The sequence below is a fragment of the Phyllostomus hastatus genome, unplaced genomic scaffold (genome assembly GCF_019186645.2).
Source record: "Phyllostomus hastatus isolate PE091 unplaced genomic scaffold, TTU_PhHast_1.1 phas_contig_159, whole genome shotgun sequence".
Taxonomy (NCBI): domain Eukaryota; kingdom Metazoa; phylum Chordata; class Mammalia; order Chiroptera; family Phyllostomidae; genus Phyllostomus; species Phyllostomus hastatus.
In genome coordinates, this window is record NW_025333640.1 from 16,365,611 (window position 1) to 16,600,913 (window position 235,303).

At 41.6% G+C, this 235,303-nt stretch overlaps 3 protein-coding genes across 6 annotated transcripts; 2 read left to right on the forward strand and 1 right to left on the reverse strand.

The window, feature by feature from the left end:
* Positions 1 to 442: 442 nt before the first annotated feature.
* FNIP2 (folliculin interacting protein 2) lies at positions 443 to 121,730 on the forward strand. 4 transcript variants are annotated; one of them, XM_045831002.1, is made up of 18 exons: positions 443 to 831; positions 58,804 to 58,930; positions 63,861 to 64,046; positions 66,335 to 66,435; positions 66,532 to 66,603; positions 68,213 to 68,313; positions 68,485 to 68,574; positions 70,102 to 70,173; positions 79,460 to 79,589; positions 86,445 to 86,646; positions 86,952 to 87,040; positions 89,260 to 89,406; positions 89,525 to 89,694; positions 94,849 to 96,169; positions 97,040 to 97,196; positions 113,196 to 113,396; positions 115,926 to 116,041; positions 117,965 to 121,730. In XM_045831002.1, the coding sequence occupies exons 1-18, from the start codon at positions 725 to 727 to the stop codon at positions 118,041 to 118,043; spliced, it is 3,468 nt and encodes a 1,155-aa protein (XP_045686958.1). In that variant the 5' UTR covers positions 443 to 724; the 3' UTR covers positions 118,044 to 121,730. The 4 variants fall into 4 exon arrangements, with proteins under 4 accessions (XP_045686958.1, XP_045686961.1, XP_045686957.1 ...); XM_045831001.1 differs by lacking the exon at positions 443 to 831 and adding an exon at positions 37,123 to 37,631; XM_045831005.1 differs by lacking the exon at positions 68,485 to 68,574 and having other exon boundaries at positions 444 to 831.
* A 6,144-nt stretch (positions 121,731 to 127,874) lies between these two features.
* On the reverse strand, positions 127,875 to 192,625 carry CUNH4orf45 (chromosome unknown C4orf45 homolog). The gene is made up of 4 exons (XM_045831394.1): positions 192,562 to 192,625; positions 161,456 to 161,688; positions 149,927 to 149,985; positions 127,875 to 128,067 (listed from the first exon to the last, which is right to left on the reverse strand). Exons 1-4 carry the CDS (start codon positions 192,623 to 192,625, stop codon positions 127,875 to 127,877), a joined length of 549 nt encoding a protein of 182 aa, XP_045687350.1.
* A 37,088-nt stretch (positions 192,626 to 229,713) lies between these two features.
* On the forward strand, positions 229,714 to 230,009 carry LOC123814093 (NADH dehydrogenase [ubiquinone] 1 beta subcomplex subunit 1). Its single transcript, XM_045831669.1, has one exon. It carries the CDS (start codon positions 229,761 to 229,763, stop codon positions 229,932 to 229,934), a length of 174 nt encoding a protein of 57 aa, XP_045687625.1. The 5' UTR covers positions 229,714 to 229,760; the 3' UTR covers positions 229,935 to 230,009.
* Positions 230,010 to 235,303: the final 5,294 nt, after the last annotated feature.

A 235,303-nucleotide genomic window follows, 5' to 3' on the forward strand; every position in this document is an offset into this window, starting at 1 on the left:
ATCAGTCTAGTTAACGGCAACGTCGTGCATTAAGATACCACCCTCCGCCCCATCCCCACGACCCCACAGACGCTTTCTATAAACGAGTCCTTGCACCTGCACAAAGCGAGGACTCAAGTTCACGGGCTTTGTCTTAAAAGAACAAAGATCCGCCCAGCGGCTCTCTGGCTGTTCCGGAATAAGGAATGCGCTTCGGGAACCCCCGCAGCCCGCGGCGCTGCGCCCCCAAGCGGCCCACCCCGGCTGCAAGGCGCCCGCCCCAGTCCTTCGGGCCCCTTTAAGCGCCGCGTGCGCCTCCGCCCCCACCTCCCGCGTGCCACGAGCGCGGGGCCGCCCGATCCGGGCCGCGCCTCCCGCCGGGGTTACGTGAGCCCGGGGCGGGCAACCGCCAGGCCAATGGCCGCTGCCGGGGTGGCCGCGCTCCTCCCGCGCCGCTGCCGCCGCGGAGGGGCTGCGGGCTCCTCCCGCAGGAGATAACTGTCAGCGTGCGAGGCGGCGGCGGCGCGCCAGCTCCTTCCTGGGACCGGCTGCCGGCGGCCCCGGCCCCGAGCAGAGTTCCTAAGCTGCAGCGGCCCCGCGCTCCCGCAAGGCTGGGCGGCCGCGCCGCCGCCACCGCCGCGATGGCCTCGCCGCCGCGGCCGCCGCCCCCGGCCGCGCGTTGAGCCGCCGGCCCCCTGAGTGCCAGCCGCCGGCCCGCCGGAGCCGCAGCGGCGGTGGCAGCATCATGGCCCCGACCCTGCTCCAGAAGCTCTTCAGCAAAAAGGGCAGCGGCGGCAGCTCCGCGTCGGCGTCCTCCCAGGGCAGGGCTCCCAAGGAAGGACCCGCCTTTAGGTGAGGGGGCTCCGGGGGCGAGGCTGGCGCGGGACTGGAGTTGGCGGCGGTGCCCGCCGGGGGCGGGAGGAGAAGGGGAGTGGGCCGCCGGGGACGTCGCTGCCCGTCGCCGGCGCGGGGTTTCGGGCTCGTCCTCTGAGGGTGGTCTGGAGACCTCTGTGCCCGGGAGGGTTCCTCCCTCACTCTCGCTCGCTCTCCCTTTCCCCACTCTCCGGGGTCCCTTCCTACTTCCAGAGTTGTTCCTTGGGGTTCCCGGGCGCGCTCTGGCTTGGCCGTGGAGGTGGGGGACTGGCTGGGAATTGGGGTGAACCCCTTCCCAGCAGAGCCGTCTGGGAGCCTCTGCGGACGCTGCAAAGCTGTGAGCTGTCATTTTGAGGGCAGCGCCAACCCATTGTGTGCGTGACAGTGTTTCGAAGTTGCGAAGGAGCAACAGTCACGAGAAAGGCACCTTCCTTCTCTCTCACCGCACATGGCAAGCTCGCAGACAGATGAATGAAAGTATGTAATTTCAACATCATTGGGAAGGTTGATGCCGCATGATGTGGGGACAGGGGGAGTAAAATGCTTTTATGAAATGGCCGAGATTTCAGTTTAACAAACCTGTTTCATCTAGTTGGTATATACGACCTTTGAGCACACACCTTTGCATAGTGATAGCGAGCTTCCATGGAGCCTTGAACCTCTGAAATGAGTTATGTTGATTTCTTGTTTATTTCTCTGACAGCGCTGTGAGGTCGGTACTATTACAATTCCCTTTGCAGATGAGGAAACTTAAAGTCACAGAGAATTTACAACAGTTTGCCCAAGATGCACAGCTGTATGTGGGAGAGCCTGCATTTTGACCCAAGCAGTGTGACCACAGAATCCAGTCTTTAAAATGTCTTTGCTCTTATGCTTTCAAGGGCTAACTTTTAAAAGATGCACTTAAGTTGGGAAGTTTATTTACTTACCTTCAACAGTCCTCCCCCTGCCCCAGCAATTTTTTTATTGCGCATCTACTTCCACCTTGCAACACTCTGCTAGGTGCTTTTTGGCCAAAATGTCTTGCAGAAGCAGTTCATTAAATAAGTGTAGTCCCAGTGTAATAAACCTTTTAAAAGTTTCAGGTGTTTGAGTAAATTTTGTATGGTTTTATACTCTAGATTTTGCTTTTCTTGAATTCCATTCATTTAAAACACACTGCCCCTTGCTGCATTTATATGAACATTTTGCATTTGTGGGGTGGGTGTGGGTATGTGGTGTTGCTTGGAAGGTAAATTGTAAGGACTGGAAACTGCCTTAGTGAAATTCTCAAATTTCTTTTAGGCTAACTGAATCCTTATAATTTGAGTAGGGAATTCTATTTCTTCCACTGCTTTGAGTAGTAGTGATGCTGTGTTCCTTCTCAGAATGGTAGAATTACTTGAGACCCAGGGTGTGTAATTTCTTCTCTTCCCTTTTAGCAACCCAGACTCCATCAAGGGAACAAAGCCTGCAGAGAAAAGGGCATGTGTGTTACAGGTGTCTTTACTTTGGCAGCCATTTGTCAGGGGCATTTGAAGCCATTTCAGTGCTAGTGGAGAGAATTGAGTGACATTGTCATTGTTTCCTGTGCTCTCTGCCCAGTTGCCCACCATCATTTCCTCCATCCACAAGTGTGAGTGTATTTTGAACAAAAAAAAAAAATGTGGCTTTATTTAGGGCCTGGCCATATTAGGGAAATTGATTCCCACTTGGTGGGAACATTATCAGTGTAGTGTTTCTGACTTTCCATTGGTGTCTGATGAAGAACACAAAATTGTGTCAAGGACTTTTTTTTTTTAAATTGACCTGATTAGGCTTTTCTACAAGTTTTTGAGGTAAACGTCTTTGGGAGAGTTGGAGATCTCAGTTGAACATCTCACTTGATGACAGTCCTGCAGCACTGTCCCTGCTAGGGGTCATGTGAAGCAGCAGACGTCAGTCAAGACCCAGCGAGATGAGGACAGATCACACAGAGCACCCAAGCGAGTCTTCCTCCTGCCCTCTTTACCTGACTTAACTCTTAGATGCTGTGCAGTGCTCTGGGGAAAAGCCTCCAGGAAAATTTCCCTTTTTTGCCCTACAAAATAATGACATTGTGCTTCGTTTTATCCAGGTTTAACCAGGTAGGAGCTGGCATGTGCTTTTTGGAGAAGGGGATGCCTCATAGAGCACATTAGCTGCTCTTGGGAGCCCACTTTCTAGTCAAATAGATTTTGAGAAATTAAGATAAGATCCTTAGGTTAAAAATCCACTATTCTTAATGTGAATTTGAATGTGTATTTTTCAGTGCATTTAAATACGGTATGTAACTTGCAGATCATGAGAATGAAAGTTCCTCTGAAGATTCAGGCAGATGTCCTGGGCAGTTTCGTGGCATATATTGGTATATATTTTTATGAAAAACCTAAGTAAAAATAGGATATATATATATTTGTTTTAGAGTTTGTGAGAGCCTTTTATATATTTTTGTTTCTGTAATGGACTGGGAGTAGCTATTTTAAACTTTTCTCCCCAACTCTGAAGTTCTGTCCTTCATCAGGTTTTGCCCTGGATGTCACTCTGCTCACTCTCATGCACTTCCAGTCACTTCCCTGGGTTTCTTACTGTTCTCTAATTCCTCCATTTCTCACATACTGTGGATGATTAGAGAGGAAATTTGTTGTCCAATATAAGCAGCTTATAATCACACATCATTTTCATATCTTCATGTTTTCTAGCATTCCATTTAAAAAGAGAATCATCAAAGTCAAGATTTCCTCCTTAAGTGTATTTCTTTCAGGATCTTGACAAGAAGCTCTTTTCACAGCTTTGAGGAAAGATACTACTAGGCAAACAAAAGAAATAAAAAGGGATTGAATTTACATGTTTGGGAGTAGTTAGGAACACTATATGATGATGGAGCTTGTGAATTGTAAGCTCTATTTAAAGTTATAAAATTGCACTGTGGTCTTGATATTTGAGAGAATTTTCTATTTGCTGGTCTTCAGCATGCTTTCACTTTTAATTAAGTGACACATAAATATATATTTGAATAACCCTTTGTTCCAGAAGGATAAATGAGAACAAAAAGAGATTATTTGCCTAGTGGCTCAAGTCAGAAGTAGAATTGGGTTATTGGTCACTTTCGATTTAAGTAGGAATTTTTAAAAGCCAAGATATGCTCGGTGACCTGTATGCCTGGTTCAAATTTGAAGTTTTATCTTAAATTTTTAAAAAATGTCCCTGGTGAATTGGTGGACTAGTTTCCACCTAAAATGCATATGCCACGGGGGGAGGGGTGGAAAAGATTATGGGTTATCATATATTTTATTCTGGACAAGTTAGATGGAGTGAGTGAGCATATATGTCACCTGGGTATGAGGAGTAAATAAAAAGCATTTCAGCTGCTTGGTAGCTGGCTGTGTAAATGCTAGAAAGTGTAGACTCCACTTCTCCCCTCCCATCCTGAATGGCCTAGTTAGTGCTAATCCACATTCTGTTAGAAGGACTTTAAGTAATCTGTTACCAGGTTAGTATAAATATAATTTAATCCACTTATCACCATTATCAGATAGCATCTGATGCTCACATGCTTGTGGTTTTTTGTGCACTACCTGTACAATTCAAGGTAAGACACCCTCGGTCCTGCCTGTTGGAGTTTGCAGTCTAAAAGATGACACGGTATACACCAAGATGAGTAAACAGCAAATAACACATTGGAAACTATAACCAGAAGATAATTCAAACACTGATAAAGAGTGAATCTTCACATTATGTGCAGCGTTAAGAACTCACTGCACTCATACTTGGTATGACCGAGGGCGGAGCTGTGACTTACTCTTCCCTCCCACAGAGGGATGTTGCACAGAAGCTCTTCCTCTCCTGCCCTTCCATTGCCAGTTCATTTCCACTGTACTCCTATTTCTAATGCCTATGACAAAACACATAAATTGTTTTGATTTCTTCTTACTACTTTCTGAATGTCTTCCTGGGTGTTTCCTTGGCTGCAGTTCCTGATTTATTGGCACACTCATTACATTGTATCTCCTTGTCCTAAAACATGCCATACACGATGGGGGGTTATTAGAGATTTTTGGCAGAAGGAAAGAAGGCACTAACTGTTCCATCTAATGCAGGGGGTGCTGTTTAAAAGCACCTGGGAGACAAATTGAGACCATTGATTTAATCCTACTTCACGCACCATGTGAGACCCAAGTCTCTTCATTTCTCTGGTCCTCATTTGTAAAGTGACAGCAGCAGTGGTATGTCATAGAGTTGTGGTGAGGAGGTAATAGAATGAGTTTGGAAATCTTTCGAAAAGAGTAAAAGGCAGTACAAAATGACGTAAGTATTACCAAGAGCCTTTTTTAAAGTCATGGAGTTCAGTATTATCCATATTGATCCTTTACTAAAATCATTTTTCAGAATGATTCAATCTAAAGGACAACAGATTATATACAGTTGCATTATATATATGTATCTCTTTTCTTCTATAAATGGGAGACTTGAGATAGAACCTAGGTGGCGTGTTTTGTATGTATGTATGTATGTATTTATTTTGCCTTGATGTTGCCAGTGATAAAACAGAGGCCGGAAGTTTTCAGTGGAGTGTTAAAGACACTCATAGGCAGTAACTTAAGACCTCGATGGAGGTGACTGGGTTTTCAGAAATATTTTTAGACTCCCGTGTATTCATTTTTCAGAATTATTTGCAAGTTTTTTATCAAGAATAACATTTTATTTAGCCAAATGAGGAAGTTTGTTAAACAAAATGATAGAGCCACACAATGGATGATACTCTGCAGCAGCCAAATCATTATTTATATATATTCACATGTACACACACATATGTGCACATATACATGTATATGTGTGTATATATGCACACATGGAAATGTGTTCTCGATAGAAACAGTAAAAACAAAATGTAAACTTATATGGATAGTATTTAAAAATAGTAGTGTAATTTGATTTTGCACATGTGGACGAGGGTTAGAAACACTTTACACCCCGATATTAACAGTAGTTGTCAAGGGGCAGGTGAAAATTTTATTTTACTCTTTTGTGTGTTTTTTTCCTAGTATTTTGGATTTTTCTCTAATAAATTTATGTTACTTTTGTGACTTAAATTGTTTTGAATGTTAAGTAGGTCTTTGGGGTATTTTACACTATGAAAAAGGGAGTGATGAAAACGTGTGAGAAAACATTTGAATAAAAACTCGTAGTAGAGGTTTTCCTCTTTGTTAAAATAACTGGTAGTTCCTGTTATTAAAACTAATATGCTGTGAATTTTAATCTGCTTAAAACCTAAGTTTTAAGCAGAGGTTTCTACTTCGCAACCTCAGGAGGCCAGTTTAATTGGTAATGCTGTTAATTGTAGGCAGTGCCCACGTGCAAAATCTTTACCAGTCAGGCAGGGTCCCTGCCGCCCCTGAGCCTTGGAGCCCAGTTCCCCTACACCCGTCTCAGGTTGGTGGTCAAGAGAGACCTAATTAATATTTATTTGAAACATGTTTATAAAAAAGTGGCACAACTTTTTACATTTTGGGAATATTCAGGTAAGTTAAGGGGCCTGGCTTGGCTCAGATGTATTTAAAGCTAAAACATGCATTGTAACTTTAAGTTTTAAATTGATCACGTTACACATTGTTATTTGCCTTAGTAGGTGGTCTTGAGAGATGCTCTGATCAGGTGGTCTTTTAATGCAAGTGTAGATCTAAAGAGAGTATTGGTTTTGGTTGTGGCCTTACGTTGTGTTTCTCGTGGTTTGTTTGTGAGGCCAGTTTAAGGAAACCACTTTGCTATTGTGTTTCCCTGGCAAAGGAAGTTGTAAAAGATTGTCCTTGCTACTCATGAAGTGCTTTGGCTGCCAGCATGAGCTCCTGGTGGGCGCATCGGATCTGGGAGCTGGTCCTGTGCTTGCTTCTCCAGCCACTGTTTTTCTTGGTGTGGGCGAAAAGGAACAAATGTTTTATCCTGATTGTACAAGTCCCTTGCCTAGTGTGAATTGTTAAGCCTGCATTGTGAGATCATGTCCTTGACTGTACAAGTCAGTCTTTCCCTTTGCGTAGAGGAGTGCTGAAATGGTGAGTTTCTACTTCGCAAGCGGTCTTTATCTCAGGTTTGTGAAAAATGATTATTATGTAAAAGAGGAAAACAGGATGGACTTTTCCAGTTAAGTGGGCATGAAATAGTGATTTCCCTCAGCTCCACCCGGTCTGTAAATGGAACATCCATGACTCACTCCTCAGGGCCACACAGGCACTTTTGTGAGCAGCGCCTGAATGGGAGGGTGGGATGGGGATGGAAGGAGGGGGCTGGCATCCCACTTGTGTTCAGCCAGAGTCTGTCCAGCTGCCTTTATAATGGACTTCTGAAACGGACAATGTGCCTTCTCACACATCATCTACATATTTTTTTTAATTGCTCTTTCTGTTTGTGCCAAAATAATACAACATATTAAGTGCAGTAAATGCAGCCATTAATACCATAATGCTGTGGATAAGTGTTGTATAGCACAGTGCTCTTTCTCTTACATGAGATTTTACTGTTGGCATGAGTCTGGATCCCTGTCAGAGTCCACTGTCTTTAACAGCATGCCTTTGATTTCTATATATATTTAGAATATTTTTCTAGTTACTTGTCTCTGAATCTTGCTTAATTTGTAGATTGTGCTCTAGGATATGTGGCCAGCATAGTGTTATAAAGAGATAACAGGTACTGCTTTATGAAGATGATTTTATGACCACACCTAAGACTTTTTAATCATAAATAAGCACATTTCTATATTTGATAGTCCACATCTTTCAGTAAATGATCATTGGTGTTTGATTACCCATGGATGTCTACTCGAAAGTGACTACCGAATCATGGAGAATGTCTAAGTGAGAGTGGCCGTTGGGGCAGCAGAAATTCATTCCCCAAAAGCCGAGGGAGATGGAATGAGAACCTACATATCTGATGGGGCCCTCGGTCTAGTTCCCAGCAAAGACAGTTGCATGTTGGAAGTTAATAATTTAATTAAGCACATATGTCAACAGCCTTAACTCTGTGTGTTTATGATAGAAATATTTCTCTACGAAATTCATAGTACACTTATTTGAATGTACCATACCTTATATTGTGTGTATAGATATTAGCAGAAATTAAACATGTACATGAATTTACTTGGCAATTTAACACTACCTAAAAAATAAACTTACTTTTGAAGTGTCTGCTTTTCCTTGATTTAGGTATATTGAAGACCCTGTAATCCTCAGTGCAGCATCACCAAGATTTAATGGTCAAACAGTTATTGTTTACTTTTATTTATTTGGGGCCTGCTCTGACCGAAAGATGTGTGTGCCTCTGTTTTCATATTTTATTCACAATATATTTCCACAGAACACATTGACATTTACTTTGACAGTTTTACAAACAGAAAACTAGAATTTGCTTACAAGTGCACATATATCAATTAAACAGAGTTGAGTGGATTTTTGCATTTCATTGCATACATTCTATTAACTAAACTATTCATTTAGTTGCCATGGCAACTCTGTTTCCTCACAACTTGAGCACAAGTTGGATGTTAACTGGCACATTCCTCAAGAGATGAAACAGGTGTTGATTTAAGATGTGTTAGGAAGAAGCAACAGAATCAATAGTCTGATCACTTCTGCCTTTAACACCTTATAAATACTTCAGACCGCCAACTCTCTCTCCCAGGTGTACTGAGGCACTTGGATATTTTCTTTTTTTCTACCTGACAGTTGAAAACTTAGAGGTGATGGGAAAAATTCAGTCTTTTTGCTGTCATTTAGCTCTTAATTAACCATCCTCATTTACTTAAGATCTTTTGTAAAATATGATTGAGACATAGTAACAATATTTTAAAAATATTGCCTCTTTAAAGCATACATTTGAAAGATATTGAAAGAAACAAGAAAATCACATGTTATGGTTAGAGTACCTCATGGGAGTTCTTCTAAATCCCAGCCCTGCCTTTGTGTCTGTAGTGCTTAATGCAGTGCCTGGCAGGAAGTTGTATTTAATAAAATACCTGCCGAATGAATGAATATGAGTTTTGCAAGCTGATGACCCTTAGAGATTCTCTGGTATTTCAGAGTCTGATCTCTTGAAAAATTAATGTTTTTTAGTTAGGGAACTGCCTTTCTTGATGTTTCTGGCATGCTTTGTGACAGTTTTTACAGGAATCTATCAAAAGTCTTTCCATTAATACCAATGAATTGTTTTTCTGGTATCAAATTCAGAGGATAAGGGACCTGCCCGCCACCTCAAAAACAAAAACAATGAAAGTGATCCAGTTTAAAAGTCCCACAGCTACTGAAAAAAGTAAATAAATAATCTGCAAACCTCTAAATTATTAGCTGTGTGATTAATATAAAACTCTGTTTTATACTTTTCAGATTTATTTGAATTTTTGTGTGGCTTGGTAAAATGGAAATACATTTCAGAATGCAATTAGCCAGTTGGTTCTTTCAAATTTGAAATACAGCACACCTAATTACAAAAACAGTGTTGCTATTGTGAACTGCAGAGACTGTCTGCATGTTACATGAAGGGGTGCTTTAGACAAGGACAGAATCATCTCTGCTTTCTATGTGTAATTTTTTCATTTGCAGAAACAATTTAAAGTGGGTTTGTAAATCCGACATGTTCTTTGAGAAGAGTACAGCCCAGACTGTAACGTGCCATTCATGATGTTCTACCCTGTGTGAGGGAGGAACTTTGAGTAAACATTTTCCCTGAGCATATCAGGCAATGACTATTTGCTTTAGAATGGTACATTGAATAAGTTAGTTGCTAGGGCAGAAGGAGGCAGCAGGAACTACTGTCTCTGTCCAAAAGGAGAAGAAGGACCCTTGGTCCTTGCAGAAGACGCTTGGTTGTTTCCGAGTGTGCAGAGCACCATGTGACCCTAGGAACCTGTGGGATACTACTGTATGTGGCTGAGTGCCATGTGTTCCTGAAAAATTGTTTACAAATTAAATGATTATTTTATTTTGTTCAACATTATTTTTACATGTACCTGATAAGAAATCAAACAATATAAAATGATATACATTGAAATATGTCTCATTTCATACTCCTAATCTCTCTCCCAAAGGCTACCATTATTATATTCGTTTCTTTTATATCCTTCCAGAAATATTCTGTGCAAATACAAGGAAAAATTCTCTTTCATTCACACAAAATGTTGGTTGCTGTACACACTTTAGCATTTCTCTAATAGTTGCCCAGTATTCCGATGAATAAATGCATGTATAATTCTTCAGCCTCATGGTTCTCAAGTCTCTCTGGACATTAAAGTCACCTGGAGAGATTTTAAATGCCCACACTACTCTCTCAGAGGTCCTGGTTTAATTGGTCTGGGTTGGGGCTTACATGTCTGTCTTTAAGAACCCCTCCCCATGGGTTTATGAAGCCCTCCTATGCACAGCCAAGTGCACTAATTTTAACCAGGCCCCGTTGGTGGATATTTAGATTGTTTTTAGGCTTTTTTGTTAGAGATGGTGAACTTCCTGATCAGAAGATACTTATGGATAAGCTCAAGTGTATTTCCAGGATAAGGGCCCAGGATGGAGTTTCTGCCCAGGTGCTCTCTGGAGACGGGCCTGTTTTTCCTTCTGCCAGCAGCGGAGCGGCTGTTTAGTGGAGGTGACCTAAAGGACCCTAAGGAAACAATGCTGGTGGGGGGGTGGTGAAACTCAGACCCAGTGTGCTCTTGGTAGTTCTTGCAAAAACTCTTTTGCAATTCAGTGTGGCTGTTCTACGTAGACACAAAAATGTTGGTACTTTATTTTACCCCAGTGATTTAAAAGAAAAATTCCTCTGCATGAACAAGTTAAAAAAAGCAAAAAAACCTTTTGTGCATAGAGATGTTCTTTAGACATTATCAATGTAATGATAAAAATCTAAAAAGAATCATGATAGTTGTCTAACCAAAGGAAAGTGGCCAATTGTGATGTTAGCTTTACTGGATATTGTATGATTATTAAATGATTATGAGTATTGAATTAATATAATCAAATTACATATTTAACACAATATTAACTATATAATTAAATTTTAATATACTTAAGTATTACATTAAGTATATGTAGTTATCAATATAGTATAATTAACACATCAGTATTTAATATAATGTTAATATAATCAAATGCTTGATATGTTAAGTGAAAGAAACCAAAAGCAATTAGCATGTACAAGATGAATATATTAGCAAAATAATGTAAACACGTAACCAAGGACTATAAAGGAAAACAAAAATACAATAGTTAATGTGATACAGTAATGAACTGTGGGTAAATGTCCTTTAAAAATTCTTTTATTATAAAATTGTGTGGGAAAAAATAAAATTAGGAGAAAAATTGTTTTATAATGAAGATAGCCATTTATGGTTTTAAAGATGTCTTTTCATGAAATATTGTAAACCTTGTTAATTAACAGACATGTTACAGAATATCTGTGTAAATGGCTTCTCTTGATTAAGATGCCTATAAATAGCTACTTCTCAAGAATGTCAAAGGAGATGCCTATAATATCTGTAGAAGATAAAACCATCTGTTCTGTGCTGGGTGCCATGCTGAGCTGCTTTTATTTACTCCTCTCACTCATGTCTCACACGTGTCCTTTGAGGGTCGTTATTAGCTAACTTATGGACTACAAATTTATAATAATTCACAGATGAAAAGTTGAGACTTGCTGGAGATTATTGAGCGGTTAACTAGTGATGCTGGGAAGGAATTAAACCCAAGTCGATGAGCTCTTTCCTAATATGTGACCTGTAGGTTAATATATTTGAAGTTCCTAAGACATAAGATTCTATGGAGTTTTTAAGGAAATATGAAACCCAAGTATTATTTATAAGGAGCTTCCCACTGTGTACACACAATAGGTGTTAAGTTTAAGAATGGAATTGATAATACAGAACAGTAGTTCAGAACCAGATTTCTAAAGTCAGATTAAGGTGAAGAGAAGGAGTGAGGGCTTTTTAGTCTGGCTGGTTAGGGAAGGCTTCACTGAGGAGACCAGGGCTGATGGGGTGGAGTTCAGAGAGATGAGGGTCATGAAGACTTTTTACCTTGGAGGTGTTCCTGGGTTAGTGAATGGACCAGTTCTTTGAAATAAGAATGACCCTGTGAGGCAAGATCCACTGGGACCAGACTGTACAGGGCCTTCCGAGCATTATTAATTTTTAACTGTTGAATTGAGGTGACCCCAAAGAGTAGATGGGTTGTCCTCAATCTGCACTTTGAGGGTAATAGAGTAGGGACTTTGTTATGGATTTGCGTACCTGATATCACACCCGGCTCCTGCCCTTTAAATGTAGGACCCATTATCCTTGCTGGTTTTTTTTAAGCTGTAAAAGAGATATAAAATTGCTTTTCTCATAGATTGCTCTGAAGACTAGAGATAATACATGCTAATCAAACCTATTGCACGGCCTTTGGCACCTATTATGCATTCTATAAATGGTGGCTCTTTTTACTTTCAGAGCCCTAAGTATTATTTGTCTCTCCCTCCAGCTCCTTCAGATACTTTCCTGTGATAATTGTATCTCAGAGTGTAGGGAAATGGCACGTGGCTTGTCTTTATCAAAAGGTGAAGTTCCCTCTCTGAAGGCCTTGGGGAGCCACTGTACTTTCCAGTAGTGGACTGGTGAAGCAGCTTGCTCAGCACAGGTACCTTAACTTAAATTTTGGTGCTGGGATCCAAGTAAGTGCAGTGTTACTACTTAGGGTATCAGTAAGCAGAACCTGTGTTCCTTAGTTTTCCTTCTGTTTCCAATCCCAGACATCTCTTATCTCCAGAGGGGGAAAAATAAAAATTTATACAATAGAAACATCCTGCCTCTATCTTTAGGGTTTCCTTCCTAGCCTGTGGCAAAATTCATGCTTGGTAAACCTATCAGATCTCTCTCTCAAAGTAAACACTTTGTTTAGAGAAGGTTTAGATTTACAGTGAAACTGAGAGGCAAGTGCAGAGATGTCTCATATACCCCTACCCCCAAACATGCATAGCCTCCCCCATTCATTATCAAGATAACTCACCAGAATGGCATACTGTTGACCAAAGATGAACCTGTACTGACACAATCACACAAAGTCCATAGTTTAGCTTAGGGTTCATTCTTGGTGTGATATGTTCCATGAGTTTGAACAAATGTATAATAATGTATATGTATCATTATAATACCATACAGAGTATTTTTACTGTCCTAAAAATCCTCTGTGCTCTGCCTATTCATTCTCACCTTCCACCCCCAGAATCTCTTTTTCTATTTCAGGAGCTACTTTTTTTCTAAGTAGTTTCCTGACAGGTCTGCTTCTCGTATTGGTATTGATTAATTTCTCAAGCATTTGTGAAGAGTCAGTTGTGGCTGTATCCTAAAATTCCAGACTTATGCCAAGGTGAGAAGTTTGTGTTTGAAGACTGATTAATTCAGTTTAGTCATGATAGATTTTTTTCAACAGAAAAGGTGGGGGCGGGGGTGTGTGTGGCGTGGCTGGAAAGAGAAAGGCATTTGTCTCAGAAGCTAGGAAAAGGGAAAGCTTCCCATTGTCCAGTAATCTTATCTTGCTGAAGTGCTAAGTGCTGCCCCTAATTGCGTGGGGGTGCTAGTTTAGATAATGTACCAAGGGAAGTATGCAACCTCTGCTTGCTCCAAATAAAGCTGTTTTTTTAAAAAGGCAGTGCAGTGTAGTTCCATGAGGTGCAAACCTCCACTTTAATTTGTTCATCACTTTGTCTTCCTTCTTTCAATCTTCCCTTAAAATCTAGGTTGCACTGGACTTTGCTCTTACAGCTGACTACTGTGCCGCACCGCTTTTTATTTCAGCCAGTATTGAGTTTTATAGCTTGGACCGTTAAAGTCAATATTGTGTTTAACACAGCGGTAGCAGCGTGAGTTGTTTTGAGATTGCCTTGACCCTGCTAGCATGTTAAGTAGCTGTTTAAGAGGAAGGTTCTTTTCAGAATTATGTTAAAATTAGCACCTGATTGTCAGAATTGTTGTGGTCCAATAAGCAGATCATAGTAGGTAACTTCCCTGGGGTTAATGTATTGCTAATAATGTGTTAGACCTGTGCTCTCTCCGTTTATGTTAGAAACCTTTATGTGCAAAAAAAGCCCTGGGCCTTAGTACTCCAGAGATATTTTTAGTGGAGGAGTTATCCTCAAGGAAAAACTAACAGAGTCTCTCTTCTCCTTCAAAACAAATCTCAAAGTATTTCTAATTTGAGCCGTAATTGCTCAAAGTAATCAGTTACCTCTTCTCTGTTGAGAGGACTTCTCTTTTATTCCCACCCTACAAATATTCGGTCTGGGGGACATTGAGGGACTCTGCCCCAGGCCCTGGGGCAAGCAGGCTTCGTATTTTTCCCCTCCCTCCCTCCCTTCTCAGTAAAGGTCCATCAGCTTAGTTCCTGTGTGGCTTTACGGGGGCAGAGAAGGAGGTCATTTGACCTATCCTGGTTTAGGTTCTGGGTGGCCTAAAACCCTCACAGCTGGAATTCTCCATCTGTTCCCATCCAGTTCAGAGCCTGGCCCAGTCTAACTTACGAGGATTGGAGGCTGAGATTTGGCATCAAAGCTGAGCAAGTAGTCAAGGGTTTATATATCTTCCATTGCTTGCTCTGAATGCCGTTTCCTTGGGGACCGAACTGGTATGCGTGGAGGAATGTACATGAGGCAAATTTCAAAAGAAAAACTAGACAGGATGTGAAAGTGAACAAGAGGGAATTATTAACAAAAAGGATAAATAATTCTGAAAAAGTAGTAATGTATAAAATAACTTAAAGATTTTGAACCTGAGTGACCTAGGAGAATTGTAGCATAATTAGTAGAAATAACACAGTTATGAGGAGAATGTCTTTTTAAAAGGGAATATATACATTTGGTTTTACTGAATTTGACTGAACTTGGATATTCTAAGCCATGATGTTCATGAGGCATTGGTTGTCAGGGGAGCTATCAAGTCATCATTTGCCAGAGGGCCCAGGAAATCCATATTTTGCTCTTAAGATGTTTTTTCTTATTCCCTTCCCCAAAATTACTTTTGTCAAAATTCTTTTTGTTTTTTTCCAAAGTCAGTTCAGATACCACCCCTTATTGTCTTTGCTGATTGCCCCCAAAGGGGCATGCCTTCTGAATTCTTTTTTTTTTAATATAATTTTCAGTGAGCTCTTTTTTTTTTTTAAGATTGTATTTATTTATTTATAGAGAAGGAAAGGGAAGGAGAAACAGAGGGAGAGAAACACCAATGTGTGGTTGCCTCTCTCATGTCCCCAACTGGGGACCTTACCCGCAACCCAGGCATGTGCCCTGACTGGGAACTGAACCGGCAACTCTTTGGTTCACAGGCCCCCGTTAAATCCACTGAGCTACACCAGCCAGGATGCCCTCTGAATTCTTGAACTTAAGAGTGCTTTTTTTTTTTTTTATGGCACAGTATTCTACTAGTTATTTTTTTTAATTATCCAGACACTACCAAATTATATCTCGAGTGCAGGGAACAATATATGCACGCCCCTGCAGGGCACAGTGCATCACTGAGTGCGTTAATAGGGGCTCAGAAGATGTTCAAGTGCATTTATGTGAACCTGTTTTTGTTTTTTTTTTAATTTTTTTTAATCTTTTAAAAATATTTTATTTATTTTTAGAGAGGGAGAAAGAGAGAGAGAAACATCAATGCACGGTTGCTGGGGGTCATGGCCTGCAACCCAGGCATGTACCCTGACTGGGAATAGAACCTGCCACACTTTGGTTCGCAGCCCGCACTCAGTCCACTGAGCTATGCCAGCCAGGGCTGAACCTGTTTGTTTTCAGTTGGTACCACTACTTAGAGAAAGATTCAATTTATTATTAAACTTATTAATAATTTTATTATATAAAGTGGCTTTATCAATTTTACATAAATTTGTCTCTGACACTCTAAGAACATCTCCCAATGCTTGTATTTCAGAATTTAATGCTTATTTAATTAATTATGTTGTTTATGCCTCTTACTGTGTTTATCCCCTTTGTTTTTTCTTTTCAGCTACAGGGTTATGTATTTTTTTTAAACTTCAGAGACTCTTCTTTTTTTAATCATTTAATTTTTTTCTATATTAGTTCCAGTTTAGATTTCTGAGGTTCATGGCCTCAGAAAGAAATACATGACTTATTCTATTGAGAATATGCTGTGTTTTAGAGTTTTGGTCTGTTATAAGAATAGCATGGCCCTGGCTGGCATAGCTCAGTGGATTGAGCGCGGGCTGTGAACCAAAGTGTCGCAGGTTCGATTCCCAGCCAGGGTACATGCCTGGGTTGCAGGCCATAACCCCCAGCAACCGCACATAGATGATTCTCTCTCTCTTAATCTCCCTCCCTTCCCTCTCTAAAAAAAAAAAAAAAAATTAATTAATTAAAATCTTAAAAAATAAATAAATAAAAATAAAATCTTTAAAAAAGTAAATAAATAAAATATTTTAAAAAATAAAGTAGCATGAATGCCATCTTTACCTAAACGTAGCAGACCTGAAGCTCATTTGCCACTTATCTGTGCAAAGAACCCTGAAAGATCTTACCGTGTGTTCCCTCACATTGGGCATTTTCCTGGTAAAAAATGTTTAGTGCTGTTTAGAAATACGGCCCTACCCCTAGCCAGGCTGTCACTCAGATTAGTTATGAAGATGTTAAATTCAGTCTTCAGACTCATCACTGAAAGATCACTCTGTTTATACTTCTCCTTCTAGAGAAATGGTTGTTTATTCCTACTTTGTTTTTTGGTCCTAATCCAGTTCTCTGTCCAAGATAAACATTCTACTGGCTTCATGCTGTTTTATCCTCATAAAAACAAGTGACCAGATACCTGTGTACTGATGCAGTTCACGTGGTAAAGACCTGAATGGCAGATGAAATTCAGATGAATTCAGGGACACTTGTTTTGGTTTCTCATGGTCATCGTTTGAGAAAACAACCTAAGTTTGCTAGTACGTAAATTACATACTGTTACAGCTTCAAGGGACTGTCAGAACTACCCCTCCCCACATTTGAATTTTGTGGTTATCAGTTTTGAATTAAGTGGACCAACTAGAGCTTGAAAATACTTTATCACCCATAAATTGTGGCTGTCCTCAAATGACAATGAGAGTTGGTGGTGGATTTTATTTTCCAAAGAACACAGCTTAGTTTGGGAAGAGCTGCGACAGTCACCCCCGCAACCTTTATTCTGTGATATTCTTGCTCCCTGTTTGTTTCCTAAAGTGGTGACAAATTAACCAGACTCCAAGGTGTGATTTTGATCTTCTGGGGTTTCCCTCTGATGACTCTGTGATTTCCTCTTTTTCTTTTCGTTCTTCTTTTTTAAAAGATTTTATTTATTTATTTTTAGAGAGAGGGGAAGAGAGGGAAAAAGAGAGGGAGAGAAACATTGATGTGAGAAACATCAGTTGTTTGCCTCTTGCACACGCCTCAGTTGGGGACCAAATCTGCTACCCAGGCTTGTGCCTTGACCGGGAATCAAACTGGTGGCCTTTTGCTTTGCAGAAGACTATCCAACCAACTGAGCCACATTGGTCAGGGCTCTGTGATTTCCTCTTCATGGTGCTCTCTCTATTTTTAATTTGCCACTTTAATTGACTCAGATGAGATAATTTCTTAGTGGGGTGGGGAGAGGAAATACCAGGGGGAGAGATTATTTTCTGAGTCTTGTTTTTTTAAGACCCTAAGGTTTCTTTTAGTCCCCAAGTCTGTGATTTGAATTTTACATTTGAGACAGAAGCACCTGTGACTCCAGGTGGCTGCTGCCATCTCCCAGTAGTCCAGGAAGGGGACTTGGAGGATCTGACACTTAAGATGTTAAGAAAGTTAGGAATATTCCCCATACCCCATGGGGCCAGAAACCCTCTTAATTGAATCACTTCTTTTTCTTAGCAAAGACAAAGATTTGTTTACCCTATGAAATATATATAGTTGGTGACATCAAAGTAGAAACAAGCCATGCTGGAGGTTTAGGATGCTGAAATTCGGAGTTACGTGTAATACAAACCAGTTTTCTCAAGGTTTTCTTTTCTATAAATTGTGGTAAGAGAGAGGTGCATATTGGTTAAATGAGCTCTTGTGTGTTAAAGAGCAGTGTTTCAGAGAAAGTATAATTGATGAGATAGACTTAGCTATAATAACTTGCACTTAGATGGGTTATATTTTCCAAAACAGTTATGTTTGTTTTACAGACTAGCAAACAGGCTCACTGGCCAAGGTCACAGAAATAGTTATCCGTATGGGTAGGGGCAGTTCTAAAACAGACACCTCTTGCCTCCTGCATCGGGCCTCGGCCAGCCTTTAGTCCTGTGAGTGTGTGGCAAGTTACCTTGTGTTGCCCTTGTTAAAAGCTGTTAGGGACTTATAGCTACAGTGCATTTTTTAAATTTTTAATGTTCATAAATCTGCATTCTTTTGTGTAATGTCGAAACTTCGTTGTTTTCATTAGATCTTTCCCTTTTCTGACACTGCGGTGCTCAGAACTCGACATGTACTTCGTCACAGTCGCCTCCCAGCTCCTTCATGTGGCTGACCCCGTCTCATTTCCCTTTGCTCTCCCCCTCCCACTCCAGTCAAAGTGAACTCTTCTTAGTTCCTCAAACAATTTTGAGCTTTCCCTTTGTAAAGACTTCTTTGCCTGGAACTCGCCTCCTCCCTTCCGCCTTTGACCTGCTGACTCCTACCTAGGGTGGAGGTTTGGAGTGGGCGTGGGCTCTGGAGCCAGACCTCAGGTTTCCAATCCTGACACCACTGCTTAGTAGCTGCATGATCTGTGAGATCTGTGAGCTGCTGTGTGCTGTGCAGCTGTCTTCTTGGTACATTGGAAATAATAGTAACCACCTCCTGGTGTGGGTTATGAGATTTAAATGGGTTTGTCCTTGCAAAGTTTGAACAGTGCCTAGTACAGGCTAAGGGCTCAGAGAGCTGGAAGCCTTTGCTGATAGTGGAGCACCCCCCTCCCCCTGCCATCCCACCACTGGATAACCCTGCTCTTTCTTATACTCATCATTGCACTGAGCACCCTGTCCTGCTGCATTGTAATTGCCTCTGCATGATTCTACCCCTGCACTGAAAGGACAGGGAGGGCAGTGCCATGTCTGCATTTGTCACTTGAGATACAGCACTTGGCACCTGTGGGGACTTGGGAAGTGTTTGAATAAATGAATAAGCAAAGGACCTGTTAGCTCACGTTGTGAGCTTAATGTCTTTGACCTCAGATTTCCTTTCCTTTTGTGAAGATCATCTTAGCTTTTTTTGGCAGCGGGGGTGGGGGGGGGTGGGGGGGGTGGGGGTGGTGGTGGTGTTGGGGGGATAAGAGTAATTTTAGGAGAAAGATCATTTCCTAGTTCAGCCTAGGTTTCTTTATGGAAGCTTTTGGCATTATAACACACAATTAGTGTAAAAGAGGTTGTACACATGGACAGGTCTCTTGAAACATTGCTGCGTTCTTTGAGAAAAAGCTAAAGTGGGTTCCACAAACAGGCTAGACTCCCGAGGAACACCCGGTCGATGCTGACCACAGTCTGGGTTTGACTGTGCAGCCGTCCCAGCCTCCCTGCCTTGGCTCTCGAAACACACACTCACAGGATTTCCCGGCATTCAGCTTTTGTTGGCAGTCAGGTGTGCTCTGGCCATATGTAGCGGTCAAAGCCACTTGACTTTTCCCCCTTGTGTGCTCTATCCTTAGTCAAGAATAAAACAAAGTAAAAGGAAAGGTTTGTGCAACAATAGAACAGTTTCTGGTTGAAAGTAATGAGAGTTTTTTTTTCTACTCTAGGGGTGGTGGTGATTTGGCATAGTCCTAGCAGTTACTGGAGTGGTGGGGATAATCTAGATGAAAAGAATGCCTTTCTTAAGGGGAAGGAGGAAGGAGGAAGGGGTTTGCTCTGCTGCTGTGATTTCTTTGTTTAAAGCCAGGAAAGCTTTGGAGCACTGGAAGACTGAGGCTGGCACCTGATTGCTGGAGAACCTATCAGATTGTCGGGGGGCAGGAGTGAAAAGCAAAGATTAACCAACTCAGACGGGACTTTCACGGCAGTATCATTGTAAAAACAAGCTTCATTTCTTGAGGTCGCTCCTGACTTCCTGCATCTGGTCAGCCCCAATAGGAAATTGATAATAATGGAATGTAGTGAGCACTGACCATATACGGGCACTCTTCTGGGCCCTTTCTACCTAGAGTCAATGCATACGTGTGTTCAGTATTTATGGTTCATTTACATTTTAAAATTTAATTTAAATTAATTTTTCTTTTTAAAGAAAGCAAGTCAGGATGTGTAGTAATTAAGAGTATGTGTGTTAGATTTGAATCCCACCTCTTTTTTACTAGCTGTGCAATCTTGGGCAAATTACTTTCCAACTCAGATTTCACTGAAACAGAGTCCCTATTAGATGAGACGGTGGGAGTCAAGTGCTGTGCTAAGCTCATAGTGCTTAAGCTGCTCAATTGTTAGCTGAGTAAGCCGTGAACCATTTGTTATGCTGTCTTGTGCGGGGTGTGATCTTTGATTGTGACTGGTGTCCAGGGAAATTTGTGAAAAGTTTCAGAGTATTTCTTCTCTGGCTCCAACTGGGAAGTGAGGTGCATTGAGCTTCTGACGGGGGTTGCCATTGTTTGCCAATGAAGGGCGGGAACGGTCTAGCTCTGCCCAGGCTTACCAGGCCTTTCCTGATCTGCAGTCACACCTCGTCGCTGGTCCTTTGCTTCTTTGCAGAATCAGACAGAACTGGAGCAGTGTGTTTCTCCAGGAGGTGGCGGCAGCTCATTGAACCACTCTGTTTTCCAGAGCAAGGGGGGACCATGTTGCATTCATGGGGTCTCAGCTACTTCAGATTACTCTTCTTTAAGCTATACTTTTCTTCCACTTGGTCCTTGAGCAGTCTGTGCTCTTCTCCCTTACCCTCAGAGCCTCTGAAGCAGTAGAGTGGGATGTGTGTGTGTGTGTGTGTGTGTGTGTGTGTATGTGCGCGCGCACGCGCGTGTGTGTGTGCACATAAAATACCAGGCTCTGATCACTTGGAAAGCATTTCTTATAGTTAAGATGTTTAAAATGTTACTGTGTTCCAAAGAACAGTTAGGTCATTTATTTATTAGAACAATGGCCATAGTATAGGTTAACCTGGATGGCCAGGTACTGTGACCTTCCTTTATGTTTCTGAAAAGTGCTCTCAACTCTAAAAGTAAACTTACAAATGAACCTATAGGACCTCACATAATAAATCTTCACTCAAGAGCTTTCACTTCACATTTTCCATAGTCCAGTTGCAACGGACTGGTAGAATACAAGAACGGATAACATATATCCCCGCCCTTGAGCAGTTCGCTTGGTGAGGGTTTAGTCCATACTGCTCTGTTGTAACTTGTAGTGGGGCTAACAGTGTATCGAGACGTAGAGGCAAGGAAGACGTACAGGAGCGCTCCATAAGCATTTGTTGAGTGACGGGAGTCTCTGAACTTGATGGATTCCTTTATTTTTTCAGTTTTTTAACCTTATACCTGTTTAGATTTTTATCTTTCCATTTGGAGAGTTAGATGCTAACTATGTGCATGTTAAGTTATTTTGATATTTGAGCTCATAATTTAAAAATTCTTGTTGTCTTTCCATTTTATTTGCAGATGATTTTCCAAAAATAAAGACTAGGTTGTCGTGATAAGAATTTATTTACTAGTTTTCTGAAAACCTAACTCAGCAGAATGGACAGGGTTGAGGGTGGGAGGTGGGTGGAGGAGGGGCAGCAATCGATGAAAAGGTGGAGTTTTCTGATAGGAGTTTGTGGTTTCTCCGTAAACACTCTCGGGCAGCATTGCTTCCAGTCCCTTCTTACACAGTTCCCACAGATACTCTAGGCTTTAGATGTTTCTTCTGCATTGAGAGCCCTTAGGAGTTTTCATGTTGATCTGTTTGTGATACTAGGAATTCTACAAGTTACAACGGGCCACTGTTAAAATGCAGGAAATTCTCCTGTGGAGGGTCACGGTTTTCCATAGGCTTACGGAGCGCGATGCCGCCTCCTCTGTGGACTGTCAGTAACGACCCGATGCGTTTCCTTTCCCACATGTTCTCTGCATTGTAGAGAGCACAAAACAAGGGTAAGAGAGATCAGGAATTGTGAGCTCGTTATGTGCCATACGTGGAAGGGTTGAAAGTAGGTGAAAAGGTAGAGACGGTGAAGCAGCTTCCATAGAGCAGTGTCCTGAGCAGGTGAGGGACAGTCAGTGAGACCCAGAGGTCCGGGTCTGTCTAGTCTTTTTCTTAGATCAGAAGCAGCAGAGCTCTTTCCTGTGGAAGGAGGCAAAGTGAACGTGGGTAAGGTTCCGGTTAACAAACACTTATCGAGCGCCTTATGTATACCAAACACTGTGCTAGTTTCTGGGAACAAATGGAGGACTAAGATAGCTGCTTTCAGGGGCCTTATAGTTTACTAGAGGAAATGGTCACCAAAAACCATGTCAGGTTCTAAGTACAGCCCATCCTCCTCATTTGTGGATTCCATGTTTGCGAATTCATCTACTCACTAAAATTTGTTTATAACCCCAAAGTCAACGCTTGCGATGCTTTCATGGTCATTCAGGCAGAGGGACAGATGGGCAGAAGGTTGAAGTCACGCAATTGGCACGTTCCCAGCTGAGGTCAGACAAGGTAGCACTCTGTCTTCTTATGTCAGCTCTCATGCTGTACACAGAGTCCTTTTCACAGTCTGGTTAGTAAATAATTTTTTTTTGCATTGTTGTTCTTTTTCTCGGTGTTTTTACTATTTAAAGTGGCCCCAAGCATAGTGCTGAAGTGCTGTCTGGTGTTCCTAAGGCAAGAAGGCTGTGGTGTCCCTTAGAGAGAAAATATGTGTTAGATAAGCTTCGTTTGGGCATGAGCTACAGTGTTGTTGGCTGTGATTTCAGTCTTTTGAAGCAGCAATCAATGTGTATTAAATAAAATGTCTGTAAACAGAAACACACATAAAACATGGGTAAATATAAATCAGTTGATGAAGATGTTGTGGTCAGAGGCTTGCAGGAACCCAATTCTGCATTTCCCCTAATAGGGCTGGTGCTTTATTCACCAGTTCAGTTTGCTGAGACTTTACAGAACGTGAGCACTGTGAGTAACAAGAATCACTGGTGCAGCCCTCAGCCGCCTTAGAATGGAGAAGGTAGAGTCAGCTGATCCTGGAATGAGTTCCGAGGGCTTTCCCAACTGAACGATGGGTGTGGTGGGAAATCAAAGGCATGATTTTGTAGGGCTTGAAGGATGCCGCAGTAAAGCCAGAACGGGTTTGCCACAGGAAGACTCGGACAGGTTGTGTGAAGTCAGAGGTCAGGCTTGGAGGGAACAGGTAGGTGTAAGGATAGGAGGCTGTAGTCCAAGTCAGACTGGAAAACAGGGCGGCAGGTGGGGGGGCAGGGGAGAATCAAGGCCGTGCAGGAAGAGCGAACAGCACATTATTGGTTGTTGGACTGACCATTCACAGAACACTGGGCTCAGAGGGACAATTCAGTGATAGAGCAAAGGGCCCAGAGAGCTAACAGAGGCAAGTTCAGTGCCCACTGAGTCTAGCTGTGTGCATGTTTCCAGAGATTCTAAGAGCCTTGAGACGTGATCCAGGAATCTTAAAAGTCGAGGTGTAAAAGTGGGTGTAAAGAGGCCTGAGCAAAGTATCAGGTTACAAGTGGCAAGGCTCTTACTGCATAGGACACAATGTACATTTTTGGTGTACACTCTCCTGGTACCATGGGAAGGACATGGAGGAAGAGTCAACAAGATTGTTTATTGATAAAATTCAGGGACAGGAGGGGAGGAGAGGAGTAAATGGTCAACAGTTGCTCCCAAGTGTTGACTAATTGTCATGAGATCCTTTTTCTTCTACAGAGAGCTAGATTGATGTTACACTTCCAGAATTTCTGGTATGTCTCGGTGCCCGTAATTCTTCAGTTTTCAGTTCCCTTGTCATGTGATTTTCATTATTATGTCATTTGAGATTGGTTAATGTGCATACTTATGGTTTGATAAATAGAGGTAATGATTCCTCTCAGTTCTGTTTGAATGGGGGTTGGGGAGATAGTCAGCTTCCCCTTGGCTCACTTAAAGGTTTCAGTCAAACCTCTGAACACTCGTGATTCTAGTGTTTCGAACTTTTCCACTGGCCACCGGATTAGGTTTTGTGTCTTTTCTCATTAATTGTCACAGTGGGGTTTGGAAATGAAGGAGAGGCAAATCGTACGTGTGCACTACCACTGTGATTTTTCTTAAGAGTGTTCTAGAACTGTGCTGGCCAGCTCGGTGGCCACTAGCTCCATGCGGCTGGTGGGCACTTGGAACGTGACTGGTCTGAACTGAGATGTTCTCTCAGTGTCAAGTTCACACTGGGTTTTAAAGACAGTATGAAATAACTTTTATATTAGTTGCATGTTGATAAAAGATCTTATATATGTTCTGTTAAATAAATCGTTAGAACTCTTTTTACCTGTTTCTTTTTGCTTTTTTAAAACATGAGTACTAGAAAATTTTAAATTGTGTATGTATGCTTATGGCTCACAATATATTTCTGTTGGGCAGTTTTGTTGTTCCCTTTGAGTTTCCAGAGAATACTCTGAACATGACTGTTAGCTGGCACTACTTCTAAAACCCAGATGGCTGGGCCCGCCGGTGTTCGTCATGCTGTTGAAGGTGCTAGTGTACGTGAAGGTAGCTCTTCTAAACAAACGGAACACTGTCCTGAATAGTAAAACTTGTTTCTGCTAAGAGAACTTTTCCCTAAGAAGTTTCTTCTTGTTCGTTGGCAATCCTTCCAAAGTAATAAAGGTGATAAATGAAATAAGGTCAACAGTCACCACAGTTCTACTGGATGGAATATAACCGAATCTCTCTAAGAATTGATATCAGGGTTGGAATTAGCTTGTGTTTTGGACTAATCAAACACAGATATTTAAATGTGTAGTTATTTTTCAAAGGAGCGTTTGAATCTGTGTCACTAAGGCATAATGAGATATTGTTGTCCCTGCAAGAGAGACCATTTCCAGAACTTAGGTGAAGAGCTATTTATGAGATATAGCCTTAGTAAATATGAGAGAAAAGAGGTTACTTCTAACTTAAGAGTCATTTGCTAAGTGCCTTCACTAGTGTAGTCACACAAGCAAAACACGAAAGTAGTTTAAAAAATTAAAGTGATGTCCATGACCTCAAGAAGTTCATGATCTAGTATAGAAGTTTGTTGGGGACATTCTAATATTCTGATCTGTGTCATGAAGTTAGAGGAGATAGCGATACCTTATAATAGTAGCTAAGTCTGAAAATTATTACGATGTGCAGGTTCAAGGTTACTGTGAATCAGCATGGTTCCCACATGTGTTCTTTTTTTTTTTTTTTAAGATTTTAATTTATTTATAGAGAGGGAAGGGAGGGAGATAGAGAGAGAGAGAAACATCAATGTGCGGTTGCTGGGGGTCATGGCCTGCAACCCATGCATGTACCCTGACTGGGAATCGAACCTGCGATGCTTTGGTTTGCAGCCCGAGCTCAATCCACTGAGCTACGCCAGCCAGGGCTCCACATGTGTTCTTGTATGGGAATTGTGTGTGACCTGCAGCGCTTCCTCCCTGCACTATCACTGTCACAGTGCGAAGGGCATGGGGACTGGCGTTTAAGGTGGAGCCAAGGGGGAAAGTTGAATCATGGCTGTTGGGGAGATTCTGAGCTATAATAAACAAATAGCAAATCCTTCAGAGGCATTGCATATAGAGAGTCCATTCTGGATGTTGAAGTATCTTAGGAAAAGGGTCATGATGGGGAGTTTTAATGGGTTCAGTGGTCCTTGGTTTGGATCCTGAAATAAGAGGATTTGACTTGGAGAGTTAAATGAAGGGTATTTTAAGAGGGGGAACTGTTGTGATTGAAGCTAAACAGGAGGTGGAAAAGGAATTTATTAGTGCAAGAACGAATGCCTTCTGTTAATGTGAAAGTTAATTATTTCGTAGACATAATTTTCTAGCTGCTGCACTAATTTGTTCTCCAGTTTATTGTTGGCAGGGTACTTTGCAATCCGTTTATTTTAGAGGGCTTAATTGCCTGGAGCTTCGAGAGAATTGGGATTGTTTCAGGGTGGGAGCTAGGGAGGTGACTGACTTTCCTAGATAAAATTGTTATCTGCCAGATGTCATTGTGGCCAAAGTTATTTATCTTGGCTTCATGTTGTGTAAACACAATGCAGTCAACTATGAGCTGAGCAACTCAGATAGGACAGTGAGTACTTCTGGAGGTGTGCATTAAAAAAAAATACACATCAGCCTGGATGGTGTGGCTCACCGGCTGCGAATCACGGATTGATCACAGGCTGCGAACCAAAGGGCTGTTGGTTTGATTCCCAGTTAGTGCACAAGCCTGGGTTGCGGGCCGGGTCCCTAGTGGAAGCTATGTGAGAGGCAACCACACATTGATGTTTCTCTCCCTCTCTTTCTCCCTCCCTTCCCCTCTCTCTAAAGAAATAAATAAATAAACGCATCACATTTGTCTAAAGCTGTACAGTTTTTCAGAGGGACTGTCATATGCTCACATTGAACATTTTAACATCCTTCTAAGAGGTGGAGTAAGTGTCATCATTCATTTAGTTGCAACTGAGGAAATAGAGTCAGTGTCTTTCCCCACACACATGTGGCTGGTGAATGACTGGGCCAGAATAGAGTTCTTCTTGCCTTGGAATCCAGTATTCTTTTCCCTTGAATGACACCCTGTCTCAGCAACGACACTGCTGATGGGTGACTGCTTGTCTGATTGCTCCTGAGTTCCTAGTACTCAGCCTTGTCATGAGGAACTGACTCAGAGACTTGAGAGTCTGCTGATTCAGAGCTGAATATCCCTTTCCCAGACTCTCATTTCCCAGCTTTCTCTTTTCATAAATTGATTTCTATCTACTCCCTAAGCACTTCATTTTTATTTTTTACCCTTACTGGAGGACATTTTTTTCACTGCTTTTAGCGAGAGAGGAAGGGAGAGAAGAAGGGAGAGAGAGAAAGAAACATCAATTCAAGAGAGATACATCAATTGGTTGCCTCCCGTACGTGCCTGGACCAGGGATCATATGTGCCCAGACAGGGGAGCAAACCCACAACCTAGGTATGTGCCCTGACTGGGAATCGAACCTGAAACCTTTTGGTTACAGGACGCTGCTCCAGCCAACTGAGCCACACCGGCCAGGGCTTCTGCAAACACTTTAAGGGTCTTTCTCAATTTGCCAATGATAGACATTATTATATGAGGAGCTTTTAATTTTAGCTATATTGTGTCTGTCGAACCCAAACTAAAGAACAGGAGAGGAACATTTTCTGTCATCACTAACCTATCTCTTAATCTAACCTGCACAGAGATTTCCTTGAATAACTCTCATAACTGTATTCCGCTGTCTACATTGCCTTTTCCTTTGACTGGATTTGGAGCAGGCCACAAATGAGTGTGATTGCAAGTCCTGGCAAAATCCAGGGCTTGGACCGGGGTGGGCAGCAGTGGAAGCTGTGATGTAGCCTGCCGTATCTCCACGGGTAGGGGGTCAGGAGGGAGCCAGGAGCGCCATGTGCTCCAGATGAAACTTCCTCCCAGCTTCCATATCACTGGTGGTGAGCAAAGGAGAGGACTTTAGTACTTTGGGTGCCTCTGGTAAGAGCCTCCCCCTCCTCTCCCACCTTCCCAACACTGACACTCTGTCACGTCATCAACACATCTGCCTTGACACTGTCAGCACACTAATTTCATTTTTCTGTATCATCAGCATTTTGAGCAGGGCCTGGTGCATCAAATATTTGAAAGGGTGAATGACATCCTAAGTCTTCAAATAGCATGTTTTAAAGACAGGTTTGTAAATTATTCTGAAAAACCATTGAGGTGTCTTTATAAATTGTAGACGACCATCAAATGCTTTTTATTTTGTTGGCTTAGTTAATTACTGCACAGATTAATAAATAACTCCCAGTAGTTCCCAAATTATCCCAATGGCTATAATAGTTACAATAATAGTCATTGTTTGTGTAAATAGCCATTTACAGTAATTTGGTTAAATTATTTATTACTCTGTGAGATAATTGTATTCCTGTGTTATAAATGTTAGAAAATTATAAATGCTTAAACATTATGTTTTTAAAACTCTCATACATGTAAGAGAGAGTGAGAGAGAAAGTCTTTTGACAGCAAAAGTCTTCTTCAGGAAGACTCAGAGACCAGTGTAGTGTGGGACACAGGTGTGTAGTGTACCTGACTGGAAAAAGGTAAGTGAGAAGGTGCAGAGCAATGAGTAGGCTTATTGCAGCTGGTCTCAGTGCTCAGCTAAGGGAGCTTCAGCTTCAGCTGTGGCTTGGAATTGTGAGCTGCGGTGTCTGGATACCGACAGCACTTTGGCATGTGACTTTGCCTGTGTAGCTCTGCACCGCACTTTGAATGATCCAGGCTGCATCTGTTTCAAAGCATCAACAGAAATGTTTAATTATGTTATAGCTCTACATCCAAATGGAAGGGAGCTGGAGATAGCTGAGAGTTCCCCAGTAGATATTTTTTGAAACATGCTTCTCCTGAATTAAACAGTTTTGCTAAGAATAATGATAGTTGTGGTGGGGAGAGTCGGAGTACTGAAAACTGGCAATGCTGTATCCATTTTCGGTCCAATGGGTAGAGTAAGCAAGTGTGTTCAACAGAATTTCTGTAGTGGCTCTTCAAGGCAACCTCCACTTTACTTTGTAACGGTGTGCTCCGATCACTTGCTTTGTAGGGAACGAGAGACCTGTGAATGATTCCAGAGATGATGGCCCCAGCCCAGTAGCTCAGCTTCCAGCTTCTTAAGCAGATCTGGACTACTGATACTTTCGCTAAGGTCCAAATGCTAGTGACAGCCTGAGTTGAAATCAGAGTTAAACTTTAAAAGTTGTGTAATATTTTGTTGCTAATACGTTTCTGAGTTTAGGAAGTCTTGAAAATAATGGTGTGGTTGTTATGGATTTCAGTGAGACATGGGCTGTAAAACTTGTGCACAGAGAAAAAGTACTATAGACTGAGGTCTGATATTGGACCTTAAAAAAAAACGAGGAAAGTTTTTTTTTTTTAATCTAAATTGCTGGCTATCTAGCTGATTCCAGAAAGGGTGGCTCATTCTACTGAGACAAAAAGATAAGCAGTGACCCTTCTTGTGGGTGGAGAGTTACACTGCAGAGCCTCATAGACCTTGACTTAGCAGGCCTGGCCTGGCTGCTGCTTTTCCTTGTTAAAGGTTAGGTATGCAGTAGTTGAAGCTACTCTTTTATTGTAACTCTCCTCCTTAGGGCTCCTGTTCCATTTATTAAGTTGGAGATTTCATGGAGTCTTCTCCTTTTTCTTATCTCTGTTGTCAGCATGTTAGTACTTGGTTAGATAGTCTTTGAAGAGCACTTTTTCTTTCTTTCTTTTTTTTTTAAGATTTTATTTATTTTTAGAGAGAGGGAAACATGAATGTGCCACAGAAACATCAATGGGTTGCCTCTTCCCCACCCCCAGCTGGCGACCTGACCTGCAACCCAGGCATATGCCCTGACTGGGAATCGAACTGGTAACCTTTTGGTTTGCAGTCTGGTACTCAATCCACTGAGCCACACCAGCCAACGCTGAGTAGCAGCACTTTTTCAGTAAAAGTGTAAACTGTGTAGCTTAAAAATCCTCTCACTGGTATGTGGTTTGTATTGCTGCTAGGTACTAAACTACGTCTCCAAATAAAGGAAAATTGGGGAATTTTATTTTAGTCAGATGTTTTAAAAATGTATATAGTTGTAGGTATATACTTTTGCTGGCTTACATAAACATTAATGATAGCAATTACACTGAAGGAAAAACAGTGTGACTAGAATTACACTCTTACAGTAGGAGAGCTTTTCTTTTCTTTTCAGCTGTTTGAAATTGTTTTGACTCTGACAATTCCCTTACAATAAAGCCTACAGAATTATTACAGAATAAAGAAATCCGGTGAGCACTACTGGTATGGCAGCAAGAACTTAAAAGAAAGTAGTTTCACCTTTTGTTTGTAAATAATACATACCTACTGTTGAAAAAATGGAAAATAGAAAAGAATAAAAGGATAAGCATTCCTTTTCCCATGTTGGACTTTTAAAATGTACACTTATTACCAAAGTGCATATAAAATTCTGTATCCTGTTCTTTTTTTTCCACTTTATAACAGAAGAATTTTTCTATGTTTCTCAGATTTCATGAAGACATGGCACCCATTCATTCATTCCTTCAGGTACTGAGTACCCCTTCTGTGCTTGGTGCTAACTGCTGTTTTCTTCAAAGGAAAAGCCTATGGTAGTGGAAAATAATCTGGATTATAATTAGGAACTGCTAGGTTATCCTGAATTTTTATGTAACTTTCACCTGAATGTGAAAGCCAGGTTACTCCCACGTAGTTCTTCATTTGAAGTCAAAGCAGTAGTACTGGTTGATTTTATTATATGTTTAAGCTAGACTGGTATGAATTGAAAAGTCACTGTGTGGGAGTTTGTCCCTTAGCTGTAGTGCTGGGCCGGGCTGGGCAGGGTCAAGGGAAGAGGGCAAAGTGGGCATCCTGTCCGGTGGCTGCCGTGCCTGGCTCCTGCACAGGGGCTGTTGACCAGAGAGCAGGACCGTGGTAAGGTGTCCAGCAAGAGACTTTGTCATCCACAGTACTTGTGACTGGGGCCCTGTCCTCACAGAGGATTGAATGTCTGGGAATCTAAACATTGTAAGCGGCCCAGGGTTTGAGGTATAAGAGAAAGAATTTGACTTAGTTTATCAGTCAGTGATATTCACCGCCTCCTCTTTAACCTCTCCCCAAATCAGTCCTCAGATGGGCAGATACTGATGAACCCCTCCCGGCAGAGCAGAGTGAGGGTAGGTGGCGGGCTCAGGCACGAGCAGGATGCCTGGACCCATGTCCTGGCTCAGCCGTTGGCGAACGACATTGTTTGGACTAGTTCCCTCCTAACCTTTCCGCGCTCCATCCTCCTCATCTGCTAAAAGAAGGTATTCGTGCTGCCAACTTCCAGTGAGTAAGTGAAACACTGTTCGAACAATGCCTGGCATGAAAAATGAACACTTGATGAATCTAGGTAGTTGTTATCTACTTTGTATGCCCGAGTTTGCACCTATTGCCAAATTTCCCAAGTGCCGAGCTTGTGGGAGAGGTTCAGACGGCATGAGGGCGGGCGTGTTGTTTTCTCATTGCACAGTGAGATGGTGCTGCGCGGCCGGGACACTGTTCAGGTATTTGGAGCTCTTCAGGATTCCGAAACAGCCAGGTATCGGCAGACTTGATCGTAATCCCGGATCTGCCTCTCCAGCCTGCTCCCCTAGATCACCCTGCTTCCGGAAGACTTTCTCATCCTCTTGCCTTCGTCCCTCCGCTGGAGCCCAGCACGAGCACGTTTTAAAACACCTTTGTGTTGAACTGTAACACGTGGACAGAGCAGTATGCATGTTCTGCTCGCTGGGAGTTCATGGCGCCAGCACCCAGATCAAGAAGCAGTAGTTTACCAGCATCCTTTTTGTGTCTCCCGCTGAGGATTACATTTTGAAAACCACTGCTAGAGAGACATACGGGCAGTCAGTCATGTGTCTATGGCAAGGCTTTACGGAAGAAAGGAAATTACAACAGTCCCCCCTTATTTGTGGTTTTGTCTTCTGTGGTTTCAGTTACCTTGGTGAGTGGCATTCTGAATATATGAAAAGGAAAATTCCAGAAACAATCAATAACTAAGTTTTAAATTGCTCTCTCTTCTGAGTAGTGAAACGAAATCTTGCACTGTTCCGCTCCATGCCACATGGGCTGTGAGTCACCCCTTCGTCTGGCGTCTCCACGCCGTTGATGCTCCCTGTTAGTCACTCAGTAGCCATCCCAGTTATCAGATCGACCTTTGTGTATGGCAGTGCCAGTGTTCAAGGAGCTCTTATTTTACTTAAAATGACCCGCAGTGCAAGAGGTGGTGAGTGGTGCTAGCAGTCCGTTCGGGTATGCCAAAGAGAAGCTGCAAAGTACTTCCTCGAAGTGAAAAGGTAAAAGTTCTCAATAAGGAAAGAGAAAACTCATGCTGAGGTTGGTAAAATCTATGGTAAAATCTATGACTCTTTTGGGAACTTGTGAAGAAGGAAAACTAAATTTGTGCTAGTTTTGCTGTTGTACCTCGCATTACAAAAGTTACAGCCACAGTGGATGATAAACGCTTAGTTAAGATGCAAAAGGCACAAAATTTGTAGGTGGAAGACATGATATCGCTATGGCTCGATGATCCTCCTTCTGATGTGTCATCAGAAGGGCAATACATCCACCTCACTTCATCTTATCATGAAGGCATTGTGTCTTCTCACAGCATCAAAAGCAGAAAGGTGAGTGCAGCACAATAAGATAATTTTGATGCTCTGACCAGCGTGGCTGAGTTGGCTGGACATCGTCCCACACAGTGAAAGGTTGCTGGTTTGATTCCAGGTCAGGGCATATGCCTGGGTTGTGAACCAGATCCTTGGCTGAGATACATGCGAAAGGCAACTGATTGATGTTTCTCTCCCTGTCTTTCTCCCTGCCTTCCCCTTTCTTCAATAAACAAACAAAGAAACAAACAAAATAATCTTTAAAAGATATTGAGACACCACATTCACATAACTTTTATTACAATATGCATTTATAATTATTATACTTCATTATTAGTTATTGTTAATCTCTACTGTGCCTAATTTATAAATTCAGTTTTATCATAGGTATGTAGGTACAGACAAAACCAGTATATGTAGGGTTTGGTATTGTCCATGGTTTCAGGCATCCAGTGGGGGTTTTGAAACTTACGCCCTGTGGATAAGAGGTGACTACTGTACCCCATTAAGAGAAACTGCCAGGGCCTCTCCTTCATTTATTTTTCCTTTTTTTTTTTTCATTAAGGTAATGTGAATAGGCAGAGAAATATTCTTTATGGAAAGATTCATTAGATAAGAATAATTACATTGGGCTTTTTGGAGAACAATATTAGGCTTTTGTCTTTTTCTTGCTTCAAACCCATCTCTTTCAGTTGTGGCTTTGAGTTAACTTTTCATTACACCCAGCGATCACTGTTTGTTGTTGTTTAAATCACCGAAGAGTGTGAAGTCAGGTGAATGCAAAATTACATGAATACCTACCTTGAAACTTCCCTGATTTGAATTCTCTAGACTGTGAATTAGTCATTGGAATGGATTTTTCTCCGATGCCAGGTGTTTTGGATTGGAGTTCAGTCCCTGGAGCACTGCATTGGAAGGATTTGGGAGGAGCCTGGCCACAACAGGAAACCATGCTCTTGGAGATTAGAGATTGGTCATGGGCAAAAGAAAGTGGACTGGTGTGTCGAGTCCCAGATATTTATCTTGCATGGTCTAAAATGATACTTAATACTATTTCTTGACTGTGAATTTAGCATTCTTCTCTAGGACCACAGAGTATCTGGGCTGTGAGATTGGAAGCGGTACAAATACAGCTTGAAAAGTGAAACCAGTAGTCTCCCCTTCCTGCACACTCCTCTGATTCTCACTTCCAATATCGGACAAAGGTCATCTGGGTTGTGAAAGTGTCGGTGGCGACAGCAGCAATTTCAGCCGGCACCCTGAACTGCAGGTGGAGGTGGGGAGTCCAGTCAGTGAGGCAAACAGACTTCCCTAAATGTGTGAGCACGGCTGTGCCGTGGGAAGGAAACGGAGAACTTTATCATGAGTAGCGTTATGTATGGGGCTGATGATCAGTTTAATATGTATATAATGTTTAAGAGAAGGGTATCCAGCATGTTATTGAGTAATAGTGTAAGTACCTATCTAAGAATATGAGTCCGTTTTGGGAAAGGGAATCTCCATTTTCCTCCATTTGAGGAAAATGGAGATTGGACTGAGGCGGAGAGGAGAATTTGGGTGCAGAGGCCTAAACATACCTTTCTCTTAACTGCTCTGTAAGCTGTCCTAATATCGCAGAAAAAATCGTTGCAATGATATGATTATTACTTGTTTTTTTATTTATCGAAGAAAATTTAAAACTCCCATTTAAATATAAGTTAAATTTGGAGCCATACAGTGTACAATGGTTGTGGCTTTGATATATATCACTACTTTATTACATTTTATCATGTTTGGGTTCTTAAGGGGAGGAACAGAGGAAATGGCATTTTTACTTTTTAAAAGTTTTAAAATATTTTCTGTTAAGATAACATGAGTCACATCTATTGGAGTGAACATAGGTTGCTAAAACTTCTAAAGCAATTTTTGCTATAGTTGTAGGGGAGAGAAAAGTTTCCCCTCCTTTCTGCGTATAGTTCGTTTGGTTGGTCCAATAAGTAAATTGACATGAGACAGATTAACAGGAGAAAAGAACCAAAATTTATTATGTATGTACATATTTGGGTTCTGAAAGAATATGGGGCTGAGGACAAATTAGGCAGTTGGGACTTATATGCCATTGTGAGCTAAGAAGAGAGTGGTTTGGACTTCAAAGAGAAGGTGGTTAATTCACAGGTAGATGAGAAGCAGCGAAACATTGGGTAACAAACTCTTCTCAGCCACCCAGAAACAATGGGACACCCAAGGGACTCGAATAGACTTTGCTAGGTTTCTCCCTGTCTGCCACACTTAGTTTATAACAGGTTAAGGTGAAGCTCCTTTCCTTTCAGCAGGGTATTCTATCTGAATCCTTTCTTGAAAATAACCAGCTGAAAAGAATCAATATCTTAAAAAGGCATGTATTGGTATGGCAAACTCTTTTCCCCCTTGTAGTAAATGAGAGAAAGTGTGTGTGTGTGTGTGTGTGTGTGTGTGTGTGAGCACAAGCATCTTCTTGGTCAGAGTACATGCACAAAGAAGCACACTTTTTATTGCAGTAGATTCGGGTCATAATTTTAATGTGAACATCCAGTGGCATTAAATGGGTCAAAAAGTAAGACCTGTCCGAGGTACAAAGATGAATGTCAAGACTTAAGACTGTTTTGGTGCTCAAAGAATTTACGATCTAGTTAGGATCATAAGACATGGACAATAATTTTTTACAAAGCAATTAATGCATTGTGTTGAAAGTGTGATTTAAAAAGTTATAAAGGAATTCAAGAGAGAAAAAGATCTTTCAGCCTAGGAAGGCCTCTTGGGGAAGATGGAATTATTATGACTGAGGAAGTGGTTCTTGAGTGGCTGGTTCCCAGGCCAGCAGCAAGGGCGCCCTGGGAACTCAGAAGTGTAAATTCTTAGTCTCCACCCCAGATGTTCTGAATCATAAGCCCTGGGGCAGGCCTAGCAATTCCTGTTTGTAAGCAAGTCAGAGTTTGAGCCTTGCTCTACCAAGGAGATGGTGGCTACAGGGTGTGTTGACTGAGCTGAGGGAGAAGCAGTGACTGGCACAGAGTCAGTGTCGAGTTGAAGACTGCCGGCTGAGTGGAGGAGGCACACAGGAGGGTTTAGGGTTTCCTGTGCATTGGGTTTCTGTTTGAGGAAACTTGTTCCCCAGTGCAGTCTGATCCTGATGTCATCCAGATGTCCATTGTACCCATGTTGTCATTTTCACCTCTTACTATCCTGATCATTTAGAATGTTTGCATCATCTGGATAGGGAATAGAAATTGTATTTTTATAACAGTATTTGAAGTCTTTGGAAAATATAAAATACCAGAATTCTTGAACAGCTTCATCGATAACTACTAGGTAAATGTATATACAGTCTACATGTTGTAAAAGAGGGTTTCATATCCTTTCATCAAGTCCTAAATAAATATCTTTTAGAGACTGAAGTTTTAAAACAAAAATTTAGTCGTATACCTAAAAAGTAGGATGTGTTCCTCCTAGAGTATTCTCTATGTATTTGATAAAATTAAGTTATTTTGGCATTTTTAAAGAGCCCACCCCATCAACATTGAACTGTACTGTTTCTGCTGTGCGTGTAGACGAGGTAAGCCCTAGCCGAATTGGAGATGTTGATCTGGGGCTTCATGGGCCAGGTGTTGTTAGGTGGGTCTGGTGGTGGTGAAAGCCTTTGCTTTTGGCCTTTGCGCAGGGAGCCGCCGTACACCGAACACGAAAAGGTCCCAGGGCTTGCAGGAGTGATCTCTGATTCTCTGTGAAAGACGGAAGTTCAGGGGGGGAAAGAAGGACCCGTGGCTATACTGTGGCCATGCAGTTAGGCTTTAAGTTTAAAATGTGTTTTCTCTTTTCTGGGGAAATGAACTCATTTTTCCCTAATCTGGTTTTATGGTGGCACTACGCATGTAGCATGTTCCACGGAGAAGTCTGGTCTCTGTTGTAGGTGTGTTGTAATCTCTCTTTCTTAGGAGAGGATATATTTAAGATCTTTTGGGGCTTTGTTAAAGAAGAACTTTAGGGTAACATACATAATAAAGTCTTAAGGTAACAATGAAGACTTCTGCCGTGGTAGCATGAGATTTTTCCCACACTTGTGAAGGGACATACACGGCTGCTATGTATGAAGATGCACTTAAAATCTTCTGAAACTAAATACCCAGCCACGGCTCATCGGATGTTAGGGGTCTGTTAATGTTTTCTTCAGCCGCGTTCGAGGATAAGGAAGAGGGAAGGAATTGGGACAATCCTTTAGTTACTGTGTCAAGACTTGACCTGTATTTTTAGGGCCCTATGCTTTATTTCTTCTAAAAGAAGAACTATTTTTTCCTTGAACTCACAGTGCTGTGGAAAAATCATACTGACTCTGTAACATTATTCCTATTTTACAGATGAAGAGTGTCAATGTCAAAAGTAAAAACCGAGCTGGTCCTTGGGTTCTGCGAGGGCAGGGCTCACAGGGCTGGCACATGCCCGGGAATCAGGAATTCAGTGCAAGAGTGTGGAGGATTTATGGCTTCTCACTTATTATTCTTTTTCTTATATGTGTATGTATTTGTATAGCAGTTTAAAATATGCATTTGATGTTAAGGCCCTACCCTCCCTGCCTCACACCATTTCCTATACGTTTAGCCCTATGTTTGTTGTGCGCAACCATCTTTCTCCCTTGCCATAGGCAGAATTTTGCAGGGTTGCAGAGTAGGACCTGTCAGCTGACACTTGCTCACATGAGAGCCATTAAGAGGGTGGTGTGGCCAATGTCAGAACAACCTTGCAGCTGAAGGCAAGCCACTGCGTTTGCTCAGAGTGGTGTGAATAGGTCTTGTGACCCATTACTTGACTACCACATAATTTCTAACAGAGGAGCTCAGACGGAGTGAGGCAGTCCAAGCTGCTCAACCTGTTGAGTGCTTTTCTATTGCCAACGGGAGCACCAGCTCAGGAACAAAAGTAGGAAGTGGGATTTGGACTTTTCTTGTTTATAATGGGTTTGCTGAGAGCATGTTTTATAACATGATGGATGTATCTGACTTCCTAAATCATCGGGCGGGCTTAATTTACATAACAAATGAATGTTCCTTTTTTTTTTTCTTAAGAAAAAAACTTTTGAAAGAGGAAATTTGTGGGCTGCTGCCAAGTAGCTTCTCTCAACCTACTGTGTAGGGGATTGCAGTGATCGTTTAGGACGGCTGGTCACTGCGGAATATCCCTCAAACAACAAAGACTCTTCAACACTTGTATCTGAGTCCATGTTGATAATCAGGCTAAACCGGAAGAAGGTCAGCCTGCTTAGGAGATGTGTGGCGGCACAGCAAAGACCCCAAACGGGCCTGGGGCCCCGCAGAATTCAGCTGGTTGTGTGAGTGATGCTGTTTCTGGTGCTGGGAGGACTTACAAGACACTTTTATGCGCAAAGATTCGAAAATGTGCCAGGGTAGGAAGGGGCACCGATCACATGGAACTGGACAACAGGTTTGAAATTTTAGTTCTTTTTCAAAATCACAGTGAAATTTTTATTTAATTTGCTGTATACCAAGCAGATGAAGTTGTATTGATCTGAAAGCTGTTTTGCTCCAAGAGTGTTTCTCAGTAGGAGACCTGGGGTGGTTGGGGGGTGTACAGAAACAAGTTCTTTTCTTTGTAGACAAGGGGTAGGCATGGGTATTTTTCTTGACTATTTCTATTACCCATCTGCTTTTTTCTTAACTTTCCATTACGTTTGCCTGGAGCCAGCTTACATCCTTGTCCTGTGTTGCAGCTTGAACTATACTGTTCACGGTGATTATCAAGAAAGAATTGCAGGCCTGAAGTCCCACCACAGTTGGTACATGGGCACAAGAGTGGGGGTGCTCCCTTCTTGTTTGAATGGCGGGTGGGTGGTTGTGCTTTTCCGGTAGGAGACACGGTGAACCCATCCCTCCTCTTACAGGGAATCCTTTTTATGGGAAGGATGGTATTTTGATGAGCTGTTTTAATTATAGCACTTAACCTAAAAAGAATAACATATTTGCTATATTATTTTAGGTTGACTATTTCATTCATTCATTTCATTGGTAGTAGCTCTTAATTTAAACATTGTTTGTAAAGAATTTTATTACCTATCAATGACAAGGGAAAAACATCCTTTGAGAATTACATTTCATTTCAAATTATTGTATAGATAGATAGTAAAGAAAGCCATAAATCTATTTCTTGGTTGGTTGAAAATGTAGTTCAGGATATAGTTTCTGTCCTATGAAAATCTTTGTTTCTTTGGTACAAATTTAACAAAGCAGTGTACCTTTCACTCCAGTGTAAGGACCCAGTAGTTTGGAGAGTTTGGGAGAGGTGTGGAAATCATTTTATGGGTGTTGGGTCCCATGCTATCCATTCAATTAAAGAGATACATTTGTAGAGGATGAGGTAATGAATGATGTGGTACATTAAAAAAATATACTTGAGTGTCTAGATAAGAGCTTCACTTTTATCCTCTCCATTTTTCTGTTTCTCATCAAGATAGGACAGCTGAGGGAAAGGAAAGCAAAGGATTGACACTCAGTGTGTCTGGGTCTTGGTCTGTGCTCTGCTCTCCCTCCCCCAGCTCTGCTGCCCATGAGCCTTGTCACCTTGGGTCGGTTTCCTGGCTTGTGTGCGTCTTACTCTCAACTGGTTGTTTAGATTATTTAAAACATTCTTTCTTCCTCTGAGAGTCTAAGATGCAGCACCAGGACCTCCTGTATTCCCTGTTTTTGTTATTTGTACAATTCTAGATTCTACAAATAGGTATTTGAGGGGGAGGAGGTGGCATCCACATAAGAATATGCAGGGCCATCCTAATTATTTAAAAGAACTTACAGAGCTTTTGGTATGTACTTCTGCTGCTCACTTGCAGTGAACTTGCTATTCTTCGGTGGATTTTAATCATTCCCATTTAAACTACACTTTAAACTTAACAAAGCACATTCATATCTACTATCTCCGAACCGTATTTGAACTTTTTTAGATTTACTTCTCTGATGCTTACATTTTTTTTTAGAATTCTGCTCCGTGATGACATACACTTGTCATTTAATTGGAATTCGTTCCCAGTCAGACCAGTTGTCTTGGCAGACCTCATCCACTTTCTCTTCCCCTTCCTGCAGTCTTGAAATCGCATTCTGTATTTGCAGTGTTGCGTGCAGTTTCCTGCCCTTCTTGACGACTTGGGCCATCTTGAGGGCAGAGGGAATTATGGACAGGAGCTGCTCTGTGAGGCTCTGGTCCAGAGTGCTCACGAGTTACTTGTTTGTCCAAGTCAGGTGGCTGGCAGCTAGGTGTGACTTCCATTCCTTTGATCGTAGGTATCTTAAATCAGTAGTCTTAGGTGGTTATCTTAGCTCAGTGCACTAAGTATATTTTCAGTCCACACTGAAGCTGTACTTGAAAGTAGTTTCGACTGCAGTGGGGGTGGGCCTCCCTAGCTCTCTGCCTTGTTCAGAGGTTAACTGTAGTTTTTCTTCCCCTTTCCTAATGCTTTTTTCAGTTATTCAAAGGTGAAGATAAAGATTCCACAAATACAATGGATCAAATTGGTTGGATACCTAATAGTTGGCCACAGTGTAAAACTGACACAGTTCAGTGCAGAAAGAGACATTTTTATCTTCCCAGCTATGGTTCATGTAGAATGAAACATTTCAGGAAAGAAGTTTGTCCTCTGTATCTTCACTTCCCTTCTCCTTAATCTCTAGAATGACAGGTATGGGGGTTAAGTTCATTTCTCAAAGTAACAATCAACAAAAACCTAAAGAACTTGATGAGGCATTTTAAATGGTTTGTCAATAAAATATTCCTTGCTAAAACTCAACTGAGAGCTCATAACTCTGAAATCTGATGCTGGGTATATTGTATAGTCTTCAAATAATTGGTTCCAGTTTTCTTTCTTAAAGTGTCAACGATAGCAAAGCTACTAACACCTGGGTTTTTCAAACTTTCCCAACAAATGAGATAAATACACAGGGCTGTGTAGATGAGGAATATGGGAGTACCTGCCAAGCTTATCTGTGACCATTGTTCCTCTAACGGCAACACACTATTTGACAGGCTTGCCTTAAAGAAGTGTACCCTACGCACAGCAAAGAGGAACTGAAACAACACTTCAGAGTTAATTGTGCTTTAAGTTTCATATCTTGAAATTTGGATTCAGAAGAAATTCTTTGTACTGCTTTGGACCACCAGAATGGAAGGAGCAGAAGAAATAGTGAATAAATTAATCCGATTTATCTACAGTTTGGATGAACTAATTCTACTAAAAAAAAATGCTGTAGATTGTGGTAGCTGCTTCACGAGAAAATAAGTGTGGAAACCAGGATCTGTTTTCCCCAAGTGGCTGCTTCCCAGAGATAAACTGAACTTGATTTTTCTCCTGGTCTTTATTTGTAGCAGCTAGGGTTTCTGACTAGGAAATACAGAAATAGCCACAGATTTAGAGAGAGATGTGCTAAGGAACAGACTAAAAAATTCTGAAGATTTTAGTAAAGGGCAGTTCAAAGAAAATCTAATGCAGGTTGTGGAGGTGGGGAGAGTGTTTATCATTGTGTTCTCCACGTAGAAATACTGTGTGAAAACCACTCTGCTTTGATACTGCTTAGGAGATGTAGCTGTTGGACAGGTTGAACCAAGTGCGTAAGGAGGAAAAACAAACCCTGGTCAGCTGATGCTCTTGTGCTTCCTAACAGGCTTCACAGGGAGTTTGTACATCGCTGGGTGTGACTCTCTCAGATGCACTGGGTATCACCCGTCACAAGTTCTTCTGCCCTTTCTGCATTCCTTCCCTTTTCACTGATTTTAGGGGCCATGAGGAATTTTCTTCGGCCAGTTAAAAAAGGCTCTTTCTACCAGCTGATGGTTGGGATATAGAGATGTCATTTGAGAATGACTGACTAAATGAATGAAGGGATGCAGTGGTAACTTAGTATTGTTGCAAAGTCATAAGGGATTTAGGTGAAAAGAACATTTATCTCTTCCCTCTGAGGCCACATCTCTAACTGGGAATGAATCAGAGCAGTCTCACTCCAGGGATTTTGAAGGGGGGTGTGAACTCACTTTATAGGAACTGACAACTGACATCAACTCTTGTCTGGGTCTTATTTTAAGTATTGATGATGTAACAGGGTAAAGTCCTTGTCCTTAGTCACCGTAACTAATTGTTTCCAGAATGACAGTGTTCCAGATGGAAGACAAGGTTACTCCAGCCCCGGGGTCCACAGGCCAGTCATTGGGCCGCTTCTGGAGCCTTTTCCCCTCATGACACTGCTTGGCCGTGTGCTGGACTGGAGGACCCACTCAACGAGCCTCCAGGTCCTGGTGCTCCTGTTGTGGCTCCTGTTGTGAGTCAGCCTATGGCTTAGCCTTATCCTTTTATTGTTACAGTAACAAAAGATGAATAACTGCTGAACAGTGATGTAGCAAGCTCTGGTGGGAACTGGTGAGAGCAGTAATAACCTGTGTCGCATCTAAGATTATAGTTAAACTCCCAGTCAAAACTCAACAAACGGAATCCATCCAGCCTGTGGGCTCCAGAAACACCAAGGTTCCTGGCATCTGTCTTCCCCCTTTATGGACTACAAGTTTATATGAAATGTTGAATATCAGGTGCCCTATTCATCCATTAATGCTTATACATCAAAAGGGTTTCATCCTTCTCTTATCAATTTAGAAAGTTTTTAAAAACCCTATTTTTAGGTCTTTACAGAACAGATGTGAATTAAAGTCCTGTCTTCTCACTATGCCATTTCCTTTTACTTTTGTGCCTTACCCTGTCCAAAGGCCTGGAAAGAAAGAGAAGGGGCGGGTGGCGGGGGGGAGGGAGGGAAGGGAGGGAGGGAGGAAGAGAGGAAGAGAGAATTTAGTTGAGCTAGGATAGTTATTCCACTTACTAATTTATTTTGTAAAGTTCAACTCTCACAAATGGGACCCTGTGCCAGATATGGTAGAATCATCTTTGACCTAGGGATATATGCTGTCTTCATGAGCTCATGATCTGAGGGGCCATCTCTGCCTTAAGCTCACTGTGTCTTTGGAAACATTCCCTCAGGTCTCTGTGTTTGTTTTCTCTTCTTAAACACACACACACACACACACACACACACACACACACACACGTGGTTGATTGGGTCACTGAATCTCAAATCTGTGAGGTGTTTTTAAAAATGTAGGTTCCTGAACGTGAAGTAAATTCAGATCCATTGGATCAAATTCTGGGGGGCTAGATCCCAGAAGCTTTGTTGATTGAAAAAAAAACAAGCAAACAAAGAGTTTCTAGAGTAATTTCAATGGAGAGGTAAGTCTGAGGACCTCCAGGTAGGTGGTGTCTGAGGTCCTTTATAGCTCTAATATGATAGTCTGTTACTGACCGATGAGACCCAAAGACATAAGAAAAATATGAAGACCTTGGGTAGTCAAGGGGATCAAAACTCTCTCAGTGGTGTTGAATTTGAGTAAATTTGAATATCTAATTGGCTTTATTAAGCGATTTCTGAATTGGGCAGTATCCCATCTAGCAAGTATCCCAAAAGCTGTACAGTGGGGAAGGCTTTTATAGGCAGAAACTGGGCAGGGCAAGAAAGTTATTAGCAAAAGAAAAGAAAGGATTGTTTCAGGTAGGTTACCTGTCTTGTCAGACAGATTGCCTTAGCGTCCTTTGCGGGGAGGGTGGAGAGGACCCATGTGACAAGGCATTGGAACCGACCAGGAAATTCCAGACTGACCAATTAAGATTACATTCCCGGAGAAGGTTGAACTGCATTTAGGTCAGGTTTAAATCTAGGCTTGGTGTCATGGGCTTTAGCACAGATGACCCCGTGTTGGGCCCGTGGTTTTCTCTTTAACAGTGATAATCTTTTTCCATGTGAGGAAGCAAGCCATGCGGTCATTTGAGGAAGTGTGTTCTCCATGGAGGGAATGGCAAGTACAGAGATCCTAAAGCGGGGGCCTGCTTGGTATGTTCCTGTAGGGGGAAAAGTCATTTTCCTTCTACCCTTCTAAATTCTGGTGGGTCAGATAATTCAAATGACATGCAGGAGATTAACAGGAGAAAATGAAGTATTAACACACACACAAATGGGGAATTCTTGTAAGCATGAAAATTCCAGACATTTAGAGAAACTGAAGAGTGTATGTCATTCAGAATTAAGGCAGGGAAGTAAGGCAGTTTACAAAGAGATGAAAAGAGTTCATGTTCAGTGAGCAGATGCATTGGTCATCTTGAAATAGCGAGACACAGCCCTGGCTGGTGTGGCTCAGTGAATTGAGTGCCGACCTGTGAACCAAAGGGTTGCCGGTTCCATTCCCAGTCAGGGCACAAGCCTGGGTTGCGGGTCAGGTCCCCAGTGGGGGGCATGCGAGAGACAACTACACATTGGGGTTTGTATCCCTCTTCCTCCTTCCCCTCCCCTCCCTAAAAATAAATAAATAGAACCTTTAAAAAAAAAGAAAAACTGTAGGATACAGAGAGAACTTTGACCAGGTGGGTTTTGCTAGGTTTCTCCCTGCTATCACACCTAGCTCATGCTAAGATATGGTTGTCTGTGATGATAGCCCCCTTTCTGAAGAAAGTCCTTCCTTTGTCTAAATTCTTTTAGGCAGTTAGCGGGGAAAGTCGTTTTCTGGAGTTTTTCATTTCTTAAAAATAACCAGCATAAAATAACCAGTATTCCACAGAGGCATATTTTGAGGTGGCAAACTCCGCTCCCCATCACGCTGAGAAGGAAAACGTTGCCTACGGACAGAGGTGGTTTGGATTCAGAGCGTACACGGTCGGTCCTCTGGGGGAACGTCGTGAGGCTGGGGTGTGCTGGTGGACCGGGCTGTCGCGCTGGGAGATGACAGGGAGGTGGAGGTGGCCTGCTCCCTGATCTTTCTCCCATTGGCCCTTGCTTGATAACTACGATTCCTGCCATTAGAACCTCATTTCTTTGTATTCAGGCCTCGTTCTCTCTAGGCAGTAACTGATACCTCCGTGGGAACTAAAAGAGGACTTGTTCCTCTGTCAGGGAGAACAAGATCACATGAGAGGGCTGGGTGTGTTCTGTAGAGCAGCGTTGAGGACAGGCCTTATCCCTTCCAGCTGGGTGGACAGGACTGAGGGGAGGCCGCCTGTCACTTTGCTGAGCAGGGACACAGAATTTTGATAGCTATATTCAGAGCTCAGATAATGTGTCCTTGGTTTTCATCTTCACAGGGAATTCCCTAACAGACAATGACAGACCAAAGTCATCTTCAGAGAATGATCCTATCGCAGACTTGACATCTAGTGCTTATTACTCAAAGTATTTTAATTGGCAATTAAAATATTTTTTTCCTTTTAAAAGGCTTTTTAGAGCAGCTTTAGGTTCACAGCAAAATTGAGCAGAAAATAGAGCTCCTGTCTGCTCCCCGTCCTGCCCTCATAGCCATAGCCTCCCGCGCTGTCAGCATCCCCCCCACCCACACCAGACTGGTGCCTTTGCCACAACAGACGAGCTCACACTGATGCGTCACAATCACCCCAAACCATGGTTTACATTGGGGTTCACTCTTGGTGGTGTATATTTTCTGGGTTTTGACTAATGTATAAAATGTATCCATCATATAGTGTTAATACAGAGTAGTTTCACTGCCATAGAAATCCTCTGTGCTCTGCCTATTCAACTCTCCCTAGCCCTAGGTAACCACCGATCTTTTTACTGTCTTCATAGTTTTGCCTTTTATAGATGTTTTTGGCTGGAATCATGTAGTATGTAGCCTTTTCTGATTGGCTTCTTTCACTCAGTAATATGCATGAAAGGTTCCTACATGTTTTTTCATGGTTTGATAACTAATTTCTCTTCGGCACCAAATAATATTCCATTGTCTGGATGTAGCACAGTTTATTTACTTACCTACTGAAAGACATCTTGGTTGCTTCCAAGTTTTGGCAGTTATGAATAAAGCTGTTGTATTCCTGTGTGGACATAAGTTTTGCTCATTTGGATAAATATCAAGGAGTGTGATTGCTGGATCATAAGGTAAGAGTTGGTTTAAACTTGTAAGAAACTGCCAAACTTCTCACCAGCAACGAGTGACAGTTTTTGTTAGTCCACATCCTTGTCATTATTTGGTTTCGTCGATGTTCTGGATTTTGGCCATCCTAATAGGTCTGTAGTGGTATCTTATTGTTGTTTTAATTTGTATTTCTCTAATGATGTACGATGTGGAGTATCTTTTTATATACTCATTTGCCATCTATGTATCCTTTTTTCTGAGGTGTCTGTTCATATTTTCTTCCCATTTTAAAATTGGGTTGTTCTTCCTCTTATTGTTGAGTTTTATGAGTTGTTTGTGTATTTTGGATACCAGTCCTTTATGCGGATATGTGTTTTGCAAATATTTTCACTTGGCCTGTGCCTGTCTTCTCATTCTCTCGGTACTGTCTTTCACAGAGCAGGAGTTTTTAATGAAGTCCAGCTTATTATTAGTTCTTTTTTCATTTCATGGCTGTGCCTTTGATGTTGTCATCACCATGCTCAAGATCATCTGGAGTTTTCCCCTCTGATATCTTCTAGAAGTTTTATGGTATTTTGTTTCATATTAAGGCCTATGACCCATTTTGAGTGAAGTTTTTGTGAAGGGTGCAAGGTCTGTGTCTGGATTCAGTTTTTTGCATGTGGATGTCCAACTGCTGCATCACCTTTGTTGAAAGATGATCAGTTGATTACATGTACGTGAATCTGTTTCTGGTCTCTCCTTTCCTGTTGATCTGTCCCTTCTTTCACCAGTACCACGTTGTCTTCATTCTGTAACTTTATAGTAAGGCTTGGAAGTTGGGTAGTTTCAGTCTTCTGACCGCTCTTCTCCTTCATTATTGCGTTGGCTATTCTGGGTCTGGTGCTTCTGCAAATACACTTCAGAGTCGGTTTGCTGATACTCACAAAATAACTTGATAGGATTTTGATTGGTATTGCACTGAATCCATAGATCAAATTGGGAAGAACTGACGTCTTGAGTCTTCCTACCCATGTACATGAAGTATCTATTTATTTAAGAACTAATAAACTTTAGTTCTTTAATTTATCAGAGTTTTAAAGTTTTCCTCATATAGATCTTGTACACATTTTGTTAGATTTATATGTGTTTTTTGGGGGGGGTTCTATTAGAAATGGTATTGTGTTTTTGTTTTTTTTTTTATTTTAAACTCCACTTGCAAAAGTGTCGCAGGTTCGATTCCCAGCCAGGGCACATGCCTGGGTTGCAGGCCATGACCCCCAGCAACCGCACATCGATGTTTCTCTCTCTCTCTGTCTCCCTCCCTTCCCTCTCTAAAAATAAATAAATAAAATAATCTTTTAAAAAACCTATTAAAAAGTGATTTAAAAAAATAAAAAAAATAAATTCCACTTGCAAATTGCTAGCATATATTGAAAAATATTTTACATGGATATGTCAGAGCATATAAAGCAAGCAAAAAATATTTTGTGTGGATGTTTTAGAGCATGGCTGCACTCATATCAGGCTGTAGCTACTATCCCGTTTTCTTTTTAAATGTCTCCATCTTTTTCTTAAATATGTTTGCTGACTATCAAAATGATACAATTTTATTAAGACATTTGGCAAATGCAAGCAAATATAAAAAGGCGAAAGATTTATTCATTCTGAAGAGAAACCAGAGTATATAAATGCAAGCAAATATAAAATGTGAAAACCCAAATCACCTATAATGCTGTCACACAAATCTTACTAGTATAAACATGTTTGTTTACTTCCTTGTAGTTCTTCCTTGATGTGGACGTAAACTACATTGTGTTAACAGAATCATATTGTATATTAAGCTATATAATCTGCTTTTTTACTCAATATGATACCACAGCATTTTCCCCATGTTATTAAAATGTTTTTGAGAAGAAATTTTAATGACTTTGTAATATCTTATTAAATGGCTTCAAAAACTTAGAGTATGTTCTGCAAATGGATATTCAGATTTCCAGTTAAGTAATGCAGAGTGACCCTGTTTTTGTTCAAATTTCTAGCAGTTTTCTTGATAGGGAATTTCCCTTGTAGGAAATTTGAAGGAAATTTTTCTTCCTCAATGGAATTTGAAAATTGAGAGAGAAATTGTCAGGTAAATGGGCAGTAAAAGACCTACGGCTGGGAAGTTGCTAGCCTGGGTAACAACAATGGTCTGCCTAATAACCTCAGAATGAGACTGGTCTGTCCACCTGTCTTGAGCAACCTGACACCCGTAGGCCTGTCCACAGAGGGCCTCGCCACTGTAAAACTGGGCGCTGAGGCGCGGGTGATCCTATCAGCCAGTGTGTGCTCTACGGGCAGATAGATGCCCACAGATAGAGGGGAGTTTAACATTCGGTGTTTACTCTTCTTCCCCTGGGAAGGAGCACATGGAGGTGAGAGCTCTGGGGAGTACTACGCTCCTCAGAATTGCGCCTCCACCTGTAGGGAACCTGAAGCAAAGGTAAGGAGGCCCCCAACTCTTTTATAGGTTAAATCACCTTCCAAAGGATATGAGTATGAGCAGATTTTTTTCTTTAATTTCATAAAGCATGTTCTCTGTATATCTTCAGAGATAGTGCATTCACTTGGTTCAACAGTAACAAATTCTCCAAAATATATATACACATATTTGAAATGAATTGCTCCCACCTCTTTATTCTTTCCCATCCCCTTTAAGTGATGAATTTTATTAGTTTCTTAAAATTCTTTTTACATTAATTTTGTACAGAAATGAACAAATAGAAATATGTATCCTTCTTCTTTTTTACACACTAAGTAGCATGTTCTACACAAGAGTCTACTCTTTGCTGTTTGGGCTCTCCAGCAGACTTTGGTTGTATTTTTGTATTTCTGGAGAAATTGGGGGTCTCACTCATTCTAACACACTCTCTCCAACAGCTACTGGGTGGTTGGTTGTGTGAATGTAGCATAAGTAATTGAACTTGCACCTGTTACTATCCTCTCCAGTTGCTCCAGTCTTCTGCTGTTATCAAACATGCTGCAATCACATGTTTTTAAAAAATCTGCCCAGTTCCAGAAGTGGAATTGGTGGGTCCACTGTAGAAAATACCTTACTTATAATTTACTTATAATTCTAATACCTATGACAACTTACCCTCCATATACATGGTCACACTGTGTGGTGCCTCTGTCTGTATTTCTGTCAACGTGGGATGTCTAACTTCTGAATTTTTGCCAACCTAATAGGTATACGGTTTTAAGTTGCTCTTCTCCTTCTAAGAGTGAGATTTGGCATTTTTTTCATGTGTTTAAAGACCATTTTACCCCTTCCCCTGTGAAATATCTGGATCCATTGCCCACTTTTCCATTGGTTTGCCAGTCTTTTTCTTTATTGATTCCTGGTTGTTCTTTATATATTAGGGAGAGTCTTTGTCTGTAATATGAGCTACTAATTTTTTGTGAACTTTTAAAAAGGGCTTTGATAATTTTTTTTTACACATTGTAGTCATACTGTATACATAGTTTGGTGTTCTGCTTTTCAGTCTTAACATTATATCGCCAGAATTTTTATTTTTCAAGTGTGGCTGTTTTTGCCCCTCAGAAGGAAGCGCGGAGGGGTGGTCCTGGAATGCAGGTGCTGCCCTGTGACTTGTTTGTCGCTGGTGTTAAGGGGATAGTGCAGCGGAGCTGGAAGGGCACAGAATTTGGAATCGGCAGACATTGGTTTGAGTCGACTTTGCTGCTTAATGGTTACAACCCTGTTAAAGTTTCCTAACTTCTGTGTGAAACAGATTATGTAATACGGGCTCTCCCAGGACATTCGTGAAGGTCAGCTCAGGTGAATTTTGTAAAAGTATTTGGCAAACTCTAAAATGTTAGGCAATTATTTATGTGTGTGCTATGCAGCTCGGCTCACTGTCTTTCCCTTCCCACAGCCAAACGTCAGACCTTCTGGAACTACTGTCTCTAGGTTCTGTGGGATTATGCTGTAAAGAAGGCAGTTCCCTAACATGATGGAAATCAATTTGATACAATAATAGCACAGCAACAACAAACTCAAAGCCATAAATAGGTTTACTAAATTAGAAGAGGAATTAGCTTTTCAGAGATTTTGTCCTGTCTCCGGAGGAGGCAAGGAATGAAGAAGGACAGGAAAATGTGGTATATGCATGCTGAGAAGAAAGCTCAATAAATGTCATTGTCTGAGGCCACACCACATATTTGAAACTGACTCTGAATTCTTTGAATTCATTAAGGTGGTTCCTCTGTAGGAGTTCACCCACTGCCACATGCTTCAGCTACCAAGAAGCCTCTTAAAGCAAACAGTAATTAAGGTTGTTTGTCTTAAGGCAATAATAGAATCCTGGGGAAAAAAATAGGGTGTTCCTGTTTCATTATTTATTTTTAATTTAAATTTTATTATATGTTTTAATTTTTAAGAGGTGGGGCAGTCATATGGTTAGATATTCGAAGGATGCAGAGTCTAAGCAAGTGCTTGCAGCACACCGACTCATGCGTGCCTGGCTCTTCGGTAGCCACTTTGGGGTTAATCCTCAAGAGGGCACCTAGGAGGCAGGTATTGTTACCCGTGTTTTGCAGACGAGGATAGGAAAGAACAAAGTTTAGGTAACTTGCCAAAGTCACGTAGCTAGGAAGAGGCAGAGCAAGGACTTGAACCCAGGCTGCCTGGCTCCATAGTTTATACTCTTCCTCACTGTGCTGTTCTGACAGATAACGTAGTAAACAGCAAGGGGAAAGCCTTTCCCTGTGCTTTGTAAAGAACGTACAATGAAGTCTGCTCGATTCTCTTCCTCAGCAACCCAGCTTTCTATTCCAGACACAGCCAGTGTTACCGATTCATTGTACTGTATGTCTTTCCAGAGACACTCTGTGCATATGTAATAAAACCCAGAGCTTTCCCCCATTTTTCCTTTTTAAAATATATGTGGTAGCATTCTAATACAGTGTTTCGTGTTTCTTTTTTTAGTTAAAATTATGTCTTAGAACTTATATAATTACATCAGGAACTTCCTTATTTGTTGTTGTACCAGTATAGTACCATGCTGTGTGGCTGTGCCATAATTTAACTGTCCTGTGGTGGTTTCCAGTCCTTTGCTATTCCAGACAGTGCCGTAGTTAATACCTTCTGGTATGTGACTATTTTGGACCTGTCTGTCTATCTGTCTGTCTGTCTCTTCTTTTGGCCTCACCTGTGCCCCACCACTTCCCCATGTGCCCACTTTCCCATCTCTTTTAGGGATAGTTACAGCCAAAGATAAATACAGTTTCTATTATTTGGGCTTTTTCATTTTGCAAACAAAAGCCTTTACAGAGAGTCATGCTTTTGACCTCTGAAAACCTCTGGGAAAATAGGATTATTACTTTATTTGCATACAATTTAGATGGGTGTAGAATGAATATATATACGAGGCAATGTCGTAAATATTTAGTTTGAAATTCATTCGCCTATCTCTTATTAGTACACACTACCCTGGTGGAGAGGATGGGAGAGCCTTACATTCAAGAAAAGGTGAATCCTGTTGATGCAAGTTAGTTTGCAGCAGGACCATCATACAACTCAGTGATCCTGGAATATAGTCATGAATGCTGACCGTTTGGTCTGTGCAGACAACAGCGTGAAGGAATCAGCTCAGTGACTGTTGAATAATGCACATGTGGAGATGAACAGTAAAGCTTTCTTTTTGGGGGGGGTTGCACAGGCAGTTTCTAGTTTACAGCCTGCAGAAAAGAACGAGTAGTGCTCTTTTAAGAATTAAAGGAATCACTTTGGAAAATATGGGTCCTTCTCAAAGATTCTGTGCATGTTTAAAGGGGAGAAAGGAAAGAAACCAAGAATAATAAAATAAGAACAATAGAACTTAGGAAAGCTAGCCAGGGGTTGAATCTTGGTTGGTACAATGACCACCCCACCCAGTGTCCCTCTTGTCTCAAAAGAATGTGTACTTTTCAAATTTTGTTAGCGTCTTCTGAAAGTTTTATCAATTGGAGATGTGTGTATATGAAAAAGCATGCTTGTCAAAGTATAAAGTACATCCGGAAGGGTTAAAGATATGCCGTGCAGTAATGTTGGTTAAATGTTGATTAATACATTAAGATTGCTTTCCTCCCAATACCTGGATCATTTATTGTAAATTACACTGTGTACACTTAATAGATAATTTGGATTTGGAACTATAGTGCATTAGAGTTGGAAGGATGAGATCTTGAGGAATCATTTTAGTCACATCGCATCGTTTTATAGAAGAAACATTGTCCTCAGATGTGAAGGAGTGTTTGTAGAATTAGACTACCAGCCCTGCCCAGAACCCAGGCATTTTGACATTGAGGACAGGGCTGTGCTGTTTTGTGGATGCCGAGGTGGCCCTAGGGTGGTGGGGTGTGGGTCCTGGGGCATGAGTGCAGTACACAAACTTGACCAGTTTCGGAGTTGTACCCGACACAGTCCTGAACTCAGGAAGGAAGGAAGGAATTCTGTCTTCTTCTCTTCTGTACTTCAGAGTTCCCTATTCATAGCAGCCTCACCTCAGGCTGTATTGAGACTCATGTTATAATATTTTATCATTGCTGTGTGAAAACATTATGTAAAGACATGTGGTTTTAGCATGTGACCCTCACAATCATATACATAGCATTGTTTCACTGGGTGAGAAATAGGCTCTGAGTTACAACCTACTCAAGTGTGAACTTTGACAATCATCTTTGTTAGGGATTGGTTTACATTAAGAAAACATATGGGACCTGAATGTTACTTTTTTCCATCTTGACCTCCCCCCAGGCATGGTAAGCGTTACATTGGTCAACAGCCTCTTATGCTGCAATTCCAAAATCCTGAAATCTTTCCAAATGTTTTTGGAAGGGACATGAACTGAAGTGAGGCTGTTTATAGTCTCTATATAATCCACTTAGCATAAATATATATAACTTAGGCTGGTAAATATTAATTTGTTTGATTTGGGGTTTGTCTATACTTTAGTCCCTGTAGGAAGCATTACATAATATGTGATATAAGCTACTTTCTATAATCTGTAGAGTTCCAGAACATGTGGCCCCAAGGATCTCAGTTAAAGGACTGTATATCTGGACTTCTCTCTGAGTTATGCTTTACGGTTTTACAAGTACTTTCATACTTGTTTTCATACTTGTTGTCTTCTTTCCCCGACAACCTTACGAGATAGACAAGGCAGGTACATTTTAGGAATGCCGAGCCCTGGAGTACATGGAAAGTGGCAGAGCTAGAGTTAGCAGCTGCATTTACCCTGGTGAATACTAATCCATATCCCAAACGTAACGTCCTCTCTGACTTGCACTCCTCCCCCACTGTGTGGACTTGACCTTTTTATCCTTTAAATTTCGCATAAGTCATATAGACATTTATCTCTGTGCCTGTAACAGTATAGTTTGCTTATTTATTTATGGGTTGGCCTTCCTGTATCAGATTGTAAGCATTTTGAGGTAGGAACTGGATCTAGTTAATTCCGAGTCCTGGTATCTGTCATGGACTCTGAGTCAAGCCGGGTGCTAAGAGTGTGTGGAAGGAATGAATGCAGTAGTGTGCTTCTGGACTCATATTACAGTGAGTGTTCTTTCCGTGACATGCTGCCAATCACAGGGGTTTATTCTTTCATTCTACACGTTTCTTTTACAAAAGGAATAAAGGATTTACGTATCCACTACTTTCCTGAAAGCAGAAAAAGTTGCAGCCAACATTCAGTATAAATTTCTTTCATAAAATAGGAGTGATACAACTGGAGTCATTTTAGCTTTAATTTTATTATACTTCACAATCATTTAGAAATTATATGTTTAGATTAGCATTATGTATTAAAGCTTCTAATGAGAATTGGAATCTTTAAGCGTCTTTTAGCTATACTCTTGACCACAGGACAGCAGATCAGTGGTGGCTCTTTTTGTAGCTCCTCTGGAACTACGCCAGGTGATTTGTGTGGCTAAGGCTGTGTCAGTACAAAGTAGGGAGAGGGAAGTCAGCTAATTTGCAGATTCCTTTCCCTGTTAGCCATCCTCTGAAAATACTAACTTAGCGCCTGTCTCCCCCACTCCTGCCAAAAAAGGAAAAAATTTCCAAATTTGTGACTGCCATCTATTTACATAATTTTTTAGTTAAAATAAATAGCTTGTTAATTGATGGGAAATAATGTACAATTTGCACTGACTGGGTGAACCCCGATCGCCATCGCAAGACAGTCTTCCCTTTTACCCTACCCTTAGTCTTCCTCTGTTTATCGGTGGCAGTCATTAGGGGCTCCTCGCTGTTCTTGAGCAAACCTTTGAGAGGGTTTCCATTGTATTTAGGTCTTGTCTCATCTTGTCTTGTCTTGCCTTTTCTTCTCTCCTTTTCTTTTTTCTTTCCTTTCCTTTCCTTTCCTTTCCTTTCCTTTCCTTTCCTTTCCTTTCCTTTCCTTTCCTTTCCTTTCCTTTCCTTTCCTTTCCTTTCCTTTCCTTTCCTTTCCTTTCCTTTCCTTTCCTTTTCTTTTCTTTTCTTTCTTTTGGAGCAGTGGGAGTTGGCAGAAACGAGAACATAGAAAAAGTTACAAGTGGCTGCAAATGCAGAAAGTTTCATAGGACCAGCGGTTATGGCTGTTCACTGCTTTCCCCTGTGCCTAGAGGAGTGTTTGGCACATGGTAGGCATGTAGGAGCTACCTGTTAAATGGATGGCATCTGCCAGTTTTTGTTGTGATCATTGTTGGGTTTGTTTTGTTTTATTTACCCTTTCTTGGATTATTTATATTTCCCTGTCATACCTGACTTTTTAAACATTCTCAGCCTTGGATCACAAAACTGCTCTTTAGACTCTTCGTGTGAACTTATTTTTGACTATATGAGGTTGTTCCTTTGTAAGAGCAAGAAGGTAAATATTTTTGAAGTAGTCTTCTTTCATAGATCATGCTTCAACATGATCGTACTTGAGTCCGCTTCTAGCCTGATTCCTGTAAAAGCTCGGAGGAGGAATCAAACACCAGCACTAGAACTGGTCTTGGAGGGTGTAGCAAATCACCTTGCAGCAAATCACACAACTACCGTTCGCATCCTTATTAGCCATGGTTCCTTGAAACCCCGGGCGCACGGGTCAGCCCCACCTCGCCACATGCCATGAAAACAGTTTTCTCAAACAGCTTTAGTTCTCTCCTGAAAAATAGTTGAAATTATGTCATTCCCTTTCTCAGAAAGGTGGAACACACACACACACATTCCTGGGCAGAGTATGCAACACACATTCCTGAGCATAGTATACAAGGCCCTCTCCTCTGCAAGTAGTCCTAAACTGTCCAGCCTCATTTCCTGTGTATTTCTTTTGCAGTTAGATGTGTTCCAAATACCCAAGACTTTGACGTTGTACCATTTCACTTTCTGTGTTTGTGCCATCTGCAGTGACTCTCCCCTGTTCGTCATTACATGTCTAATCCTGCCCATCCTTCATAACTTCACTAGTTCAAATATTGCCTCTTCCAGGAGTTTTTTTCTGTTCTGTATTCCGCGTTACCCTTTTATTCTTGTGTAGTCATCTACATGATTGTGTTGTGTAGATTTTAGGTTCTTTGAGAATAGGGACTTAAACATTTCTTACTTATTGTATCCCCTCAAGCACCAAAATTCTTTGGCTTTTCTTGGCTTGTAGAAGTATAACTCTAATCTTTGTCTCTGCCTCTCTGTCAACTCCATCTTACCTCTGTTTCTGTGTCCAGATTTCTCTTTTTATGAGGACACCAGTCATTGGGTTAGAGCCGATCCTATCTAGTAGGACTTCACCTTAACTTGATTATATCTGTAAATAACTTGTTCCCAAACAAGGTCATATTCACAAGTACTGGGAATTAGGAATTGAACAGATCTTTTGAGGGGACATAATTCAACTCCAATACATGGCTGTATATATTTTATAGATCATTCTGTTTCCTGTACTTGAAATGATTTGAACTGTTGCTTACCTTTCAGGTAAGTAATTTAGACTGTGGTCACTTACTTCCTGACCTTGATGAAATAAGACTAGAAATAAGACCTGGCTTCACTTCCAACTAGGCAAATCTTAGCATCATAGAATGTTAAAAATGAGGTAATTCTGATTAGAATAAATGTCTTTAAAAATAATCATATACTTTAAGGCAAAAGCTCAAGGTGTATTTTTCATACCTGTTTGAATCAGACCAAGTTGCCCTCTGTAAAGCACAAGGAACCATGGTTGGTGCTCACAGAAGGTCCACAGTAATGGTTGGTTGGATGTTGAAGTGCATGTGAGCACAAAGAGTGTAAATGTGGTGTGCGAGTATGACCAATGCAAGCCCTGTATATGGAGGATGGTAGGGAGAAGAGCTGGCAGTGTGCTGGGAGATTTCCCTAGATATTTTTTTTAATCTTCACAGCAGGCCCTGGAGTGCTTCTGGGGGAGGGGGGGGCTGTGTCGGGGGAGGTACTTTCCCAAGGCCAGAAACCCTCCACAGAGGGAGGCAAAACAGATTTGATCCTGGGGTTGTCTCATTTGGAAAATCCCATTTAATCTCCTTTGTCCTACCTGCATTTCCTCCACCAGATTACTCAACTGTAATTTCCCCTACTAATACTAATGATAGTAAGTGTCAAAATTATAATTAGGTGTTAAACCAAAGATAGTATTGATATAGAAGAAGGTGAATAGAGTTTTCTGCATATTTTATAAAATATTTTGTAAGGTATTTGGGTAAAAAAATTGAACAATCTTGACATACATACTTTTTCCCCCTTTTCCACATCTTTTATTTCCATCTTTTAAAAATTGAAACATAATATAAAAATTTTAATGAGGTGTTGTAATCATTATTAAATTTTAGCTCTAACAGAAGTTGTCCTCCGTTTGATAGTTGAGTTGGTGTTACCTCTCAAAAATAAGGATTGGACAGCTTGCTTTGTAAATTATAATGCTGTTTTAGCAAAATGTAATTACTGGGGCAAAACAGATTGAATAAGAAAATACAAGGTAATTAAATTTTTGTTGAGTTTTCACTTTTAAGAACTTTAACCTGTGTACTGTTTTAATAATTTCAGAGGGTGTTTTTAGTCATCTCGTGCAATTTTAAGATTTAGTGGTTTGGGATACAGTCATCAGGACTTTCCAGTTTTAAATGACAGAAAACTAACTCCAGGAATAGTATTCCCTCAGGAACGAGTAGCTGGCTTTGACTGCCAACAGGAATCCGTCTGATTCCATTGCTCACTCCTGCCTTCCTCCACGGTGACTATTTTCAGGAAGATTCTTACCTCCTACTGGCAAAAAATAGGCACCAGCAACTCCAGGGTTACCATTAATCAGCAGAGCAACCAGGTGTGGGGATCGGCTGGCACAGCCCAGCTGGAGGGCATATGGTTGTGTCTGATCACCGTTCTGGGCCGTGGACTACCTCTAGACTGGGAGGAGCAGAAAAACGATTTGTGTTGCCATGTTGTTATGAAAATTAGGAGGAGGGAGTGCTGGACATGACAGCTCAGAACATGGTAGCTTAGGGAGTTAAAAGAAGGTACAGCCAGAACTTTTTGTGGTGCTGGGACCGAGGAAAACAAGTCTGCCACCCTGAAAGAACGTGTTCAGTGTTAACTACCATTGCCTGAAAAAGGACAGGACCAGTAATGCCCAGTTTCTGACTGGGTCCTAGACACTATCAATTTAAAAAAATAGTAACATTACCAATTCTCTTAAGTAATTATTATCATTTTGGAGCACTTTCTGTGCATCAGTCTGTGTGTGAAGCGCTTTGCACATTTCATTTGCTTCCTACGGCAGCTGCATGGGGTGGGCAGAAGTACTCCCACTGCACTGATGAGGGAATGGTTGCTCCGAGAGTTAGGATTTGAATCCAGACTTGTCTGACTTCACTTCAGTCACACTGTCTGCGAGCTTCACAGCTTGCTTTGCTGCTGTCTCCCTAACTGCCTGTCCTCTATCCCTTCAGGGCAACTCCCGCTCTTCCAGCAGTCTCCAGGCAGTCTGCGCCTCTGGTGCTTCAGGCTCCATCCAGTCCACCACCTGATCTTATCAGTCCTGCCCCTTAACTTCCCTCCAGGGTTCACCCCCTTTTCCCCTCCTCCATTGCTGTCACTCTAGCCTTCCTTATGAAGGGCCTGAACTCCTAATAAACTCTATTTGGCTTCCTGCTTCCAGTTTTATTCTGCCCCACCCCTGTTTCCCTTAGAACAGTCAGATTGAACTTTAAAAAATATAGACCTGAATTTATCAACCTTTGTTTACCTTGGCTTCTCACTGCCCCTGGGGCAGGCATCTGCCTCCAGCCTGCCTTCCCAGTCTACCTTTCAGGCCCTGTTTCTCCTTCTCACTACTTTTCTCTCCTTTCTCAAATGCATCACTCTTACATTTTACCCTGTATCTCCTCCCTTTTCCTATTGTGTTCTTCATTCTCATACTATATCTCTTTAACTCTTCTTCAAGTTCCCATTTAAATGTCACTTCCTTAAGCCCCTGGCTGGGTAGCTCAGTTGGTTAGAGTCTCCATCCTCCAGTGTGAGTTTGATCCCATGTCCGTTCCATCCCGAGTCAGGGCACTTGCAAGAATCATCCAGGGAATGCAGAAGTGAGCAGGACAACAAATCGACGTTTCTCCCCACCCCGCCTCTCTCCCCCCCTCCCTCCCTCTCTCTCCCTTCTTAAATCTATCAATCAATCAATAAATGTTACTTCCTTAAATCATTTAGGGACTTCTCTACACCTTTTCCCAGCCCCTTAAATCTGAAAATATGAGACTCTTGTCACAACCTTTACTTTTCCTTTTTGCACTTGTGACAATCTGCAGTTACACATTTATATATGATTATTAGCCTCGTGTGCCCCACGAAACCATGCACTTACTCCATGTCGGCAGGGACCAAGTGTGTTTAGTCATTAACTGCTGAATCTCGAACACTGACTACAGTGCCTGGAACAGAGTAGGCACTCAAATATATGTTGAATGGCTTAACAGACGAATAACCGAATATGCCCAAAGCAGTGCAAGTACCCTTTCTATAATTCTCACATCCGATTTCATTTTTTATTCAAGAACAAACCTATGTTTAGAGCAGCTTTATCCCAATAGCTTTTGGTTTGCTTAGGAATAAGCCATGCTTACTTTACGTTTGATTGTTTTAGTAATTCAGATGCTGTACAGTGATATACTTGGCTTTCAAAACTTGCGTATCAGAGCCAGCCATGACAGAGAAAAGTACTACATTTTGGGATGTGTGATTCTCCCCAGTTTGACACGAACATGGGTGGGTGGGTGGGAGCAGAAGAGAGACGGCTCTGCTGACCTGCTGCACGTGGTTCCCAGCCCAGCGACATGAAAGCTTGGACACCCCCAGACCAGAGGTGTGCCATCCCCAGAACCCAGACGTCCAAATTTAGCTTTCCCCACATGTCCTTAGGATTTCTGGCTACAGCCTTTGCCCCAAGTGGCTTTGGAAAGAGAATCACTAGTAATTCATTATTTAAAGTGGTCTTCCCAACCTTTGTCATGGACAGTGGCCGTATTTGTACGGCCCCTTGGGGTCCACAGTCAGGCTGTCTGCCGGGGTCTGAAGGGCTGACTGTCTCTGCATACTTGTGGCGTCCTGACGTGCACACAGGCACATTGGTTGGGAGACTTTTTGATTATTCCAAACGTTGCAGAAACCATAACCTCTCTCTCCCTTTTTAATCCCTAGTTGGTCGTGTTCGGAGTTTGACCTGAATGAGATTCGCCTGATAGTTTACCAGGACTGTGAAAGGCGAGGCAGACAAGTCTTGTTTGATTCTAAAGCTGTTCACAAGATCGAAGAGGTGTCGACTCAGGTATGCAATGCAGATTTGCTTTCCTCTTTTCTGTTTGTGCTTTTAACCACCTGTCTGATCAGTCATTTATTAATCATCATTGTCTCTTTGGGCTGTATTGTACACTGCCATTGATGATTCAGAAGAAGCATAAGAAAAGCTTCCTGAACCAACCCCGCCAGCTGCATTTGTATTTTTATTAATACACAGGTGAAACTGTTAGCAAGTAATCGTGACAGAAGCTGAGTAGTATGCTGTAAATATTACTAGGGGTGAATTTGCTGGTGAGTTGCAGTCTAGCAGTATTTTGATACCGAATATGTGCAGTGTAATGGGAAATCTGAGAACCCTAAAATTCATAAAGTATTAGCCTGAAGGGAAATTAATAGGTCATTCTGTCTAGTATTTCCCACAGATAGTGTTACAGCACAGTGGGTCAACAAAATTAGGTAGCTCTCCTCAGCGTAGGGCTTCAGTGTGCTAACACGCATTGTCATCTTCATTCAAAAGGGAGTGCTTCTCAAACCTCTGTCAGAGGACATTTCTGTTCCTTTTCTTGGTGGAAACCAGGGAGGTGGTGGTGGTGGTGGTGTTGAGGGGCGGGGCGTGGGGGAATCTGGGGATGGGTACAGTGAGGACAGGGCAGCCCCTATCCCTCAGAGCCAGAATGGGGAAGGTAGGGTGGTGCGTCCAGGTGATGCGCAGAGTCTGGTCCTCCCTGAGTCTTCTGGATGTCTGTCCAGGGTACTTGCAAGTTGTCACCTTTAGATCTTTCGTTCTCTTTTCAATAGTTATTCAGCCATCTGCAAATTAAATAAATCCATTTGTATTCATTCTTTTTATGTTTAATAACTTGCTACCTATATAACCCTAATTCTGGCAGTTTATAGATTTTGTAGTTAAGTAAATGAGTAGTTTATATTACATTTTTTATCTCATCAGGGCCAAGGGGCTGACTTCCTGCTTTTGATATGAATCCTTTCTGCAGGAAGGAAGTATTTGGTTAAAGGTAGTTTGGCTGGGTGGGTTCTGTAGTGCACTAAAGTGGAAGTCTGCCAGGTGGCTAATCATTACAGGAGTTGTTGGGCTTGTCAGGTAGGTTGGGGGGGAGGGGGGGCTTGAAACCTCTCAGGTGATTCACCTGTAAGCTTTAGTGCTAGATTTGTATCAAAGCTGAGGTGAGCCAGCACTAGGCCCTTGGTCTGGTGGGTGGGATGTGGCTTCCCCTTGATTTCCCACATCACTTCCTGTTTTCCCTGCAGACTCAGTGCAGATGGTTTAGTTGAGGGCTCCTAATGGTCATAACAGGTGAGGGAAAAAATTCACGCTGTTTTTCAAAAAGCAGCTGGAATCTTCAGTACATCAGAGCAGTGGTGACTCTGGAGTCTGGAACATAAGCTTTCTTGGAAGCACTCATTTAATCAAAAACACAGTTAGGTCCAGGGAGGTTTGTAACGTGCCCATGGCTACGGAAGGATTCAGTGGATGCTCTACCCGCTGTACCAGGTGCTGTCGCCAATTATAGACTGCTCAGAAGGTTGTGCCCCAGCAGGGGGTCTAGCAGTCCGAGGCAGGTGTGGGCCTCGTGTCACTCTAAGTCCTCTGAGGGGCTCTGTTTGTGGCTTAAGTGGTATTAAGTAACAGCTAGATCTGAAGAGGGTGTTGAGGGAGTGCCAGATGCTCTGGAATAACCAAGTACAACTTGGAGTGCTGTCACTGCTGGAGCGACTGGTATGGACCAGCACAGTGCATGTTTTCCTTACCTTCTCTTCCTGTTTGCAACCCTCCACCCCCTTGGCAAGCACAGAACGTCATGAGTTGGTATCAAGCACATGACTGCAGGCATTTGCATTAGACCACCAGTGTGACTGTCACATTGGAGATTAGATAAGCTACAGTTGCATTCATGGTTTTGCAAGCAAAAGCACACGGGGGAAAAAAGCAAATACGGCTTGGAATAGCCACAACTTATAGAGGGCACAGGATACCTCTGTAGGAAGTAATGTGTTTAGGAGTGGGAAGAAGGGAAAATTTAGTAAAAATGTATCTTTATACCTTTATGTCATGAAATTAGCAGTGAACTCTCTTTAGGGAATGTATAGCAGATAACCTTCCATTACCCCTAACCTTTAAAGGCCAGATCTCCATCACATGCTGTGTAGTTTGCAGTGGCTCCTGTTTCAGAGTTTTGGCTTCATCTTTCACAGACTCAACCTCATGATGTTTTTTCTGATTACTTCTCAAGGAGTTCTGAAAGAGGTGTGTCACTAAAAACACAAACCCAGTCTTTTTAAATTAATATTTTTGGTTTTCTTAGTTGCATTTGGTAAAAATTTGAATTTGAAGCAATGCATTTCTCAGCAGTTTTATAAATTATGACTCTTAGTACTCAAAATCCTCTAATAACAAAAATAGGAGCTTATTAATGATTTTAAAATATAAATTTGAAAGTAAATAACAGTTGCATTATTTATTCATTTATTTATTTCAAGTATATTTTATTATGTTATGACAGTTGTACCAGTTTTTCCCCCTTTGCCCCCCTCTGCCCAGTACCCCCTTTCCTTCTACAATCCCCTCTTAGTTCATGGCCATGGGTTGTGCATATAAGTTCTTTGGCTTCTCCATTTCCTATACTATTCTTAACCTCCCCCTGTCTGTTTTGTACCTACCATTTATGAGTCTTAATCCCTGCACTTTTTCCCCCATTCTCTCCTTTCCTTCTCGCAGCTGATAACCCTCCAAATGATCTCCGTATCTATGACTCTGTCCCTTTTTTGGTTGTTTGCTTTGTTTGTTTGTTTTTTTAGATGCAGTTATTGATAGTTGTAATTTTTTGCCTTTTTAATGTTCACAGTTTTGAGCTTCTTTTTCTTAAATAAGTCCCTTTAACATTTCATGTAATAACACTTGGAGGTGATGGACTCCTTTAGCTTTGCCTTGTCTGGGAAGCACTTTATCTGCCCTTCCATTCTAAATGATAGTTTTACTGGATAGAGTAATCTAGGTTGTAGGTCATTGCTTTTCATCACTTGAATATTTCTTGGCAGTCCCTTCTTGTCTGCAAAGGTTCTTTTGAGAAGTCAGCTAATAGTCTTATGGATATTCCTTCATAGGTGACTCCCTGCTTTCCTCATGCTGCTTTTAAGATTCTCTCTTTATCTTTAATCTTTGGCATTTTAATTACGATGTGTCCTGGTGTGGCCCTCTTTGGATCCAACTTGTAGGGGACTCTCTCTGCTTCCTGAACTTGTATGTCTATTTCCTTTGCCAAATTAGGGAAGTTTTCTTTCATTATTTTTTCAAATAAGTTTCCAGTTTCTTGCTCTTCCTCTTCTTCTTCTGGCATTCCTATGATTTGGATGTTGGCCCTTTTGGAGACATCCAGAGTCTTCTTAAACTCTCCTCATTTTTTAAAAAATTCTTGTTTCTTCTTTTTGTTCTGGTTGAAAGTTTATTTCTTCCTTTTGTTTCAAATTATTGATTTTTCTTCTTCTTTTTTTTTTTAAAGAAGGAGAGAAACATCAATGTGTGGTTGCCTCTCATGCACCCTGTACTAGGGATCTGGCCTGTAACCCAGGCATGTGCCCTGACTGGGAATCAAACTGGTGACCCTTTGATTCTCAGGCCTGCGCTCAGTCCACCAAGCTACACCAGCCAGGGCTCAAATAGTTGATTTGAATCCCAGCTTCCTTCCCTTCACTGTTGGTTCCTTGTAGATTTTTCTTTATTTCACTTAGTATAACCTTCATTTCTTCTTTTACTTTGGTGCCGTACTCAGTGCGTTCTTTGAGCATCCTGATCACCAGTGTTTTGAACTCTACATCTGATAGGTTGGCTAGCATCATTTCATTTGGTTCTTTCTGGGGTTTTGTTCTGTTCTTTCATGTGGGCCATATTTCTTTGTGTCCTCAATTTGACAGCCTCCTTGTGTTTGTTTCTATGTATTAGGTAGAGCTGCTTTGACTTCCTGTCTTAGTAGCATGGCCTGTTGTTGAAAAGGCACCTGTAAATTGTGTGGGCAGATCCTTAGGTAATCACCAGGGCAGGGCAACCCACTTCACTGCTTTGTGGCTGTGGGGGAAAGGACGGTGCTGCTGCCTGGCTTCTGGAGATTTGCCCAGCGCTTGCCTCATTTCCAGTTGCTTCACCCACTCCTCAAATGTGACTGGCACCCTTCTAGCTGTTGCCCTGGTTTGAAATCCCAGAGTGAGTGGATTTGGTACCTTTTAAGACCATGAGTGCCCTTTAAGTGGAGTTTACTGAAAATCTGGCAATTTTCTCCTGCTGTCCCAACCCTCACTGGTTTTTATAGCCAGAGTTCTAGGGATTTATCTTCCCGGCACTGGAACCCTAGGCTGTGTGGTCTGGCTTGGGGCTGGGATCACTGGCTCCCCAGGTATCCCTCCTGATTTTTGTCCACCACACATGAATGTGGGACCACCCGTGCCCATTTCACTGTTGCTGCTGCCTCTCTGCGCCTCCTTGCCTCTCCACTCATGTGAGTGACTCTGCCCCTCTTACCCTTCTGGGTGATGTGGGAATGTGGCTTCTTTAAGTCATTCATTGTCAGACTTCCATACAGTTCTCTTTTCTGATGGTCTGGGTGTTATTTGTTTTGAGGGTTAGTTGTAAATCTTTTTGTGGTTGAGTGAGGAAGCGAAGCACATCTTCCTATGTGTCCGTCTTGACCAGAAGTAGTAGTTGCATTATTTAAGGAGAATAAAGTCTTAACATATAACCCACCACCTCTGTCCAGACTCCTTCTCCAGCATTTCCCCTCCCAAATGTCATAGACTCACGGGAACCACATTTCTGTCCTCAGTAGAAGAAAAAAATCTCAGGTACAACATAAGAGAATGTTTTAACAAAGGAATTCCCAGCGAGGACTGTGTTGAGGAAGCCTGCTATATTTAGCAGTGCTTTACCTTGCCTCTATCTCCTAACCCAGAAAACAGAGGATGTGCCTATTAAAATGTCCGCCAAGTGCTGTCAAGGAAGCAGCAGCGGCAGCAGCGGCGGCGGCGGTGGCGGCGGCAGCAGCAGCAGCAGCAGCAGTGGCGGCAGCAGCATCTCCTTCCACAGTTCTTCTGGGGGATCGTCCCAGCATGGGAAGGAACAGCTTCCCAAGTACCAGGTAACCACATCTCTTCCGTGTGGAGTACACCAGGGGGCTGAAGTCACTTACTGTCATTTTTCCACGGGGAATAATGCCTGGGGAGGATTCCATTCCAGGAATGGGAGGATCAGGGTTACATAACATGCTCCCTTAAATGTTTCACATCAGTGCTGTTTTCACACAGTGGCTTTTATCTCTTGATAAAAACTGTAGTGGAGCAGAAGTGACCCAGCACAATACATACCGAATGAGGAGAAATACTGCAAATGAGGTAAACTTTGGTTTTGCCTCCTTTGTTGCCAGAAGCAGATTAGTAAACATGTATTTTCCAGCTTTTTTACCAGAACGCTGAGTATTCTGGGAATGTTCTTGGGCCTTCGAAGAAAATAGCACTTGCCAGTGAAGGAAGAAAGCCTCGTGTAGGAGAAGAAAGAAAGGGCAAGACCTAATTGGAGTGTGAAGGACAGGGGGCTGGGAGCACTTTTTACACTCTGTGTATATGGCAGTAGAGGCTAAGGATCAGTGTTACTGAGAAATATACCAGCTAACTAGATTTAAGGAAAAAACATTTATAAATACCGAAATAGCAGAAGGCTGTTAATCGATGGAAGATACATCAATGTTTCTCCTTTTGGATCCATGTAGAATTTTGTCTGTCATGTTGTTGGAGAGGCAAAGCCAGGGAAATTACCAGCAGACACAGGTCTACAGAACTTTATTTACAGGCCCTGTGCCGTGCACTTGCCCTTTATTTCACAGTGCTCCTGACTCTCAAAGCAGCCTGGTTAAAAAAGCATAGAGAGGACCATCTATGTAGTTGTGAATCACAGTTAGCATGTGGACCTTGTAGCCCAAGAAAAAGCAGATTATAAAATGGAAGTCGTGGGTGGAAGTTATTAATAAAGCATGTGAAACCAGGTGGTTTCTGTCTGCATGTAGTAAGGTGAGGTTAGTATGAGCTGTAACCAGGGAGGAGCCGAGTTAAACAAGGCCAATAGATTTATGTGTCCCTTTCTTCCTCTGCAGACATGGACAGGTAGGTATGTTTATGTGTTTGTGTGAACCTGTGTGTATGTATATATGTTTGCATGTGTGTACTTGGAGTTTGGAAAAAAAAAAACAGATTGAGAAGAGAGTGTTAAGGGTGATTCCCATGTGTTTGCTTGGGTGGAAAGCACAGTAGCAGGGAAGCTGCCTGGTGGGCTGGGTCACAGAGAGATAGTGGTTTTGTTTTGGTCAAGCTTTGCTGGGTTACATCTGTTCTGTTCATCAGTGTGTCACCAGCATTTAGAATAGGTGCTTAGAATCCCATATCCAGTGCATTTATTCACATATCATAGGATGTTCATAATATTCAAATGTGGCATGTGAGCGAATGCATTGGATATAGGATTCTATAATTCAAGAAGTTTGGGTCTAGAGCCAAAGAGGGGGGCATTCCTATGTAAAGAATAATCAAAATATAAGAGGGGTTGAGAATGCAGACATTGAGTAGGAGGGCCCTCTGAGGAACAGTCCCATTCAAGGGATGGTCTGGGAAAGGAGATCTAGCAGCGGAGTTAGTAAGAGCATCATCTACTGTGAGAGACACTTAAGAAAGCAAACCGGAAAGTGTCCACTGCAATTGACAGAGAGGCGGGGGTCATTGCTGGAGCGGTTTGCCTGGAGGAGGCTGCAGAGGCTAAGGAGCAGATGAGGTGGGCAGAGGGGGACTGGTGCAGTCTGCCCTTTTGGATGATGGAAGGGCTGAGAAAAACTGGGAAGAAGCTAGAGGGGCCAAGGCTGTTTTATACAAAAAGCTGTTTTGTATAACTCCAGAGGTACCAAAGTCTCTGGTGTTTTTTAGATCCTCACAAATCCTGCCTGCACCGATTAGCATTTTTGTCCAACACGGTTTATTATTTGACGGAATGAGGCTGAGCCATTTCTTTTCAGGGTGTGTTCTTAGTACCAGGGGGAGAGTGACCCTGCTTCCTTCAGAACTTAATCTTTCTATTTAGACTTTATTGATGGAGATAATAAAAACGTTTGTTTCTCATAACAAAACTGAAAATAAACAGATAAAAAACCCTGGGATCCTTATGACGATATTGTGTATAAAGAAGAAATTATGAACATTAGTAACAATTTGAGGAAAAAGATGTAACCTCACCATTAAGATTGTAAAATGACCAGTTGCATCTCTGAGAAATAATTATGTGCTAAACTGAAGAGGGACCCAGAGATTAATGGACATCATTTTCTGTTACATTGCACATCACGTGCCACGTGCTGGCTTTGATTTTGGTTTCCTTTGTGTGGGACAGTACACGAGACCGGCTTCGGATGTCAACATGCTGGGGGAGATGATGTTCGGCTCCGTCGCAATGAGTTACCAGGGCTCCACCTTGAAGATACACTATATACGGTGAGTCGGGGCTGCCTTTTCTATTGGTCGTGAGAAGTGGAATGGCAATACTGACTCCTTAGTTCAAAAATGCCTTTCTTCTTTCTCTCCCCCCAGCTCTCCTCCACAGCTGATGATTAGCAAAGTTTTCTCTGCTAGAATGGGCAGCTTCTGCGGGAGTACAAATAAGTAAGTGTGGGATTTTGCACACCACCTTCCCCCACCCTATTTTTTTAACTGGCTACTTTCTGGATAGAGTGATTCTCCAAGGGCCGTAAATGAGAAGCTGGATGAGTCCATGTTAACACAGGGATCTTAAAAGTGGCTATTTTCCTATACATAGCGCGTATAAAAAAGGCCTTTGACTCAGTCAGGTGGCCTTAGTGACAAGTGACCGTTTCTGCATATTGGGTCCCTCTGTTACCGCGTGTTTACTGCCATCTCCCAGCTTCCATTCCCAGAAAATGAACAGGGAAGGGGGAAAGGAGGGGCCACGTTCAGGAGTTTATGGTATTTCCCAATGTTATTTTATCCTTTAAAAAACTCGAAGACTTGTTTGTTAGTGTGTTTGTTTATTTGTTTAAGGAACGAAGCACCCAGTTTTTCCAGGTTGCTGGGGACCTGTTTGGCAGGACCGGCTGTCCGTGCTGGCCACCCAGGCAGCTGCTGGTGTGGCCTCTGTGATTGGCTGGTTCTCAGGCCATGCACTATTTTGATTTTCACTCCTGAGTTTTTTCTTCCTCTACTTTTACTTCTGTGTAAGCTAAAAGTACTGAAATATCTGCCTTAACTCTCATTCTGGTACACTTACTCATGTATTTTGAACTTTGCAAGCAGAAATATTTTCTATACTTTAAAAAAATAAAATAAAGCATTTGTTATTCTTTGGTAAGTTTGAAAGAAAGGTTAGTTATAAATTAAAGGGGTATTCTTATGAGTCAAATGAAGGCTGCTATCCTGAGAAATTAGAAATGTATTTCTTTGCAGATTTGGGTACCATTTGAGTAAGTGTGCCCACTTTTCAACAATGTGACAAACTGAACTTATTTGAGCACTTAACAATGGGCTGGCATGACTGAAGCCAGTACAGGAGGTGATGTTTGTTTCTTGTGAGAGATTCTTTTTCCTAAACATGTGTTACACTAACTCCCTGTAATAGAATATCGAGCTCAGATTTCACTAAAAATCATTTTGACCTCATCGTTCTGTATTATTTTCAAAATCTTGATTTTTATTTTACTTCCTATAAATGATCAAAATCTGCTTCCCTCACGTGTGTGTGTGAGTAACGCTGAATTTTCAGGTGTTGGGAACTCAGACTCCTGTAGGAACCACATCAATTTCTGTTGTTTCCTCCTTTAAAAAGTCATTGCATTGCTCACTGATATTAACTGAGTTCAAATTAATTTCATTTTGAAGGTTTATGTAAAATTGCCTTTGAAACGAATAGTAACAGGTTGGGTGTCAGTCACTAAAGCAAAATTTAGAAATGAATAGCAATATCCTAGGTGTTAGTCACTGATCAAATTCTATTTGTCCCAGTATGTAAATATGAAATGTTAGGAATGCGTTGTTTGGTTTTATAGGTTGGACTACCTCCAAAAAGCTTGTCTTTTCTTTTCTTCTAACAGACTCCCCTAAAGGGTAATTCCCTTTGGTAGATGTGAGACTTTATTCATTTATTTAAAAAGTCTGAGCAACTGATTAAATTGTCTGTATTTGAGAGTCTGTTAGAAAACAGGTTTATTCATCTCTTGACGTTTTTCTCCTCTCTCGCCCTCCACCTTCCTGGATTTAGCTTGCAAGACAGCTTTGAATACATCAACCAAGATCCCAATTTGGGAAAACTGAACACAAATCAGAATAACTTGGGTCCTTGCCGTACTGGAAGTAATTTAGGTAAATCAACCCCATGAATGGGTTCATTCTTTCTGAATACCACTGTTGTGGGTGTGTGTTTTGCTTTATTTGAGTTGTTGTGTTGTTTTGTTTTGTTTGCATTATCTTTAATCTGTATTTATTTTTTTGTGCGTACTTTGTTTGCCCTCCTCTGTGTGTCTCTGTCCCCAGGTCTGCTGCAGGCGTGCAGCAGCAAGCTGCTGCAGGGGGTGGCGGAAGGAGGACCTCTCCGGCTCACCCGCAGTGCTTCTTTCTTTGCAGGTTTGTGTGGAATGCTGAGTACAGTGTGACCCACACACATAGTAATCCATCCTGTGCAGGTTCTTAGCAAAAAATCCTGTTTGCTGCCTCTCTAGAAATCCAAGGGGCTCTTGAGATATTAGTTTCAAATGGAGCCAAGTTCATGGTGTTTTGAAAATTTCACCAATGAACCTCTATTGTAAATACCTTTGATAAACCCCAGAGTAAGCTGATTTTGGTCTGAAATGAGCCCTTAGTGTTTCTAAGAGGATTATATTTTCTGATTTTTGTAGGCTTCTTCTGCTACTATGAATCTTTTCCCTTTGCCATGGTATGTTTTATCCATTTATTCACCTGCATCCGTACCTGTGCACAGTTTCTTCGGAAGTCACTCTAATAAGAGCATGGAAGACATCTCTCCCTCTCTGTCTCTCTCCCTCACTCTCTCTCTCCCTCTTGCATTTAAGTAGTTTAAATGCAATCTCTAGGTTCTTCACAGGTGTAATCATCTTGGTCTCTGTGGGTAGGTAAAGCCTGAGATTTAACTGACCTTGCTAACTAAAGGCTGCTGAATGGCTGTTGTAGTCTGGCATGATTAACAAGTGTGGGGACCTTCATTACTAGCATTAAAGGTTATATTTACTGCAGAAGGTATTCTTTTCTTTTTTGTAGCCTGAAATATGCCTAAGCACCACAGTTAACTGACACCCCAATAAAACTGACACCCTCCTCCCTCCTTAGAGTGAGGAGAGCATGCTTATTTGTGCTCTTAAAGTTGTGGAAGTCAGTATGCTTTAGGAACTAGCTGGCGAGAATGTTCCTCCGGCAGGGCCCTGAGCTGAAAGTTCACTGTAGCAATGTGTCATCTGTGCTCTAGCTCAATGAGTGCACAGTTTCAGTCCGTCTGAAGCATTCCTCCAAGTCTGTGATTCTGTAGTGTTTTCTAAAATTCATGCCAGGACATGAGTTTTCCTAAGTAACTTTGCGATAATACTGTGTATGAGTGTATGTGGAAAAGAAGCGGAGGAAGAAGTATTTGAAAATGAATATAAATGTTTTCTATCTTCTAGGAGAGTGGGTTATAAACAGAGAAACATTTTTTAAAATTATGAAATGGTTTTGAAGTATTTCTCTTCCCTGAGTTGCCTATAGTTACTACTGAAACTGTAAAGACTTTCAAAACTACAGTGCTATTTAAATTGTTACTAAATATGAGGAAAAGGGCTAAAAATATCAGCCTGAGAATGTTTGTTCGTTGTATCAACTACACCAATAGTCAGTTACTCGGCTTGTAGAGACCAGCATCCCTCCAGTAAGTTTACATGGTGCAGCAGCAGAGTGAAGGCGAGCAGTCACTTGGTTTCATTTTCTTCTTATTCTCACCGTCATCTTTTTGTGTGTTTAATTTTGATTTCTAATTAATCTCTATATAAATTTATGCCTATCATCAATAGCAGTAATCTACTTTGCAATGTAAAAATTATTGTACTGAGAGTGAAACCACTTTGAAGAGCCTGGTAACATGGTTTCCTTTTGCCTCTCTCTCAGCACACAGCACTCCAGTGGACATGCCCAGCAGAGGACAGAACGAAGACAGGGACAGCGGCATTGCTCGATCAGGTATTCATACTGCCGTTGATGGGTTTTGCTAACAGAGTGGGCTGTCCACAATGGTCAGTAGCTGGGAAAATAGAAGATAGGCTTCATCTTCTTTTTTTTCCCTCCGTATTCTAAAGCCTTGCATGTTTGAAGATCTAGAACTTTGATGCTCAGCATCTAGTAGTAATTGTACAACATGGGCCAGTTTTTTCTAACATCCAAACTAATATGAGACTGATGTATTCTGAGACATTTCTTTTTAGAGGGAGGCTTCCTTGAGCCAGGTGTGCTGAGAATTTGCTTGCTGACTGTTGATTAGGAAATCAGAGGAAGGAAAGTGTGTGTGGAAGCACATGTACTCAGGACTAAGGGGGACTTACCAGCTGACTTGGTCACCCTGTCCCCTGTCCTCGCGTCGTGCGTTCGTGATTTTATCCCAGGGACACCTGTTCTCCTTACCTTAAGCCTTGACCTTTTCTAATGCTGCTTTTAAGATCTCTTGATTTCTGCTTTGGGACACAATTCTGCTCTTGATTTTGATTGTGGTTCTGATCTGAGGTAGAGTTTGTTCTATGAAAGAAAGGTAGGGAACTGATGGTCTGGAATTTGAGGACTTGGAGCTGTGTGGGGCTTTGCCTGATGAACGTACATTGGACCTGCAGCCTCTGCCTCCACAGAAGACTAGGAAGGGACACCCTGCTGGTGTCACCAGTGACGACACGCCCCCTCCACCCGCCAGGCCAGCCAGTCGGTGCTCGTATGTGCTACGACTGGGTCCAGACCTCGGATGCCTTTCCTCCTGACCATTCAGTCCTGTCTGCTTCCAGCTCTTGCCCTCGAAAGAGCTCGAAGAGGTCCTTGTGTGCCTTCTGGGTAGCACCAGCATCCTGTACCTTACTCGGTACAACTTTATTCCCAAGTTATTGAATGTAAATTGTTGCTGAGTCTCTCTGGTTTGTGTGTGTCACGTAATGTAAAGTACATAGCATTTCATTTATGGTTAAATAAACATAGTTGAGCCATTTTGCTCTACTTAAACTATTTGGAATTTTTCTGCATGGAAGATTTATCTATTCCCTTATCCATTCATTAATTAATTCAGTCAATCATTTATGTCAATATGGACTCATAGCTATATTATTTTGCACTTTGGGTTTTAACCCAATTCCACTTTATTTAGTCGCTCAAATTGTTTCATATTTGGCCACGGAAGCCATGAAGCTCCTGTGTTACTTTAACACACCCCATCAACATGTGTCTGTGTGTGGGGCCCCCATCAGTGTGTGCGTGACCTCCTGAGTGTGTGACCCTGTCATTGTGTGTGAGTGTGTATTCTGAGCACTTCCTTCCCTTCTGGCACTGCCAGGTGCTCCAGACTTGGCTTGTGGGTTTTCTGCTCCAGTGCTGGAATCAGCCATTTCTCACTGGAGCCCTGTGCTTTCATTGGAGAATGGTTTTGGGGTCTGAGATTTGGACACCAGATGTACTTAATGCTTTCTGGAGTGTCATTTCTTATAGGCCCTCTCAGCTGACAAGCAAAAAATAGGAGTTTATGCTAACTGTGTATAGACATGTGTATAAAATTGCTATCTGTAACATCTAGATCTATGTTAACTTAAAATGAGTTGGTACTGATATCTCCATTGTCAGTGACCCATTAACTTCCTTCCCTTGCTTATTTGTGAACTCCCACTCCAACCTCGGGAAACCTGGCTCCCACCATTTGCCGTCCGTTTGATTGGTTCACTTCAGTATGCACACGTAGCCATGTCAGAGTTGCTAACTCGTACCCCTGAAGGAAACGACTTTAGTGACTAGAGTACAGGCTCACGGGCAATTCCTTTTACCTTTAGTCTCACACGTCCACTCATCTCCAAAGTTACGTAGGTCAGCACCTTTCCAGATCGGGGAATTTTTGCAGCGACTTGTCCCAGCCCAGAGGAATCTCTGAGATCACAGCTGACACCTGCTTATCTTGCACCTGGCTTCCTGCATGCTACCAGAAACTCTGACTGCACAAGGCAGTTTTGAAGAATAATTTGCAGATTAAAACTTTTTTTCTCTCGATAGTCTAGTAAAGAAATAACTTTAGAAAAGATTTTTTTGTTGTTTGCTTTTTAAATCATTGCTTATAGGGAGACACAGTCCAGGATAAAAATAGGAATTTTAAAGGAGATTTTGCAGTTCTCCGTCAGAAAGAAACCAGAAGTTTTTTGTCCTGGCCTATCAGTTCCTTATCCCCTTCTGCAGGCAACCTCCAAAGGAGAGAATAGATGGAAGAACTTACTGCACGTTTATCTTCACCTTTAGTTATTATGCAACTTGTTCCGTGCAAAATATCCTCTGGGAATACAAAGAAACCACGTGGTGTTAAATTCTTAAACGAATTTACTCTGTTATTAGAGAACTAAATTATTTTTGTGGTTTCCCCTGTAAGACCAGTTTGATACAGTGAAATTAAGGGAGGAAGTAGGAAGGGTAGCACCAATTTCTGACTAGCCAGCCATCAAGCCACATTTGTTTGTTGAATAACAATTTTCCAGCCCCCCGTGTTGTTAAGCTGTACCAGTATTGGGGAGGCTTTTGAAGAAAATTAAAAGTACAGCATCTGCCCTCAGGAAGAGTTACATGTAAACCAGGACTTAAAATACAGTGGTTTTTCCAAATAAACTTATTTTCTTGAAAATAAAGTACAATGCAGTGTGGTAAGTACTACCTCGTAAACCACTGTGGGAACAAAGAGGAAGAGTAAGTGCCTTTGTCTGGGAAGTCAGACGATGGCCTCATGGGAAACATGGCATTTGAGCGACAGCTTGTAGGCGGAAAAGGACTTCACGGGAACTTAGGAAGAGAGCATTTCTGAAAACAGTTTGTGCAAGGGTGTGGGTTCTTGAGCACACCCCGTTAGTGTGCTGGCACACAGGGTTGGGGGTGTCGGGACGATGGAAGGTCAGGCCGGCTGTGGAAGGCCATTTGGAAGGTGCCGGTGCCAGGCTAAGGCATTTGGATTTAATCCTGTTAGCGGAGCAGCTGAGGGGTGTAGCCTGATTGCCCATATTTTAGATCCACGTGGTGCTTCACAAACTCTGCTCCAAGGAAAACTGGACCAATATGGTTATTGCTAAAATAGATTGTTGGCAATACTTTTTCATTTAGCAGTGGTGAAGTGGCTGAGGGGGATGGATAGTAGATTTTTTCCACATTAACTTTATTTCAGCATAATGTTTCCAGACTTATGGGGCTTCTTGCCACTGTGTGTGTGTATCACTAGTATAAAATGATTATCTGATTTAGCATACACTTCTGAAAAGTAGTCCATTTTTTTTTCCTCTTCAGCCCATTTTGGAATAGTATCTTAGAAAAATATACAACTTTCCCCCCACCCTGGGTTATCCAGTAGATTTTTGTAGTAACAGAGAGGAAAGAAAATCTTAATTCTGATCTACTCTTAATGCATTTTACTCCTTATAATAAATACCCCAGTGCCTATTCGCATAGTGAGTGACACGCACGGGATGGGGAACCGGAGCAGCGAAAAGATTGTCCAACTCACTCCCGTAACAAGTTATAAAGACTGTTTTTTAAAGATATGTCTCTCATAAAGGAATACACCAAAAATAAGCTCACAATAATTTTTACATTGTAATATTAGTGGTTCCTCAAAAGTCTTTGCCTTACTCCCTGAATTTTAAGAATGTAATATTCATAGACTTTTACTCATTATAAGTTTGAGAATCATTTTTCTAGGGTCATTGAGGAAGATGAGAAGTAGAACTGGGGGACGAGAAGAAGTATTGTTGCTTATCAGAAGATTGCAGGCAACCTAAATGTTCATCAGTGAGGACCGGCTGGAAGACATACTTCCCAGCAAAGGAATACCATGTGGCAATTAGAAGGATTAAGCCAGTTTAGCATGTGCCTTGAAATAGGAACGTTCTCTTAGGGTGTATTATTTATGTTTCCTAAAAAGACATATACAGGATCTCTCTTACTGCATGTAGAGATAAATAAGTACAATCACAATATATCTCTGGAAGGAAGGGATACGAGCCGGAGCAGGTATGGAGGGGAAATACATTCTCATTGAATCCTCTTTTGGATATTTTGAATGTGTCCTCTGTACATATATGAATCAGAAATATAAATTATTTTTAAGAGGTTCTTTTAGTGGTTGCCATTAGAAAATTTTCAAGTAAAGTCTTGGGAGAGAAGAAAGATGAGTTCCAGCCCTACCGGGGGTGAGGCTGGCAGGGCTCGTGCCAGATGGGGTGCGGGCGATGGTGGGGGGTGGGGACACAGGAGCTGGGCGACTCTCCAGCTTCTAACTCGGGGAAGGAAGCAGAGGGTGGCGCCGCTGGCTGGTTAGGGGAAAGCTGGAGGGCGTCTGAGGAGACGGATATTAAGATACTTTTTTATTAGAAGTGTCTGTATGTTCTCCAGCTGTGAGCAGTCAGGTGTCATTTAGAAATGGGAAGCTGGCTCCGAAAGAGGTGGGTTGGAGTGGAAGTGAACTTTGGAAATCTCGGGTGCACGAGTCGAGTGCGGTTCAGAGGACTAGGGTTGAGACCAGAGTCCCTGAGCCTTGTTAATACGTCACCTTAATTCACATTTAGATCCTCTTTCTCATCAGAATGTCCATGTCATCGACAAGAAAAATAATTTCCCCATTCTCTGTGCAACTTCATTTCCTCTGTTCTTAAAGGTAGTAAAATAAGCTGAAGATTAGTGTGAGTAAAACTTGTAACATGTACTTTCAAACGTTTGTATCGAAGGGTTTTACAGCGAACCTCCCTGGTAAGAAGGCAGGCCATCGCAGTGGTTAAATAGGCTGCGTTTGGGCCACCGTGCAGGGACAGGATGCCCCACACCCAGAATGTGGTTTGGGTATAAGGCCGGTGACAGCACATGCACACCCGGAGGATACGAGGGGATTCGTTACCCACAGAATGAGGCTTTCTGGTGCGAGCGAGTGGGCTTCCCAAGCTGGTCAGAAAATGACTTGGAAGATGGAAAGGAGACTGTTTTGGAGTTTTATGGTGGTTAGGGGGAGGACCAGGGTGAGGGGCCCTGCGTGTGGTATGAACTTCCCGCTGGCTCCGAAGGAAGGAGCACCCAGACTTTCTCATCTGCTTGCCCAGATATGGGGCAGCAGGAAGAAGGAAGAAGGTGGTGGTGAAGCTTAAAAGCTCTCAGCAGTGAAATATCAAGAAATGGAGGGCTCGTTGAGCAATACAAAGCAACATCCCATTTGTACCCGAACCCTTACTGACTTACCTGATACAGTGCTTTGCAGAGTTGCAGGAGTCGAGGAGTGCACTGCTCCCGATGGCCGTCAGTGCAGGGAGAAGTCCACGGCGCCCCGCTGACCTTGCACATGTCCGTGTGGGCAAAGGCTTGACCTTCCCCTTGTCTGAGTCTTGTCAGTACAACCTGTGCTCCTCAGGGGACACGAGAGAATGGGGAGCCTCTAAAGAGCTGCTAGGCGGTCCTCTGCCACTCACTTCTCCATCTCTCCTGGGCAGTTGACAGGAGACGGTTTCTCATCCTCTATGGGCTCCTGATGGATGCGATTCGGAGCTTTCTGCCCAGCCCCATCATACTAGATGTAAAGCTGCCTGGCTGGGTCCAGGATGGCTCCTCCCAGCAACAGGGGCTCCCACAAATTGTGTTGCCGGCATCCGACCCCTTTTGTGTCAGTGGTGGTCTTTTTGGTACGGGGGATGAGGATCAGTGGGCACTGGCACCTTTTCGCTGCTGCTGCTTCTCACCGTCTGATGAGCTGAGAAGTGATAAGCGCTCCACATCTAAACATGTCTTGTATCTTCACTGTCAACTCTTTACCTTGGCTTTTGCCTTGCTTTAAAAATATGCGAACTTGGCAACCTGTACTGTAGCTTGAGCAGAACTCAGTTTCTTCATTTCTTTGATTGCTTTTATTTCCAGGAAGACCTTTGGTCCTCTTCTGGAACGGATACTTATTTTCTTCTATCTCACAAATTTGTGGACTCTTTCACTTGAGCCTTTCCTTTCTAGACTTGCCACCATGATTTCAAAACACCTTAATTTTTAAAAAGAGACATTACATTTTAGAGTAGTTTTAGGTTCACAGCAAAACTGAGTGGAAAGTACAGAGATTTCCCATAAAGACCTCCTTCTGCCTCATGCATAGCCTCCCGCATTGTTAATGTCGCCACCCTCCATTGTTCAGGAATAAATGGGTGCTAGTTGCAGAGTCCTCCTTGAGCAGGAGGGTAGAGAGGAACATAAACAGTTTTAAAGTGGAAGTTAACCAGGTGCAAAATGTTAGCAGTAATCTGGTGGTGGGATTTTGGCTAATTTTCTGATTAGTGCACAAAACTGCAAAAGTCTCTGCAATCTGTACATGCATCAACATTTTTTTAATCATAAAAAGTTCTAAAAAGTGATACTAAAAATATTAAGGAGTGTTAGACATAGCACTTTTAAAGCTGAAATTGAGCCTATGAATAATTTAAAAGTCTCACATAATTGGGAGACTTTTTGCTTTACCAGCTCACTGAGCTGATGGGGAACATAGCTGGGCTTAACTCCTGTGCAGAAACCCCCCAGTGCCCCCTGGGGGCCGGGCCCCGGGGCACAGGTAGTGCGCACCAGCTGGGCAGAGCCCGGGCAGCTGTGTGTAGCACGCTCCTCAGGTGGACGGGGTGGGCAGCAGGGCTCCAGTGTTGCAGCACACTGCACTGCCTTTCGGACCGTGAGCCCCGCCAGCATCAAATGCACTCACATCGACCAAGCAGACAGCTGAATCCACCTCTTCTCGTGAAAAATGACAGTAGGTTGTGCACCAGAGTTAGGCCTGGTTTTGTATTTGAGAGTTGTAACTATCATTTTTCATACAAATCTTATTAAGTAATATTAAGATACTTTTGATGAGGAAATGCTGGATAGCTCCAAGCCAGCACTTTAGCTTAATATTTCGTTCATATGCCATAAAAATTCTTATTCAGCATTTTTAATGACGAGAGAAGGCATAAGTCTCTTCTCTTTTATTTCAGCTTTTTGCCTTTTCATGTCTCTATTATACAAGTCCTAGTTTCTCTTCGTAATTAGCTAATTAGCATTAACCATTTAGTACTCCAAAATGTCTTAATTAGTCCAGCTTTTCCAAGAACTGTCAGAGAGAGTGTGAATAGCTTATATTCACTGTGTGGGGCACTGTGCTAAACATTTTATATGGTTACTTTAATCCTCACAGGAATCTGAGGAAATAGGTCAGTGTTTTTTGAACTTTTCTTTTGTCTGCAACACATGCATCTTTATAGATGACAAATAAAAGTTCTACAAGTTAATATTGACACTGTATTATACTGTTTCCTTCCTTTTTCGATGTTTGTTCTGATGTACTAAACAGCTCATAGCTGAGACTCAGCACTTCATAGTCCCCACTGTACAGGTGAGGAAGCCGATAGGTTAAGTGGCCTATATCCAAGTGTCGCAGCTGGTAAGTCGCAGAGATGGGGTTTGAACCAGGAGCCTGAGCTCCTACCCAGTATAGTAAACTGAATTATAGAGCATAACAATTTCTAGAACAAATTGGACCTCAGGGGCGGCATCTCCATCTTGCTTCTGTGATGGGAAAAAGTGTTTATAAGTACTACCCTTCAGTTGTGTGCTTCACCTGCCAAGAGAAGCTGATTTGCTCAGCAGAACACACGCAGAGACAGGGGACCCTGAAGATTTGGGGGTAGGGAGCAAAGATCTTCGGATCTTATAGGGGACTTTGAGACCTTTGGGGGCGGGGCAGAAATGTCTAATAGGGATTTTTTTTATTGAGTAATTTTTTATGGCTTTGAGGAAAAGCTTTCTTCTATCTCCTTTAAAAATCCTCAGTAAAATTACCAACTCACTGATGTTTGAAATGTGGATTTGATTTTGGAGATTTAGGGAAGGCTTAAATCAAGGCTGAAACCAGGTCAGAACAGAGGCCACCTGCTGGGACCAGCCACATGTGGGTAACACTTTAGTGTAGAAGTGCTGTATATTCAGCAAACATTTATTAATCATCTGTTGTATTCAGGGCACTGTCCTGGGTACAGGGGTGCGAAGCATCCCATAGGCCTCGGCTGTGGAAAGAACCTTGAGTCATTATGTTTTGTGGCCTGGGAAGTTCACTGATGTTTTTCTAGACTCGAAGCTTCATGCAGGCCGATGTGTGTGTGTCCCTGATGCCTAGCACAACACCCAGCACATGGTAGACACTCAGCATTAGCTTATTGATTATTGGCTAATAGCCCAGTAACTCTTGCAGTGTTTAAGAACCGAGGTCAGAGAGTCAGGTTATTTCCATCTGCCTGTAAAAGCATAAGTAGAAATGTAACCGTCATTTGGAGAAACTGCTTTATCAACTGATATCTGGGAGCATATTGCCCTGTGGTTACTGAAGTCACTTTCCTTTGTTCAGTGATTTGCTTCTGAAAATGTTGACCAGCTATCTCTAACACCCCATTTCCTTTGCCACTGGACTGACACTTCGGTGTCTGTTTCCTTAGCCCTAGGGAAGTAAAGGGAGAAAGCCTGTCTCCTCCTTCCATTCTTCCAAATCATTAGACATCCGTCAAGCAGCTGTGATTTGAAAGAAACCCTTTGCCTCCCTTGGAGGGACCAGGCCCTCCCTGCCCAGGAGAGGAGTCTCGGCCGCAGGGCAGCTCACTCGGACTGCAAGCCCGGGTGCAGGCAGCTGATGTTCTTCTGTAGCAGGAGGAAGCAGAGAGAGGCTCGGAGGCAAATAGGTAACCCAAGGAGAAAACATGTAAGACTGAGACTAGAGGCTGTGGATGGGGGGACGGGTGGATAAATATTGTGTGTTTGGAGATAGAGAGCAGGGAAAAGGATATTATGTGGAGCAACCACTCATTTGTCTAGATTTCACCTCAAAATAGCGAGTGAAGAAGCAGTCAAGAGGAGGCAGTGTGTGTAAGTAAACATCATGCATGGAGTTGGTTACCAGGGTAGCGATATAAATGATTATGTTATCTGGGCCATTTAATGAGAAATCCTCTCTCTGCCCTCCGGCTGAATGAGTAATAATTACTCTGCATTTGTAATATGGGGCCTGGTAATTGATGCACTTGCTGGGTCTGTAATCCCTGTTTCTTTTAATTTGTTTTCTTTGCTGTACCTAAGTCTCTGTAAGAGAGAAGTTATGTCTCCCCCTGCTGGATATGACTGGTAGAACCTGAAAATTTAGGTTCCTTGGCACGTATTTTTTTATGTACCTACTCAGGACTCATTACCTCAACTTTTGATTTTTACCTTTTCCTCCCCACAGCCTCTCTAAGCAGCCTTTTGATTACACCTTTCCCATCACCAAGCTCGTCTGCGTCCTCTTCCAGCAGTTACCAGCGCCGCTGGCTTCGGAGTCAGACCACAAGTTTGGAAAACGGCATCATTCCCAGGAGGTGAGCTGCATGCAGGTCTCCTCCGGCTGAGAAGGGTACCCATGCAGGCAGCTGGATGGGACCACAGGACACTGTACTCGCCTGGTGTCAAGGGGACAAGGGAGCTGAAACTTTTTGATGAGCTTCAGGTTAGCATGAAAGTTCACAAGTTAGAAGCTTCCTGGAAAGAAGAAATAAAAACAATCACAAAATGCCTCCTGGTTTGGAAGACACTGGGGAATACCTGGGTGGTTGTGTTGTGTATAAGCTACATTTGCTGTTAATTTAGAATGAGTGTGCTCTATGTTTTAATTGGCTCCCTTTCAGGTGTGACTCTTGTACGTTAGGAGGGTAGAGTGAATCTCTTCCTTATGGGGACACCACTGTGACCTTTGAGAATTTATGAACTCAAGGATTGTGACTTACTTTCTTTGTAAAACTCAAATTCTTAAACAGTCATGAATTGGGTTATGAATAGGGGTGGCATTGAGATATCTTCTGCTTTCAGTTGATTTTTATTTTTAAAATTTTTAAATTGCAGTTGACATTCCGTATTATTTTACATTAGTTTTATGTGCACAGCATAGTGGTTAGAAATTTGTATAATTTACAAGGCAATTCCCCTAATAATTCTAGTACCCACTTGGCATGCTTTTAGATCTAAAGTTTAGTTAAAGTGTACACTTTTGGCTTATGCTGCTGTTACGTCAGAAGCCTGCAATCTCTTCTTTCTACAATCCAGAAACTCAGAAGGGAATTAAGATAGGTTGTGCCTATGAAAATCCACATGGAAATTGTTGGATTTAGTAAGTGAGTGGTAATTACCACGTGTAGGGAATCTGGGAAGGTGTAAATGTGATTTAGGTACTTGCCTGCATTTAGATAGTTTGAAGGTACACACCATGGATAGTGGTATAAGGACCTTAAATGATCAGTGCTATGGAGAGGCATTGAGTGCTTTGGGACTTGGAGAAGGGAGAGAGCACTTGCTGGTGGTTGTGGGGGAAACTGGGGGGTCTTTCATGAAAGACATGGTGCTGAAGTGATAAGCTGAGAAACCAGGATTCAAGGTGTACATATGGCACAGGGCAGGCTGCTTGTCTCTCCTCCTGTTGCTCTCAAGACAGTAGGGAGCAAGACCAAAAGTAAAAATCATGGCCGCATTACTCACTCACTGGAGATCTGCCTTTTGGTTGATGGACTTTGTGCAGAACGGTGAAGAGCTTGGCATTTGGTGTGGGGACACGTCCCAGCTCTGCCATGCACTAGATGAACGAGGTAGTCAGCTAGCCGGGGTTCCAAGTGCTGTTTCCTCACCTGCAGCGTAGCCGTCCTAGTGCCCGCCGCACCGCATTGTCAGGAAAGTTAAAAGGGACACAGCAAATCACGTCAGGCTGGCATGAGGTGCAGTGAGTAGAATGTTGGCCAGTCCTATTCCTATTGCCGTCCTTATCATTGCTACTGCTGCAGCTGCCAGGAGAAGGTGTCCCACCGTCCTCACGGTCATTGCGGCGACTTCTGCGGTTGGAAGAAATAGGTGGAGCTTAGAAGCCTTTGCCTTCAGACATCTTCCCTTGACTAAAAATGCTTTTCCATCCTTTCAGGTGTGAATCTGGAGTTGGGTAGCAATCTCCAACCCAGTCCTCCCAAACTCTTCAAAACCTGTCATTTGAATTGAGACCTGGCTTTGGGAATTAATGTATTTTTAGTGAACTCACACCTAAAATAGGTATCTTGGGCTCAAATGTGAAAGTGCTGGGTCCCTTGTTCAAAAAGCAGGAAAAAGTGCTGTTAAAGAGTACTAAAATGTAAAATTTTCCCTTTAAAAATATTTTACTTATATTACTACATGCAATAGGAATAATAGTGACATGTGAATAAAAACATAAATTGACCTGGTTGGTTTAGCTCAGTTGTTTGGGCATTGCCCTGTAGATCGAAGGGTCACAGGTTCAATGCCCGGTCAGGGCATATGCCTAGGCTGCAAGTTTGATCCCCAGTCAGGGTACAGCTGGTCAGTGTTTCTCTCTCACATTAATGTTTCCCTTTCTTTCTTCCTCCCTCCCTTCCCCTTTCTCTGGAAACAATAAAAGAAAAAAATGAATGATAACAAATTTATAAATTACAAAAAGTAATACTTCAATGTCACAATTTTATGTAATATAAGAAATAGTAATAATGCAGTACCTTCATTTATTGTAAGATTTCTCTGGCTCACTTTTCTGCAAGTTCATTTGTTTACATTATCAAAATTTATACATTAATTGATGTAATTTATACATCAGTTGATGTATAAGCAGTGTTAGTGACTCCTGGCAAATTCAAGATGGCAAATATTTTTGATAATTTTTTTTACTTGGAGAAAGATCTTTCTGCTGATGCAACTGTTCCTGGAGCTTTGTAGGTTATGACAGCATTGAGATACATTTCTGATTGACTTTCAAAATGTAAGTTTTTGTACATCTAGATCGGTTGATTCTTGTGGAATAGTTTTTCTAAAAAGATCTAATTCTTCACTCAAATCCATTTTGTGTAAGTCTGAATTTAATTTTAAATGTAAATTTATACAAGGTTATTTTAATCTTTCCTCTGACATTTCCCGTAACTTAGGGAAGTCTTAAACTGAAAGTGTCTTCATGAGTTGTATATAATTTAAAATGTTTTATGCATCCTATCACTGCATCTTCAACTGTATGGAAAAATTAGTTTCATGCTGAGCTTCCTTGTTAATAATTTCTTCATCTGAAGCTTCATATGAAAATAGCAGGGGTTTCTGTCCAGTGCATCAGTCTTTACATTTACATTCTATTTCTGTGCCTCTGGATATGTGATTTACAACGTTGATACAGTTTTCAAAACCAGAGATTATAAACTCTGAAGAATTCCAGTAACTTCCTGATATGCTTTTTTGCAGTGTGCACTCTAGGCTCTTGCTCTGGAGTATTTACTGCCCTGGGGCTCAGGTCTGAGAGCTCAGTGTTGGTGCAGAGTGCATAGGGTCAGCCCTGATGATGGATGGACAAGCCGGCCTCCCACCGTGGGTCACAGCCCTGGCCAAGTCTTTCCCCTTGCTCACAGTCGTGACCGCTTCTGCTGCTGCTGTCACCATCACCAATCTGGGCCCAGGTCTCAGCCTTGCCAAGTTGGGGGCCTTGTGGCACCCTGGATCATTCAGACACGTGGGCGTGTGCCTGACCACCAGGCCAGTTACTCATCGTCTGGGTTGCATGCCCTGGGGCATGACTGCCACCTGCTCCGTAGTCTGGTACCTTTACCGCTCACACACATGCTTCGTTGTCCATCAGACTTCCCTTACAAGTTCAATAATAAAATTATTAAGAATTCAAGGTAGCAACTGCAGAACATTAAACCAAACCTGGGGTCTTCCCAGGGCAGGCAGGGCTCCCTGTTGAGTGGATGCCTGCCTGTGGAGTGGGCGTGGAGTCAGTACTACTTGTCACTGAGAATGTAAGCACCAAGGACATTTAGAGTCGATCCCTGTGCCTGTGAAGATCCTTTCACTGAAAGGCTATGCAAGTGTGTGGGTGGGAAAATTAATGTCTTGTGCTAGACAGAACAGTGGGTACCAGAAATGTGATTGCCTCTGGCTTTGAGAGAAAATTCACAATAGTCAAAAAACGTTTTTGCTAAGAGAGTTAAAGGTAGACAGGGAGGATATTCCCAATCTTAGCTCGTAGTTCCACATTGACACCCGTGCCTCAAGGCCCCCTGCTGTGCCCAGTGGTGAACTTCAGTTCCTGGGTGGGGAGTCAGGCTGAGCAGTTAGCAGTTGGGACTGCCCCGGCGGTGGGGGGCGGAGCTGCAGAGCCTTCATCCCTTAGTGAGGCTGTTGATACCCTGAAGGAGCAAGGTATAATGTCCCAGAAAAGCTTTTGACTTGAATGATTAATGATTTGACTTTGTGTGGAACCGACCATATAAAGTTGCTGATGGGATCTTCTTTGACCCACAGTAATGGAGTTTTCATATGTTCTGAGGTGCCCATAGATTCAGCATAAGTCCAAAGTTGATATCAACAATTAGACCAGGCAGCCCTGATACCTAGTACAGATCACTGAGATGCACTTAAATGATCAGAGTTTTGGCTCTTTTTGTGACCTTGAGGTACTCATAATGTTTGTAAATGCTTATGTCAACAAGATGCTTCATGATTTTTTTACGAGGAGAACAAGTTAAGTGGGTGGCGGTGGTCTTTCCCTGACCCAGAGGCCCATCACCTGAGGCGACTACGCCCAGCTCTCCCTGGTGCCCAGCTCTCCCTGGTGCTCCCGCTGGCAGGGCACCTCCCGCGGCCCAGGCAGCAGCAGACAGATCGGGCGTCGGGCGGGGCCCCTGGTCGTTTCCAGTGTCCGAGGAATGAGCCCGACCTAGAAGACAGACAGACCCTGGGTTCTAATCCAGCGTTGTCCCTAACAGGTTTTCTGTTCCTAAAGCAAGTTGATGAATCCCTGTGCCTCAGCTTCTGCATTTGCAGAAATGATCTGTGACACCTTACCTGGAGGTGGCTAAGGGTAATATAAGGGTAAGGGTAATATAAGGGTAAGATAAGATCAAGTATTTGGGTGCACACCTGAATTAGTTATGTATTTGTGTATATATATATGTATGTATGTATTATTTATCCTTGTTCAAGGATATGTTTACTGATTTTAGAAAGGGGGAGGAAGGGAGGAAGAGGAGGAGAGAAACATCAATGTGGGGGAGAAACGATAATGGGTTGCCCCCTGTGCGAGCCCCAGCCTGGACCAACCCAAAACCTTGGCATGTGCCCTCGCTGTGCATTGAGCCCACCACCTTTCAGTTTATGGGACAGTGGCTCCTACCAATTGAGTCACGCTGGCCTGGGCGATGCCTGAATTTTTAAAAATACTTGGAAACATAACCTTTATTGTGGAATAATTCTTAAAATATAATTATAGTACCACATGTCCTGATTTGTTCTAGTTTAAATGGTTGGTCCAAGACTACAGAATGAAGCTCAGTTGCTTTAGAATTCAGTAGAGAGATAACAGTGAAGCAAGTAAGAGCTACCCACACTGTGACCGCTGTGGGAGTTTTTCAGAAATTCAGTAGGGGGCGCTCTCTGCTACATTAAAGTGGAGGTGGTCATTGTTTACAGGGTAGAGATGAAGATGATACATAAATCTGCATAGGGTTCAGTGTTTATTGCAATTTGATTATTAAAGACCACATTGGCCAAAGACGAATGGGCTGATATGGTCATTTTGCTTTTGACAAAGAAGGGAAATAGGAAGTAGACAAAAAAGGGTTGCAAGGAAGTGCTGGTATCTAATGAGCTCAGAATGTCCGGTACAGAGTAGAAATAAACTGGTGTAGGAAAACAAATTATAGTACAGGTACGGCGTAAAAGAAGAGGGAGCACTGTGTGCAATTAAGTAAAATTCTAAGAGCCTCAAGGATTTTTTCCTGGCGAGCAGAGATCATTAGGATCTGGAAATTTCTAGGAGAAAACAGGGGATGGTTTATTGTGATGCGTCACATGTACGACAGCACCTGAGGATCGTGTCCTTCCAGAGGCACTGCTGCTAGTGAGGGTCTTTACTGACGTGTCAACCACGCCCGCCTCTCCGGCTCCTTGCTTCAAATCAGGAGAAACGAGAACACGTTTCTCTGAGGTTAGAACAAGATGTCTGTCTCCTGTCCTTTAAACATAAAATAGCTTTCCTTACCATAAACCTTTTGATGTAATGTATGTTTTTGAACATGTGGGTATACTTGAAATCACAAGCTTATTGGAAGACCATGAATAGAGCACTAAATAAGAAATTTAAGGCCAAGAGGAGGAGTCTAACTGCCTCACATTCTGCAAAGCACGAGTAATTGCCATGTTGTAATTTGTAGTCAAGGAAGTGGAGGGAGTGGCGTCCTGCTGTACTTGGCAGGGAGACGAGTGTAACTGGTGGAGTCAGTGCGTAAGAGAAAGCTTACTGTGTAACTGTTGATACCGTGTGCCCAGCTAGGTGCTTTCATTTGCAGTGTGATGTCCGTGGCTTTGATTTCTTTTTAGAAAAAAAACAAATTTGTTTATTTTCACTCTTGCTGTTCATAGCTAATGTGACTATTGTGCTGGTTTTTTCAGAACAGTTAAATGAAAGACATGGTCGGCCCATGTTTGTGAGGCTTAGTGATAACGGGGATACATGGTAATGGGAAAAAACAAATTGAATATATATTAAGGATTTATTGGCTTCTTGATTCTCTTGTCACAGAAGCAGAGTCCCTCCAAAGAATCTTAAGTTTGTTGAGAACTTGCCTAGGCCAGGAGAGAGGTGGACCTTTGGGTTTGGGGGGTTGCCCGGAGAGCTAAATCAGCCTCATGGCCTCATCTGAGCACTTACAGGAGTAACTTCATCTAATTTGAATAGCCCTGGGAAAGGGAACCTCAACTGCCTGTAAAGAGTCAAAGTATGATCCTTGGTGAAATGGAATACCACATGGGATCCTTTCTCTTCCCACCCTCTCATCCACTGGTGTCTGTCAACCAGAGAACAAAGGGCCCATGTTCTGAGTGAACAGGTACTTCACACCTTTTCGCGAACACCACCAACCTGATCCAAAATGGTCCAAGGGAAAAGGACCAGGAGTCTAACAAGGGGACAATGGAAATTACTCTCAGTTTCTAAGTTTTCTTTCACGTTAGGATAGTAAGGGGTTGTAAGCTGATATTTTCATTTTTCATGACACAATTATTGGAGAGACCGAGTTAGAGGTAGGTCAGCTCCCAGATGAGACTCTCGAGTGTTCTGGGTCAGCATCTCACCGTCGTCCCCTCACGTCAGAGCTCATCTCCCGTGTGACTCACTGATGCAGCTCTTCAAACTGGTTTCCCTCCAGGTCAACTGATGAGACGTTCAGCTTGGCTGAAGAAACCTGTAGTTCTAATCCTGCCATAGTGCGGAGGAAGAAAATTGCCATCAGCATCATCTTTTCCCTGTGTGAGAAAGAAGAGGCCCAGAGGGATTTCCAGGACTTCTTTTTTTCTCATTTCCCCCTGTTTGAGTCTCACATGAACAGGCTGAAGAGTGCAATTGAAAAGGTAATAAGGGGCTAATCTTACTCAAATAGTGAAGTGATTATGGGTCTTGGAAGATGGTCAAGTCTCTTTGTTGAGGTACCAGATCACTTACTTTCCTAGAGAACGTAGATCATCTGCAGCAGCGATGGGTCCTTTGGCACATTGGTGTCATACATCAGACGCTGCGTGGCTTTAGGAGAGGAGTCGACTGCTTCCCGATGACTTAGGCGTCACTGCCTTGAGTGTTTTGATTATAAAGCCCAGCAGCTAGTTAATACAGCAGTGTCTTCGCCGAGAGTGATTTGGTTTGTTTCTTTTCAACGAAGGCCATGATCTACTGTCGGAAGATAGCAGAATCAAGTCTCCGTGTCCAGTTTTACGTAAGCCGTCTGATGGAAGCCCTGGGAGAATTCAGGTAAATACGCAGTTTGTCAAATCCAACAAATCGGTGAGAGGCAGTAGCAGCGGCAGCCATGGACCTAGGGCAGCAGAGCCCGTGACTTGGAATCGCTGGGGGCTGGCAGTGACTAGTCGCTCCAGCAGCCCTTTCCTTGGAGATGGAAACAGATCAAAGAAGTAAAAAATCTAAGTCGCACAGCACAAAGTACTCCTCACTACTGCCTGACAGACAGTCCTCAATATGATTTTTGTTTTTTTTAACAGAGTAAATGGAGAAAACTAATATTCTAGTGTCTGTTATAAGCCTGTTCACATTTGATACCATCCTCACAAAAGCCCGAACAGCAGGCACTGTGGCCCATTGTATGCACGTGTAACCTTGAGTTCAGGGGTGCTCGTCCAAAACATGGATGGAGAGGGCATGTGTGTCAGGGAGGCACACATTCCCGCTTGCCGGGACAGTCCTGGTTTATGCCCAGTGTCCTCCCAAAGATGTCCTGCTCTGGACATTCAATCACATCACCACTCTAGTGTGTCTTCATTGTTAACTTCTAAGTAATGATTTTTGTACTCAGGATACTAGTTTTCTAGCGTCCTTGCCCTAATGTCTGGGTGGAGAGGCGACCTGCTTTGGGTAGCAGGTGGGAATCTCTTCCGCCACGCTGAGCTGGGACTGTCACACCATTTCTCAGAGCCACCTTCTCGAAGGGGAAGGGATCCCACTCCAAAGCAGTCGGGGGCTAATGAGTCAAACTCTTACTCTGTAGCTGAGGAATAAAAAGTTGTACAGTTCTTATTGTTAGAACATTTTTGTGATGCTTAAAGTATATGCTGGTGAACTCTATAAAACCACTTGGAGGAGCAAAATCCTGGGTTATGTATAAAGTACACAAGTAATATCTTAGTCATTACCTGGTGATAGCTAAGACCTAAGCCATATATGTCAGAAATAGGTAGTGTGAAGTGCTTTTTGCTGACAGTCTGATGATTAGTAAACTTTCTACAGTTTGTGAGGATAGCACTGAACTTGCTGTTGCTCTGTTGTGGTCAGACTGGAAGCTGACTTGTACTTGAGAGTCTGTACTTGAGATTGCTAGTTGATGAGAGTATCCATTTTTCAGATGTCAAGAATCTGGAAGTATAGAACCAGAAGGCCTCACTGCAGTGTACATAGAGTTGTTCTTCACACTTCAACTGCCTGTCCCCACAGGAATGGGGACAGAATAAAGCACTAGCATTTGGAGACCTTAGTTTTGGTAAATGAATCCCAGTTCCATGTGACCATAATTTTTCATTGCTGCCTAAGTTGGCGGATGATGTGTTTTTTGCCAAAGTAGAATTCTGTTGTGTTCAATTGTTTTATGCACACGGCTAGAAAATCAAGTCAGCAAATGTCTCATCTGTTTTGATTTTGGAAGAGTGGAGGAGGTACCAGTGGAGGGGCTGAGCTAAGTCAGTGTGCTCTTAGGAAAACACACAAGTCGTGTAGTTTGGAGTGGAGCTCTCGGGAGAGCTGGGTGACCTGTGTTCTCATTCTGACCTTGTTGTTCAGTATCTGCGTATCTCGTGCCAGTAACATTTCTCTAGTGCTCGTTTCTTCATGTGTGAAGTGACAGAACTAAACTAGGGAGTTTCTGTAATAGCTTATTACAGTTCTACAAATTAGATTCTGTTAGTCCATATGGAAACGTAGTAGATAGGACAGTGAAGGGCCATTTATGTAGTTCTTCCATCTGAAATGAGTAGGGTGCTTTGGTTGAGGGAGTTACTGCACTAACCAGAAATCAGAAGAGTCATGCTGCCCCAGTCACATTTTTAGTATAAAATATACTTTATTTCTTCCTTCACTAATTTCTTCACTATGAAAATAGGCATAACTCCTGACTGAAGGCATTAAGGAAATAAATTGCTTTAAAATGAATATTTTATGTCAAGGGTTGGTGCACCTTTTCTGTAAAGGGTCTCTGTTACAGCTGTTCAACTTCGTCATTGTGCGAAAGCAGCGATGTGTGCGTGAACGAGCATGACTGTGCTCCAGTAAAACCTTACTGACAGAAACGGTGGCGGTCAGATTGGGCCCGTGGGCCGTAGTGTGCAGACTCCTGTTCCGTGCCCTGCATGAGTCCCTTGAGTCCAACATAGATTCACGTTACTGTTGTCTCCTTTATTCCTTTATGTAAAGATTACCCGAAATAATGTTTGTGACAGTGTCGTGTATCCCTCGTCTTTTCACAGAGAGACTATCTGGAACTTGTATTCTGTCCCAAGGATAGCGGAACCCGTGTGGCTTACCATGATGTCCAGCACTTTGGAGAAAACGCAGCTCTGCCAGCGCTTTCTCAAGGAGTTTACGTTTCTGATAGAACAGATCAACAAAAACCAGTAAGCTTCAGCTCTCTGGAGCGTGGCGTGCATGGTCCCTGGCCAGTGTGTGTTCTGTATGTGACATGCCTCTTCTTGCAGTGACTCACCTGGCTGTACTTTCTTCCCTTTCTCGAAGGTTTTTTGCTGCCTTGCTGACCGCGGTGCTGACCTACCACCTGGCCTGGGTGCCGACCGTCATGCCCGTCGATCACCCTCCCGTTAGAGCCTTCTCGGAGAAACGCACTTCCCAGTCAGTGAGCTCGCTGGCCCGAACACACCCGTACAACCCTCTCTGGGCACAGCTGGGTCAGTGCCCGATGGCATCATTCTGCGGCTATATGGGACGGGGCTGGGAAAATGCTAGAATTTGTAGTTGGTGTTCACTGTCTAACCCAGTGACACAAGGAAAAGGCGTTGGCCCACAGATTTCTAGTTGTAAGGCTGCCACTTTCCTCTCTTTTCTCTGCCTGCAGCTTCATTCGACTCTTGTAAAGGTGTGTAGGTAAATTGTGCTCTGCCATACAATGTAGCAAATGATCCTGGAGCAAGGCTTTTAATGTCTGCATTGTCGACACTTGGACCAGATAACTCTTTGTTGGGTGGGGCACCGTCTTGTGTACTGTAGGATGTTTACAGCATCACGGACACTCGTTCCCTAGCTGCCAGTGGAACTCCCCCCACCCCTGAAGTGGTGACAATCAAAAATTTCTCTAGACATTGCCCAGTGTCCCCTGGGCAGGAGGTAAGACACCCCCTGGCTGAGAACCTTACAGGATGGACTGGGTAGGAGAAGAATAAGACAAAAAAGAAAGTAGCATGGTATAATTTCACCACCTTTAAATTTTAGCTTGAGTCTGGAGTCTGACCTCTCTCTGCACTGCTTTCTTGCAGTTAGTTGATGGCGTTTTTCCCTCAAATCTTTATACTGAGACACGGTATAGGAATCTAATGCTTTGGCCTAGTTGGGTACAGAGTTTCGGGTTTCTGAGACCAATTTTGCATGTTTGGGGTCATGTGGATGAGAGGTGTGCTCTAGGTCCTCGTTTGTCGAACGTTTGGAGCGACAAAGTAAAACGGGCACACTCGCTCTGCCCCGGCCCGTGTCAGACGCCCAGAGGCAGACCCGAACAGCACGCACTGCTTAGCCTCCGGAAACTGTCCCGCCCAACAGAGGAGGCCGGCTTGTGTTCAGATGACTTCAGGACCTCCCGAGTGAGTCGTCCTGTGACAGGGACATGCAGAAAGGATGCGGGAGAGAGAGACTGTAAAGTGCAGAGGCTGAGAGCAGGGGCGCCAGCGCCAGAACTGCCTGGATCGGATCCAGTGCCCGTGGGCAAGCGACCTAACCTCCCTGTGCCTCAGTCTCTTCATCTGTAAAACGGGTAGGAAATAGTTCACGGTGACTGTGGGAATTCAGTTAGTTATATATAAAGCACCTTTGTTACTGGCGTGCTGATGAAAATATTAATGTTGGAGGGTCACCGAGAGGTAAAGTGAGAGGAGGGAGGAGGGGGTGCTCAAAGAAGGTATATTTGAGGAAATGTTAAAATGGCATTTTCCAGAAAACAAATCACAGGCCGAGAAAAAGCACTGCTTCCCATTTGAAATTTAACTAATTGAGAGCTGTTAATTTCCTTTGTTCAGCTTAAGAAGGAAAAGTCCCTTCCTGTGGGCTCACAGTCCCTTTTCAACAGAGATCATGTATTATTGAGTCTCCCGTGGTCCACTCCCCCAGCAGTCCTCAGTGTCTGGCTGTTGACAAAGTGGTGTGAGGAGGGGAGGAGGCCCTGGGGCAGAGCCACGCCATAGCTTTATAAAGCCAAGTGTAAGTGACAGTTGAGTTTCCATTATTACAAAAAATTGAGGGGGTTCAATAATTTGACAGGGGAAGATGCTCATGTCCAAGTTATTTTCATTAACTATTTACCAAGTCACAGTACACAGAAAAATATAAATTACTGAGAATGTACACTGATGCAGATATAATTTTAGTCCAGGTTCCTAAGTAATGGAAAAGATTCTACGTATCTTGAATTATTTCACAGGTGTATCTGAGAGCTGGCCAGGACAGGTACCACAGTGCCCACTTCTGCGTGGGCTCTCAGCATTCCCGGGGAAACGGGGAGCGAAGCCGGGAGCAGTGCTCCCTTCGCATCCCCCTGGGCTTGCTGCTCAGGAGCTGCCCTCCCCACCTGTGCCCAATACATGCTCTCTACATCCGGGTTTCCAAAGGGTGGCTAAGCACCCACTAGTGGGTTGTGGAAGCCGCTGAGTAGGTCAAAAGAGCATTTAAAATGTACGATAGAATAGAAAATACCAGAGTGACACATTGGTGTTTTGTAAAATGTCGCAGAGGAAGTATGAGGGTGCAGTCTAAAAAGTGTTTCTTTCTTGGGAAGGGTGTACAAAGTGTGAAAACCACTGTCTTTCGCCACTGATCGAAGGGGTCCCGTGGGTGTCTGTCTGACCCTAATGACCTCAAAGATTTGTGGAAGTGAAAAGTAGCTTTTCTCCTTGGAAAAAAAAAAAGGTTTGTGATTAATGGTATCAATTAATATGAGTAAAAGAGTCTGAAATTTCTTCATTTTTTTCTCCAGAAACTTAAATTGTGTGTTTCAGAATGCAGTGGAATTAGAGTATAAATCAATAAAATATATAAGGAGAAAATTCCTGCTTACTCAGAAATTAAACAGCCATATCTAAATAACCCATAAACCAACCCATAACCCACTTCTCTTGTGAGTACTTCACAAGAGAAGTTACAAAATAGTTTGAAATAAATGATAATAAAGATACAATAAATAACAATGTTTAGCATTAGGGCAACAGTGTTTAAAAAGGACTTCATAGCAGATACACGTGTTAAAAAGTACTCAGTGAGTAAGTGGTCCTTTAAGACACTTAGTTTCTCTCTTTATCTCCTTTTCAATTTTCTGTGTGTCCCTCTGTCCACCTTTGTTTTGGGGTCTCCATGCCACCCACTCTCACCCTCTCAGTTTCCCATCCCCGTGATAATGCTGCTGAATTCACTCAGCCTCTCCCCGCATTTTCTCCCTGGTTCTTGCTCTTGCCCGTCTCTACTTTCTGTTTCTGTCTTTTCAGTTTCCCTCATTATCTTCTTTCTTCCCTCTGCCTTGGTGTTCCCTTTTCCGGCGAGTGCTTTGCCCTCTCTGCTTCCCTCCGCTCTGTTCCAGCCTCTGGGCTTCCCTCTGGTCTTGTGTTTGTTCTCCATGTCCCCACTTGTCCTTTCCCTGATCTCTCTCGTTCCCTGTGCACACCCCTCCCTGCTTCTGCGCACTCTCCGCCTTTGGTTTCTGTTTCACCTGCAGACACTCTTTCTGCCCACGCCTCCCTTTTTTTTCTGTCCTTCTCCCATTGTCTCTCTTTCCCTTAAATTGAAGTTTGTATTTTAAATTATGCTTTAAAAAGAAGCACAGAACATGACATTTATCGTCTTAACCATTTCTAAGTATAACAGTTCAGGAGTGTTAAGTCTGTTCACATGGTTGTGCAGCCTGCCTTCATTTCGCAAAATTCCATCAGGAGAACAGTGGAACCTCCTCTAAAATGAGTGGTGTCCTCAGTCCGGGACTCGAACAATTGCCCTCGAGTTCAAGGTCCAGTAAATCGTTCATGTTGCAGGTCTGTGATTGTAATAACGCATTATTTATATGAAGTTTGGCCCTAAAGCAATGGCAGGATCCACATACATTGCTCTCATTATTTTATGGAGTTTAAATGATTATAGATTATTTTTTACTAGCTGTCTTTGTTTTATTTTTTTCCACTTATGATTTTGTTATTAAAATGTTATATGCGTTAAGAACAGGTATTGTCATTCTGAGTGGCTTTTCCTCTGTGACGACTTTCCTGTACCAGATTTTGGCTGTGTAATGCTCATCTTCTTTATTAACGTGGAGACCGGCATGGCAAGTGTCCCATGAACGCCTGATGGGGCTGTGACGCCTGCAGCAGTGGGCGGTGTGACCCCGGGGAAGGGGCAATGCTACGTGCTTAGTCATGATCGTTCTCTCAAACAGCCGTGCTTGTCCTAGCCTCAGACAACAATTCTGGGTTACTGTTGAACTCTTGGGTGATTTCTCAGTCAGTTGCAAAAGCCTTAGAAATGAAGCTCTATTAGCCTATCATCTAGTCCTTATAGAGAAGGTTAACATCATTTCTGTCCTGTGCTTTGAGTTCTTAGGGGCAGTAGCCTTCCACTAAGTGTTCCGCAGAGGAAGTACTTCCTGATGGTTCCCAGAAATTTTCCCTCTGTCGTAATCTGTCAATTTAACTTGTTTTATCTACTCTGTGCCCTTATTTTAATGCCTTTCCTCCTCTCTCTCGAGGCACTCCTCAGATGGGTTCTGACTTCTTGAGTTCTTACTTGTAGCAATTACCATGTTTCTCCTCTTTTTTTATTTAGTGTCTCTTCAAGCTCTGGTTTATTTCCAACATCTTGATGATTCCTGTACCGGTGTCTGATTCAGGGTTGGGTGTACAGAGATGGGAAGGAGGTACATCCGTGTCAGGCAGCCCTGCACCTGCACGGGCTGCGAACATTGGCTTGTCGCTGTCGCTGTCCTTCTCGTTGAAGTATCAAGTAACTAACTTACCAAATGCAGTAGTTTTAACAGTTGGGTACTTGACCAAGACTTCTGACAAAAAGCTTATACTGCTGGGTTCGTGGACACATTTGCCCTTCTTCTACCTTTGAGCCAAATGTCAGTGGTTCATTAGCGAGCTTTTCATCAGCTTGTCAGGATATAACTCACAGAACACTTTTTTTTTTTACTCCAGTAGAATTTTCATGTGAAGTAATAGAAGTATTCAGATTCATTTATATTCAGAATCTTATTATTCATGACTAAGTACTTTTCTTCTTGTTAATCAAATTGATTCTACTCAGTGCTTATTTGTATATTGAGATAATTCTGAACAGGACATTTCATTAAGTATTTTGCATCGATTCACTGCCCTTTGGTTCAGAGACCCCTGAATCGGGATTTTACCCGAAGGCCTGTTCTGTTGCCCAGGACTTCTAAAACGTCTCATTATCCTAGTTTCCATGATGCGGTACTCGATTTGGTCACATACTCAGGGCTCTGGCTTCAGCCTTCCTTCGGTGGTGGGGTGGGAGGGGCCCGCCGTTGAACTGTGCGGGCAGACTTCAGAGGGGCTGTGTGAACTGCACTGTCCCCCCGTCCCGAGAGCAGTGGGCCGAGGCCATGCCAGGCCTTTCCGGACACACCATCCACCAGAGAGGCAAAAGTAAAACCAGTCATTGCTAGGAATTACCTCTCTGCCTCAGTCATTTGTGTGAAGAAGCAGTTCTAGTGTGGGACTCTTAAGTCACCTGCTTGGGACCATAAGTCATCTGTTTTTCTCTTGTAAAAGCTGACATATCCAAGGCATGCTCACCCCACACGGCTTTGTCTTTGTGTCCATTCTGCTCTGCAGGTGATCTCTACGGGGCCATCGGCTCTCCAGTGAGGCTGACGCGCACCGTGGTGGTGGGGAAGCAGAAGGACTTGGTCCAGCGCATACTTTATGTCCTGACCTACTTTCTCCGTTGCTCTGAGCTGCAAGAGAACCAGCTGACCTGGAGCGGGAATCCCGGAGAAGGGGAGCAGGTGTTAAATGGGAGCAACATCACGACAGCCTTGGAGAGGGGAGAGGTGGAGGAGTCCGAGTACGTGGTCGTCACGGTGAGAAGTGAGCCCGCCCTCCTCCCTCCCATCCTGCCACTCACCAAGGCTGAAGGAAGGAGCCCCGGGCCTGAGGGCTCGGCTCGGACCCCCGAGGACAGTGACGCCGGAGACCTGTGTCCCAAAGCTGACAAGGAAAAAAACAAGTGTTCTGCGGCCTGCAGTCCAGGACACCAGGACCCAGCCCTGGACGACTCTTGGAAACCTCAGGATGCGTTTTGTAGGGAGGAGGAAAGTGAAAATGAGGTCCCACAGGATGGCTGTTCCCGGCTCTCCAGCTGTGACAGTTTGGGGGCCGGACTGAAGATCACTGAGGAGTGGAAAAGGGAGACGCATAAGAAGCTACCAGACCGGTCAGCAGCCCGGCCCTGCCCGGACAGACTTTCCTGGGAGAAGCCGCCCTTAGAAAAGGTCACCTTCCAGATTGGAAGCTCCGCATCTCCAGAGTCTGACTTTGAAAGCCGCACCCGAAGAGTGGAGGAGCGGCTAAAGGCCTTCAGACAGCACCCAGAGTTAGCCAGTGGCCCTTTGGCTGAGCCCAGGGTGGCCGCTGACGTGGCTCAGGACCAGCAGGTTTCTAGGTGCTCCTTCCCGCCTGGCTTCCCACAGAATGCCCGCCGTGCTCAGAGGCAGTCATCGGACGGGGGTGAAGGTGAATTTGACAGGGGTTACGCTGAGGACAGAGGCATCAGAACCAGAGCTGCGGCAGATGCTGCCGGGCAGCCTGACCCCGCAGCTGACTCACGCGTACCTAATGCCAGTGCGGCCGGGACTGGACTGGAAACCCTGGAGACAAGCAGAGGTTTGTGCTCAAAGGATGAGGAGGGACCTCTGGCAGAGCCCGGCAGGTGTGTGCAGCAGGACTCGGGCTTCTCAGTTGCTGCAGATGTCCCCTGTGGGGATGCCGACGGCCCGGGCGACTTCAGGACTGAAGGAGACATTCCCAGAAATGAAAGCTCTGATAGTGCGCTCGGAGACAGCGACGACGAAGCGTGTGCTTCAGCCACACTGAATCTAGGCCACAGCAGTGACTGCACCGAAGGGGCCTTGGAAGTGGAGCTGCCTCTGCCCAGGTAATGCTGGCCGGCAGGGACACAGGGCCCTGGGTTCAGAGGTGGCCGTGGTCATGTTAGCTGCTGTTGGTTGTTTCACATATAACAGGCTTTTTTCCTTGAAGTAGTAGAAGTGTTATGAAACTGATACTGTTTCCAGCCGGCCCCTTCTCCAAGGAGACCACTGGCTGAGTGCACCTGAGCTCTCAGTGAGGAGGCAAGTGGGTGCCTTTGTGACGACCGTGACATTTTTGGGGAGTTTAGGGGGTATGGTGGAGGTGTTGGGGGGAGCGGGGTTTTAATGTTCTGTCATCTGGATGGAGCCACGCCGCTGGTAGCAGATGCCTGACTTCAGAGGAGGTGGATTGCACTCACCGGGCAGCTGCTCCCCCACCGGTCGGAGCAGCGTGAAGCGGCTGGGAAACACCACTCCCCCCTTAACACTCCGTCAGGTTCATGATTTGGCCTGTGATGACTGAAGGCACTAATTAGAGACTTCTTCTGTTCTGCGGCCCTGTTGTGGGCGCCACCCTGTGCAGATGTGTCGAGTTCCTGAAGCCAGACTTGGCACGCTCCCCTCGCTAGACTTTCTCTTTCTTCACTCCCTTGACACAGCCTGCCTGGCGGGCGTTCCATGCGATACAAGAACGCACTCGTAACCAGCCATCACTATACTGTTTTCTTCCTGCTACCTTTGGGGAAAAACCAACAATCTTCTCTTGCTCCTCCAGTCCCCTCCCTCATTCCATGCCGATGATCCCCTTACTGGAGGATTGGTGAGGTGCCCCCCCCCCCCCGAATCTGACCCGTGTCATTGGGGTTTTGTTCCAGCTGTAACACAAGAAGGGAGTCCTTTTAAATGTGTATTCTAACACACTGATACTGTTTTAGGTCTCAGAGCATCAGCAACCCAAACGTAAGAAACTTCGGCCGCTCCCTTCTGGCGGGTTACTGCCCCACATACATGCCCGATCTGGTGCTCCACGGGACCGGCAGCGATGAGAAGCTGAAGCAGTGCCTGGTAGCTGACCTGGTGCACACGGTCCATGTAAGTGATCCCAGCTTGACGCCCTGGCCGCTGACCGTGTGTCAGCCAGGGTCCTGGCCAGCCACAGGTGTGTTGGCTGTCCTAGACTGAAGAGTGTGCAACGAAGGCTTGTTTACAGAGACATGGGCAGGGTTGCAGGGACCAATCAGGGTTGAAGAAGCACCCAGGGATTAGCAGCAGCTGAGCTGGGCCCTAAAGAGTAGGGGCATGAGCAGCGCGAGCAGAGCTGGAACACACAGAGGGGCTGCGTGGCCACAGGAGCACAGGGGAGGGTGGAGGGCTAATGTTTGACATCTCTCTTCTCTGCTCTGAGCTCTTCTGGTGCCTCCTGGTGGCCGGGCCCAGCTGGAAGCCAGGGCACAAGGTTGTAGCTGATGTCCTGTGGTCCACAGAGGTCAGCCTCCCAGGGCCCACAGAGGACAGAGAAGGGAAAAGAGTTGACCTGGGAGCGGGTGGGGGCGGATAGGCCCCGCACACAGAATAAACAGCACAGATGGTGACAATTATATGCCGTCACGGGCAGGACCTAAGAGATGTCACATATGGTTTGCCTTTTACCCGATCCTTACAAGTTCCTCAAAGTAATTTATTTTAACTGATTTGTCATTAAGTTTACTTTGATGGCTGCATGAGGATGACTATATAAAGATTAACAAGTCTTACTGGAAAATTGCCGTGTGGCTGCTGTTAAGTGCTTCTCTGCTATCTGCAGCGTGACAGGCTCTGTCTGAGCAGTGAAGGACCTGTGTTAGTCTGATGGGCCTGTTTGTAATTGAGCTGCTATTGGGCAGATGTGCAGAAATAGATGTTTTGCATTGGAAACATACTGTATCTCGTGCAATAGGGAAAGTCCTCATTACATTAAGAAAATTGGAATTTGGCTCACTGTCTGCCTTCTCGCCCAACAAGTATTTTCTGGGAGGTGAAACAGAGGCCCTGCATGTTATCTTTGGCCTTGAGCACCTCCTCTGTGAAGACTAAACATACATCAGACTCAGGCTAAACTGCCTGCAGGTTTGTATGAAACAGCAAGAAACGCTCAGTAGCGAAGCAGATGTCCTCATGGCTGCCCTGGATGGGGAGGGAAAGGAGAGGAGGAGGGGCGGTCTGCAGCTGGAAGGCCAACCTGGTGGATGCGTTAGTCCCCCAGCATTCCCAGCCCCTCCCTGCTTTGTGGTGGGCACCGCGCCTCACCAGGACATTCCTGGAATGAAGCTGTGAAGTTGCTTTTGTGTCTGTAAGGAATGTCAGATTTTGTTTGCATGCTTTTAATGAACAATGCACACTTGTATATTGTTTTAGAGACCCGTACATCAGGGGCCTTAGAGTAAGAACAGTGCCCTCATTGTATGATGTCAACTCTCTGAGTTGTCTTAAACCATCTATGAAGCCTTGGGGACTCTGGAGACACCCATACGTGGGTAGTCATCTGTAGCATTAAGGCAGGGAATTAGAGGCCCCCCTTTCCTTTTCTGTCAGCACCTTGGGTTTATATCCATATATGCAAAACTTGTGGGGTTGACTTTTTCTGTCCTGCGGGCAGTTTGATTTGTGAGAACGTTGGTGTTGATCATTGTGCCTTTCTTCCATGGTGCCCCACGTTCTGCTTCTGACCGAGGTGTCAGGAGACCACGTGTGAACTGTTGGGGCTGTCTTCAGTGCCTTCGATCTTGCCAGCTGGGAGGTGTTGCCCGAGTGCCCCAGACCTGCTCGTGAACCGCTGTGGTGGACGTGTAGTCTGTTGATGGATAACTTTTCTTGAACTGTCTGCAAAGCACTTGTGACATTTTTTGTGTTTTTTATAGGCTGGCGCGTTCTGACTTTTGTGCACTAGGTTTTCATGGTGACCATCTAGCTCTATAATTCTTACATTTGAAAAAAACAAAATGACGTTTCCTGCATTTGTACTCTTAAAGATTTTTCATATTATATCATTTCCCCTTCCTTTTGGAAGTAGTTTTTTCACACTGTAGCTTTTCTTATTTCTTTAGACTATGCAGTCACCCTGAGTAATCGAAAGTTATTAGTGAGCATAATAACCTATGTCGTGTCAAATTGTGGGCACATCAGAAGTGCAGCCATGCATGGTGTTGATAGGAAATTGCAAAGGGTTCATAAAAATACTTTCCAAAGTTTAATATATTTAGAATGTATCCAGTTGGCATGAGTGGATTTCTGATTTCACTGGGCACATTCATCATAATGAATTTTACTTTCGAAGTACTGTTCCATTTAAACCGCCTCTTAGACTAGAACTCTTGTCTGTGGCAGTGTTTGAATAAAAAAAACCAACCTTTCAAATGCCGTTTACAAATATTTGTTGAAAACCAAATTAAGAGGTTAAAAAAAACATTATATTGAATTTACTGCTCCATAAAGCATTGTAATTATGTAAATTCTTGAGTAGATTGCCAGAGAAAGAAGCAAAGATTCAAGAACAAGTACATGACCAGCGTTAGAGCAGAAATAATAGCTTTTTGAGGAAGAGAAGATTGGGATAAATTGCTTTATCACAACTGGCTTTCAAAAACCTGTTTTTGGATGTTAATAATTTTTAGTGTTCATACTAGACTTCATTGGGTTCTGCTATTCCTAATTGTTTTTAGAGAAGGATTTCTAATAAGTGTTTAAAAGCCATTGATTTAAGTCATTGATCTATTTTCTAGATGTATGCATGATTGGATCGTAAAATCTGTTGAATGTAAATGTGCGTTTTTATAACCACGGCGGAGCAGGTGGTGGCGTTTCTTCCCTCACCGAGGGAGGGAGTGTGTGCTAGAGCTTCCAGCGCTGAACATTTCTCCTTGTACGTCTCTCTGCTCCAGTCTCTTATGAAAGACAGTGTATTCTAAAGTATACTAACTGTATTTCACACATTTCCATTTTTATTACTGGCTTTCCCATGTTAAGATGTGGTCTTTAAATATTTAAACACATGTTCTTGTTTAATCCACATACTGCCTCTGTCACTTGAACTGTTTCCCTGCCTCCTAACATACAGATTATACAGCTGCCTTAGATTAGGCTAACGTCATATTTAGTTTCATTTTTTTCCCCTGCCACATCTACATGTGCATTCTTTCCTCTGTTTTCTTTCTGACTTTAAATGGCAAAGTGGGAGAGAGAGAGGGAGAGAGCCAGCTTTACCCATTACCTGTGACCTCAAGGAGCTTTTTCTTGCTCGTTTTCCTCCCTTTTGCGTTTGTCTGCCTGTGAATCCTGCTGACCGTGGCCATGGCAGGGGCACGAAATGATGGGGCAGTGGGAAGTGTGGAGGAACACTTACTTAACTTTGATGGCTTAGGCTCCAGTCTCTGTATTACCACTCACTCACTGAGAGTCAAGCAAATCAATTGGCATTGCTAAGCCTCAGAAAAATGTATTCAGAGCAACAGATGAAATATAACTCAGTGGTTTGGAGTTTGGCTTCAGAAGACAGACAAACCTAAATTTGAATCATTTGTGTCTTTGTAGCCCTGGGCAAGGTTCTTTGATTTTTCTAAGCATCAATTCTATGTTCCATAAAATGAATAGTATTTATAGGTCTCATTTGAACACTCTGTGAGATAATGCAGATCAAGTGCTTAGCAGAGTGCCTGGCACATTACTAAATGCCCAATAAATGTTAGCTATTAAAATAATATATGTGAAGGTGCTTTGTAATCAAGTTTCCCAGGAAACTCCTGGTGGAGATGGCAGGACAGAACCTATACACAGATCCGTTCGGTGCCACAAGCTTCCACGTTCCCTGTGCCTGTGATGTTGCAAGGAGCAGGCCAGGCACCCTAGCTCAGCAGGGTAGGGTCCTCAACCCCAACATTGACACCACGTTTTAATATTTTTTAAAAAACTGTGTTCCAGGCTTTAGACATTTAACAGAATCATCTATAAAGCAAAATAACAGTCGGATACAGCAGCCTCTTTCATGCAATTTTAAGAGCAGCAGCAGATTGAGTCCAGAAATATCATACAGAAATCAGCACAGATAAGGAGCTTTGCTAAAAGCTTGGCTGTGATATATGCTCATGAATACCTAATTAAGCCACTCAGTGTAATCAACCAGGAAGATTACAAAAGAACAGCAAGTCACATCAAGTGATAAATCATTACTTAAATAACAGAGAACATTAAGTGCCTCAGGTTAGCAACAGCCTTGAAATCAATAGTGTTGCAAAGGAAACGTCCAAGTAGGACAGATCTGGTGTCTCGGAGCACCTCTCGTTGCTTTCCTGGTCCTGTGCGGGATAATGAGCGTGACGATGCCTTGGGCCTGTAGCGCTTACTGTTTAGTGAAGTCTTTGGGGAGTGGGTGTGCGTGAGCGTGTGTGTGTATGTGTATACATTTATGTATATTTCTATACACATATTCATGGACACACATGTTCGTGTGTATGTAAGCATACACACTGGGTTACAATATTAAAATGTATTTCTTGTTGTGGATTGTGATTTTAAAATGTTTGAAAAAAATAATGATCTCTGAGGATGGCCAGCTCTGGCCTGAATTCGTGATTCTCTCCCTTTCTCGTTGTGACTGCCATCTTATTTAAGTTCCCCTTAACCTTCCCAGCTAGTAATCCCTGTGCCAGTTTTCTCCCTTCCGAACATCTTGTGTAGCGCCACAAGAGGGCTCTTTTTAACCCGTGGATAACCATCATTTACTCTTCTGTTCTACTAGTTTCCCCTTTTTTAGAGAGTAAAAAACTGTTTGGTTGGAATGGTCCCTTTTACACCCTCCAAATACACACACACACACACACACACACACACACACCCCTACTACATCTCCCTTTGTGCTCCAGTCTCACTGTCTGCCATCCTGTATGGTCCACCTTTCCACTTGTGCACACTTTCTCCCTTTGCCTAAGGCGCTGTTGAACACATTTCTATTTATTTTTGAAGACCCGGCTCAAATGTTGCCTCTTTGAAGCCATTCTAGGACCCCAGGGTAGACCTCAGCTACTCTCTCACCTTCAGGTACATTGCCCTGCACCTGTGTTCTGTGTCCCCCTGGGGCTGCAGGCGCCTGAAAACAGAGGAGTGGACCTTAGTTTCTTTCACATCCCCAGCACCTCACCTGGTGCCTGGCACACAGAAAGTGATGAGACTGTTTCCCAAAGAATGTGTGCTTATTACTACAGATAAAGCTGTAACAATTAGTGTTTCTTCTGAAGTAAAATAAAGGGATAATATGTTTAGACGTGATGCCTGTAGCTTTTTGTATTCATTTTCTTTACCCAAAGGATAATAAAAGCTTTGTTATAGGCCTTTTTGGCTTCATTTCTCTTGCATTTTGTAAATATTAGACACATTGCTAATCCTGACATTTTCCCAGATTTTTGCACTGTATACAAAATATTTGGACATCTGTGCCATTCCTTTAAAAAAAAAAAGCCACCAGCCTTCGTACATTTTATTTTGAAGTCATGCACACCCCCAGAGTCTCAGGACCTGTTTTCCCTTGAGCGTCTTCCCTGGAATTGAAGCTGTTTCTCTCCTCAGCAAGTGACCACCTGACAGTTAAGCCATCCCCAAAGTGGCCCATTGTGCCTCAAGGCCACAGGCTGAACTTGGGTGTCAGTTCAGTGAGCCTGGTGACCGCAGCCAAGGTCAGATGTTTCCTTTTCACATCCGCCCTCCTCAGGCCACCTCATTGGACTCTTTTCCTCTGCCCTCCGTCCCTGTATCTTCATGACGACTCCGGGCGTCCCAGCGTCCCCAGCCCGGCGTATTTACCAGGATCCCTCAGCGATGTGCCGCAGTCCAGAGTGATTGATTTTCTCTTCTTCTCCACTTTATTGCAACTCTTAAGCCTTTAGTGACTGACACTGAACCTGCTTCCAAGAAATACAGATAGCACATAAAACAAAACAAAGAACTCCCAATAAGATGGGCTCATGTTCAGAAATTACGGACCACATAGGAGGAAACTAGGATAAGGGAGAGTGAGCAAACACAACCAGGAGAATTAACCCTCCCAGAACAATCTGAAAGGACTGTTCAGTAACTATGTTAAAAATGGTTACAGTGATAAAAAGAAGGAATTAGAACATAAAAAAGGGAATTGGAACACATAAAAAGAGAAGGAATTGGTAAATGATCTTTGATTTGTAAAAGAACTAAAAAAGAACTTCTAAAATTGAAAAATGTGGTGATTGAAAGTAAGTCTCAAAGGATGGGTTAAAGAGCAGAGCAGATGAAATACAGCCAGGGCAAATATTAGAGTTTGTGAGATGGAGGCCACACATGAAATCATATCTTTGAATGGAACTAAAACGGGAAAAAATGCACAAAAAATATGGAAAAGCAAGTAATAGAGATGGAGGCTAGAATGAAATGTTCAACCTACCAGTATTACCTTATATACAATGAGTAACAAATTGATACTCAAATGACACCAAAAATCTTAATGGTTTTTTATCTAGAATATTTCAGAGAAAAATAGAAGATAAAGGGAAGTATGTTCAATTAACTGAATCCGAAATCACCTGTGCACTTGGTGTTTGAAGGAGCTGTCCAGGGGCTGGTCCCTAGTAGTAACTCTGCACTGTTGTTATAACTGGTGCATAGACTGTAGAGCTAGTTACGAGTGCAGACGCCGGTCTGCACACCTGTGGTCTATAATACACCTGTGGGCTGGACACCTCTGAGGATTAATAAAGGGTTAGTTTAGACTATGTTATTGAGCAATGCCGGCAGCGGAAAGAGGGGGACATTTCTTGGCAAAGTCATTGTAGATTCAGCTGTGTTTTCCCCTATTGACATGGAGACCATTATTCACACTTCTTGCACTCTGATCTTTTGAGGGATTCCCACCACGACAAGGCTTTAGGATTCAAAGTAGGGGGCTTGGCAGACTCATCTGGCTAAAAGCTGGAAACACTTGAATGAGTTCCTACATTCTATTTCTGATGTGCTGAGATACTTAATAAGCTCATATGTTTGGTCCTCTGCATTCCTGTCTGTAGAGTGGGACGGTGTTCCTGGCTGCCCCATAGGAGGAAAGTGGGGTGAATTAATAAGTGGTTATAGGAAGCATTTGTGTGAGAATGGTGTTTTCTGACCCCTAGGTTAAAAATAGGTGATCACATGAAATGTTAGTCATTTAAATGTGGTACGTGGAAAATAAATACATTAATAATTGTGCAGATAACCTGATAGAACTGGGTTGACTCGAAAAATAAATCTGAGTAGAGAATTGTTCAGTGGAGCTGGCATGTATCAGACATTTAGCACATGCCTGGCGATTTGTTAGGCTGTATTCAGAGGCTAAAGAAGAAAAACAAAATATGATTTCTCTCCTTTAGTTACATATGAAATCACTGAGTAGACAGATGTAAAATCAAGAACAAGTTAAAGCAGTGTGATTAAATACCAAAATGTAGACACTTTCAACAATCAAAGAAAGAGCAGTGAATGTAGGGGGTGGGTGGGGGTGTGGAGAGAGGACCCAGGCTGGGTCCTTGAAGGAGTGGAATTTAAAAGGTAGCCTGGAGGACGTTCTGGGCGCAGCCTGAGGTCGGAGGCAGGAGTCCTCCCTGCCCAGGGAAGGGGTTTTCTTTGAGGCCCTGGGTGGTAAATGCATGTAGGCACAGGTGGGCCCACGTGGGCTCTTATGGTCCGAGAAATGTTTGAACTGAAGTGCTTGGGTGGTATGTGCTGGAGTAGGTTTTTGAGTTGGTGAAGGGAATGGTAATGTGGTATTTTAGGAAGTTTGAGGATTTAGTGGACATGATTAATAAAGAGAACAGGAAGTGTAAGAAAGCTTATGAAATGTACCTGACACGTGTTAGGCACTGTGCTACGTGTTCCACCCACATTGTCTCCTAGAAAGCCTCTGTGAGTTAAACCAAGAACTGTCACACAGATGCAGAAGCTGAGGCCCAGACTGAGTTGCTCAAGTCCCACAGCCAGTAAGTGACAGACAGCGTGCAAGCCCAGTCCTGTCCGACTTAGAGCCTTCGCTATTACCATGGCCTTTTGTTGAAATGTCAGAACCACGGCTCTTCCGATTACCCATGCCTTGTGGGCACTTCTTTCCCTGGAAGTTTAAATCAGCAGAAGTCAGGTGTGCGTCAGTCTAAGCAGCATATCTTGTGTACTCCAAAGTCTGAGCTAGAACCTTGAAGTTGGAATATCCTCAGTATCTAACACTCCCAAGATACAGACCCACAAATCCTTTGTGGCTATGAACTAACCAGACTTATTCTGTTCATTCTACAAGCCAAAGAATATTTGAGAGGCCTTTAAAGATCTACAACACAAAGCATTTTGTTTGTTATTTTATCTTGAGCAATCTTAACAGGAAAGTAGTTTAGAAAAGTTAGATATTAACAAGGTAGAGCTAAATAAGTGATTGTTTCTAACTCTGTTCGAGTAGAGCAAGGCAAAAAACGATAATGGCATGTTGTCTCTACTTCATTTCCCCATGGAGATTGGCCATCCGCCCCACAATCGCCCATAGCTCCTTACTGATTTCTGGTGTTCTCCTGAGGGAGGTGTGGAAACCGCAGGCAGTGGTCTGGAAAAGGAGACAGGAAGGCATTAGGGGCCGTGGAGGCTGGTAGCTCTGAGGCACTGCTGGGTTACAGACAGGTGTTCAGTGCGCTGTGGGCACTCGGGAGGGCAGTGATATGGCAGCACTTTTGGAAGTTTCAGATTGTGGAAGAGGTAGACACATACTGCAGACTCATTCGGATGAGAGAATTGAACGAACTCTGGGGGCAAGAAACTTACTTTAAAATTGCTTCTCTTCAGCTTGAGAGAAAAAAGGAAAATTGATATATGCGTCTATCAAGTTTATAGAGTTTTCAACTAAATAAGCATTTTAAGTGGAAATGACTTTATAATATTAATATTTTTCTTTGGATTTTTATTCAAAACTCAACTGTCAGAGGTCCTGTATAATGTGACACAATATGGTTGGAAAGAGAATTTTTAAAAGGGCGAATAAATGGCGTGAGCTTTTTTGTTCTTCTGATGATACTTAATTCAAAATAACAAAGCCCTCCTTTATTTAAAAAAAAAAGGCAGGTGTTTAATATAAGCAATCCTACTTGCCAAGCTGATAGTTATTTATATTGTGTCTCCTTTTTCATACGATCCATGGGAGGCCAGACTCCTTCGGTTCATGTGGCAATGATGGGATGCAGCCAGGCCTTACCTGCCTCCTTCTTTTTCTCTGGTCCCCTTGCCCAAACTCTGAGCCTTAAGAATAGCAGATGGTTGAGTCAGGCATTTAACAGATGTTTGAATCTGTTTATGTCTTATGTTTTATTGCACTTCTTCATGTATTTAGTTTCTTAAAAGTACGGCTCCCTGTGTGTTATTGCTGATGAGAAGTATGTGTGTGTTTGTGCCCTGGTGTGCACGTGAATGTGACAAAATAGTGAACTAAAAAAGTGGCGTTAACAGATTTCATTAGTAATTGCTTCTACAATTAAGGTGTGGCTAATACGAAAAAGTTAGTATTAAAAAGTATGCTACATATAATTCGGTGTTTCTTTGTTTATTGTGGTTCTCCGTATGCCTTAAAAGTAGAGCCTTCCTAAGAGGAATTTTCCTTTGAATACCAGGGCATAGGGTGTGTGTGGGTGTGTGTTTCTGTGATAAATCCAAACATGGGCTTCTGGATCTTAGAGTTCTTTAAATTCTAAAACAGTGATTTTTTAACCAGTGTGCTGCAAAGAATTTTTAAAACATGCAATACCTGACTGTTTAGTCAGGGGCACTGAGCTCTTTTTCCCTTAGATTGTCAAATTAAAAAAAAAGTGACAAGAGCTAACACAACAATAGCTGTCCATTGTGAATGAATCAAAATTACACCAATTTTTTTTTGTCAGATTGGTAAAAAATATATTTTTTGGCATGCCACAGAATTTTAGTAATTCCTTTATGTGTGCCATGAAAAAGGTTGAAAATTGCTGCTCTAAAAGCTCAGAGATTCCTGGGTGGCGTAGCTCAGTGGATTGAGCGCGGGCTGTGAACCAAAGTGTCGTAGGTTCGATTCCCAGTCAGGGTACATGCCTGGATTGCGGGCCATGACCCCCAGCAACCACACATTGATGTTTCTCTCTCTTTCTCCCTCCCTTCCCTCTCTAAAAATAAATAAAATCTTAAAAAAAAAGAATTCATTAAAAAAAAAGCTCAGAGATTGACTAAAAAGCTCTGTAGTGGGGTTGTGTTTCCTTTGGAAAGGTATTATGTCAGAAATTTCCAAAATCACTGGAATTGAAGCTGTAACTGTATGACCCAGCGAAAGTTTAGACCAGGTTAGGTATGGGCAGCCAGTCACCCTGGTGCCCCTTAAATGTAACTAAAATAGCTGCTGATGATATTTTTATCTCTCTCCAGCATTCATTTCTTTTTTCTTGACTATTTACATTTCCCTCTATTTCTATCTGCCTTTAAAAAGTGTTTATTTTTTAGTAAATACTGAGTAGCTGCTGAATGATATAGTTATATGGAAGCAATTGGGTTGCCCTGTGGCTATATTCAGGGAATTGTGTGTTAGTTATTTAGTAGCCTGAGAATGTGTACTTCTTTGAGTATTTCTAAAGATACTTTGCTGGTTCTTTTCTTTCCTTGAGCCTGCAAACATAAAAGACAGCCAGGAACTTCCAGTCAAGATGGAGGCGCTGGTAAACATGGCTTGCCTCCTCACATAACCACAGCAAAAATTACAACTAAACTACAAAACAACTGTCACCCAGAACCATCAGAAAATTTAGCTATATGGAAGTCTCCCAACCAAGGAATTAAAGAAGTCACGTTATCCAGACGGGTAGGAGGGGAGGAGGTGCAGAACAGGCAGGCCCATACCCATGTGTGGCAGACGAGTCAGAAAGTGAGGGATCCCAGCCCCACACAAGTCCACCTAGCTAGGGTTCCAATGTCAGGAGGACAAGTCCCTATAACTTCTGGCTGTGAAAACCAGTGGGTATTGGAGTGGCAGAAGAAACTGCAGGAGTCTCAGGCGTTTCCTCTTAATGGGCCCACAACGGACTTAAGACTTACACAGACTCACTCCCTCTGGGCTCCAGCACCGAGGCAGCAGCTGGTAGGGCACCAGTGGCATATGGGGAAAAACTGAAGTGCTTGGCATCAGGGCAAGTGCTGGGGGACAGTTTCCTCCTAGACAAAACTGCAGAGGCCAGGCAGCAGCTTTGTCCCCTTTCTGAGCCCTCCCCCACACAAAGCCACAGAGTGGTGACACCATATCTGAGATTTAGACTATCTTAGATAATCTAAGGCTCCTTCCCACCCAATTTACAGATGTGCTTTTCTACAATAGGCCATGCTACTAAGACAGGGAATCAAAGCAGCTCTACCTAGTACACAGAAACATAGAGAAAGGCTGCCAAAATGAGGAGACAAAGGAATATGGCTCAAATGAAAGAACAGAACGAAACTCCAGAAAAACACCTAGACAAAACGGAGATAAGCAACCTATCAGATGCAGAGTTCAAAACACTGCTTATTAGGATGCTCGAGGAACTCACTGGATCCTTCAATAGCATGAAAAAAGACCCAGGCACAAATGAAGGTTACACTAAGTTAAATAAAGAAAAATTTACAGGGAACCAGCAGTGGAGTAGATGAAGCCAAGAATCAAATCAAACATTTGGAATATGAGGAAGAAAAAACCATTCAATCAGAAGAGCAAGAAGAAAAAAGAATCCCAAAACATGAGGATAGGCTAAGGAGCCTCTGGGACAATTTTAAACATACCAACATTCAAAACCTTGAGGTATCAGAAGAAGAAGAGAAAGAGCAAGAAATTGAAAACTTATTTCACAAAATAATGAAAGAAAACTTCCCTAATTTGGTGAAGGAAATAGACATACAAGTCCAGGAAGCACAGAGAGTCCCAAACAAGATGGACACCAAGGGGACCACACCAAGACACGTCATAATTAAAATGTCAGAGGTTAAAGATGAAGAGAGAATCTTAAAAGCAGCAAGAAAAAAAGTAGTTACCTACAAAAGCCATAAGATTGTCAGCTGATTTCTCAAAAGAAACTTTACAGGCTAGAAGAGACTGGCAAGAAGTATTTATTCAAAGTGATGAAAAAAGCAAGGACCTGCAACCTAGATTACTCTATCCAGAAAGGCTATCAATTAGAATCAAAGTACAGATAAAGTGTTTCCCAGGCAAGGTAAAGCTAAAGGAGTTCATCATCACCAAGCTATTATTATATGAAATATTAAAGGGACTTATTTAAGAAAAAGAAGATCAAAACTGTGAACATTAAAATGGCAATAAATTCACAACTATCAACAACTGAATCTAAAAACAAACTAAGCAAACAAGCAGAGGAGAAACGGAATCATAGTTATTGAGATCGTTTGGAGGGTTATTGTTGGGAGAGGGGAGGGGAAGAATGAGGGGAAAGGTACAGGGAATAAGAAGCATAAATGGTAAGCACAAAACAGACAGCAAGAGGTTAAGAATAGTATAGGAAAGGAGAAGCCAAAGAACTTATATGCACAACCCATGGACATTAGTTTATGTCCACCAAACTAAGGGGAGATTGCTGGGGGGAATGGGGTACCAGGTGGATGGGAGCAAAGGGATAAAAATTGGGACAACTGTAATAGCATAATCAATGAAATGTATTTCAAAAATTGGAAGGAGGTACACCAAAAAAAAGGTCAGCCATACATTATTGTTAGGGAATGTAGGATGCTCGTCAGTCCCGTCATGTGCTTGTACTCAACCTGTTTTATATTAATTTAGTAACATTTTTCCAATTCCAGGTTTTGCGGCAGGGGCTAAGAATACCATTTGTCCCAACCCTTGGATCCAGTCATCTTTCTTTATCTGGGTTCCACTTGAGATTCTGCCTCTTTACTCTGGTGATTAAAATTGACTTGTGCTCATTTTTTGCATTTGATTTTTGGACACTCGCCCATTTAGTTCCTCCTTTTAAAATAACAGACAATTTCTCCATCTCCTTTTGTTACCATGTATAAATTTACAACCTTTTGAAATGACTCGTGCTGGGAGACTCTCCCATCCATCTCTTCCCCAAGGAGCCTCGTTGCTCCTGTTCTGGCAGTTTGGCGCTTAACACGAAGCTCTTTGCATTGGTGCCGTTGGCGGTGTTCTCTAAATTACAGTCTGTATGCTTTCCTTAGAGCGACACACACTTTCCTTCCCTGTGGTGGGGGGGTCACTTAGGGAAACGATTTGAATTAGAATATGGGCCCAAATGTCTACTGCAAATAATTAATCCATTAAAAAAGCCAAGTTTTACACCGGACATTCTCAGTCTCCTGTCCCCTTGCTCACAGGAAAGAGTAGGGAAGGAGCATCTAATTGGCCTAACCTGGGTCATACTAAGTATCACATGCTGACAGAGGCAGGTGATTGAAATCTAGGTGAAAGGTGAGTGGCATACATTCAACTCATTGTATATATTTTGGCATATGGTCAGCAATGATTATATATATTCTCAGAATATGTGTGTTGAAGGAAAAGTTCATAGTATAGATCTGTTCTGTGCTGTACTCAGTACACAGTGAATTTCTGATAAATGCAAAACATTAAAGGGGTGAGCTCAAATACAAATCTTTTTAATTTCTTTTTTTTAAAGATTTTATTTATTTATTTTTAGAGAGGGAAGGGAGGGAGAAAGAGAGAGAGAAACATCAATGTGCAGTTGCTGGGGGCCGTGGCCTGCAACCTAAGCACGTGCCCTGACTGGGAATCGAACCTGTGATGGTTTGGTTCCCAGCCTGTGCTCAATCCACTGAGCTACACCAGCCAGGGCTTTAATTTCGATATTTCTGTTTTCTGTGTTCTTAAAGACTAGGTACATTAATGGTAAGACGTCTTACTATGAATTCATGACACACTGATTGAGCAAGAACCTTCAGGAATTTGTAAAGGGAAGTCACCAAGGCCCTGTCTTGAGCTTTCTGTTTTGGAGAATGTGTACATGTGTGTGTCAGAAGGGAGGGGTGAGGGGCCACAAAAACCTTTGGGTGAGTGTGGAAATACGGCGTCATCATGTGTGTGAGGAAACCTTTGTACTGTTTGCGTAACCAGTCTAGAACACAAGAACCATCCTTGGGAAACAGCTTTGTTAATTCAAGAGTCTTGCTTTGTCAAATTGTCTGATGTTTAAGATTATTTGAACACATGCTTAAATAAATGTTGGACCATTGAACATTGCCTGATTGGCTATTCTTACAGTAAGAAAATACTGTTAACCCTGAAAGTTTCCCTCATGAACACAGGCTAGGAGATTGTACTTCAACAACAACCAAACAACCAAACAAACAAACAAGTAAATGAATGAATGAATTAATTAAAAGTTTGCTTGAATAAATAAATGAATAAATAAACAACAACAACAAAAGAGATAGGCTAGGAGAAAGGCTTGGCTCCAGCAGAGTTTTCACCCAGCCCACCAGTCATCCTTCCACAAAGCTGGACAGACTTCCCTTTTAATGAAAAAGCCCAGGACGAGGGAGCCAGACCAGCTGTTAAAATTACAGTGTGACAGCACACATCTTGGGTTTCTATTCACAGCCTTTCCACTACTAATGTTAAGTCTTAAAAATCTCAGGTAATCACTGTCTGAGGCAGGGTTGTGTATCTGGTTGGGTTTTTTGTCATCAGCAGCGGAAACCAACTCTCATTAACTTAAGCAGAAGGAACTGCATTGGAAGGATATTAGGGAATTGATAAGAAGGCCAAGGAGCTAGTCTGGGAATACACAGGAAACAAGATGAATCTGGAAGTCCAGGAACCAAGACGTCCCTGAGGTATTTGTAGTAGTTGCTGTCTGGGCAGGAAAAAGGTGAGGCCGACCTTCCCGGCCTCCTGTGCCCCTGATCATGGGGAAACCATGGGGAAGGCACATCTAACTGGCCTCTCTTGGGTCCTGTTACCGCGGCACCTTGTCCTCCAGGTCTTATCCAAGACAGGTCATTCTCCAAAAGGGAATTAGTATGAACTTATTGAAGGTTATTCTGAGTAGCCAAAAGTAGCAAGTGGCTACCACAGGGCAGTGGAAGGGATCAAATGGCAGCAGGAGGCCGGGACTAGTTTTCCTTCAGTAAATGAGAGTTAGAAGTGTGTGTTCATGCACGTCGGCCATGAGGTATATCTTTTTCAGGCCCTCTATATGCCCGCCTCACCCCGCCCCTTCTTTCTCTCTCTTAGTTTGAGCCCTAGAAGGACAGTCCTATTGTAATGTTGATTTGTACACATGTGGATGCATGTATGTTAAAGGTGTTGGTGGTGAAGCAGTTAGTTATACATTCATCAATTTTGAGCACTTGATCTTTCCATGAGGCCCTCTTCCTTGACTGACTCAGTGTTCACCATTGGCCCTGTGGCACCGTTTACTAGTTAACCTGCTCTGTCCCTCACTGCCCAGTGAGGGAGGGTTTTGTGTGTCAAGTATGTTCATTAATAGCCATACTTTTTCCTTTTGGACTTTCTGGATAAGTAAACTCATACCCCAACTTGATTTTAGTTGGTTGTCGGAGTCAATTTATGCATGGAGCACACAGTTGCTAAGTAAACATTGCTTAGTGATTAAAGCTGTACTTTTAAGGGAATATTAATTTACCCTGCCAAACCTTCTTATTGCAGAAATGGCAGTAGAATCTGCCACCTGCTTCTGTATTCTCCATTTCAAAAGGAGAGTGCAGTCTTTCAAAAGGAAGTGAATTTTAATATCCTGGAATACAGGGAGGGCATGATTTTTTTTACTAATCTATGAACTTTTAACAACATTTGTAGTTAAAAGTTCATAGACATTTGTAGTGTACCTCCTGGGTGTAAGAAAATTGATTAAATGCAATTTTTATCAAATTAATTTTTAAATGATTTAGTGGCACGCCTATCTTAGTCCCTGCAGAGCTCTAAATTTCTGTAGCTCTTACCATCAACTTTGAACTGTGAGTCTAATGCTCAGCGGAAACCTTCTGGACGTTTTATGGAGTGTTGCAAAAACTTGACCCAGTGTGTTTCTCTTCCAGCACCCAGTGCTCGATGAGCCAATAGCCGAAGCTGTCTGTATTATCGCAGACACGGATAAGTGGAGTGTCCAGGTGGCCACGAGCCAGAGGAAAGTGATGGACAGCACGAAGCTAGGCCAAGACGTCTTGGTCTCTAGCCAGGTGTCCAGTTTACTTCAGTCCATTTTACAGCTTTACAAGCTCCACCTCCCTGCTGATTTTGTAAGTATTTGTTCTCATGTCACCAAAGAAATGTAGTTAGAAAACACTATTAACTGTACTTTGAAGAAGGTGCTTTGAGATACATCTCTCTGTCATCTAAGTAGTGGCAGTGTGGCATCACAAGGAGACCGGTGAACGTAACTGGGTTAAAGTCTAGCTTAGCCAATTGGTTGTGTGATGGGGGAGAAGCCCAGATGTCTCTGAACCTCAGCCTTCTCGTTTGTAAGATGAAGATAAGACCTGTTCAACAAGCGTGTTGTGAGAATGCTCTGAAAATTAGGGCTAAGGTATTGCTTTCTAAACTGTCAAAACAGTTTAAAACAGCCAGTATACGGCAGTGGCCACCACCTGGGCATTAAAGCCTGAAGTTCAGACCAAGCTCAGCTGTGGGACTTCTCAAAGTCTCAATTATCTGTGAAGCTGGGGAATAATAGACCCTAACTCATTATGAAAATCAGATAATTTACATAAAGTTCTTAGGGTGGTGTTCGTGTTACAAACGCTGAGGAAAGCAGCTACTATTTGTATGATCAATACTAGTTTCATCAATAAATATGAATGGTTGTAAAGACTGACAACGTTTTTTCACTGAAATCTTTACTTGGGCTTTAAACTAAAGCTTACTCCTACACCATATCTCTCTCTCGAGTAAAATGAGAAGAAACTATGAGTTCCCACAACCTAACTTGTCTTCTACATTTGAAGGCAGATTTTCTTTCTAGTAGCAAGTTACATTTTTCCGATGTTGAGATGGAAATCTCCTTTTCTGTAAGGGAAGGAAGATAATTCAAGTTTTTAGTTTTTTGCTGTTACAGGTATTCGCCAAACTTTATATTTTATTCTCTAATATATAGCTCTTATTACTTCTGACATCTTAGTTTTCCAAGCAATAAATTATTGTCACTAATTCTTTTTTACTTCATTTGGATAGAAATATGTTTAACCACTTAATAACATGAATGACTTAACCTTGCGAAACTAAGATCGGAGGAAATTTCATCTGCAGTTTAAAAATTCGCCTTAAAAATTATTTGAATGAAACATGTGATTAAATGCCTGTTAGAGCTTTCAGTATGAAAGGAGAGCTTTAAATAGTAGCTATTTAAAGTTTCAGAAGTTAAAAATCAAAGAAATTCATCTCAGGATTAAGTTGCCAGAAAGGAGAAGGAAGAACTCACAGTTCTATTAAATAATCAAGCCTTTTAAAAAACAATGCTAAACACTTTGATTTCAAGAATAGTGTACATTCCATATAGGCCAGTGTTCTCTTTGACATTGCAACTGTCAAACTGTGAAAACACCACACATCACCTATTTTAAAACAAAGGAGTCAGTGTAATGTGAATGTTCTTTTTAATATTTTATAACACTCTTATTAAAAAGCTTATATTTATACCATAAGGAACTGAAACTTAACAGGAGAGAGACCCTTTCACCACCAAACTCTGTTTATTTGGGAGAACATTTCACGAGGATTGCTGAACTCCTCCTTGCTGTGATTATCACACTGAGTCACTTACCAGTTGTGTTTCATCTACCCAACACCAGGCATTTGAAATTTTAAGCCAATGAAAAACTGAAAAGATTACATTTCTAATGGATAATTTTTCCATGTCACTGATCAGCCCAGATGGTCAAGATCAACATTCTCAAATGCATCTGTTAATCTTTTTTACCTTGAAAATAGCAGGCGTAATGGTCTAGAAGAAAATGATGTATGATAGCATTACCCTCGCCAGAGCCATCAGGTGTCTTACTGAAGATGCTTGGACAGCTCCACCTGCCAAACGCAAAAGCTTTTGCCTCTGGTGAAAGGCACAGATGGTGGCTGTTCTCTAAAAAATGAAGTTGGACACGATTCCAAGGGTAGAGATGTCCTGAAACTAATTGTCCTTTATTTATTGTTACTGAAGACCTAGTTAAAGTACAGTCTTGAGAGACAGGAAAAAAAAGAACTTCACAATAACCTTGTTCCAGTCATTCTACTTCTGGGAATGTGTTGTGCCAAAATAATTTGATATGTAGAAAAAAACAACAACAGAGATATCCTTTACAGAATTATTTATAATAACAAAAATGAGAATTGTTATGTGGTTAATAAAATAATGGTAAATCACAGTCTCAAAAATCATTGGCCATAAAATTATACTGATAAAGAATTTTTACTGACATGAGGAAAGGATTATTACAAAGTTTTTTAGAAGCAGGAAATAATTGCACTTATAGAATGATTTCAGCTATATAAAAAACAAATGTTTTTTTGAAAAGACTAGAAGATATATATGAAAATCTTAATAGTCATTGGAAAAGATAAACTTTGTCTACAAAAGTCTATTCTTATACTACTAGTGTTAGGGTTTGAGATGGCTTGTAATTTTTAAGTGTATTTGAAAGTGTATTTTAAGTGTATTTTTAAGTGTATTTGGTTACAATTGTGAACTTGGAAGTGAACTAAGAGAACCCTAGCTGCTAGAATACCGGCAGAGGCTCATGTTCCTGCCCTCACTATGGATGTCCTTGGCTTCACAGTGCATCATGCATCTTGAAGACAGACTACAGGAGATGTACCTTAAAAGTAAGATGCTGTCTGAATATCTTCGTGGACACACACGAGTCCATGTGAAAGAATTAGGTGTCGTACTGGGGTGAGTTCTGTGACGTGTCATCTTTTCTCCATGTGATGGGGTTGTCCCTAGCACTGTACCCATTTGGCTTGTGCCCCCTAAAACCTGCTGGCCCCAGCACTCCATCACAGTGCTTGGGGACCCTGAGATGTGTGCTTCTGCTGCTCCCCAGGGAACAGTGTGTTCTTTGTATCTGATACCAGAGTATCACGCCCAGAAATAAGCACAGAACTTTAAGCTAGTGGTATATTATGTTAGTCTCTCTGGGTTATTTTATGTTTGGAAGTGAAACATCCAACCCCACTCTGTGTGCCCATTCCTAGTCATTTCAGTAGGCTGTGGAAGGCGCCCCTGTCAGACACGCAGCAGCAGCCTGTGCTCCCCTTCTGCATGGGGGGAGGCAGGAAGGGCGTTGTGCGCTTTTGGGGCTGGCCGGCATGCTCGCGGGGTGACGGCGCTCCCCCCCGCCTTTGATGATGAGCCCGGAAGAGGAGACGTGCTTGTGTTACTAGCAGTGTCCAGTGTCTTCCTGAGGGTCTTTGCCATGACTTCTCGAGAGAAGAAATCCTGGCTTTGTTTCACTCTGCTAAATGTTTCAACACACTAACAAAAAGATCGTGGATATGGGGGACTTGTCCCCCTACCTATGACGACGATTCCCCCAATTTGGGCAAGAAAATATTATATATGTATTATCCATTTTGAAATTTTCTATTAAGTCTGCTCGTCATAGTATCAAGACCCAGGCCTTTGCATTCTTGTCAGACTCTTCATCTTTCACACCCAGGGTGGGACTTACTGTGTGGTTTGGCTCCTAGCATTTCCTCACATATTTCATTTTTGAAGTATTTTCCCCTTTTGAGAGGCACTTGCTTTGGCAGTTAACTTACGGAGTGTCTCTTTGTTGTGTTTTGTTCTTAGTTTTGGTTTACCAGCCTCATACTTGCATCTCGCTGCATGAGGTTTCCCATTGCCCGATGGGCGCCTTCTATTTCCAGGACTCTTACCTGGCCCCTGACTCTGACATGTGTCCACCATCCGCACTGTTAGACGGATCATGGGATTTACGTGCACTTCTCATCTCTGGGCCCCCTTAGTCTATTATTAGGGGGAGTCATGCCCAGGGTCAGGGCCAGCAGCACCAAAGGTGCCAGAGAGCCCCTTATCCACCTGAAACTGCATCTCTAGGAAGCATTACTGGAGAAAGCATATAAAAACTCCATGAGGTAATGCCGGCTACTTTTTTACATTTCTTCTTTAATTTTTTGTGGAATTTAAGGCAAAGGTGAGGACATATTTCGCAGACGGAAGCAATCCTTAGTTTTTTCAGGACATTTGTCAGCATGTAGTCTGTGACAGTGCTGTACCTGCCTCTGCTGTAAGAGAGGCAGCCACAGTTGTGTCCGTCTGACGTGCGATGTCTTTTGATTCACTATCTGTTAGTGTCACTTTGCTCTCAGAATGTCGCCACTCAGATGCTTAGTGAGGATCTATGTTGTATAGCCTGTTGAACAAATCCCCGGGGTTTTGGGAGAAATTACCACCTTCATTATTTTCCAAAGAGTAAGTGTAACTTAGGTGCAGAATCAGTGTGAATGCGGGATGTTGACTGGAGGAATGAGGAGATAGTGGAGAAAACATGGAAGTACGACATGATGAGGTTGCACAGGGCACACAGACAAGTCAGGAATTTAAAACTGGAGACCCCGGCCGTGGGAGGACCGCTCTGTGTCCGGACGTATGCTCAGCACACCTGCCTCGCCCTGTCCTCTGGGCCGGTCCGCTGGGAGCGCACGTCAGATGGACAGGTTTATCGCCGTTCTGCCTGTCTGGCTTTTTCTCTGGTTTTAAGCAATGACCTAGCAAACTTGGTACCCAGCAATAATACTTAACTGCAAAATCATGCTACTGTAAAGTAATCGCCTTTTCCTTTTCAATATCCAGGATTGAATCGAACGACCTGCCCCTGCTGACAGCTGTCGCCAGCACTCATTCTCCTTATGTCGCTCAGATACTCTTATAAGCTAAAGCTCAGGACAGTTCTTCCTTGGAAGAAACAAAAAACACAGATTCTCAACTGAAGGAGAAAGGAATAAGCTCTTGTGACATCGAAAGCATAAGAAGAGCAAACAGAAATAGTCATTCCACCTCTTTGTTTCGTTTTGTTTTGTTGCCGTCAAGCGGATGCTTCATTGGAACTTAGGTTTACTTGACATGATGGCATGTGTGTGTTTCATGAACACTGCAGGCCTGTTGTTGCCCGGGAGTCAGCACAGTGACCTTCTTGGTAGGAGGAAGCATAGCACTACACTAAACACTAAGCTGTCGGTACAGATTGCCTTGTATGTTCGGACCGAATGACAAGTGACTTTGGAGCAGGAGGCGAACCGTGTACACGCCATTCCAGGAGGAAATGTTTCAGGGCTTAAGCATGAGCTCTCCACACTGGAGAAAGCATTATTTTGCTGTTCTAAGAAGACAGTCGGAAAAAAGGATTTCAGATTCCAAGTGAGAGTTTGCTTTTTACAAAAGGTGAAGTAAAGAAAGACACATTGTGCCGCCTTCAGCTCTGGTGGCTGCAGGAGTGACCGTCTGACACGAAGCATGAAAGAAAATTGACTGTTGGGAAGTGTGCTTTAGGGACCCACTGTTTCACATCTCGGAGTTTACCTTGTCTCAAATGTAGCCACAGGTGGGTTAGAGGTGGATTGTTGGTGCAATAAACCCAAGAATCAATGTAGCATCCTAATCCCATCAAGATGGAGTTAGCAGCAAAGTACACTGTCTGATACCATAGGTTTAACCTTGTACTTTAGAGCTTTCAGTAGCCTCTTGAAGAGAGGCCATTTACCAAAGTTATTTCTATAAATGCAAGCCTATTTGTTGCTAAATTCTTCCAGCCAAAGCCACTTTCTTCCTGTAATAGTTAATGTAAGTGACTATTTGTATTTTAAAAGGCACAGCTGTCCTGGTGGGAAATGCAACCTGCAACAGTTCAGGATGACTGATGAAAGTAATTAGTTATACACAATTGAAAGTAATGTGTATACTTATACACAATTGATACCTGGTCTAAATTTTTACATTACCATCTCTGTGCCTTCTAATTCCTACATAGTTTCAAAACACTGTTCCGGAAATTAACTTACCCATAGTATCAAACCTGCCAAAATGAGGAATTATTTGTTAGCATAGTTCACTTTAAAAAAAAACACCTAATATTCTGTTAATATAAAAGAAACTTAGTTTACTGACCATGAACTATGACTGTGTCAGATGATGTACTGACAGCCAGGATACAGAAAAAGACTTAAAAAATCGATCATTAATGACAGGAGCTAATCTGGTAAAGCAAAACATTGTTAGCATTGTTAGCATCTTGATGATCTTGAGTACAGCTAATTATAAGCAGGCTCCAATTTTCTTTCACTGTTTTATAAATTAATTTCCGTCCTTTCCATGTGTCCTTTGAACCTAAGAATATGAAGTAACTTCCCTATCAGGGGTTAAAATGACTTCAGATTTTCTATTTGACAAAATCCTATCCTAAACACCAAGCTACATATGTTTGTCTCTTCTTCTGCAAATGCAAGTTAATGATTTGTTTGAAAGAGTGTAGCAGCAGTACTGATGGAGAGAAGTGAGTGAATTATTTCTTAGGACTAAGTCAGAGTCGCTGCCTTCCTCTCTTCTTACGATGTGAAGTGTAGACGGGTGCATTAGAACTCTCACAGCCTTTCATTTTTATTTTATGTTTTTCTTTCATTAAGTTGAAGCTTTCTATTCTTCTTAGACTTTTCCTTTCTTTTCTTTCTTTTTTTTTTTTTTGCCTAACATCTGAATTTAGTGTTCTAAGTTCTCCAGTTTCGAGACATCTCTGCTTGTCGTTACGCTGCACAAAGAGCGTGGACCTCACCTGTGGCTCACCTCGCTCGCTCGTCATTTGCTTTCGTTACATGTAAATAGGTTGTAATAGCTGATGCTACATCATTCCTCTCTGCACCAGTTTAAAGCATTCCCTCCTCCCCCATTCCCTTTTCCTTGTTTACACGTTTTGGGCACTTTCCCTCGTTCACCGCCTTCCTGGGTTTCGTAGGAAATAACTAGATATGAAATCAGTTCCATTCTAATGCGGCATGTTGAAAATTAGACCCATATAGGGGAAAATTGAGCTTTAAAAAAAGGCTGATTCTTAACTTCATACATAAAATATTTAGCCCAGCCACCTCAAAGCCTGTGAAGATTTAATTTGCCTTTTAATCTGCTGTTCCAAACTCTCTCTTGAAAAATGTCTGCTGGGAACCGCAGGTGGGTCGCATGTGGGGACGGCTCAGTGATGCTCAGGGTCCCGGCCGGGACCGACCCTCGCAGCCCCTGCCTGCCAAAGCAGACCAAGAATGCTGCTGCTCTTTCACAGGCCTCCTTTAAACTACATCCAAGTGTTGTTTGTCTTAAATTCAACCTCTTCCCAAAAGTGGAGACGAAAAGAGAAATCTCACGGACTTGTGTTGAGATACACCCACTTACACACCACACACCACCCAGGGGCTCAATTTTGTCTTAGCCGAAGAGGCAAGAAAGGGATCCCACGTTCTCCCATGCCCACCTCAAGAAACAAATAAAAATGCTTAAAAAATTTTTGAGAAAACTACCTCAGTTGACAGGATTCCACCTTTAGGATTTCTTCAACTTTTGAGTCTTACCTGTTGAGTGTAACTTTTGTAGCATTTTGCTTCTTTAAGCCAGCTAGTGAGGCATGACAGAGCAGAAGTGTGTACATGTTACTGTGATGGACCTCTTCCTAGCATGTTGCAGTTTTATTTTTAACAGATTGACAAGTGATATGAATGTAAAGATAATTGTGTACGTTTAAACGTGACAATGAAAATTGAAAATGTAGCTTCCATACTTGTGCATAACTCCAAAGTATTTTATTTTTATCAGTGTTAAATAGCTTTTTGTACAGGCTTCAATCCATTTTTCTGAAGTGTGCTGTTTTTTAATGAAAGTAACTATAATCTTTTCACATCCCATGGAACTTCTGTTTACACATCACAACTTTTTAAACTTACCATATTTTTCAAAATTAACTTTTTGGAGGGAGGAAAATTCTTGCTTGCTAAATGATACTAAACTGTTGTTTAGGCTCTTATAATTAGGTCCTGAGATTTTATAAAAATTTAGTCAGTAGCTTTTTAGGTTCTTCACTAGAGTTGGTTGTACATAAAAATAAAGAATATAAAGTGACCCCGAAATTTTTTAAATGTCTGATTTACGCACTGTTCTGTACTTTTGGAAGTATTTTAGTTCATGCATACCTTCACCATTAAGTCGAGCCCTCAGCTCCTCTGGGCAGTGTGAACCATTTGTTCTGTGTCGTGCTTTGGGGAGGGGACATTTTATTATAATACCTGCCTAAATCAAGCAGCCCCCTCAGAATGTTAATTTTTAAACATCAAAATTTGGTGAACTCTATACCCTGGAAGCAAGATTGCAATATGTTCAAATTTAAGTGGTGTTTAAAAAAGGAGAAAATTCTGGGATTTGTTATAATGGAAGCTCCATGAAGACAAATTGATAGGGCTTTATATTTTTTGATCACTTAAATAGCTATCAATGTCAATGTATGGAAAATTTTTCTTAAAACTTGTTCATGTTTATTTCAATCCATTTTTTTGTGGCATTTGGTGCAATAAACCTTTTGAATTTACCTTGAACATTTGTTTGTACATTGAATTTAGGACTTAAGAACTTAGAGGTCTCACTTCCATTAACTCATGCTGCTGAAATGCGTTTATTTAGTATATCAGTGATTTTCAGCAGGGGGGTTTGGGAATGTAGGGCCATTTTTATTTAGCAGAATGATGGGTGAAGGTGGTCAGAGGCTGCGGATGGTGGCAGAAATGTAATGTGTGGGACACCCCATGGAACAAAGAATTGTCCCACCTCCTGTGTGACTTTGAAATACCGTGCTGGACATTCATGTGAGTACAAAAAAAACCAAAACCAAAACAAACCCTGTTTATAATTATCTAAGTGAGAATTTAAGTCAGCTTTTGATAAAAGCACAATGTATTTTTCAGGTGATTTTTTTTAAAGATTTTATTTATTTATTTTTAGAGAGGGAAGGGAGGGAGAAAGAGAGAGAGAAACATCAATGTGCAGTTGCTGGGGGCTGTGGCCTCCAACCCAGGAATGTACCCTGGCTGGGAATCGAACCTGTGACACTTTGGTTCACAGCCCGCGCTCAATCCACTGAGCTATGCCAGCTAGGTTTTCAGGTGATTTTTAATATGTGCTGTATTTTTTCAGATGTGCCACTGTTGTATAAATTGAGGGAAGATTTTACCTTGTAAGGTTCAGAATTTTAACAAGAAGTAAGGTGATTTGCGAGACATTACCAACAGCCGCAGTACGCATGGAACCGAGCCACCAGTGCGGTACATCTAGATCAGTCTCCGTTTCTGACGGTTGCATTCGTGGGGACTGTACATGTAGACACGAGTATCTGCCCTCTCCGTTATATTTTCTACTTTCAATCTAGTGCCCTGATATTTTTAATGTATTTAAAAATATATATTACTATAACTTTTAAAATAGTAACTCTAATGCATTGTATTGGTTTGTTATAAGTTATATGTTTAAGTGGGTTGTATTATTTATGACTTTTATTTTAGGAAGGTAAAGAGCATTATAAAATATTTACTATGAAATGGATGAGATCATTGATATTCATCGTCTCAGGAAAAAATATGCTATTAAGTGTAAGTGTAACTTTTGTAGCAACATAATACCATACTGAATTTTGTTGTTTTAAGACTATAGAGAGAAATAACATTGTTTTTCAAAATACTTTTGGATTAAATGAAAATTTTAAATGTTTTCTATATTTCCTCAAGCAGCTTTAAAATCATGCTATTGATAAAGAACTTAAACAGACCCATACACACCACATTGCTTTTTGGTTCCCTGGTGTCTGGACTGTTTTGTCAGATGCTTTATATATATTTCTTCATTTAATCCCCACACCTGGAGGTGATGGGTACCTATGATACTTGAATGTATGAACTTGGTTAACCCATGGCACCCAGATGTTTGGTCAAACACCAGTGTGGATGTTGCTGTAAAGCAGTTTTGTAGCTGAGATCAACATTGAAATGCATAGACTCTGAGTAAGCAGATTGCCCTTCCTAATGTAGGTGGGCCTCGTTCAGTCAGTTGAAGAACTCAAGAGAAAACAGACAGACCAAGGTCCCCAACAGAAAGGGCATTCTGCCTCTAGACTGCCTTTGAACTTGAACTGCAACATTATTCTTGCCTGGGTCTCCAGCCTGCTTGCCTACCCTGTAGATATTGGATTTGCCACCCTCTATAATCATGTGAGCCAGTTTTTAAATTTCTTAAAATCAGTCAATCAATCTATACATCCCATTGGTTCTATATCTCTGGATAGCCCTTAAGTACCCATATTAAGTACCTAATATAGGTACTTAAGCTATAAGTCCAGTGATACATATGGTGACCCCAAAGTGGAATTGGATGGTCAGAATATGGTCATACCAAGGTATATGAAGTAGACTTTGGGGCAAGGACCTTTAACACAGCAAACAGTACAGATGTCAGAGTAATCCCTTAAGGGTTAAGATGCAAGTCACATGCTCTCTGAATGTGTGCTGCAGAGGAGATGTTGGAGAACAAGAAAAGTGAAAATGAGAGACAGCCCTCTGAGAGGGCAAGGAGGGCAATGCTCCGTTCACAGTGGAAGAAAAAAGCTCCCGTCCTGTAAAGAGGAATCCTGCCATTGCCTGTTACCCCCTTACAGCCGCGCTCCTCCCTCAGCGTTCACGGGTCCCGAGTCGTCAGCTGTCATTCATTTCCTCATTTTCCAGTTCTCAGTCTACTGACTTTTTCTACTCAATGTGTAAAAGGAAAATTTCACCCATGTTAACCTTTTCTTCTATGTTCCTCTATATTCTAAATTTCTCCTTCCTTTGACAACTAAGCTTTTTCTACAGAGGTTTACTTGGTATTCATTCCTCTGCTTCCTGTTCATTTTCTCCTTACTGCCACGTGCTCCCTCACCTCCCTCCCTACTCTCCTGAGGTCTGAGGTTCAGTCCCTACTTTGTTCTTTTCCATTGTTACTGAAGGCTTTCTCCACACCCAGTCAGCGCCACCGTTGAATCTAGTACTTCCTTTGTGTCTCTAGTACATCACGTTTCCTCCTTTCTGTTTACCTTCTGTTAGTCCCTGCTCATTTGTCAGTTGAGCGACCAAAATGCCTTTCCGACTCATCTCCCTTTCATGTCAAACAGTTTTTATCTTCCAGGCAGTGTCTGAATAATCTTGCCATAATAAAATCGATTCCTATCACTTTTGTTTAAAGAAGTCAGCCCAGTAAATTCCAAGTTCCTAGTATCATGCATTCAAGTGACACCACTGGCCCCTCTTCCCTTGTCTAATCACCACATATATGTCTTGGCACACTCTTTTCCAGCCATATTGAACCACATGTACTTCCTCCAAAATGCTAGGTGGCGGTTGCCTTTGCCTTGCCAACTTATTCTTCCCAGTCTCCCTTCCGTTCCCTCACTCCATCAAGCCCTTCCTCTTCCTAGCTCAACATGCACTAATTCACTGTCAGATCCTCTAGCCCCTCACCACTCAAGGTCCTGGAGCAGCAGCACATGCATTGCCTGGGACCTGGAGAGAAACGCACAATCACAAGGCCCATCCGGGACCTACCAACTTAGAATCTGCATCTTAACCCGATCTCTAAATGATTCCCGTACACATTAAAATTTGAGAATGACTGCTTTTGCATCCAGTGTGAATGAATGGATGAGGGAAGAATGTATCAATCACTGAAATTATATCCATGAAATAGAAATGGATGATGATAAAATGTGTCACATACACATAAATTTGATAATACTTTAGTGGCTATTATTTATGTGGAGACCAAAAAAGTGAATCAAATATCAAAAAGGGAAAATAAGTGGACTAGAAGGTAGAATTTGGGAGGCGTTTTGTGATTTTTAAAATGGAGAAATTTGGAGAAATATAGAAAATACAGTTTAGAAATTTGTCCAACTTTCAAAAATATTTGTAAGCATTTTAGGTAAATGTATATAAAAATGATACATACTGTTAAATACCATAAATTGCATTTTAGAAGTATTTTAATTGCATTCCAAATGTAGGTTTATAAGTAGAAATAATCCAAACCCAAGGAACTGAATATATAAAATATTCCCATTTTGAGCCATCTGTCTTAATAAGAAAATATGATATTATGTACAGCATTATGCTGCTAAGATTTCCCCCAAAGCACTCAGTACCACTGACAGATTTCTCCCTTCTTGAGGCAGCTTCCAGTGCGTGGTTCTGAGTCCTCTAGCATAAGAATGGAAAGGGAGCTGGCATTCCTGATAAGTATAGTAATAGGTAGCCACTCACCAGTGGCTAGTGTGGGGTGTTATGTTGGAGGCTTTGCACACGTTGTATTTATTATTTGCTTTTGAATTTATAAGCACACTTGCTTTGAGTTATTTTCACTGAAGAGGATTTGTGTTAGATGGGGGGAGGCTGAGTACTTACTAAAGTGTTATCTGTAAGAATCCTGGGGGATATAGCCCAACAAAATGGACTTGGGAAATAAGTTTCTAACATATCTCTGGACATAGAAGAATGTCTAGTTGATAGAAAGATTATTTTGAATGATACAGTGTTTTGTTTATCTCTGGAAGGGAAGAGATATGCCTAAGTGATTGATTACTCTCACCAACAATGAGTTAAACCCGCCTCAGGTGCCTCTTTGATGTGATTCACTGAGAATGACAGAACCTCACTTATCTGGGATTCCTGCCCGAAACACAAAACCCAAATCTACTCATGAGAAAGCATCAGATAAATCCAAGTCAAGAGATGTTCTACAGAACTGGTCTATACTCTTCAAAATGTGTCAGTGCTGTGAAAGTCCAAGACTAAGGGAATGTTCCAAAGTGAGAGAGACTAAAGAGACATAGGAGTAATGTAATGCACGATCCTAGGTGGGATCTTAGATCAGAGAAAAATGCAAAGGACATTATTGGGTCAATTAATAAAGTTGGATTATGAACGGTAGATTAGATATCCATTTTAAACAGGTATGCCACAAGAATTTTTAAAACACACAATACCTGACTAGTCAGGGACACTGACCTCTTTTCCCTTATGTTGTCAAATAAAAAAAGACGACAGCCAACACAATAGCCATTGGTATGAACGAATCAAAATTATACCCATCTTTTTGTCAGAGTGGCAAACAATATAAAATCTTTTTTGATGAGCTGCAGAATTTTAGTAATTTATGTGTGCCATGAGATGAAAAAAGCTGAAAGTCACTGGATTAGATAATAATATTGTATCAATGTTAAATTTCCTAAATCTTACAATTGTACTGTGGTTATGTGAGAGCATTTCCTTGTTCTTGGGAAATACAACCTGAAGTATTTAGGGGTAAAGGAGCATCATGTCTGCAACTTACCATCGAGTGGTTTGGAAGAAAACAAATACATGTGTGTGCATATGTGTATATTTGCACACATAGAAAGCATTAAGGCAAATTACCAACTGATTATTACCAACTTCACCGGATTACATCTGGATGAAGAATGTATCAGGAGTTCACTTTCTCCTGTTCTTGCAATGCTTCTGTAAGTTTGAAATCATTTCAAAATGAAAAGTCTCTTAACAGATTTTTTAATGGACAATTTTTTTTAACTTAAAAAACGTAAATAAGTTTGTTCAATTGATTTAGTGACTGATAGAAGAGGCCTTTGGGATCATATAATTTATGTTCACTCCAGTCCTACACAAATTTAGTTCAGAGATGGAAAGTAACTAATCCAAGTCTCTTCTACACACACTATCGTAAATCCTCTCATTTGGACCCAGCCCCAAACTCAGACCACATAAGAATATTAGTGGCTGAACTGCTCCCTTTTTCAATACAATGTGTCCTTGGGGTCAGGACCTACCAAGGAGGACTTCTGCAGCCCCCTCACAGAACGCTTCCAATAGATATGATTAATTGCTCATGAAACAGACTTCTGGCGACAGAGGGTAAGCAATATTCTAGGGAGTTGGCAAGAGTCAGTGGAGTCAGGAGACTCTCTTCGTGTACAGAGCATGAGTCTCTGAATGTAGCCCAGCTGTTCTGTGTGCTTTTCTACCATGGAATCTGTGGTCATACTGGAAACACTGCGTGACTGCAGTGTGCACTGTGCTGTGGGATTATGCGAAAGAACCTTAGGAAGTAGTTGTTAATCTGAACATATACTCTTACACATTCTTTACTTGATTCCCATGGTAACTCTACAAAATATTCATGACACATACTAATATTCCCATTTTACTTATTAAAAAAAACCCATATAGGGGAATTATACAACTTGCTCAAGATTCCATAGATAGTAATGGGAAAAATTTGAACTGGTGTGTTCTCACTCTGCTAGGCCGTCTGTATGGGTTTCAAGAAGGTTTAAAGATGTGCCTCTGTTTCACAGACAGGGCTTCCTCGGGTACTGGAAATCAAGGGGCTGGCCTCCCTCCAGGTCCCACCGCATGATCGATGGGCAGTGGTAAAGACTGAACCCCACAACCTCTTGTTTTCTTCAGCTACAAAGTGGGAATAATACCCACCTAACCACACCATATATACATTGCTGTGGAAATCCAATATAAATTTGAGAATCATCTGATAGGTTAAAAGGCTCTGTAAAACATTATTAGCAGTATTACTGTTGTATAGCATTCTCTAATGTATACACTGAGAGAGCTTGATGTTTTCTATGATTCAGAAAAGCAGATGATCATACCTCATTTTTTGCTGGCTTTGGCAGCTTAGGTAGAATGGAAGCTCTTGGCGGAACTGCCTTACTCTGTCTAACGAGGGAGGCCCCTTTGGAATTTCTTTGATTGGTGTTCTCATAATCGCCCATATTCCAGGCAATTCGACCACGGCTGAATCTTCCTAGCATATTCATAATATAAGGTTTTGGTTGCCTGAAACAGGAACAAATTGGATGGTTCTCAGATCAGAAGGACCTACAAACAAGGCCACCAGTTTTCAAGTAGTTGAGATTGGTCTGTTTACCTTGTGATTCAAGGTGATTTCTAGCCACAAGGCTTGGGAAAGCTAATGTCCAGAGTCAGTTGGTTCTGAGAAGTTTCCAGGCTCTGCCCACTCACCCCACTGGACATCCAGCTGCTGGAGACGGGGCTGCTGCCTTAACCTAGGAACCTAACTGATGCATTTGCCCCTGGGTCACGACTGCCCCCCGTGTCCGACAGGCCGAGCATACAAGATGCTGAGAAGTGGAAGAAGGTGAAATGCTCAGGCTGAGACTCTGTGAGACTCACAAGTTCTGCAGGACACCGTTTGCTCATGCTGAGATCTCAGGGGAATTCAGGGAAGCACCAGCTCTGTGACTCCCAACTCTGGCTTTGGATAGCATACTAGAAGAATGATCTAGGCTTTATTCTCTTTCCCCAGGGAAATGCTTTTCTAGATTCCCACACCCTTAAATTAGAATATTATTCGAGGACTACCTTCCCGTTATAAAGGGCCAGCTCAGAGGGGAAAAGACAAAGCATCAGAGGACGAGGATCTGCCATCCCATTTAGAAGGCTGTCATCACTCCAGAGAGCCCCTTGGCCACTGCAGAGTTCTCTTCCTTGAATCTGAGTTCTATGGGACCCTAAGTCCTTTGGATAAAGATTTGCGGCATGTCTGCATCGCTCTCACTCAAGGACATGTGCACACAACTATACCCAGCATCATATGCGGCAGAGGAAACAGCAGTTTGGGACAAAGTTCATCTATCATAGAGCTTATATACCAGTGGGGGAGATGGACAATAAAAATAAGTCAGTTAAATATTTGGGAAGTACCATGAAGAATAATAAATCCAGATTAGGAACAGAAAATGCAGGGCATGCTATTTTTGTGAGGGGAAGCAGGAGAGGGGGAGGTAATGCTTAAGTCAAGAGCCAAATGAAGAGAGAGGCCATGGGTCCTCAAGGCTTGCAGGGTCAGACACTCCCTTCCACTCCCTGGAATCACAGAACCCTGCCTGGGGAGGGGACCCGCCCTGCCTCTGCAGCACACCCTCCCCTCCCCGACACTCCGACACTCCCGTAGCCTGCAGAATCTAGTTCCAGCTCCTTAGCAAAGCACACAAGAGTGTTTGTTGTTGCTATTTGCTTTTTGTCTGTTTTCTCTCTCTCTTTCTAAAATGGTCTGTCCACAGGGACCTTTCTGGTCTGCTCTGCAGCCCCTCAATCCTCTCTCTCTCTCTCACAGACGCACACACACACACATGCACACGCACACACACACAGCTTCACAGTGCATGTACTGCCCACCTCTTTGAGCTCTGAAGGAGCTGGGCTCTCAGACCTTCAAATTTCTGCTTCCACTATTCTTTCTGCTGGTAGCTCCCTCCCTCCCTTCCTGACAAACTGTAGCCAAGGCTTTAAATGGCACCATTGCTGTGAAGACTTTCCTTATTCCTGTCAGGCAGCACTTTCTCTCCTTCCACAACATGTTACATGTGAATTCTTTTGTAGAAACTATTAGAATATATTAAATTTCCAGGGCAGCAGGCTCTCTCCTCCAAACTCAGTGCTCCTTAAAGAGCCCAGAATATGTCTCATTCATCATCGGCTCCAGTGCCCGTTACCCTGCCTGACAGGTAGTTCACACTCAGCTAAACTATTCTGTGATGGATGGAGTAATGGGGGAGGGAGGGAGACCACCAGGGCGGAATTTCTTTTTATAAATTTTTAAAATTTAGTTCAGTCACAGTTTACATTCAATATTATTTTGCATTAGTTTCAGGTGAACAGCACAGTGGTTAGCCAGTCACATACTTTGCAAAGTGTTCTTCCCAATATTCCTAGTACCCACCTGGTCTTGCTTTCAAGCAGATCTACTTTCCCTCCCAACCCCCTCCACTCACCTACCCTGCAGCCTCCTCCTTGCCTCCCACCAATGGCAGGTGTGTGGAATGGATCCCTACACTCTGCTTTGTCTGTTTTTCTTTTTACAAATACAGATTAATAGCTGGGAATAGCCTCAAGAAAGTTTAAAGGGTAAAGATATTAATGGTTAGAATATGGGACAGGCATTGTTTATAATTCACAGTAGCTTGATTAATGGTTCATAGGGAAACCATTTCGTGCAAATGTGCCACATTTTCTTGAAAGTAATGTGTTATAAAAGTACTGATACCGAGTAGTTTAGAAAAGTCCTTGCACGTAGTTTGTCTTCATTGAAGCACTAAGGTATTTTATAATCTTTTATTTTAAATTCAGACTATCCTGTCCCTGAATCTTGAATCGCCAGGAGCAATGGCAAGTTAAAAAGTAGTTGTAATTCAGATTTTAAGGGTTTTATAGAAATACTAGCCGCACATAGTAGGGAGAATTATGCATATCATATTGAACTTAGAAATGAGCCACAAAAAGTGAAAAGAGGTAAACCAAGAAGCAGAAGCTTGGGCTCCAGATGGCGTGGGAATGTGAGGCCGTCAGTAATGGTTCACTGTTAGTGACAAATGCACAACAGCACACACACACACACATACACATTATCAAAACAATGCAACCAAACATTCTTAGCATAACATTCTTACTATTAACTTTTAGAGATCAGTTTTTTTCTTCTTTCTGAAATAATTCCAAGCTTCTAGAAAAGTAGAAGCACAGTATGAATACTTCTTTTTCTGAACTATTGGAAGGTGTGCATTGCCATGATACCCATCTCCCCCAAATACTTGCGTGTGTCATTCGTACAAACAAGGACATTGTACAAAACCTCAATATAACCATCGAAATCAGAGGAACTCAAGAAAGTTTACTTGTTTGAGTTGCCACCACCCAGTCGTCAGACACCATTCACGTTTCGCCGATTGTCCCTACAATGTCCGTTCCGCAGAAGGATCCAGTTCAGAACGTTAGGTTTTGTTTTCTCCTCTCCTCCATCTCCTTGAGTTCGTGCCTCGGTCTTCCTGGGATTTGCACACAGCCATGATGCTTTTGAAGGGCACAGACCGGTTATTTTGTAATGTCCCTTAACTTGGATTCATTTTGTTTCTTCTTGATTAGATTCAGGTTAGACGTCTTCAAGCAAGAATGACGCAGGATGGCCATGGTGTGACTTGTCCCCGTTCTGGTGCGGTTCACGCAGGTCGCTTGATTAAGGCAGTGTCTGCCAGGCCTCTCCCTTGGGAAATTACTTTTTCCTTTCGTTATTCGTATTTGTCAGGAAATACTTTGAAACTATGTCAAAAATCTCATCCTACATCAAATGTTCAATTCATTCTTTTATTTCTTTATATCAGTGTGGACTCATGGTTTCCTATTTTACTCAGTGGGCTGTAATCCATTTATAATGTTCATTTTCATGTTCAAGTTGTCCTAGATTTGGCTCGTGGGAGCCCTTTCAGTCTGTGTCCTTTTGACATGACCTTGTCATTCTTCGAGCATTTCCATACTTTCTAGCACAAAAAAGGTCCCAGGTTCATCTTTCCTCCCCTAGCCCCACGATAATCCATTTCTCAAAGGAACCCTAGTTCCTGTTATTGGAAGGTGGTATTTAGAACTCAAGATCTGAGTGCTGAGTACATCTCAGACAGCATTACACAGGGTTCATCAGAGGGTTCATTCTCATTTTTTTTTATTTACAGCTCTTTTTGACAGTGGGGGACATGGCTGTCATTCTCCGTCTGTATTTACTTATTTAACCAGTCTTTTTGTCTGTAACTGATCTCCCACTGCTACCAGCCCCCTTCCTTACTTCTCATATTGCTTCATCTACATTTCTTTTGGAAGAGTCTCATTTTTGCTTCTTTACCATTAGTATTCCCGAGAATTCCCTGTGATTCTCCTCTCTTGGTACACTGCCACCCACCTCCAAACTAGGCAGGAAAGAGCATTTATATCCAAGGATCCAACCAACATCAACATACTGATGTTTAAAATTTTTACTTTCAGTTCTACAATCTTAACATAAATTCCCAGCTTCTTACTGAGTGTAGGGACAGGATGTCTCATAGCTATTAATAACTTCTAGCATTTATTGAGATACATGAAGTTCCAGATACTATGCTAGTTGTTTCACGTCTATTACCTCTAATCTTCATAATAACCCCCCATGATAGGTATCATTTCCTAGCTTTTACACCTGAGATTAAATTGAATAAGTCATTTATTCAAGATCAAACAGTTACAAAGCAGTAAATCTAAGGTTTGAACTCAGAGTTGTCTGATTCTAAACTTATGCAATCACTTCATCTGTAAGATGGAGGTAATACTACTATAATACCCACTCTTTATGAGGACTGAACGAACTAATACTTCTAAAGCACTTAAGATAGTATCTGGCCCATAGTAAAAATTCAGTAACTGTTGACTATGTCGTCGTTATAGGATGCTGCCTCTCAACTCATCTCCCCATCGCTCCGCTTCCTCCCCCATCTGCCCGCAGATGCCCTCTCCTTCCTCTGTTTCCTGTTTTGGACAATGACATAAGCGTATACCCAGCCTCTCCAGAGACACATCAGAATTGCTTTTGACCTTTACATCTGCTCCTTCCCTCCACATGCGGCTGTCTGCCGAGCCTCACTGAGGCTTTTTCCAAACCTTACCACCGGCAACTAATTCGGGCTCCCATCATTGCAGGTATTCCAATGTCACTTCATTTGTCTTCCTTCAGTCTCTTCCCTGCCCCATCCATGCCGCAGACCGCTTTCTGCACCTATGACACAGTAGGTATTCTCTCTAACACACAGGCTTAGTATATCACTTCCTTCCTTAAAATTTTAAACCAGTCCGTTCCCTATAGAACAAAGCACAAGGTCTTTAGTGTGGAATTTAAAACACCGCACGACCTGGCCCCTGCGCTGCAACTCCCATCATGCCCTCAAAGCAGTGTCCTGTGTGTCAGCTGCAATGTCAGACAACGAGCCATTTCCTCAACACATCACCAAGGCTCACTTCTCCAGGCCTTTGCTTGTGCAATGTGAGTCCTGTGGCTGAAATTCCTTTCCTGCCTCCACCTCCAAGCTGTTCTTTTTGATTTCCCCGCTCAGCTTTAAAAATGCAGCTGCTGTTACCTCTCCCACAATGCATTCCTGAATGCTACCCGAACTTCAACACGGGGCTAGAGCCATGGCTGCAGGTGTCCCCCACGGTGCACTGCTTGCACCTACCGCACTCGGTGTTGTCACGCCGACCCTCGCCCTCAGTAAATCTGCAATGGAAAGGATCCGTTTCTTACTTTTTTTCCCCAGTGGCTAGCAGAGTTCCTGAACACAGGAAATATTTTTGGTCAATGTTGCTTTCGTCTATGACCATACAAAAAATGGCTTGTGGTTATTTCCAGTGAGACTGTGCGTACACCTGATAGAGGATTTGGAGTGAGGTGGAACTGATTTTAAACATGCACACTTCTTCTACTGTTTGAATTTTTAAAACTGTGAGCATGTGTTACTTTTACCATAAAACATGTCCGCATTTTCCTTAAAAACTATTGGATATTTGGGCAATGGCTGAAATTTTCCTCACAGCCTAGACAGCAGAGAAATGGGGTGAGAAGATAAAACAGACTTGTGCACTAAGGTAGGAAGCTACTGGCTGGGCCTTGCTTATATAACTCTCTAAAACCAATGGGACAAACTCAACTTAATTTTGATACTTCTGCCAGAGAAAATACTGTGGACACCTGGAGAGGGGACCAGTTAGGGTGGGTGCTTTGCTTGGTCTTCTGGGTTCCTGCCTTTTTGTGACTCTGGGCCTACAGGAGATCCTGGGGTGGCCGCTTTGATTTATGACCAAACTATTCAATGAACTCTCAGTGTGTTGGCGAAAGAACTGGCTAGATTCATGTTTACCTAAATCCATCACAGTAGCTGGTTATTCTGGAGGCTGACCACCCAGCATCCGTCTTACCCGAAAGCAAACCTTTTTCTACTGTTTTGACATCTTCTGAGTTCCCTCTGGTTGACAGAAATAGTTGTAATAAGTGGTAAAATTACTGCCTTTGGGATTCCAAAGTTTAAGAAACAAACTGCCAACTGTGTAAGTTCCAGTGAGTCAGTCTGGTTATTTACTTGAGTCTCAAATAGAGAAATATGGGGGAACTTCCCCTTCGGGCTTCAGTATTTCCCCTGCAGCATCATGCAGTGATGTAACTCTGCATATTCCTAGCCTGTGAAGAGGACTCTTACCGTATCTGTCTTGTGACTTAAAAGCATGACTACCTGTTTTCTTAGTAAGCTAGTTCCTTTAAATGTTTGCTTTCATTGATTGCTGCTCCTTCCATTTCCAGAAGTACTCAAAAGCCATTGATAGCACATGGAAATTTTTGAGAAACACATTTAGAAACCATTTGGCAGGATATGTGCTTTCGGAGAGAACAGCCCTCCTCTCCCTGTTATTTTCTCTTTGGGACATTTGCAGGAAAACAAGCTCCCTGTTTTTTGAAGGTCTTTCTGCATTTATGGTGTAGTCTACACCTAATGTCAGAATCTGCCAAGGAATTACAGCCCTAGTTAGGGCTTTAAAGATGTTTTTAATCTAATTATTGTTTTTTGAATTGGTCTCCTACACTGACGGAGTGGGTATTTCTATGATATAGGCAGTTACTTATGTCGTATAATTTCAGAGACACCAGCTGCCTGAGAAAAGACTCCCTTTTACCCTCCCTTGCTGCTGCCTTTTATTCTATGACCAGAGACCCAACTTCCAGTGCCCACATCCAGGGAGAGGCACTGTAGAGTGGTATGACCTGGCCCTTTTCTAGAGGACATGTTTTGAAGGGGTGGTACCACTAAGGAGGACCCGAAGAAGTTGGGATGCTGCAGCTTAGTTTAAGCCATGTCATCATTTAGTTCTATCCAACCTGATCTCACATGCACTGATCCTCCTTCCCTCCCTGCCCTTATTAAAATCACATGCGATGAAGTCGTGTCACGTTTTCAAGAGATTTTCATCTTAATCCTCTGGGATAGGACTTATTTGATTCTGAATTAACAGCTGTCATGGAGATGACTAAAAACATGAAATTGTCTTGCTATTTCCTATTTGGACAAACAAAATGAGTACACAACTAAATTTAGCAATTACCAGTAGAGAAGAATTTTAAAGCTAATGGAGTTTATCCTAGGTTACTTGTTGTCCAGGAGGTTTTTTGGTGAGTAGAAAGAGAGGCTTATAAAAGAAGCTCATTTTTAGTAACCCATAGCCAGAGAAGTTTAGAGGGGTTCATCTAGAAAGCAGGGGTCATGCTTGCTTGTTTAATTTTTAGTCTTTAGGGTGCTGGGAAAATTAAGGTTCTACCTTTGAGTTGTAACTGACCCTGTTTAAGATAAACTTTTAAAATAATAGTCGACTAAATGATTAGAAAAATTTGAGGACACTTATAGCCTCGAAGATCCAGAAGCTGTCTATATTATTGATCCTGTCTTTGGACAAGAGTCTTAGCCAGAGTGTACTGAGCACGCACCTGGTCTGTACGTGTTCGGTGTCCCCTAGGAAACCATACAGAAAGCCAATAGTCTGTGAAAGATAGATCCGTGGCAAACAGACCAAAATATTAGCATATGAATAAACAATTGTTCATTTACTGCTGTGCCTATAAATCAGTGAAATGGTTACTACGCAGTTATTTGATTGCAATAGACTCCTAAGGTTAAACATTCATGATAAAATGTAGAAGATAAAAGTTTACACCTGCTTGAATTTTTTATTCTTGTTTAGCAGTGCTCCTTCCCAAAAGAGCACAGAGGCCTATGATTAGTTTTAGATAATTAACAATTCAAAATCAAATTTATTAAGTGGGTCTGTGTTATCTGTAGACACAAACTATTTTTGCAGAAGCAGATAGAATTATTTTAATTTATAAACACAATGGTGTGAGTCATGTTAAGAAACATTACTGTCTCAAGGATAAAAATGAAATTGCTTCCCAAAGAAATGTTCGGGAAAACCCGAGAGGTCTTCCCAAACTGCCAGTGTAGCTACTGCAGACATAAGAACATTGCTTGAATCCTACTTTCAAAAGACAGAAAAAGATAACTAAGTGTAAGACTACTCATTTTCCTCTAAGTAGGAAAAATCTGGCCCTGGCTGTAGCTGATGAATCCAGGGCAATTGGATTGGAAGCTTGAGATGGAGAGACTCTCATGCGGTGGCCCCTGCAGTCAAGTTCCCGCAACGAGGCACTCTACCAGATGGGTAGATGAGGCCTGACCCACCAATACCCATCTCCCCTTTGTGGGTCACCTATGCATGGCACTTGGGGCCCAAGATGCACCTGAGCTTGGCTGCTTTCATGAATATTTACTCTCAGCATCCCTTCTTTCTTCTGCACCGCCCAAGCCACACCAAACTACATTCCACCTAAAACCAATGCTGAAAAACCCTACGAGGCTCCCATAAAATGGGTATGCGCTGCGGTCTCACCTGCTGCACAGCTCTCTGGATGTGAATCCCCAGGCCCTAGGACACAGCTAGGTCAGCCAGGCTGGCCCCGGAATTCCCCTAGAGGGATATGTCAATTCCCTGTCCCCTTAGTCGCTGGAAAGCCTCAACCATCACCCTTTTGTAGTCACAATTGGGGCCTAAAACAAACTGTTTAGTCCACCATTCCTTGTGATGGTAAAAGAAAAATATAATCCAGGAAGGGATAGGTACCCAAAGAAACTACTTGTACTTGAATCCTTGTCTGAAGACCTGCTTTTGGGAGAACGCAGTCAAGTCACAACCAACACTGAGTCCATCAGGTTCATTCCCATTGGAGTTTCTTCACAGTGTCAATCACCATTCAATGTTACCTCTTTCACTCATTTGTTCCCTTGTCTTTTCTCCTCCCATTGGAACACCAACTCCATGGGGGCAGGAGCCTTTTCTGGTTAGTTCACTAATGTGTCCCAGAATCTAGCCCCTAGAACAGTGCCTGCACAGAGGAGATGCTTAGTATATATTTGTTGAGTGAATAAATAAAAGCCAGAGGCTTTCCTCAAGCAAGAATGCTGATTAGCCAGGGGAAATATGATCAGCAGGCAGCAAACACCAGTGGATAATTTTCACCAGCTGGAAAGAGAAGCTCAGGTTGGAAACACCTTTTGAGATGAACTTTTCCCACAGCCTCAGCTCACAGACTTTCTTGAGGTCTCCTGATTTGCAGCGTCATTCTAGCAAGCTGTCACCACAGGTGAAATCAGAGTTAGGTTCTTGTACCCAGTATGCATTCGAAGACATTATATACCTAAAAGCACAGCTATACCACCACTGGTTCAAAGCTAAAGCACCGTTGAGAGATTTCCCACCATTTGCAGAGACTTTAAATAGTTCATATTTTATGAACAGCTTGTTCATAAAATAACTATCAAGAGAATGAAATGGAAATGCTCTTCTGTGATCAAATTCTGTCATTTAAAAATCTATAACAAGCTCCTGGGCATTTCATTCTGGCTGTCCTGTCCTAAACTTGGTGGGGGCCAAAGGACATGGCAGAGTTCATTCGTACATAAATGCCACCTGACTCCATCACCAGAATGTCTGACTGCGAGGTTGCTGGAGCCAAACCTGGGTTTCATCTGGGAGACCATCCTTCGTGGTGTGGGCCCAACCCCCAGTGGCAAACATTCACTGCAAAGTAACTTCCTAAAAACCATGCTAAACCTTCCAAGGATGAGTGTAACCAGTTCAACTTCTTTTGCCTTTTCACTTGCAAATATCCCTCTTCTGTCATGTGATTAGCAGCATTGGCTCCTTTGTTTTCTGTAAAAGGTAACCACCTAAAGCAACCTGTGCATAGTAAATGAGGACCATCATGTAATGGGCAGAGAAACCCAATAGAGGCCTGTCATGGCAGAGGCCAAGGCTTTTGCTCCCCTTGAGAGAAAAGCCATGCTGCCCCTTTTCCTCCACCAGACCCAGAAGTCCATGTGAATGTCTCATTTCATCCATAATGACGTGGACACTGTGGGCCGGTGTCTGCATCACATCTCATCACACTGATGGGACCCTCTAACTGAACTCCTCTGCTCTCCTGGGAAGGAGTGGAAAAAAAAACGGTAAAACAAGTTCACATCCATGATGTTCAGTAAAAAACAAAACCAGGGAATAACATGGAGTCAATGTACACTCATCTAATAGCTTAGGTCGTCCCCCCACGGAAGATCACATGCTGGAATGGTAATCTGGAATCTCTACAATGGCCTTAATCCCAAAGAAATGGGTCTCTTATAGTTACTAAACTTGATTTCTCTGTAATGCAAGAAAATGTATTTTTCTAATATAGGAAAGTGTGCCTTAGTATGAAGGGGAAGTGAAGGGAAGTGTTGACTACTTATTCACCAGTTAACTGGAGAATTCAATGCACTCTACTCCCCTGGACACACTCATTAAACAGGCTTAATTAAATGATTTTCTAATTGTTTTGCCCTTTTTATGTTTTACAAACCTGAGGAGGAAATATTTGGTAATTAATACATTTTATTTGCTTCATCTGTGCTATTATATAATATTGTATAAGAATGTAATATTGCTAATTCTATTACAGATTCAAACTATGAAGTTTGATCATCACTATCCTCTATGAGCCATTTTGTCTGTCTTATAACATGCCCCCAAATATGCTATATTTGCTATATCTGTATGCTATAACTAATAAATAAAAATAAAATTAATCCAGAAAGGAAGGAAGGAAGGAAGGAAGGAAGGAAGGAAAAGAAAAAGAAAGACCCATTCTTGGGTTTTCTTCTAGAAGGATAGCATCAAAGGTTTAAGTAGTTCCATGAAATTACACACACCATATGCTTCAGACCTCTGATTGTCAGTATTTTGGTTCAGCTTATTGCTTTTATTTCATAGGAAACACAAGCACTGTATTTGAAAGGCTTGTTAAATAGTCTAGCACTACATTGAAGTGAAGAGTGAACTGAAACAAGCAAGACCTCACATTACCTGAAGTGAACACTTCTTTGCTACTTGGCCAAATTGTCTTCCTGAGCTCCAGAGTGTGAAAACTGCTGTCCTCACCACAGTGATGTCGTCACCGGCACTTACCGGTTGCCCGTATGGGCGCCAGCTGGCTTCCTGAGACGGGGTTACACAATCTGAGTCAAACATGTCATCTTCCTGTGCAGAATAACATAATCCAAAGGGTTCTTGTTGCCAAGAGTTTGTCCATGATGTAGAAATAACAGTGGTGTTTATTAAGATTTCCGTTCAGCATTTTTTAAATGATTGGTACAAAGTGATTCTCACTCATGCTCGTACCCTCAGGGGCAGCTGTTGAAAAGCTTACCAGAATTGTGGCATGTTAGGTTGTCTAGGGTCACCTCTGAGGAATGTTGAATGTAATTCCTGATATTGTCAGAGATTGAGAGAGTTTATGTAAGATGTCCGGGAAGTTCTGACAGTCTCCACAGCTCAGGGCTTCTGAAACTCCATGCGGGTGCTTCCTGGGCACCCCTTGTTTACTCATGTGTGTATCACAAGATAGCAGACTGAGGAGAGGCGAGATGCACTGGTTTCTGCGGCCCGGCAGTAAGGCAGGCGAAGGTCAGCTGGGAGACTATCCCAGTATTGACTCAATTTAGCTTTGGGACAAGCTTCCCTAACCAAATGGTATATCTTGACCTTCACTAACTAAAGGTAAAGTAGGTACAGTTGATTTTAAGTTACCTTGGAAATCTAAATATACACAAAATAGTTTAAAGATTCCTGTGTACTCATTATCCAACTTCAAACACTATCAATTTATAGCCATTCTTATTAAACTTCTTTCCTACTTACTAATCCTCCTCTTTCTGGTGTAACTAAAAAATATGAAACCTTCTTTTTAACGTAATCACAATGCTATTTTTCCTCTTAAAATATAATCATTTTACCAAATACTCAGACTTCAAAATTCTAGTTTTCTCATAAATGTTATGGTTTTTGTCACTTTGTTAGAAATAGAATCAAAAGCCCTGGCTGGCATAGCTCAATGGATTGAGTGTGGGCTGTGAACCAAAGCATCACAGGTTTGATTCCCAGTCAGAGCACATGCCTGGGTTGCAGGCCATGGCCCCCAGCAACCACACATTGATGTTTCTCTCTCTCTCTCTCTCTCTTTCTCCCTCCCTTCCCTCTCTAAAAAAATAAATAAAATAAAAAATCTTAAAAAAAAGAAACAAAATCCATGTAAGTTTCACATCCTGCAGTTGTTAAGTCTTTTAAGTTTCTTTTAATTCGTAAGTTCTCTTTCATCTCTCTTCTCCTTCTCTTCCCCTACTCCTCCTCCTCTTCCTCCTCATCTTTCTTCTCATGATTGATTGAAGAAACAAAATTTTGTTTCATAAAAATTTTGCTTCCATTTGTTCCATAAAATTTCCCAGAATACACTTTTCCGACAACATCTCCATATTGTTATTTAGCATTTTCTGTTGTCTTCTTATTTACTCTACATTGTTAGTTGGATTTACAGGCCTGATCTAAATTAGGTTTTGGGGGCAAGACTACTGTCCAGTTGGTTAGGGCAGCCATAACACAGTACCACCGACTGGGTGGTTTAAACAACACAGCAGTACTTTCTCGAGATTCAGGAGGCCAGCAGTCCAAGACCAAGTTGTCGTCAGGGTTGGCTTCTTCTGAGGCCTCTCTCCATAGAAGATGGCCATTTGCTCCATGTGTCTACATGGTCCTTCCTCTGCACGAGTCTGTGTGCTAATCTTCTCACCAGGACACCACTCATTTGGGATTAGGTGCCACCCTAATGACCTCATTTTAATTACCTTTTTGAAGAATCTGTTCCTAAATATAGTTACCTTCTGAGGTACTGAGGGTTAGGACGTCAACATATGAATTTTGGGAGGGCAAAATTTAGCTCATACCAACTACTTTCCAGGTGGTAGGGTGTTCTTTCACCAACATGCACACACAGGGTGGGGAAAAAGATTTACAGTTGTAAGTAAGCAAAAACAGAGAGTTTATTCTTATATTAACTGTATTATTTTTCATGTGGACACGTATAAACCTACTTTTGTCCCACCCTGTAAAAACTAATCTTTTTTTTTTCTGGTTTTGGCAGCCATTGATGATTGGTGCCCAGATTCATTCATTTATTAGTGTTTGCAAGATAGTTATGTCCTAATTCCTTTATTCCTTCTTTATGTGTTAGCTAGATTACTTTGATTCTTTTAAAGTCACCTCATCTTGTATTTGGTTGCAGTGGTATAGTTGGTAGTGGAAAGGCGGATTAATATTTGATTCCTTCCTTTCACTTACTCATTTTCAAAATAAGTTGGCTCATGGGAATTCTTCAGTGTGACCAGTTTGTCATGGTTTTTTAGGTGACATTACAAACTCATGAGTGTTTATGTTTCTGTATATGTAGGCAGATGTATATAAATCCAGTGAGGCTATCACCCTTTTCTCCAAGTTGTCTTTTTTTGGCCAGTGGGGGGTCTCTTCAGGTTTGGCTTCTGAGTCCCTTAGCCAGGACTGTAGTCATCTTGAATAGCTTCCTCACCTGGAATGGCAGGATGTGCTAGCCTCCTTTCCATTTCCTTCCCCAAATACTCAAATAATAATTTCTCCAAGCCCAATTCCTTTTGGTAGACAAGCTTTTTGAAGAGTAGAAGTACTAGTGGAGCTCAGAGCTACTGAGTTGGTTCCCATTTCTAGGCCTTTAGAATGAATAACACCATGAAAAAAATACATAAACACACAATCGTATGTATGTACACATGCATCTTCCAATCACATTCAGGATTTGCTTTTCAGCTCCTTTACATTAACAGCTATGTCTCCTTTCTCCCACTTTAAGAATCTGGTACTCAACCAAACCAGGGAGGCCTGAACAATCACATCATCGCTTATTTGCTTCATCCCTCCGCAGAGTCAGTGCAACACTACCAACGCTTCCACCAAGCTTTCAGCAGACCTTTTGTTCTTAGAACTATCCCACTAGAGATTTATACTCAAATTTCTGTGCATTAAAGTTTCTTGGAATAATTTCTCTCTGTGGGTTAAATCATCAACTATTAATAGATATCCATTTAGGTTTTTTAAAAAATTTATATTTACATTAATTTATCTTATAAATAAGAAGTCAGGTATAAGTTACATCTTATAGTTAAGATGTATCAAACCAAGTGTGGAACCAGTAAGGCTTTCCTATTTTTTTCTTGTTGTCGTCACCATGTGCATCTAACCCAGAGGAAGGGTTGGGTGGTGTCATGGTGGATTTGGAGGAGGTGACGCCTGAATCGTGTCTTACTGAAGAGCTGCAAAGAGTGACTTTGATTCTGGGAGAAAGTATCTTGAAGGCCTTAGCTCTGCTCAGTGAAGAACACATTTGTTCTGCCACCCACCATGTAACTTTTCCTTGAATTTTAATGAATTCGCCTTTAAGCTGCCAGACAGAAAATAAGCCACAGGTTCAGTATAAAGCCTGCCATCTTTATATGTTGCTACAGAGGCTAGAAATGAGAACCTTCTGTCAAATACGTGGTCATTGTGCGCCAAGGTAATTCCTCTAAACATGTGACGTTCCATCTCCAAAACGACAGCACCTTGGAATCTAAGCACAGCAATTTTAGAGCTAACTCCTATCTGTCTTCAAGCTCAGGTGGCCTTATGCAGCTTGCCTGAATCCTCCTCAAAGTTTACGTTCCCAAATATACGTTTCCATTGCACCCGCTAAAATACTCCCGGTTGTAACAGGCATTGCACTTAGCAGTTACACTTTATTAAGTATCTAAACCCAGCACCAAGCATAGTGCCAGGCTCACTTACGTAATCAACACGTATCAGTTGACCAAATATTTTGATGACTGCATCCTAATACACTCTAGTATAATTATCTGTTTATGTGTCTCTTCCTCCCACTCTATGATAAGCTCTTTAAGGGCAGGAACTCTCTTATTTCCATGGTATTACACTCGTCCCTAATATGGACAGAATAAAGAACAAAAGTGATACTATTGAAAACTGAATTAGAATTAATAGAGGATAAACACAAAATGCTCTTGAGGATCATGTCATGAGTATGAAGCCACATTAAAATATAAAGTGATGACATACTTATAAACTCTCAACTGTGGTTTAACACCGCAGCCTGACCTCCGTGCCCTCAGACCGTCTCTGTGTTGGATCCATGCTGGGGATCTCACATCCGTGGACTTCATTCTCAAGACAGCCCCATGTGGTAGCTGTTATCATTCTCCTTTTCATCCTTGACACTGAGGTGCAGAAAGCACCTACATTTCCCAAAAGAAGGGAATTAACCCAACTACATCCAACTCCCAAGTCTTGTTTATAGGACCTTCCAGTTATGAAAATCTGAAATTATCAGCAGTCTTAAAAGAAAAAGTAAAAAAAAAATGAAAAGCAAAAAATGATAGTAAGTAACATGCAATCAATGGAATGGATGATTATTATTTTGCTTTATTATTATTTGCTTTGGATTATTATTATTATTATTTTGTTGTTTCACCTGGCAATGTAGATATTAGCTAAATGATCTTATCAACTTTTTGTTTGGTAATATAAGAATGTTTGAAATTACCATGATCAGGACATGTTTGTGGCTTTATAAAATTTAAGATACTAAAGAATAAAACACAATCCAAATACTTATAGTAATATAGCTATTTTTGTATTCTTTTCAGTACTGAACTCTATTTGCCTGAGACTAAAATTTTGGCCCATCTGGTTATTTTTAGTTCGCACTCAATGCTTGGATTTCATTGCCATAAACCGTTTTGTTGGGTCCAGCATCTGCTCTGTTGGTAACCTTGGTCTGCAATGGGCTCCAAAGGCGACAGTTCTGATGTGTGAAGTGCTGAGAAATTATAGGTGATAGGTCAGTGGATTGACAGTGCCTCTTTCTAACACACTTTGATGTCAGTTTATTATACAGAGGATAATTTGCCATGAAGGGCTACATTCTGAAATGAACTGAATTTTTCCCCCATCTGGTCAAGGGGGTAGCCTAGTAGGTTTTTTTCATAAGAATACCAGCACTGTCTCTTTCTTTAGCTAGTTTTTAATCTCAAAAACAGTAGCTTTTCTAAAACTGTTGCATCTTATCCTTTGGTTTGCAAGTGCTCCATCCTGAGATAAGCAATGTTCATTCATTCCACAACAAACATTTCTGTGCCTCCTACAGTGAAATCAGGTGTTAAGTTAGGCTTTTTCTGTCGTGTGTCCCCTGACAGGATATAAGGAAGGAGGAATCGAGTCTGTCTTGTCCCCTCCTGAAACTCCAGGCCTAGCACAGTACATGGCACATAGTTGGAAGTCGGGCATTTGTCAAATGGGTACCGGGGCACCAACAGTGTGTGTGGCACTCCAGACTGACACGGGAGCTCCGTGCTGACCCGATGACGACCTGCAGCTCCCTGAGAGCCCTCTTCCCTCTCCATCCAGCTGAGAAAAGGCTAGGGTGGGAGGAGGCTTGGGGGAAGGAAATGTGAAGATCATTTTTAAGGAACAGACACAAAGGGCCAAAGTGGGAATGAGTGCTGCTGATGTCAAAAACTATAGAATTTGGCTACTTACTGCTTACGGATGTCCAACCCCTGTGCCGAGAACTGTGGCCTTCACCATAGAAAGCTGTCAGGATTTATGGATGTTTTGAGGAAAACAACTCCAAGAAAAAAAGCATGCATGTATGTACCGATATGTTTTAAATCGTGGCTGTTGTTAAACCTGTGCTAGTTTAACAAGAGGCTTTGGCAGCAGTATTTCATTATGGAATAAAACAGGCAATTTTCTACACACCACCTAACTAGGGCCGAACACAAGCACACCTTACACCTTTCTGCCAAAACAGAAAGCCCTGTTCATTCAGGTCAATGAATAATTCTTTGGTGCTAAAAGTCCTGATTTTAAACAGAAAGTTTTTTCAACTTAGGAGCCCTTAACTATTAAAATTATGGTTGACTATTGCTATTTCTCCCAGTTTATAATTATATTTATCAAAATAAAATGATTGTACATTGTATATAATGTAGTACTAATTTTTTCAGTTTTAATGAAATAATTTAGGTCCATGTGCATAATACATGCAAACAGTAATAAAATACTTATAAAATTAAAAAATTTCCTTTCTCCCCTACCCCCTAGCCCAGCATTCTGAATCTTCACCAAATGCAGCCACTTTTTTAGCTTACTTGGTGCTTCTGGAACTTAACCCAGCTTTGTGCACAGTCACTGTCCCTGCGAGAGTCCTCGCTTGTCCCACTCTGGTCTGCATCGATACTCTCTGGTTCCCTGCATGGTCACACTCCTGGTTCTTCCCTTTAGCCCATCCTGGGAATTCCCTTTGCCTGGTACCTCTGTTGTGACTCCTGTTTCTTGGATCAATATTTCTTTCTCTTTCTTTGATTTATCCCCACCCTTTGGGTCTGCTAGATAATATTTTCTAGCTGCTCCCTAGGAAAAAATGCTTTGAGGTGGTTGTGTTTGTTTGTTTGTTTGTTTGTTTGTTTGTTTGTTTGTTTTTAGAAAATACATGTCTCAAAATGTCTTTTCCCCCCCCACCTTCCTGCCTGAGGATTTGGTTGGTTATAGAATTATAGGTTGAAAGTCACTTTCTGTGAGACGTGGGAGATCATCCCACTGCCTTCTAGAGTCCAGTATCGCTGTACGTATAATGATGTGTGATGCCCCCCCGATTCCTGATCCTTTGTAGATACCCCAGTTTTTCTCTGGAAAGCTTTAGAAATGTCTCTTCATCCAAGTATAACGAAGTCTCACTATGACATACCTTGATGCTATTTCTTAGAATTTAGTTTGATGGAAACTTTCAATCTGGAAATTCATGTTATTCCCTTCTGAGAAATTGTTTTGTACTATTTATTTCCTTCTGTTTTCTCTGATCTCTTACTAGTTAGATATTAGACTAATTTAATTGATTCTTTTATTTTTATATTTTTCCTTTTATTTTTTCCCATCTCTTACACTTTTTGTTCGACTCTTAGGAGATTAACTTGGCTATATAGTATGAAGTGTCTACTATCGAGTCTCTATACTGATTAGTTTTAGCTAACAATATAATGTGAATTTTAATCAATGCATTTAGCTACATTATTTTAATGTACTTCATTTATTTAACTAATAAATAGTTAAATATAGGCATGGTATTTGTCTTTTTATTTTGGCAGCTTCCCTGTTTGTTTCTATGTGTTAAGTAGAGCTGCTATGACTCTGTGTCTTGGTAGTGTGGCCTAATGTACTAGGTATCCTGTAGGGTCCTGTGGCACAGCCTCCCTTATCACCCGAACTAGGTACTCAAGTTGTGCCTAGCTCAGGTGATAAGGGGCTGTGTGGGCTGTGTACACCCTCCTTAAAACAAAGGGATGTTTCAATTCAGAAGAAAGAAAAGTAAACCCACACCCAGTTAATGCAATCATTCTCCATCAATGTACATTGTATTGCAATCTTCTGTTTATATACGTCTGTCCTCAAAGTCTCTGAGCCACTTGAGGGTAGCGACTCTGCTTATTAGTTTTTAACATTCTGAGCACCTGGCATGTAGCACATCTTCATTTTATGTTTGCTGAAGTATACCTTTATTGGTCTTTAGGATGTAATAAATTGCAAAACACACCATTGATTTAATGACAGGTTTATCCGGGCACCACATTTGTATACTACATTTGTAAACAACTGTTATAAAACACATCCTCATTTCAAGAAAATTAAAATTCAAAATGTATGTCTCAGAGTGGAGGAAATTCTCTAAGTGTCCTTTACTGGACTTCCAATCTCAAAAACACTGTGTACTTTGGCTGCGTTATTCAGAAGACGAAAATTCTTTAGTGTTGGTTATATTGACTCAAATCACCCTACTCTTCCTACAGAGTGCTTTTTCCAAAACCTCTGCCAATTACCACAGATTTATCTGTTACTGTGTTCTTGGGTTTCCATTTCTTTGTATTAAACCCTCCTCTATAAAATTCTTCAATGGCTTTTCATAGCCTTCTTTTGCCCTAAGGGCCCTACTGTTGGATTCATTTCCTCCTTCAGTGGCTCCCATTCACCTCGTCCTCGGTGTGGGCAGTGGGCAGCACTCCTGCAAGGCCCGGACCCCGTCCTTTCTCAGTCCTCACTAGTGGTATTCAACCCTGGCCGCACATCACAGCAGCCCTTTAAAAACGTCCAAGCCCGGATCCCAGCACACATTAATGGAATCAGTCAACTTGGACTGAAATGTTAGTTCTGTGACCCTTAATCATGTAACTTGACCCCTAAAATTCAATTAAGATGATGTTAAAGTCTGCTTCATCACAGTACTGAATACATTCTAACTCCCCATCATTAGAGCAATTTTTTTCCATGTATTTAAAGCCCATGTTTCTTTGAAAGCTCACTCAAATCCCTCTTTCTTCCCAGAACCCTCCATAATCACTATTTATTTTGGCTCGTTTGCAAAGCACACTAGAAACCAAAGATGGGCCTGTTAAAAGTGAAATAGTCTCCTAGCTGACCTTCCTGCAACTGTTCTTGTCACCTTTCAATCCATTCTCCACATAGCACTCAACCATTCCAGTGTTCCTACAAAAAAAAATTGAACCATGTTGCTTCTTATTTTGAATCTTCTAATAAATTCCCTTCGTTCCTGGATTAAAATCCAAATTCTCTAATCTGGACAGGACGCAGGGTTCTAGAAAATCTAACCCCCATCTCGCTATCCTCCCGTGGCTTTCTGTAGTCCAGCTGCACTGGTCCCAATTTGATACACCCTTCCCTGCTGCAGGGCCTTGCGCATGCTCTTTCCTCTGCCAGGAACGTGCTTACACTCACTTTTTCAAAGCCAGCTCAGTGAGCTCTTCTCTGATCGTCAGTCCAGGTAGATGCCCCTAGTAAAGCCTCTTTATACTCCATAAATGCCCTTTGTGATGAAATGTTTTATCATAAACTGGACTGAATAGGTACAAGTATAAACTTTCTCTTGAGCAGCCTCTCATAGTGTTTGATTTGTTGCCATAGCATGGATTTTATTTGCAAGTGAAAATTATTTAAAAGCATGAAACATGGTATAATGTTCTTTAAAAGTCATTTAGTTGTTGAATGTCTCTCTTCCTCTAGAATACAAGTTCCAAGACTGGCGTACACTGGGCCTGTTTTGTTCACCACTGCAGCCACAGGATCTAGTATTGCCTTGAACATAGGAAGTGCTGAATTTACTGAGTGATGGCTGCTGACTGAGAACAGAAGATGAAAATTAATTGGGAGGCTAAGCACAAACCTTGCCCAGGATAGAGATGGCCCTCAATTGCCCTTAGAGAATGCCAAGGGGCTGGGGCACTCCTGGGCCCGCCCTCGTCAGAATCCTATTCAGGAGCATCTTCCCAGTCTTTTAAGCAGTTGGATGATGTGCTTCAAATCTCACGAGGGTGGCCACATTTAGGTTACTGACATCTGAACTAGTCCAAAGTAGGACCTGAGCCAGAGGCTACTGATGAGTCCCGGGGGTCATCAATACACTAAGATTTTGTTGACTTTTTAAATTATAATTTTCTAGTTATAATTGCCTCCATTATTAATTTGTCACTCAACATACGCAACTTGGTTTTGTTATTTTCCCTCATGTATATCTATATGTAGATATCCAAATTTCCAATTGAATCTATAATCCCCTGAGTACAAGGTCTTTTTCACAAATAATTTGAATCTTATGACCTGGTACAATTCATATCATATTCCCTAGAAATGAACATTGCCAGCATTCTTTCACCCATCAGAAATGTTCCAAACCTCAGTATTTCTCAGATACTTTCTAATAAGTTTTTTAATGTTTAAATAAGTGCAGTAAAGTTTCACATTTGTCAATGCTTGTTGAAGTTTCCTTGATTTTTTCAGTGGCCTTTAATATTTTGGGTGGGGATTGGAAATATTTAATAGGAGGTTTGTAGGTAGATGCCTGCAATTTTATCTGAACAAAGTAGGATAGTGTAATTAGAACATGTGTTCTGTATGCAATAAATTATAACTATTTATCTGTGGTTTAAGTATAGGATATTCTTTATATATAAGATGCAGGAATTGCCCAGTGACATCTTTTGTCGTCCTGAGATTGTGTTGCAGTGACCAGGACTTTTGACAGAGGGGTTGAGGGTCTGTCTCTTTTTGGTGCTGTTTATGTTGTTGTAGTGTAGCAGAAAGAGACTAAAGTCCATGAATTTTGCACATACTTATGCTGTATCCCTCAATATGAAAAATGAGGTGAAAAAGGCTCCAGAAACCCTTTGTGGAGACGAAGCAAAGGCCAACAAAGATATTACCAAGTCTGTACTCTTGTAGGAGCAGTGCTAATTGATCCCTCCCTTCTTAGGAATCTGAATTATATGTTACATCCAGATGACAAACGTGGATTTGCTCTTTTCCTGTAATTTAACATACCTTGAGCCAGACATGTTTAATTTAGGTTAGACGCTGCCTTAAGATAGCATGAATTCAAGCCATTGTGTGACTTCAGTAGGATTACATTTATTAACCAAGATTACCCATTATGATGGTTTCTAGGCCAACAGCATGAAATGAGCTATTTTTTAAACCAAAAACAATTATATTGTTGTTTTCTGTAGAAAGAAGTACTTACATAGTTGAAGCTACCCTACTCATTCCATTGCTAGTCTTAATTGCTGCAGGCTGGTGTTCTTTACTTCCCCTATATTGTATGCTTGCTTTGCCCATTTTTTCCACTTAATTAAAATCTATGGATAGTGAAAATGCTGTGTTTATTAGGAATAAAAAAGAAATAAAGCAGTAATATACTTAATTTTTTAAAAAATCATCCCTTTTACAAATTTAGGAAGGAAACTAATTAATTAAAAATGTATTCATATGTGCTTACCATGGGTTTTGGTATCTGTGGCTTATTTCATCAATAGCAGCTCGCCTTAGTTCTTTATGCTGTAAAAGGAAGAAAATTAATGTACCCTAATTCCAAATTAAATAGGCACCAACATGTCTAAGGGTTTGCATTCCTAACTGAAAGAAAATTCAGGGTGGGCAATTAAACAGAAAATGCTAAATTCAGTTAAAAGAAGGTGGGTTTTTTTATTCTATTTTTTTATTTATTTATCTATTTGTATAAAAGTACTGCACCATTCACATTCTTTGAATAAGTACACACTCAAAGCAAATAACTAAAATCATGACAATACTGCCCTAGCTTTTGAGAGGAAAAGACATCATCAGTTGTCTCATGTATAGTTGGGCATAATTTTTCCCAAACAAAGTTAAATTTGCATTATAAAGATTCATCTTATCAAAGGTATCTTTTATATTTTCAGTTACAGTTTACATTTGATATTATTTTGTATTAATGTCAGGTGTAGAGCATAGTGGTTATACAGTCACATACTTTACAAAGTGTTTCCCCCCAATAGTTCCAGTACCTGTCTGGCACACACACAGTTATCACAATATTATTGAGTATGTTCCCTATGCTGTACTGTACATCCCCGTGAATATTTGGAAATGACCAATGTGTACTTCTTAATCCCTCAGCCTTCTTTACCCAGTCCTCCACCCCATCCCCTCTGGCAACTCTGAGTCTAGAATTAATCAAAAAAGTGCAAAACCTGAAATAAGTATGACCCTATGTGTTTTACTTTCTCTCTGTACAAGGACAGATGTTAAGTTGCAAGAAGAGTGTCGTTAGTGATCTGTGTCTGAATAAACAGGCCTTCAGGACTGCTGTTTATCACTCAGACTCAGAGGATTTGGGCCTTTTCCCTTTACCTTCATAGAATTAGAGAATGTGGTGCTAATAACATATGGAAGATGTGTTAATCCAGCTAATAACAGCTGGATTATACACAGGTAGCTGTGGTAAAGTGTAGATCTGAAAACTCCTTTCAGAAAGCATGAAATATTTGTTAGCTTAGAACCAGTTCTCATGTAAAAAAAAATCTCACACCCTCTGGTGTACATTGAAATTATCACTGAGTAAGTGATCTCTGCCTCCTTTTCCCCAGGAGCTAGCGAGTGGATGGCACATCTTATGCATAAGCATGGGAAGTAGGGGTGTCAGATTTATATTGAAAAGGGTTTTGATTTGTAATCATTTCCAGGTTTTCCATATTGGGGTTGGGAAATAATGATAAGGATTATCAAAAGTATTTCACTTCAGTTTTAGAATGCATTTTTTGCTTACATTGACATGGGATGCTACATTTGTACAAACTAGTAAAATCATTATTATAATCTCAATAACATAGGATTTTTAAAAGTCTCCCCTTTTTTCCCCTCAAGCTTTGGTTTAGAATGACTTTTCTGGTCAAGTGCTTCAAAGTTACTTGTTTTAGAAAAGCAGATCTACTTACTTAATTCACCTACTCAGGGATAAAGTCCTGAAGCCTTGATCCCTTCTCCCTAATGTCCACACACAGAGTAAAGAAAGTGACAAATGGGATTTTAATGCAAGGCTGCACCACTATTCCACAGAAAACTGGGAAGTTATTGTCTGTATGTAATGAAAAGATTGTGGTATAATATTGTTTCTTCAGTTGACTTCTGACACATTGATTTCCTGAAAATTGATCTTATCAATTGACTTATAAATAATTTTATTGTCAGCTTCTGGACAAATTGTTTGGGATTTCAATAATCTCCTCTGATCTCCATTCACATTTTTAAGAACCAAAAATTGCATCTTCTTAATCTGAAAAGACTTTTCTTAGAAACAAAATAGTAGATCCTCTCCCTCAGTTTCTTCTACAGATATTAGTGTATAGCGTCATAAAACTTTTGTTATCTAGAATAAGCTGTCCCTTCTCTATTGTAATATATTAACAAAATTCTTCATGATTTTTTTTGGACAGTCACGTTCACTGTGGTGTTAAATCTAGTGAAATTCAGAATCAAGAATATCATTTTTTCTCTGGTCAGCTGTTTATGAGAGTAAATAAATAACTGCTTCAAAAGTGAATTCAACATCTTCATAGAAACAGCTAACAATGATTGGTATATTCTCTATATTAAGGAAATTAGTGAAAATCTTTTACAGTAATTTGAATGTTTTCAACTAGCAAAAATAATAACTCAAAATTAGATATTTCCTATTAAGCCACTTTTCAAAAGTTCTCAGCATTAATAAAGGGAAATATCTGCTAACTACATTCAGATACTATAAAGTAGACACAATTTCTGAATGACTTAAAAATTGTTAAATTTGACTTAGTTGCAGACATTTGGGGCTCACTCTAGCTAACAATTAAAATCATTGCTTTATACTTCACTCTTAATCCCAAACCCTTTTAGTGTAGTCCTGACAGACAGGAAATTTGGGGGGATTGATCACTGAGAAATCCTTTTGCTTTGTTGCCATACTTAACTTAAGATGCTTTTCTTAATGTATTCAATTTTGATTTTCCTTACTAGAAAGTACCATTTTCCGTCTCTATAACTGTGAGGTCTTTCTCTCCAGTAGAATAAATATAATGGTGATGCATTTTAAGAATGCATAGACACTAGGGTTTCTCTTCTCCATCCTCCTCCTTGGTAACATAGAGTTCTTAGTACCAAACATTTGAGTGGAAAATCCCCTAAGGCTACCTTTTCTTATGCTAATAGATTTTTTCCTTCACTTGCCTCAATTTGCAAAATATTACTGTTAACCCCTTGAGTGCCTTTCTTCCCACATCCTGTGAGAAGCATTCTCATTGTTGTAGCTGGATCACCAAGTTGCATAATGTTGTCTATTCTGGACTAGAACTATTATAGGGAGCAAGGGGGCATAAAAGACTTTGTGTAAATGGAGCATTTAAAGTACTCATTTTATATTCAGAGCATGAGCAGAAACAAAACAATTCTTTCTGGAAAATGTCAGTGTTTAAGGCATGGACTCTGTGATGCATTTTTCTTATTAAAAAGCAAAAAGTGAACAATGCAGAGACTCATACTTCATTTTATGACACATTACAATGTGGGCACCAATATGAATTATATTCTGGTCTTTCTCATTTTTTAACTGCAGTGTTTTTAAATAATTTGCAAATGTACATCAACTTTCAGCGAACAGACTAAACATTGAGTTTTGAGAGTTTGTTGCTGGTGGCCCCAGTATCTCTGTTTTTTGTGGAGTGTATAAATGAGCAACATATTCCATTGTCTCTAACATGCTTATCATAATATAATTCAAAAATCCATGAAAGCAGAAAAATAGAGAATATACAGATATTAATGATTCTAGATCCCGTTTATTGAGACTTATTACACTAGACAGTGTGCTAAGTGCTTTGCACACAATCCATTTAACAATCCTCTAAGGTATTATTATCATCCTTGTGGCAGACAGAATTCTATGATGACCACCTTCCCCCCTCAGCTCCTCTCACCCCACCCTCACCAATATTCTCACCCCTTGGGTATACACACTTTCTCCCAGGCATTGACCAAATACTAATCTAAGTACTGCTGTGAAGGAATTGTGTAGATGTAATTAAGATCCCAAATCAGTCGACTTTAAGAAAGGGGAGACAGTCCTCAGTGGACCTAAAGTAACCAGGTGAGCTCTTAAAAAGATCTTGGCTCTTACTGGCAAAGGGGATTTAAAGCATGAGAGGGGTTTGACTTGAGGGATATTTTCTGTTTCTGACTTTAAAGATAGAGAAGGTCGCCTAGTAAGGACTGTGGGCGGCTTCTAGGTGCTGAGAATGGCCCCTGGCTAACAGCCAGCAAAGAAATACATCCTCAATCCTACAACCACAAGGAACCAAAATCTGCCACAACCACATGAACTTGGAAGAGACCCCTAGCCTCAGATGAGATCACAGCTGGAGCTGGGACCTTTATTTTAGCCTATGAGACCTGAGCAGAGAACCCAGCCATGCCTTCCCAGGACTGCAGACCTATGGAAATAGGAGCAAATAAACGGGTGTTGCTTTAAGCTGCTAAATTTGCGATGATTTGCTGGGCCCAAAGGAAAACTAATACAATCCCCACTGTATAGGTAGGAAAACTGAGACATAAAAAACAGTAGGCAGACTAGCATGCAAAGAAAGAGAGGGGAAAATGAAGTTTTTCACTGGGCTACTTTCACTTATAAATCAGATTCTGTTTTTCATTAAGGCCACAAACATAGATTTACCCTGAAAAGCATTATGAATGCCAAGTTGCCTCATTTGTTCTGAGAGAAGGCAAATATCTCTTATTTTCTCCCTGTACTACTCCAGTGACAGTAATGTTTTCCTTATTCACATGTTATGAATTATTATTATTCACAATAGTATTCCTGTAATTCAAGATACACTAGGATTTCCTTTTCAAGCAAAACTAGAACTCATTCTGTTGGGAATCGTTAGGATTTGCGATGAGCAACCAATCATTCTGTTATGAGCCCTTTATTCAGAGTTGGTCGATGATCCCTACCGGAGCTGGAAATCTGAGCAGCTTCAACTATTTAAGCTACAGAAAAGCTTCCCAAGTCTGTATTTGTGCTCAGTGCACAGTTTCTGAAATATAACCAAGTACCTGTTTTGCAACTGTTCTCACCCTTGGAGTTTTCTAATATATTGGCATTAATGTTAATTCAAAGGTTAAAAAAGTGTGTTTCTCCCAAGTTAATTGTGCAGTTAGTTTCAAAATATAGAATTACACTAGGTGTGGTACTTCAGACATTGTGAACAGTAATAGTAGAACTAAGTGTCAGTAAAAAAAGTAAGTGGTAAATAGTTTTCAAACAACTATTGAATAACCTAGGAGTAGAATAGCTCTGAATCCAATGCTCACTTAAACATTCATTTCTCCCCTTCTATAACCTGGTCTCTCAACAAAGACACTGTGTGAGGAAAGAAACAATCTCAGTCTCCATCTCCCCTGTTTACTGATAATTGTCTCCGCCGTTTTAAGCACCAGGAGGTGTGGAGTCGATGTTGTCGGTACAAGGTCAAATGAAACAGATCTCAGACCTCAAGTTGCTTGAAGCCATTGGGAATGTGGCTGGGATTGTGCAGTCTCATTGCTAGCAATAGTTGCACTAAAAACTTTCACAACTCAAAACTACTTTCCTGTGACCTCTTCCCCAAATGAAGGAATTCACAGGAATTCCTACAGCAGTTATTTTCAGTGCCATTTTCTTCGTGTCTAGTGACATAGCCGGGATAGTATAGCAAGGGCCCCTTTATATTTAATAAACTGTTAAGAATTTGCTCTGTTAAGATTGCTTGATTTCCTAGGTTCAGTCCTGGGAAAAGAGTGGGGATCTCCAGATTGCTAGTCTCATTTGCTATGCATTCTAGGCATTTTTGTCAACACAGCTGAGGTGTTCTGGGAGTGCTGTATGTGAATAGTAGGGAAAAACTATAAACCTAAATTTTTAATGATCTTAGAATTTCTCCTAAAGATCTTTAAGAGCCAGAATAAGTGCCAGATTTAGAAAACAGATGTTCTGGTATTTTAGCCACCTGTGCTTAGGATATTCAATCACTCCCAAATTTCAAAATTCTTTGACAGTACATTTAAAGGAGCCTAACTATGGAGTCAAACCACAGGTTTATTAGAACCCATTCTAATGTACAATCTAAAGATTGTATATTTTTTCTTAGCTTTGAATCTCCCTATCACCACCAAATAATTGTTGAAAGTCTATGGCATATGCTTAATTACTACCTGTAAGAAATAATTTTTTTTAGAAAGGTGTATCCATTTAGACACAGACTCAAGATGTTATGTTGAGCCCTGGCTGGTGTAGCTCAGTGGATTGAGCATGGGGCTGTGGACCAAAAGGTCGCTGGTTGATTCCCAGTCAAGGCACGTGCCTGGGTTGTGCACCAGGTCCCCAGTAGGGGGTGCACAAGAGGCAACCGCACATTGATGTCTCTCTCCCTCTCCCTCTCTCTCCCTTCTCCTCTCTCTAAAAATAAATAAATAAAATCTCAAAAAAAAAGATGTTACTTTGAGCCCTGCAAATGTTAGTAACCACCATGGTGTATTTTTAGCCTTCCTTCACTAGGAAATAAAAGTCACCTACTAGGTTCTAAAGTACATTGAGTTCCTTTTCCTTCTTTCTTTTTCATGTTTCTACATCCTAACAAAAGGTATGAAAATTAATATTTATTTTTTCTAATTCGCCAATAATTATCTATAAAGTAACCTCAACAGGAGAGAGAAAGCCCTTTGTTTCGTTGAGGAGCCGGGTTGCCCAGTGGAATGCGGGGGTGGCAGTGTCCCTTGCTACCCACAGAGGTGCTTCCCTGTGCAAACACATTATTCTTCATGGAGCTGCTTTGAACACAGTGCAGGGAGCACACAGCCGTGATATATGCCTCCCTTGTTGCAGCACGGCCTGTTAGAGAAGGGAAGCATCACACATAAAATTTATTCACATACGTTCAGAAACAAGTAAAACTTCATAAGGAAGTTACTTCCTTCTATTTATTTGAGGAATCTTATAGAGCCAAATTTTGTAAAAAGGGGACAATATAACATCTGTGGATGAGGAGGTTAATAGTGTTGATATGTTATTTTCAAGAAGAAGGAGGGTTATTTGTCCTCTTTAACCAGTGTTTCTCCTCCCTCACACATGGTCAGCATGTGGCACTCATTCCCTTACTGAAGGCTTCCTGTGGTATCAGAAAATGCACATACAGCACCTCAGGATGAAAGGTGCTAATGTAATTATTTTCATATTAAACTACAAACCATTAAGATGCAAGTAACTCTAAGAAGTATAAAGTGAGAACTGAACACACACCCATCTGGGGAGGAACATCAAGAACCCAAACATGTCTAATTTTAGAAAAGCTACTTTTTATTTTGCTTGTATAACTTGGTTGAAAAAGGCAGCTTTATTATCTTTAAAGTTTGTCTGTATTGATTAGACTATCAATACAGACCAGGGGTGTGGAACTCAGTATTGGTGACTGTGATTCATCCAAATGAACCCAAAGGCAAATGGGGAATTTGGGGTAAAAGCCACGTAGAAATCCTGAAATATGTGATTGGCAGTCTACATACTAATCAACTCCACACTGGCAATATTTCTTTTTTTCCAGGTGAATTTGAAAATTTTCCTGAACACCATCATGTGAAGGTGGAGAGTTTGGAAGGATGCATGGGGTCAGGCTGGGATGAGGAAAGACGGTGTGCTTTGGTAGGACCTCACTGTCCTCGCCATTTTTTTCCACAATGCCAAAGATTGTATTTGATCATCCATTTTGAAACACTATAAAGTGCTCATTAAATAAAAATTCAAAAATAATTATTACTAAGCTACATCTTACTATATCAAATATGAGCATGATAGCGACTAGTAAGTCATTTTAACATCATGAATGAAGCATACTGTATGCAAAGAATGCAGAATGGGAAGCTGGGAGAAAATCGAGGGAACCACGGAGAAAGAATGCATATTTCATAAGAGAAGGCAACGGGAACTGACCCCGGCCAGACCCGTCATTAAAGAAAAATGATAACACACATTCTGACTTCCTTTTTTGCCTCAAACACATGGTACTCCCTCTAAGTCCTGAGTTCACAGCCTGGGTTAAATTCCTGGCTTCACCATTTACCAGCTGTGTGGTCACAGGCAAGGAGCCTCACCTGCTAATACCTCAGTTTCCCCATCTGTACACTGGAAATAATCAGAGTACCTTCCTCACATAGTAAATACTCAGTCGATGGCAGCTTTTTTATGTTTACTTTCTCTAAATAAATCACAGTGAGAAAATGCTGAAACAACCGCCTGTGGGTCTGTTGATTCAATAGCCATCAAGAAACTCAACGTCTCATCAGCAGTCTGTTCAAATGTCCATAAAACTGTCCCAAACAAGCCCTCTGCATGTTATAATAATGGAACCTGTGCCCAATTACAAGTGAGACAGAAGTTTCAAAGCCTCGAAGACTTTACTTTTATTATACTGTACTGTATTATATATAAATATATTTATAGGTTCTCATGGTTCCCCTTATTACCATCTGTAGATTTTTCAAGTTGTTATACTGTATGATGATATACTGGTTGTAGTATATGTTATGATTAACTGACTTAATATTTTCTTGGGCTCACATCTATGAAGAGTTAGAGTCATCAAGTCCATTATAACATTGTTTTTTGGGAAAATTGAATGACTTAAATCATTTGGTCACAAGGTCAGAGTGCAGGGGCAGAAAACAGGCATGAAGAAGCCAGCTGATACTGTCCAGGTCTGGACTGAAGAGAGGCCAGCAAAGAGGAGACATGCCCAGCTCAGCAGCAGTCAGAACTGTCCTCAGTTTCGCATGGGGTTGAAACCAAAGGAATTGTTTTAATGGTCTCCATGTATTCTTCCAGAAACAACACATAGATCTTGGCAGAGACGAAATCCATTTTAACAAAGAATGTACTGCTCTTAAATTTGAGATAATAACAAAAGCAGTGATGTTTGCTGGCTTATATCCACATATATCATTATGGCATTGTAACCCACATATGAGAAAGTAGGAAATAGCTAAACACAAAAAGAGCCAGAAGAGAAACCTGATATTGTGATTTGTACTGACCTTTGCAATGTGGGGATATTTTTCACGCATCACTCAACCTGGAAGTTATTATCTTTCTACTCAAATCCAGATGATCTATGGGGCCCCTCCTAGTGCCCCAAAGAGGAGAGACCATCCCAGGTAGGAAGCAGCTGTTCCAGGCCTTCTACCATTTGTCTACTGGAGGAGCCTGAGCTGTCCTCACTGCCAGCCTCGTGCAAACCTGGAGCAGTCGATTAGGAAAAGCAGCTGTGCGGGCTAGAAAAATCCACTAGATAAAGGTCTGTGCTCAAAATCAAAGTTCCAGCAATGGCAGTGAGAAGCACTGAGACGTCCCTGAAGTTAGACTGAAACCAAGTGTCATCTTCACTGGGACTGTTAAGGGCACGGATGGTGGGAAGCTGTGATGGAGGCCTACTAATCGCAGGGAACCGGAAAGAGAACAGGACGTGGACTAAGACAGTTCATTAACTGACATCACTGTAGGGAATTTACCAGCACCTCTCTCATATGTTACTTGTAGTTAGGAGTTTGTTTTTATGCATGGAGTGTGTGTATGTGGATGTATCAGCTCAAACGTCAATTTGTGCCAAGTCTGATGTGAAGTAATTGCGTGAGGCACTGGGTTGACAAGGACCCCTAGTCTGAGGCTCGGCTGAAACATGAATATTGCCGTCTGCCTTGGCTGTGGAGGAGAAACCATGTGTGGGGCACCAGGAAGAGGAGCAGCCCTCGTGACAAAGCCCAGACCTTTGCATCAGAAAATTATATTGGGTTCTTGGCATTCTCAGTGAATCTTTTGCTCTCATTATAAAGTTCTAAGTCCAAGAAACCTTTTAACTGTTTTTTAAAAAGATTTTTATTTATTTATTTTTCAGAGAGGTGAAGGGAGGGAGAAAGAGAAGGAGAGAAATACCAATCACTTGCCTCTTGTTTGCCCCCAAATGGGGACCCAGCCCTCAACCTAGGCACGTACCCTGACAGGGAGTCAAACCAGCTACCCTTTGGTTTTGCAGGCTGGCATTCAATCCACTGAGCCACACCAGCCAGGGCCAAGAAACCCTTTAAGATATTGTTTGAGATTTTTAACCGAGACAGGTAAGTCCTTGAAAACAATTACTATCAAAATGCCAGGGCCAAGAAAGTGCACAGATGAGAAGCAACATCCCTTACAACTTGTGTCAAACCAGACCAGCTTCTGCTAGTGCCATGAGCTGGGAGAGGGAAATTGTCGTATGGCTCGCACTCAGTCCCACAGGGGTTAAGAGGACAGGGCTGCCAAGCAGAGAAGTGACTTCAAGGCTTAAAACCACCTGTGAAATACGAACAAAAGAAATGGGATAAATGGAAGGCGAAGTTGTGGCTGACATCCCTATTGGCTTCAAAAACCCTTATTTTGAGCAGACAAATGTGTTAAGTTAAAGACGAAGAAGGAAGAGAAGCTATACACACTCAAGATGGTCAGACAGATTGGGGACTGTCTACCTAACCAGGGCATCAGCCACAGAGAAGCCACAAAGCAGCGCAAGTTCTGGACTCCCTTCAAACCAGCTGCCTCGCTCTGGGGCTGTCCTCTCCCTGCTGGTGGCCGGTTTTGATATTGCACCAAATGTCTGATCTTCGTCTTTAGAGCCTAAGTGGAACAGGACACAGGGGAAGAACCTGAGCATTAATTCCGTTCTGTTCCACTGGCACTAAGCGACACTAACCACAACCACAGTACTGACAACTGACACAACCACAGTGGTGAGAGCTGAAATTTGGATGTCAACCATCATGCTTAGTGCTTGCTGAGTGTTCTCATATTTAATCCTCACAACATAATAATAATGGTAAACATGTAGGGTGCTTGATATGTACCAGGTACTGTTCCCAGCACTTTGCAAATATTAATGTGTTTAATGTTTACAACAGCCCAATAAGTTAAATACCAAGATTTGTCATGAAGAAACTGAAGCCCAGAGGCTAAGGAACTTGCCTAAGGCCACTAACAGCTAGTCGGTGGCAGAAGTAGAAAAGAAATTTGGAGATTTTAGGAAGGGGGCCCTCTAAACTCTGCCTTGTGGAAAAGACATGAGGGGACACAGAGAGAGGTGAATTCCCCAGGCAAGGTCCCAGAGCCAGACCTACCTCCGAGGCAGGATTTGAACCCAGGACTGTCTGATGTCAGAGACTGAGCACCCAATCACTTTCCTGTGCTGTTGTATATAGGTTGGGCCAGAAAAGGGCTTTTCCTATCGTTAACCTTTACTGTATGAGGCTGTACTGTATTGCCTTAAGACTCAAGGAAATTCAGTTATTACATAATTGATACATATTCCATTTTCAGATAATGCAAAGTCCTGTCTGAGAAAAAGCCTGAATTCTCAGATCTTACTTCTAAAGTCACCTCTGCTGTCCTCCTTTTCCAGAGGCGACTGCACAGGCTCATCCTGCATCCGCATCACCAAGGTTTCTAAGGACCCACCCTCCGGATTACCTCATTCGGAGGTACTATCCACATGGTGGATTTTAGAGATCTGGGACTTGTTTGTCAGCTCTGTGGATGCTGTCCACCCAGCACCCGGCACAGCCTGCTTTTACACCTCCTACTCCCAGAACAGTGCTGGGAGGGGGCAGTGTGTGTGAATGTCGCAGCATAAATGTGACTCTGAACGCGCCCCCACGCCAGACACCAATGCTTTCCAGTTCCCCAGGGCTTCGTTTTCTTCACACCTCTCCCCGCACAGATTAAGGGTGCTAAATGGGAAGGGCGGTAGCACGTACATTCTCTGCACATTTACTTCTCTGCAAAACTCAAATGCCATTACTTCTCCATGACAGACCAAGAAGGTGATGTTTCCCATGGAAGCAAACTCAGGAAGAATCCAAAGCAGACAACAGTATGCTATGAAGAACATAAATTGAAGAGCAATACCTGGATATGAAAGCCACTCTTAAGCCTTGTTTTGTTGATAAAATCATACTGCGGTATTCCCCAGCCAATTTCGCCAACATATTCATGTTTATATTTTGCTGGTAAGCTTAGGTGTGAGGCAGGCCTCCATAAATAGCTGAGGTCTCCAGTTCTCTCCAGTGCCAGATGCTTCTCTCCTATATATGAGGTATGCTGTTGAACTTGAGGTAGATGATCCTTTTTATAATCTGGGCCTTCAAGAGACAGAAAAAATACTTTAAAAAAAAATCTCCACACTTTATTCGAAGATGCTTTTGTTATTTAATTAACTTATTTATGTTAATCTTTATCTGTGGATATATTTATTGATTTTAGAGAGCGGGAGAGAGAGAGACAGACAGAAAGAGATAAAGAGAAACACCAGTGAGAGAAACATCGATTGGTTGCCTCCCATACACGCCCTGACTGGAGATGGAACCCATAGCCCAGGTAAGTGCCCTGACGTGGGATTGAACATGCAACCTTCTGATTTATGGGATGACCCTCCAACCAACTGAGTCATGTAGCCAGAGCAAAGATGCTTTTGTTTAGTTTAAATGGTAGAAATAATAATAACTAATAATTAATGAATTTAGTATGTTCTAAGTGCTATTGTAGGCCATTTATATATGTTAATTCTATTAATCCTTGTGATAACCAAACGAGATAGGTAATATATTTCCCCCAGTTTGTAGGTGGGGAAATGAGGCCCAGAAAGATCTATTACTTGTCCAGAGTTACAGCTAACAAGCTCTTTATTCCCTGACAGGCTGTCCCACAAACTGAGCCTTTAATTGCCCCACTGAACTGCTTTGTTTATAATCAGCTTAATGCAGACATATTTTATGCATTAAAAATCCTCACTCATGTCACATGTGCAAGATGCAGGCCTTCAGACGTGGGGGTGTTTTGTGTACATAGATAAAATATGAAATAAGACATAGGAAACTTCCCAAATATACCAGAAGCAACTGGAAAATGGAGAAGACTGTCCAGTGATAAGGACAGCTTATAGCAGGTGATGACCAAAGCAAGGGTGTTTAATCGATCTTTTGAATGTAAGACATTGAGCAAGAAGAAGTAATCAATGCATTGTGAAGTGGGCGCAACAAGCACCACTAAGAGAAGGTCTGTGGAAAGATCGCTGAAGTAAACTTGGTGTTGAAAGTTAGCAATGTGAAAATATACAAGGGAGCTAAGACTTTGGGGGAGAATGGTATTGACTAAAAATAGACAACGAGATGCTGTAGACCAAAGGAAGAACTTCACTCCCAAGATCAGCGCTGACCAAAGACCTCAGAGCCAGAAGCTCCTGCAGTCCCGCGGTCTGCCCCCTGGGCCCCACCTGGCCCCGTGGGGCAGGGAGCTCTGTCTTTGCAGAGCGCAGTCTGCCCTGGTGCCCTGATGGCGCAGTCAATGCAGCAACCAGTCTGTGCTTGGAAAAGTAACCTACGCTTTCCAAGGAAGTTGAAAACATGAGAAATCAGTCTTCATACTCCTGATTTTGGCAGCTGTTTTCACAGCTTCCTAATCTTCATTACTCCCCATGATGCAGTGAGTATTCACTGTGGCTAATTTCCCTTGATGAATACACTGTGGCTTCAATTTTATCTGCTTCAGGTTTTCACTCGTGTATAATTACTTTGGTAAAGTACAGAATGGCCAGAGCATGAAAATCTGTTTTCTCTCTCTCAGTATGACAGGTGTTGAGGTCTCTCCTACAAAACTCTGGACTTTAGGAAATTTTTGCAATCTCCTATAAACAAGATGAAATACAGAAAAACTGTGTTAGTCTTGCTGGAATTTGTGTATGTTTAGGCCGGTGCTTTTCCAAATGTTTCAGCAAATGCTGTTCCCATGAGTGCACCTAAAAATACATGTGTGTGGGGGGTGGGGGGTGGCTCGGGGTGCTGGATAGTCAAATATATTTGGGAACACTGTTTGCTACATTTGTCTTTTAGATATTCCTAGAATATGAAAGTATATTAAATGTTTTGAGAAATCACATGGTAAATAAATCTGTTTACATTTATGTAATCTAGAGTTTTTCAAACATTTGAACATGCCACGTTTTTCTCTACTGGGTCCTGGGGTCACGTGTATGAATCTTACAGACACCAACAGATTTGGGGAAATATTCATCCTATGTATAATGTTTCCGTTATTGTTAAAATGTTGTCACTACCACATTCTACTACAAATGTTAGAGCAGATGTGCGTCTGTCGTTAGTTCCTTAGTCAGTCCACTCTGTGGACTGCAAGAATCTTTTTAAGACAGCCATGACTTGACAGCCGAGTTAAAAGCACTGAACGTTAGTACAGTGAAAACTGCAAGTGCTCTGCAAACCAAGTGTGTCGGGGGCGGGGCCTTGGGGGTCTCCAATCCAAGTTCTCCATGGCTTTAGTCCAATCACTGGACTTTCCTATACCATCATTTCTGCACCTGTGCTTTAGAAAGCGCATGATGCAATGAGCACAGCATAGGAGATCGCTGGCAAGACCCGGCTGTGGCCAGGCAGCCGACTCAGGCACCTCCCTGTGCAGCAGAGGCAGCTGGAGGCCTGGGCCAAGATGGGCCCCACATTCACAGCAGACGTATCGCCAGCCCAGTGCCACCAACCAAAAGACTCATGTATCTCTACCCAACCAGCAACATGCCGAAATGTGGTTTGCCTAATGAGACAGTTCCACAGGTGTTTGGCTTTAAACAGGCCCTTTTCTCTCTCTCAAACCTGGAGAGAGACTCCGTTTTCCCCCGGAGCTTGGACTCTACGCTGGATCTGATTCCCTGCTTAAACGTAACCATTCCAGTTCACGCTGGATCTATGTTCCTTATTTTTCCTTTAACAAGTATCTCTATTCAACTACTGTTGTTACAACCCTTACTGTATTTCTATTCTTTCTGTTTTTGTTTTTCCCATCCTATGGCAACTATGCTTGGATCTTCCACCCTCTTCCCGAAAACTCTAGCCCACATTTGGCCGACAATGAAGTCGGCAGCTCCTGGGTTAATAAAACCCTCGCCTGCCCATCTTCTTCGGAGTTCTCTTCCATGTCCAAGAGCCAGCTCTGGTGGGATCATTTGCAGCTGTGATGCTCACATAGAACTGCCCAGCATTGCTCAATCAGCCCTCACTCCTCTCCCGCCAGGATAGCTGGAAGGAGATGTGCTGCCATTAAAACAGGCGCCAGGCTTCACGGTTCCACCTTCTTCCATCTCCCTGCCCTGGAAACACTGCAGTTGCAAGGACGGTAGGAGGATCCTCCTTCCCCTCTCCACTGTGTGTGTGCCCAACGTTACTTGCTCATTTGTGCCTGGAATTCTGAAGTTACAGTTAAGGATGTGGTTTTGAAGGTAAACTACTGTGGGTTCAAATGCTGGCTTTGTCTTGTGTTGGCTTTGTGATCAAGGGAAAAATTATCCAGCCTCTGAATTTTAGGTTCCTCCTCTGTCAAATGAGAACAGTGATGCCTGCCTTGCAGCTTTGTGGGAAGGCAAGGAGAGGATCAATTTTATTTAAAGAAGTGCTTAGCTGAGAAGCTGGCACATGATATGCGGCTAATATTAGTAGTATCTTTTCCCCTTTCTTGTTGGTTTTTTGTTGTAATTTGATGCTTTGTCTTACCTATTATATTTTAAAATATATACTTTAGGAGATTCCACTAATGAAGGATTTATTCATTATTGTGAGTAAGCTTTCATATCTCTTCCTGTGAGCTCCTCTAGATGAGAGGTTGGCAAACTTTTTCTGTAAAGGACCAAAGTGTAAATATATTTGATTTTGCTGCCATACAGTCTCTGTCCCAACTACTCAGCTCTGCCGCTCCAGGGCCAAAGCAGTCAGTGACCATAATGTAAACACATGAGCACGGCTGTGTTGCAATGAAACTTAATTTAATTTCATGTAATTTTCACTGAAATTGTAATTTTATGTAATTTCCTGTGTTTTACAAAGCATTATTCTTCTCTTGCTTCCCCCACTCTAACCATTTTTGTTCTTTATTTACAAGCCCCACCCCCACCCCGCACAGGTGGCAGGACCAGTTTGATCCAGGAGCCAGAGTTTGCCAACCTCTGCTCTAGATGGTGGGAAGATGGTGGGCACTGAGGCGGCAGATGCCACAGATGCTGGGAAGAGCACGGACAGGCAAACCTGGGAGGTTTTCCAACAGACTTCATCTGTTGCCAGCACTCGAAAAGGACCCAGCTATGGCATGTGTCCACAGACAAAGAGAACTCTTCTCTGAGGCAAATGTCTCTTTCTGTCCTCTTTTCTGCGCTTGCATTGCTTTATTTCACTCATTCATTCATTCATATATTCCTTCACTGATTTAGTTACTCATTTATTTAACAAATATTCTGTGAACTCTCTCTGTCAGGCACTGTTCTGAGCACTGGGGGTATAGCAGTGAACAAAGCAGAGGCCTTACCTTCATGGAGCCGAGGTTTTAGTTCAGAGACAGGTAACAAAGTGAAACGATCGTCATTACATTTCATCTGCACTGTCACATGGCCTCCTCACTCATCTTGCCTCGAGTTTTTCTCCTTTCCAATCCATCCTCCACAGAGCTGTGGAGAATGATCTAAACCTCAGATAAAATAAAACACCTCCTCCTCTAAAAATACTTGAAGTGTTTCCTCCAGTGCCTATACATTTTTTCATCCACATTTCTTAGAATTGCTGACTGGTGTCTTCAGCATCTGACCCTTGTCTACTTACTGATTCTTAACTTCCTTCACTTTTTCTTGTTATCAAAACTCGTCTCCCAAGGCTTACTGTGAGTACTGCCTTTGCTGGAAAGCACCCCTCAATCCCCCAAGTCAAACTTAGACACTTAGCATGCTGCCTTCACAGTATGTTTTTTTTTCCATTTCATCTTCTTTTTTTGTAGTATGTGTATTGAATTTTCTCTATTTGTAAGCTCCTAGAGGGTAAAGACTGTGTCTTATTTATCTCTATAAACTTAGAACAATTTTCTTAATTGAAAAACATCTGACATATGACATTGTGCAAATTTAAGACATACAACATGTTGAACTGATACATTTTTATATTGTAATTTCATTGCCATTGTAGTTATTATTAAAACTCTTATCATGCCGCATACAGGATGGGGCAAAAGTAGATTTATAGTTGCTTATATAGAAAATAATAGAATAATTAATAAATAATACAAGAATAATCTTTGTGTTTCATGTACTCACAATTGTAAACCTACTTTTGCCCCACACTGTAATTATTATTTCTTTTTAGTAGCTGGAATAATCAATACCTAATCTTTTAAGTTTGATGATTATAATACAACACCGTTGTCTCTATTCACCATACTGTGCATTAGCTCTCCAGGACTGCCTCACTGCTCTTTGCTTGTGTGTAGCCCTAAACAACATCTCTCCTACCACCCCCCCCCCACCATCCCAAGTCTCTGGTTACCGCCATTTGACTCTGTTTTTACAAGTCTGGCTTTTTTAGGTCCCGCATGTGTGCTGTCATGCATTATTTGTGTTTCTCGTTTTAACTTATCTCACTTAGCACAATGTCCTCAAGCTCTATCCTAATTGTTGCAAATGGTAGGATGCTCTCTCTCATGGCTGAATAATATTGCATCACACACACACAATCTTTATAAACTCTTCACTGCCAGCATAGTGCTTTGAACATAGTAGGTCCCCATGAAATATGTGCTGAATGCTGAAGTGAACTGGATTTGTATAAATGAACTAAAGAATTCTATCATAAGACTGGAAGTATATGAAGTCATACTGAAAGAAAAACAATCACCTCTTTAAATGTCTAAAGAGCAATCCAACTTCTAGAACTGCCTTAAATCTTCCTATCCTGGACTTTATGATACCTAAGAGTAAGGTCAGAGGAAGAACTGCTTCTCACAACATTTATTTTTAATAGATTGTGGCAGAGAGAAGGATGAGGCCTCATAACAATCTTACATGATTCTGTGAGAGTAGTGGCTTATGCAGCCAGTGCTCTGCTTCAGAGACCAAAGCAAAACATACCAAGGAAATAATTCAAAAGGAATCAAGTAGAACATGAAAATGAATGTTTCAATCAGTATATTTGAAAATCTGTTGACACCATGGACATAAATTGGCCATTGTAGATGCTCTGTACAGAACAGCCAGACTTGATGAGAGAATCAAGGCAAGCCAAAGGTCCAAAGGTGCTGGTGGGAATGTGAAACTGTGAAATGGACTCTAATGGACTCCAACACGATGTTAGCGAATAATGGCTGCTCTTACTCATGTGATAGGACTCCCCAGTTCCACCAGTGACCGCAGAATGGACTCACGGACTGGAACGTTTTTAAATGCTGCATTTCAATCCAGTTGGTGCAATTATTCAAGGGGTCTAACCATTGAGCAAACAGAAAGATTCAGTTTGTCAAATTTCTGAGCCAAATAAACATTAGGCAGAGACATCTTGCTACATATCTTTGTTTACTTTCAAACAATAAACCTCCTGTGGACAATCTGAAACATTAGGAGCAACTTCAAAAAAACTCAAAACTGCGTCCAATAAACTCGTGGGATGGTTGTATCAATAAGGTATTTTATATGATAATTATGCCTAGAATAATGAATTGGAATTCAGAATTATAAAGAATTAGAGAATTCACTTGGTACTTAAACATAGCTCAACCAATAATTCTACTAATATTGATGGTACCCTGCTGTGTCCCCGGTACTGCGTCAGGGTGAACTAAGAGTAATATGACTTGGCCTCTCTTATTCTGGTTCCTCACATGCTATTGACTGAATGTTTGTGCCTGCCCCCAGATTCACATGCTAACCCCGAAGGCCCAATGTGATGGTCTTTGGAAGTGTGGACTTTGGGAAGTGATTAGGCCATGAGGATGGAACTAACATGAGTGGGTTTAGTGCTCTTATTAAAGAGACCCAGAGAGCTCCCTCGCCACTTCTGCTCTGTGAGTTTATAGTGAAAAAATGGCCATCTCTGAACCAGGAGGCAGGGTCCCACCAGACACAGAATCTGCCGCTCGCCAGATGCCTTGACTTGGGACTTTCCAGCCTCCAGATCTATGAGAAATAAATTTCCATTGTTTACAAGCCCCCAAGTTGTGGTATTTTATTACAGCAGCCTCAAGTGGACTAAGACACCATACTATCTAAAGAAGACCTCGTCCACCTCCTCTAGGAAACATTGTCTGCTCTCAGGACAGACATTACTCTTCATTGGAATTTTAAAGTACAGTTCGATTTATGTTTCATGTACGCACATGGGTTTCCCGGCTGTTTTGTGAGTGTGTGTCTCATTGCTCTGCCTGTCAAGCAACCTCTTATTAGTGCCCTTTAGAGATTTTAACTGTCTTCTATTTGCTTTGTAACTTCCATAGCATTCTGGAGCTACGTGGTTCTGTAAGTAAACGCTCATTCATATTTGCTGAAAGAACAGCTACTTTATCATTGAAGTTGCTGATATAATCCCAAAACATAAAATTCTGTATTTCTCTCTGAGTAGAGAAAAAAAAGCAGGATCGAAAGTTTTGTAAACATCCGGGACTTTTAAAAGCAGCACAGACAGACCCATGTTGACAAAACCTTGAATCTGCGACCATCCACGTGCTCATCTCACCTGAAGGGGCAATCTAAGTACATAATAATAAATGGGTTTCAGGGTTTGGGGGAGGGGTTGGAATTTTCATAGTATAAATGAAAAGTATAAATAAAAAACGCATGAACTAGTCAATTTTATTCTAAAAATTCTTTACCATTGAGGGAGATAGGCTCTAGACAGTCCCATGAAAGGTATTTTAATAAGATGAATGCATGCAGAACTCATAAAAACCCATTGGAGTACTGCAAGTAACAGGATATCCATCACAAAATGGATTAGGTAATAAAGAAAATTATGTCATATAATAAGGCCCTAGGCAGGATGCATTTAGGGTTAATTAATTCACTAGGTCAACGATGTCTTCAGAAGCGCGGGTTTTGCCCTGGCTGCGCAGGGCATCCTCCGTGTGCCAGGATGCCACTGGGCAAGCTCCCCTTGAGGCGTCAGGAGGCTGTCATAGTATCAGGAATCACAGGCAGACGCCGCCGAGATGCCCGAGAGGGGGTGTGTGTGTTTCATCAGTGGAGAAGCGTTTCCTAGAAAACCCCAGGTGGATTCCTCTCTCCTTTTGTTGGCCGGGACTGAGTCATTCCTCTCTCCCTAACACTAAGCGCTGGCACGAGGATTGGATTTCAATGACTGGCTTGGATGAATCAGGCTTTAATCCTGAGTCATATGAGGCCAGGGTAGACACCCAAACAAAATGCAAGCTTTCTAGAAAGGAAGAAGGGGACACTGGCCTCTGAGCTATCTGCCTCAGAACATAAAGGGCGATCTTTCTCCCAGAAAAATGAGAAATCTCAATCTCTGTCTCACACAATGCAACTTTTTATTGCTTTACAACCTACTCTTTAAGATGATATGAAATTATTTAACATCCCTACTTCACTCTCCTGGGTTCCTGATCACGTGCTGAATTATAATTTGTTTGGTGTTCATGCTCTCCTATTGAGATGTGGCTTTATGCTGACACAATACAGAGCGATGGAGGCAAGCCTGGGGCTCCCCCAGAATGGGCCAGGGAGAGGGACCAGCTGTTGGTGTTTCTCTCTCTTCAAACCTTCTGATCAGAGCAGAGGTCGGCAAAGATTTCTGTGAGGGGCCAAAGAGGACGTGTGTTAGGCCTGTGGGCCACACTCTCTCCATCACAGCTCCAACCCAGCCATTGCAATGCAAAGCAGCCATCGACAATATGTAAGCTGTTGTGTGCCTATGCTGCAATAAAACTTTATTTATAAACACTGGAATGAGAATTTTATTCCACGTTTCCACAGATACTCTTTTTTTAAATTTTGTAAACCAAAGTTAGAGACCATTTTTAGCTGCGTGAAAACAGGCATTGAGGCAGCTTTGGCCCACAGGCTGTAGTTGACTGACCCCTGATGCAGAGTGTGTCTCCTGTCCTACCTTCCACGTCCTCTGTGAGTGTTTCAGATAGGGAGCTTCCCTATCTGATAGAGTCAGATGGTTGACTACCTCGCTGCAAAAATAAGTATTTCATCTGCGCATGGGAGAGGTCATTTTCACTTATACAGTAGGTCTCAGTTGAGAGCCAAGCTTTATTCTACCTTGCTGATGTTCGTTCGACCCCACCTCGTTTCTGACTCTGTGATTTTCTTATTTTAGACTTATGTTAAGTGGCCAGTGCAGAGATGCAAGCACAGTTAACCTGCCAGAGCACATAAAAAATAGAAAAGTGATACAGAGAGATGGGAAATAATAACAGTAGGTAAGAATTACACTGGTTTTACCTACACTGGGAAGAGCCGAGAGGGAACACACTGCTCCGTTGGTGCTCTGAGCAATGACAGTAACGAGAGAGGAACATAACTTACCCCAGACTGGTTGGAAATAGCTGCCCGAGCTATGGCGCTGTGGGCTGAAAAAATGTACTGTTGACGTAATACCTGCTTTGCTTCAAAAAGAGAAAAGAAATGTACCACTTTAAATGTAGGCGTTGATGATAGGAAGGCACATCACAATTACAGACCAGTGAAAAGGTCATTTGTTAAAATAACACTTTTTAGCCTACATGAAATATGGCGATTTCCTTTTCTAGTTCCTGGGTAAACAAACAGTACATCAGGTTAGGATTGTGTATTTCTAGATGACAAGAAGTGACTTCAGTTTAGACCAGGGCCATTTAGACTAGGAAATGGTATTTCTAAGCCTTGTAAATTATGTAATAAACAAGTATAAATGGCTAAAAGTAGGCTGTAAGAAAAACATGTGAACTACTATTTGGATTATTGAGAAATATTTCATTGTAAAAAGCAAGGAAGCAGCAATCAATAGGTGGGTACTCTTTCATTTCTGTATCTTTCATTATACTTTACCCTTCTCTATTTATACAGCCAGGGGAGTGGTTGTGCTCCCACAGTTAAGAGGATTGAAATAAAATGACTCCTTATTTATTCCAACAATGGATTTCACTACACAGCAGCATTTGGCTCTTAAAATAGATGTGTGAACAGGTGAACTATTAGACTCACAAAGCCACATGAGAACAGAGATTAATAAATTGTATATTCATTTAAATTCCTTAGGAGTACATATGTAATATCCTTACTTTTAGGGCCTATTTTTCCATCCTTGTGAGCAAACATTTTCTTCTAGAATCAACTAGGTATAATAAAAGGAGTGTGTGGATGGGGAGAATGGCAACTGGGATTTGGGTCTTGACCTTGCTGCCATTGGCTGAAACTTGGCAAGTAATTTTATCTTTGTTGGTTAACCTCAACTCCTTCTTGAAGTGTAACTCACATACAATAAACTGCATATATTTAAAGTGTACAATTCATCTGAACAAAATTGCCAGATAAATAAAAGATATCCAGTTAAATCTGAGTTTTGTATAAACAATAAATAATTTTTAGTATAAGTATGTTCCAAATATTGTATGGTATGCAGTTATACTAAAAATATTCTTTTTTAAAAAAGATTTTATTTATTTTCAGAGAGAGAGGAAGGGAGGGAAAAGGTGAAAGAAAGAAACATCAATCTGTGGTTGCCTCTCACAGGCCCCTCACCAGGGACCTGACCTGCAACGCAGGCATGTGCCCTGACTGGGAATTGAACTGGCGACCCTTTGGTTTGCAGTCTGGTGCTCAATCCACTGAGCCACACTAGCCAGGGCAAAAATATTCTTTATATGAAATTCAAATTTGATTGGATGTCTCATATTTTTACTTGCTAAATCTGGCATTCATATCCATGAATTATTGTCACAATCAAGATAAAGAACATATCCATCAGTGCCCTTTTGTAAATATTCTCTTTTCCCACTCCCTGCCCTTTCACATATCCAGACAACTTTCTGTTACAATTTGATTAATTTGCATCTTCTAGAATTTTATATAAATGACATTATACAGTGTACTCTCCCTGGTGTCTGGCTTCTTACAATAAGCATAATTATTTTGAAATCATCCTTATTATAACATGTACCAATAGTTTATTCCTTTTTAATACTGAGGAGTATGAATGTGCAACAACAGTTTCTTTATCCATTTACCTGTTAATGGACTTTTGGATTATTTTCAGTTTGGAGCTGTTACAATTGAAGTTGCTATAAACATTTCTTTACAGATCTTTGTGTGGACAAATGCTTTTTTCTCTTAGGTAAATCCTAGATGTGGAATGGCTGAATCATATGGTGGGTGTATCAACTTTTTAAGAAACTGTCTAATTGCTTTCCAAAGTGGCGGTATTCTTTCACATTCCCACCAGCAGTGTTTGTGAGCTCTGGTTTCTCCACCTCCATGCCAATACTTGGTAGAGCTGACCTTCTTAATCTTTGCCATCCTAATAGGTGTGTGTGGTGATATCTCATTGTAGCTTTAATTGGCACTTCTTTATCGACTAATGATTTTGAGCAACTGGTGCTTATTTGCCATCTGTATACCTTCTTTAATGAAGTGTCAAATCTTTTTTCATTGCTTTTTCTTACTGAAAGTTTTGAGATTTATTTGTATATTCTGGATATAAGTCATTTATCTTTACATACTTTGTGAATAGCTTCTTCTAGTCTGTCCTTATATTTTTATCCTCTTAACAGTGTCTTATGGAGAGTAGAAATTTTTATTTTTGATAAAGACCAATTTATAAATTTGTTCTTTCAGGGATCATACTTTAGGTGTGGGATCTAAAAAAGCACATGCCAAACCTAAGGTTATAAAGATTTTCTCCTATGTTTTCTTTTAGAAGTTTTATAGTTTTAAATTTTTCATTTAGGTCTATAGTCCCTTTCAAGTTAATTTCTCATTTAAGTCTAAGTTCCATTTTAAGTTACTTTTTGTAGATAATGAGTGATAGGGATTGAAGTTCAATGTTTGTGTGTATGGAGAGCCAATTGTTCTAGCACCATTTGTTAAAAAGACTATTCTTCTTTCACTAAGTTGCCTTTGCACCTGTTTTAGTGAATGGATTTGTATATCACTGAATGTATCATTAATATGTGTCATTAAATATATGTGTATATATATATCACTAAATGTGTGTGTGTGTGCATATACACACACAGTGTTAGTTAACTGAGTCCCTGTGTAAAATGTATTTCTGTGGGCTCTAGTCAGAAAAGTTTGAAAGCCACTGATATAATGGTCAGCTGAATTACTTTTTTGTCCCTCTTTGGTCTCTTAATCATATTTATCACTTCTGTACATTCAGTCTTTCCTACTTTTTCAATTCGCACTGCTCCTCTCAAACTTTATTTTCTGTGGAAGCATATTTATGATCACCTCAGGAAACCATTGTTTTCACTGCTTCTTCAATTTTTTCCCTCTTCTCTCTGCTATACAGGGAAACGATGAAATGTTTTATTTTTCTCCACCAAGTTTATATCACTCTCTGTGTAATTCACGCTCTGCCCTCTCACTCAATATTTCTGGTCATTTGCAGCAGACCATTTCCTTCTTCATCTGTTTTACTTTATTGGGAGGCATCATGGTGTGGAAAAGAGATAGACTATGCTTCATCTCATAATAGTTTTGTAACCCTCTTCAAAATATTTACTGTTTCTCAGGCTCAGTTTCTTTATCTGAAAAATAAAACATCTAACCATCTCATACAATTGCTGCAAAAATTAAGGGATAATATTGTATGTAGCACATGTATGTCATGTCTAGACATGTACCTGGCACGAAACAGATGCCCGATGATTGTTACTACCAAATTACATAACTTCTAACCATTTGTTATTTCTGTCACCTTCCACCCTGCCCATACCTTCTTCTATGCTAATGCTATTGTAGCCTGTATGATATTAGGCCTGAGCTGATTAAATGCCATGCCCTGAGCAACTGTAGTGGCAATGCTTAACGATATGACATAGGGAGTATCATGGTGCCAAACAGATGGAAACCAGATTTAATTTTACTCTAAATAGGACAATTCTTCTTCCACAAAAGAGACCTTCAGAATCTCCTGCCCATTTTCAAGGGAAACAGAAAAATAGTCTTCTCTAAAGAGAACACACCTACTAGAAATGCTAACCATTCAGCCAAGAGGGTCAGCGCTGTAGCTTACATTACCATTCTTTTGAATCTAAAAGTCAAAAATAAGAATGCTCTGTGACTGCTAATGGGAGCAAGGATGTTCTGACTTCCCCCAGTTAAGAGCATGCTGGGCACTGAAAAGAGGCTGGGATTGGACCACTGTCTGTCTAAAAGTTATCCCCCATTGAGTCCATCGGGAAGAGGAACTGGAGGCTGTCTGACCCTCTTGTATATTTGTTATGTTTTCTTCATTAAATATTAAAGATAAACAAGGAGCCACTCTATAAACTTCTAGATTGCCAGCCCAAGTCAATTCTACCTGATTATAAATAATTCTAATTCTGGCAGCTAGTGTGGTTGTTCTATTTTTGTACTATATTGCAACTTTAATAAATTTTTTCCTTTTTATTTACACGCCATAAGCTCTTAGCTATTCTTCAGCATAATTCATTTATTATTTTGTGCCTTAATTATGAACAATGACCTGGTACAGAAGCTACAAGTCATGAGTGTTTAATTGATATTCCAGTCTAGAAACCCATAGGTTAGTTAGGAACCCATCAACTGGGGTGTTTGCGTAGTGGATGTTCCAAGATAGTACTGACCTGAGCTTTACCAAGTCTAGAGCTGTACATCCCACATAGTAGTCTCTAGCCACGTGTGGCTATTGAGTACTTGTGAAGTGGCTAGTCCACACTGAAATGTGCTGTAAATTGAAAACACATACTAGATTTCAAAGTCTTAGTTCAAAGGAAAGTATGTAAAACATTCTTTAGTAATTTTGATATTCACTTAATCCTAAAATGACAATTTGGAGATATTGTCACATGTTTCTAAAGTTATTTTCAATGTTTTTAATTTTTTAAATGTGACTACTAGGAAATTTTGAATTCTGCTTGTGGTTGGCATTCTATTTCTACTGAACAGTGCTGGCCGAGAGTTTGGAAACTTGTGAAATTTTCCAAGTCAATCATCATCCACTGATGATCAGTGGATGATGATACCTGTGGCTTATGAAGGGTGGGAAACCTTGCAAGGTCTGTGAGAGAGGGTGAGGTCTCTGGTACATACAACTCACTGAAGAGTCAGACAGAAGCAGTCAGGAAAGGTCCATTCAGTAGACCCAAATGAAACTAATTTGAGTATTTATGCAGGGAAATACTAGTGGCTTTACCACGTGGGTAAATATACCACGCCCTGTCACTGCAATGTAATGTTGAACTTGTTACTCATCCCTGAAACCTGCCCTCCAGGTTTCTACAGCTAATTGCTCACAGTTGGATTGCTTTTAAAGTGAGATCACACTCCCTACAGGATATGTTGCACATGCTGACCTCTCCAGCGTTTCTAAGTTTTCACGCCACAGAACGCTCACTTTAGGTCATATGACGGCTTCGAACTAAACAGGGAGCGTGAGATGAATAGTAGGCAACATGAAGTGTTGACATAGAGAAAGCCCCAGGATCAATACTAGTTGTGAACAAAAGAACCTTATAGATGGAAAGTTTTTAAGTCACAGCAGTTGTAGTAATGATGTATAAATAAAATGTGTCAGGCATAGATAGGTTGACCTCAGAGAAATATATAAATCGGGGAGTCAGAATGGCAAATGGTGATTGTGTCCACCCGCAAGCAGGACTGAGGGTCTTGAGAAGTGTAGCTCAACGGAGGAGAGTTAGGATGGCTGGCCTATTGTGCTATAATGCTCTTAAGCCAATGGTTAGCATCGTTTTCCCTGGAATGCCAGTATACTTCTGGTATTGTTTTGTCAAAGTATTGATGCCATTGGTATTTTCTACTAATTGTCATTAAATATATATTTAAGACTAGTGATTATATAATGGTAATGTGGTTGTTGCTAGCAAACCATCTTGGAGAAATGCGGTGAGATCTCTAAGACATTATGTCTGAAATCGCTTGATAACATGGCTGTCGGATATTCCATAAATATTGATATGTAAGTATCATATACTTGTTACTGTGACTCAGTTTTTGAAATCTGTTAAATGGGGATAACAATATCTAAGTGACAGATTTTTATAAGCACTAAAGTAGATAATTCATGTAAAACTTAGAATAGTGCCCAACACACACTAAGCAGTTAATATTAGGTGATGAAGATGAACTGATATGACTTTTAGTGATCACTGGTCTATGTTCATTTTCATGATTTTAATACATATTTATGAAATAGATCAAATGTTAAATATTTCTTACAGCAAATGGCTAATAAATAAAACTATATTTCATTGTCTGCTTTGATCTGAGAGTATACTTTATTTCATGAACTCCATTCTTATTAAATTCTTTCAGCACATTATAATTGAAAAAATAATTTAAAAATATATTTCTGTGTTTACATAGCCATGATTCAAGAATATTCATTAAATCCATGAATGAAGTAAATGTGAGCAATGTTGCATTAGACATTAGATCATCCAATATTTTCTTTCTGCTCTAAGTCTATAGTAGTGGTTGATTGGTTTAACACTGGCACTCAGAGGAAAAGTTATGGTTTTAGCATTTACCCATATCTGTGGTGTAAATATTCCCATGAAGCATGGCCAGGTTCAAACTGCCAAGCTGATCCACTGAATGCAGCATTAGAAAGAGTTGCTAACAATTGGCAGACACAAGCCGGCTTCTACACACAACTCACATAGACACTGAGTAATTTGCTGATTATAACAAGCCTTCTTATGCTGTGTTCATTCATTCATTATATCAGTGGCTCTCAAAGTGTGGTTCCCAACCAGCAGCATAAGCATCACTTGAGAACTTATTCAAAATGCAAAATCTCAGGCCCCACCTCTTATCTCTTGCAACACAAACTCTAAAAGTGGGGCCAAGCAATTTGTGTCTTAACAAAGCCTCCATGTGATTTTGGCACATGATTAGTGTTTGAGAACCATGGCCTTGTACCATTGCTATTGTTCTGAAGAAGCAGAAGTGACAACTAGCTTCTGGTATATGTTACTTAGTTTACCAAGACAAATCATGTTGGTGTTTGGATTCTTAAAAGCATCTAGTTACGACTTTTGAAATTGTAACTCACATATTCTTGGTGTCAAGAAAGTGTATTAAACTGATACTCTATTAGGTTGGCCAAAAAGTTTGTGTGATTTTTTCCATTAAATAAAGACACATTTTTCATTTTCACCAAAAATTTATTGATTTGGATATTGTGAGTATGTCAGCTATCTCCTGCATAGTATAACATTGATCATTCTCAATTAAATGTCTTGGTTTTATCACTATCAACTTCAACTGGTCTACCCAACCATGGAGCATCTCGTCCAACAAGAAATCTCCACCACGAAACTTCACAAACCACTTTTGACATGTTTGATCAGTCATAGCACTTCTTCATACACTGCACAATTTTTTTTGGTATTTCTGTTGTATTTTTACCTTTCTTGAAATAATAAAGCATAATATGCCAAAAATGTTGCAGATTTTCTTCTACCTTCAATATTAAAATGGCTACACAAAAATTCACCAAATGTGATGTTTTTTTGGGTGTATGCTGATATGACAGCTATCACAATATAATCTAACAAAATTGTTTCAAATAAAGTTAAAGACAGCTAGGCACTGGTAGAGCCATCTTATGGAAAAAACCAAATGAACTCTTTGGCCAACCCAATAATACCATCTTCAAATATTTCCATGTTTCATATGTTATTCAGAGTCTCTGAGAACAGTAGTTAAGTGTTACTGGTTGTGATTTCTGGTGGTTTCTGCATTAGAGGCCACAGGCAAAATTCCTGTGCTACAATAAATAGATGCCCTGTCGCACTGGCAGACGTATTAATCCCCTTGGGTTGCCAGTTGGTTATTTGGAAATCACATTAAGACAGCCCTAAATCCAGTAATACTATCCACATCATTGGCAGGAAGTACTTGTTTTTAGTGTGTTCTGGGAAGTTTTGGGCTGGGGCAGCCTTTTGAGGTCAGCAGGTACAGCCTAGTACCCTGGGTAGGGTTCCCTCCCTTGGCTGGTGTTCATTCAACTGCCAAAATATTTCCAGCCACAGAAGCACATTCTATTTTTGGACGGGTTTAACTATTCTTCCATGCGCTGAACTGAGGTCTGCTTTGCTAATTTCACGTTAGTCTGAATCCTAGTTGATAGTCCCTCTCGCATCAGACAGCCTGGCAGATACTGGGAAAGGCTCACACTAAGTTCTTTGGTAAACGAGGCTTTCTTCTTTTGGGTGCTCTTCATGTAACATGAGTCTCAGACTCTTCACCATCCTGCCTCCTGATGCTCTTCAGTTTATTAACATCTCTTTTCAAATGTGTCACTCAGAACCCAAAACCCAAAATAATGCTACCGTGTGGTCCAATCAGGGCAGAGTCTGCTTGTTCGTGGAACTCAGAGCTCTGTGGTTACGTCACCTTTGTCGGGAACCCTCGGAGCTCCCCTGGACTTTACAGTCAGCTACAACCTCTGCACCAACCAATTACACAATGAACGTCTTGCCTACCCTTTACATATTCTGTTGATTTTTAACCCTGAGTACAAGGTTCATATTTATTCCTGTTAAATTATAATCTTGTTAGGTTCAGCCCCTAATATTCTAAAATATTACCTTTTACAATCCACATTGTCATCTAATTTTTCCTCTCCCTCTCTTCTATGTTTATGCCTTCTGAAAACCTAACAGCAAGCTTTCTCCTCCTCTATTTAATTTTTTTTTTTGGGGGGGGGGGCAAGTGTGTTCAACTGTATTTATACAAGAAATGGCCATACAAGGACTGAAAACAAGGCCAAACAAAGGGAGAAGCTTGCAGTCAGAAGGGCCTGCATTGGCCTGCAGCAAGACTCAAGATGTCACCTTCAGGAAAGACTGTAGCTGTTTCCCTGACTTGATCTTCACACATTCCAGGTCCCCCGCGTGGCTGAAAGGGCTGTGGAGCTCCCACCATGAACTGGGCCTGCTTTTGGCCAATGTGCTGCAGATCCCAGGCTGAGCCTCCGTTCAGCATAGCCAGTATTTTTGGTGCCTATGGGCCAGTGGCTCCAGGCTGATCAGTAGCTTCCAGCAGTCAGTCCCCAGCCTTCTCCTCCAGTTTTGTGGTATCCAGGCACTCCAACTTGCTACTGAGGCTTTTGCCCTTCAGTATATGGATGTGGGCACCTAGGGATGCTGCCTGCTCCTGAATCAGCTGTGGGGGGATGGGCACAGCTTTTTTGAGGGCTTAGCCACTGTGATTGTGCAGCAGGCAAGAGACCCAAACAGAGCTAGCTCCTGCTCCCCTCCCCCAATCAATGATTCAACATCAAAGCTGGAAACTAGAATAAAATGTCCAAATGAAGTACCAGTTAAATATTGACTTTCATTTGCCAATTCCGCTGAAGTAGCCTGGAAATTGGAAATGCCACAATCACTGTAAATAATTCTTAGAGAACATTTAGAATACCTGAGAGATATTAAATATTTGAAATATATATCCCCAGTCTTTGATGTGTACAGGAGGAGACAGTTTAAGAAGGATATAGAATAAGTAAAAGGTTTAATAATGACCCTGGATTAGAGGAAGTATTTGGAGAGTATTTATACTTATTGAAAAATATTACTGCAAAATTTGTTAATTTTTGTGATTTTCTTTGAGTTAATTATTTTTATGTTTATGAGAATTATTCCTCAAGTGACTCTTTAAATCTATAAGCATTGAAAATAATCAGAATATTTTAAAAAGAGATCCTACTTAGCACAGAGTTATTAGTATTTACAACTTACAGGCTATGTGAAGAAATACATTTCTAAAATCCATTTACACGCTATATGGTTATGGAAAATGTGGAGCTGAAATCAAATATCATGCTCGCAAACACCATAATTTAATGCAGGAGTGGGGTTCTGAGATCCTATCTGATCTGATACCTTTAGACCACCCAGAGAGAAAGATTAAAAAATACATGTTAGCTCACAGTGGTGAGGGCGCTGTGGGGGGAAGAGTAGGGGGTCTTGTCATTTTTAATATGAATAACCATGCTAGCCTACACCACAGGGTTTTGAAACAATTGTTAATGAAGTAATCTCAATACAAAATGGCACCAATGATTCTGCTTATTTCGAATCCCCCCTCAAAAGCAGTGCTGTGTGCTGTTGCATTACTGCTTCCAGGAGAGCAGACTAACTTTACGCATTTGAAGAACTGGTCAACAGTTCCAAATCTACCGTTATTACTGAGTGGTCACAGATTCCTCACAGTAACCACAATACTATGTGTAAACATTTGAAAAATGAGAGGTACAGAAAAATCGAAACCCTTGTGCGTTGCTGGTGGGAATTTAAAATGGTATAGCTGCTATAGAAAATGGCGTGATGGTTCCTCAAAAAATGAACCAGAATTACCATGTGATCCAGCAATTCCATAGCAACATTACTCACAACAGCCAAAAGGTAAAGCAAGCCAAGTGTCCACTGATGCATGGGCAGATGCACAAATTGTGGTATGTATATGAATAACCACATTAGACTGCTAGGGCTTCTATAAGAAAATACTAGGTTAGGTGGCTTAAAGAACAGAAGTTTATTTTCTTATATTTCTGGAGGCTGGAAGTCCAAGATCAAGGTGCCTTCAAGGGTCAGTTTCTGGTGAGACCTCTGTACTTCATAGGCAGATGTCCCCCTTCCCTTTGTGCACAGTGGAGAGCAAAAGAGCTCATTGTTCTTTCTTCTTATTAGCATACCAGTTTCATGGGTTAGAGCCCCACCCTGTGACCTTATTTAACCTTAATTACCTCCCTAAAGGACCTGCTCCACATACAATCACACTGGAGATTGAAGCTTCAGCATATGAAAATTGTGTGTAGATGGAGGGAGGACAATTCAGTCCATAAAAACATACAGTGAATCATTATTCAGCCTTAAAAAGGAAAGAAATTCTGACATAAGCTACAACGTAGTTAAAACTTTAGGACATTATGCTAAGTGAAATAAGCCAGTCACAAAAATGACTGCACTTATGTGAGATTACTAAAGAGTCAAATTCACACAGAAAATATCGTAGAATGGCGGTTGCCAGGGGCTGGGAAGGGTGAAATGGGGTCAGTGTTTAATGGACACAGAGTTGCAGTTTTGCAAGATGAAAAAATTCTGAAGATGGACGGTGGTGATGGTTGTCCGGCACTGCCAATGTCCTCACTCACTGCTGCAGAACTGTATGTTTCTAAGTATGTACCATTTTATGTTTTTAAAATTTTAAGTTTATCATTTTATGTTAAAGTAATATAACTTTTCAAAAGAAAACGATCAGAAAACTCTCTTAGATTAGACCACTCATGCTTTAGCAGGTAACACCAATGGCACTCACCCTTGGTGGACCTGTTCCTCCTGAAACACGTTTCTAATTCTTTGTTTTATGCTTTTTGTCTACATGGTCTTTTCAAATGTGTAAGACAGGTATTTCAACTTCTACGTCTACCCTTCTGTAGAATCTCCTACATTTTCAGTGGGAGTTGTAACTTAATTTTTCTCAAGTGTTGTCATCACAGTGATGGTAATAAAATCATATATTTACTGGATTATGGGAAAGTCAGTTTGGGGACTTCCAAACTCTACAAGAATATAAATAATTTAGTGATATTGCTAGATGTTAACTGACTCTGAAGTAGCAGACTTGGCAAGTCCCAGATTTGTTTAGCCTTTGGTCTCTTTCCCTTCTCCAACCAATATACAAATGCAGGGAACGCTTGGGGCCTGACACACTATAAATATTTGTGGAATAAATGAGTACATGTGTGGTACATGTTACAGGAAGAACTTCCTTATTGGAGGAAGGGAGAAAGCCCGTGTCTCGTGGGAACCAATCAGGTGCGGACCTCTAAAGAGTGCACTTGGATGTGGTATTGTTCTTCTGCAGGCATGATTCCGTTTTCCAAATACAACTAATAATTTTTCACTTAGGAAAAATTTTCTTTTACAAGTGTAGCAAAGCATTAAGAAATGAAATTTAATTATCACTTAGTCTTTTTTGTAAAGCAAAAGTCAGCAACAATGGTATGACTTCTCAGCAGCTGTCTTTATGCCTTGGCAAATATTATAATATGAAAGTCTCAAGATTTACTAGACCAAGAGACAAGGAAGTCTATTAGAAAGGAGAGAGTTGGAGCAAAGAAGTTTAGCTTTTTACATTGTTTTGCATTGTCCATGCCTAAATATTGATAACATATTAAAATACTGACAAAAGATTAAAACCTAAAATTTTGTACAATTAGCCTGACTAATAATTATAGCTATTTAAAAATTACGTAAGTGCTTAGTACATGTGCAGTGTTATGTTGATGAGGAGGAAACAAAGGATCAGGCTTGGTGCAACACTCAGAGAGCTTATTATAATCCAGCTAAGAAAATCATTCTACACACTGAACAGCCAGACCAGAGCTGGGTGAAGGTGCCTTTCATTAAGAGAGAAATTAATTCAAAGGCATGATCAATGAGAAACAGTCATGGAAACATGAGTCTTGAGTAGGTCTTGGGGAGATCAATGAAGTCATCACATGAGTGAAAAATTAGAATTTACAATTTAAAAAATTATAAATAAACAATCAAATACATGTGAAATGTAGGGATGGGACTTCATTGGATTTTCCTCCTGTCTGTGCAAGAGAAATGGAAAGCACATTTCCAACATCACTGCCCGTGTCTGCCCAACAGACCACTGCGATGTGTGTGGGTTCATGCAGAAACATTGCATAGGTTCCCCCTCTCCAGACGTGGCCTATTCCTCACGGCACATGAAGAAATGAAAGTGACAGACAGGGACCAAGTAGCCAAACTCCCTCTAGCCCACTTACTATTGCAGTGCTCACAAAGCACAGAGCGACATAGCCTTCACTCCATCCCATGCTAACTATTAGTGGGCAGAAAATGCAACAATTAAAAGTTACAGATATTTTTCTAGTTTCTAGTTTTCTAGTTAATACAAAAAGGGAGAAGATTCATCGTGTTAGCTTTTTCTTTCTTTTATGAGGGCTTTCTAGGTTGTCATCTTTTGCGTGTTGTTTTCCTATGTTTTCTTGGGTAACCCCTTGCAGTTGCAGCCTAGTTACCTCACACTTGTTTGTCAGTTAAAAAGGCTAAAGTGGGGAGTCCCACTGTGCTCTCAATTTCTCGTTTTTCTTACAGCAGACTGCCTCCCACAGAGAGACACTTGGGTGAGCGGCAGCTGGGCCCCTGGAAGAAAGAGGGGGTTAAATGCATTCCCTGTGAACTTGTCTGATTGCCTCCCATTGCGTCCCACAATGCATCTGCACTATCTTCACTTTTCCATTTCTATTAAAGGGCCAATCTCTGTCTCAAAGGAGCATGAACATAAGTCAGCCCTGGAAGGCTTTGTAGGATGGGACAAGAGAGCAACACCTGGGTGAATAGAGTGTAGATCGGAGGCAGCAGGTGGAAGCTCCTTGTCTAAAACCTGTTTCTGGATGTTGCTCTCCGTAGTGCCCTGTTAGTGAACAAATCATATAAACCATTGAGCTAGTAGTGTTAGAGAAATTCTGAGTGAGAGAGGAAGAAGATCTTACAGAGGACTCTTCTCCTTTCTAACAACACACTAATCTACTCTAGGGGAAAAAAAATAAGCAAAAATAGTGAACAATAATGTGTTTCTGCTGCATATCCCTTTTATTGACCCAGTTTAGAGATAATCAGATATCCAGAATGACTCTCTGAATAGCAGAACTTTTGGTCACATATAAATTAGTGCCTATGAATAGTAGGATAAAGGAAAATGCCGTAGGCTGCAAGTGTCTCAAGGAGTTGTCAGTCATTCAGCTCCTTCATCCATACCCTCTACAAAAGTTTCTGCGTGTATTCTGCATTAGGCTGCCCATGGTGCTGTCTTCCTATCCTTTCAGGCTGGAACCAGAAAAAAGGTGAGTCCCAGAAGTTCTGCCTGCCGCCCCCCCCCCATCCCCGCCCCACTGGAGTGCCAAAATACACAGCTTCACAAGAAGAACTCTGGCTGTGATAGACCTACCACGGACGGCAGTCTACTCCCACCAGGTCGGGAAAATAATTTAGATGCTGGCAAACAAGCAACAGATGAAAAACAAAGGTTCAAGCCAATGTAGGTTTCAAAATGTAAAGAGGATATCTTGGGGGATAACACATACAAGAAGGCAAGACAGAGAGGGGTGTGAGGCTAGAACAAAAATGAATCATGTGAATCTAGGATGCTACCTACTGTGTCTGTCCCATGTATGACTTGGGAATGCTTTTGACAGGCTTCAAATGACCTTTACCATTGTAAGATAACCTGGAACCCACAAGGATTAACTGGACCTGAATAGCTCTTTTGTGCCTCCAAGCCTCCAAATCTGATGATCAAAGTAAAAACTAGTGCCTTTTGTCACAGTGCTAAATACTTGTCCCAGATGTCAATGAAGCTGAAGAAGGGAGTGTAGAAGTCTTTTAAGCAGCTGTCCCACACCAACAAGGTGAGCCAGTGTATCAGCAACAGTGGGCAGGAGCTGCAACAACCCCTGGGGGCCAGCACCCACCTTCTGAGCATAGAAATAATTTGTCCACTGCTTCACTTCTGCCTTCCAAATTGCACACAAAATGTTTCTTGTGGCCCAGCCTAATCCAAAACTACGCAGAGAAAAGAATTCTGGGAAAAGTAGTTCTAGCCTAGCTAAATTGACTCACTGTAAACTCACCACATTTAGGTTGTGGCAATCAGTTTCGTCTAGCTAACATTTATGTTGGTCCTGTTACTTGCACTTCACATAATTTATTTGACTCTAACATTAGGTAGTACATATAAATTAATGATGAAACCTAGACAAATACATGGACAGCTATCATTAAAAAGGGCAACAAAAAAAAGTGCAAAACATAAAAAAGGAGAGGAGATTTTATATATATATTGTTTGCCCCTAAGCAAATGTAATGGTCCAAAATACTGGTCTTGCCCTGTTTGCAAAATTTGAGGCCATCTTGAATTGCTGGAAACATTCTGAGATGGATTCAGGGTCTTCTGTTGGGGTTTGCAGTAAACTCAATAGGTGGTTTGATGCAACTGCTCTTCAGTGGAGAGGAACAGCAGTTCCAAATCAGACAGAGGTAAAGAGGCTGGTGATTATCACTGGTCCATGCCTGGACAAGATTTCCTCAGAGTAGGGGTGGGCATCTACTTAGTGATATCTGTGGAATGGCCTGGACCTTTCAAACTTTCTCCGACTGAGTGCAAGGGAGGACGCTAGTCACGGCTCATCTGGAAGGGAGCTCTCACCTAGTGCTCTGACATCGTGAACACTTCCCCACCCTGCTTTATGCAGAATTCAGAGAATGGATTCTATCTGCACCCTGAAATGGATGTCTTGGGGGTTGGAGGCCTGGCAAAGGCAGCAACTAAGGGTCAAAGTTAGGGTGACCAACTCATCCCAATCTTAGCACTGCAAATTCAGTGTCCTGGGAAACTCCTCATCTTGGGTACACTGGGACAGTTGGTCATCCTAAAAATGTGGGTGTGGCTTGAACAGAAATTCTCGACCTGGACAAGAGGAGAAGCTAGAGCTAGAAAAAAGAACAAAATAAATGTACAAGGAGGCAACACTAGCCACCTGGCCTGTTGGATTGGCCTGTGGGGGTGGGGGTGGGCGTGAGGAAAGTAAATCAGCTGTGTACTGGAGCTGAACTCAAAGCTCTAATCAAGATTCCCTAAGTGTCCTTTAGTAGGAGCTCTTTAAATGTAAATAGATACCAACTAGGGTTTGTGATCATCTTTGCACAGCTATATATATATATATAACTGTAGGATAGAAGAAAATAAGGAGAGATTCAGGGGTAGACCCAGAGATTAAGGGCATATCATTCCCTTGGTGAAGGTGGGAGAGAGTAGGAGATCCAAATACCTGTGATCCCTTTTGAGGGACAGGCTACAGGAGTAACCATTGTGGTAGACCTTGTCTTTGAAGTTGCCTTGTGTAGGAGTCACTTGCTGAATATTTTGTCTACTCCATTGTGTCTAGTTGAGAAATGAGAAAGCGAGTGCCACCAAGTGGAAGTAGCCCTGATCTTGGACCCTCTGCCTTCGGGCCAGGCAGGGTTGTGGTGTCTTTCCAGGTATTTACGGGGTACCCTCTCCCACCTTCTGTGCACTCTGCTTTAAGAGCTGGCCTTTTTTTTGTACAATACTTTATTTTCCTCTGAGCACAATCTCAGCCCCAAATGCATGTTTCAACTTCAAAACATTTTAAGCTAGGGCACTCTGTCATCCTTTTAGGTGATTCACAGGGGTGAGGTGAACATTTTACATGTAGTTTCTGTCTACGTTTGGGTGACATCATCACACAAAAATGGCTGGACAAACTCTCATCCAAATTTGGAGATAATGTTTGACTCAGTATGACTTAAAGGCTGAATGTTGCACATGTGCATCGCTCTTCCAAAGTCATCCACCAAGGCCATTAAAACTGTGACTGCCAGTTGGAGAAAGCCAGACGAAAGTGACCTGGACCAGGACGACATGGACCTCAAGCACAAACTCACCAAGGCGGAGGCTTTCCGCCTCCCACACTGCCGCTGCTCTGCTCGGGCTCGCAGTGCTCTGGGGGAGGAACAGCCGGAGCTGTTTATTTAACAACGATTAATGGGGTTTTTGACCTATATCTAGACTAATGTAAATAACATCCTCTTTCCCAGTCCTCACCCAAAACAGTCTGAACAGAGACAGTATTTCACAGCACTGCCCCTCCCTCTGAAGCGGAGGTAGAGTTAACACAGTGTTGGGGATTTACTACAAACTCTCATTTCAGTCTTTATCTCCTGAGTTATTATGTGCCCAGGTCGATGATAAACTATCTTCCCCACCCTCACCCCCCATTTCAAGGGAGTGTAAGACACTTGGTTTAAGAGAGAAAAAAAGAAGAAATTCCGAGATCTAGAACTAAGTTTTTTCCGTTGTTTGGGGTAGTTGTTTGTTTTTGGCATCCCTGCAGACAAGAGGAGCTGACAGTCCTCAGGGCATTTCCACATGTCAAAGGGCACGTGTGTGCCCACACAGGCACATACACACCGCATGAGGGGTGGTGATGGGGAAGTGAGTGTGGCTCTGCAGTGGATCCTGTGTTCCAAGTGGCTACACAAGCCTCAGAAAGGGAAATGAATAAAATTACCATGTCAGTTCCTAGGATTGTAGAATCACAGGTTTATTTTTTTATATTTCTTTATTTAGCCCACAGGACTAGCATGTCTACTTTCCTCTGCTTCTATTTTGTGAAAAGAGGGTAGTAATATAGCTACTTAGCTTGTAAATTGAATTTTGAAAGCATCTAAAAAACCTGTAATAGAAAAAGATGCAGGAGGTATTATTTTCTTGCTATGATCAAAGAATTTACCCAACTTGAATGCTATCAGCGTTTACTCACTAATCTTCCTTTAACTTCAGATAGCTTTGTTTGTGTAAGTTTTGACTACTTAAACTCCTAATTATCCTGTCATCAGTGCCATAATTCATTGGGCTGAAAAATGTATTTCATTTTTATGTAATCATTGACAGAATGATATAATGCACAATTTGAAGTATACAAATGCTCTTATTCTTCTTTTCTTAAATCACAGGCTTTTAAATTGCTTTTAAAAACCAGTGGCTGGGAGCTGAGACTTCTGATCTTCTGACTGGAGGCAAGTGAGACCTAATGGAGGAGTAGAACTGGAGCCTGCGCGGGCTTCCGGGAGCTGCGTGCGCACAGTTCCTGTTGCCCTGGTGTCTCCTGTGTTCCCCATGATGTGTCCCATGGAATCCTTATATCACAATCTCTGGATGTGCTTATTTAACGTGCAGGTTCTAGGGCCCCAGAAAATTTAACTCAGAATTTTGGGCATTCTGCATTCATAAACTTCTCATAAGTAGTTCCTAACTATATTAAATTTTGAGAATCCATGCCTTAGATTTGGGATTGTGGTTAGCTAAGAGAACCTCCTTTCAGGGAGCTCTTAGTATTGTTGGCAGTGGAATTTAACATAAAACCCCAAAACTGGATTTGGCTCACATTTCACGCTACACCATGTCTCTTTTTTCCTCAGTAGCCACTGTCCTCCCCTGATTATGCATTGGTGAGTTTCGATCATTTACTGACCTTGAGAACTGCTGCATTTATTCCAGCCGCTTAGGGTCCCTGCCTCTGCCTTCTGGTGCCCCCACCTCCATTCCCAGGGCAGTTCACTTGACTGCCAAGAATGAGGCTTAGAAATAAACCCAATCTCCCCTTTCCTCTGCCAGACTTGCTCAGGCGGTTCTGGGTCTTTGTCAGAGAAACCCAGGCCTTTTCAGACTCTCCTTGAAAATGAGGCGGCAGGTCTCCTTGTGACTGCTATCTAGTTCAGCCCTATCACAGAACAGGAGCCTCAGTCTGCTTATTTCTTCCCTTTAAATGGCTGCCTCTCCTGCAGTTCAGTAGTTTCCAGAAATTGTTTCCTTTATTTTAGAAAGTGCTTTCCCAAATAATGATTTGGCCAAATAAATGAGTTGCAGTCTCCGTGTTGTTGGGCCTAAAGGTATGGACAATCTGCTATCTGCCTTGGCTTTTTCCTGGAGTGTGTTTTTCTTAAAGATGATATCCGTGGTCAAAGGGACCTTTCAATAGGCTCTGTGAAAGGTTCACCCTTTTCTGAGATAATTGCTGGCAACTGGGTTAGCAAGACAGTGAGGCACTTTATTTTTTATCACTTGCTGTGAGTGAAATTGACTAGGATCATAACCAGCAGGTGTCAAGGGTAAAGTACTTCTTTGCTGGAGTTTGGCATGTGGTACCTCTTCTCTTGCATGAGAGGATGGAAAAAAAGGGGGGAAACAGACACAAGATAAACAGACAAATGTGATGTCTGTAGTGAAAGAGTCCCCTCTTGTGCCCCCTACACAGATCTTTTTATTCTCCTTGACTATAGAATGACATATTGCTTTCTTTAGCCAAGATCACATAATGAGGTTTATAGGGAATAGTCCAAAATTTGCCATTCTACCATCATAACTTTTCCATGGAACTTATTTTCTTTTGTATTATTTAGATCAGATTTATAGGAAGATCCAAAAGGCCAATAGTTAACAGGTAAAAAAAAAAAATCTTTGTGTGGATTCTAATTGTTAGCATCACAAATGACTTCATCTTCTGGGCCCACTGCCCACAGTTTACTTATGTTGCTAGTGGCCAATGTCAGATGGCGATAGTTAACACGCGTACAGAGCTCACCGCAGGCCAGGCACTGGTCTAAGTGTTCTGCGCACATTAACTCACTTAAAATTCCCAGAAACCCTATGAAATGCATAGTGCTGCTGTTTTACAGGCGCTGCGGCTGAGACACAGAGGGGTAAATATCTGGTCCAAGGTCACAGTAGTAAGCAGTGGAGCCAGAAGGGTTTCAATCCTTGTTGCTCCAAGTGTGGTCCCTGGGCCGGAGCATGGTGTCAGCTGGGAATTTGGTAGACATGCAGATTCCCAGGCTCCCCGCTCCGGACCAATGGAATCAACATCTGTATTTTAATAGGACTTCCTGGGTGATTAGTACACATTATAGCTGAAAAACCACTGGTTTCAGTAATCTTAGATGATTCCCTCTGAACCCTTAAAAAATTTGCTTATGGCTTCAGACTGGTGAATAAAGTGTACTTGGGTGGTTTATTATGAAAAAACAGAATTTTAAGGATGATTTTTGTGTTCTCTCCAGCTCCTCCCTCTTCCAGATAACTAGCTTCTCAAGGAAAAAAATAGTTCAACTACTTAAGACAAATAAAAGTTAAAAAATGTTATTAAATTGTGGCCTATGTAGGCATTTTCATTAAATCTTCATAGAAAACCTTATCAAATAGGCACTACTATCCCCAAATAAAAGATTAAAAAGACTGAGATCAGAAAGGTTAAGAGGACAAAAAAGTAAATCCTAAGAGTTCTCATCAGAAGAAGAAAATTTTTTCTTATTTTATTTTATATCTTTTATTTTTATTACATCTATATTAGATGATGGATGTTAGCTGAAACTTTTGTGGTGATCTTTTCACAATGTTTGTAAATCCAACTGTGGTGTTGTATTCCTTAAACTTCTATAGTGATGTGGCAATCATTTCTCAATAAAACAGGAAAAGAGAAAAAAAAAACAGAAAAAAGAAAGGTTAAGAGGTAAAGCCAAGATTCAAATCTAAGCTTACAGTCCTGGCTCCTGAAACAGGATCCTTGAGCTTATTTCTATTTCCTAGAAGGTCACACAGTAAACAACCAAATAATCTTCGACAAAAGAATTACTTTTTTCAAACACTGTTTCAACAATAAAAAGCTTTTGTTTTTACTTAATCCTGAGCATTTCTCCCTGATGTAAAGAGACTATATTAATGTTGCCTATAAGATACCAAATTTGGAAACTAAAATCAAGATCCAGGAGGGTGAATAAGCCCTCCTTCCCATCTCAGTTTATAGTTCTAAAGAAAAAAAAAAAACACAAACAGGAAAACTAGAGCGTGAGACAAAGCTTGTCCTTAGAAGCTCTCTTCTGAAAACTTGGTTTAAATGCTTTTCAAAGTGGTGGCAGCAACTGATGTTTTTTCCCCTGCAGATCCCACTGGCGATGACTTGGATGACCTAAAACTGTTGGGACTGCTGCCCCTGGGAGTGAGACTTGGACTCGGGCAAAACGCATTCTCTGATTATAGAATAAAATGCAGATCAGCCAACCAAATATGTCTGTGCCCTTAAAACGTGTAAGCTTTTGTCACAATGTAGTTTTTAAAACTCTAAAATATTTGCTTCATGAATTATAGTGGTGAGACTTAAGCTGAATTTTAGGGCTATTTTATTCTTTCTTCAAAAAGGAAGCCACTGGCAGTTCAGTGTGAAGTCATTTTCTATTTTTAAAGAGATTGAATTTGAGACCTAACTGCTGGTGTGGCAGTTGCACAGGACAAAAAACGAGATGAATAAATGGGTCTGAAACCCAGGCTAATGGAGCAATGCTTTTCAAAATTACATACACATTTATGTATTTCTTCTACCACTTAGAGTTTCATTCATCATATGGCTTTTGGCCATGTCCTAGAGACTGTTCCACATTCTAATGTATTTCTAACAGAAATTCCATGTTGTGATCATTCCTTTCTAAGGGAGAATTCAGACAGTGGCAAGAGAATCTGACTGTATTCCAAATGTATGACAGCCTCACTGAAGGTTATAACATTAGAAATGAGTAGAACCTGCAAGTTTTAAACAAAAGGAACTGCAAGGAAGCATATAGCTCTGGTTGATAGGTTTTGTTTGTTTGGTTGGTTTTACCATGGAGCACAGGTTAACAATTCTGACCATTGTATTGTACAGGTAACACTTAAACAAGTAAATCAAATGGCAGATAGATGGGGCCAGATTTCTTATGACTGGAGTGGGAATTTACATATAAACAAAGGGATAGGCTTATGAGATGTGCTCATTGTATAAAAATATAAAGGAAATCAGATGACATTTAGTTTATTACTTATAGACTTATCACAACTAGTCATATTCTATTTAATTATACTTTTATGATAATTCCACACACCTGTAGCCATCAAGTAATTTTTTAAAAGTTAAAGGAACAAAACACAAGCCAAAAATTTTACTAGGTTCATGCACATCTTGCTCAAATTTTTATCAGTCAAATAGGTCAAGTTTCTAAAAGTACATGAAGGTTAAATCAGTAATAATTAAAATTTGATTAAGGTATACTTGTTATTAGTATCAGAGTAGTTCCTCTTACATAAAACAAACTTTATGATATAAAAACATTCCCTTGTGGAAGTCAGACATAGTGAGAACTTGGATGTCACGGATCTGCCAATGGCAGCACAGTGTTGGTGCCCAGACTGAGTGTGCATAATAAGAGTGGCAGTGTCCTAAATAATAAACATATGTGATTATTCCACTCTTATGTCCATTATGTGAGTGTCATGTGTGAGCATCAAATGGGTGAAGAATGAAGAAAGTTTAGATCTCCTTGAGAAAGCCTACAGAAAGTCTCCTTACCGGTAAAAATCATGCGTTTTCCCACTGTGGTAGACAGGGGCTCTCGATATGCCACAGATGCCATGGCCAAGGTTGTAACTGTGCTACTGGATTTGCTTCCTGGGCTTCCTCAGACCAGTTATCTGCTCCAGCTGGAGTCAAAGATTCTATGGTCTCTACTCTCCCTGTCTGTGCCCTGAGCTGAGTGGTTGCTAAGGACTCTTTATGACAGGCAGGTAGGGAGTTCCTTCCAGCAGAGTTCAGTATTCCAGTCTCCAAGACAGCAATAGCATTCCCAGGAATTGCGTCCAATATCTCCTCCTTATCTGTCCATATCAAGTGAAAACATACCTGTCCAGGTATTAGATCTAGAGCAGCTTGTCACAGATGACCTGGCAGCTTCAATCAACATTTCCCAAAGAACATTCTGTAGAGGGGTGTTATTGCAACAAACAAACGAAAACCACAAACTATGGTTAAATACATTTGAGAAATGGGGTAGATAAAAATAAAATTATATTAATAGATGAATAAGATAATTTTATATACTATATTTCCTTCCAGCCCCAGATTCCAATACTTCCTTAAAGATAATATGTGCCTTGGTTATAAGTGATCTATTTATGGTTCCCATAATGTGCGATGCTCTTTCAGTCTTCTGAGCTTTACACGTGCAATTCATTCTTCGTATAACATTTGCAAATGCTTCTCGTCCTCAGAGCCAGAGCCCACACCTCCTCTTCTAGGAGGATGGCTATAGACATAACAAAGCATTTTCTCCTACATGCCCCTTTAATTATTTTTTTTAAAGATTTTATTTATTTAACGCCCTGGCTGGCGTAGCTCAGTGGATTGAGCTCGGGCTGCGAACCAAAGTGTCGCAGGTTCTATTCCCAGTCAGGGTACATGTCTGGGTTGCAGTCCATGACTCCCGGCAACCACACATTGATGTTTCTCTCTCTCTCTCTCTCCCCACCCCCGTCCCTTCCCTCTCTAAAAATAAATAAATAAAATCTTATTGCTTCTCGAATACCCCCGACTGAGGACCTGGCCTGCAACCCAGGCACATGCCCTGACTGGGAATTGAGGGCATGTGCCCTCTGGCTCACAGGACAGCACTCAATCCGCTGAGCCACACCAGCCAGGGCCCTTTAATTCTGTAGTATCTTGTGTATACCTCATTTTTTAGCCCTTACCACTTGTTTTTGTCTATTTTGTCTGCCTTCCCCACTAGACTCTCCTGTGACTTTATGGAAAAGCATTTTTATTCATATTTCAATTTCCAGAGACTGCTATGCAATAGACATTTAATAAATGTTTGTGGGGTGAAAAAATAAACAGTGAATTCCAGCCTGCCCAGAAATATAATACTGACCACTGATAATCCATGGAATATAAGTTCTGATAGTAATTTCAAATTCAACACTAAGTAAATGGGGTTCTTTCCTGAAAATGCAATATATCTTTTGTTTGTTGAGAGAAATTAAAATAAAATCACTGTGTTAACTAGGAAGAGGTTTTCTAGTATGGTAGGCAGAGAGAGACATCACCCAGGTCCCCCTTAAATGAAGGGCTGTATCTCAGCTGCAGAAAGTGCTGTCAGCAGACAACCTCCAGCTGTCAGCAAGTTCAGGGCCAGCTTTCCCAGCAGGGAGCTGCCTCTTTAGTCTTAGGTCAGGCTCTTTCGGGAGCAGCCTGTGTCAGGTGACTAAGTGAGGAAGGGCTTGAACAGCCAGTCATTTCTGTCTGCCACTGAATGGTTTTCTCCTGGTGGGCTGAGGCTTTGCTGAGCCCTCATCACACTTCAGCTTCTTCCTCTGCACAGTCCTACTTGAGCCTCTTTCTGTCCGCAGGTGTAGATCCCAAATAACCATCTTGACCCCTAACTTTCAGAAAAACCGGCTAGCGACAACCAGACAGGCGACATGTGTGCACACAAATGTGATTTCAACCATTCATCCTTTCTAACCAGAAAATTCTTGGATTTTCCCAGTAGAGTCAGACTTAAGCTACTGATCTTCAGCAGAGAATGCCTTCTTGTCATCTTCCTTGGTTGTGACCTGCATCTCTCTTCTTTCTCTCCCTGCTGGCCCTTGGCAGTTTCAGAAGCTTTTCTCTTCCTTCTGAGGTGACCGTGTTCTGGTTACTGTAGTCAAGGGGTCTCTATCTTCAGGTGAACGCTTCTTTCTGAACATGACCTGTTGGTGTCCTTGGATCTGCCATTTCCATATCACCCAAGTTGAAACCTCCTTGTGGAAGATGAAAATCTGCCTATTTTGGGTGCTTCACTTGTGGTTTTCATGATGCTGAAAAGAGAAAGGAAGGAAGGACCCAAATGAGGAAAAATAATTTTTTAGTAACCAAAGCAGAAAATAAAGAGATTGTGGTTTTGGCTGAGGACTTCCCATGAACCCATCATGAGAAACGTAGGCTTCCGCTTTGCCTTAAAGACTGTTACAAATCTTCCAATTAGTTGTGGGTCAGCAATTCTGGTGAAAACAGGCTGGAAGGAAGTGGCCCAGAGGAGAGAAATCAGAGTTAGTTCTTTCCTATGAGACTGTTCCACCAGTTCAGTACATATTTAGGTTCATTTGTTTTGTTTCATTTTTTAGAGATTGAAACAATTAGTTTATAATTAAGTAAAATATTTACATGGTTTCAAAGTAAAATCCTTAAAATCAGGGATATTTAGAGAAGTCTAGCTTTTATCCTGTCATTTCCATCTCGTTACTTCCTTTTTCTTGTAGGAACATTTGTAAAAGCTATAAGCATATATTTATAATCATATCCTCCCCTTTCTCAGGAAAACGGTTACAAACTAAACACGTTTTGCCACCTCGCTTTTTCACTTAACAGACTTGCCCATCACTCTATGATATTACATAAAGATATCTCTCATTTTTTACAGCTTCAAAATACTCTGTTGCATGGATTTATCCGAATTTATTCAAGCAATCCTCTTATTAATGATCATATGGGCTTTTTCCAATCTTTTGCTATTACAAAAAGTACTATAAAGTACAGCTTTCTACATATAGCTTCTCTTATACTTTATAGTACATCTTTGAGATAAGTTTCTAGAAGTGCAATTGCCAGAGCAAAGAATAAAAGCATAAATAAACTTGCCTGATGTTGCCAAGTTCTCTGCGCTGGTTGTACCATTGTCTGAGAATGACTGTTTCCATGTGGCCTCACCCACAGGGCATGTTGTCAAACATCTGGATTTATGTTATTCTGGCAGGTAAGTAATAGTAACATAGTAATGTACTTTTATTGTTGTTTTTATTAGCCACATTGAACATCTTTTTATATGGTTAAGAGCCACTTGCATTCTTCCCTATGGCCCTTCTGGTCATATCTCTTGTGTATTTTACTACAGGCCACTACTGACCTTTTTCTATTCTACTTTTGAAAGAATGGGCTAACATCATAAAGAAGGACAACAGGTGCCTCAACAGAGAATGACAATAAAATGTAGTGAGGGCGATGATGGTTACAGTAATACAGTTTTAAAAATGCCAAAGGTGTTCCTGGAGGCATGGGAACAGAGAGGAGGATCCCCACCTCAGGCAGGAGCAGAGGGTGCGTGCTCAGTGTGGTGGGGCAAGGGTCCCTGGAGGGCGTGCCATCTGAACTGCTTCTCAGAGAATGGGAGGGGGCTGGAGGATGGGGTGGGCATCGAGGGCATTTTGGACAAAGGGGACATCTTGAGCAAAAGGCTCAGAAGGGAGAAACAATAGACCTGTGCCTAGCAAAAACACCAGAAGGTCAGCACTGCTGGAGGTCATGGTTGTGGCTAAGAAGGGGAGAAGGGGCTGGAGAGGCTCCCGAAGCCATTCTGGGGCCTTGGGCTTTATTCTGTAGGCAGTGAGGACAGTTGAAGGGTATTAAACAGGCAGAGACTGGCCAGTCTTGGGTTCAGATAGAAGATGCTTGACTGTGTGGAAAATGAGCTTGAGGAAAAGGCTGGGGACAAGGGCTCCAACAGGCAGCTGTTGAAAGAGTCCAGGAGCATGGAGATGAGGGCCTGAACTACGGCAGAGGCGACAGGAGTGGAGAGACATGTTCAGGAAATGTGCTGCACAGAGGTTAGAAGGAGTCGGAACGACCCCAGTTTCCCTGCGTGGGTGACTGATGAGCAGTAGTACCACAAAATTAGTAAAAACAAAAGAAAGAAAACCAAGGCCAACCAACAAAGCGATGGTGTTAACTAAGTGTGGATTTGTCCGGGCTGCACGACACTCTAATAGAGCAGTTAAGCTCAAGTAATCATACAGTGTTGTGACAGCTACTGAACTCATTATAGGGGATTAAAGATGATCTCCCGTGGTCACCAGATGTGTTTCTGCTGGAGAAAATCCCTATTGTTTATGAAATAATAGCAGCCTCTTCTGACAAAACTTCAGGGTTTGCTGCTTGGCACGAATGACATTTTGGCTATTGTCCTGCCTCGCTAATTTCACAGCTACTTCAGAGTGGATCACCACTTCGGCGGTACAACTGCGGAGGACAGTGCAGTGGCCCCACAAAAATGTTGTGTTCTAATATTTTGGAAGGCATTAAGTTATGCATTTTAATGACCTGGAAGTGATACAAACTGGAAACTCACGCAGCAGTGGTATAGATGCCCAGGTGAATCTAGGTCAGCATTTGTTAAAATTACACACTGGCGTTCAACCATCCCATCACTAAGCACACGCTGCAAACTAGGGGGCTTTGCCACCCCTGTGCTAGTAAATCTCTCTTTGTAAGTTTCAGCACCAAACATTTTTAGGCCCTTTCCCTAAATCCTAGATTTTGGGCAACAATCTGGAGAACACATAGAATGGAGTCAGAGACTTGGCTTCAACTCTCAACCACTTATCTGTATAACATGGACACGTTGGTTTTCTGTAAAATGAAAAGTATTGTGCCTGCTGATAGGGCAAAGGAGATAATATATATATAATACTTATCACCATACATGACACGTAGTATGTGCTCAATAAATATTCTCTGAAATATTAGTCTCGTCACCCCTCTCCTTCACCTTTCCCACTCCCCAACCTTCTCTTAGAAAACACACATGACGAGTCCAACTTGAAAGTGTGATCATCATAACCTTACATTTTATATCTGGATTTGCAAGGCCCACTCATGAAAGGGTCTGTATGCTTCTACTCATTCAATGAGAATCCAGGTAAATTGGCGCCACGATTATACTGGTGCTATTTCCTGCCCGTCCTATCAACCCGACTTCCCACAGCTAGGTGTAGCTAATTTAACCAGGCATTATAGCACACTTGTGCTTCTATAAAAACCCAGGTTTAAAAAAATTAAAACCACTAAACATTATAACTGCTACCTGCTAATTGCTAAACTATATGTTTAAAAACAATAAATACTTAAAGCAGTTTTTTTAGCAACAATAATGGTCACATCTTAGAAATGTGTGAATAGTTCTTGGTACAGAGACTGAGCCTCTGGGTTTTCTCTTGAGCAATCGGATACAGGGAGAGGTTAGGTAAGGAGCCAATCAGAGAGCAGGAAGCCGAGTCAGGACAAAAACCTTTCCTCTTTTCCCCAGTCCAGGGAACTTTTTTTCCTACTCTACCTTACAAAAGAATCTGTCCTCTCTTTTCCTCACACATAGTGCTGTACATATCAAAAGCCCTTGGGATTCGCTCTAATGTTTATGTGTTTTTCTCTGCCACCATTTAATTTTCTGATAAAATCTTCTTTACTGAGCAATGAACAAATATAATTGGATGCTTACTAGATGCCAGACACTGTGCTGAACACACTCCCAAAAGTGTTTCCATTATCTTCACAGTGATGCTATGGCACAGAATTAATCTCCCCAATTTATTGATGAGCTCCGTGAGTTCCACAGTTGAGTGCCACTGTTCTGTCTTATTGTGCATCCAGGACAGAGAACGTAGAAATCCCAAATCTGCTTAATTACTTCTGAGTTGTTACAATGGAAATCTGAGTTTGATTGTCAACAAACACACTTTTTTAAATGGTACTTTGAATAGAGTGAAATTCTCCCATATGGAAAAGTGAACACAGGTAGAAGCTGTTCTCTGCGTGCTATAGAAGCTTCCTGGCCTGTGAACGTAAATGCTCTGACAGTAGCATTTAATCCTCAATTTCCTAACCTTAATACCCTTCCTACCTTTGTAATCACAGAAAAATTAATCTCCTTCCAAATTGCTCCTCTTTTTGGAATTTCTCCTTCAGCTCGAATCTCTGGAGATCCCACATGCTTCATTTTCTGGTATCCCATACACTGTCCCTTTATTTTTTTCCAATTACATTTGACATTCAATATTATATTAGTTGCAGGTGTACAGCATAGCAGTTAGCCATTTATATCTTATGAAATGATCGCCCTGGTAAGTCTAGTAACCACCTGGTTCCATACATAGTTATTACAAAACTATTGATTATGTTCCCTTTGTCGTACTTTACATCCCCGTGATTGTTCTCTAACTGCCAGTTTATATTTCTTAATTCCTTCACCTTTTACACCCATTCCTCCAGGCCCCCTCTCATCTGGCAACCGTCAGTCTGTTCTCTGTATCTATGAGTCTGTCGCTTTTTTGTTTGTTAGTTTATTTTGTTTGTCAAATTCCACGCGTAAGTGAAATCATTTGGTATTTGTCTTTCTCTGTCTGACTTATTTCACTTATTATAACACCTTGTGGGTCCAACCATGCTATCGCAAGTGGTAAGATTTCATTTTTTAAAATGACTAATATTTCATTGTATATATGTTCAACTTCTTTTTTATCTAGTTGTCTATCGATGGCTATTTAGGTTGCTTCTGTATCTTGGCTATTATAAATAATACTGCAATGAACAAAAGGATGCATATGTCTTTTCTAATTAGTGTTTTGGTTTTCTTTGGATAAATATCCAAAAGTGGAAACACCAGGTCATATGGTAGTTCTAGTTTTAATTTTTTGAGGAGGCTCCATACTGTTTCCCAGAGGGGCCACACCCCAATTTGCGAGCCCACCAACAGGGCACTGGGGCTCCCTTTGTTCCACGTCCTCACCAACACTTGTCTGTTGATTGATTGATGATGGCCATTCTGACAGGTGTGAGGTGATCTCTCACTGTGATTTTAATTTGCATTTCTCTGATGATTAGTGACTTTGAGCATCTTTTCATATGGGCTATTCTTTAAGTTTCATAACTTGACTGTTGTTCAAACACAGTTTTCTGGAGCTAGTGCAATGCCTCCCCACACTGGCTACTGACCCAAGTGAAATCCTGGTAATTTCTGCTCCCTACTGCCACTGGGCTCCTGGCTACCATTCCATTCTCTGTACCAACATTCTGACTCAGACTCCTTGACGCAAGAGGAAGGGAGACAAGAGATCATCACCTAGAGGGCCACCAACAGGGCAACATGATTTTGTGTAACAACTCTTTTTTGATTGTTTAACGAGCATTCCACTGACTGGGTAGGGTCCGGGCAGATCCTTCCGATTTGGAAGCCGTTCTAATCTGACCCTCAGGTCTTTAGTTGAACCCAGCACCCCATGACATACTTAACCTTTGCTCCCGATGACTTCTTTCGGCTGCCTGGAAAAAGCTACCTGTGGAACATTTCTTTCATCAGCTTTCTCCTTCCACCCAATGACCTTTACCCTATCCCTCCTCCAGTTCACCAGAAGTGCCTGAGTTAGTTTTCCTGGAAACTCCCAGGTCCCTTTGACAACACGAGATGTACTTAGCTACCAGGAGAGAAGCAGAAAGGGGATGTTTCCCCGGGCACTGCCCGAACCAACCCTTCTTACTTCCCTGAGGAAGTGTATTTTCATGATGGAATATAAATATTTGCCCTTGTTGTTTGTTCATTTATTTTGTTCTTTAGATTCTACATATGACAGTCATATGATGTTTCTTCTTCTGTCTGACTTATTTCACCTACGAGGCTCAGTATTTTATTTTCACCTCGCTTCCTGAGACGGAGCATGATTGACTGCAGTTCCTCATTGAGACAGTTCATTTCAGTGTCAGACCTTTGACACTGAGAGGGAAGGCAGGGCTTCCATAGTGTTTGCCAATCATCTGCCGTGCCAGAGAATGAGCACTCAAATACATGGAAATAGAGCCTCAAGCAAGGTCTTATAATGACAAACAATCATGAAAATAGTTGTGTTACCTTTTACTTGAAATGAAAAATGCAATGGTTTATAGTATGGGTGTGTGGTCTAGTCTTAGGAAAAAACTCCACTTCCCTTGTACATTTTTATTTTTTAGTAAATTCAGCAGGGTTTCAATGGGGGAAACGTTTCTCCTTATATATTTTACGTGGATTTTTTAACATAATCTTTTAACTGAACTCATGTAACACTGAAAATATTATTTCAAGTGGATAGGAACACTTTGCACTAAGGAGGGTGGGTGCATTTGGGAAGGAACACATGGATGTGCCTGGGACCTCGTTGATGGGGGAAATCAAGAGCCCTTCCTACTCCCCACTACCTAGATGAGAGGACTTTAAACAAAACCAAGTTAACATGCCCTGTAATAAAGAACATTAAGGTTGTGGTGGAGAACGGATCTTGAACTAGAGGAAAAAGTGCAAGATGGAAAGGAAGGGTTTGTAGACCAGGCGGCCAGTGAGGGAGGGGCACGCAGGACCCTGAGGAGGATGGCCACGCCCACTGCCCCCGTGCTGCGGTTAATCCGGTTATCCGAGAGACCGGGGAGGCCCAATTTCAGGAAATGCCTAATTTTCACATCCAATTGTTCTCTGGTGCCTTGCTGCAGTTTCATTTGGCAGCCTCATGTCGGTGGTATTTGGGGAGAATGAAGGAAGCAGGGCAGGGCCTGTCGTAGAACAAAACTCGGGAGGGAGAGCACCTCAGCCAGCAGACCGGATAGGGCAGGGAGGGGTGGGGAAAATTCCAGAGAGAACAGTGGCAAGTGGGAGTATAAACCTTCAGGGCATCCTCCAAAATCTTAGCAGAGAGGGCTTTCCACAATCTGAGGAAAGCGGGTAGCACGAGGAAGTTTAATAGGGGGATTGAAGTAACAGCTGAGCCCAGAAGGCAGCAAACCAGAGGATTCCAGGTGCGGATGTCGCACACTAACACGGAGCCATAGTCCAAATCCAGGGGTAGGCCAAAAATAACAAAAATAATTGAAATTAATGTTTTATTACTATAGAAAGTGTAAGTAATCAGGGACTTGATTATTGAGTCGTTGGGGTTTTTAATCTCAACTTTATAAAATGTACCAGAGCTGGAGTATTTTTAAGTTGATGAAATCACAGATACAGTATTTATTTTGGATGACTCACAGTTTCTTAATTTAAGCTGAAAATTGTTCTCCTAGCAGCCAGCACTACAGTTTCTTTTGGGCTGAAACCTTACTTTATGATGTTTAGGTCATTTAAGGTGAAGAGGGGGAAGCCCCGGGGCACGGGCCTGAAGGAGCCTGTGAAGCAGACCGTTGTAAATTGTCCCCCAGAAGAAGTAAAGGGAATGTGGGGGTTGGGGAACGGCTATGAGAGAGACAGGACAGAAAGCAGGACGTGAGCAGGACTAAAGAACTTGGAAGGATGGAAGTAGACGAAAATGGTGTATTAGTTCATTTATTGCTGTGTAACTAATTATCCCCAAACTTAGTGACTTGAAACAACAAACATGCATTATCTCATAGTGTGTCTGTGGGTCAGGAATCTGGGTGCTGCTCAGCTTTGTGCCTCTGGCTCAGGGTCTCTTCTTACGAGGTTTCTGTCCAGGTGTCAGCTGGAGCTCAGGTCTCCTGTGAAGACTGGTGGTGGAGGAACGGAGGCCAAGCTCACTCACAATTGCTGGCGGGATTTGGTTTCTTGAGGGCTCCTGGGCTGTGCTGTGGGCTTCTCATCGCATAGGGCAGCTCACAACACAGCAGCTGTCTTTCTTCAGATGGAACAAGTGAGAGAAAGCACCCAAGATAAAAGCCATAGCTGTTTTGTAACCTAATCTTGTCAGTGATATCTATCGCCTCTGCCAAATTCTACTTGCTAGAGACAGGTCACTAAACCTGGCCCACACTGAAAGGCAGGGCATTACACAAGGGCGTGAGTGCCAGTGGGGTAGGGATCATTGGGGGTTATTGAGAGGCTGTCTATCACAGACAGCCAATGAGACACCCTCCCTGAAAGTGTGGCCGGGGCTACTTTAAGAGCAAGAATGTTGACTATTGAACTTTCAGTTGTTATAGAGCTGCTTCAGTCTCCTAAACATCAAAACCAACCCTTGCACCATCCACCAATGGGGAGGTTGACCCAAAAGAGGTGGTGTGGGGGGTGGGGTAGTAATAAAGAGTTGCAAATTATCCAGACTTTGATATTTGGTTGCCTTATTCTTTCATTCATGTATTCTGTGAGTCCTTTTGAAGTACTTCATGTTAGTGACCATGGCTATTAGCGCTGCTGGGCCACTAGCATTCTGAAACCTAGCATTTGAAAATGTTAAAAATATTATTCATGTTTTTCTAAAACAAACGTCTATTCTGGTGCTAAAGTAATTTTTAAGAGACTTACAAAAAGTTGGTTACTATCAACAAACCAAATAATCAACTCCTAAATAAATTTAGTCTAAAAGTTACTGTAGTCCTAACAGGGAAGGAAAAACCCCAAATGTAGACACATGCATACCTTTTTTAATGTCTAAAACTGTTAGCTCATCTATTTAAGCAATACTTTTCCTTCTTGTGCATTTTTTAAATTTCCTCAGATTTTCTCTAATTTTCAGGGCAAAATTTACTCTAGATTTTATTTTATTTTTTAAATTATTTATTTATTTTTAAATATCTATTGTATTTTTTCCCATTACCATTTAGTCCCCTTACACCCTTCCTTCCCCCAGCAGTCATCACACTGGTGTCCATGTCCAGGAGTCCTGATTCTTTTTTTTGCTCACTCCCTCCACCTCCAACCCCCACCCTGCTAATGTCATCGTGATCTCGGTCTATGAGTGTGTCCCCATTGCCTTGTTAGCTCAGTTTGTTCCTTAGATCCCGTATGAGTGATACACTAGATTTTAAATTCAAAAGATTTCTTCTCAATCCTGTCTGGTCCCAGGACTTGATTGATTACATTTTTTTTTTTTATCTGCTAACCCTTATCATTCATTCTTAGGAAACAGTCTTCATCAGCTTCTATCTTGGTCTCCTTATCTGCTGTATCACAAAGTCACATTACTACAGATTCTTGGTGATCTGAATAACTTATAATGCTGAATAAGCATTATAATGCAGAAAATGCTCTTAGATAAGTGAAAAAACCCAGTGAGTAGAATTTCCTACATCCACTAAACAAGCTCTCCAGGTTAAACAAAAAAATGAAGAAAGAAAGAAAGGAGGCTGGAACCCCACGTTGATAGTGTGGACGCACATTAGGGCCTGTCCTGCTACCTGGTGTTCTCTGATTTTGTCCTCCAGCTTCCAAGGTTCTCACACAAATTAAAATATACAAGAAGAGGGGGTTTCAAACACAAGCATCATGATATCATAGATTGCACACAACAGAATTGCATTTAACAGAGAAAAGCACAAAGAGTAAAAGAAACTAACCAGTTCTCACTTCCCACATTTAGAGGAGACACACTGTCGGTGTGCTTACCCTCCTGCAGAGACGTTCGTTCATTTTGAAACTGATTTTGTTACTACACAAAGGTACTGTGTTGCCCTTCTCCAAGCCACCTGAACTAGCTCAAGTAGCCATCCGATATTCTTAGACCTCCGGAGCATGGGATTTGAGAACAGACCTGGCCTCTGTTTCAGACGGAAGTAATTGACGGTTCTGTGTAACCACAAAGAGGGCGGGAGGCAAGCTTTCCAGGGCCTGTGACCATCTCCTGGTTCAGCCAGTTTATTAGCCTCATGCGCGGGGTGCGCTGGAATGTTTGGCAGGCGTGAGTACAGTGAAATGCGTCATTGTGCTGCGCATGTTCCCACGTAGAACACTCAAAATGCTCAGCTCCCTGGAAAATGTTCTAAAGAAGTTTCACTGTAGTAGGCTTTGTCTTCTCAATTTTCACAAAGGCAGTCGGCGCTCTGTTCGGAACAGGCTTTCCTTTCCGTAGGCATTTCTGCTGGCACCGAGCCACGTAGACGGGAGCCACGGCCCCTGGGCTACAGAGGAGAAGGCTGGGGGAGGGGACGACACTTCACAATTTTTGTCCCCACATTCAGCATGAAAATGCATATCCATTTACTTCTGAAGATAGTGTCAAAAAGATTTGTTTACAGTGATCACTCATAATTGCTTTTGACAACTGAGATAATTTACCAAACGATAAAGAGTTCAAAAATTATTTAACGTCAAAATATGAAACAAGTGTTTAGGTTGAAATACTTGATTTGAAGTACTTAAAATATCAGTGTCAACAGTTTATGGTAATGTCAAAAACATGCATTGTACTTCTAAAGAGATGACCAATCACTGATTTTCACAGAAAGAGCCTTCTGATTAAGTTTTCAAAAAAAAGAGAGAGATTTCTGAAAAGTCACTGTCAAGAAAAATAACACCAATTTGTCACATTTCAGTGGATTCTGTGTTCAACACAGATTAGCTTATTTCTTTTAATTTAAATAAATACGAAGGCACAGCTGGACCAATTAAGTGTTCTGTTTTTCTGTTCTTTTACTACACAAACATCTAAGTCATTTTTATTGGTTTCCTGAAAACAGCAGAGTAAATAGCTTTGAAAATTGTTGAGAAGATGTCAGAAAGAAGCTTGGAATGCATAGATGACATCAAGATTCCCGGAGACTGATTAAAAGCTGGAATGCCAACCAGCTGATTTTAAACAGCCACTTGTGTGATCCCAACGTAGGACTTTCAGACAGTTTTTCTTGAAGGTGTTTATTCTTTACAACATTCTGCACGTGTATGATTCTTTTGAGAATACTGGTCACTTGTTCTCAACATTTTAATATTAAGTCAGGATCTACTTAAAATGATTTAAAAGTCACACGAATTTTATGTCTGTCTGGAAAATAGGGTTTGACTCATAAAGATCCCAAATATAGACTGCATTCATTATAATCCCGATACTCAGCTGTCATAGGGAGACAAAAGTGAATTTTTGGTAGTAGAGAGGTCTTGGTAGCAAGAGGGTGTTGAGGTAAAGGCTACTTTTGATTCCCAGAATTAACATCTTGGTAGACACAGGGTGATCTTTTGACAACACATGAAGTAACTTGGATATTATTTTCAAAATTGGGTTTAACGAAAAACACTCCTTAGGCACAGCACATTACTCTGGCTCTGTGCTGCCTTTTTTTGTGGGGGGAGGGGAGGTGGGCAGGTTAACCCAGTTGGGGAAGCAGTGAAAATAAAGTTAATGTGGCATTAATCAAACCTCTCTTAATTTTGACAGCATCTGGATTTCATTCATCTTTACTGAGTAGTACTACTATTATTCTGTTTCAATATTTTTTTGACTGTTTTTGTAAAAACCCTGGCAGGCTTGAGAAGTGGGAAGACAGGTACCTAACTTTGGAGCTGGCCCGCTGAATTCAGTGGGAGAGAGAAGTGGTAGTATTTTTAATAAATATGTATGAAGTTCATGGCAGGATGAGGATAATAATAAAAAAGAAGAGGGGGTGGGGAAAAAGAAGCGCGAGCAGAAAAGATCACTGTATGTGGTAATTGAATCCTCCAGCCTCACGTAGCCTTAAGATCACATAAATATAAACAGTATTTTATTGTTTAAAATCTTAAAGATGCTTGTAAGAAAATGTTATTCTTTGCATTTTCTTACAGAAACATAAAAATAAAGTGTACATATAACAGGGTAACAGGGGGTTTTAGTAAATGTGGTTTAAATTATGTTCTGATGAATGCAAAGAGACATATTTTCTAGAAGTATCTAATAGATTTTTTTATTACTGCTTAAAACTGTTTAAGATTTGATATAGGCTTTGTGGGGGAGCTTTGTTCTTCTTGCAGATCTAATGCCACTAGACTGTAAGCTGCTCAGAAGAAAATGTTACAGCCATCCTTTCCTTGGCTCCCTGCACAGCGCCTGCTACTTTGTACACAATGGGAGCTAAGAAATATTGTTGCCGGAATAACTAAAGCATAGCAGTCAAAAGCACTTTCATTACCAAATGCAGAGCAGAGACCCTTTACACCATAGTTATTTCCCAAATCTGCTGCTAATTAACGAAATCCTATCTGCCACAAGATGGAACGTCTACTCAGAACAATGGAAATAGAATATCTTCTTTTATTCTGTCATTCTTCTTCCACCATTTATTATGTTTGTTTCCATAATAGCAGACACATTGGCCTTGTGCTCATCGCTCAGGTTTTTCTCCTGCTGCAGTAAAACTGCCTGCAATGTCAGAGAGACGTGCCAGCTCTCCTATCCAGCTGTGTGCCGAAATGCAGTGAGCAACTGGCATGCTCATCGTAGTTACTTGGTGGCCTATTCCTCTCCATTTCATTATTATTTAATGTTTACTAAGAGTGCTATCAGCTCCATCCTTTCATTTCCTCTCCTTCACAGGCGGTACCTGTGTGTGGTGCTTCCAAATCCTTCCATGCACCCCCCTCCTGTGCCCCACTTCCCGGCCCCCATGGTCTCCAGCTGTCTTCTATCTAGCTCACCCCAGTCTGGGATGCTGAACAAAGAAACAAACAAACAAACAAACAAACAAACAAGCAAAACAAGTTTCCCTTGCCTGCACGTGATTACTAAATGTCCCAGAAGAAAAGTGAAAAGGACTCAGGTAAAGGGAAGTAGACAAAAGGGACAGAGATTCAGACCAAGTGAGTCTGCTGGGGGCAGAGGAGCAGGAAGGGGGCGCAGACGTGGGTGGCTTCACCTTTACACTTTCTCTGAAAATAACCCTGCGAGGAGTTCAGGCTGAAGTCTCACACTGGTGACTAGTGTGCTTAGTTTGCACAGTGTTTTGATTTCTTTTTCTTTTCAAATGCACCAACATTAAAATAACAGACTTGGCGCACAAATACAAATGTCCAGCTACCCTTGAGAAATAGGGAGACCAGGGCTCACAGTCCTGCACAGCAGCAACCAGAGCTGAGCAGACCTTACTGCGCCCCCTGATTTAAGGAGACCCTGGACAACACACACACACACACCCCCTCTTGCACACCACAAAAGATTTATCTGCCCAGATGTCACAGACTGCAGAGACCCAGTTGTGCAGCGTCAAGCAGACTGAAAATGGTGGAAAGCTTTGGACTTAGAACTCAGCTCCTCCACTTCCCGCAGAACTTTCTAGCGGTGAACCTCGCTCCGCTCTTCTGTACAGGAGGTAGTGCTGCTGCCATCTGCCCTCAGCAGGCTGTCACGAGGACCAAGCATGGATGGACCTGGAGAGTATCATGCTGAGTGAAGGAAGCCAGTCAGAGACACACAAGCATCATACGATTTCACTTATACATGGAATCTAATGAACAAAATAAACAAACAAACAAAGCAGGAACAGGCTCATAGAAACAGAGAACACACCGACAGGTATTAGAGGCAAGGGAGGGGTCGGGGACTAGGTGGAAAAGGGGAAGGAATTAAGCAAAAAAAAAAACCCCAAACAAACAAAGAAAGAACTCCTAGACACAGACAACAGTGCGGTGATTACCAGAGGGAAAGGGAAGTGAGGGAGGTAGCAGAGGGGAAAGGGGGGATTAATGGTGATGGAAGGAGACTTGACTTGGGGTTGTGAACACTAAGTACAATATGCAGATGAGATAGAATTGTACACCTGAAACCTATATAATTTTTTAACTAATGTCACCCCAATAAGTTCAATAAAATTTTTTTAAATTTTCCTCTAAAAAACAGTTTAATTGAATGTCCCAAGTACCTACTCAGTTGCATATTTTTGTTGGTCATTCTTTTGGGTTCTGTTATCTAGTCCATGTGAAGTCTTTTAAAATACAAATAGACATGAATGGGTAGTATGCTGATTTAGGAATGCATAATTAGACCCAGGAGAACAGGAGGACATCTGTGAACCTGTTAGGGGTCCTTAGGCACAGGACCCAGCACCTCACAGTCTTGGGTTCCCCTAGCCCACATCTTCCCATGTCAGGTTGCCTCCAGGGACCTAGAGTGGTCCCTGAAACCTCCAAGTGTCTTCTGTTTCTAAGTCACACTCCCCACTCCCCATCATTTAAAGCGATTCCTGCAAGATATGGAGGGCACTGCTGTCTTTTCCAGGATCCATTCTCAGCAGAAGCCGTAGGTGGCACAGGGCAGGCCAGCGGAGAATTTCCCTCCCTCCCTCTTCCCCCTCTCTCCCTCCCCGCTTCTCTACCTCCCTCCCTCTCTTCAATTAGAAACGAATCTATACTTCAGCAGTTCTTATTCCAGTTTATCATCATTCCAACTCAACTCTTTCTTAAAAATTCATATAATGCCCCCCATGCGCATCCCTCCCCCATGTTACCCGGATGCGGGACGTGAGGCCCTGACTCCTGACAATTCCGAGGAGCCAGGGACCCTGTGTCCGTATTCTGCAAGCCCATGTGGCAGCAACGGTCCCCTCTCCCTCTGCATCCCCCACAGACTTTCCCTCAGTCTCCTACTGTGCTAACACCTCTCTCCACGCCACTTCCCCCACAAAACACAGACACAGGCTTCCCTCCTACTCCTCAGCACACTGTTCGCAGAAAGCTCACAGAAAGCGGCTGCATCTAACATTTTGAAGGGTACACAGTCACAGAGGGACATTTCACACATGATGGAAAACCACGTGAGACTCACATTTTAAAAACTTTGTAAAACACAGAGGCTGTCCCCCTCCCTGGAGCCCCCCTCCAGCCTGCCTCTGTCCCCCCCCCCGCCATTGAGTTCCTGAATCCTGGTGGCCCTCTTGCCTCCTCGCTGCGGGAGCTGATGTCTCTCGGGGTCTCATTCCCCAGCCCCTCCCGTGCTGCCCTCACCACTCCCACAGAACACGCTTCAAACCACAATCATCTCTACAGCATGCACTCTGCTCCCACCGGATCTGCGTTTTTAATCATCAAAGAGAATATTGAACACCCCAGGCTAAGGCATCGCTATTTACCTTATTACACTAGAAACTCGGGTCCAAGGCTTCCACTAGAAACTCTGCATACCTAAGAAGGATTGTCAAAGCCCGTCCCCCCAGTAAAGTTGGAATTTGCCTAAAGATCACATTTCAAGCTATCAAAAATGTTGAGGTCGAAGGTCAAAGCATTTGGATGCTTTTCTATTTCAGGAGAGATCCTGACATTTCCTCACACCTTCTTGATGAAGGGCACATTATCAAGAAATACCAGAAGAATTCAGTTAAAAGAAAAGCAAGCATTTACACCCCCCCTCGACCCCCAATGTATGTGTGCCTGTGGTGTGGCCTCTGGGACAAATGACAGGCCATGGGGGCTCCATAGTGCTCTGATGACACTAGCTGGCTCTTTCCTTTCCTTCTCCCTTTTGAGAATTTCCAAATGACAGGAAACAGAACCCAATGAGTAAAACAGAGCATCCAGAAGCTTTAGCATTTGTGGGGTCTATTGCCACAAGGAATTTTTTGAAATATTGAAGGGTGATGTTTGTATGGGGAGTGTGGACATCAATTATGTTCCGATCAGGTTCTGAATTTCCAGGGAGCTAGTATAGAAGGAGGGGTCCTATGTACTCTCTCCCAGCCCCCGCCCCCCAGGACTGCAGTTTTGAGCAAAGAATAAAGACAGCTTTTTTTTTAAGGTTAGCTTCCAGCTCCCGTTGTAAATTTCTGCCCCTGACATTGAACAATACATTACTCACACCTGTGTCAGACGGCGGAGGAGCATCGCGTCTCAGCTCATGATGATAACCGATGTCCCAGCACCTCCCCCTCTGCCCGTTCCTCATTTCCGTTTTCACTCCCAGAGGTATGTTGTATTTCATTTTAAAGTGCTTAGAGGCGATAGCAATATGCACTATATAAATAATAAATGGAATGCAATAGAATCGGAAAAGTCTTGGACCCCTGACTTTGGCTTACATCCTGAAACAGACAGATTTAGACATGCAAAAGCTGCTTCTTTGACAGGGTAGTGTTTCCTTCTCTCCTTTTCTTAAAACTGTCATTTCATTTTCTTATTGGGATTTTCCTGTGCCTATTTGGAGGTTGGGGGAAGTTCACAGCCTTCCATCTCTGTCATTCGAGGTGGATGTGTTCAGTGTGGAATTTCCCTGCCTATGAAATACAATGAGTAAAGGCAGGGAGGGGAGAGCAAGACAATAATGCACAGAGTATAGTAGGATGGAATGAACCAAAATCAACACTGAACAGGTGCTTACTCTGTACCAGACATTGTGCTAAGGACACAAAGGGCGTTGAGACAAGAGCTCCATCTCCAAAAGACAAGTTACGCCCCGTGGGCAGTTAATCACACACAGCAAAGCATGATAAATGCTGGGAGGAAGATAAGCCCATTTCAGTTGGGGAGATCAGTCTAGAAAGGCTTCCTGCTTGGGTCTTAGACCAGATTTTAGAGATGTCAAGAACAAACAATTGATGGAGAAAATAGATTAAGCAGAGGTATAGAAATAGAAAAGCAATAGCTGGTAGGGGTACTCCGTGGCGGGTGGGGTAGACAAGGCTGAGCCCAGACTGAAGAGAAGTGAAAGGAATTCTCCTGAGGTCCTTCATTCTAGACCCTTTGGAATGCATTCTCACCTAATCTGAGCAGCTGTGTAGAACAGATGTCCTTCTCAGTGCGCAGATAAGCAAACTGGAGGGTTAAGTACTAGCCCTGGGATGGGACTTGAAACCGCGTCCTCTGAGCCTGCGGCCTGTGCTTGGGCACCGCCATCCGTAGGCCCTTTCTGTTGCCTCAGTGCCAGGACTTAGGATTTGGAACCTATGTGCGGAGACTAGAAGCCATGGAAGATTCTTTCAGCAAGGGAGGAATACAATCATATCAGAAAAGAGAATCATCTTTAATATGTTCGACTCCTCCGTTTATGAAAGGGCCTCCGGAGCGAGGAGTCCCCATGGGGCAGCGGGCCGGCGAGGCGCCGTCGTCCTCATTTCCTGTCTGCCCTTCCCGTGTATCTGATAACTAATAACGGGATACAAGATTCTAGATCGTTCTATAATAATCTGAAATTAATCTAAGTTTTTAATAATTTGATGTGTGCAGAAGCTGAGGTGACTTTTTTACTTTTTATTTGGTTCCCAAAAGATGAATCACTTTAAACGTACCTATTCCAAACTTAGAGCAAATTAAAATCGCTGGAACCTTCCGTGCTAGAGCACTCACCTGTGGCTGATGACAGCAGAATGAGGAGAATCGTTTGGAAAAGTAATTTGAAGTTAGAGATCAAGCCCTGAAAATGTTAATTTTTGGATATTTAGATTGAGACACTGCATCAGAAAACTGTGTAACCCAACATATTTATTTTCTCATTATATAATAATAAAAAAACAATTTCAGTATGTTCACTTAATAAAATATTATACATTTATTAAAATAAAAGATATCAACACCATGTTAGAATATAAAAATAGTTGATGTAATGTTACATGAGAAAAATGAATATATGATTATAACCTTTTAAAAGTCAATATATGTGTTAGTTACTACAGGAGAAAAATATAAAAATGGTCATTGTACTGTCTTGCTTTTTTTTTCTTTAAAATTCTGGTTCTGTTGTTCTGAATATTTCCTAATGGTATTATTTTCTAAATGCCATGGTTGTAGACAGAAGCAACTAGAATGAAAGGGGACAGAAACCCATCACTAAGAGCAGTAAAACAAGCCACAAGATGCTTTTTATGCTAAGTGCTAGCAAAGACAATAGAGTTCTTTGTTTTAGTTTGCCCTTGATTATTATTTATATTGCTAAACCAGAAGTATTTGATATGGAATGAAAGGAAGCTATAGAACTTTTTAAAATGTGTGCCTTGTATCTACAATCAGGAAAACAGTCACTTTATTTTTTTCAATTGCGTATTTCTTCATCTGTATGAATAGGTTTTGTAAGGGCAGCTCTGCCTAAAGGCAAAGAAATGGATAAAAGCTTTAACGTCTCTTTTAGGTGTACAGTTCTATGGCTATCATTCTAGAATTTCACAGCTACTACAAGATAAAGAAAATAAATATCTGTAAAGGAAATAATGGAAGCATGGCTAAGAGTGGTTTATTTCTGATTCAAAGCATAGTTATAATGTGGAGGAAAATAAACCCTTTTGTTTTAACTGGCACATTTTTGAAAATGTAATAATATAAGATGAACAAAAATAATAGCTTAAATAGTATTTTACAAAGCACTCTGCCCCCCCCCACTGTCTTTACGGTTTTACATAAAGTACAACAGTGATGCACAAGTGGGTATAATACCTTCAATTTGCCTTCCCCCTTTAATTTGAGGATAATCATTGTTATGAAAATACAATAGTTAAAGAAAATCTAAGTGCAGATGTCATTGTGACAGGTACTCTACAGAGTAATAAATACTTCCTGAACCTAAACCGGATCTGGGAGAGTTTATGTTGGAAAATGGAGAGCACGAAAGTAGACATGCGTCATAAGACAGACAGCTCAGTAAGACGAAGAACAAAGAGGCCGAGACAATAGCATAACTCGGAGAGCACTGTCAGTAGACACATATGAATTGCAAATACATTCCCGGGCCACCCTTCCCTCCTATGTAATACAATTCTATAAGAGGCTGGTGGTTGAAGGTATTCTTTGTCACAAACCCCAGAAAGCAAGTTTTCCTGGGCTTGTGAATCTAAGAGTGGTAAAATGTGGGGTCAAATATTTTTAACACGGTGTAGAAATTGATAAGAGTTGATTTCAAAATGCAGATAAGCTTTGTGAAGGCATGCGGGCCCTGGGGGGTGGGTAATGTCTGAGCAGGGTGAGGAGGCAGTCAGAGGGTTAAATAACTAGACAAACTGCCTGGCTTCCAAAAGGTGGGGCAGGGAGCTGATGTGACGAGTTTCTTCCTCTTGACTGTATACATATGCTGTGTGCCTGATGGTCAGCTGACCTGAGACTCTTTGGGGTGAGAGGAAGCAGGGAGAGCAGTTGTGAGAGTGCTCTGCAGTCACACTGAGGCCCGGTGAAGGTCTTGGGGAGCCAGCAGGGCCCCACCGACTGCCCAGAGCCCAGCACACAGGATGCTGCCAGAGGTGGGCTGTCCAAGACACCTGCCAGACCTGACCGCTGAGCTCAGGGCACCAGCTTTGGGTGGGCCAAGTAAATGTCCGGTAAAAATATAATACGTACCAAAGTTGACATAACAGGGACCAGGACAGATCTGTAATTTTACCAGCCAGACCAGGTAAGGGAATGAACTCGGGAACTGGAACTTTAGTGAGGAGTCCAGTTACCAGGATGGGACAGGGAAAAACACCAATGCAGAGGCTGTGTGGGGAGAGGGGGGCACTGCTTCCTAGTCTGTCCTATAAGGAGGTTCACACTAATTTCTCACTGAGGATCTTTGTACTTGCTGCCCAAATCAGGAGCCAAAGGAGAGCTGAGCCTCAAATGGTGTCAGTGGGCCAGTACCTACCACAGATGTAATCCACTGACAGGCAAGCTGGAGCCAGAGGCCGGAGGATTGAACTGGGGGACTAAACAGGAAGGAATTTCATTCTCATAGACACTGGAAAGGACTCAATAACAACAGTGGTTTAAACAAGGAATAGTGGGCAGAGATAGTGTAGGAGAGGAAGATAAAGCATTTTCTGAATAGTTGTATCTGGAAGGGGCTGCAAACATTTGAGCACCTGAGGGACTTCAGGAGAGCAGGAGGGGCACCCAATCATCCTGGGATTTAATCTTTGTGCCAAGCAAACCAATCAGCACAGTCTCTACAGGTGATAATCCTGAATAACAGGTACATTCGCCCCCGGCATCCCTTTCATAGACTAGTATTGTCTGCAACATGTCCAAAAGCACTGACGATGCTGGAGAAGCAGTGGGGGCAGGAACATAGGCAGAAAACACAGGAAAAAGCCTGGGCCCTGAGCTTGGGTCTCTGCTGGGAGAGTCTCACCACTGCACGTGCCTCTGGGCGCCGACCCAGGCCTGCTGGTCTCGCCCTGTGTCCTCACAACCCTCAGGCCCAATGGATGCCCTGAGGCCTCACTACTCCTTCTCCCAAACATAGACACTTGCCTCACCCTGAGATGGGGACACAGTGGGCCCTTGGCGGTATCCTGGGACACTTGCTCGAGGTGGGCAGGAAGAGATATGTCCTCCATGAATCCTTTGAACCCAGATGACGGGCTTGTAAGGAACGGGGCACTGCCAGAGCCCCAGCAGCAGTGCACTACTGCGAAAACGAAGGGCACCCTCTGGCAAACCTGCAGATGTCTTCTCCCGATGCCACGCGGAGCTGGGACGCATTGAGTGAGGTGGTCCCCATCAGCCCTTGGAAATAATGGTGTACAGAGGCTGGCAGTGACCAGAGAGTCCAGCGAGGGTAGGAAACGGAGCCCGCCTTTGCAGGAATGAGTGGCAGCACGCAGGCCAGGTGTATGTGGAGAGAGCTGGACCTCAGTGGAACCTTCCCAGCCACCAAGAGGAGACGGGACCACCCAGCGATTCTTCCAGAGGAGGGAAAGAGGCTCGGTGATGGTGCTGTGAGGGACTGCAACCCGAGGCTGTTTCTAAGATTGTCTTTGAGGGGTTGTCCACTGACTGTCCCTGCCCAGTCTGCTAAGGCATAGAAAGCATGAGCTACATGGACTTGAAAATAATTGGCTTTTGTTGCCACATTAGAATAATTTGAGTTGCTTAATATTTTTCCTTATTAATAAGCCACTACTTTAAAACTGTTATACACTTATCATTATGATAGGATAAGGAATTTATGCATATATAAGACTTCACTATCCCCCTTTTCTAGGCAAGGAAGTTGACACTCAGAAAGACTAAGTGAGACTCAGACCCAGGTTTCCCCCACTGGTCCCCCACCCTTTTCCTTTCACTGTTACCCTGTGAAATTCAGCATCTCAACGCTCTGACTGGTCTTAAAAACTGCCCTTTGATTCCCTGTGTTGCCGATCCACTTACCTTTAGTTCATTCAGACTGACTGTTTTCAAATGATTTTCATTTCATTTTTATCAGCTTGTACCCAAAACAAGCTGATAAAAATGTATGGATGCATCACCATTTGGTTTAAGTTTATCTACTTATGACTCATCCCCACAAAGACAATTGCAGAATAAGATGTTAGACTGGCTTTGCAAAGCAAAGTTTCAGTGCTTTTGTTTTAAAGATCAACACAAGGGAAAATACTGAACAAAAATAGGGGGTTTGCCACGTGTCCTGAAAGCTGGACTGACTCAGTAGCTTATTTAGCTTCTTTGAGCTCTAAAAATAAACAAACATCTCCAAGACAGTGGTGTTTTCCTTGCTCTTTTTCATTGAACTTTATTTCTTCAGCTTTCATTTTTGTTTATTTAGTTATGTACTTGCAGGGATAATGTCAAAAGATAGCCGTAAGAGTGTTAACTTTGATATTTGAAATGTATTATTAATAAGAGTTGATGAATAAATCATGAACAGCAAGATGAACAATGAATATTTTTGAATGAACAAAATCGGTCTAGGCAGTGGTCGGAGTAGAGTGACCAGTGCTGGGTGTGCAAGAGCTGCATCCTTCAGGTGTTACTAAGGCCAAAGGGCCGTGTAAAACCAGAAAATTGTGTCTGGAAATTTAAAAACATTTCAAATACATTTTCTGTAAAGTCTTTCTGGAAATAAAAAAAAACTTGTGAGGAAATAAAAGTGATCTATAAGTAGCCTCATTGCTGCTCTTTTCTCTCCATGATCATTTTAGTATTTAAAAGAAATTCCCTTCTTCCCTCTTCTATTTTAATTTGCAATGTAAGTCGCGTAGGCTGGAGAAGACTTACTAGGGAAAATCATATTGTTGATGTCAGTGAGCTTCTTGGAATTCTTCATTGTTTCTTGTTTGAAAGAAATACAGATGAGTAACATTGTTTTCTTTTATCTTACTCAAAAATGATGCTGACAGAATTGTTTTAAAAAAGCATTGTAGGCTGCCATATTCATTTCTTCTCTACCATGTATGTTTAAGGTTTCCTCTCTACGTAGCACTGATTAGCTCTCAAATTACATTAATATAACATGACATTGGGTTTTTTTATTTGGTTCTGTACCTTGGCATTAATAATGCATGCAATTATTTGCAGAGAGAATTTTACATTCCTAGGAAGATGCATTTGGTCAGGGGACTTTAAGGCGACCTCTGTACTAATGCGCTCACTGATACATTGCCATACGCCTTTGCACTTTTATCCTGGAAGGCCCCTGAGCAAAGGCATCTTGCTAGTTCCTCTCTAAGCAGATTTTCTTTTAGAACTCTGTCTTAGCCTTTTCAGACTCCTGTCGCAAGATCATGTGGCTTACAAACAACAGACGTTTGTTTCCCTGGAGCCTGGGAAGTCCAAGATTAAGGCATTGGCAGATTCAGTGTCTGGTGAAAGCCTACTTCCAGGTTCACAGAGGGTCATTTTTCACTGTGTCCTCACATGGTGGAAAGAGCCAGGAGTCTCCCTGGGGTCTCTTTTGTAAGGGCATTAATTCCATTCATGGGGGCTCCAGCCTCATGATAGAGTCACCTCCCAAAGGCCCTACCTCCAAATACCCTCACATTGGGAATTAGGTTGCAATGTATAATCTTTTTTTTGGGGGGGGGGGAGGCACAAACATTCAGCCTTTAGCAAACTGATAGCTGATTTTGTTTATTTGACAATACATAGAGACCCAGTTGCAGCACCTGTTTTGGAGAGGGGGATCTACTCTCCTCCTTCAGAGTAAATGACCTGGATATTTCTAGACAAGTTCATCATAACCTCAGTGTCCTACCATGAGAAAGAATGTCTTTCCATGGTAAATCAAATGGAGAATTTTGATGCATTTTTTCTTTGGTTAATTTTTTAAAGCTATTTTTCTCTATAGTACATCAGCTGCACAAAAATTGAGGATGTTTTAGAGACTGCAAGTAAGCTAATCAAGCACTCTATTGCTTTCCTTTCTCTTTTGGCATGGTTGAAGTGATGTGATACCATGTTAGTTATTATGTATTTAGAACTCATTTGAAATATATAACCAAAGGGAATTTGTATTCCTTTGTTCGTTACAGTCAAATAGGTTCTAATTGAAAACACATCTAAGATTTTAAGAAAGGAAACTGGTGACTGATTAGAACACTGTAAGATATGAAAACTCATTGGGAAGTACATTTGTGTTGTCTTCTATGAGTTCCATCAGACAATAAAAAAAAGCCACATGAGAAAGATTGCTTGAAAACCCTGGATTTGAAAATGAAGGCTATTTAAAGAACTTGTTGGAGGAATAAGGCATTGCTCTCACTAGAGAAGACAAAATGACACGTCTGAATAAACAAGACTCAGACAGGGCCTTCACGGTGGGCGTATGCCACTTGTCTCATCAGCACAACAGTGCGCTGGATTATTCATATGACAGTCATCTCTCCTCTCCCTCTCCCCCGGTTAGGCTGCTATTTCTAGGCTCCACCATATCTGCCAGCCTCCACAATCCGAAGCAACATCCTATCTTTCTCCAAAGCTGAACGTCTCCTTTTCCCTCGTACCACATTTGCTGGCTAGTTTTTCCCTTCTAATGTCTACCAAATGAATATACTCTGACAAATTACGTATATCAATCTGATGACCTCCTGGGACAGTGGCAAAGGCATGGTTAAAAATGAGACCAGCCTGTTAAACAATTAAACATTACTAAACAGTATCACAAGGGAAAGCATTGATAAGTACTTTAAGTTTTATTACTCCAGATTTGGAATAACAACTTCCCTCATAACTCTGAGTGTCATGAAGATCCTAACAAACAAGTGACTATAAATCTTGTACAGCATCTTTATGTGTTTTGCCTCTCAGAGTGTAGCTGCCATGGAAACGATGACGATGGCTGAACTAAGCTAGAGGTATTTGCTGTTATGTATGCCACACGTCAGATATGGTTCTTTCCTTCTTTCACAGCAGGAGGGAGGTCATCTGAAGAGTGAGTAACATTCTAAAGACGCTGTAATGCATTCCCGTTCATTGCAAGGGTCATGTCTTGAGATTTTGCTCTATGTTGGACCTTATCATCTTCATTTTTAAGACAAAGAAATTTAGGCTGCAGAGGTTAACTAACTTTTCTAAGGGTCACATAGGTAAGATTCAAATTGGGACAAGTCTCATACCAGAGTCTTCTCTGCTATGTGGCCTCCGATCAAGAGTGGCTGTATGTGCATCTTTGCTTCCCTCATTGCCCACTTCTTTCTCAATATTCTTAAATGGCTACCACCTTTTTGATTCAACAGAAATGGCCTTATTTAAATTCTAGGATTGTGACCTGGCTGGTGTGGCTCAGTGGATTGAGCTCTGGCCTGTAAACCAAAATGTGGCTGGTTCAATTCCCAGTCAGGACACATACCTGGTTGCAAGCCAGGTCCCCAATAAGGGCATGTGAGAGGCAACCCATAGATACATCTCACAAATTGATGTTTTTCTCCCTCTCTTCTCCCTTCCCTCCCCTTTCTGTAAAAGTATATAAATAAATATCTTAAAATTAAATAAAATCCTAAAATTGTTTTAGCCAATTTTAAATTTTCAGTCTCCTGAGCTTCTAGTTATATTTTACACAAATTACAATTTTTAGAAATACGACATATTACATAAATTGAGAAATTTTTGCTATAAACACCTATTATTGCTGAAAAGAAACAGTTACTACATAGCTGATTCATAAGCAATATCTGCAAGAGACAAAAATAAACAGTTGGTTTAGGAGATGCAGATGCCACAATCCCAGGGAGGGGGTGCAGCTGTGGCAGGAAAATGTGCTTTCCTAGATCTATGAGTTTGGATTCAAATGCCCTGAGGGTGTGATACCTTAGGTTCATGCAAAATACAGAGTTAGAATCGATAAATCTGCATGAGACTAGTGCGGCCACTGTGGAAAACAGTATGGAATTTTCTCAGAAAACTAAAAATGGAACTGCCTTTAATCTGGCAATTCCACTACTGGGATTATACCCTAAGAACCCTGAAACACCAACCCAAAAGAACCTACGCACCCCAATGTTCATAGCAGCACAATTTACAATAGCCAAGTGCTGGAGGCAACCTAAGTGCCCATCAGTAAATGAGTGGATCAAAAAACTATGGCACATTTACACAATGGAATACTATGCAGCAGAAAGAAAGAAGGAACTCCTAAACTTCACGAGAGCATGGATGGATTTGGAGAGCATTATGCTAAGTAAAATAAGCCAGGTGGTGAAAGACAAATATCATATGATCTCACCTATAAGTGGAACCTAATCAACAAAACAAACAAGCAAGCAAAATATAACCAGAGACATTGAAATAAAGAACAAACTGACAGTGACCAGAGGGGAGGGGGAAGGGAGATAATGGGGAAAAAAGGGGAAGGGTCCTCAAGGAACATGTATGAAGGACAGGTGGACAAAGCCAAAAGGGGTTAGGATAGAGGGTGGAAAGTGGGGAAGGGGAAGGGGTGGCAGAGTGATGAGGGGAAAATGGAGACAACTGTACTTGAACAACAATTAAATACATAAATTAATAATTAAGTAAATAAATTTATCTGCATGAATTCAGGACCCTCAAAAAGCTATATTCTTAGTAAAAATATGAGCTTTTTTTTTAAGAGCCACCTCCCCTGTAGCATAGGGAGTCAACAAAGAAGCTTGCCAGTGTGGATTCTAAGTGGAAGGAAATAGTCTCTCCCCTGAGTATCTTTAACCTTATTTGAGCTCTTGTTCTGGTGTAGAATTTGAATTTATAGGAGGGTTTGGAACCATTTTCCTTAAAGGAAATCTAAATCTTATCAACTTTCAGAGCCATACTGTCTCTGTTTCAGCTATTCACCCCTGTTGTTGTAGAATGAAAGCTGCCGTAGACAGACAATATGTAAACAAATGGGCTTGTTTGTGTTTCAATAAAACTTTATTTACAGGAGCTGGGGGAAGTTGAAGAGGGCAAAGGGGGTTAAATGCATGGTGACAGAAGGAGACTTGGCTTTGGGTAGTGAGCATACAATTGAATATACTGGTGATTTTTTATAAAGTATATAATTGAAATTTACATAATGTTATTAACCAATCCCAGTTTATCACCCCAATAAACTGAACAATCCAATAAAAAAATGGGCAAAGGACCTGAATAAACACTTCTCCAAAGTAGACATACAGATGACCAAGAGACGTGAAAAGATGCTCATCATCACTAATCATCAAAGAAATGCAAATTAAAACCACAATGAGATACCACCTCACACCTATTAGAATGCCTAGCATTAATAAAAGTTTTTTAAAACTTAGCCTACAAAAGAAGGTGGTGGTTTGCTGAATGCTGATTTATATAGTCTGCTTGGTCCAACCAAAAACTGATATAAAAAATTGGTCCAGTCCAGTGATAACCCTAAGGCTCCTGGAAGAAGCAAACATAAAGACTGTTATGAAAGGATCACCGTACTAGCTCAGACTGGGAGGGATGCCCTTGCCGGGGATGAACATACATTCCTAAATACAAAGCCTACAAGGAAGCAGTTCACCACGTCTGAGAGTCAGGAGACTCAGTAATCAAGATGATTTGGCTTCCTGAGACCTTCAGATAGTAGAACTATTAGATAAGGACTAAGAAATAAATATAATGTGATTAAGGGCATAAAAGAAAGTCTCTAAAATTACAAGAAAATGATAAGAGGCTTGGAAAAAACAGCATGTAAATTTGAAAAAAAATCAAATAGAACTTCTATAAATGAAAAACAAAAGTCACTGAAATGAAGGAACATCGATAGAAAAGTTAAAGAATGGAAAGGAGCCTTAATAAACTGTAAGTTAAGTCTGAAGAAATCACCCATACTATGTTACTTGGAGAGATGAAGAGCTGGAAAATACAAAAGAGAGGTAAGTTGGGGTGAAGAAGAAATTAAAAAGATCTAACTTAAAACTACCTTTATACCACTTATGAGTCTCTTGAGAAAGAGAATCAAGAGATTGGGAGAAATGAAATATCAAAAGCTATAATACTTGAAAAATGTTTAGAATTGGTAAAAGACATAGCCCTCTGATTCATGATTCACAATGGGCCTTTAACAGAGTAGTTGAAAAGTAATTAGTGAAAAAGACAAGTTACTGACAAAGGGATGATCGTTCCTTTGGAATGACCCCAGACTCCTTAACATTAATAACAGAAGCCAAGGCAGTGGGTACTGTTAAAGTGGGTACTGGTACTAAGAGAAAAGTCTACGTCAGAATTCTATACCTAGTTAGACAATCATTTGAGGATGAGAAAAAAAATTCATATTTCAGATTACTATTTCATACCACTGATTATCCTATCCTTCTTAAAGCTCTCTCTTCTTCTTTCCTTCTGTCTTCCAGATTATCCATTTCTTCTCAGTTATGATGTCTCTGTTCTTTCCAACCAAACTGTGAAAATCCCAAGAAAACTTATTCTTGGCTCTCTGCCCTCCTTCATCATTCACCCTCCAGTCTTCAGGCCTTTGTGACCTACAGATTCATGTTCCTTCTGCCCACCTCCCACCAAAGCGCTAGTCCTGGGTCGTAATGTCCACATGTCTGTGTGACTCTAACTGTTTCAAGTTGCCGCCAGTGGCCAAATTGGGTATCTTTTCCAATGTCCCCATCTCTTTCGATGCCATCATCAGTTCCCAGTTACCTACCATTAAAGCTTGGGGGTTGTTGTTCCTCTTTTCCTCAACTCTCATATTCAGTCCATTACTACAGCTTATTATAGGTATTCAAAATATTAATTTATTCTTATTGTAACATCACTTAATTTGAGTATTTTGCCTCTATATTCATGAAGTGGTCAATAGCTCCCCCCAGGACTTTTTGGATTCCAGGCTTCATCTCTTCTGATCCGCCCTGAAGACCGTTGCCAGGTTACTGATACTTTCTTCCTGGTAAGCACCCCCCTTGACTCTTTATTCTTCATAAGTAAACGTCCAGCTTTATTACATTAGCATCGAAATGCTCTGATGTTCTGGACCTGTCGCTTGAACTCACCTCATCAGTTGCATAATTCCCCTTAGCTACTTCCGCATCTCATTCTGGACCATTTTGTTTTCCTTCCTTATTTATGTTTTTGCTTCATGTCTTATGTCTCATTACCTTAGAATCTGGTTTTACATTATGTCAAGATTGTTATTGTGTAACTGTATGAGCTCTCCTAAATGACATAAATATATAGTAACACTAGGCTTTATAGGGACTCTGTGTGTGTATGTTCTGTATCTTTATTTGAGTAGAAAGCCTGAACTTGAAGGGTGCCTCTAACAGGGGGGACTTCGGAAAACTTGGCAGACTAAGGGAAGGGATGTCCTGGAAAAGGAGGAGGCTTTGTGGCCCGTCAAGTCACATCACTAGAGGCTATCTCTGTTTCTTGGCTGTCCTGGGCTTAATGGCTCAGTCTCCCAACTTAATGTTCCTTAGTGATCAAAAACAATAGCAACACTATCCTCCATCACTTTTGCATCTTCTTCCCCTTCTCTATATCCAATTCTGGCTACACAGAAGGTGCTTAATAATTGCTGGTTGAATAAATAACTGAGCAGCATTTGTGAGTAATATCATATAACGTGGTGAATTTCCCACTGGAACTGAAGTCGATCCTTTAGGAGCCACCTCTTCAAGGCTAATAATGTACCACCTCTGAGCAGACCTGTCATTTCCTGGGTTTCGCCCTATGCTGGTCTCTCCTAGAATGCATGTCCTTCTAAAAATAATTTAAATCCTCTGGTCCCTTTCACTTTCTCTTGGGAGGCTTTTGAAATTAGACAATGGCAGACATCTTTAGGAAATGTGGATTTATGTTTTTAACTTGTTTTCTATCAAATATTGATATACCTTGATGTGATATCAGCCTTTTTCTCATCCTCTGTAGAAGCTCATTTTTATCAGTGTAAACATGATAAATATAATTTTCTTCAGTTTTTTTAAAATTCTATAGGACACAAATACTAAAGATGCTTAAAAATGTAACATTCTTGATTAGCCTTTTAAATATTGGCTCTGTTTTTTTCGACTCTGATGTTTGCAAGAATGGCCTCCACCTGCCTCTCACAGTCTGCTGGTGGCTTTGGACCCACAATAGAAGAGACTGCCTGTCCGTGCCACGGAGACCGAAGCACGAGATATTTTAAGCACCATTACTCTCAAAAAAGGCAATGATTGCTAACCTCTTTAAAGAACCAGTAAAGAGATGGTACTTTTTTTTCAAAGAAACAATTCATCATGACAGAAGGACTCAGATGAAGCAAAGAACAGATGGTTCTTGTGATGAACTACCCCTAACCTGAATTACTGTGCCCTACCATAAATAGAATGCTTGTATGAAAAATGGAGAGAGAAAAAATCATCAGAGATTCAAAAAATCTATAGTTTTTTTGTGCCATCAAGTTGTTTAAAACCACAGTATAATGATGAATACATTTATAATACAGTGAATACTGTGAAGCCAGAAAAACTTTTGGCATAATAAATATTGAGAGTGATCAAGTATTTAATGGAGTCAAAGGTAATAAAGACACTGGCAAAGGATCAAATCTAAATATGTTTTAAACTCTTTTTTAAGGTGAGCTCTAATATTACCATCATGTTGTCTGGAATAATAACCATTCCACTCTGACCTTATGTTGCTGTAATAGTTCACTAAGCCTTGACCTGTGTGGAGAAAACTTTTCTGAATGATGATCAAGTTTTAATGCTACATGGTCCTTGGACATTTTCCAACATACAGATACACATAGGGTTTGGAAGAATCTGAAATTATTAACATCAAATAATTGATATGTGAATGCCTTGCTAGTTTGTTGATATTTCTTTGCTTCTTAATACATAAGTCACATTGGATCATTGTCAATAAGGCAATGTGTAATGTAATATGGTGTATAAGAAAGGGTGCTCTAACATTGAAACAAGCTTTTTTTTTTATCACTTAGGTGTGCATACTCACGTAATCAAAATATCCTGTATTTTTTAATCTTCACCTAAGGATATGTTTTTTGATTTTAGAGGGAGAGGAAAGGAGAGAGAGAGAGAGAAATATCAACATGAGAGAGAAACATCAATTGGTTGCCTTCCTTATGTAGCCCACCGGGGATCAAACCCATAACCTAGTATGTGTCCTGGCCAGGAAAGAAACCCGCATCCTTTTGGTGCCTGGAATGACTTTCCAACCCACTGACCCACGCAGCCAGGGCAGAATTTCAGGTATTTGAAAGACAGAGTGATAACTCTGTAGAGAGCACACATTTATGTGGCGATCATTCCTTTTTATGGATGTTTTAGAAGGGAGGGCTGCCAAGTGAGGGCTCATCTCCTAAGAACTCTGCATGCTGTGCTGTAACCATGCCTCCTGGACCCACACCCTGCCTCAGTGGTCAGTGGTGATGATGAATGCTGCTGGCGACATGATTTTCAGAAAGAACAATGAAAACAGACTCTGTTTGTTGTCCTGTGGACTGGTTCCAAGAAATATTTTTGTCTCTGGATGATCAAAGCATGGTCTGATAGGCTAAGAATGCAATAATTGATATAACTGGTCAATGATTTTTCAGCAAAAAAAGTTACTAGTGACTATTTACTAACTCCTTTTCATGCTAATGTTTTTGGGGGAAAATAAGTTTTGAGGCTTAATTATTTTTCAATGTTAGAGCTATTTCTGGCTTTAGTTGTTGGGATAACATAAAGGAGATGGTGCTTAGGTTACGTCCTCAGAGGATCCTGTGAGGTGGCTGGTACAACCTGTGTGTGGCTTCTGGCATCTCTGTTCAAGTTGCCCAGAGTGACCTTCCCCTGAGGCTCAAAGCCAAACAAAGGGCAAGGGGAGGGGAGTTGCCTGCGATTTATAGATTCCATTATCGGTTTGCAGGAAAAGAGATTCAAAACACCTGTCATGTCTCATGATCCAAAAGCAACACAGCTAAACCAAACCTGGGGCAGCAATGACCAACTTACCGGGCAAGAAAATGCAGCAAGTGCCTGCACGTGGGCCCTTCCCAAGCCCCAAAGACTAGCTTATGAAGATCTCTAAAATGTGAGTCACTGCCTTCCTGTTAACATTAGCTACCTAAGAATTCTTTTCTCTTTTGTCACCAGGAGGGAAGGAATTCTTTTTCTTTGTTGGCCCAATAGGAGAGAAGACTGGAAGATTCCTATTTTCTAAACTGTGGGCTGTGGCAGATGGTGGTTTGGGAATGAGGGGGATATTCCAGCATCCTGGATTGCAGGTTGAAATGTCACCGCTTTCCTGTAGGAAAAGTAGGGAACTAGAATTCTTTGGTGCAGCTATGTGGGGGTTCGTAGACTTGCAAGGCCTGCTTGAAACCCGACCACTATTTCAAATTTTTAAAATTTATTTTTAATTATAGTTGACATACAATATTATATTAGTCAGATTATAACATTGATCAGACATTTACATAACCTCTAGTGGGATCAACACAATGAATCTGGTCCCCACCTGTCACCATACATAGTGACTAAAATATTATTGACTATGTTCCTTATGCTGTACTCTACATCCCATGACTAATTTTTTCACTTGCAGTTTGTACTTTTTAATCTCCTTAACTTTTTTTTAATCCACCATTTTTAACATAGGTCCCCCAGGAATATTTGCTTCTAAGTTCCAAATGAATTCACGAATATTTATTTTGAGAGTAAAATGCAGCAGTTGGTAGATTGAGGACAACTTGAATTTGGATGTCTCCCTTGCTCATTCTCTCCCTGGGGAATAGTTTTTCTAGTATTCCCCAACTCTCTTTAGTGGGTATTTCTCTATCATTTCTTCTGTGGTGTTTTAAGTGCATTCATCATTAATCTTATAAGTTCTTACATCTGTGTCCCAAGTTTTTTGGGAAACTACTGTACCAGCAATGGAATAAAAGTTCTAAAACCAAAGTTAGAATTTCAGTGAGAAGATGTACTTTGGTAAGTGCAACAAACAGTGGTGAGGTATGTTAGCTTGCCACTTCTCAAGGCAAGAAAGGACACTGTTATCAATACATATGGGCCATTTCCTATATTTTCCAGGGTTCTGTTAGTTAGGCTGACAGTGGTGTTGCCAGGGCAGTGGGCGACAAATATCGTTAACACATAACAAATGACTGTGGTGGATGACACACCCCATTTGTCATTTGTGCTGCCTTTGTGTTTGGTTGGAATCTACCCAATGTCAAGCTCATGGAAGGAAAGTGCTCATTTAGGAAAAAATATATTTTCTTCTTTTATATGAACATTCCTTCAGGCTCTCTTCAACCAACCCAGCAAATGAATGAATGAATGAATGAATGAATTCCACAATGAGTAGTAAAGCCAAAACACCACCATTGATCATCCATACACAACTATCCTTGAAAATGTGAACCTGAAAGGGATTGAACGTTTTCCCCTCTTCTTGCCCCTGCATTGTGTAGCCTCCTCAGTCATTTCTTCTCTGGGAAGCAACCTAGACTAAGAATATGTCCAAAATATGTCCTTAAGCAAAGGAAATTTCAGAAGAGGTTTTCTGAAGCCTCCTGGTAATAAAAAAAAATCCCATTGATTTTGATGTACATATGGATCAGGACTTTTCTAGTGCATTCCTTGCCAGCATCACTGAATTCTTCAAGAAACTGGATTCAAATATTAGAAACACATCTATCAGTTTGCAAAGTTCTCACCATGGTTTTAATCAGTACTCTTTTTAGTTGCATGTAACAGAAACTCCAATTCATTCAAGGGGAAAAAATACAGTATGTTTGTTCACATAACAGTGAAGTCAATTGTTGAAGATAGTTGCAGGGACCAGGGGCTTGGAGTTTGGAACTGAACGCCACGACTTCAGGAACCTCTTCTTAGTATCACTCTTTTCTCATTAATTCCTGCTTGTCTCTGCTCATCTTCATTCTACAGAACATGCTGCTTTAGAACAGGGAAGATGGCCACAGACAGCCCCAAGGTTACTTTCAACAGTTCTTAGTTCAAGCACTATTTGAGAGAGCAAACTTTCCCTCTCATTTGGGAAGATCTCAGTAAAGAACGCATAGCAGCTGGCTTAGACTGCAGCTTCATCACGTGAACGAATCATCATTCTGGGGAGGGAGGCAGTAGTCACGGAATCGGCCCACCACCGCCCTGGGGTGGCTACTGCAGCCAAGTCGTGTGGAATGGCTGTATGTTTTACAATCCCAGTAGCAGAAGGAAGTTCACTAGAAGAAGGAGACTATTGGAGCTGGGAGGCAGATGGAAACGCTGCATACACAGTATATCAGATTATTACTGTTAAGAATTTGTATCCATTTGACGGTGAGGACAGGCAACATAAGAAGACACTCATACTGGGTAATTTGAACACATCTTAATAAAGGAACTCTTTACAAAGATGTGAGGAGGAGGTCAGGAACCACAGTGATGCAGTTCTCTGGTGCTAGTAGGAGCAAGGGCCTTACTGATCTGGGCCTTATCCATCTTAAGTCCAGTCAAGAGATGCAGCTCATTACCTCTCCCAGTGACTTTATGGAGGAATATGGGGAGCACATATTCCAGTGTGTTGCTGTTCCCTAGCTCCCATCTCCTGCTGATGCACCCTATTGGTTGAACCTATCTAGAAGCCAGAGAACAAAGGAATCCATTGATGGAGTCCTTACAGGTCAGCCTGCCAGTGCAGAGACCAGAGTGGAAAAGGGTGGAAATTCAAAGGGACAAACAGACACTTTCCAACACAGCCTCACACACACATACATTCAATATGATAGAAACAACCATGCAAATGAGTGTCTAATAAATATTATTATATATTATGTAATGGATAATAATTATAGCATATTACACAATGTATTATAATTATATTATTATGTATTGCATCTGTTGCTTGAAAAAAGTTCAGAGAGACAATGTGGTGTAATGAGAGCTTGCCGAGGCAGGCTAACTTGGATTTGAATCTGTGCTCTAATCTTGGTCACTTCCACTTTGTGCCTGCCAGCGCTGGGGTCAGCCAGAGCAGTTCTATCTGCAGACTAGATGTGTCAAAGCCCAATATTCTACAACTTCCACTACACCCAAACCAGCCACACTCAAATGGTTAGCTCCAATTAAAGTAGTGATATCATGGCTATCAAGCAGAATATAATTTGACTCATTTATTTTTATAGTTCTAAAATCTTTTTGGTGTTTTATACTGTCTGGGGTTTGCAGTTATGAACATCCATGATTACTGGAAAATGCTAAAAATTCTGCTTAACTATTGATAAGAAAAAAAACCTCATTAGTGGGACTAATTTTTTTCATGCAATCAGAAAGTTTTACTATTAATTAAGCCTTTAATCAATGGTTGGCTTCTAGTTTCTTTGAAGGAAGGCATGATGATGATGATGATGATGATGATGATGATGATGAAGAAATTAATGGAATACTATGTCTTCACACATGTTATTTTTCCAACAACTATGACTCAGTTACTATAATCTCTATTTACAGGTAAATAACCTGCAGTTCAGAGAGGGTTAATAAAAGAAGACCACACTTCTAATTAGCATTAAAACCCATTTTCAAATTCTGGTCTGTCTGGTTCCAATTCTTGTCCGGATGGCTATAGACTATTGACTCCGAAGAGACAGCTCTTCTGACCTATTATTTTAATTTTGGGTGAATACATTTACTTTATATTATTATGAAACAGCAAGCCATGGTTCATTTCACAATTATTTCTGATCATTTTTGTAATTGTTCTATTTTTATTAGTTGAAATATATATAATGTCAGATTACTAGAATAACTAGTATATTAAGGAAAAAAGTTTCTTTTAAAAATAAACATTATTTTCACCCTGGCTGATGTGGCTCAGTGGGTTGAGTGACAGCCTACAAATCAAAAGGTCACTAATTTGGTTCCCAGCCAGGGCACATGCCTGGGTTATGGGCCAGGTCCCTGGTTGGGGGCCTGTGAGAGACAGCCAGTTGATGTCTCTCTCACACATTGATGTTTCTATCCCCCTCTTTCTCCCTTCCCCTCTCTCTAAAAATAAAGAAATAAAACATTTTAAGAAAATAAACATTATTTTCACCCACAAATTGAATATTTCTCATTATTTAAAATGTAGAAAAATTGGGGTAAAATCTAGCTGTCCATTAAAAAAAGATGTCATGGCTGCTGTCCTTGGTCGTGGGGTCGTTTCTGGTACCGGGTCCGTAGCATTCAGGATGAATTTAATTCAGCTTGTGCGTGACCACTGGGTACATGTGCTTGTCCCTATGGGATTTGCTGTTGGATGGTACCTAGACAGAAGGAATGAAGAAAAGCTAACTGCCTTCCGGAACAAGAGTTTGTTATTTAAAAGGGAGCTGAGACCGAATGAAGAAGTCACCTGGAAGTAAAGGCTGGGCCTGAATTACAGAATGCTCACGTTTTTTAAATTATGAGAAAAATAAAAACATTTAATTTAAAAAAAAGATGTCATATAAATAATAATAATAAATACTTTAGACAGTTTTTCTTTGAAGAATTTTAAATAGAAAAATTAATGACTCTTTCTATTAGGAGAGTATTTTGTGTATATGTAGGGGGGTATTTCCTTCTTTGTTTTTTGACATAAAGTTTTTGTATCACTTTTATAAATTATCCTCATTATTTAATAAGCGTAAATACTTTCAATCAAGCTATATTAAGACTATAAAATCAAAATCTTTCCAGTTTTAAAATTGACCTAAAAATAATTTCTTCAATTAAAACAGACCTTATCATACTCAGAAGACCAAAGTTCACTCACTGCATGACTCATTTAAGACTTGATATTCAAGCATGATACAAAGAGATCTGTAATTACCTAGAAAAACCTCCTAAGTAACAGAGTGATGGTGATTAACATCTTGGGGGTGGGGAGAAACCCAGCTTAATTGAACTTAATTGAAGCATCATCGTCTCCAATAAACTCCCGAAACATGGACATGCAAAGCAGGTCTGCTGTGGTAGCAGGCAGGGGGCACTTTCATTTTCTTTCTCATTTACTGAAGAGAGCATGTAATCAGGAGTCTCAAGTCCATAATACACACCAAAGAAAAAACAGTCAAGGTGTCTCTGAAAATAGTATTTGAACACATCATGATTAAAATGGCAAAGGTTAAATACAAAGAGAATCTTACAAGCTGCGAGAGAAAAGCAGTTCGTTACTTATAAGGGAGTTCCCATAAGACTGTCAGCTGGTTTCTCAAAAGAAACTTTGCAGGTCAGAAGGGCTTGGCAAGAAATATTCAAAGTGATGAAAAGCAAGGACCTACAGCCAAGATTGCTCTACCCAGCAAAGCTATCATTTAGATCAAAGGGCAGATAAAATACTTTCCAGACAAGGTAAAGCTGAAGGAGTTCATCATCACCAAACCAGTATTATATGAAATGTAAAAGGTGTTCTTTAAGAAGAAGAAGAAGAAGAAGAAGAAGAAGAAGAAGAAAAATATGAACAGTAAAAAGGCAATAAATACAGATCTATCAACAGTTGAATCTAGAAAACAAAATAAACAAGCAGAACAGAAAAGAATCACAGATACAGGGAACATTTTGATGGTAGCTAGATGGGAGAAGGGTTGTGGGGGTGGAAAAAGGTGAAGGGATTAAGAAGTACAAATCGGTAGGTACAGAATAGTCAGGGGGGTATGGAGTACAGTTTAGGGAACATAGTAGCCGAAGAACTTACATGCATGGCCCGCGGACATGGACAACAGTGTGGGGATTGCCTGAGGGAGTGGGGGCTGTATGGAGGAAGGCAGGGAGGGAAACTGGGACAACTGTAGCAGCCTAAACAATAAAATATAATTTAAATTAAAAATAATTTTAAAACAGAAATAAATAAAAATAATGTTTGAGCCAGGGATGGGGGAGGGTGGGGAGGGGTAGAAGGAGAGACCTGGTGAGATAGGCATTTTCCAGTTACATCTAACCTTTACAATTTTATTTACTGTTTTTGCTTCAAATTTTAACTAGTAAGTAGAGGGGCTGGGGGAAACGGAATACACAGCATGGGAATAATCTTTGCTGATGAAGCTGTCAGCGTGTCGCATGTCTTATGTCATGATTCTTCTGTAGCCAGGAGCCCCAGCCTGCTCTGCAGTTCCAGAACAGTGTCCGGCCTCTAGTAGTTCCCACCAAACCATCCTTAAACTAAATGAGTTTATTGTCCTGAGCAACGAGCAGGAGTCCAGAGTAGAACATGATGACACTGGGTCTATATCAACTACTTGGTTTTCAGGGTGATGGGATCCGGGAGGTCCCCTGGTGTTGGGATCGTTCTGTCCCAAGTGTAGACAGTGCACCAGCTGAGAAACATCGGGTTTATGACTTATTCCCTATAAAATGCAAACACCTGTGGTGGAAGTGCTTCCTTAAGCTGCCCAGCACTTTTCATCTTTGGCTGAACGAATTTTTGAGAACTTTTCCTAAGCCTGGTGGTATTTAGCAGAGACTGAATAAGGGTGAGGAGGCCAAGAAAACGGAGGCGCGCGTGGGCAGGACAGCGAGGGAAAGAGCAGCAGGGAAAAGACAAACTTTATCCTTTTCCCTGTGCTGATGGAGCGGGTCACAACACAACACACACAGGACTCTGTTGCTACATCAGTACCTCCGACTGCTAAAGCAATTGTCATGTAAGATCCAACTGGACACAATAAAACATATTGATTTCTGTTCAAGAACACAAGATTTCTGCAGTTACTGTTTGGTTGGTAAATTGCATGGTTTTACCAGCCAGACCTCTACCATATATTTAAAGCACAGGTTTTGGAATACTGACTTTTATTTTTGGTTCTGCTTTAATTTGGTGTCCTATACAAGTCAATGCATGAAAATTGTCCCTATTTCTATTTCTGTGTCTATGTCCATCTACCCATCTATACATTGTTTAAAAAAAATTGGGATATCATTGTAAATTCATGCTTGGAGCCTACTTTTTTTTCTCACTAAATATAATATGAGCATATACTTATGTTACTAAGTAATCTTGAACATGGAATTTTAATTGCTGCATAGTATTCTATTTTATTGCTTTAGTACAATTGACTTAATACACCCTTTATTATAGAATATTTAGACTGTTACCACTTTTTAAAAATGATTATTAATAGTGTTGCAAGTAAATCTTGATTATTTATTTGTAATCAATTTCTGGAAATAAAATGGTGAATTAAGAAGGGCCTGAAATTTATTTAAGATCCATATAATGTGGGAATCTTGATTTTTCTGTCTTCTCTAGTTCAATCCCCATCGAGACTGAACACTTGGTCATTTAATGCCCCTGGTTTACATGAGCATTCTTTAAAAGCTGTGCTTCTACTGTAACTGAAGAAAAGAACCCATAAAGAAAAAAAAATCAAGCAACAGGAAGGGTAGTCTAAATCTGAGATTCACCCTTTCTCTGTGTATGTTTGTGTGTGTGTGACAGAGAGGGAGTTATTTTGTTTCATTTCCATGCCTAAGTAAATGACCGGAGGGTTAACCCAGTAAGAGCTTGGCAAACATGAAGGGACTCAAGACTGGAATTGGGATTTTGGGAATGATATTTGGTGATAAGCTGTAAGTGCTGACACATTATCTGCAAATAACATAGAATTTAGTCAAAAGTGCTTTAATGGCATTTTCATATATGTCAGTAATCTCATTGGTGGCAGTGAGAACAGCACCCACCAGGTGCTAGACCGGTGGGGTCAGACTGGACTGGACCTTGGTTCGGCAACCTCGGTACTTGAGTTCTGGCTGGGAAAGAATTCTGAGCTGAGACTCAAGCTGTAATTTATTTAGAAAGTCACAGAGGTAGAAAAAGTGAGTGGTAGAAGGAATAGGAGGCTCAGGAAACAAGCTACGGAGGCAAAAGAAGGCACCCTTTGAGCTTTGGAGAGAGAAGGGTAAAAGGTAGCAAGCTTGAGGGGGACGTGGAGGGGGACAGAACAGGAGTGTGCTGGGTCCCCCGTCCTAAGGGCTTTTAAAAGTGGGGGTTTTAGGGGAGATCCCAGGGGAGGGTGACAATAAAATATTCATTAGCTTTCCAGGTGTGTCCTTTCAGGTTTGTGGTCTCCACTGATTGGTCAGCCCCAGGGCAGGGAGTCACTGCAGTTGATTGAGGCATCACCCACCCGATTTGCTACTTTTCTGGGCCTGGAGGTGAAACACAACAGAGACCTAGATGTATTTTTTTTACAATCCTCACCTGAGTATATATTTATTAATTTTGTAGAGGGGGAAAGAGGGAGAGAGAGAGAGAGAGAGAGGGAAAGATCGATCAGTGGGAGAGAGAAACATCAATTGCTTTCAGTTACCTTCAACTATATGTGCCCCCAACCAGGGATGAACCTGGAGCCATCTGGTGCATGGGATGATGCTCCAGCCAGCTGAGCCACCTGGCCAGTATGAGGCCTAGATGTATCTGATGCAGGTCAGAACCTCCTCATCCTGGGGTCTTAGTGCTGAAGGGCTATTTTCTGGTCCTCTTCTTGGTTCCCTCTCTAGGGGGTCTAACCTGCATGACTAGCATCATGCCAGGGGAGGAAAGGTCAAGGGAGGGTCTAAACCACATGACCAGCCATATGAAAGGTCAAGAGGTCATAGCCAGTGTTATGCTAGGGGAGGACAGGTTAGCCTGAGGGAAAGGTCCTCCTTTTCCCAGTTGCTAGGCACCTGAGGCTTTCTATACAAGGCCCATGAACTTGCTCTGTTTGTGTTATCTTAACACCCACCACAATCGAATTATAATCCGAAAACTAGGTTGAAAGAACAATCCTGACTATTAAACTGGCAGGTAAATAATCAATTCAATTCAACAGCTTAAGTGCTTATAATGTATGAAATTAAACTTGTGGCTCTCCCTACCCACCCCCTTCAGTTTGTTTTAATAGTTTAAACTAGATTTAAATGTAGATTTTTGGTGTTTATTAATCACCTGGGAGATAGACTCAAAATGGTGTGATTTTTCCCTTTTAAATTGTGTGCCTAACTCTTGTCAATATTAATCATACTGTGTTTGCACATCAAAGTACAACTATGAAGAAACCATGCCTTGGGAGGTAAAATGCTACAGATTTCTCAGACACTTTCAGAAATCACCCATTTCTTTCATAGTTTGTTAATTCAGCGGAGTCCCTCATGTATCCTAAGTATAAACTATTGTAAACTTTTTGAGGGAAAAATGCTATGTTCCACGAGAAATCATCTTTTCTGAAGATTCTTTAGGCTTTGTTTAACAACCATAGCTCTGGGGAGCCGTCATATATTGGAGACATGTCAGTTTGCCACACACACCATCCTTCTCCATTCTAGAAAAAGTATGAAAACTAGGACAAGTTAATTTTAATTAACGTTCCCATAAATCTCTCCAGAGTGCCTTGTAATTTCCATTAATTTTAAAATGTTTCTGGAACCACAGGGGACAACGCTCCCCAGTTTAACTACATACTTACAAGTTAGTGCAGCAAATGTTAGTGTGGTGTTTTGGTTTAAGGCAAGGTTATAGCGACTCAAAGCTGCTGGTTGAAAAACCAGGGATTGGGTCCTATGTGTTACGTGCGTTATGAATTAGTTAGCTATCCACCAATGTCAGGGTGCAAACAGGGATGAACTGTGTGAGAGGAGGAACTGTGCTGAGAGGAGAGGTACAATTACAACAGGTAGTGAATCGTCTCTGTAGAGGGTAGAGCAGTCATTCAGTTTGAAAATCTATGTAGGGCAAAGCTATCACCTATATTTTCTGCTACAAAACTTCCTCACA

Bases quoted from the DNA above. Each gene is read 5' to 3' on its own strand.
- LOC123814093 (XM_045831669.1), top strand. From the start codon at position 229,761: ATGAATTTAATTCAGCTTGTGCGTGACCACTGGGTACATGTGCTTGTC.
- FNIP2 (XM_045831001.1), top strand. From the start codon at position 37,456: ATGTGTGGCGGCACAGCAAAGACCCCAAACGGGCCTGGGGCCCCGCAG. The intron at 68,314-68,484 runs GTAAATCAACCC...CTCTGTCCCCAG, and splicing joins CCGTACTGGAAGTAATTTAG to GTCTGCTGCAGGCGTGCAGC. The intron at 113,397-115,925 runs GTAAGTATTTGT...TTGGCTTCACAG, and splicing joins TCCACCTCCCTGCTGATTTT to TGCATCATGCATCTTGAAGA.
- CUNH4orf45 (XM_045831394.1), bottom strand. From the start codon at position 192,625: ATGGCATCTGTGGCATATCGAGAGCCCCTGTCTACCACAGTGGGAAAA. The intron at 149,986-161,455 runs GTATTGCTCTTC...TTCCTTTTACAG, and splicing joins AGAGTGGCTTTCATATCCAG to CATAAAGAACTAAGGCGAGC. The intron at 128,068-149,926 runs GTAAGCACATAT...TTCCTGTTTCAG, and splicing joins CACAGATACCAAAACCCATG to GCAACCAAAACCTTATATTA.